The 243,793-nt window shown below is 41.1% G+C and overlaps 4 protein-coding genes across 8 annotated transcripts; 1 reads left to right on the top strand and 3 right to left on the bottom strand.

Annotated features, from left to right (window-relative positions):
* Positions 1 to 461: 461 nt before the first annotated feature.
* KIAA1328 (KIAA1328 ortholog) lies at positions 462 to 174,693 on the bottom strand. 2 transcript variants are annotated; one of them, XM_048290621.1, is made up of 11 exons: positions 174,593 to 174,693; positions 170,086 to 170,121; positions 168,268 to 168,407; positions 164,408 to 164,502; positions 155,995 to 156,110; positions 105,923 to 106,050; positions 57,837 to 58,522; positions 54,962 to 55,057; positions 36,918 to 37,102; positions 30,198 to 30,306; positions 462 to 3,744 (listed from the first exon to the last, which is right to left on the bottom strand). In XM_048290621.1, the coding sequence occupies exons 1-11, from the start codon at positions 174,642 to 174,644 to the stop codon at positions 3,528 to 3,530; spliced, it is 1,860 nt and encodes a 619-aa protein (XP_048146578.1). In that variant the 5' UTR covers positions 174,645 to 174,693; the 3' UTR covers positions 462 to 3,527. The 2 variants fall into 2 exon arrangements, with proteins under 2 accessions (XP_048146578.1, XP_048146579.1); XM_048290622.1 differs by having other exon boundaries at positions 170,016 to 170,121; positions 174,593 to 174,655.
* Positions 174,694 to 174,829: 136 nt separating this feature from the next.
* On the top strand, positions 174,830 to 204,430 carry TPGS2 (tubulin polyglutamylase complex subunit 2). Of its 3 annotated transcripts, XM_048290627.1 has the most exons (8): positions 174,830 to 174,984; positions 179,486 to 179,569; positions 186,426 to 186,502; positions 187,566 to 187,653; positions 189,028 to 189,159; positions 191,288 to 191,401; positions 193,046 to 193,206; positions 194,801 to 197,734. In XM_048290627.1, exons 1-8 carry the CDS (start codon positions 174,912 to 174,914, stop codon positions 195,026 to 195,028), a joined length of 957 nt encoding a protein of 318 aa, XP_048146584.1. In that variant the 5' UTR covers positions 174,830 to 174,911; the 3' UTR covers positions 195,029 to 197,734. The 3 variants fall into 3 exon arrangements, with proteins under 3 accessions (XP_048146584.1, XP_048146583.1, XP_048146582.1); XM_048290626.1 differs by lacking the exons at positions 186,426 to 186,502; positions 194,801 to 197,734 and adding an exon at positions 202,226 to 204,430 and having other exon boundaries at positions 174,831 to 174,984; positions 179,486 to 179,565; XM_048290625.1 differs by lacking the exon at positions 186,426 to 186,502 and having other exon boundaries at positions 174,832 to 174,984; positions 179,486 to 179,565.
* LOC125319445 (aquaporin-7-like) lies at positions 197,736 to 211,216 on the bottom strand. Of its 2 annotated transcripts, none has more exons than XM_048290623.1 (7): positions 210,888 to 211,216; positions 207,055 to 207,180; positions 203,382 to 203,508; positions 201,386 to 201,523; positions 200,519 to 200,637; positions 198,922 to 199,139; positions 197,736 to 198,119 (listed from the first exon to the last, which is right to left on the bottom strand). In XM_048290623.1, exons 1-7 carry the CDS (start codon positions 211,071 to 211,073, stop codon positions 197,960 to 197,962), a joined length of 1,074 nt encoding a protein of 357 aa, XP_048146580.1. In that variant the 5' UTR covers positions 211,074 to 211,216; the 3' UTR covers positions 197,736 to 197,959. The 2 variants fall into 2 exon arrangements, with proteins under 2 accessions (XP_048146580.1, XP_048146581.1); XM_048290624.1 differs by having other exon boundaries at positions 203,457 to 203,508.
* Positions 211,217 to 234,606: 23,390 nt separating this feature from the next.
* Positions 234,607 to 240,072, bottom strand: LOC125320482 (phospholipase A2 inhibitor NAI-like). The gene is made up of 5 exons (XM_048292857.1): positions 239,941 to 240,072; positions 238,762 to 238,878; positions 237,151 to 237,300; positions 236,868 to 237,008; positions 234,607 to 234,989 (listed from the first exon to the last, which is right to left on the bottom strand). The coding sequence occupies exons 1-5, from the start codon at positions 239,987 to 239,989 to the stop codon at positions 234,763 to 234,765; spliced, it is 684 nt and encodes a 227-aa protein (XP_048148814.1). The 5' UTR covers positions 239,990 to 240,072; the 3' UTR covers positions 234,607 to 234,762.
* Positions 240,073 to 243,793: the final 3,721 nt, after the last annotated feature.

Genomic DNA, 243,793 nt, shown 5'->3' with positions numbered 1-243,793 from the left:
CACACAATTCTCCTTTGCCAGCTTACTATAGTTTAACTCATCCCTGCCCTCTGGCTCACTCCCACTTCATCTCGACCTTTGGTGATCCTTTGGTACAGTTCTCTGCCTTGCATCTTTGTCCTTTCTTGCCTTCATCTCCATCCTTTCTTCCTTACACTTTAATTCACTTTTTTGTCCCAAAGCATGGTGCTGGCTCTCCAATTCTCTTCTCCTTTGTATTTTGAGACCTCTCCCCTACCTCATGCTCCAAAGGAGGCCTTGCTCCTTCTCACAGCAAGACCCATGTCCTGGAGAGGAAGAGAAGGCTTAAGACAAGTTTGTCATGTATCTTAGCAAACTGGAGACTCACAACATATATGATGTGATGATGTGGGAAGTGGAACACATTGTCAATGGCAGTATTGACATCTGAGCTGGACAAAAATCAGAAGATAAGCCAAATAAAAGTCTGGAAGAATAAATTAAATCCCCAGATAATTTATTAGTTTAAGAACTCACACATATAAATACGTGCTCAAGATGGGATTCAACAGCAAGACTGGAGAGGCTAAAAATGAAAAGGGTGTGATTATTACAGGTCTGTGATGTGCAAGGTGCACAAAAGCAGAAACTACAAAAACAGGCAGCAAGTGTGTGTGCACAAACCACGTGGGAAGGACACAAACTGAAGGCGTGGGTAGAAGGCTCAGCAGCAGTCATGTTACTACACAAAGCCTCATGTAAAACACAGTCTGATGTGTAGCTGAAGGATATTCACTGGGAATATTCCCTCTGGACAAACCGTCCAAGGCTGGACCAACTCCCCAGCAGCAGCTCCCAATATAGAAGCTCAAACTTAAAAGGACACTGTCACATCATTGCTTTTGCTAGTTTAAGTTTTGCATTTCCTCTACTGTTTTAGCAGATGGAAAACAATTCCCCTCCCAGTACCAACTACTGATTTTGTCCTTTCCTATTTGACAATCATTGATTTTTTTTCTAAGGCTATAAATGTTTTAATAACTTCAACTTTGTAGTGCCTCATGGCAAAATATCTTTGCTTGCACTGACTGCTAAACACTATTCCTAATGTACTGCTGATAACTAGAGCAAGAGCCAGCATTATAAAAAATGATTTTTCACAGGGTCTACGGAATTAATAGCTTTTGTTTCTTTTGTCCACATCTCATAGAGAATTAAAGCATACAGCTCTTCACCCATCAGGCGTTTCAATCATCTTTACGCTAGAAAACTTTGCTTCACAAAGGTGTGTCCCCCATGTAGGTCAGACTGACGGACAGCACCTTGAGCATAGAGCCCACAACCCTGACAATGTCCTTTTAAAAAGAGCTACAACCAAAACATACAATTCAAGCCAAAAGTCACCTTCAGAATTAGAATTTTTTATGGACTAAGTGATCATAAGGAATCCGAAAGCAGTTAAATATTGGCACCCACAAAGGAATCAAAGAACAAAATGCTCCCACGGAGTGTTCTCAACTGGGTACACAAAGGCACCTTTCAAGAAACATACATGTATTTTTTGCTGTTTTGAAAGGTCAGCATTTATTAGAAAAGGCAATTTAAGTTTCAGTCAAACTGGAAAAGAGACGAGAAGCAATTGGACTGATATCAGAGAACTATTTCTCTATAAATGCCAACACTTAAAACACCAACAAAGCTAAAAAAAAAAAAGCCATAAAACAACCCGAAACCCTACGATCTATGTGACAGTTATCCCCAAGTTTCCTGCTGGTCTTTGTACATTTTTCTCTTCTTTCTCCTCCTTTTTCCTGCCCTCTTTAAGCAGCAGACTACTCAGCCAACAGAATGAGAAAACTTATGTCCCCACCTGCTCTGCTTGGGCCAGGGTACTGAATTCATCTTTGGGGCTCTTAGCAGAAACCTGGGCCTTCACAGGCTCAGGGAGTAGAACAAGAGGGACATTGAACAGCAGATGGACATATTCCAAAAAACTGTAACACTTCACTAAAAGCAGGACAAGACCATGCAAAGACTTTCCACAGTAGTAACTTTCTGGTCCAGCAATGCTGCTTCCCTCCTTTAAACTCCTCCAAGCAGCTTTTAAAAATCACCTGGGATGCACAGAAAGGATATCACCTAATTTGTGATTAAGACTGGGCCTGAATGAAGCAGCCCAGAGTAACCTGAGGTTCTTCTTCCCCTTCACTCTCCTTTTGTTTCACTGACAGAGGAGCACGGTGCTGCCAGGGGCTGTGGTGCTCTCATCTGAGATCCACCTCGCAGAGCATCACACACTGCACAGGAGCAGTGCAGGGAGGCAGGCAGCAGCCATACCCCAAGCATTGGTACAGTAACTCAACCCAGCTATTAAGATAAGCATGGTTGCCTAAAGAGACTGTCTGAAAAGCAGTACTGGCCCATGAAGTGGTGTTTGGGAGCAAATGGCCTAGAACTTGCCCATACTGGATCAATTCTACCTTTCCCTCGCTGCAATTTTACTGTGCAAAATGAGTATTTTAGTCTCATATTTCTAGGAACACATGCCGGTGGCTACTGTTACAATAAAATATGAACACTGCATTGTGCAGAAAATGACCATTAATCCTGTAATGTGCAGTCATTTTTACCAATTCGGTACATTTCTTTAAATAACCAAGTACATGCAGTAGAGGGAAATGCATTTAAATAAACTGAAATAGATACAACATGAATAATTAAAGCTGGCAGGAACGTGTGCATTGCGAGCTGCTAGTGGAAATAATTACTGATTTGTCTTATTTACAATGGAACCTGGATGCAGGATCAAAATAGTGCAAGTTAGTGAATATGTCTTAAGACTGCTCTTATACTAGCACTAGTGTGTATTTCATCTTGAAAAGTACATCAAATAGGTTTTGGATCTCTACAATGTCTGACTCTGTTCTATTTCAGGGCTACGTTACCCAGCACATAAACTCTGTCAAAGAGCACTGATTTAAAGAGGAATATAATTCAAACCTGTGCCTAGTACATCAACCTGCAACATCAACTATTAACACTATCAGACACTGTAGAGTTGAGTTTACGATATATCCCCTAAAAACTCAGCGTGTTAAATATCAGAATGTTGAAGGAAAAAGTAGATCATAAAATCAGTGAAAAAGTACTAAAGTGCTTGTACCTTTATAATATGCCAGGTTTTAAACAGACTTGTTTAATTAGAAAATAATCTACTTTGAACCTGCTGGTTCTTGAATGTTAGGCAGTTCTTGCAAACTGCTTTAGAGCCAAAAAAATCGATAATGAAATATACTTCCGATATAAGGCTGGCAAAACTGTGACTTCAATCTATTAGAAAATGTTGTAGATTAAAAAAAATGCTATTTTAAATTGATTACTTGGCACATGAAAGGTTTAGGGAAAAAAGTTAACAATTCCTGATTGGCCTACCCCAACAATATACTTGCATCATGATAACTAAATCCAAAATGAAACTGGATGCTAATTAGCTGTGTTTTAGAAGAGGGAAAACAAGCAGTGATCACTCAAAGAATTTAAGAGTAGCTGTAGACCAAGGAGTTGTGTCAAATGAAGAAGATCTCCTTGAGGAGCCGGCTCTCTTCCAGCTCATCTGCTCTGCTCCTGGGGCTGCAGGGGGTCTGGCACCAAGATGACGACAGCCTGTGGCTCGCACAGCAGGGCGTGTGCGCGTTGTTCCTGTCAAAAGGTTCTCGGCAGAGGTGTCCCGGGGCTGATATTGGGTTCATAGCTTCCACCAGGTCAAGGAGAGAGGCTTCGTACCTACAGAAACACAGTGAGAAAACGCAGCTCCATTAAGATCACAGCACCATGAAGGAATTGAATCCAGTTTTCCTGCCTCCATAAACCAGACTAGACCTAGATTTGTCTGACAGGGGCCACCGGCACAGAACGAATTTTGCTGTATGGACTCCACAACTGCTGTATGTCAGTAATGACAACACAGAGGTACTGAAAAAGAGGCAAGCAAAGCATGGGTGCTCAGGCTATTTTAGGCTGTTTCATCAGCTTTTCCATTTCAGGTGTGTAATGTCTTAGGTGCACTCTGGAGACTGAACACAGACCTCAAAGAGATGACAGTAAAATGCACCAAACAGGTACAAGGCAGACCCACGCTAGCAATGGTAAAGTGACTTATGCTGCACGTTTGGTTTTTTTTGAATAGACCTCTACACTTGATTTAGTTTCTTGGGGATTTGAAAACAGCAGGAGACTTTATTATTATTGCCACAAACTACATGTGCTTCCTGTAAATCTCCGTGTACTATATGGAGTCTGTCTGGTGGAAGCACTGAAGGAATAGAATCTAAGCAAGGTAATACAAAATCAACACTTGAGGCACCAAGAGAAAAGGTAAAGGTGCTAAGCATCATTCAGACTGTCCTTTAAGTGCAAGTGCAGATGTGGGGGAAGGTTGCAAGCCAATATTATCTGGTAATGTGCACTGAATAATGGCAGGTACTTCAGACAGGGACTCTCTATTAATATTCACAGGAGACAAGACCTGATCTAAATACCAGCACAGGATTGATCAGTACAATATATTTCCTCCTGTCCAATTTTAAATGTCTTAAACAATACCATTTCCACTGCTTCCCCACGGAGACTGTTCTCCAGTGATCTCTCCGTGATATATGTAAGAGATATTGCTCCAGAGTTTTACCCAAAAGTCCCCTTTGTTCCATGCTGTTGTTAGCACCAACCTACCTGATGTTCCCAATCCTGAAGTAATTCACACATTCCAAGATTTTCATGCACAAAACATTATTCACTTTATTCACCCAAATGAAACTATCAGCACAGGTGATTGGATCCATAGGGTACCTCTCTTGTAAGCAAAAAGAGCTCATCCATAGCATGAGGAAACATCTCAAGCTGTTCTCTGCTTTGAGAAAAGCCTCTGATTCTTCTTTCATGACTGTAGGAACCTAGAAAGACTAAGCAACTAAGACAGCTGGGGGAGGTTTCTCAACTCAGATGGGATGAAAAATTCTTAAGAATAAATGTCTACAACAGTTTATGGATGTGAGAGATTAGTAGTGGCCAATTTACGCCTAAAGGCAGACCCCCACCTGTGCTGTCCAACAGCCTTGTGCAGCAGCAGCAGGTAAAAGGTTTTCCTTCTGTGAACTAGCCATACCATAGAAAACACCCTTCTTTATCTCCACAAGTAAGTGCTACGTCCCATCCGTCACCAGAACATTGTCACAGAATCATTTAGACTGGAAAAGACCTCCAAGGCCATCAAGTCCAACCTTTGACTGGTCATTGCCCTGCCAACCAGACCAGAGCACCGAGTGCCACATTCAGTCATTTCTTGGAAACCACCAGGGATGGTGACTCCACCACCTTCGTGGGAAGCCCATTCCAGTGCTTGACATGACAAGTTACTTTGTCCATGACAAAGTAACTCATTGTTGTGTCTGAGACACAGAACTACTCCCTCAGCTCAAAGGAGTTAGCAGTGGTACTGATGGGTTAATATTGATGGTAATGGTGACTACTGAAGTTATGCTATAAAAACTTTTATTTCCTTCAATCTTTATTGTTTCTTCCAATCTGATGGTCAGCACTGTTTCTAATACAGTCTGACTTGACCTTATTGCCTCATAGGGCTCTCTCCTCTGTTTGACTACAGACTTTTATTTTCCTACAAATGTGCTAGCTTGAATCTCACTCACAATCAGAAAGCCAATTTGCAAATTTCTTTTCCACATTTTAAGCTTGTCTACATGTCTTTCTATTATCTGTCTAAGTAGCAAAAAATGAGTGACTCAAAATGAAAAAATACAACTTTTGGTTCAATTGGATCTTGTTCGTGGCTAACCTTAAGCAAATGTAATGTCTTTCAGTTACCCCAACCAAAAAGTTCAGAAGGACATGGAGTTTTGCGTAGCCAAACCAGATCATTTTAGAGAAATATGTTGTTTGTACTAGCATTCAGAAAGTACCCTTTAAAAACTGAAACTCCTTAAAAATATCTAAAGATAACATAAAATGGAATAAGCTGCACTGATAGCAAGAACTAGCACACAGATACATGAGACTTTTCACATGGAGAAAGTTTAGGATTAGACTCTATACAGATACACACATATGGTTTGAACCCCAAAGAAACCCAGTTAACATATACACTGCTTTCATTAGCCACACCTAAAACTTCTTTTTAGATTAATCTAGTCTAGCATACAAATGCTTATCTCCTCTGACGGTAGTGCTATCATAAAATTTCAATTTCTCCAGCAGCCATATTCAATCACAGATTAAGCAGGGGAAACCAAACCAGCCACTGCATTTACAGCAGATGTGCAGGCCCTAGATTTAAGCAGTACCTTCGAGTTCATTTCTTCTGCAAGTTTATCTAAGTTTTACAGCATTTCTGCTATCGGGAAGGCTAAATGATTTGGCAGATTACAAGCACAGCAAATAGCAAAGATTATGTAAAAGACCAGGTGTTGTAAATCAGTCTATTTGACACCACAGTCATATATGCAATAAAGTGAATGAACTCTGCTAACAGAGCGCTATCTGATAAAGAGAATGCTCCTTGCAGGTATTTAGTGTTTAATCCCAGGATAATGGTTTGCCCTGGTTTGTCTAAGTAACATCAGACAGCATCTGGCTGGAGGCAACAGAGTAGACCTAGAATGGTTTGAAACTTGCAAAGAATTTTCTTACCATTTATTTGTATCATAATATTTAAAGAGACACAGTCAGAATGGTCAAATCCTGAAATGCAACTTTCTCTAAAACCAGGGTATGTATCCTTCACATGACTTGAATAACAACATAAGTAAAAACAGGCTTCATTATTATTATTACTGATATAACACTTAATAGCTTCAGTGAAGTCAAAGCTACAGGACCAGCCACCCAAGAGTCAGAACATTTCAAACAGGAAAACTGATTTGGCAAACTTGGCTTGTGATAGTGAATGATTTTTACAAGCAAACTAATGGCCAAGGGTCCCCTTGTACTGTTCCTGCTTACCAACCAGAAAAAAATCCCAAACATTCTGCAGAAGTTTGCTTACACACATTTTCTTGGATAGGTTTTGCCCTCCAAACAGAAGGAAGATGGCATGGGCAACTGTCCCTTTAAGTATGGTGATAATTCAGGCTGTCCTCACTTTTTTGGTACATTTGCCAGTGTGCTGGATGGTCAATGAGCAAGGGGAGAGTAACCCAGGTTCTTGTTAATGCATTCCTTGGAGTGGATTAGAATGAAATGGGTTAAAATATACTCACGCTCAGTGAGAATTCCCAGGTACCTCCCCTGAGTGGGGGGGAGCTTTCATTCCTCTGGTGCAAGGCCCCAGAAATTAGTCTGGGGACACTTTGGGGGTTGATAGTTTATGATCCCTTCTCAGCCGCCTCTCAGTCGAGCTGATAATGCCCCATCTTATCTTCCCTTGGGGGAAGGGAGCAGTTTAACAACTGAGGGAGTTATATAAGGAAGAGCAATTAGCATAGTAAGAAGCACCATCTTGCCTTGCAGGAGCCAGGCTGTGATAGTTCACCTCGTCTGTCTCATGCAGACTAGCATATACACACCCAAAAACTCACCTCCTCCCTCGAGGGATGCAAACCTGGCCTCCTAAGAGCACCCTGGCACCTCCACAAACAGGCAAATGTTTTGAATCATTAATCATTAATAGTCCAGTCTCTCACAGCATCTTGGCAACAAACTGGAAAATAATCTCTTTTTTTGACACTTCCCCCATGTATACTTTTTCATCTAACTTCAATGAGCTTGAAAGTCTGCATGTTTCATCATGGGAGAAGAAAATCTGTAAGGTCTACAAGTTTGGATTAGAAGTCTAACTATTTAGACAGATAAAGTTTGTGAAAGTAATCTTATAAAGTCTCCAAAAAATTCATCAGGAGAGGCAACACTAAGAATTAGTGTACAAAGCAGAAGGAAGGCAGGGCCGTGGGCAAGAGGATAGAGATGAGAGCAGGGAGACCAGGCCAAGGTAAGCTTTGAAACTCTTCTTTCAATGAAGAAGTTTCACTTTTGCTTTTATTGTAGAATATAAAACTCCAAATACAGCTCAAGAGAGCAGCACAGAAATGCCCAATCTGAGAGGTTGGTGCCACTGGGATCAAGCTGGTACAGCCGGGTCAGAGAAGAACTGGTCAGGCATTGCACAGTGCTGTGACAGCATTCCCTTCACATCCTCTGTACTACTAAAACAGGCTGCTAGAAATTTGTCTTCTCAGCCACTAAAAAGCCCCTTTGGAAATTGTATTAGAAACTCTCAGCATTGGCTCTTAATTAAAGAAGTATGTAGTAGAGTTTATAAACTCTTAATGTAAAAAGAGTTTTGTAGTCTATCACTAAGATAACAGGAAGCATCATAAACCATTATGATTCAAAACAGATCATTAAGCATTCACATTTTAAAAACAAAAACAAAAATATACACAAGATGGCACAGACCCAAGTCCCTCTTTCCACAGTGTTTCTTTTTCACTGCTCATGCAGCAAGAATACAGCTCTCTGAACATCTACAGGTGCATCTTACTTTGTCCCATGTTTCCAAACTGAAAGGGAAGGAAGGCTTTCACTTTTTTTTGATGAACATACAAATATGGCTGATGCTCTGGGAACCATAAGACCGCTTATGCCCAGAATGGTTAGTGAGAAATGACCTGAAACCACTTGGTATTCCTTCTGATAAAACCTACAGGGCAATGAGAGCTCAGACAGCCCCACAATGTACAGTACCAAAAAAATGGTCAGATTATGCAAGAGTGATGCACAGAACTCATAACTGTGCAGGATATTAGAAAGAACAGTGCTCTTGAAGGTAACCACAAAGCTTACTTGCCTCAATTGGCTGAACAGTGATGTTTATTTATTTAGACATTTGGGATATGCCAATGGATTTTTAATGTTGGTCTATTTCCCACTGCTGGTAAAATATATTTCTTACACGCTGTCCAATTTTTAAATTACACTATTGTATTTTCATATCATGCAATCCCATTTAGCTAATAATATCATTTGTTCCTTCCTGAAAAAAAACAGCACAACTTCAACAAGTTTGATATTTGGAGGAGTGGGAATCTCCTTATGAGGCAAAACAACTAAACTTATTAGAGTCATAAATACTCTGGCAGTAAAAGATGTATGTATTTCTTTAAACAAGCATTGTCGGATATTATTTGATCACTATATTTAGAAACATCTTTTCATTTACACGCACTGAAAATTTATTCTTCAACCATAAACATGTATAAAACACATGGAATGTCTCTTTGCAAGGTGATGGCATTTCAACAAAGCATACTGGCAATACAGTTTTGTAGCTGTATGGGCTTACTTTATTTAACTGTATATACCAGAGGAAATAAAAAGATTTATTTTTATACTACTGCTTGTATTTTCAACATAAAGTTCAAAGTGATTTACTAATGTTACATGAATTGCCTTTGAATTACGGTACAGTATTGTGCCCAAGTACAAAGCCTAACACTATTTTGTATTCATAAAACACCACCTGCCCCTGAGCACTTTACAAATGCTAAATACAACTAAAAACACATTCAAGGGGTAGGGAACAGACCCATTTTACAGAAAATTAAACAGTTTATTGTTATGATAGAGCAAATATCAAATCGCTGTTTGACTGGAACAAACAGGGCAAATAAAAGCAGAGAAAAAACAGATGCACATAAGAAGTGGCCTGGGCAGTCAAAGTACCTGAAATCTAAAGACACCATACTAGTGATACATCCTGGGGTTATCTGGAAGAAACAGCTAATCACCCACACCCAAGCTAACCCAAGCTCTATTGGTGAACGGAAGAACTCAACCCAAATTAAAGGATCCTAAATACTTTCTACCATCTTTATTCTGGCATACAAAATTAGAGCATAATGTAATTTTGATAAGAGATTATCTCCATAGCTTGTCCTTTCAACATCCATGTATCAACCCACTGTCCATAAATTTGCCTAATTGTTTTTTCAACCTGCAGCTTCCACAATGTCCTGTGACAGCAAGCTCAGGAAGTTCACTGCTATTGACAGACATACTTTTGTTTTCTGTTTTAACATCTTGCTAGTGTTGCCAAATGTTTTTTTTTAAGGATTGACTCCAGTAAGTCTCTTTCACGTGGTGGAATCCGGTAAAAAACAGTTGCACATTCAACTTATCCACCACCTTCACAGTTTTGCACCCCTGATCATTTTCTCAGCCTTTTCCTATCCGAAGTCACAGCTTCTTGGTCTCTCCTTAAATGGCAACTACTTTATCTTGCTGATCAAATGAATTGTTTTGTGTACCATTCATAGCATCCACTACACCCTTCTTGAGAGGCAAAGACCAACTGGAATTAAAACATGGGTGCAACAAGACCTATATATCCACAAGCTGTTGACAAATTTCGGAAAGCTTTGAACTCCACAAACCCTCACCACCTGCTCTGAGTTCAGTATCATGTAGGCATGGTGTTGATGACTCTTCCTCAGATAAATTACAGTTTCACTCGCTCAGTTTTGATGCCTTTTTGAAGTTGTTTGCTACTGACATATCACTGGACTACCTGAAAGAATTAGTATCACACACAAATTTATTAGGTCACCCAGGAGATTTTGCTGTTCACTTCTCATTCCAGGTCACTGATGAAGAACCAGCCCAGTGGATTTCTGGGGGATCACTCTGCTAACTCTAAAAAATGAACATTAAGTCACTTTGCTTGCTATCATTTAACCACCAGTAAATCCCTAGAAGGAACTGTCCTCCAATCCTACAGAAACTTGATTTCTTTAACAACTTTTTGTGTGGAACCTTGGCAAAAGCCTTTTGAAAATCCATAGGCCTGAGCTGATACCTCAGATTCTTTCTTCCCCACTCCCTGCTCTGTGAGAATAATCCAAGTTTTAACCAGCAGGATAATTGGCCCAGGAAACCTGAGATGAATATGTCAATGAACATTAGAGGCTGGTTGGGTAGGAAATGAAAGCTGAGAAAGAGAAGCTGACTTTGCAGTCATTCAACCCCCCCGCCCCCCCCCCCCCCCCCCCCTCAAAGGCCACACATCAAGATAAGGGGGCTTAAGGGAGCTTCTCTTAAGGTGAACCACACCTTCAGTGACCAAAACACACCCTGGGGGAATATTCCCACTTACTGAATGTCAAGACACCAAAACAGAAGAAAAACCAACACAGTGAAGGGCAATCCATGAGGCTGAAACACCAAGAGAAGGAAAAAGATTAAATTGAGAATGAGAGAAAGGGACTGTGACAGCCTGAGATTCCCATTTTACTTTCAAGCAGGCTGGAACTCAGAGCAGATACTTCACTGTGGGATACAGGAGGAGGCAAATTTAACAGGGCTATATATGTATTAAACCAACTCCAGGTGGAGACATGCTCTTCACCTGCAACAGGTCTGTATGTTCCAAAAGCATTTCAGAGTTTCTGAATTCTTAGAGAAAAAGATCAGACTGCAGAATGTTTCAAAGCAATTAAAAAAAGATCTGACCCTTTTATTTAAAATATATCACACAATGTAAAACAGAATATATTTATACAGTGTCCTCAGCAAGAGCCTCCTGGAGTGCTGTAAAACCCACACCCACGTAATAGAGAGCTTACACTATCAGAGACTTTTAGAGAGCTCTCCGAGGCAGTATTCAGAGAATCATAACCTAGAGAAGGAAAAGACTTATTAGATCATCCAGCCCTCTCCCTGCTGACAGAACTGCTCCCTACAGTGTGCTTCCTCACATTTGTTGCTAACAATCAGCCTCTCGCTACTCTCCATGGGAAGCCATTCCACAGCCAAATATATCTCATGCTATCATTACCATTATTACTTATTTATGGGCCACGGTATAACCTAAAGGGCCTTGATCAGGATCAGGGGGACCAACTCTAGTACCACTTGTAAGAGCACTCCTCTCTCCAAAAGAGCACACAGTCAAAAGAGGTAAGTCAAAGCCCAGTGGGAAACATATAACATACCATTAAGGAGAACAGAATAGCATGGGAAGTGCCACTAATGTTCCATGAATTTTTGCTTCAGAGTTTGGTAGGAGGGAAAGGTATGTGTCACGCATAAGAACATGCTTCTGACAGTCACCTAGAGATAAACAAAGAGGATTTTCTTCCTCCAAACTTCACCCTACTAGTTGTGGCTACAGATCTGGCATGTTACTGAGAAATTTGTCTTCTTTTTTTGGTGCAAATACACTTTAAGTATTTAAACAATGTTACACTTTTCTGTTCTGCTTTTTCTGTTCTGCTCCAGTCTCAGTCAACATTTATCTGAGCCACACGTATTTTAATCTTCTCTCATAAATCAATACCTCCAGCACTGCAACAGATTTTGCCACTCTCCTTCCATCTTTGACAATTTTTTTCCAGTAAGCAATTACCCAGAAATAAGCACCATATCCTCTGGAGGGGCTACACAGAAGCAGAAAGGAGATCAACTCCCTCCAGCACTCATGCAATGCTTGTCTGTGCACAGTCAGCCTTTCTGCTGCTGGTTCCTTTCTCCACAGATCCTCCTTTACCTGTAGGTCTTGCAGAGCAGTGAATTCAATGCCTCATTTTCTGGGGTTACTAACAATTACCACCAAACCTTGTGGAAAGCAGCATCAGAGATTACAGCCATTGCATAGGAGAATTTGGAGGGAAGCAGAGGAACTGAGTATCACACCTTTGCTAACTGAAATGTGCTGTGCTTGGCAGCGTTTTGGGATGAGCCTCCCTCCCCAGCATGGTTAACAGTAGTAAAGAGCTAAAGAGGACTTGGACTTGAAAGAGGCTGAGGACTCTGGTTTGTCCCAGGCCTTTTGCCTACCAAGCAGTGCCAGTGCTCTAAAGGACACCAGATCCAGCAACAGCATCTCAAAAAACTTGTGCCCAAAGGCAGGGCTGATAAAGAGATTTTTTCCCCCCCCCAGTTTTCACCCTGGCTTCACCTGTGATGGCATCCAAGCAGCTGTCATTACTGAAACAGGAGTTACTGCTGCTCTCATTCCTCCTTGGTACACAAGCAGGACATTTTCACTTACCTGCTCATCAGAGACCAACACCTGCTTTCCTCACCCTTCCACCCACACTCCCATCTCAATGCTCCCAATCTTCAGTTATCCTACCTCTTTGCTCCTGGTAACTCAGCCTTTGTTATTTCCCCACTGGACTCAGACCCTGCTGCCGTGTTACCAACACGTCAAATACAATTGAAAGTGCTGCTTCATTGTTTTTGTCTCTGTGTGTTTTTCATAGCTAAGTAATAACTAACTGAAGACCAAGAATAAGAAATACCACAGATCATTTCCTTTAAGGTATGGCTGCAGGCTGCAGCTGAATTGGCATAACTGAGGTTGTAATAATTCTGGAAGGGGGAGGGTGAACAATGACATGAATGCTGGGAAGTAAAGAAACCTTTTAAATCAGATCTGCCAGTGATAGAAGAATAATTTAGAATGAAGTTTTTGTACAAAAGAGAGAAATTACAGAACCAGGGAACTACCACAGAGTTTAACAACCACCTTCTGCAATCACTCTGTTTGTATTGTCCTTCTCTCCCCTCCCACACACCCGTTTCTGTGTCATCAAGTCTGAAAGCTCTTCAGATCAGAAAATGAACCTTGGTGTATGTACAGCACCTGGGGCCCTGATTCTGCTGTGATATTACATAATAACTTTGCACTTCAGAGCACGCTTAGCTTTTATTCCCTTTAAGCACTCTGTCATCACAGCATATCTTCAGCAAGATCTTCACCCTTTATTGTTCTAGGCCAATACTAAGCTGTCATCATCTTTTCTGCCATACTTCATCCCGCTACATCTCCTGCCTTAACAGCCTTTCTTTTCAATTTTTTACTCTTACAAGTTTGTCCCCAAGCATCCTTCCCCTCAAAGCAAACTCTAATTCAACGAATCATTTTCAAAATTGTGCCTTTTCTTTTATAATGTACTAAAGTCTCTGACAAAGGTCTGCATATGTAAGTCACGGTAAAATCTTGCACCTCCTCTCTGCCAGTCTCAGTGTTTCTCATTAAGTTTTGATTTCTTTTCCCTTTTTCATTGCTTCTTCCTAGCATGCTTTAAGCAAAGCTGGGACTACCTCTCCCTAGAACTTTTGTGGGTATTAAATAACTATGGAACAATTTTAAGGGGCATGGCTTAGGGGAAAAAGAACCCCACCACATACAGCTTGCAAAGTCTATCACCATTTACATGGATTAGCAACCTGTCTTTTTCGCAAGCTCAGTCCAAATTCCCAGCCTGCCAGGTAATAAATCAACTTTTTGCTTCAGTTGTACAGTCATTGGGAGATGCGCATAGTTTTAGGTCAAGCATTTATAACCATTTTATGATTCCAAAGTTTCTTACCTTGTCATTTAGTTACTGAACTGTGAGCTTTCATTGACTTTCTAACCATTGTGGCAAGAACTGCAAGTAGCTGTGCAAGATTTAAAACCTCACTGAGCAGAGGAGCAAAATCAGACTGCAGTAATTTTAAGTATATATTGGGGTGGAATCGTGACCCTATGGAAGCCAATGGAAGTTCTGCCACCATTTCACTGGGGTTAGCTTTCTTCCCTGCCATTTCTTGTGCTGGGGTGAATAAGTATTGCAAGCTCTCTATTTTACAACCTGGAAATAAGATGGCTCAGAATGCTTGGAAATAGTTTATTTTACCATTCTATTTTGTTTGGATTTTTTTTTCTCCCTATCCTGGTAAAATATTTTACATACAGTCAATTGCTGTACCTAAACAGCAATTCTTCTTGTGGTTCTGCATGATCCTTCCTCTCCTGCTTGTCAGCTTAATTTCTTCTGCTGTGGCATGGAGTGTGTAATAGCAAATCTAGCACTCAAATTCTTCTGTTTCTTAATTATCTCTGCCCTGTCAGCTATATCAGTGAAAACAAGCTGGCATTAGACAATTCAGATACAAGTAAACATCAAGTTGTGATAATACAGAGTCCTGCATTACTGTCATTATGGAAAAAGCTGTTTCAAGGAGGCTTAAAAAATTAAATAAGCCCAGCACTTCTAAATGGCCAAAAACCTAAGGATATCTAAATTATTCTTCAATATCTTAATCATCCTGGAGAATCATGATCTTATATAATGGTCATTTTAAATGAAAGGTTCGCTGCTCTGCACAGTTACCACTTCCTTTCTAATTGTGAATTAAAGTATAATTTAGGGTGGCTGTATGCCAACTGGACTAGAAAAATTTAGACAGTAACTGTGGTTGAAAGGGGGGGGAAGCAGTTCGATTTCTTTAAGTAATAGACAATCACTCACCAAGTTGTACTTTAAAACAAAACACTAGAGCTTTAACTTGACAAACTGACTTGAATTAAACCACAGAAAAAAGTGCTTGCACTGTAAATCTTACAGGGCAAAAGTGATGGTAGGTTATCATTCTGTTTATTAGCATGCACTTTGGAGAGTTCAGGGCAACTATGGATACGCATTCATTCCATTTTATGCCGCACATTACTGACAACACATTCCTCATAAATAATTCATAAATGCATTGTCTGAAATTTCAGATTCCAAAACTACAACACCGTTTTCAACTTTATCATTTCTTGGTGTTCAAAACAGAAAGAGACAATTGGATGGATGGGCTTCACAAACCTGATAAGAACTCATCAGTCAGAATTACACTCCAGAGGTAAATGCAAACATCTCCCAGCCTCTGATCCCTGGAAGCAAGGCTGTGATGGTAGACCCTGTCCTTGAGTTAGCAGTCCCTTGGTAGGGAAGAGGGAGAAAAAGGGAAAGGGCAGAAGTAACCACATGGTGAGGTGTGGTAGAGAGCTAGTAAGTTGAAATTGGGTAGAAATCCAGAGGAATTTAAATTTAAGGTATATTAATAGTCAAAATATAAAGACTGAATATGGCTTGTCTTGCAAAAAGCCCATTTTTCAGACCAGACTGCGCTACAAACTTGAGTCCTGCTTGCTGTTCTCAGCTGTTAATTGGTATTGCTTTGTTTATGACATAGTAACTGGCATCATCTTATGCTAGCATGGGAGAGGTGAATAGGTTCTTGCAGTTCATTTGAAGTCTTATTCTGGCAGGGAGCAGAGTGACCACAACACACACAGAAGAAACTGAAGTATGCTTCATAGGCTAGAGTGCTTATATACCTGTGATCTTGCTGACATTATATATGTAGCTTATACTCAGTTGCTTTTTTATCTTCATACCATGCTCAGAAGCCTGACATCAGATATCAACTGCTTTTCAGCTAGATTTGCATTCATTTGCTCTGTTCTGCTCACCTCCCAGTGACAGGCGCACACAATTTTGGGTATCTTATCTAGAGAAACCTTTGGGGCCCAGCTCCTAACAGAACAACAGCCCATGATCTCCCTATGCATCAGCTCTTTGTATGAACTCATTCCCTCCAATTTGCCTAGGAACAAACACTGCAACTGAGCTCAAATACTTGGCATCCCAATGCACTGACTGCTTGGGTGCAGACCATATGTGAAAAAACAACGCTCTCATAAAAATTGTATTCCAGTACCCAACTGCTGTAAAACTTCCCACTCGGTGCTCCAGTGTGGAAAGACCGGACTATCTGTCACTCTGTTCATTTCCAGGTGTGCTGAACTCTCTGGGGTAATATTTAAATCAGCTGAGATTTCATACATCAAAGATGAGGATACATAATTCAAGAGGAGCCACTGAGATAAAACAGTAGCTGTAAAAAATACGGCGTGTTGGTGGTGCCTGGTTTAGCATGTCAAAGAGGGGGCACTGCTGGCAAGGAGCCCGCATGCCGCCGGCACCGGAGCAGGTCATGTGGCAGAGCAGGCACAGCCACTGTAAGCTTCACAGGAACACAGCCACCGAGCAGGTCTGACACTGTGCAAGTACCGGGTTGTAAGGCACCCTACAGGAAAAAACAGCTGTGAGGCACAGAGCACAAGGCACTTAGGCCTAGTGTCCCTTGGCTATAGTCATCACAAGCTAACAACCTCTTTCAAAAACTTTACACAGGTGGTAGGTGTCCCACCGAGATAAATTACCTACTTTCAGCTGCTGAACAGATGGGCAGGGAAGTGAAATTTTACTTTGCTCATTCCCAGCAGTAACTAGCAAAGATGATCTCGGCTGCTGCAGGATTACTTTTCGATAACCACACACCTGTGAACAGTCCATGATTCCATTAGAAACTACATAAGGTCATTAATACACTACAAAATAAGGCAGGGCACTTAACAACTCAAGAAACTGATGCTAAGTCTCTCATTCCCATACTCTTCAGAATATACTCTAGGCTGAGAGAAGCCAGAAAGTGTACAGAGAGGGACCTCAACAGGCAGGAGAAGTGGGTTCACAAGCATCTCACAACATGCAACAGCAGGAAATGCCTGGTCCTGTAGTTGGGGAGGAATAACTCCAGGCACTCGCACATGTCAGGTTTGACGGGCTGGAAGGCAGCTTTGCAGAGAGAGACCAGGATACTTGCTGTCCTGGTACACAAAATCCCTGAACAGAAGCCAGCAAAGGCCAGAACTGCTGGAAGGTTGAGGGAGTTGACCCTCCTTCTCAACTCAGCACTGGTGGGACACAGCTGGACTGCTGTATCCTGTACCTGTATAAGAGACATGGACCCAATGAAGATGATTAAGGCTTTGATGTATCTGACACAAAAGTAAAATGTGAGAAAGCTGGGACTGTTCAACCTGGAGCAAATGCAGCTCAAAGGTGATCTCACCAATGGGTATAAATACTTGATATTGGGAGGAAAGAAGATGGAGCCAGGCTCTTCTCTGGAGTGACCAGTGAAAGGACAAGAGGTAACGGGCACAAATTGAAATACAAGAAATTCCATTCAAATGGAAGTAAAAAGGTTTTCTTGCTATGTAGGTGGTTGAACATTGGCACAGACTGCCCAGAGAGGTTGTTCATCAACACAGACCAAAAGGGCAAAGACTGACTACCAAGGGCTGGACACTGACCTACCCCCCATGCAGTGCAGGCATGATACAGACAGGGAAGCTTAAAACACCAATGCCTGCAAACCAGGAATCTCCAGAAACCAATCCAAACATTAACCAAGGAGTTCTGCCCAGAAAAGTTTGCAACTCATGTAAACCAGGGTTATGGGAAACCTGAAGATATATTTAAACAAGGGTTTTCCCTCCCTTTCCCACATGCTCCACCAAATCACTTGCAACTATTCACATGGAAGTTGATCATAGAGTAGCCCAAACGCCATACCCATTTTTTTCTTTTTTAATAAGATGGTAATAGGCACACTGTAAAAAACTTAACAAAAAATAGTTTGCGTATCTGCCCTTTAAGCTTGCAAATATTTTCCTGGCAGAAGTCCTGAGCTAACTTTACAGCAAGATCTCTCAAAGGAAACAGAACTTTAAAAAAAAAAAAAACCAAACTCAAAAAAATACACTACATACACTACAAAATGAATGTGACCCAGGGACTTACCCTTCTATGCAACAACACGATCAGAGTGCACAGAGACAGTGAAGTCCGCAGGGCGTGAAATTAAAATTTTCACACAGATACAATGAAGTAATGATACAATGTTACAACCTTGGCACAAAAATCTTCTGGTTTGAGTAAAGTCAATGTCATGTGATGTTACGGTTTGTGCACTGGTAGAAAGGGTCTGCTGCTAAAAAGTTCATAACAAAACAGAAGAAGCAAAAGCAAGAAAATTGTACAGCTAATTACAATAGACCTGTACATTCTAGTGATCCAGACATCCCTTAAGGTGCTCATCACAGTCGAATCTGGCTGTCAGTGCAGGCTGAGTTAAGAAAACACACTTTTCTTTCATGTCTAGAAATCTAGATGCTGAGAGGCCATTAGGAGATAAGAAAAAGACTGGCAAGGAAGGGGGAGGGAGAGAACAACTCTCTTATGAGGTCAGTTTGTTGCCTACAAACGAGGTAGATATACAGGTTCAAAATTCCAAGCATATGGATAAGAACAGGGACGCACAGAGCAATTAACAGAGTCAAGCAGAAGCTGGGATGAGCAGCAGCTGGAGCACTGTTAAAGTCCTTCTAGGAATTGCTTCACCTGTTACAGTAAAAAGAAAAGGCAGTGCTGGAAGAACACTGGCTCCTCAGCAAGGACAAGGTCATCAGAACAAGAAAGCAGCTTGAAAAATTCTGGGCAGAGCCAGGCACAGGGGCACAGACACTTTAGAAGACTGTTCCACATCAGACACCTGCAAAGCAAGCAACCTTCGTACTGCGGATCCAGCAACACAGTCCCACAGGAAATCACCAGAAAATCTGCAGGAAGCAGGAAACATTTTATTTCTAAGAGTATAGAAAAGTCTCTCACAAATCATAAAGTTGCTTGTACATTAGGATGTTTCACAGAGACCCAACAGACTGACAGACATGCATGTATTCTATAAAATATATTTACAGGTCTGAACTATGGTGGGGGAAGAATCGGAATTCAGTAATCCTGCTCATCTCAAACCACTATTTTGTGATCACAAACACAGAAGTTAACACATGTAAGAACTATTGGCAATGAATTTCCAGTAACCCTTCTGGAAATGTAACAGAGAAAGTGAGTCTAACAGTGCAAAGGTCATTCCTTACAAGACATGTTTCTCATCTTACTGATCCAAGACGGTACACACAGAGAAACATACAGCCAAATGTGACTTAATAAAAACTTCAAGTCTTCAGCTTATTAATTTTTTTAAAATTTTTCTCATTTCATTCCAGTGATTTCATTAGGTTAGACTTCTTCATCTTTATTATAAAATAATCAGAACTGAAATGTTTCAATAAACCCAATTTCTGTTTTAAGTAGTAAAAGATGATTCAACGCAGATGAAGCAAAAACGAAAGTTAAAAGTACAATGGCATTAGAGGCTTTGGGAATATACTTTAAAAGCTGTTAAATACATAAATTATATATTAGTAATCCAAAATGTCTTTGATTGGTTTTTGCAGAAAAAAAAAGAACTGTATCAACAATTTTTTTCTTTAGAATAATAGAATAGTTTGGGTCAGAAGGGACTTTTAAGGGTCATCTAGTCTAATCCCCTGTAATAAGCAGGGACATCTTAAACTAGGTAATTTTCACTATGTTCTCCACCTGTATGGAACAAAACAAAATATTTCAAAACTTACAGGTGGGAAGAAACAAACATGAAAAACAACACATAAATCACCACCATTAAAAGAGAGACAGCTAACTTAGTACAGGGTAGAAACAAACACAGATTATTTTCAGTAAAAGGTTTAGTTCTCCATCATATTTCCAAATGATTTCCCTCCCAACACACACAGACTAAAAGAAATTTTTTTTTTTTTTTTTCCCCTCAGAGGGAAAGTACCATCCCAAAACAAATAAAAATTAACGTACATGGCCCCAAACTACTGGGGAGATAGAAACATGTTGCATTGAGAAATTTAAATGTTAAATATAATCAGGATCTACAATTAAATAAATGGTGAAAAAAACCACCAAGATACTGTTTTCCTAAACGATTATCTAAACGTTGAAGAGATAGCTTCAGTGCTCTAGTCACAGCCCATCACAAAGCCAAACTTAACAATGATCAGTAGCACATGGTTTTGAAAAGGAAATGTGGCCTAGGAAGAAAAAAGTCACACCTGCAGTAAAAACTGGTGCACTCAGCTTGAACAAAGATCTGTAACCAGAGACTACAACATCACCTTTGTTTCCTTCAACTCTGTACCTGAAAGCTAAAGGCATCATCTTACATGATTCAGGGTTCCCCAAAGTTAAGCTTACAAAATAAAAACATATTCAGTTCAGCAGTTCCAAGTTCAATATTCTTTACACTGAAACATCACCATTACTTGCCCTGAACAAATGTGGATGATACCTTGGCACTTTCATTACCCTATCCAGGAAAAATCAGGGCCCAAACCTTCTGTTATTATGTCCTATTGAACTCATGACAGATATGCAACATTGTATGATTGAGACATAAGCCCATGGGTTTTTCCCAATCAGAAACATCTTCACAAGGATGATAAGAGACAATATTTATTTGAAAACAGACAGCTATTTAAAAATCATTATTATAATCCATATATTAAGGATGACTTTAAGAAGCTGTATAAATTAGAGAAAATGACAATAACAATTTTGAAATACGTGGAGTTAAGAAACACAATAATGATAAAAGGTTAGGACATGAGCTCACTGCTGGTATCTGTCTTTATTTACATCCTCTGAATGTGCCATCTCACAACTCCGCCTGATGCCCGCCAGTTTTTCCAGTAGACAAGACAATAAAGAATTGTTCTCTACTCATTTTCTGCAGGTCTTTTGATTTTATTAAATTCTAACAGTATCCTAAACTTAGCCACCTCTTTTCCAAGCTGAAGAGTCCTAGTTGTGCTGTTCATTCCATAAAAGCTGTCACACATCTGGGAGCCATCCATTGCACTGCCCAGATGTGTCAACCAATACACAGTAACCATTACTGAGCAAAAATTTGCTAGAGCAGTCTTTCACTTCAGAAGTGGAAACAATATAAAAATGAGAAAGCTTGTTAAAAATAATAGTCATACTAGGGCTCCAAAAATGGAGATTCAACCTATGGAGAAAGACTTCAGATGGATGAAAAGGAACCTTACCAGTTTAAGTGAAACCTGTCATCTAGTAAGGTCTAAATAAAGAAAATAGAACAAACAAATTGCTAGTTAAAGGAAAGAAAAAAAATACCACAAACCCACAAAACCAAACCCCACAAAGAATTCCAGCCAAAGACTAAAGGTTATTCTGCTGAAAGCATCAGGTCCAATAACAAATCCTGGTTTTAAGTATATAAAATATACAAAGTTTAAGTTAAAGCTAGGAGGAAATGAAGTTACAAAGGAACAGGATGATAAAGCCACAGCAGAAAAGCTCAATGAGATGAACATACAGTCACCATGTGGGAACTTACGAAGTTTCTGAAGCTACAGAAGACACGGTGAAAGACCTGTTTGAAGCTGAAATGTCCTGCAAATAAATTACAGAACAAATCTGCATGAATTAACAATAATGAATTGCTGGGATCAGCTGGTACTCACACAGACTTCTGAAGGAGCTCAGGTATGAAACAGCTGAACTATTAACTCTAGCATGTAACTAAGTGCCTAAAACTGCTTCAGTTCTGGGTAAATGCAGGTTTGTTTGGGTTTTTTTAAGTGATCTGGAAAGATGCAGAAATCTACAAATAAAGAGGTCTAATGTTTCAAACAACCAGATTGATAGAAATTATAATAAAGAATCAATAAACTTGACATATTGGCAGAGACTTAATATAAAGTCCTCATTCACTGGGGACCTCTACAAGATTCGTAAGATTATTATGCCTCTAATAAAAGGAAAATACAGTTTATATAGTCTATCTGGAGTTCCAAAAGCCCTCCAGCAAATCTATTACCAAAGACTTAAATGCTGACATAAACTAAGAGAAAAATCCATTAATGGGTAGATACTGGTTAAAACTCAGGAAAATAAGAGAAAACATTAAAACTGGCCTGTTATAAAGTGGCCAGAGAGGTCACCAGTGGAGCCTCACAGAAATTTGTTAGAGCCTGAACTCTTTAATGCATTCACAAGTTGACTAGAGAAAGGACAAAAAAGGAAGAGACTTTTGCCGATGATACCATGCTATTCATGGTCGCTCAAAGAAAAACTGTATGTCTTTATTGGGGCAGAAAACTAGAATATCACAAAGGCTTAAAAAAGTACATTAAAAACTGGAAATGGGGCAACTCAGACACTATAAAGCACTGGTTACCGTCCTTAAGTGACAGAGAGGCAGGAACTTATTTTTGAAGCAGGCAACTCATCAGCTGGAAATAACTGATGAAGTAACTGAGAAGACAGAGCTGTGTCTGCCTGCTGAGACCCTCCCCTGGTGCATGGCACTTCTGACTGGTAGGGATGGGACAGGACTGGTGCAAGGCCCTGCTCAGACCTAAAATCACTGCAGTACCACAGTCACCGGTGTTCAAGTCACAGGGCGTCACCAGGTCACAACCATTCAAAACAGGACTCTGCAAAGAAGCCAAACTTCCACCACCACAGTTTTTATTGAACATGTTACCACATCACAAGCTCATGTGCTGCTGAAACAGATGCTGCATGTTCACAAGCAGGCATACAGACTCCCTCTCCCAGAGTGGAGGGCTGTATATCTTTGATGCCTAAGCCCTTTGATTTATACTGCACGCATTAAAAGTATATGAATAATCAGGGCAGTGACCATGCAGCACACACGTTAACCCTGCATTTGCCTCCAATCCATAATGAAAATATGAATGACAAACAACTTATTTTTAGTTCAACATATCCAGCTACAAGAGGAGTAAGGTGTCAGTGCACGTTACTCCAGGCTTATTTTGCAGCTCACGGGATAACAGGTATCACCAAAAGGATATTTAGCTGGTTCTAAAATAAATCATAAAAGGAACTGAGGGTAACTACCTCAGTTGTCTCAAGATAAGCAAGACAAATTCCACCCTAACTACACCATCATCACAGTTAAACACCATTATTGCATGGATCAACCAAGCACTGAGACATGCTGTGGCAAGATCTTGCCCTAAGGAGTTGACAGCCTGAAAGGCCCAGGAAAGTGAAGGAGAGAAGAAAAAGGGAATTTACTAACACATATTGGTGGAAGGACGGCAGAGACATCTTTTGGGATATAGGCTTCTTAAAGTAAGATGCAATTATCCTGCATATATTATTCATCAATTCCTCCCATCTCAAAAATAAAACAAACCTCAAAAAAAACAAGAGGAAATGCCTCTGAAAGAGGAGAAATTACTACAGTACTAAGAACTGAACAGTTGCTTAGAGAACCATGAAGACAGGAATCAAGACTGATCTTACCTTGCCAAGCTCTGTAGAAATTGCCATCACAGTAATTCTAAAAAAGCTTTTAAAAGTACAAGGCAGAACACTTCAAGCTATCAGTACAGGAAAAAGAGACAGTAAAATAATTTTTTTTGACAAAGGAGTAGAGGAAATACAGAGGAACCTGAAAATATTTTGAGGCTGTTTTCATTGCTGTGATTACAAATGCAAACAAGAATCACATCCAATGAACTAACATTCTCTTAAGATTTAACGTGGTATTTGAGAAACTGCAAATGCACATGGGGAAAAATTGTAAAAAATAGCAATTAAAATAACAAAGAAAATGATGCAAAGAGTTAAGTCAGTTTCATAACATGATTTGTACTCTATTTTCCATTGCTTATTATTACTTTCAAACTACAATCAAGTTATTGCCATACCACTGAATGATGGAAACCTTGCCAACTACTTCAAAACTGACACGTTTTCTGTTGCACTGAGCATTCCCAGAAGACATTTCCCCTCATTTTAATACAAAATCCTGTCAGATCCATGGAGCTGAAAAAAAAAAAAGTGTAAAGGATATGTAGCTGTAATAGACCTCCCCCAACTAGAGTCAAGTTTGGAATAAAAGACGATCAAAAAAGACTCAAAGATCCAGTGCTAGATTAATGCAAATATCTGCTTGTCTGCAAGTGTACTTTTTGATTAAACTGGCATACATCAAGTACAATTAGAAGGGTTATTTATAACTAAGAAATACATAATTCTGCATTTTAATGAGGGTGACAATTACAGCCAACAGTTGGTAATTAACATTAATCCTTTTGCACTGTGAATCAGAATTTCTCAATATGATTTTCATTGTCAGCAATGGACACACAGAAACTGTTATTGCAAAGTAGCTATTAGGTAGGCTGCTTTGACACAAATAGGTGTTCCTGTTACACACAGTAAAGAAAGAAGCCAATGACGGGTTAAATTTGATAACCTCAGATGTAAGTACAGAATGTCACTTCAAAATTTACTTGATGTCTACAACACAAAATATAATCAAGGCTTATCATTTTCATGGCCGAACCCAATTCCAAGTTTCCCAAGAGCCAGGCTTCAGAGGTGAAATCTGATTTCAACACAAGCTTGAAATCTCCCGTTGTTAAATTTGGTTTAGATCCCAGCCCTGGGTTCACATCTGCATTTTCCCCCCGAGACTTCAAATCTTTCAGTGGCTGTAACCAAGCAGAGCAGATAAGGAGGAGCATTTGCCCAGGCTGTATCAGTTTCCAAAGCAAAGCTCTCAAGAAACTACTAAAGACAAGAAGAATCACCACTGAAGGATTTGCAACTGTGGCAAAACCTTATTGCAAATTCTTTCCCTAAGCAGGTTATCAATAAAATTTTGGTTCTCAAACCCACTGAATTTTAAATCCCAATCTTCCCAAATTGCTCTAACTTATTGCTATTCACTAAGTAAAAATTTCTCTGTACATAAGTTCCATGTCTATAACAAATGTTGAACTTACTAAACACTTCTGTTTCTGATATCTGTAATCCTCAAAGAGATGATTTAGATTTGCTGTGTGGGTCCTTCCAAAAGAGAAAGTATTTCTGTTTTAGCCTCTCAGCTGTTGCCTTTGCAGCCAGAAGCAATAGAAAACTCTTTTCATACTGGTCTTTAATAGGAAAAGAGACCTGGTCCAAATCCTATCTGAGGCACAAGATCACAATGCAGCCAGTAAATTAAGCCTCTAGAAGAGTGCTGAGGTGTTCACCACCTGGGTCAGGCAACTGGAGGGGGATCAGTGTCAGATATGAGTAAATGAGAAGGCAGAAAAGGAGAACTCTGAGCCATAAGCCAAGAAACCTACAATGCACTTCTTACAAAGAGCTCTAAAATTCACATTTATTTTTTAAGTATGAGATAGATGGGTTATTTCTACATACAGAGGTGCCCAACTAAAATCAAGATAAGTGATATTAATGTCCTATGGTCAGTATTATTGAACCTCGAAAGCAATAAAGTATGAGTCGATAAATATTACATTTGCAACATAGTTAACATTCTTCTACTGTCTCTGGCACTTATTACACATTGTAACCGCAAGTCTACAATACATTATTCATATTTGGGGTGTCACTGAGTGATGGATTGCTGTAAGAGAGGCTGTCCTTTAAATAAATCAACAAATAAAAATGCAAATGTTAACATTTTCAGCCACAACTTTTTCCATCTTGAATGGGGAATGAAAATTTCACATTATATCGACAGCCAGCAGAGAGAACAATTAACAACCTACACTCTGAATAAGAGAGATTAATTTGCCAACGTCTGGTTTTGTCACTTGCATATGGAATTACATTGGACTTTTTGCACTGCTGGCTTTCTCGGGGAGCAGGCAAAACTAGCGTCTCCTACAACATTCAGAAATTAACTCACCACCCCACTCCAACCACACTTTTAATCTCTTTAAATGTTCCATAGTTAAATCTAGAATGAAAGTTTTCTGCTCCTTCTGAAACCTGAGTGGTGTCTGATTCTAAGTGCAAAAAAGCAGTTCTATTTCTTTGGCAGTGCTTGCTTAGACTCTGAAGTATAAGGAACTTCAGAGACCATCTTAAGTTGATATCCATATTTAAGCATCCCAAATGCAAAGATGTGAAAATCAACCACCACATAAGTAAGACAAAAGCTTGAATCTCATCACTGTCCTATTTCCTAACAATCAGCACAACAGATTTATGCTAGACTATTCCAGTGTGCATTATTAAGTATATAGTTCTGCACATTATATTTTACATCAGATATTAATTTGCTTAAAAGTCCCTGAATACACATTCACCTGAGATATGCTGGGCAACCGGGTAAATAGTTTTGTTTTTAAAATGTCCCTAAACACAAATTTACACAATACAATCTGTTTATAAGAACTCCAACAGGCCACTGTAGTCTAACAGATAATAATACAGCTCAAATACAGCATTCATATTGCAAGAACTTCTAAATCACTTCTTTTAATGCCTACAAGAAACTTCGCTCCAAGACAATGCATTCAGCAAGTATGAAAGCTTTGATTTGAAACTGCAACCAAAAAACCACAGACTAAAAGCTGAAATCCCAGACTATCACACAGTCCCTTAATTCACCTAACTGTTCTTAAATTCACTTTGTCCAAAGTGAAAAATGCTACAGGAGAGATATCTGTTTCCATGGTGAGCAGAACAAACTTTACCTGTGCCTTTTTAAATGCTCAATTTCTGCAGTGTTATAGGACTTACTGTGCCAAACTCAACACTACGTGGGGAGAGCCTAACAATTGCAACAGGGCTGTAATCAAATTAAATGGTATTTCAGAATGTACAATTTATAGATTCCTTTTTTCCCCCAAAAATAGCTGAATACTTTAATTTAGAGCAGTTTCACTTCTGTATGCAACACAACATTTGTTTTGCTGAAATCAGTACCTGATTGTAGTTAAGATGTAGTTTATGTAAAAACTTCTTCACTACTAAATGAAAGCATAAATATGCCACTACTTCCCCTGTCCAGCTCCCCTTCAGTTCACCAGAAACACAGACTCTCTCTTCTAGGCAAACACCAGTTATGAAAAAATGTACCTGATCACTAAAAAGGTAACATTTAACACAATCAGAGTAACCATCCTTCAGGAACAAACCTACTCTTCCAAATTTGCCCGGCCCCAATCATGCCTGTGATATTTTTTCCCAAATATAGTGGCTTTGGTTTAGATAAATAAGTACATGGAGTAGAAAAGTTTTCCAGACCTGCTGTGAACGTAATTTCAAGGGCCTCATGCAGGTGTAGACACTTGGCTTAAGAACACTGGATAACCAAACTTGCAGTGTTTGGCTGTGTTATGGAAGGCAGCGACAGGCATGCACAGAAGCCTGACAGGCAAACAAATTCACACTATTAGCCCATCTCCAGAGGCCAGACAAGGAAATGCTGGGGTTTTCTTTTTCTTTCAGAGATATAACTGAAATCACCTTGTGCACACTAGTTTTGCAAGTCTGGTCCTTTTACAGCTCTAGCACTAAGGCTCTCAAGGTTTACATCTACTTTCGAGGGACACTTATTTCTTGTTCATGACATGATTCATTCCAAGACAGAGAAGAAAGTAGGACTGCAGCAATTCTTTCTCAAGCAGGAGGTATCTGTAACACACTGAAGCCTCCAGTTGAGCCCTGCCAAGGCAGGCTATCACGCCAACACATCTTCTACCTGCCATGCCTGCTTACCCAGCCAGCCCTTCCCAGAAGCTGTGCTAGCACCCTGATGCCTCTCGCTGCCAGGGAGCTTCTGTCGCTTTCCAACACCTTCTCTCTGGCAGGCTTTCCACTGCTGCTGCTGCCGGGTGCCAGGGTTTGTGCTAGTTAAAGCTGGCACAAACACGAGTTGAATCTAGTCCTATAAATTTAAATAGTCAAAAGTAATTAGGTTTACACGTACTGCTGAATAAATAAATTTGCTCTTAGGCTAGGGCTTTGTGTTGCAAGTTTCAGATCCGTGCCAACTGTTATGGTTAAGCTGTTAACCCCCCCAAATCACAGATCATAATGAACATGCTGACAAACCCTTACTTTAGTGGCACAAAAGCAGCAATAATTCTCAATATTGATTAATTTAGTTAGTTAAACCTGCAGTCTAAGCTTATAACCATTCAGTGATAAATTGAGACTGACCTGCTGCCCAAGCAGGTTTTTTGATGAAGGATAGAATCAGCTTTAGGTCTCCCCAGAAATACTTGTCCATTTACCATTTTCAATTACAGAAGGCCAGGAGTAAGGGAAAGCACAACATGGCTGTTTAACCTAGTGAATTATACCTACAGCACCAATGGTGAGAAAGAAAGGGAAGAAGCATGGGAGAAAGTGCCTAGAAATACAGGATTTTTCATCAACTGGTAAAATAATACTTTAAGGATGACAGCTAATCAGACTCTTTTTACTGATTGCTTTACCTGATATGATTTCTAACAGCATATTTCAACAAATATTTTACTCCCCTCTGTGGAAAAGAATAGACCATCAATCCTCTTGAATAAAATTTCTTTTTCTGAGCAGTCATCATATGATGTGCATAATTATATCTACTCCTCAGTGTTTGAATGGAATCTCAACTTAGCACTATTAGACACTACCAGGCAGTATCTCTACACACACTTTATCTGCTATGACTGCCTTGCAAAGGTAACCATTGCTTCTAAGAGAAATGCTTAGGCAATCTTGTGGTTTCTGTTAGTTTAAACATACAGCTACTTGTGGGAAACAGCCCAATCTAAGTCAGTTCTTAAATCCTCCAAGAATTATCATCCTTTCCATCAGAAGAGAAAAAAAAAGTGTTTCCATAGCAAGTAAGTACAAATTTGTCAATATTGATAGCAGTTTCTCACCTATTATATATCGCAAGTTCTCGCAGAAGATAGAAATAAACTGCCAGCTGCTGCCAAGAATACAGGGATGATATCAAGCATACATTTTCCAAGTCCACTGGGCCAAGAGAAGATTAAATCTGACTCTAGCCCTCTCATCCTCCAAGAAACATTTAACTCTTCTCATGAACGACTGCACATTCCTGTTATGCCACTGCACTGTTATCTAACTAGCGGTATAAAACACTCCAAGTTCATATTTCAATCTGCTTGTATTTTGTTGCTTAACTAAAGATTTTATTATGAGAAAATGTGGGATATGATAAAGAAAAGCATGGATTGTACACTGTACTTCTAGGCATTTACCACTAGAAATGTAATCCTGCCTAAAGAAGGCAAGTTGTTTTCAGACTCGTAAGTATAACAACAATGCTGCTTTCAGTTTTTTCATTGGAACAGAAGTGATAATGCTGCTTTTCCAGTGCATTTAGTGCAGATATATAGTATAATCAGGAATTGCTGACTTAATGTGATTTTGTTGCTTGTCATTAAACATAAAATAACTCTCACAACAAAACATTCTAAAAGAAATGCCATTTGATAAAAATGGGGGGGGGGGGGGGAGGAGGCAGGCAAATGCAGAGGGATTAAAATCTTCAAGTGGATGTAAAACCTAATGGGGTTAACACTGTCAATTCAAATTATGTACAAAGGTGTAAATAATGTGTCAGGACTTGCAACATAAAATACTTTCTGCTCAAAATCTAAGTAAAATTAATATGTTAGAACTTGGCATATTCTTGCTTTTCTTATTCTAACATGCAACTTAAGGCTTACTATAAATGTCAAAAGGATATGGTAGGTTTTAGTTTATATTATTCGGCTTGTGCTAATATGAAACATCACAGAAATTCAGTCACTTCTCTGCATCTAGGAGAATTTGATGGTTGTGTTTGCAGAATCTTAAACCAGAGATTACCCAGCAGCTTACCGTGAAGGGTCATGCTGAATCAGTGATATGGCTGTGGTTGCAAGCGCTTTGCTGCTGCCCATCAACCCAGGAGATATGGCTGCATCTTTCCTAGGTCCTGAAGTTGTCCCTGTGGAATGAAGTGAAGACAAGCCAGGCATCAGGAGCTAGCGATTTTGGAATAGATGTTTCTCAGTTCTGCATTATTATAGAACATTGGGATGAAAAACTGAAACAGTTTTTGAGTGACAAATATACACAGAGAAAGTACAAAGAGCTCATCAGTCAACAGTACTATGGACAACATCCATTTCAGGACCATGCAGAATCAAATCTGTAGAATAAGACACACTCTACAGCCTCCATCTTACTGCCCAGAGTTTGACAGAGTTGCACTGTTATAATTTCTTAAGTGGCCCACAGGATTCAGCTTGTTTCACAGATGCAGTTCTCATGACGTGCTATAAGACGTTCGTTCTCCAAGTGTAAATATCACTATAACAGTATTTTCGTTTAAATAAAATAGAACTAAGAGTCCATTCCTTCTTCCCACCTCCAAATAGCTCTTGAATTACAAAATAATCTAGGTTTACAGGTGAAGTTTGGAGGCCATGTAGTTCAATCCTCCATTCAAACGGCATCAACGGCTTTCAGGCTACTTGTCACATTAGGTGCTGAATGTCTCCACTGATAAAACCTCTCTGGGCAACTCCTCTGGTCCCACTGTTTGACCACCCTCATAGTGAAAAATGTTTTCTGTATAGCTAATCAGAATTTTCTGAGTTGTGTCTTTTCCCTGTTGTCTCTTGAGCAGCTGATGATGACTTCCAAGAAGCCTCATTCCCTCTTCCCTACACCCTCTTCTAAGGCAGCTGAAGCAAGAAGGAAGATCCACGATGAATCATCTCTTCTTACGGCTGAATGAACTCAGCTTTCTTAGCCTCTCCCAGTTCCTATGCTTCAGCCCCATGGTTGTCCTGGCTGCCTCTGCCAGAGTTCCTACAGTTTGTACTGTTGTCCATGCACTTTGGAGTCCCAGACTAGACACACTGCTTATGGACACAGTCTCACAGAGCTGACTGGGGGGGGAAGTGTCATTTCAGCACTCTGATGACCACAATTGTGCGATTATGGCCCAGGAAGAGGCTCTGGTACTCCATCACAAAGGCACATCACTGACTCATTGCTGTTCAGCAGGACATCCCGTTCTTTTCTGGCAAAACTGCTTTCAGGATTGTCCTGCTACAGGAGATCAGTTCAACCCAGTTGAAGGATCTGGCATTTCCCTTTGCTGAACCTAAACAGGGTTCTGTCAAACCATTTTCCCAACCTGTTAAGGTCCCTTGAATACTGTGCCCTGTTCTCCAGCACACTGACTACTTCCCCAAGCCTGCAAACTTGCTGAAGGTGCCCAGGCTGTTGATGTTAAGCAGCTAACCACTATGAACTGGCTGCCAGCTGGACTGAAGACAACCCTTGAAGGCTGCTGGTCCAGCCAATTTTTCACTTGCTCACCTGAGAACTGAGTTTCATTGATCAGATTTAGTAAGACAAATAGCATACAGGTAAACGAGAGGTAAAGGGCAATAGGAAAATTTGGAGCTACCTGATCTACCAACAACAGCCTGTGGATTGGGGCTTTTTTAAGCTACCCTAATTAGTTGTGTGCAACCAACATCACTTAACTAAAGAGTTATTATAGGGAAAACTAAATATCAGCAAAAATTGAAGTCAAACCAGTGTTTATCTCTTTATGTAACCCTATGATGACCAAATATTTCTCGGCTCTGTGAACACCAGCATTATCTCTCAGCCATGCTGAAACATGAAGCAACACAAAGCTGTAATTCCAGCTTCAGTGCAAAATTTACAGATGTCCAAGGAATTATTTAAAACACTGCATTGATCTAAGAGTTATGCAAATATATACAATTTAGTAAACTCACACATTTTAAGATGCATTTTAGGGAGGCTAACAAAAAATGGGCTATCACTCTTTTAGAATGAACTGTGCTTCAGTACCATGCAGTGAAAAAATCTTGCCTAAGAAAGAGTTAATTATCAGTGAGGGAAGTCTTGGAACTATCATGGGGATATATGCTGATTGTGTGTCCCTGGTAACTTGATAGTGTGCCAATCCATGATGAGAAGAGTGGGTATGCATATAAAGACTGGAAGCCTCTTGCTTAGAGTTCTGACTTCATGAACGAATAGGAGATATTTAGAAATCACTTCATGTGACAGTGGAATGAGGCAGCTGGATTTTAAGAAACTAATACCAAAGTAATAAAAACCTTGTTAAGATGGGAGAAAATATTCAATTGCTAATTCAAGAAAGGACTGGCACACCGTCAACATACTACATCCGCAGAAAACGAGACGTATTTCTGTGAAGAAAGACAATATATGGACTCAGAAGTGGCCAACCCAGCCTCAAAGACCCAAGTTTGAAAGTATTACCAGAGCTTGAAACAGAAAACAAGAAAAGGAACTCAGCAGGAATTTACTGAGGCTGTTAGGCTGCACAGACATAAAGCAGGAGCATCAAGAAACCCCAAATAAATGTATATCTAAAAAAAAAAAAAAAAAAAGTTTAAAAACACATCTTGGAAAAAGCATGCAAGTCTTTTGAGGGAAAAGAAACACTCAGGAACAAGCAAATATATAAAGATGATTAAATCAATAATATTTCCCAAAATGTCCAAGCTACTACTAATTTTAAAATATATTATGAGAAAAAAATCAAGGAAGGGAAAATTGGCAAGTAGAGGATAATGAAGACCTTGTTGATGTATAATACCTGCCTACATAAAGCTGATGAAAAGAAACTACCAGGGGAAAAAAAAAGATACAAAGTCTTTAGTCTGAAGGATATATATTTCAGGGCTAAGGGGAATTAGTTAATGAATTTATGAAGTGACTGGTAATTATTTATGAAAAGTCATAGAGAACTGGGGTGATACAAATGACAGCAAATTAATTAGATTGCAGGTGTTAGAAGACAGTATGAGACTGGAGACATTGCAGATGATCTAGAGAAGCAAGAAACGTGGAAAAAGAATAGACACATTTACCCCTGGAAAAGACAAAAAGCTCTTGCATAGTGTGGTAATTTAAATCCTGACACCAATGGAAAGAACCTGGAGCAGCAAAGAATCGCAAAAAAAAAACCTAGACATGAGCTTGCAAGGCAAGCTACCCCTAAAGCAATTATAAATGCCTCCAAAATGGTAATGTGAAGAATACTATTTTCAATTTGGCTAACTTGGTACAAGAATGATTTAAAATAGATAAAGATTCATTTGAGAAAACTCAAACAGCCATATATTTCTGCTTGAAAAACAGACAACTAAAACACTCTGAAATGGGGAAATACAGCAGTCTCTATTTTAAAAGTGTAAACACTAAGAATGAAGAAATATGGTTGAGGCTGGTTCAAGCAGCAATGGAATGAAAGTAAGCAATGGGAAATCTAGGTTGATAATCATAAAAGAAATCTTTATGACTTGAATAAAAGTAATATTCATAAGACTTAGCATTTATATAGTACTTCACATCTTCAAAGCACTTCACTAATATTAACTAATTGCTCTATTCAATTGTAGGGAAGAGTCTTCCCTCAAGGGAAGAAGTTCAAGATCCTGAATCCCTAAGAAGCTACATTAGAAAAACTACTGAAAAACAAACACTATCTAGAGAAATCAGCCCCTGGAAAAGTACAGGGCTAAAATGAGCTAAAATCATTTGCCTTCTCTGGCATTTTCTTTCACACATGGAAAGGAAACTATGAATGCTATACAACATCATGGAGATATTATGTCCAACAAGAAGAAATAAAGGGAAAAATAGTTCTTTCATTTCAATGCAGAGATGTTTCAGAAAGGGTTCATAAAGAAGAATACTTTAAACAGAAATGGAAAGAATTGTCCAGTACTGCACAGTGCAATGGATGTACGTTTCCCAGCCCCACAGCAAAATTTTCCAGAGGAGAAAGGAAGAGAAACACACACTTCTGTATTCCAGTGCTTTTTAACTAGACAAGTTGTTAGATTTTAGTACACATTGACATAGCTGGTGGTGCCACCAATAAAAACAATTTACTGCTGAAAGGATCTAAGACTTCAGGATTGCTTCAACTGCTTAAAGTTTTGCTGGTAAAACTAGAAAAGTCTGACTACCAAGACACAAACACCTGCTAAAGCACAGGAATAAAAACTAAGGAGCAAGCAGAAACAGAAGACAAAAAAGCAACAGTGAGGGAATAAAAACTGATTGCCTAAGTTGATCCAGTGAGTTTCTACCCTGAAAAGAGAGCAGAAGTGACCCTTTCCACTCCAGGAGGTGAAGGGACCACATTATCAATGCTCTTCTCCCCATTACTCACCATCATCAGGGAGAAAGAAGAAGTGGATTTCTTAGGAAATCACCCTTTCCAAACCCACTGTTGTCACAGCAAGTGAGCAGTCTTGTAGGCAGGAAAGCCTTCCACCAGTCCAGGATGGGGACAGCTTCCTGATTAATAATTTTAAACTTGATAAAAGTGCCTATGTTGCTCTGGAGGGACATTACTACTGATACAGCCACCATTCCCAGTGGAACAGCAAGATAACAGAGTGCCCAAAGGCCCACATCAGCACTGGCACTACACTAAGGTGTGCTTGGATAGAGTCACCATCCTGGAGAACATATAATTTAAATAGACCAGACTGATACAGGCATGAAAAAAAATAAACCTCTGTAGCAATAGGTCAGCATCTGATGGTCGAGAAGTTTTCAGCTGAACATTTTTCTGTACACAGCACTGCTGTGTTCCAACCAAAAGGCCACCTTCAGGTATGTGTCTAAATGACATCGAGTTTCATGCCTCAAGATATCATCTTGTGGGCTTCATTCCCCTTTCCCATATTGCATTGAACCAGAAATCCCAGGTCAGCAGCAGATGGGAATACCCAGCAAAATCAAGGACAGAGCCAGCTAAGTCCAGGCTATCCGGAATTAAAAACCTTGACATAGTGTCCTGGTGATCCCCTAAGATGGAAAAAACACTTTACATGTATGTGTGTGTGCTTGCTAAAGGAGTCCAAATATATAACAGAAGGAAGCCAATTTAAAAGGTACTAAATACAGAAGACTTCAACTTCAGTGATTAGTGCTAGGTAATTTGCCTTGTGATAAACAACTATTCAAATCAGTAATAGACCTGAGGTTGTTCCACAGCTTGAAAGCATTCCTCTGAACTTTATCTGCTATCACAGCAAGTGCCAATGTTTATAAGTCAAATTTTGCCATGCAGCTCTACACCATAAAAGCCAGCAATCCCAGTAACTGCTTGCAAAAGATGCCCACCATCTTCAGAGATCATGCTTGTTACAGTGGGGATGAGCCCCAACACATGCTGACCACTACAATCACTAAACCAGCATAGGTGCAGCTCAGTTGCTATGTGCAATAGCCAGATGCAACTTGTAACTTCTCATCAGTTCTACAAAATGAAACTAATGAATGAATGAATGAAGAAGAGACCAGCTTGGATATTTTCCCCTGAATCTATAGAAAATAAATTACTTTTTGGGGACTATCCCCATCCAAGGAACAAAACCCATCATCCAGTTGTGAAAAATCCTAGTTTTATCACTACAGAATAGAGAAGGAGGGGGGCAGAAGGAAGAGGAAAAGAGAAGAAAAAAAATGATAGCTGAAAAAAACCATAAAAGAAAACCATCAGTGAAAATTGCCCCTGAAACTTTGCAGAATTGTAACGGCTTTCTCTTGCTTAAATTGATTGGTGTAGCAATGTTATAAAATGTCTATTAGGATTCATTGTGCACAACAGAAAGTGTGAAATGTCAGCAGACTATACAGCAAAAGTAATGGGTCCTGAACCCCTGTTAGTCAAAAATGATTTTGTTTCAAATTAGAAATTGATTTTTTTGGACACAAGCCCTTTACAGGCTTCCAACTTTTGTAGCTGTGCCTTGGAAGAGATTAACCTCAGCCACTGTTTGGATCCAGGCTGATGATACCCTTTTGAAAGTTTCTTCACAGGGACTGCTTTTTAATGTTGGTATGGTCTTAACCAATAACACAAGTTATTTGTTCCTTTGAGAACTGCACCACATTTCTTCTCATTTTGCCGTTTTCTTTATTTTTATGCTGACATATACGGCAAACTGGCTGACAAGTTAAAATAAAAAAATAAAAAAAAAAGCTAGTTCATAATTGAACCAAGGATTATGTTCAACACTAAGCAGTGAAACATCCAAGCTGCTTTTGTTCCCAACCTTTTCTCTTCCTAAGAGAGAAAAGATTGCTTCTCTGCTCCTTAAGTGGAGGCACTAAGCTAAGGGCAGGATAGGTTCTAGCAGTACAGACATCCCTGTGTGGCAAAATAGCAGGTTGTGATGGTGAAGTCATCACTCAAGGAGGAAAAGAATGCAAAGATTACACTTAAAGAGCAAACCCCACTGCACTTATTCTCATTGCCTTTTGGGAAAGTTAAAAAATAAATCATCGAAGGAGCTTTCTTAGATTAAGGGCTATTTTTTTCTTTCATCAGGAACAGCAGACAAGATCACCATTTGTTATTTAAAATATTTTTTATTGTTTTAAATGGAGCTACCACCTTCTCTTATGTTGTTTTAAACACCTGCAAAGCTCTTCCTTTAATTGTGCATTTTACTGATATCCTTTTGAACATGCCAGCACACTCACAGCCCTGCAATACAGTATGCTTCCCCTTACCTTTCCTGGAGTTGGTGCCTTCCCTCTTGGTCTGCATTAGAGGGGTTTGCCCATCATCCACGTTTGCACCAAAGCCAACCATTTTCTTCCCTGAACTGCTCCCACGACTGCTCCCTGGTTTTCTGGAGTTTTTGCTCACTGGAGGTGTCCTCAGTAAATAATCTTCATGTTTCAACACCGGGACACTGGGAGGAAAGAAAGATCGTGCTGTTACATGATGCGCTCAGCCCATTAACACTGCACCCAGCTCTCTACCCTACTTCTACTCTCCAGAAGCACAAACATCATGCTGCTGGTTGAGCTCTTGTTGAATCCATTTATAATTTCTGAAAGCAGGACACCTAAGGCTTGAAGAGTTACCAACCCACTTTATCAGGAGTCTTTGATTATCAGCAGCAAGCAGCACTCTGACAACTGTATTTGGACTTTTGTGGCATTGGGCACATTCCTTAAAAGCATTAGGTCCTGGATTTCTTGAGTGGTTAGGACAGGACCAGTGGGATGAAGACATGCAAAGTACTTTGTCCAGCACAATGGGCAAAAACTGGAAAAAAGAGAAGTTTAAAAAATGCTCACTTCGCTAGAATGCGGAAACAGAGAAGATTATCTGAAGATCACGTGAAGAGAAATCCGAAATTTTAGTTTGCAAAAGGGAAGCAGATTATAGAATCACAGAATTATTTTTATTGGAAAGGACCTTTTAAATCATCTGAGTACAACTGCCAAGACCACCACAAAAACACATCCCCAAGTGCCACATCTATATGTTTTTTAAAAGCCTCCAGGGATGGTGAGAAGCTGACTCAAGAAGAAAATGGATGAGAAGAGAGGAGACAAAGTGAGATGAATGAACAGAGGTACTTTTAAAGAGGATAGAGAATGCATGAGCAAACTGGTGGGAGAGCATCTGATGCAGAAGTGCAGCACCCCAAGTAAAGTAAGAAAAGAGAAAGTTAACCAGAATCATTATGATTCAAGATGAACTTCACGCAAGATCATAATCACTGCATGGATAGAGGCAGGAGGCAAATCTGGTGATGGGGAGCAATCATGACCTCAACTGTGCAGACACAGGCATCTCAAAATGTTCTGGGTGGACAAGGGGCTATGAAGACCCACATTTCTCTCAGTAAAGACTTTTGAAAGAATTTGAAAGCAGTAAACCTACTGCTTTCAAATTCTGCTCTCTGGGAAGTAACTACTGCTTTAAATGACAATTCTCAACATACGTAAGTTGTTAGTCCTTGTCAAAAAAAGCCCCTTTATAAAAGAAATTAAAAATATTTAAAAGTATCTTTGTATTATCCACATGAAATAATACAATTTATCCCAAGATTATATTCATCTACTTGCAGTCATGGAAGTGACAAACAGCTTTCCTAAGTTATCAGAAGATTAAACAAATCTTAACAGCTGGACTCTATGATCCTAGAGTTCTTTTCCAACCGAAACCATTCTATACTTCTGTGATAAATCTTTTTACTGTTTAAGCACCAATTTTACATTGGCAACCCAAAGAGTGTGACTGAGATTGTATTAGTTAGGATACAGCTTCATGGAGGCTGAATCACAGGAATCTTTTACCTAAAAGCTTGTACCACTGAAGTTGCTGTAGATCTGAGGGAAAAATAGGAAATGATAGCTAAATTAAAAGTTTCACATCAATGTGCTGTATAAGACATTGTTTAATAGGGCCCACTGAGCCTGTTGGACAATTAGTATTACTCCTGTATTATTAATGCAGAACAGTATATAATGGCTTATGACCTATAATAACTGACTGAAGTGTTGGATATAACTTCTCCAAATAACCTCCGTTTAGGGCTTCTAACTGTGTGACCACTAATAATACTGCAAAGTGTTTTTTAAATTTATGGTGGACTAAATTATTATCTCATTTGAATTATATGAAATTATTAACCTACTAATTCCTGCAACCCCAAGAGCAAAAAGAGGCTGTTTTGGATACAAGCAACTGCTTAAAGAGTCTTAAAGGTGTAATACTTGACCACATTTCTCTGACAAAACAGGACCTCATATTCCATTTGCCTGTACTTGGATGATTAACAGCATTTAAAAAAACAGTGAGGTTGTCATTATTTGGATGGTTTTTTGAGTTGTTTAAAGCACTTTTGATTACAGCCTACAGGCCTCAGGTGAAGACAGTGACCTTTGGCTTGCAGATACAGAGGTGATTACTCAACTGGTTCTTCTTCTGAATGCAGTATCTTCTACATGGTGCAGTTGCCTCTAGAATACTGAGTTCTGTTTTAAATAATGCAGTGGCAGAGGCAGACACCAAGAAGAAGCTACATAAGCTAAGGTATAATGAATAACAAAAGTAAGTGTATTTGCATTTATAATTGCAATAAACAATTAGAGCATTATTGTTTAGTATTTAATAGAAGACAGCTCATGCTAAAGTTTTGCTCAAGTAAGGATAGAGTCTCAAATCTTAAAACGGCACTTAATCTGAAAGGTGTGCAGACCAAGGAGGGAAAGGGATAATGCAGATAAAAAAAAAATCAGTAATTAACTATCTACCACAATTAAACAAAGAAGACATAAGGAAAATCTGTTTCTGAACATAATTACTCATTCACCTCTGGAATAATTAGTAAAACGAATGATGTGACTGATCCAACCTGGAAATTTAAACTCAACATATGGTCCAAAGGAATCAGCTATTTATATCTGGAGAGATTTAGCAGCAAAAGAGGTTCCTCTGTATTTTCATATCCAACTACCTATTGTGTCACTCAAAGGCACCATGGTTAGTAGGACTTCCTGCAGGGCACCACAATATCCAATGAATTTTCATGGCACTCCTTGAAAGTACACAACAGAGAAGACTTTCTAAATAAAGACCTTATTAACCTAGCTACCCTACACCAAGGCAGGAGATGTAGTGTCACCAGAAAAGAAGCGAGTCTCAACACTGCTGCCTCATTATGAATATCCAAGTACACCATCACCAAAGGAAAACACACCTTGAACATTCCTTCCATCCTGTCTGAGCCTCGTATCGCGATACCCCTGCTGAGCATGAATGGCAAATTTTAAATGTCATTCAGGACCCATTGAATGCTGCTAGTATTTGCATTCCTTAAAAAGTAGAAAAACATTAACCTTTTGTTTTATTGAATTAAAATGCCATGGAAATGCTGATGTAGTCTTCAGAGACTGAAATACTTTTACAAAGAAGAATAGCTGTCATTTATTAGACACAAAGAACAATTACTTGATAGGATGCTTTCTGACAAAAAGCAGATTGGTATTCTCATCATAGAAAAGGCATTGTAAAAAAACCCGGCACAGACCTCTGAGACTTGAATAATTTAAAGCTGCATTTGGTGCAATTTGAATTTTTCTTTAGGGAGGCAAAGTTAAATACCTTTAATTTGTTCTAATTATTTCAAATTTGCAAGTTAATTATGGCTGATCATTAAATAACAAAAAGGACTATCGTCTCCATAGAGTTTTACCTCCTACCCTCTGCATTACTTAAGCTAGATTTTAGTATGCATGAATTAACTTTCTAAATAATCACACGGTTTGACTAAATGGCTCAGTAAAATGAGCTCTGATCCTCAGAATAAGCATTAATGGACATTAGAAAGGCTATTGGGACCCATGTTACTTACATTATAAGTATTTTTAATGGGGTCTTATTTACTAATCTTTATGTACTGTTCAAGTTAGGGCACCATATAGATACATTATTCTACTTTAATAGAGGAAAGTCAGTTCTTCAAGATACTAAAATAAATGACCACTTAGAGCCAAGTAAATTCATTTGTAAACTAATGCAGAAAAACTCCGATAGAATATAACTTGTTTTAGCTGCTGATCCTGATGAATCAATCCAACGTAATGGCAGCCTTGGTCTGCAAATGGAGTTTTGCAGATCTGTTGAAGCGCTAAGCAGCCCAAGCAGCTCTTGCCAGAGCTGTGCTTACAATCAGCATGTGATCTACCTCGCTCACGAGGTATCCTCTCTTCCCGGCTCCACATCCACAGCTCGGCTGACTGGGTTCCCAGTCTTTGATCCCAGATTTGGATGCTCACCTTTCACTGAACTCTGATCTTTCCATGCATTTTTCAGTGCAGATCAGTGGCATTCAGAGAATAAGACTATGGTGTAACTACTCAGAAACCCAAAACGTGAGGCAATTCATGTCTCCAGTATGTATGTTCAACAGATGGCTGCCTTAATGGTACCCTACTGCACTCTGCTGAGGCAAGGGCTTGCGAGTTTAACCATTATCAAACTAACAGATTGCTGTGGTAGGTTAGCTCCAAAAGCAAACATGCTGGAATGTTATTTTCCTGTTCCGTAATTTCTGTTTTAAAAATAAAATAATTAACAGTTCATGTGTGCAATCTGCTGCAATTATATCAGGCCAAGAATGCATAACACTTAATGATGCAAAACTGGTGATAAGTAGACAACCCAAGCAATACGTTTCTGTAGCTGGAACCCAAATTGCCATTTCAGATACAGTTTGACAAACAGGCTGAAAATTGCTTCCTCCCCTGCCACTTTGGCTGGGAGCATTTTCCAGCCAGATCAGCTTCCAGAGTCAGCTCAGTATAAAGCAGCAGCACTACAAGCACTGGGACAAAGGATAAGGTGTCAGGATCTTCTTTCCAGCAGGGGTCCAAATTTATATTAGTTCACATCAAGCTTGTTATCAAACAGCACTTTTGAAAACCACCCGTTCCAAAGCAGGGCTGCTTGGGAGGCTGTTTGTCTGCATAGAAAAGAAAAAAAATATTTGGAGGGAGAAAAGAAGCACTGCAGGCTTTGGATGCATGGATCTGAAAACAAATGGCAGTGGTCTACTGAACAACCACAACTTTTCCAGTCCCCTCAAGTGGAGCTGAGGAGAAACACATCAGAATGTATGAGCCAGCAGAGCAGCACATGGGAAAGAGAAGGGAGATTGGTCTACTTGTTACTTCTTTGTGCAGGATGTATAAATCCACAGGGCAGCTAAGCAGAGCTGGAAGGGAGGTAAGAGAGTTGCAGGTGAGGAGGAGAAGCACAGTGTGAACTTCAGGGCAACCTCTCATCCCTGGATGCCGTCACCCTTCCTTTCCTCCCCACAAAACCAATCTGTTCACGCCAGCTGATCAACAACCTTAAAACCACACTCTTAAAAAATCTAAAGCCTATCAAACTGAAACTAGAACACTAGAGAAAAAGAAAAAAGCTTAGCATTTTTTCCTCCCTTTAAGAAGCAGGAAAAGTCCTATTCTAATACAGACATTGCAGACCATATTCAAGCCCAGAGTGAGATTTCATGGGCCAATTACAAAACCTGGCATTTTGAGGCTTATGTTAGATGCATCAGCATATGTTAATGGCACTGCTAGTATCCAGTGAATGTCAATACGAAACAGCTGCTTTCCTTTCTAGAAAGCATGTGCATTTGAGACCACAGAATCGGAGAATAGTTTTGGTTAGAAGGGACCTTTTAAAGGTCACCTGCTCCAATCCCCTTGCAATGAGCAGGGACATCTTCAACTAGAACAGATTGTTCAGAGCCTATCCAAAGTGACCTTGAATGTTTCCAGAGATGGGGCATCCATGACCATTCTGGGCAACCAGTACCAGTGTTTCACCGCTCTCATAGTGAAACATTTCTTCATCATATCTAACTTGAATCTGTCCATTAAGTTGAAAAGCATGACCACTTGTTCTATCGCTTCAGACCTTGTTCTAAAGTCTGTCCCCATCTTTCTGAAAAGACCACTTTAACCACTGAAAAGGTGCAGTCAAGGTTTCTCAGCACCTCCTCTCCTCCAGCTGTCTTCAGGACCATGTCCATCTCCCTTCTCACACATTTTTTAGGCAAAAGGCAAGAAGGCAGGGACAGGTAGGGAAACACTTCAACAGTCAGTGAGAGTTCTGGAACTGAAATACAAATATTATCAAATCTGCTTGTAATAAAAGGATTTTTCATCACAGAAAATAGACAGTGATTGCCTACAATCTACATGTTATTATGCAGACAACATATTGCTGAGCTGTCATGCAGAGATTTCATCTCTTACAGCACTCTTCAGGCTCAATGCCCTTGAATCCAGTAATGCCCATAGCTGTGTCAGGTTTCTCTGTTGTTTTTCGGGTTTTTCCCACCCCTGTTGAGCTCTGTCTCTTGAACCTACTGCATTTGGTCTACTTTTCTGTCATCTTGGAGGAGCTATACCGGTACCTACGCTAAAAATTTTTCTGTATCTGAAGCTGTACCAGGGTACAGCAATCCATAGCACAGCTTCCCCACACCACTCTTTCAGAGACCAGTTCCTTCCCCATTCCCTCAGTGGCTAGTGCCCAGATATTTAATTCCACCAGCAGGAATTGAGGCCACATATACTCTTAATTAGTGATGACCTATTAGATCATACCAGTCATAGGTGAAACCCTAGCCCCACTGAATCAGTCAGAACACTGTCTTTATCTTCAGTGAAGTCAGGACTTCACTTAATATGCATGGTTAGAGGTCCATTTGTAACAAGTATTAAGCTAAATTTAACCTAGAATTATATGCATGCCTTCCCTTTGAAGCCCTCTCCTTCCTCTGGTTTAAGTTCACTACATTTCAACTCCCTACCAGCACCTTTCAAACATATCTGAGTTTTCCTAAAAAACAGCAAAATTATAGCTGTGATTACTTTTCTATCTCTTTTCTGAATTCAAAGAAAATTATACCATAAAGGTTTTCAGACAGTCACAGAGAAATGGCCACAGGAAACAGACTGGGCAAGCTTTAGCAGGGCAAAATGCTCTGACTGTGTGTTTGGCCTTTCTTATAGAGCAAAGCAGAGCAGCTGTCGTTCCAGCAAACTCTGCTGTCAGCCTTCACAAAAGAAGTCATGTAAATGTCAAGTCACAGGTACAAAAACAATCCTTCCAAACAGTGTCTGTATACCTGAAAAGCCTGCCTGGCTGTCACCAGTCAAAGCACCACGAGGAATGATGCAAAACCCTGTTTAGGACAAACTTTTTGAACTAAATCTAAACTTCTTCAGTACATCAGGCAGCATCACTCTCTCCTTCAGAAGGAGAATCACATGCTCTTCAGCAAAGTGAATGCCAGTCTTAGTGCCTTATCCAGCATCACTAGCATTTGGCTGAGAGCCAGCCCCAATCACAAGATACCCATCGAAATGCCATATGCAAGCTATCTCCTGAACAAACATGCCCCAAATTGGATTGCAATTTGGTTGTGATAAAGGCATAGAAGAACAACACATCATCTCTTCTCAACTTGGCTTGCTCAGAACAAAAGGCTTCACAGCAGATGGGCTGCATTTCAAAACAGGCTGTGGCAGAGGTGGGTCTGGGTGTGCAGGTAACCACCTCATGTTTTCCTTTGCTGAGACTACCAGTACACAAGCACTCTCTCCTCTATAGAAGTTTCCAGACAGGCTGATAGGTGTTGATAAGAGCAGCTTCCAGTAAATGAGCAGCAACTGCAAAAGCCCTTTTTCTGATCATGGATCACATCATGGAGCAATCAATTGCTAAGGGTAAGTGACTATACAGCAGAGGTGGGACACAATGAGAGCTGAATAGTAGATACTCACAGGGTTTTCATTTCTGAAGAAATTCCTAATTAGAGCAACAGCTATTTAAGATTGCACTTTTTTGTGCGGGGATTAAGTTATACATGCACAGAAAATCTGCAGTTTTGGAGGATCAGAACAGTTAAAAAAGATGTAACAACTACTGTTGCTTCTGTTCCTTGAAAAAGTTACACTTGATTGATGCTAAGTTTCAAAACTCAAGATACCAGTAAGATAAATTTTCATTCCTGGTTTCTAAATGAGGAAATGAAGGAACAAAGTTTCTTCTCACACCAACAGCAATGAAAATTGATAACCACTAAACTGAGCAAATACACACACCCCTAAGGATCCTGAGGTGACTTTCTGGGTCACTGACAGCTCCCCTGATATCAGGGAACATGTCGCAGGGAAAGACTTTCATGAATGAATCAAATTCCGTAACAAACACAATCAGAATTTTTATACTGTCTATTCTTCTGAGGCTGCAGAATCTCATTTCTCTAACCAGGAACTATTACCACTGAAAACAACACAGCAGCACCCTTGCAAGACCCATCTCTTTCCATTAAATTTCTGTCCTCTTATTCTAATCACCTTTATCTGTATCACAGGATGATCAAATTACGCATGTTAAGCCAGGTTACTATAGGTTTTTAGGGTTATAGATCTGTTAGTGTCAAAGTCTTACAAATCTTGGGACTAGTGAATCTGGAAGCTGCAGTGCTTTTCTTATTCCAAAAAGCCATTTGGCTCCTCTGCCAAAAACAAACCTGACATAGGTTTTGATTTTTGCTTTATAATGATAAAACCAATCATGTTAGAATTTTGCCAGGTCTTTAACTACAAATGTACATGGCATCCCAAATACTCTCATACTACAGCATCTTTTAAAATGGTGTCATACACTATCCCAGATCAGTTAGAAACACCCTTCATGACGCATCTTCACACTTCATTGGCCATTTCTCCATGATTAAATCACATCTGTGGGACATGGTCACTCTATGATTAAAGAGTATATTAATGATTTACCACTACACTAGTACTCATCCGTATTATATTGCTTAGTAAAATGAAAACACTGAGATTGTTTATTGATCTGCTTTAAAAAAAATCCTTTAGCCTGAAATGAAGTAAATAGAGAAGTTGAGACTTTGGACTTTACTTTGATTAGTAGATTACCATGCCCAACAGATGCAGATTTGACAAGATAGCTGTTGGTAAAGATTTAAAATAACAATTTTAGCCACTTCAGTTGCCTTAAATTCACTGAAGTTACGTATTTCACAGACCATGCTTGATGGCTAGTGACTGAAAAATCAAGTATTTATTGCAAGAGCAATACAGACTTAGATGCCTAAATAATGGCATACAACTATAAAACCCATGGCCTGGGCCCCACAGGAAAACCAACACACTAAAGATTTCCTTTCAGTGCATATATTTTATGTGAATTTGACAGCACCACCAAATATTGACTCAACCAGGATGTTTACGGAACAGATTTAAGATGTTTTTGCACTCATATTTAGAAAATATTCAGATAGAATAGAATTGAAACCAGACAGAAACCACTGCCTCACTAAAAGGCACATACCACTGAGATATGTATTGGCATTGCTCTAATGTCCAGCGTCAAGAGAAAGAACAAAGGGAAGAGATCCTGGCACAAGGCTGTTTGCTGTGAAGCTTTGGGCTCTGGTCTGCCAGTTCCCAGCCTCTGGAAACCCTTTTAGTCCAGATATAAGTGATTTTTGCCATCTTAGAGCTACCACTATTGATTTCTGGGCATGAAAGTCTACCTTTGCATAAGTTTGTTACAACCTGGTGTAAACATCTGTCCAGAGCAGATGCCATGAGTGCCATTCTGACACCATGATGTGGATTCAGAGGTTTGCATTATTTGTGCTGCCAAACCACCTCAGCCCTACTGAGTCCACAGCTGGTATATAAACTTAAACTATCTCTCAGAGACATTGTTTGCTCAAAAAGGATGCAAAGATGTAAATGGAGATTAAGGGAACACAGAATTTAAAAGAAAAGAAGGATTAACTATGCTTTGATCAAACAGAAGGGCATGTAGTTATACAAAGAGGTGAAGCCTGGCACTATTGACAGAAGACTGAAGACACTGCAAATTGTTTTGTTTCAAACTCTTGTGCATGCTAGGAGCCCCATGAAAATGTTTCTACAAAGAAGAGTTGATGACTTGTCACTGTGGTTGGGTTCTAATGCTTTTCTCCCCAGGTCACCAATGAAATCTTTTGAGCACAGTGTAGATTTTAGGTGTATTTACCAGGCAGAGACCATCTTTGTGATTAGCACAAAGAAAGACATTAGTTTGAAACTCACCAAATTAGCATTGAGGGTAGGGAGAGGAAAAAAACACTCCAAAAAAGCTTAGGACAAAAAAAAAAGAAAAAAATAAAAAAAAAAAAAGCTCAAACTGGTATATGTAAAACAAGAAAGACATTGTCAGAACAGACAGATGGAGGCAGAAATCACCATGACATGACCCAGTGGTTCCAAAAGACAGAAAGAATTAGGAAATGCAGTAGGAGCACATGGCTGAAAGTTAATCCCACACAACAAAACTCTGAGTGCCACATAACAGAAGGAGTAAAGAAGAGATGGTGGCAGAGAAAATAAAATAAGAAACAGCTTTTCACAGACAACGGGAACCTGAAGGTGAGTCTAAGAGAAGCAAAGGAGACAAGATCTGAATAAGCAGCCAAGATACCAATTTGGAAAATTTATTTTGAAGTAGGTGAATGAATACTGAGCAGTGAAAGAAGACTTCAGAGTAGTCAAGGTGCAAGAAGAAGGACTAGAGCAAGGGGTGTTGTTTTAACTGTTGACACACCAAAAGGATATTTTGGCTGTGAGGGAGAAGGAAGCTGCAATAGCTGTCAGCAGCCCAGATGAGTGCAGAGAAGAGTGACCCCAAGGTTATGAGTCTGAGTGGCAGGGAGGATGTGGCATTATCAAAATCAGAAGTGAAGAGAGATTCAGTATAAAAAAGTAAGGAGTTCTGTTTCAGCCAGATTAGGAATGATCTGAAGGCAAAACAACTGGGATTATATGTCAGGGAGGCAGTCAGATATGCAAGATTAGACAGAACAGAGCAGAGGGTTTAAGAGTTATTGGCAGAGAGATGACAGCCAAATCCGTGTAACAGGATGTTGTCATCCAGTGGGTACAGAAATCTCCAGTCAAATCAAGGAGTGACTAAATCCCTTCCCTGCCACCTCACAGAGGTTCCTACCTAGTTTCAAATGAAATTATCTAAAATAGTGCTGCAAAAACATGCATAAAAAAACCCTGACTTTCCATAAAATCTAAAGATCATACCGTTTCTAAAACTAGGGCAACCACTAAATGAAAGTTAACCCGAACAATAACTTTAGCTAAACTTCAGGTCACATGCATTTAATATAATGAGATGAGGAATATGAAAAGGCCATTCATAATGGAATTCATTGAGTTAGGAATGCCATGCTTAGCTGCCTTATAACATATAATTAATGATCCTATAAAAATCCAGCAGTACGAACTCTCCTGGCTGCCCGCAGAACTGTTCTTTATGCTGGGTAGGGCAAGCAAGCATCTGCTTCCACAAATACTGCCCTTTGAGAAGCTCAAAAGCTTTTTTTCCCCTGTTCCATCAGGGACCACAGTGCCATTTCCATGACACGCTGAGCTTTGAACCGTTACCCAAATCAGACTATAACATTTGGCAACCCAGTACACATCTGTCATGATAGACTGGTTATTGGTCAAATGTTAAAGAAAAAGTCATTAACTCTCTTCCACTGCTTCTAATACCCCACCTTCCTCCAGATTATTTATAATCCCCACTAAACCCACCCTCTGTTTATAGTCTTCTAACACAACAGTGAAATATATACTGTCTGGAGATCTGTCTTGCCTTATACTACTCCCAACCATTTGGTACAACAAAAGACGTCCTCTCTCCATCAAAAGGCCTGATCCCTCCTGAAGCATTGATGCTCGCATTCAAGGTTAAAGGATTAAGGCCTGAAGCACTGAGTACCAGAGGAAATGAAGCCAAATATCAAAAGAAACACAAAAATCAATCCTCTTCACCGCAGGAGCAGTGTGAAGAACAAATCAGCTGGGCTGAATCTAAAATTTTCTCTGTGTGGCTCTCAAAAATTAGCACTTTTAAAAATATAATGGGTAGTTTTGCAAAGCCTCAGCACCCGTGCAAAGCCACAGAGTTCAACTCTATACAACAGTACGGTCTGGGAAGTTTTATGTCAGAATAATTCAGTGGCAAATATACAAAGTCCACTTCAGAGAGAGCAAGAGCTGGGAAGTGAGTGAGAGCATGTGTGCTGTTATCTTTATATATAGTCTGCAAATCTCCAAGTGGGAGAACCCAATATTTACTAAAGTTTGCCTTTTGCTTCAATTCTCTGTGTGCTGAAGTGCAGCCAAGGTCACAGGAGGGGTGGTGGAGTGGGTTTTAGCTTAATGCAGTTGTGATCATGGGCAAAACAGCAGGGTACAGAGGATTTCTTGCATAACTTTGTAATACCTATAGCTTTTGTTCTTAGTCCTGCCCCATCAGTTCTGATATAAGCTTTTAAATGGCATGAAAGTTGTGCGGGTGGGTTTAAAATTTCCTGATTTAAAACTCCTTCCAGAACATTTTGTTTTATAAGGTTTTTGTTAACTTTTCCAACTGATAAGTTTCTGGGACATATGAATGTCTAGGTTAAACATAATATTCTCTTCATCCAAGATTACACATAAAAATAAAGAGTAACAAAATGGTATGTCTGAAAAAGTAATCCACTCCAATTTATAAAAATAGAATTCAGGTTTTCAAAATTCAATTCAAGCAGTAAACTAACAGTGTCTACATTCTCCCATAAAGGAGGCATCTGCAAATGACTAGCAAAAATGTCTCTCACTGTCTGCAAGTGTTGGCAAGGAACAAACTCCTTCAGGAGATGCATGCATTTCAATATTTCAACCCAAAGAAAAAATTCTCCAAGCATTTTTAGTTTTGGTGTGGGATACTACTGAACCAAACCCATGCAGAACACTGGCAGGAAATGCAAGTTTTGTGAAAATACCAAAGCACTTGTGTTTTGACAAGCCTGTTTTCACCAACTGCCCTTCTAAGCTTAGCAGTGTTTCTAATACCTGAGTGTCCGTGCTTTTTGAAGACCTCACCTACAGGGTGAGGGTATCTGCCTACAGAAACTACTTATGGCATTTCCTGCTTACATCTTATACCTCCAGCCTCTCAGTAGGCTTCCTGCTCAAGGTTACTTTGGACTGCAATGGGAATGATGTAATACTGCTGTGTGCAGCAGACTTGATCATGAGAACAGAATCAGCATAATTCAGGTAAATGTTAGATAGGCAGCTTGAAATCACTGTTGCAGTCGAAAGTAAACCTGAAAATTAGATTAGTAAAGGAACCAGGTCAGCAGAAATGAACTCCTCTCTCTCCAGTCCGATAAGGATCACTGCCTACCCTAACAAAAAAACCCCAACATTAAATGCATGCATAGGTATATGTAAAAAATTGCCACACACTCCCCTTTATGCTTTTAGTAACCACAGCAGAACAAAAACCTTCACCCTGTGCAAAAAAACCTACTACCTTCAGAGTCTGCACGTGGTACTAATGAAGCAAAAATGTGTGTCTGACTGTACTCTCCCATACGTCACAGCAGACTCCAGCAGCCATCTGTTGGAAGGATGCTGTGCCTATATATAGCCAGACACCACCACAAGAGAAAGAAAAACTCCTATCCGCACCTAATTCAGCATGTGCACTATTGGCAGATCTGCGAGTACTTTTTTTTTTACCAGCCAAACAAGCATTCGCTCCACAAATATCCTATCTAAAAATGATACAAACTTCCATGTAAAATTATCTGGAACAAGAAAGTAACTTGGTTGTTAAAAGAGGCACTAACAGGTGGGTAAGCAGCTTCCAGATACACAGATTTTATGGGCCATTTGCAACCACAGTTGATTTCATCCCAATTTAATGTGCCAGTCTGCCAAAACAGCAAATAGAAAAAAAATTAAAAATGACAACAAACTATTCCGTACGTTCCTAAAAGTTGGTCAAGTCCTTTATAGACACACCTAGAGAGACCAAGGACAACTCAGAGATGACTCGAAGCCTGGGAGTCTTGGACAATGAGCCAGTTGCAGCTCTGGTGACAGCTTCTCTTTCAGAGGCTCAGGTCCTGGACACACCTCAGGACCTGGGAGGTGACACGCTGGAATGAAGAACTGAGAAGAAAACTCCTCATAGGAAACAAAACGGGTGCTACCACTGTTTTGCAATTCTCTTCTCCTCAAAGACAGGAGTAATGGGGCCAGCTAAAGTCAGGTCAGCAGTGCCAGAGCCATGCGATTGCATCTGATTTTTATTTTATATTTAAATTATTTGGAGGGAGGAATTGTGTGAACAAACCTGGATATGCCTGGGACAGCAGGGGGAGCTGCGAGTCTGCGTTCCTCTGCAGGTCTGTTTAATTGCATTGAATATTTGGACAAAAGCACATAAGTGTGCTTGCACATCACCACAGAAAGATGCCTGCATGTCTAACAAGCCTCAGAAAAGAGTTCATAACAAAGCATTAAACAAGGAGCAACAGATAATTGTCACCTCCTCTCACTAGATAATAAAAATAGTTACACCATAAACATAAAAATCTTTTAAAAGACCCCTGACAGCACTCCCTCCTGGAACTATCACCATAGCAATAAGCATCCAAGTACAGGGGAAGCACTGCTGAATCCTGTGTTTGATATTTTCAAGTAACTAAAAATACAAACTGGCAAAAATACACACGGGTGATGTAGAATGAGGCACACAAACATAAAGAGCCTTCAACGAAATTAAAGGTGGCAAATTCCACCTGCAAATCTTTAATACACCAGGAAAGAATCCTTTCACCAGGTAGCACACATTGAAAGAGTGCCTGCAGATAACTGTAAACACAACTGATAGCTGCTGTATCCAACAATTCCTCTTTAGAACGCTTTGCATGGGTTTGTGTAGAGGCTCAGTGGCAGAATCGTGTGAAATCTGAGGGAAAGATGCCCGTTAGAGAGAAGGCAGTAAAAAGCCACACTGGCAGAGCCTTATAGGAAGCCTAAGACTCAGAAAAACAGGGAACCTCAAATGTTAAGATTTAGGCACGCAGCAGCACTCTGGAGAGGGGTGCTTGCAAAGTAGAAAACTGTGTCTCCTCTGGCTGATGCCACTAAATACAGCTTATTTCCATGCCATTCAGATCCAAAGTTAAGATTAAATGAAGGAGGAAAGAGTTTTAAAATTCCTTTCCCAGATGCAGATGTCAGGAGCACACACAAAAGCAGGTGCTGGGTGTATTGATCCTACTGAATACGCATGGAGTGGGTACTTGAGCATGTATCAAGCATCTGCGTCTGGGAGATGGAAAGCACTTTGTAAAAGGCTGTTTTATGCTAAACAAATGCATCAGGTTATGTTTTTATTTTGAATATTTTAAAGCATCTTGCACACTGGGGCAGACTTGAAAAGAAATTATACAGACAACTTGCCATTAATTGCACAAGCTACCATCTCCATAGCTGCAAATTGGCTGTGGGCTCACTGAGGAGCACTCCAAGCTACTGAAAACCGTCCTCAATAAAACCTGCTCTGACTGCTGCACCTTAGAGAAATGGAGATCCTGCATCTGAAGGTGGTTCAGGTCCCACATGCTGGCCCAGCTGCAAGTAGGTAGAGGGACAGGCACATTTCTTCTCAACGTGAGGGAAAGGACAAATCCAACACTGCAAATTCATACCAAATAGGCTGAAACGGACAATGCTTGCTGACAATGACAACAAAAAGACCTTAATATCCCATGTAGAAGAGAAAACGAAACAAGCAGCCCTTTGAAAATCTGGCTATAATTTGTAGTAGCCCCTGAGATCGAAGTTTTCATTTTCACTAACAGACTCTGAGGAAAATCTGTATCAGAAATCAAACTCTGTACTGTATTTGCTTGTGGAATCTTTTTTGCTTTCTTCAATGAGGGAAAAAAATAATCCCTACAGGAGATGACAAGATGCCTTTTAAACTACATACCTCATTTCTAACTACAATTACCTTTCAATAGTCTGGCACAGGTGCATGCTCCTATTTGCTTTTTTTTCATTAAGGGTTCCTCTATTATTTGTACCCATCCTATAGCATTTATGCCTGGCAGTGATGCACATTCCCTTGTCTACAATTCTTCCCACAGATAGTAGAGGATAAATTGCAATTAGATTTTTGTAATTGTAGATAATTAACTCAAAATGAGCTGTTAATTATATAAAAAACAATGTTTTTCAGTTCTTGATTATATTATTTATTTTACTTCTCACTACAGCAAATTTTGTATTTTAAAGGTATTTCACCAATTCCTTTAAAATACCAGGATATTTTTAAGCTAAGTTTTGCTTATTTGAAGACTGAAATCAAGTTCTATGCTGTAAGATTTGCTAGAAGAGCTCTCATGTATGAACTGGAAGTCCGAGGCCTGATTTTCCGTTAGCGTTCTGTGGGCATTTGCCGTAACAAGAACTGCTTGATAGGTCAATTAAAAAGCAAACACCACCATCACAAAAAAAAAAAAAAGAAGAAGAAGAAGAAAAAAGAAAAGAAGCCCCACACCATGGGAAAAAAAAAACCAAACAAAAAAACAACAAACCAAAAAATAAAATAAAACAAACCAAAAAATAAAAAGGCAAGGAAAAAAAAACACCAAAAGAGACAGTTAAAAAAAGGATGTATGTCTACCAGCTCTTTCTCTTTTCTAAGACCCAGCCACATACTTACACTCTCCCTCTCTGTACTGAAGAAAACATCACTTACATATTCAAATGCATAAAAGAGACAAATGGACTTGTCTTCCACAGCCTCTTTAAGCCCTACATTAGAGTAAATTATTTAGGGACCATTCATCTGGTAACCTTTGCGAAACTGAAGATGGCATATAGGAAGAAAAACTTCCAAGTGTTTTGCTGCCAAACTTTGTAACCAGCTGGCATGGCACCTTGAGACTGCTCAAACACAAAATAACTTTGAAAAATTACAGTAAATTAAACCAGGGGAATGAAGAGAGGGTGGGGAACCTTTTGAAGTCTGGGACTCTCATTTTGTTAACAGCACAGGTTTTCCTCATTTTCCCTGTTAGGATATGTAGATATTTGCACGTTTTTGGTAAACTGTTGCCAAGAAGCCCTACAGATGTTCTAGGTTACATTTTTCCTCCAAGGGGCTTAATGCTACTCCATCTTAAACATGTCATGACTCTCCATCTTTTTTGTTACAGTGATAATACTTCGATCACTTCAGTTTGTATGAAAATGAAAGAAAAAAGCATCAGAATACAATAAAGATATGCCAGTAACTCACAGCAGCCAAGCACCTGGTTAGCAGTGAAGTATTCCAAGGAAACTAACAACTCCTGTTATTCTGGAGAAAAAAAGGCTTATCCTCTTTTAGTGAAAAAGGATCTCAAAAAGAAAAATAAAATTAGTATAACAAAGTTAAAAAGTAAGAAAAAAGAAAGTATTGGAACTTTGGTTTATAAAAGAATTATCAGTTCTTCCAGTATTCTCAGAACAGAAAAGTTTATTATTTTGAGGTATTGTCCTGTCGCTAAAGAAGGAGTCATTGAAAGCACAGCAGCTCATCTTGCCCACCATTCTTTGGTCAAAAGAACACCTATAGTTACAGCACAGAACAAGAAGCTGTTACTTTCTGAGAAAAGGAGAAAACTCTGCCAAATCCACAGTTTTTATTTGTTGCTTTTCTAATAAGCCTGAATCTCCTTCCAGTGTTAACTTGAATGCGACAGGGTAGGACAGAAGGAAAGTACAATAGTGTACTGATTGAAGTTTTAAATAGCAAGCAGGATGGAGATAAAGAGCTAAATATTGGCTTGACTCTGCTTCCAGTTATTTCAGTGGCGGTTTGCTCTGATCACACTGAAGCAGAGGTGCAATGCAGAGGTATTTAAAAAACAAGTAACTGTCACCAACCATGGAAGATCTATCTGAGACTTAAAGGATAATGTATTATTTACATCAAGTCCAAATAAAGACTAAAGAGACATCCTGATTTTAATTTAAAAGTAACAAGCAGCACCTAGAACAAAGAACTAAAACTAACATTTTGTGAAAACTCCATTTTGCACTGGGCTAAGAGGTGGCACACAAAACCTGAAGCCTCTTCAGGAAGTCAGCCGCTAAACTTTGAGTAATAACAGGTCAGCATAACTATTGAGTTGACTCATAAAACACAGCAGTCAATGAATTTTACCCTTCCTGCAGAAAAAAGCTCTTAATCTGAAACAAACACATGAACAAATACACTTGGCAGGCAACAGCACACTGTCAAGAAGATATACAGACCCTGTGAAGCACTTAGAAGTGAAAAGAGAAATTACCTTAACCCCATGCTGCTGCCGTTCATCATCAGAGCAAGTTCTCCTGGTGCTTCAGCAATGGGCACATCTTCTGAGCCAGGTACATGGCCTCTAATCCTGGAAAAGATGAGTTAATTGGTTCTGCAGCTGGTCAAATCATCACACCAGGAACTTACCACTCAAAGGTGATCTAAGTGTCTACAAATGGGGCACCTACACACGTTAAACGCAGAAGCTTTCACAATTGTCTTCACACTTCCAAATACACTTTTGTATTGGAAGGCTGGTTTAGGCCCAATGTCTTTGCTTCTAAGGGTTATCACTGGGAAACAGAAAAGTTTCATTCACAGATTACAGCACCGGAGCTCAAAGGCACCACGTGTAAGATACATAGAAGAGAATTTGTTTAAGAAGGTTGTGTGTCCTCAAACTATGGGCCCACAAATGATGCTCCATTTTCAACAGGTCACTCCACCTTCTCCCTTCTCTCCAACAAAGACAGAAAAGTCTAGACAGAGGTATTTTGTTTTCATTTGACTAAAACTCCTGTTTCCAAGCTTTGCTGTTACTGGCCTGCTCCAGTGAGGCTTGAACCAGGAGGAGCCACTGAACTACCCCTTGGCCTGCACATACACACACAATTTTTGATAGCTGAGCAACTATTTCACATGGAGAGAAACCGCAAACTGTAAGTACTATGGTCACATAAGGCTAAATAGGGAAATGTGGAAAATTAAAAGCAGTTATGATGCAGCGTGGCAAAAAATAAAAAGGGATCAATTCACACTTTAGCTAAAAGATTAGAAAAGTTAATAGCCAGTAATTGCAAATGGTCAAACCTCTTATTTGTCATTCAATGACAATGGACCTTAGCAGCACTCCACCCAGGCAGAAGGACAGACAAAAATAAACACTAGCTGGAAAAGGATTTTTTTTGTATTGTTTTTTATACTGTCATGATGTTCTAACTATGTTAGAATCTCCTGACAATGAAGCAAAGGGTATTTGAGCTTAGCTAAACAAATTTTTATTGTTAGCAGTATATAAAATTACCCTGTTACCAAGTGCAAAAGTGAATTATATATCTGGAACTGAAACAGAACTGTGATGCCTAAGAGATTTACCTCTAGATATCAAACATTTAATTCTAAAGATACCAAAATATTTTTAAGAGAAAGCACATTATATTCTAGTTGTTTTCTTAGAGAGAATATGGCAAATCTGACTTCACATGCACGTCTGAAAAGAGATCACAAAAAGTCCTGAGATTGATCATACATGATTTTTCATAGAATTCTTTTTAGGTAACTAAAGCTCTGTAAATCATATTTTTTTTTTTTTCAGAAATAAAAATAGCTAAAATAGATACAATGATAGTAACAACCACATCGTTACAGGTATTTGAGGTGCATTTTTTTCTGTTATGCCTTCAAACCTGAAAAATTTCCATTAAAAAAAAAAATCTGCCAAAAAGCTTAGTTTGTGTGTCCTTCATATCTACTTGCTTTTCATTAGAGGGATGCATGCATAGAATTAAGGTATTTGATGATTAAGATCCATCTGTTCCTACTCAATTCTCACCTGAAGTCATAATCCTTTGTTAGAGACCTCAGTCATTTTCAACACACAGAGTTGTGATTCCTTCTTAAGACAGGCACTTTTAAAGCCATATAAACACATTCTCTTCAATGTAAACAACAATCCAAGAAGACAAATAAAATACCACCTAGATTACAGTACTCTCTTTTACAGTTTGAAAAGTAACTGAGGGGCTGAAATCAAGAAGGGAAAGTGATGTATTCCTCCATCGCAGTTATAGTACACGATGTAGGAAGTGGGTCATCTAAGGCACACCCTCATGGGATGCTGTCAGCAGCTGCCATATTAAAACAGTATAGAAATATCCATCCCTGTGAAACTCTCCTACCACCTCTTCTAAAAGACTGCAGATTTTTCCCTATTGTTTTATCTTTCTAATGCTGAAATGCTAGTACTCAACTGAGTTACAATGGCTAATTTAACCTGCTCCCATTCACTGCTTCTCTCACTTTAGTAACATCATACCAACAAAACAGTTGTTCCCTCTTTCTCAAAGACTCCATTTACATTGTCAGAAAAGTGTTACCTTCTGCAATAAACTCACAGGCCTCTCAAGCCACATTTCACATTTCTATGGCTGCTCCATTTCCCTTCAAGTTGTAAGCACATATTGTGCCTCAGTCTTAGCATTCTCCCTTTTCACTAACATCCCTGGAAAGCAAATGTCCTTGCTACACAGTGCTCCCTTCCTCTTCCCTAAATGTTTGGGGGAAAAACACACATTCCATATGTAAAAAAATATATATACACACATACATATGTGTGCGTGGGGGTGTGCGTGTGTGTGTGTATACATATGTAATGATCTCCATCTTTTCTGTAAAACACACTCCTCCCAGTCCCAACCTAGGAGGTGCAACACTTCAAAACCGACCTTTCCAAGGAAAGAAGGGAGAATGCCACATCTATGTCATCCACACTCACGCTGGCCTCTTGACAAATGTCTGTATTCCTTTCAAGTGCCTGCACTAAGATCAACCTCTCATTTTCTTCTACTGCTTCTCTTTTCCTACCTAGTCTTTTAGCAGTGCTTTTCTTCTGCCTTTCTTTCTACCACATACTGTTTTCCTCTGCTGCTTTCCACAGCTGTCATGCTGCTTCCCAACAGTATACACTAACATACTAAAAAGTCTCCTCTCCTCTGAATCACTGTTAGAAATTGTGCCACAAGCCTCGCCGGTCTTGTTTTACTCTATCTATTGTTGCCTTGGTTCTATTCCACCATTTAAATCAATTATTGCCCATGTGCTCATTAGAAATTTTTAGATTTTTTTTTAATTGTAAGTCTCAAAATCACCTGTTATAATCCATACGGGACTGGTGTAGTTGCTGTTGTTTTAGGAGCAGTTTTGCTTCTTGCTTAGTTAGTAAATGTTGGAGTCGTTCCTTTTCGATTTCCAGCTCCATTTTTTGCAGAAGCAGCTTCTGCCGTCTTTCTTCATACAACCTTTTAGCCAGCTCTGTTTCCTTAGGCCCTGAGTCCGTGCTGTGATTCAGCCCAGAACCTCGACAGTGCCTGGAATGATCACAGGTTTTGTGAACTGTCCCAGAGTGTTTTCTAAGCACCTGGCTGACACAGCAGCTCTCTTCCATGCTTCCTGAGCTCCCCACATGCCTCCAGGCACAGCCATGTCTCACTTGCTGAGGGCATGTGTTCTGAAATTCACTTGCTCTCTGGTCCATCTCCTGAGCTTGCTTTACGTGGTGAGGGCTCCTCTGCTTGGCTGGGGAAATAACGTTGTTGCACTTTCTGTGCAAATCATTTTCCATTGGATACTCCTTCAGACGCTCCTGATGGTTGTAATGCATTTCAGTCCTGTAATCATGGTTATTCCTGCAAGGCTGAGACAACACGACACGGGCTGGGCTTCCAGCCTTCGGTGCTCCACTGTTCTTATGAAGAGTCCAAGGTCCCCCAACACCCAAGAAGGAGCTGTCCAGCCCCAAAGAAGGCTGTTGGCACAAGCTCTTCTTACTCGATACCTGCAATAGGAGAAACAATTTCCTGTAAATCACTAAAATTCATCTTTGTTCACCGATTTCCCTTGGTAAACGTGCTCTCTTTGAAACAGAGCTGCTGGTCCATGTTGATGGACATACAGCCAAAGCCAACAAAATGTTTACCAGAACACAGACACAAATCTGCTATCAAATTTATGTTTCATTCCATTTACACAAGTGTAATAAATGTAAAACTACTGTCTGCAGGATCCTCAGCATAAAATGAGTCACTTCAGAGTATCAAGTAGTTGTGAGCATCTAGGGTTACATAAAATCAACTTGAAGAGTGGCAAAAAACATTAAATGTTAAGGTTTGAAAATGTTTAATTTTGAATACCAAGCCAAAAAATCCATTCAGCCACTATAAATACTCTTTGATTGGCTATTACACAGCAGGAGATTTGATGTAAAACATTTCACCTTGCACTGAATGGGATATTACTTACCGCTGGAAATTTGATGAGAGTTTTTGAAATATCTTTACAGAAACACAGATAAAAACCCGACTACTTTCTGTAAAAAATGGTTGTACATCAAAAGCTGTCATTTAAATACAAAACATGTTTAAATACAGCTATAAACGTAACTGATTTTTCAATTAAGCTGGGCAAGTGATTATAGTCTGATAAAACTCTGAAGAAAGCAAGCAACTGTAATTCACATTTGTCAACCCAGTACAAGCAAATTCTAGTGGTTTTGTTACAGTCATGGATATTATGTAACAGACATCACAATCGTAGTTACATCCTGGAGTATCTTTGCACTAAGGTTCATCTAGGCAGCTAAGCATTTGAGCTTTTATGCACATCACAACAGCAGTGTATCGGGCACATGCATTCCTTTTGCTAGAACCGTGCATTAATTTCAATAACAAACTGAATTTAAGCTCCTCCAGCCTTTGGGACCTTCCACAAAGATATGGAGCTTTTTAATTACAGAAGCCAGATTTGTTAAAGATAGCAAAACCACTGCAGTCTAAGTGGTTTAGCAGGGAAATCTGGAATCCACTGAAGAAAAAAAAATGTATTATTTGCCCTCTGGCAATGCTTACAATAGATAGGTATTGTGCACATAGACTGCCAGCCAGCCAGCCAGACCCAAAATACTCGAATTTAGGGATGCAAGCAAGCGTCCAGCAATGATTAGAAGAGAGATAAAATACAAATCTATGCAGCATTTACATGTATAATTTAGATTCTTTTTTTTAATAAATAAAATACCAAATATACTCAGCTGCCCTTCAAGACAACCAATTACAAGTTTCTTATAGACTTCACAGAATGTAAATTAATGTGGATTAGCACCTGAATACTGATATTTTATTATTTCCAGTTTCGTGCATACAAAAAAATCTCTGCCATGTGATTGAAAGTCAAGGATGTCATGTTTTGCCCCAAAGGGCCCAGTGAGTTGGAGGCATTTGCATTAATGTCAGTGCTAAATGTCTGAGGAAAGTCTGGTGCTTGAACTGGGTGAAAAGTGCAGGACACTAAATATTTTAAAGTCATAGGGGCTGGCAGGGCAACTGAGCAGAAATGCAACATGCTGCCAAAAAGACGGAGTTTTGTTATTTATTATTTGTAGCATGCCATCCTTGTTAGCAATATTTTCTAGAGAAATAAAGGCTACAGAGCCCTTTTAATCTAAATTAGACAATACAGAAAAGGATGATGCAGTCTCTCATTTCCCACATCACCTGCTTCTGGTTATAGAGCATTTAGGGCACCTACAGGAAGAGGCTTTCAAGGTGGAAGGTTTCCCAGTCCCCAGGGACAGCAGAAGGTCTCAGACCTAAAGGCATTCTTAGAGCATCCTATCTGGGCTGGCAGTGTAGGGTGGTCGGCAAAAAGCAAACACCTGTCCTTCTGCAACCCATAAACAGTAGTCAAAAAGAACACACCAGAAAAAAAGGAAACTCAAAAGATGAAATGTATGAAAATACCTTTATTTTAATAGTTTACCGACTGAAGAGACAAGAGAATGTTAAGAAATCTAAGCACATGAATGAAGATGTTACAAAATAATCATCAGGTTTAAGAATAAAGGTCCACATTGCAAATTAACTTCATGGCTGAGACTCTATTAAGAGTCCCTGAAGGCCCTAAAAGAGAGGTACCAGTTAGCATTTGTTGACCTTGGCCACCATTAAGTCTGCCCTGATGGTCTCAGAAATGGCATTGACATTTAAAGACTTCATAACAAGGCAGAGAAACTTTAATGTTATTTCACAGTTACAATATGTTTGCAGGGGGGAAAGTTCTCATTAATGTCATTGAATATGAGTGGGATTTTTTTATTCCTTTAGAAGGAGGGAGGTCATGTTAGGCAGAAGACTGAGTTCCAACATGCCTTTGCTGGCTACTCAGCACTTTGCAGGGTCTAACCCCAAAGAAAAATTAACTATTGGGAGTCAGAAACTAGTCAACAAATTTTTTAGTAATTTGTGGGGTTTCTGCTAAAGCCTTAATTGAAAATACAGCTGTATGGTAGATGTACAGGGAAAATGGACTGGCATTTACACGTATGAGGGCTCAGAAGAGACTGGTACATGACAGGACAGATCTGTAAGATGCAGGCTAGGTGAAGTAGAAAAGTAGAGAAAAGAAATATTCCAAAGACCCACCTACTACTGTGAGTCTAAAGACACACAAGCATAAAGAATCAGATAGTTTTACAAGATGAGTTTAAGAAAGATATTGCCTATGGGACACATGGAAACCATGACGGACCACGATGGAACAGCTGTGCTTTCTCCTCCGTGGAGCTCTTCCAGGCTTGCTGTGCCGTATTTAAAGATACAAGTTCCTTTAACTGAGGCTTAAACAAACTCAGACTGCTCCTTGCAATGTAAGCAGTTAATAAGACTTGATCTGATGTGAAACTCTTGTGAAAAAAGGAGATACTAAAAATGGTTTTAATAATCTTTAGAAGGATTTAAAGAGGGAGACACGTGTGGAGGTCTACAAAGTCTTTATTGCAACCCCAGTAATTTTTGCTCAGGGATTCAGCGCAGAGCTTAAACAAACATCCAGTCCTTAAAACTTCCTACGAACAGACAAACAGTGCACCAGTTTTATGCAGGCAGCATTATGATCTCTGCAAATTGTTCTTAAATGCAACTTGTGTGCTTTGCAGTTCTAACTCACAGTGCTGGCAGAGGAAGCACAGTTACAGACTGACTCCAGCACAAAGGGCTTTGTACTGCAAGGGATGAACTAGTAACTGGGCAGATCTTTACAATCGCAGCACAGGAAGGTCTTTTTTTACTGCATGTACGAACAGATTTTACTGCACGTACAAACATGTTTAAGAAACAGCCCAAAATCATTTCCTTGAGATGTCCTGCATTCTGAGGGGCAAAAACTGGGGTCCCAGCAAAATACATTGCAGAGCAAAATTGCTAGAGATGTTAACAGCATTAGGAGTTCAGTTCATAGCACCTGGGTTTGTAGCTTTTAGCTGAAATATGTTTGAATACAGAAAAAGACAATTAAGTAAAATCATTCTCAGTTGTATCTTGAGGACATTTCTCTAATCTGGATTTTCAGCTCAGGGGTTTCTTTTGGTGGGGTAGAAACAGTGGAAGGAACACACTGATTCAGAACTAGTCCATTGTGCTGACCTAAGGGGGGACTCTGAAGGAAACCAAGGAGAATGAACGAAAGTAGCAACCAGAGGAGAAATACAGAGATTAAAATATTTGTAAAGATTTTTAGAGATGAAGCAGAGGCTACCATACACAGAAACACCTTAAAGAGCACCAAGGGCACATACTCTTCACCAGTGTAGTTGTTCTTTGGGCATGGTCAGCAAAATTTATTAGGAAAAATTTGTTCACTGAAAGCGTTGCCAAGCTCTGGCAGAGGCAGTGGCAGAGTCACCAGCCCTGGAGGTATTTAAGAGACATGCAGATGTGGTTGTTTAGCGACAAGCTTTAGTGGTGGGCTTGGCAGTGCTGGGTTAATGGTTGGACTCAGAGGTGGTTTCCAACCTAAACAATTCTGTGATTCCATCAGTGACCCAGCTGACACCCTCACTAGGGTATATAACCTAAACCTGGAACTCAGTCACCACTCTGCATTGTTGATATATATGGGTCTCATCTGAACAAAGCCTGGCTTTGGGTTTCAGGTCTATCGATGGTATAAGCACTTGCTTTTGTCAGCAAAATGAGGAGGGTGTATATTCTAAATAAGCTCAGATAGGATATTGGGGCAACAGAAATGTTGTTTTTAAGAACAATTACATCGAATTATAGGACTATGTGAAGTACATTACTAGTGATTAAGGAGCTGTTCTTTCCAAGATTCTGTAAGAATTTATCAGGGAGAATGAAAATGGGTAAAGATTATAAAATATATTAGTAGGATCTACTGGAGTGTATAAATCTTATTATTTAAATCACATAATCTTTTGTTAAAATCTGTACCACAAATAACCCAATATAAGTTATTACAAAGTGCCATGCAACAGTACAACAACTGTCTCTGTCACTACCGAAGATAAATACAGTAGATAACTCCTAAGGTAAGCCAACCATTTTTCAAGCAAGAAACAAAGCACTACTTTCTGTAGAAATTATGTATAGCTATGATTGCCACATTCCACTGAATAAAACAAGTGGTCTCAAGTGAAAGATAATGTGAATGACAGTCACCAACCTGTATTTTTCCTGTAAAAATCTACTGAACTCAACATACTGAACAGGCACAGCTAAAAAAAAGTAATATCACATCACAAAAAAGTGAATCTATAGTTGCTAGATGATAGCAGAGGAACACCTCCTATGTTTGTGCTGCCTTCAGTATTTTTTCTCCTCTTTGCTAAGAGGGTTTGCACTTGGCAGGCCAGGTGCACAAAAAACCTGCATTCAAAGTAGCATGTGAGCATTTGCTGGCACTCAGCTTTAAGTGTATATTTTGCATTCATAAACATGCCACCCTTCTTCTCCAGCTACCCAAACACTTTAGATAATCTCTAACAAAGACTCCCATTTCAGATCAGCAGACTGGTTTTACACTGCCTGATAAGGCAGTTAATAGTACAGTGCTCCAAGAAAACTAAAGCGAGGTGCCCGTGTGTTGAGTCTTGGAAGTCACTGTGAGCAAAGTGTCCATTAAGCCCACACAGCACCCACACACAGCAGTGCAATACCTAGCCACTAAATTTAAGCAAACATATTTGCTTTTTGAAACAAAACTGTATCATTCCTGTTTGCACTATAGAAAAATGCCACTACACTAATCTTGACAGCACCAGGTCCAACTATTAAGACTCAATGTGCTGCCAACATTATAAAAATAATAAAAAAAAAAAAATCCCAATCTTCTGACTTCAATTTTTTACTTCTGCCCTTTATTTTACCGAAGAATCAGTAGTTCAAGACCTAGATAAATATTTCAAAAACTATACTATTTGTGAGCAGAGCAGGTCACTACCATTTCCCAGTGCATTTGGAGTTCATGTGAAATAAGGGCAGAAGAGTGATGAGCTGCATTTTTAACATGGGCATATACAGAATAGTTGTCTAGCTGATAGAGAATGTGTAATGCAACATCTGCACCGTACGCTTGCCAAAGCCCATCCCAAATAAATGTAGTGCATTCTCCCTAGTGCAATTAACTCTTGTACTCTGGCAGGTTGTGCTAGAAGATCATCAAGGTAGATTACCTTCCAGCGTATGAACTAAATACTTACAGGTGTTATATCATCAGTTATTACTTACAAACTTCTGCATTTAACAAGACATCCAGGCAAATGAATGATCTAATTTATGAATTATTTATAAGAATTTCACAGCATGCTCCTGGCGTCATCCATGGCCTTTTCCAGGTCATATGACACCAATTAGAGCTGAATTTTAAATTATTCAATAACCTGAACTCTCTTGTCATTTAACATATAGATATCAATGCAGTAAACAAGTTATGTCTAATGGGCCCTGGAGGTTTGCATTCCTCCACCCATCAGCAGCAGAGGCTGTATGCTACCACTGGAATAGAAAATAATAGAATGCAGCAGTCAAAAACATTTGCAAGGTTTTAATAAGTTATTTTGCCTCCCTTAGGGATTTTAGTATAACTTACAAGCCTTGAATCTAAAACATATTAAAGTCCTTAGCTATGTGCTTTTAAAACAAAATTAGGACATAGCAAAAGAGCAAGTCTGACACTAACCCTAATTTAGGCCCTTAATTTGAAATGTAGTGGAAATTATGGAGTAAGCAAGATTTACTATGCACAACTCATTACCTTCAGGCTCTCCTACAGCAGAGCCAAAAATAGCCCCTCTCCCAACACAGATACACCTGCCTATAAAGATAAGGCTACACAGAGGGAAATGGAAATGTTAATTTAACAGCTATCAGTTGACAGGTATATCTCATATTCCTCACCATTTGGGTGGCAAAAAAGACTTCCACCATTCTTCTGTCCCAAAAGCACTGGAGACACCAGTGATCTGGAAACCCATCAGGATTTGGTTACTGGCTTCAAGACATAACACTTCAGAGAGGTTTAAGTTGGCACCACATCATAAAAAAAAAAAAAAAAAAGGTGAACGTAACAGCCTCCAAAGCACAGACATAATAAGAGACATTTAAAACCATGGTTTTCCATGATGACTACAAGAAAAACAAGAAGATATCACAACAAAGATGATGAAATGAACAGCACCATTAGATATTTGATTCTGCCTCAGTGTGAAGTCTGCAGGAAATCTATGGCAAGCATGCCACATCCTGGCTCCAAATTTCATGAGCCTGTGAACATGACCCCCTATCTACTGCTGATCCACCCTGAGAAGTCCAAGTCATATGGCAGAAAACTTCTGAGACTGGGCGTGCTCAGTACAAGCCTAAACTCTGCCTAGCACCAACAGACTTATTTTTATAGTACCTGTGCCTCAGCTTTCTGAAGGCTACTAAACTAAACCCCAGACCCACTCCTCCAGATGGTCACTTGCAGAACCCTGTCTTGGAGGACCCAGCAACCCCATTCATCTGCACACGCATTTCCTTTGCTCACTGCTTTGCAAGGATTAAAAAGTTTCCTGAGATCTATCCAACAGCAAGAGGAAAAGATAGAAAGGAGATGCTCAGCTTATCCATTTAAACACTAGCAAGAAGTTCTCTAGCTACTGCTGTCAAGATAAATGCCAAAAAAATGATGTTGAAAAAACATCATGCCAAATAAGTAAAAACACACCTATCCAAAATGTCTAACCAGATTAGCAAGAATAAGGATTTAGATAAAGAACACAACATTGGATTTTCTGCTCCATGACCTTATCATAGGAGGGTGCTGCAACAGAGTTCTCTGGGGTTTTTTAAACTTCTTAAACTTTTTAAGAAAAATAGCAGAGAAGAGGAAAAAAGACAACTGCCTAATCTCTCAGCACACATTTTAAGAACATACAAAAATAGCTATAAGGGATTTTATTTTGGTTGGCAGCCAGATTTAGCTTCATTCCAACACTGGGCAGCATTTGATTATTTCACATTAAGGGTAGTAACATGTTGAACGATAAGAGGGAAGTTCATATTGGTTTTCATTAAACAGTAATATCCACCATGTATTTGGTTCTTCAAGGTAACTTCTTCGAAGTTATTTTAAAAAGCAAACAGTTTTCCACTTGGAATCGCAAGTTTAGCGTATTACAGGCTACACATGTTCCCAGCTACTGCCAGTCTCTTTAGAATTCAATGAACATTTGCTCCAAAGTCATGCTTTCATAGCTCCAGACACAAGACAAAAGGGCAAATATACTGTGACCCTTCTAAATAGCCCTGATTACTGTGATCAAACAGAAGCCAGATACTTATGTGGATAAGAAGGTGCAGAGTTTGATGTGTGAAGATTACTGCAGAAGTAGACATTGAATCAGCATTTGCCAACATGCACCTCACCATGACAGCCAATATCACCTTTCCCCTGTATTTCCAGTAGGGATAATTCTGGAACCCACTGGCCAGGGATGAATTGTAAGCAACAGCCACTGTTCACTCAGGACAACTACAGAAAGTTTTACTTCCTTCAGGTGTCTCCTGCAGCATCCCTGGGGTATGGATGAAAGTTTTGAAATACTTTCACTGCACAAAGAAAGGAATAGATGACATCTAGGAATTAAAAGCATGTTCAGAAGTAGGGACAGTGCTTTGAGGAAAAGAAGAAAAAAAAAAAAACAAACACAAAACAACCAGAAAGTTATTTAAATAATAAAGAAATTCCACACAAGCAAAAGCAGAAAATCTTTTGATTTTAACAGTGGAAAGGTGTGCCCAAGCGAGTGCATTCTGTCAGGAGTGTCCTTGCACTAAGAGCTAGGCAGCATTTAGATTCTGCTAATGATCCCAACTCTGGGAAATAATTCATAAAAAGTAAACAGTAATTTTCATATGCCTGCCCTTTTGATCTTACATTTGTAGGGAGTATCCTGAGGCTAGCTGTGGGCACCCTCGTGGCTCTGGCTGATTGACCTCTAATCTGCCCCTCAAGTAACGATCATGCCAAGGAATGACAACAAGAGTTGCAGACATTTCAGTGCAATCCCATTAAAGACAGGCTGACTCACTTCATCTTGTCAAAGAGGAAGTTTCACACAAGAAATAAAAGCTTTTTAGAAAGACTCTTTTATTTTGTAATGACGCTGTTCTTCAGAACAAAGACTGGAACAAGACTAATGCACCAGGTCCTGACTGGTACAGAGCTTTACATTAACTGGCCAAATGCTGGTGTGCAAGACAAAGCTACGTGGTAAATAGTCTTGGTAGCAGAAAATTAAGAGCATCTTCCAAAAGAATCAAGTCAGAACCCTGGTACTTGACCTCTCCACATTTCAAAAAAGTTCCTATACCATTTAGAAAACAGCAAGTTGTATAACTGACTGCTCACAGACTCATTAGCCACAGAGGCTGCGAGCTTTGAGATCCCAGCCTGTGTGGTTTTACCCCATGCTAACTCCTAGTCAACACAAGAGGGGTCCTCACGTCTCTCTCACTGGGTATGAAGCTAAGAGAGGAAGCAGCCAGTCTGAAGCAGCTGACATCCAGAAACTTGCTGTCATGTGGAAACTTGCTATCACGCCAAGGTGATTAAATTACCAAGAACAACATACTAAAATAAGGGAGTGAAGAAACTACAAAGTAACCTGCTGGAATCCAAAGAAATGGGAGCACAGACTATTTCCTGTATTAGAGTAATACTGAAAAACCATGCATGCTCCCAACACACTGAAGGGTACAATGCAACAGAGAGATAAATGAACCAATAGAAAGGAAGCGTGAGTTGCCACCAAAGCGCTTAGAACACTAAGCCATCTCTGAATGGTGGCACAACCCTGTCATGGGCAGATATTACATACATATCATGATTCCATTTCCTGCTTCAGTTTTTCCGTAATTCATATCCCTGCTCTTGTCAGATTCTCCTCCCTTAGCAAGAAGTCAACATCTTAGATTACAGTTATGTAAGAAGAGCACTCTGCATATTGAAAGAACGTGAACTTTTTTGACTAACAACATATGCAGCTGGAAGTTTTGTGCAAAATATAACCACCCCTGTAGAAGTTCCACCCAAGCATGATATCTCATAATCTGTTACCTAATCTGACAGTCTCTGCATTGGACACGTGTCCCTGAGACCTCTGAGCAACACAGGCAAATGATCTCACAGGAGTCTGGAAGGCTCAGCTTGCTGAACATAAAAATTCAAAGTTCTCTTGGCATACTGGCTGTGATTTCAGTGAGAGATTAAATGTCTTCTCTTTGGCATGCTTGCAGTATCTCAAACAGGTATATAAATTAACTAATGAAAGACTGCATGCAAAGTTGAATCAAGGAATAGGAACAGGCATGGAGCAAATAGCAATCTCTCATTCCCGGGGTAAGCGAGCTGTTGCCTTTTGAAGCTCTCCATGAAGATGCTGACTCCACAACATTCCCACCACACTTGAAACACTGCACTGGATGTCCCATCAGATATTCCATGTATGGCTGAGGCTCCTTAAGAGCTGAGGGCATTCTGCAGTGGGTTTAGTATTGTTGGAAGTAGCAACCACTGACAGAGGGAAACAACCTCTGATATATCAAGCTACAAAGATCAACTTCCTCTTGACCTATGGAAATGGATCTTTTACAGTCCTGTGTAACACCATAAAGTATAGCAACATTGTCACAGCTATTATTTGCATAAAGTGCTAGATGTGTTGTACAGCAGTTTGACAGTCCAGCCTGATGGGTCTCAGCTGCAGAATATTGATATAAAGGCTCTTCTATAGTAACCATAGGCCATTAGGTTGTCTGAATGGACATCCATCACTACCAGCTTGTGTGAAGAAGAACATTAAGTTAAAAAGGCATGAACAGGAATAAATTGAAAGGCCCTTCACTACTCCAGGGCAGCAGTGACTTTGTGAGGCAATTGCCTTCATTCTGGGGCACTGCAGTCTGGACAGACAGACCAAGTAAACCCACACACAGGTTTATTAAAGTGAGCTCAGCTTCGTAAAGCTCTCAAAGTCTCAGCAATTGCATGAGCCAGAGGAAAGGACATCCTTGGACAAAGCAGGGCCTTGGTCATAAGCACACAAAAATATGCGAAAGAATTAAATATGTGATCATAGTCTCACATTAATAGTTAGCAAAACATTGTGCCCTGCTTACAAGCTGTCGGACAGCGACGCAGAAGCACAGTTTGCCGCTGTGAACCCCTAAACTACAGTCTTTTCAAGCTGCAGAGGTGGACCTTCCTTTCAACAGAGAACCATTATTTTGTCGTGTTGTGCCAATTTAAGAGCTCTATTGTGATAAGCAGGCGCTCATACCTCTTTTGTGCCATTTCCAACATGTTTATATGCATGTTTAACAGACTTGCATACAAAAAAAGAAAAATATCTTCCCCACATGATAGCAATTAATGTAGCAGATACATAAGACAAATGAAATTTGACCTTAGTTATTCTCAAGTAGGGAACCAATTTGTGATGGGAATTTTTTTTCCCAGGGTAAAGCACAGAAGTTTGTGGTTTTATATTTTACCTTTGCTCTGGTTTCTCTTTCCCCACTTTGTGAACTCAATCTGTACAGTAAGTCTGCACAAATGCTGAAAGCAGAAACAGCCCATGATGCAGAAAGCAGAGACAGGCCACGATGCCAAAAGGTATAAATTTTTGAAGTTCTGATAAAATTCTAATGCAAAGTTGAACTCTCTATCTGGGTTCCCAGGCCTCTTCTTTGGATAGAGTTAGTTAATAAATGTATTCTGATTACCAGGCTTAAGCCTTTCTTATTCCATCTGAAAGAGCTGCACTTCAGCTCTCCTCCTTAAACTCTGGATTCAACAAAGAATAGTAACACTTTGAGGCTGAATATCTCTAAAACCACTCAGTGCCAACTTTAACGGGAGCAGAATTAGGTCAACAGTAAAATTCACTCCCTCCAGGAACAGAGCTTGAACCATCCAGTTGAGCAGAGAAGAAATTCTCACCACATGTTTCCATATCTGTAAAGTTCCTTGGGATTTGTAAATAGTAAAAAAAATATAAATAAATAAACAAATTCAAATATTGTCATAGAGCAGAAAGCTCTAGCCTACTGGAGAAGTAAAAAAAGAGATTGAGCCTCCCTCATAGTTACATATTTAATAAGTACATCTTTTGAAGTGTCATAAACTTGATGGGGGAGAAGACAAAGTCACAAGTATTCAGAAGAACTGAGTTGGAGGGGAAAAAGAAAGGAAGAAGGGAAAAGAGTAAAGAAGAAACCCAAATCACATTGGTTCAGTCAGGTATTTAAAATGAGTTTTCTTTAATTAGCTGAACTGTAATGCAAATTAAAACTGTATTTCTTGTTCATAGTATATTCATTGGAGGGGAGGGGATGCAGCTGGCTATTTCCAGAGCAGTTCAAGCTAAAACAGACTCAGTTCTGCAGGACTGAACAGGAGCCAGTTTCCGTCCTTCTCAAAAAGACCAAAAAGCAACTTGGCAGCAGAGACTCTTGACTGCAAGCTCCATCTCAGAAATACTTATGAAGCACGACAAACCTGTGGAAATTGTGACTGAACTCATTAAAATCACTACAGATTATTTAAAGTCTTCATGCCTGACATTCAAGTCCTTTACTATGCTTTAAATGTCCAGGAAAAGAAGCTGTAGACACAGGGCAGAAATGAGGGCTTTAATACCACAGAGGATCGCTAAGTGATGAGTAAAAGGAGTTTGGTTCCACACTGTATTTTTGTCATGAAATGTTAAACTGGATTGATTATAGAATTTCCTCTTGTTTTTGAAATCTTTTGCTTTCTGATGGCAGAACTGTTGATGATACAAATGCCCAAGCCCAGTTTCAGTCTGGATAATGACCAGAAGCAAAGTAATCAGATCTCTTGGATCAGTGTCTGTCTCATGATACGAGATAAGATTAATAGTTTCATGCTGATTTGCCATTTCCTAGAGTAGTGTTAAATTACAAATTTACAGGGGGGTAGGAGGGAATGTGTACCATATGAAACTCTCAGAAAAGGGCAAAACCAAAGAACAGTTATCATAAGATAAAACCATAAAACAATCACAGCCCTTGGGGGACCAGAAGCTCTGTGCAGCCTCTCATGTGTCAGATCATCACAGGGTGCCTGGTTATTTCATGATAAGATTATCTAATGTTAATCTCACCACTAGAATTGCCTTCAATAAAAATGTTACCAACTTTCTAATTTTAATTACTGGGTTCCTGAAGATAACTACTTCAATTCTGTTCGGAAAAAAAACCCAACAAAAACACTCCCCATGCTTTCTTTGAAGCTGGGGTACTTCAAATACCAAAATTGTGGATTTGATGATTTTCCATGTCTTTATTTCTGTGATTATTAACTCCTCTCTTCCCTTCTATTTTCATCCAGTCATCCTGACACAGGACATTAAGTGCTTATAGGATAACACCATTTCTTCCATTTTGTTTCATTTCACAAACTACATCCAAAAAAGCGACATATACCTCAAAAGAAGAACAGGATGCACCTATACATAGGCATTCTTGAAATAATGCAGAAGGGGAAATTTTTCCTAACCAAAAATTGCAAATGTGATGACCTTAGAATTAGCTAGCAGAAGTGGCAACCCTGACTGTAACAACTCCAACAGCAGAAGCACATGAGCTAATTCCCTGGAGAGGATTTCTGTGGAGCAATGTCTTCAGAATCCACCACTAACTTACTGAAGAGACAATCTCAGGGGTGTTACATCAACTGGTATTACAATACACACACACACACCCTCTCCCTGCATTGTAATTCTTATATCTGTAAAGCTTTTATAGGAAATATCCCCTCCCACTACCCTGATGCACAGTGGCAAATGATTGCAGAGCCATGCAAGCCATTTGCTGTCATAGGACTTCAAACTGCAGACAAGAACTTACAAAAGGAGATAGGGTGCAAAAACCCTCTAGGAAATTAGGTTTTGGGGACAGTGGGGTGCCTCAGGAACACATAGGAAGTGCAATATTAAATAGGAGGGAACAAAAAACAAGTGTAAGGACTCAGACAAATCCAAGAACCTCCCACTGTATCAACTCGATCTGGTCCAAAACCACATTGTCACCAGGGACCCTGGTTAACTCATTCGTAGTCCACAGTTTGGGTCTGATTCTACATTTTTCATCAAACCTTATTATTACCAAATTAAGGTCTTCATGCTATAACAAAATAAGTTTCTCACAAGAGCTGCAGTTATTTGGTAAAACCAAGTAACTATGTCCTAACCACACTGCCTTTGGATACTATTCTACTATTGTAATTTTCTGTAGATGAAACTAGATAAGAACAGATGAAGCAATTTAAAGAATAGATTTGTCATTTTACCCACTAGTATGATACAATTTGCTAATATATCAGTTATTTTATATATGCATACATAATCTACTGTCTGCATTTTCCTTGTGCTTTTAGCATAAAAATGGTTAGAGAAAAATCTAGATGTGTATTTCTCCTGAGTTCACCAGTTCCTGCTGTTTGTTTCTCACCTGAAGTCATAAGCCTGTCTTTGACATCATAATCATTTTCACCACCACCAATTGAGATGTCACAAACAGAAGATTATGGCCAGGTGGGGAATAAGCAGCAGGAGCAGTTGAACTCTTAAGAAACAAAAATCTTGTTTTCATGCAAATGTCCTTCATAATAGAGAACAAAAGAACAAAGGGAGAAAACTACAATGGAGAGAAACATACTAGAAGCCAGATTGTTTCTAAATACATGAGCTCCCTCAAGTTCCCTCTGAGGAGTCAGCTGCCGATTAACAACCACACAGATCATTACAAAAATAAAACAAAACTTGACATCTGATAATTGCACTCCCCCCACTGCCCCTACTACACATATACACAGTTTTCTGCTTAACGTGAAATCAGCAGAAATACAAGGCGCTTTGAGAGAACTTGTAACCTTTAGAGGTATTTATATATTCCTGGCAGTAACAAACACTCTTCTCCTTGTTCTGTAGATGACGACACTGAGGTCAAAGAATACACAGGACCTCTCTGAATCTCAGTCACAAATAGATTGCTGAAGACATTAGGTATTAGAAAATTCAGAGCTGAAGTGGCACAAATTCTGGAGGAACAAAAAACCCATAGCTCCAGTTGCAGTCCAACAGGAGGCTGATGCAGAAGGGCTACTCTGGTTTACCAGTTCCAAAGAGTAAAAATAATTACGAACAATTTTTATATTTAAAAAAAAAATCATTCATAAATTAATCTGTCTGATATTGATAGCTAGAATCAATCTGAATGTCAATATAAAGTCACTGGGAAAAAAAATTAAATCAAAACTGCAACCCAGATCCAAAACAATAGTAACTTTATATGTAAAGAGAAATCCAATCAGCTACACCAATACTCACTTTTTAAGGTTGCTGCAAAACATCTACCAGGAACCTGCTTTCATTTCTAGTTTCTTCTTTTATTCAGGTTTAGTTAAGCAGTGCTAAACTGGAAAATGCTTAAATTGCCATGTTCTTGGCACTGCTGCTATACCCTTATCAAGAAAATCAGTGTTTCTCCACCAGTCTAATTAAAAAATACAAGAAATTAATTTCTGAAAAGGGGGGGGAAAAAGCACTGCTTCACATACTTGTGTTCTGCCTCACTATTGCTTGTGATGATTCTGAATGGATGCCATTAAATGTGACAGCATAGATAGCCTACAGCTCAAACAATTCCATCATCTGCCTGTATTCTATTCCCACACAGTCTTCTGGACATATCCTGTCCAGATCTTGTCACAGCACAGCAGATGTGGCAGGTCATTTCCTCAGCAGTAGAGCAGGGTAGGAATCTCAGCATGAAAACTGTGCCTTCTCTCCTCTTACTTTCCGATCTCCAATTTGTGGTGCTGAAGTATCAGGACTGTTTCAAGTTCATTTGAGTTGTCCAAATAGCCTGCCTGTAAATAAAAGTGCCATGGCCTGCCTCTAAATAAAAGTGCCATTTGACAAAGGAGTTAATTCAGTAGAAAAAACTTTTTGACTTTGCCACTAATCACTTTGTATTTTAGCACTAATGCCGTCTTTCCTCCAAATCTGAGCAGAGTACAAGCAGTACTGTGAACAGCATTGCAGCTTTTAGGCACTATCAAGCATGAGAGCAGACTGCTAAAAACACAGAATAGTCTGTGTATCTGTACAAGACAACTGCACTTGAAAAAAATTTAAGTAGTATATAAGAAATCTATCCATGACTTCTAGTAAAGGAGTTGCTGAGTAACTCTAAGATCACCTAGGATTTTACACTTGATGAACAAAACTCTAACTATCCTAACTAGATTTTAAACAAACTGTTAATTGCTCTCAAGTTGTATTAAACTTTGAAATCTGCTGGGTTTTTTTCAGATCTCAAAAGAAGTTTAGCTGTCCAGAACCTTATTAATTTTCCCAGGCTTATCCATCTAGTTTAACAAAAAATAGTAAACCTACCTAGAAATGTTATCCCACATTTGCTTTTACACCTATACTGTATTTTTTTAAATGGAAGCTATATTCATCCACAGTATTTCTGATCATCTTTAAACCTGTCACTTTAAGAGTCCAGATGGTAAAAGAATCTTTTGCTACTGAACAAATTTATGTATTATGTGTTAACAAGGCTCAAATTCTATATTCAGAAAGCAGATATGGATATTTATGAATAACTCAAAGAAAATTGCTTTACTGAAAATACATTTAAATTCCTCCCTTCATTTTTCATAAAGGATGACGGGTAGTTTGTTACACTAATAATCACTTGGAACATGCAAAGGGATGTTTAACTGTGTTCCTGTATCTTACTGGTGGCAGTAACCAAGCTGACAGAACTTTTTCTATTCATAACAAAAAGACACATACAAGAACATGGTGAAGTTAAGAGCAGGTGTTTTTACCTTACCTGTACTGAAGCTTCTGACCTAATGGGAAAATGGATACTTTTAACTTGCCCTTTTCTAAAAATTCACAAACCTGTACTGAAAGCAAAAGTTCAATCATCTTGGAAAGAGTAATACTGTGTTCAAATTGAATCTTTACTTCTTGGTGGAGAGAACCAAGCGTGGAATAAATTCTACACTAAATATACATCCAAACCCTGTATTACCATAACACCTTTGTAAGGTGAGCAGCACCCGTGCTGAGAACTGCCTAATGAGAATTCCAAGACTCAGCCTTTAGATAACATATGGCAGCAATGGATAATGGACACTCTAGGAAGTGGGGGATAGAAAAACGCCAGTTAAAATATTTTAACACTAAGAAGGCAACAAGCCTTCCAGAATGAAAAAAATCTCCTCTTGGAAACAAATCAAACAACTACGGTGTACTTTGTTCACGGCAAAAAGAACAGAGGATGCAAAACCATGCATTTGAAACCAAGGACTGAAGGCCAGTCCAGCCACACCGCTGCATAGTCTGTAAGTAGCAGCATTTCATTCCGAGAGGCCATTGGTGTCTGCCGTTAAAGTGAAAAAGTCAGGTAGGTAACAGTATAACTGATGTGCCTCCCAGCCAAAAATCCTTACTGTCATAAAACTGAGTGCTAAGCAGAGCTTTAAATAAAGTTTGGAAGGGAAATGTTCTCAAACGTTAGCCTGTGATTTCTGAAATTAGAGGTCAACTCTATTACCCCTTGATGCTTGACTTCTGAAATTCCTTAAAATATGGCACTTGCTTCCCATTTTCAGGAACGCACCTCATGCAGTCAAGCATATGGAGTCAATAAAGGTGTCTCTTCATCTGCCATCTGAAGCTTTATTTTTCTCACTTATAAATTGCAACTGGTTTTAGTAATAGCAACCCCTGCACATATTTGAAATGCACTTCCATTTTCCACATTGCAGAGCTATATGGCTTAGTAAATACATGCAATTTAGGTTCAAAACCATAGCTCCAGGCACTACATATTGAGAATTTTGTATTACTGAAAATTAATGCCTTTTTTGCATATGCTTGAGCAATAAATTAAAAAGCTATGTCTTATATGTATCAATTGGGATTTTCTTAGCCTTCATTTTTAAAAAGAATCATGCATACAGAGTTGCATTTCAGTTTCTTCTCTGGGCTTTTAATAAGAGAATATGAATTTATTTCAATTCATCAAAAGCAACTAACTAGAACTCTAGGAGTCTCATATTTTGTACTGAAATTTGTAGGTGTTCAACTGCATCAGTATCAACCTCTGAATTCAATTCTCTAACTGAAAAAAAAATGGCATCTGTGTGTACAGCACTCATGGCAGTACCCAAGTAGAATAATCGAAGTAATAGTCATAATTTCTTTCAGTACAGAAAACTGCAGTAGCCATATCAGAGTTGAGAAGAAAATAAATGAGATTATGATAATTGCTGGAAGGGGGGCACCAGGACTAAATAATCCTTTGCTGCTGTTCTCTACTGGAGAGCCCCATTTCCTCCTGAAATCTCCATTTTCCCATGTACATGGAGCAGAGACAGAGCCATGGGTATTACTGAATGTGTATCGAAGGTGCATGAGAAGTAGGGCAAAGAGTCTTGCTCTCTGCTTGCTAACACAACCTCACTTCTTACATGGCTTTCTCTGTCTTACCCCAGGCTGACCAGTGACCAAGGTGTAAATGCTGGAGTTAAGCCATAGCTTAGGGACTCTTCAAATTAAGGCTACAGTAGAAGTGGCCGAAGAGATGGCCAAGGAAGGGCCAACAACTCTTGGTCCTTACTCTTCCTCCCCTCAATATAGAAGGGAGAGCCTGGAGCCAATTTAACCTAGATGGCTGGAATGCCAGGCCACAGACTTGTGGGACAGAAAGCTTAATCATGAAATCAGCAAGCTATGTCAAAAAACACTTGAAACAAACATCTCACACAGAGCTCATTTGGGAAAAGCCTTTCATTTTTGCTATACATAAACCATAAAGAAGACAGAATTGGAAATAAACCTTTTCTTCCTCTGTGTCTTACTTGCTTTACTCAGAATATGCCTCTGCTCTAAATTCAGATTTAAACTTGGGGACGTCATGCTTCAGAAAGTAAAACTAATGTGGAAAAGATGAAAAAGAACTTTCAATATGCAATCTAATACACATTTTACCTCCCAAGTATAGATGGAAGAATCAATTCAATAAAACAATGGTAAGAGAAATCTGTTAGCTTATTTCCCTGTGAATCTTAAGAGTTCACATGGATTATTAGGAATTATACCATCTGATTTCACGAATTCCACTAATTTTAAAATGTATTATTTCATAAAACTTACAAAAATAATTACATAAATTAGAAGAATTTGAAAAGAAGTATCACCTTCCACTTCACAAGAGCAATGAGCTAGGCTGCTTGCTTATAAAAGAGAGATCTAAAAAATTATAAACATTTTCATTACCACAACTTTAACTCACCAATATTTGAAAGGAGCATATACAACTTCTACACAAGTCAAGTTCAAACTAAAGTTCGGATTTGCTTGTCAGGGTTTTTTAAACCTTCATTCTACAAAAGCCATAGCAATGTATTTTGCTTGTATTTTTCCAGCAGTGGGATCTCCCTGGAACTGGAGCGATGCCAAACCCCTCCATTACCACAAGGCTTGATATCAGCAATGGAGGCCTTTCTAGAATCACTTTTTGAAGGTAACTTTCAAAGTCTTTCCTACATTACAAATATACTAAATGCACCAAAACATAATTTTCTCTAAACAAAATGGTATTCATCAAATCTTCAACCTATTATCCCACATTCTCTTTTGGAGCAGACATGTTGATAGAACAGCATCGTCAATCAATCCAATAGATTTTGAGTGTATCCGCAATGAATCTACTCTGCAATAAATTGGCTTTACTCATTTAAAAACTCCTGTCTTAATGTTAGGAGAAGAAAAATTACTATTTTGATCTACTCCTCCTCCCCTTAAAGCACCTTGGGCAAGGGCTAAGCATTAAAAAGAAAAATAACCAACAGCTGTATTACAGCAATAAAGCCTAAATAAAAATGACTGATCAATCCAGAGAAGAAAATATAAAAGACATCATTCTATATAAAATACACACAAAGCTTTTGACTCAAAAGTTTTCAACTGTGTCAAATGTGTTATAGTAATTAAACAAGCAGACAGGGTGCCAAAGCTGTAGGTAGTTAGAACACCCACGTTTTCCCCCTTTTAAGTCTTTCTGTAGTTTACTAAAGCATTTAAACTTGTATCCTTTCCCAAACACTGTTCTATTAAGATACTTAGCAAGAGTACCACAGGCAATGACGACCTATAAACCTGTATGTGGATTTCTCTGCTAGTATCTACAGCACCACAAGAAGAGAGCCAGGATTCTCTCCTCTCTCCTTGCATTAGGCAGGAATTTGCAATTCCTTTTCCAAAATGATTCCCATTGCACTTCCTCTTCAATGCGTGTTGCACTTACTTCTCTCGGATGAATCCCAGCTACGTTGTACTGCATCTCAGACTCCTACCAGCTCACCTTAAAAGATTGTTTTCCTTCATGAAATAGTAGGGCCTGAAAATACATAATTCACTACAATTTCATCAAATGGCACTGAGCAACTGCTTAGCTCAAATTATAAAGAAAGAAGAAGGTTCACCAGAAGGCAGCTTCTGCCGCCCATATAAAATACATTTCTGACATTTGAGCAATGCAGTGGTTTGGAAAGGTGCTAAGGAGCTGAGTGCTCCCACCTTTCAACAATTTCAAAGAGTCAAGAACACTCAGAATCAGCAGTATTAGTTCAAGCCCATGTCAAATCACTTTATCTGAACATACATTTAAATATGTAAAGTAAGCTACAGATATAAATGAAAACTGCACAGAACAGAATTAAGAGGGCCAGTTTCCCATGGCAGAGGATCACCTGCAAGGGAGTAGCAAATCACCCTTCCAAGAGTTAACAAAGAAGTCCTTCCAAAGAATCCCAAGGCAGTATTCCTTTATAACTGAAGGCACACAAATCTATTTCAAAATTTCTGATACTGTAGGATCACCCTAAAAAGTTTCCCCAAAGTAACTTTTAGACTGTATCTATCATTCTGCTCAAATCAATTCTCTTCAATGCATTGCACTAAGGAAGACTGGCTGAGATACAGCTGGCATCAATGACAGCACCATGAAAACTGAAAAATTACCTCTAAAAGGGTTTCAGAAGAAAATGCTCAACACTGTATTTCATATCACAGAGCCTGGAACAGAGCATGTTGTTTATAACGCTTTCTCAAAGTACCACCATTAAAAAAAATTGTTGTATTAAGATACAGACAACAATTTAAAACACCAGTGATCCAGTTAAAAGACAAACACTTAAAAAGAAAAACATAATGCACTAATAGGTTAATACCAAATAATAGGCAACAGTTATACAGGTTACTAAAAGGGATGTGAAGTGATGAAATGGAAAATAATGGCTATGAAAATGCCTTGTGATAGCAAACCACAAAAGAAGCCTCCCATGGGAAGCAATGGAAACCAACTTTCAAGCTATTTAGGCTGGACAAAAATGTTTAAAAGAAGATCTGGAAGGACAAAAATCCTACAGTGGGAGTAGGGAGTTGAAGATGAAAATTTTGGTTACACACATAGATGGAGAATGCAAGGATAAGGTGAATTACCAAAAGTGAAACTGGAAATTTGAGAGAAGCCCATATCACTCTAGGTGGGAAGGGGACAGAGAAGGAAAGGCTAGAGAAGTTCTTCGTCCCTAATGTTTCTGATATTTACATCATTTTTCCAATTCAATGAAAGCAAGCAACAATCTCCAAGTAGAATTAACAAGCACACAGAAAGGCAATAAATATGGATTTAAAGTGGAACATCTAATAAGAAAAGAAAGTCTTTCTCTTTTCTGCAAATGGAGGATAATGACAATTTAAATAAAAAAACCCATAGCAAACCATATTCATAATATACGGTTTCTGCAGGCTACAAAAATCATTGCGAGGTGCTGTATACTGCAGAGTTTTATGACATTTTTTGGCTGAGTTGATGATTAGGAGATTACATAAGCTGTTTATTACTTGCTGCAGCCTATGGAGCGCAAAAAAATGAACTGGTCATTTAATTTACACTAAATTTGTCCCAGATAGCAGGAAAAAAGCAAAGCAACTCACTGAAGACAGAGCAAGCATTAAAATGCCGCAACTGAGAAAACAGCACAATTTTCCAATATCACATTGTACAGAGAAGAGAAGTAGTTTGGTAAAAGACAATTAGTATAAAAAAGCTCTTGAACTCTGGACCCATGGATTAATGCCTAGCAACAGAGATGTGTGCATGTGCATTCACTTGCACACGTGCATGAGCATAATGGTTGTGGATGGACCAGGGAAGAGCTCAAGAATGACATGGGGCAAGGGATAAAAAGAACAGCAATTCAGTCTTCATGTTTCCCCAAAGTCTCAACTAGAACTAATCAAAATGAATTCATCTGAATGTCTGTGATGGCCAAGAATTTAGTCACACACAGTCTGGCTGTCCAAATGAATGGTGAGGAAAGGGCTCACATCAATCAGCTTCATCTGAGAAGACTGGCACAACTTCAATAGGGATTGACAGAGTTCGGTGTCTGCCAGACTGATGAGCCAAGCACCAAGCTGAAAACGTTCTGACTATTCATAATGACATTGCAGTCTAGGGCCTTTGATTAATTAATTCAGGAACTAAAGCGTTCAGTTACTGTAAGAATATTTGAGGTAGCTGTTTCTCCCCCTTTACTGTATATGAAATCCCACTGCTCTGCACTTGGGCCTGCACTGGTGCCATTACTGGAATGCCTTTGACTGCTGCTATGCTGGGTCTAATGTACACTCCAGTTCCTCCCCTCCCTCAAACAATTTACTTTCCTGCAAAATAAATAAAGCCTTGCAAATGCTCAGTGCCTTGCCTTTGAGAGATTTTGCTAAATGAGCCTTCTTCGAGCCACAAAAGAAACATTTGTCTTAATTGTTACTAATAATGTTATCTTTCAGCCCTCTCTGAAAATCTCTGACCAACAGCAGGGCCCTCGCCAGGCACTGCTAAAAATGTCGCTAGGTAGCATTACACATGCAGGCAATTAACAGCTTAAAAAAAGAAGGTTGATCATTTTATTGCATTATTGTTCAGACAGAAGAAAATTCATTTTCATTAAGATAAGACCTTTCTACTCATTCTCAGCCCTAAATCCGGTTAGACGAAGGCAAGGTGTCTGCTATATTAATGTATTCCAGTTAAACACAATTGGGTAACGCAAATAGGAAACTTGAACAAGTTGTCCTGAAGTTAGAGGGTGCTGCTACACTTTCTCGGGCATGCAGTCAGTCACACCAACTGTGTTTAATGGAAACATGGAAGGATGAAAGACATTATACTGAAGTCAGATTGAAAAAAATTCCCGTACTCATCTCTCCCCAACCTAAATAATCTCACCAATATTGCCCATGTATCTGAACAGAGTAACCTATACAGACTCAGTTTATAGTTGCCCTTTCTTTCTTTCCAGTGTGTATCACTTTTCTGCTTAGCAATGGTGCTCTCTTTAGCATGATATTTCCCTAAAGCATCCATCTGCACTGAAAAATATTTTAAAGGGAAGCAACAAGCTTGACATAAAGAGTAGGAGTGAGATCCCAGAAAAACAACAACAAGGGAAAAAAACAAGGATTAAAGTTGGGAAAGGTTATTAATTGACCTTATTTCTCTAGTATTCACTTTGCATCCAGTGTGCATTTATTTTTTGAAAATCCATTTGTTCAAAAATAATACTTGCATGCCTTTTGCTGGAACAAAGTCAATCATCAGTAAGACTGTGGCCCATGTAAATGATGAAATTAGCTACAGTATTATATGTGGTGTTTTAATAAGAAAGTGAAGAGGCATTTCCGTAGTTTTCATGCCCATTTAAGCAATCTTCTTGTTCTAGAGTAAGTCTCACCTGGCAGAAGACCATTAAGCTACAAAGCACAGAGGATTCACAAGGCAGTAGCATGAAGGGCCCTTACAGGCCACGTACAACAAACCCCTAATGGAAATACACCTGGTAACAGCGGATGCAGTAAAGTCACCAGATTCACAAACTACACCCTTCTCCAAATTACAAACCATCTGTAAGGGACACACAAAGACTAATCCAAAAGCTGTATTTATAGGCTTGTCGCTGTTCATAGCTTTCAGTTTAGATTCAGCTTTCAATTTAGATTCAAAACTCCAGTTTGGCTCCTGTAGAGAATAAAATATTCCATATAAAGACTATTTTCTCCTTCTTAGCACTGGGAAATATGACCTTTAGGACATTTTGGCTTAGTTCAAGTCATTTGGCTGCATTTCTCTCTTCCCTTGTTCCGTTTCAATAGAAGATTATATAATTCAACTTCATCTGTAAAGCCCAGGGTAGCCTATAGGTAGAGAACAAGGTACTGATCTGTTATAAAGCAGCAGCTGATAAACAACTTTTTACTTCCTCTTAACTTTTAAACAATTCCTTTGCAGTAGTTTCTTGTATGAAATAAGAAGATTTGTCATGCCAGGACCTATTTCTGAAAATCAACTGAAAAAATCAACTACAAGGAGAGCAATAGTTACTTTAAAGCTGAAGGACACATACAAGACACTCAGGGAAACAGAAAGTCTGCTAATTTGAACTGAATTACTGAGATCCAGAGTCTCAGTGAAATGAGACTATCAGTGACTAAAGCAAAGCCATCCCACCAAAAATGTCTATACACAAACCTGTACTCATTTTGTTTCAGGCATATACAAGGTGACATCTTCCATTTCACTGCTAACAGCTAACACGGAGAAGGGACTTTTAAAATCTTTCCTCCCTCCTTCCATCCTGTTGTCACTGCCGTGCATTTCGGCCTCCCTGGCCCTGGTCACAGTCACCTCTATGAAAGCCACAGAAGTATTGCAAATTGACTAACAAGATTAGCAAATCCACGCTTGACTTGTTCAATAAGGTGTTGATGCATGCAGATATATTTGGTGAAATTACTTCATCCAGGAGCCATCAAATCTCGCTGGAGCCCCTTCTATTTTCGGTCCCTAATCCCTAAACCTTTTTAACCTGTATATAAGACAAAAAAAAAGGGGAGCTGAAAAGGAAGGCGAGGAGATAATGATGCCCTCCGCGAAGGCAGCCGATCAGGAGTGCCTCCCCCAGCCCCTGCACATACAGTCAGTGCCAGCTGTAGGCCAATTAAACCCAGCCGCTCGCAGGTGTTCACAGAAATGACTAACACAAAAGAAATTCGCACTTCAGAACTGCAATATTTAAAAGCTTTGAGGTGGAACCAAGAAAGATAAAAGCCCAAATTAAGTTTATTGCCACCTTGTGCTTCACTCTAATGCAGGTTTTGAACAGGGCCTCCCATTGGTATTAAAACTTGGATGAACATCTGCATTTAAAATACAGGAAACTGAGCACGTGAAGTGCTTTTAAAACGCCAGTTGCCATAGTAGATGGGGGCTTTTGTATATGTTCATTTATTATTATAGTTGTACAGCAATATGGTAAAATATATTTGCCAAGTGGGCAATACAAGCTCGACTCTAAGTCAACATAATATGCTAGATTGCTTAGATTTTCATAAATATTTTTGGTGCTTATTTTCCCTAAACATAACTCTCATTTCCCAAAATAACAATTTCTTTAATTTTTAATGAGAACAAAACCATGGCAAGATCTTATCATGCTCTCTTATGTTCAGATTAAAAGCCACAAGAGGGGAGAAAAAGGAAAAGAGAGGCAGCCCCCTGACAACTCTCCATGTTCTCTTAAGTGGTCAAGTGACAGGAACTATCCGATAAGTGAATTCTTTTCCTCTCTCTACAGAGCAGCAGGCAAAGTATCTGTAAAATGAATTTCTCTTTGTGGTCCTATACCAAAAATAAGTATACAAATTAACATCCAAATGTCTTTAATTCCCATGATATGTCTATTAAACAGCACTTCTCCATAAGGCTGTTTAGCTATCCAAACAGCAGCCTAAAATTATTATCTCTATAAGCTTTCCATAACTTATCACTCAGCTCCTATGAAAAGCCATTAATTTTGGCCTCTCTCTATCTTGGTCTCGCAGGAAATATTCTGCAAAGGGATGTAATAAAAATGTGATTTCTGCCATCATTTCATTAAAATTCCCTGTTAAATTTCTATCTGAACAGTGTACATAATATAAAAAAACTCAAGGCTCTTATTAATGGTGCTGTTCCTTATGATATGGACTTTAAAAAATAATGAAGACCATTTCTTACTTGCAAGAATATTGTTCATTTTTCATTCCTATTAAAATTTAATCTGGAAGTTGTTTAAAAATGTTTAAGTTTCATTACATTTCAACATCTTAAGAAGGGGAAAGAGCAAGCAAGTTCATGAGCAGGAATGCTGTCACTCATCTGCCTCTTCCACTGATATCTCAACAGTAAATCACTCAACCCATCCATGACTCAAGATATCCATCTGTAACACTTTACTACTTACCCATCTCACAAAAGCACTGTGAGGTGACGTTTGCTAAAGACCTTCAGCTCCATGGGTGGAGTATGATAGAGAAGAGGAGCAAACTGCTTCCTCCACAGTATCGCTGAAGTTTTGGGAGAGGATTTTTGCAGGTCTTTGTTGGGGTTTTTGGTGTGGGTTATTTTGTTTTGGTTTGATTTTTGGTGGGTACTGGATATTTCTGGAGGATTTAAGCAATCTGAAATCAATGCAAAAAATTGTAGGCAATACACAATGAAAAACACATTAAAAGTCAGCAAGTGTTCAATATGGGAGCATTCTTAGCAAACACACTGCTGAGATGCAACCCCAAACTGCCTTTCAGAAATTGGAGAATCAATTTGGGTAGAATGTTAGTCTGGTTCTCAAAAGTGGAAACCAGGCAGCTTTTCCCCACAGCAATACTGGAGTTACTTCACATTTTTAAGAGTTTCCTAGAAGGAACGAGAGGTCTGACTTTCAATAGTCTTCTCTCTGCTTCCTTACTTGTAAATACTGAGTGGTGTAAGACACAGTTACACCCACCTGAGTCGCTGTGCTGCAAGGGCACATCCCTGCACTCCCTGAGGTTCAACTCAACCAGTTTAAGTCAAGAGAACAAGACATTGTTCTGCGGCAAAACTGAGTTAAATGAAGTGACAGTAACCCACCAAGAAAACTAAAATTAAACTATCAGAACTAGGGCATGCATCTCTTTACAAACACTGTGCTTAAGCACTTTCTACAATCAGGTCTTTTATTCAGGGGTTTAATTTTAGACATCTAAGTATAAAAATTCTGGCCCATACACTTAATGGAAGCGTGCGATTGCCAAGCTGAGAATGTTAAATCTAATTTTAGTTTTTCTTTGCGCACTTGTTTTTTCACACAATTTCTGCAACTGAATAGGAAAATATCTGTGATATTTTCTGGACTGTATTCACAATACTCAATTTAGGCATTGCATGTGGTGTAGTTATAAAGCCTACTCCAGTGAGTTGGAGCTTTTCATTATTGACAGTGAAACCAAAATTTAATTCTAAGCAATCAAAGTATTTTCTCAGGAATTTTTTTTGTTCTAAAAAGATTCCTATTAAAATTAATGTTAATACATTGTGATCTGCACACACTCTAAATTAGAAACTAAAAGTTCACTGAAACTCTTCCTTTTCGATCTCTTTGTGCAACTATCACCTAGTTATTGTGCTACAGGCAAATTTTTGAATTTTCTTCTTCTTACACAGATAGGCTCATAACAGGGATATATTGATTTAAGCTAGTTTCATCACTACTAATGCTCTGCTAAATTTTAAAGACAATGCAATATTGAACAGAATAATGTGTTCTATTAATAAGCATGCTATTGAAATACTGAGCAGATTTATTGCATTTGGATGTTCAAATAAACATTAAGATCATTTTATGTATGTCATCTCTTGCCTAAAAAGATGACTGAAATGGGATTTGATTTAAAAAACAATGATAAAAGCAACAAAAAGCTGTTTGAATAATTAACCAATGGATTTTAATCAAAAAGAATATTCTCTATCAGACACGTGTGGGCCTTGTTTAAAGCAGTACTTATTCCTTATCCACACAGATAAAAAGGACCTCTAAATGCACTGGCTGTAGCTGAAGTTTGAGGAAAGAAGTTTAAAAGGAGATTTAAGGTCTGTTTTGTAAATGAAATAAAGCAAAGATGGCAAAACTTTAAGTTCACACTGCACAGCGCTTGGCTCTTGCACACATACTTAAGCTGGCTCGGGAACCAGAAGTTAAGTATCCATGTCAGTGCAGTATCTGCTTGAGCCTGCTAATTAAGCTTGCTGAGAAGAACTAATTACTGATGCAGCTCTACTGCTTCTGGGAGCTGAGCTAATACCACTATGTGGTACAACATATCAGCCTGTTCAGGGGGCACCTGACCAAAGCAGGGCACAACCATGCCCTCAAGTAATTCATTTCTGATAACAAACAACAAATAAAGATCCTGTTTCTTCACCGTTGACCCAGCATGTGATCTCCCACAGGCCCTCTCCTCCGTGCCTCATCTGCCACATACGGAAAATGCTCCTGCAAGACTGCCTGATCAGGGAAAGACTTACTGAAAGACAGGAAAATAAGCACCTTCTGAGCACTAGCGTAACTGCAGCCAAGGGTTTGCACACACTGGAATCTTCTTCATTAACTCTGCTACAAAGCATCCTCATTTCCTGCATTCTTGATTGCCACAAATATTGTACTAAGTGCTCAGGTTAAAAGAGAATGCTTTAAGCCATTTTCCAGCACAAATTTGAACTGCCATAAAACATTCGCTTCCTATCTTGCTCTAACAGTTCTCCATAAGAATATTGCTAAAACTACATGGGAATCCAAGCTGAGGGGGAAAAAAGCAAGACGGTAATCAGAATAGCAAGCCCCGCTAGGGCTAACAACTGCTGGTTACTACTGCTAGAAGATAACAGTAAGGCAGGCACAGAGCACCACTGTGCTCCCAGCAAGCATAGGGCAATATGGTCTGCGGACATCCTCGTCTCTCCATCTCTGCTACCACCACCATATATTTTTCTTTCATTTCTCTGCTGCTTGCACCCCAAACCATAAACTGGACAGGACAGGAACTCTGTCTTATTTACATGTGCAGCACCTGCCTAAATGACTCCAAGACTGATGATTGTGGCCCCTCCATTTTCCAGCACCTCTGCAGTGACACAAATAAAGCAGATAATCTGAATTTTGTTTCTAGTTTATTACAGCAGTTCACAAAACCTGACAGCTCCCTTGGCTGTCAGTACGTATTTCCAGGCTAAGGACCCTGTTGCCCAGAACGCCACCAGACTGCCCAGTAAAGAGGCCATACACAGGTATGAGCATCAAGCTGTGCTCCTGCAAAATTGCAGCATGGGCCAGAAATCTGTATCTTCCTTTAATATTTATGCTATCCCTAATAGAATGGAGCTTGATCTTCGAAACACTAACACAATACAAACAACCACACTAATTTTTTACAACCCGCCATTTCTGCTTGCACACGCTGCATGGCCTACAAAAGGTTATGCATATAAAATTGTTAGGTTACAGTTATTATCTTGTTAGAAAGAACATTTTAAGAGCATTTGAGGAATGAAAGGACTTTTTTTTTATTAATATTTCAGTAAAACTACAAGTGTGCAGTACTTGCTTCTGATGTATGAAAAACTAATTTCAATTCAGTAATGCAGCATAACTGCAACACCAAATCCCAACATGCCTCCAAAACCTTAAAGATGTAAAACTGGGCCACACTCAGACCTTAACCCAATCTTCACTAGTTCAGCAGAGATCTTCCACTGCCTAAGCAAGCTCTCTAACCACAGCTATGTACAAACTTCTGCCTGTCAGATATTAAATCTTTTTAATCCCAATACTGATTAAGTGTATTTTAAAATGTTCCCAACAATTATTGTCATTACAGAGGACCTCTCATTAACCTGTGCTGCATACTTTCTACTGCTCCTCCAATCATTTTATTCCCTACCCACATTGTCTCTACAGCTTACTACAAATGTATAAAAGCCTTTTTTTAATTAAATGATCTCATCTTTGATGGGCAGCTGAACTTGGCAAACTGAAGACACCTGCTGTGTCGCAAATGCACATACTTACCCTTACTTATAGAATAAGTGACAGAATTTTTTCCAAGTTTGAGAGAAATATCAAGTCTGGATATCCACAAAGCCCTCTTACCAACACTACATGCACTTACAGATATTCTTCACAATGCCTATGTTAGAAGATTACCCTCTCAAGAAACAATAACCTGGATGTATTCTTCTTCTGGAAATATCTACTGAAATAGCATTATCATAGTTCACAAGTATCAACAGAGCATGGCTACATCACCTCCCTGTTCTTCCACTTGAACACATCTCCCTGTTCCTACCCTTTGTCTTTTTCTCATTCTGGTCTTATATTCCCATTTTACCCATTCACTGTTAATCTCCAGACAATAACTTCTGTAACAAACAAGTTACAATGCGTGCTTTAGGTAAACATTACGTGAATGTCAGAAGTCTTCTGATTATCTTCAATCATTCTTAATCTATACTGGCTTACCAAGTAAAGTATTTGTGGACTACTATGAGCCCTCTTCTCAATTATGTCCTAAAACAAGCTTTAAAAACTAAGTTCATAAAAGAAATGAGGATTAAGCACCTGAGGTCTCACTAACATACAGTCTTCAGCTAGTCATTCAAGATCCTTCCATGCATTCTTCTTCAAAGGGTACACCCCTTTCAGCTGACATGCTTCAAGATTACTTCCCCTGCCCCTAACCTTTTTAAATAACTGACTGGAACAATGATGAAATGAACCTTACCAAGTGCTCACTGGTCATTAGCTCACTATCTAGTCAGCACCTGTACCTGGTGCTAACCCTTTGATTTCCATTAACAGGCACAGCTCAGGCACAATACTGCACCCTCAGTTTAATTAGATGTGAAAACCCATGCATCACCTGGTGTTCTGACCAATGTGTCACCTTATTTCTGACCAAAATGAGACACAGTGCTCAAAAGCAGCAACCTGAGGAGTCTAATAAACCCTGCTGGCATTTAAATGGTTTGCCATTTTGCATGAACACTTCTTACAGCTATTTTATATCTCAAAACCAGAAAAGGGATTACAGACTTGATTCACCATTCTTGCCTCAGCCCAACTGTTCTTATTTCAATAGAGGACTTTGGTGCAAAGGGAGTAATGCCATTATGAATCTTGACGGTGCTTTGTTCTTGTGGTTTTCAAGCACAGAACTTGAAAAGCTTTACAACTGCTGGTGGGAAGCACTGTTGACCTCACTGTACAAACAGTGAGCTTAGGCACAGAAAGCTGAAGTAACTACCCAAAGGTCACAGAGTGAATCAGTAGCAGATGCAGGACAAGGACCCACTTACATTCACTCCCAAATTCCACCCCCCCCTTACTGCAATGAAGCTGTAAGTGTAAATCAATAACTGAGGTCACCAAAAACTTTCTGCATGCAGACTGCAGTGAAGTCACCCTCAGAGAAAGCAATGACAAAAGGGAAGGTGTTTAATGAATTTTTCAATGGTCCTTACATAAGGATACAACAATTCAGGAGGAGGTGAGAAGATGCTCACTCAGGAAGCCGTGTAACAAGGCTGCAGTGACAAATCATTACTCCCAAAACACTGCAAAAGGAAATGTAATGCTGCCGTCTTCCAAATGCTGGGTTATAAAACCTTCCACACACACAATATTTAAAACCGTGAATTACACCTGAGAATGTATCCAAACATCTAACAGTATCAAGTCATGCTAATGGTTATCTGTTTATAGGTCAGAAGGGCAGTAAATTATTGCAAGGAAAGTAGTAAAGCCACATTGTATCCAGTTGTGCTGTTTAACAGGTGATAGTGGAAAGTAGGTGATGCATGGAAACTTCAAGTTTTTATAGCTGCTGCCTCAATCTATATTCACTTATATAAAGATGTCACATTTTTAAACATTTAAAAGTCAAATTGTCTGGAGAATAGATTCCTATAAAATTTATTTTCAGAAATTGATATTTAGCCTACTGCTATAAGAGTTGATTGCTCTTATGTATAAGCTTTATTCAAGTTTCTACAGGTTCGAAAATACAAAGACTGACATTTCAGATCCCATACTCAAGTGTGTCATTAACCAGAAACTGAAATGGGAACATTTCCACTTTCTCAGAAATACTCAGTTTGTTAGGGTGATAACTGCATTAACTGTTTTTGAGTTTTTGTGAAGCTACTAAATACGACTCTATTTCAACACAGACAGGAAGGGGGAGTCACAATGGCAAAAGAAAAATCCTGAATTGGTTCCTTACCCAGCACAATATGCACTGAGAATTAAATAGTTTCAAAGCTCTGCCAAAATAGATATTTGTAAGTGGCTAATGGCAGAAATGTTTTATTCTGTTTATGTCAAAGACACGTTTGTCAGGCACTGGACAGCCAGACAAATCAGGGTCTAATTAGTTCAGTCAATTCCCTCAGTTTTATCCTTTCAGTCTACACTGAGTTATTAAAGCATCAGAAATAAAATGCTACTGAGACAGCAGTAAGGGAAATAAGATGTCAGAACTCTATTAACAATGGCATTTTCAGGAAGCAATGTAAATAGAAAATCAAATTTATGCAAGAAATATATATCAGTAAGTAATACTTAATTTAATCATGCTGCATTTATCTTCAAAGCAGCTTTCATATCCAACTGATTTTAAAAAAATGCTTCAACACATCAACATTGTGACTTCTTTGGAACAGTGACCATCATTCAGATTCAAATTCAGATGCATACCTAATACAAGAGGATATTGGTCCCCAATCCAAATAGTACAGTTATACAAATAACAGTATGTGAGTAATAATTTATTCCACCCTCGACATTTAGCCAGCTCAGAAAGAACGTGTGACAGTTAAGCAGTTGCAAGATAAAAAGAACCGGAAAATGCCACATTCAACTGAAATGACAGGAAATATTTAGGTAGACAGAATGTAATAAATTTGGCAGACTTATGGGAGTTTAATTGCCCCTTTGTGAAAAGAGATAAATACATGTAAAAACTGTAACTGTGAGGACCAGTTTCTGGGAGGAACAGCTTTCTGTTAGAGGTGTCTAAATCTTCATTACTTCAATACGACCATCAGAGAAAGGAAATTTTCCAAATCCACAGTGGTGATGGTTGTGCTGACAGCATCACCTCCCAGGTCTGTGCCTGGCTCTGTGCAGGCACCAAGGGAACAGTGGCCTCCTGTTCCCAGAGGGCTGTCACATGTACCCACAACTTACTGGCCTTGCACCAGTTCACACCTGCTAGCACACACAGTGAGATGTTCCCTACTTCAAACAGCATCTGCCATCCAAATAACTGAGCCTTATGTGCTCACAGATGCCCCCAGGATAAACTTTTTTTCTGCCCCCTACCACGGTGAAATAGTGCATCTTACTGTGATGGATGGCAACTTCCACTTTAGCTCTTACTCAGGTCAACCTGTCTATCAAACCATGATATGTAAAGATTCTTCACTAACACAAAGAGAAAAGAAAATTGGTGATCACACCCAAAGTAAGAAGAGGTTTCTCCTACGCTTTTGATAATTTAAAAAATGACCAGCCCTCCACTTTACAGTGTTTCTGACATTTCAAAGTGTTTTCACAATATCCTTAAACTTTTTATTTAGTGTTTATTTTAACAGAACCACTAATCTCTTAATTCAATCTTTTAACTTGCTTCTATTAGGTTAAAAGTGAGTAATGAAGATCCCTAACTTTGCCAGGTCTGTTTGGCAGCCTTCTATCTGGAATTTGTTCCCATACAGAAGTGCAGACGTATGGACCCAACAGGTTGAAGACAAATTAAAAGGAATACTTAAAATACTTATTAATTTTAAGAGAAGGGATTAGTTCAACATGTAAAGAGCCTTAATAATATTTCTGAAAATCAAGCCAGACCAGAAAAAAAAAATGGTTCTTACTACTCAGGGTTGTCCACTTTATGTGCAGTGTTCGTTATCTTAGTGATTATGCCATCTAAACATTCATGAAAAAGTAAACAGAATATCCTGATATTTAATAAAAAATAATAAGGACTTCAGAAAGAAGATGCCCAGATTCATCTAAACTGAATCACCTGCTGGATTTGAGTAACTTTCTGCAGGTGTTCCACACTTTCACTCTTGCCATGTACACAGGGACCCAAGAGTGACTGACATTGCTGTTACTCATCATTACAAAGAAGGAATCAGGGAGCAACTTTCCAATACGTACATGTCCACCAAGTTACACAGCTTGACTGACAAAGCACTGAAAGGGAAAAGCTGCAAGTTTTCAAATACTTTTTATAAAGCAAATCTGTAGTCCTCCAAATTTATTTCTTTTTAAAAAGCACACTATTACAACCACAGTGTTTTCAGTAAACTGTTATAGTATAATTAATCCTTAAATAAACTGATAATAAAAATGCATAGGGGTCCGTCTACCTAATAAAGGACTCCAGTGTTTTCTTCTTGTATTTTACTCACAGAAGCACATACTCTCCCATTTCAGATGATGTGATTCTTTTTACCTCTGATGAATAAACACGTCCATGAAATGGATCATACCATATGCATCTGCCTTATATCATACAGCATTGGAGGGAGGAGTTTTCCCCATGTTGAGTACTTGCTAACTGAGCTCTCCTTACATTATCTTACAACTAGACCTACAATTCAACTTTGCATTTACACAGCATTTTAAATTCACTGAGCTTACATTCTCTAACAAACACTGGGCACCATCTCCTATTTAAAGAGCCACAAACTAATCCAGAAAGCAATTAAATAACTTGATGGCAATACAGCAACAGAACAGAATTAGATCCCAATTCATCTGCTTGCCAGCCCTCACCTACCTGGTAGACCACAGTAGCAGTCCCAGCTGCACACTTGCATGCAGAATTCTCATAGTCAGCACAAGTAATGAAAAATATTAATCAAAACTTCTCATGTCCCATTAATGATATTCCCATGGAAAAAAAATGAAAAACAATGGCCTAAATATTTAAAGACCTTTTTAAATGTGTTTCTGAGCTCTCATTTCTGCAAGTAAAAAGGACTACCTCCAGACCTATTCCTGGCTCTGATTTTACCTGAACCTTTGGAATCTATAGTAAGGGCATAAGATAATGTTTCAAAAGGCTGACATCAGCTGATTAACCAGAATGTCCAAGTTATAAATAAGTAAATTAATTAATCTGGGACTTATTTCTGTGTTAAGATTTAGAAAAAGTAGAAAATACTGTAGTCACACAACCAGAGAGGGTATTATATTCAAAGCTTGCTACATGCGTATCAGTTCAAGTGGGAATGCTGAACTTGTGCTGATGTTTCAGCCATAAGTTTGTGTCTTCAATGGGTGCTAAATATGGGTTTGCTAAAAACAAGGTTACTTACAAGTCAGTGTATTCATTCACGTGATGTTTGCACATGCACCCACATACACAGAACAGGAGGCTTTTTCACTGGCGGTGCTGGTCAGAAGCAAGTCCTTCCCACATGTCTGCTGATACAAGAACACCACTGTGCATCCCAGGTCCTCTATCCCTCCCAACCTCAAGATCTCCAGGGACCCCAAGAAGTGTGCTCACACCTAATGCAAAAGTTACAGCTAAAAATAACTATTCTGTCTCCTTCAACCCCATGCCTAAACGTACACACTCATTAAAAGGGACACTCTCAAATACACCAAAACCACAAATGACAAGGAGTCCCAGAGTGCCTAGCTGAACAAGTTCTGAAGGATAAGTATTCAAAAAGAAGCCACATTAACTGTGGAATGCTGCGCTTTATATGAGCGGCATATGGATCTCAGGAAAAAAATGGTCTCCACAGCTGTCACTTAACATCCAAAAGAGTGACTTCAGTTGCTCACAGGCAACTACCTTTGCAGTCTTGTGCTCTCACTTAATGAGACAAACTCTCCGTTAAAATTTTCAGTCTCATTCTCTGTTGCCATGAACTTAAATGGTTCCTGACTAAAATGATGTTCTCAATATGACTGTGAATAAAAGCTTTTCTGCTGAGGTTTAAAAGTGAAAGCCTGCAAGAGTAGGTCCTTGACCTAGTCACAGAAGGGACCAAGGTTCTCAGAAGCAAACAACCCTTTAGGTTGGAAAAGACACCTAAGATCATGAAGTCCAACCATTAATCCAGCACTGTCATGCTCACCACTAAACCACGTCCCCAGCTGCCACATCTACACATCTTCTATATGTTTGCAGGATACAGAAGTGACTCCACCACTTCCCTGGGCAGGCTGTTCTAATGATTGACCCCTCTTTCGGCGAAGAAATTTTTTCTCATATCCAACTTAAATCTGTCCTGGCACAACCTGAGGTCATTTCCTCTTGTCCAGTCCCTTGTTATTTGGGAGAAGAGACTGACCCACACCTAGCTACACCCTCCTTTCAGGTCATTGCAGCACGTGAGAAGGTCCCCCAAGTCTTCTTTTCTCCAGTCTGAATACCGCCAGCTCCCTCAGCTGCTCCTCACAGGACTTGTGCTCCAGACCCTTCCCTTCTCTGGACATGCTCCAGCACCTCTGTGTCCTTCTTGCTGTGAGGAAACAAAACTGAACCCAAGATCTGACGTGTGGCCTCACCAGTGCCCCCAGCACAGGGGGATGGGCACTGCCCTGGTCCTGCTGGCCACACTACTGCTGACACAAGCCCGGTGCCATTGGCCTTCTTGCCCAACTGGCCACACTCCAGCTCATGTTCAGCCAAGGAAAACCAGCACCTCCAGGTCCTTTCCCACTCAGCAGCTTTCCAGCCATTCTATCCCAGCCTGGAGCTGCAGGAGGTTGTTGTGACCCAAAGGCCGGTACTTGGCCTTGTTGAACCTCACACACTTGGCCCTGGCCCACGGATCCAGCCTGTCCTGATCCCTCTGCAGAGCCTTCCTGCCCTCCAGCCACCCAACCTGGTGTTCTTCTCAAACTGACTGAGGGAGCTCTCGATTCCCTCATTCAGATCATCGATAAAGATAAAAAACAGGGCTAGTCCTGGTACTGAGCCCTGGGGAACACCACTAGTGACCAGCCCCAGCTGGATGTAATTCCATTCACCAACACTCTTTGGGCTAGGCTATCCAGCTATTTTTTTTTCCCTAGTCGCCAGTGCACTCATCCAAGCTATGAACAGCCAGTTTCTCCAGGAGAATGTTGCAGAAGACAGAGTCAAAACCTTTACTAAATTCCAGGTAGACACCATCTCCAGCCTAATCCACCAAGCAGGTCTTCTTTGTGAAAATTCCTTGTTGGGGTTCCTCCCCCCTGCCATGGGGTCCTGGGAGAGGGGGCCCTGGGCTAGGGGCATGGCCTAGGCACAGGGTCTCCCTGATCCCTGGTCACATGTACCCTAATCCTGTTCCCCATTGGTTATTTTGTGTTCCCCTGCCCGGGGAGGACCCTGGTTGTCCGGTGATTCCAGAGTCTTTTCGGCAGTCCCCCGGCCATGTGGCTGGAAAATAAAGATCTCTGAAACTTCTATCAAGAATCACTCCCTATTTCTTTCCATGGGTTCTTGCTGCCTATGGATGTTGCAGGAGACCCCACTGCAACAATTCCTCTGAAGTTTTAGAGCAGAGACATTCATCAGATGCATCGTACAACTAAGGTACTGATGGTCATGACTCAGCTCCAGAGAGTAAGAGGAGTTTTTGAAATTACACACCAGAAAACAGAAGACATCCTAAAGGATTTTTTTGGTCTGCTCCAGTCAATAGAATTGCTACCATTTATGGAGAACAGATGGGGAAAGATTTAACATGGAATTAAATGCATCTATTAAAGATTAATGAGAAATTACTTTATTTCAAGGCAGAGACCAATTTCAAGGTAATCCAGACTTCCAAGAGAGGTCAGAGGACATCATTTGCTTTCCTGCACTCTAAATCTTAGTAAGTAACTCAGTCAGCCTGAGAGCCCATGCAGATGTGTGGGTAGCTTTGAATACTTCGGTTTCAGATCGACCATTTTCTTGCATAGACAGGAGAAACTCATGTACCCCTTTTTCTGTTGACAGTACTATGAAACATCTTTGGCACATGATGGCTCTGAATGTCTACATGATCTGTTTCTACCCACATTCCAAAATCTGAAATTATACAAGCACAGTTTCAAAATGAAGAGCAATGTGTCTTACTATAAGTCAAAGAGAGAGACATGGCAGACATTTTCTGGCACTTGCCATAAATAGACGGCAACCAAAAATTGTTATGCAATGATATTTAATGCATTCACTGGATCAGAGACAGGTAAACATGCTGCTGTTAACCAAAAATCACATGCAATATGTATGCAGACTTGCAGTAAATGCTGTGGATGCATGGCCTGTGCTGATGCCACCTCACCAGTTACATTCTGCTTATATAAGGAGATGAGTCCAACTGTCTCAAGAACTTAAGAAATTTGTCCTATGGTGGGTAAGATCCCAGAAGGAGACTCCTTACAAACTTCAAATGGCAAACTGCGCATCAGAAAAACTTTAAGTTTGAACTTTTTGCAGCTCAAAATGAAAGACTCAAGCTAAATCTTAGGGTATTCAGAACTAACTCGAAGAGATATTTCTGCAGGCAATCATCCTGGTACAGACAGATAACGAATTCCCACCTTCTTAGCTGAAAGAAAATTACACCCTCGGCTCTCATGAAAAATCTTTCTGCCATACAAAGACCAACCTTTAGTGCCCTGAACTGATAATCACCTGGCTTTCATTAAATAAAGACACTTCTAATTAAACACCCTGATCAACACACAAAAATGTGTGCTTTGCAGGCAAGAGATGGCAAGCAATTTATCTTTCAATATAGTAATCGCTTATATCACGCTATCTGTAATCTACAGTGATGAATAAAGGTATTTAGATTATGAAATCCTAGATGAACTACAGACTATATTCATTTCAACAGCAAGAAATGACAACTCTAACTGTCTGCATTTTCAGAAATAGGATTCCAACTGTTGGACTGGCGCAGAAGCATTTTCACTTTTTACCAAAATATGTTCTCATGGAATCATCTCCCTCTTGAAGGGCAGGTGACAAGAGAATATACAACAGTCACTGAAAAATTCAAGTTGGATGGGTACTGTGGTAGTTATCTGGTCTACACCTCACCAAAACAAGGCAAGCTTCAAAGTATATTAGGTTCCTGGTTCAATTGGACTTTGAAAGCTACCAGGAACAACTTTCCTGAAGTTCAGGAAGGTAATGTTAATGACAATATGAAAGACATGCCATACTTGGAGGAATCAGACACGTCTAGGAACTGGGAACTGGTGAATTGAGGATGTAAGTATACGAGAAACTGATTTTCAAAAGTCTCAAGTTTTGAAAAAGGCTAAATACTGCTGAATCAAAGGGCACGTGCATAGGTCAAATGGACTATACAACAGTAGTGCCAGCGTATCGCTAGGCAGCTACACTCCTAATGACTGCCAGGTAAACAGCAACTCCACAAAGTGATGGATAGAACAGAAGTTTCCTTCCTCACGGCCTGTAGCATAATACAAAATCTTTGACAGCAAGTGCATTCATATGCAGCCTTGAATCCACTGAAGAAAGCCTTACTCCCACTTCAAAGTGAGAGGATGCTGGTGAGTATGGCCACAATGCATTCTCCCAAGAGCCACTACAAGTTAGACTGGAGAAATTGCAAGATCAGATCTAAGAGTTTGCAAAGTGCTTCTCAAGGACAGGAGGTTCTGCTGCAAATTTAAATGCTCGTATAAATCCAGAGGTGATGTTTCACAAGTATAACAGTATCATCAGAAGCCTACAAAGCCAAGAGGATGTTTTGATCTTGGAGAATGGAAAGAAAGGCACTGTCTTCTTTCCAGATTTATCCCCCAACAGAAAAATATACACCAGACACGACAGCTCACCCAAGGAAAGATTTCCACAGGAGGGACAGTTTTTAAAGCTAAATGGATAAAACTGAGAGAGGCATATTCAAAGAAAACAAAAGGAAAATCAAAATATCTTAAGGAGACTAGAGACAAGACTGATTAAAGACTGTAGAACAAAGAGATGGTGAACTGGCACCAATCTCAGTTAAGCAGTGAACTGAGTGAGTTGAGAGTGAAGTGCTTATCACTAGGAATACAGTGTCATCCACATCAAGAAAATAGACAGGGTGAGCCAAACAGTTCTACTCTGGCACACATTCCAGGGGATTGAGTGTGGGTGGAATTCTGTTGTGAATGCTAGCAACACACAGGTATTGCAATACTGATATTTCCTTTTTGCTTAAATATTTATATCCATCTGCATTCCTGTTCAGTGTTAACATTTGTTAGAAAAGACAGGTAAATGAACTATGACCTAGTATCTTAGAGGTAAAAGGGAAAAAAACATTATTTTTCTTCATGTTATTATAGGGTAGTCTATTCCAGACCACCCTACGTTTGAAATATCACTGCTAATCACTTTGAACACCCATGAAAAAGCACCCGAAATCTGACATTCTCAGTAAAAAACCAGAAAGAATGAGGATAAAAACATTATCTCATTTTTACAGATAAGAGAGGCACAGAGAGAGATCAGAGGATTTGCAGAAAGTAACACAGGTAATGCAAGGCTATTCCTGACAGTTACTCATGCTAAAACTGTCTCTGTTGGCCTTGCAAAATTATTCCAATACCCTTGAGTCCCGACTCAAATTAGTTCTTTATTTATTATCCCAGTTTTCAAGTATCTTTCAGATGGGCTCATCCATTGTTCCCATACAGCTGGGTAAACAGACAAAGTCAATTCTATCATGCAGGTTTACCTTATAGCATTCAAAACCCTTTGCATGTGTGGGATTTTTTTTTTTTTTTTCTTTAAGCAAGCTAAGAATGTGTTTAAAGGTGACCTGTGCTGGAAAAAAAAATCGAACTGGGGAAGTTTAGGGACAGAAAGGCTTCTGAAGATTGGTGTGTTTCGATATCTTTGTCAAAGAAAAAAAATTAATAAATCAAGTAAGTAACGTTTGAAGTTTTAATATGTAATCATCCTTATTATGGCAAAAAAAAAAAAAAAAAAAGGACACGAATCTTATTTTCCAATATGAAAAAAAAGCAAGGCTTATGGCTTTTTTCAGATTTTACTGTGAAGTGATACAATTGCATTCAACAATTTTTAAGAAGTGATAAAAGAGAAATAGCAACATTAAAAAAAAAAAAGTTAAAAAAAAAAAGCCTTCCCAAAAGTCAATTTTGTTAGGATTTTACAATACATCCAAAGCAGACCATGTTTTTCAGGACGCTTGCATGGTGCTTAGCATTGAACAGTACCTTCCTCCTGATGAAGGCCACTGGCAGACCCCCCAAAAGAGGAGGCAGACATCAGAACACAGAAGGAGAGGGGAAATGATACACCATTGCAAATAAATTCTTGATATTCCCTTCCATTTATAATCCCACTCCATATCCATGCTTTTTATACACAAGGAAGAACTGAAGCCTCACACACACACACACAAGAATCTTCATGAATCGAGGGAATTGGCAGATGTGTTGGTAATCTTCCACAAATAAGAAACAAACTCTGCCAGCTGTACTTGTAAATTCAAAGATTAACATAAATAAGCAGTGCCGAGACCACAGGTACTGTGGTCTTCCTTAAGGTGATAGAGCTCAAGAACCCCAGTTCTGCAGAAACTTATCTGCGTGTCCAACTTCAGAGCCTCAAGTCCTAGCCTACACTGCAAAACATCTACAGATTCATCAGCCAGAACTTGCCAAAGCAAACTGGATTCTTGCCACTGTTTGAGATGGCAGTGAAGTAGCAAGTATATAAACTAGGTCAGACATGATTACCTAGAACAAGGGCAATTTTCTTTACATGTCTGTGTAAAGCTTCTGAAAATGACAAAGACTGAACATTTGGGCGCTGCAGAGAGTATATCCAAAAATCATTATTGATAGAAAAGTTTAACTGCATTTTAATATGAATTATATTTTCTATTAACAGCAAGGCAGAAGCCTATTTTGCAGTAAAGCTCTTCCTTTACCAAAGTGCTATCTCTCTGAATCTGAGTCAACTTTAGTGACCACTTTAATATTCACTTTACAATTAATGCTTCTTTTTATGGGTTGGTAGAAGGTAAACCAATTTCAGTTCGGCTTCTAGGTATTGAATTTATTATAAAAAGTTATGTACTTAAAACTCCTATAATGAAACCAGAGGCATCATGAGATATTAACCTAGAGTTAATGCTGAGAAGGCCAGTTTGAATAATTCAATTCATGTCACCTTAAGTATCTTTTCAAATGGAATTAACTTTATCTCACAAAAAAACGGAAGTTCCATGTTCCAGTTACTGATTATTGACTCCATGAGAGTTCTGACTTAAATCATCTTACTACCATCTTCCCAGCAATTTTATTTCACTACTACCAGGATGCTTCTTCACATTTTGAGGGCTGACTTTCATTATAATGAAGCAATATTAGCTAAGAGAAAAACATGGTTTCAGAGTTACTGCTATCGTTAGGTGATACTAAAACAGACAAAAATAAAAGTCCACACCAAAGCATCAGCATTAGTTCAGTACAGCTACAAACCAGGGCTGCATTTCAGCCACATGCACACAGCTACTGCAGTCGTTTACATCCTATAGAACTCCACCTCTTTTTACAACGATGCCATCGATGTTTCGTAATGCTGCAGTTCTCTTTACTTGTTAATTATCTTATCCTGACAGAAAACCCGGCACTTAAACACTGAAAGGAGATGTTTTCAAATACCTATCTAAGCCCAGGGGAAAGTGGTAGCTCATGATCAGCATTATGGTAGGGTAAGAATGAGGGAGACAGGCACGTGAAAGCAGAAGCAGGAGGTGTTAAGATATAGGTGTAGCTCTAGAAATTACTCCAAACAAGTAAGGAAAACGAACAGAAACAAGAAAGAACAGCTCAAAATAGGCAGAACAAAGAAGTGCTTCATTACAGATTACAACTGTGCTGTCCAAGGTTTCTGCAAGTCATGGGAAAATCGGAACAACATCGCACATGGAAATACAGACACCCCAGTAAGATCAGCAGTGTCCTAAAACAGGAAGCATTGATTATGTCTCCTAGGCAGTTCTCTGAGGACAAAACTATGTAGCAAACTAGTTGTCTTTCTTTAAACACAGACAAATCCAGGATTTCTTCAACTCAGACAAAAACGAGCAAGGAAAATATTTCAAATGCATCTGGATTCAAACAAAACTCAGGAAGACTTTCATTAGCCTAATATTTCAGTAAGGTGGCTATTGTAAAAGTCCACCTTAAAACAGAAAAAGCTTCAGCGGGGCAATAAGAACTGGCATGGGCAGCAGTCGGAACAGCAGGAAAGTGTTCTGGGTCTGTCCTCTTCCAATTCTTTCCTCTCAAAAATCCCTCCCTGTTGTGTTTCCCCTGGGACAGACCCCATCCAGGCAGACAGAACAATGCCGGCCTGAACTACTGTGTTAAGACAACACTGAAATAGAACAAAAGAGACCCATCAGGACAGTGAGAGCTCATAGTTCAGTGTTGGGGTCCCTCCCCTGCCATGGAGCCCTGGGAGAGGGGCCCTGAGGGCACAGACACGGGGCTTCCCTGTCCCTGCTCAGCCTCGTTCCCATTGGTTGGTTTGTGTTCCCTGCGCGGGCAGAAGGACCCTTGGTCCCGTGACTGGGACAGTTCCTCAGCAGAGCTCCGGCCATGCGGCTGGAGAAATAAACATCTCTGAAACAGCTATCAAGAATCTGTCTGTCCGTATATATTTCCTTTCCACGGGACTCCTGGTTTGATATATGCGTGTTGCAGGATCCCCACTGCAACAAATGGTGGAGATTTGTGAGCAGAACGATCCCCGATCCCTAAGCGACTGATTTGTGTGAGTAAACCCTGGAAACTTTGGATTCCTCTTCTTGGTTTTGCTTTGCTATTCCATATCTAAACTATGGAGGAACCGTGGGAATCTTGGCTCTCAGAGCCGCATATGGACATTTATCTTAAACTTAAAATGATTCTTGAACAACGATTTGTAAATTTTAGCTTGATTCAAGCTCAAAAAGAACTGAAACACTTCCTGGCATGGTTGTTTAAGAACTTTTTCTATGTTTCTTGGAATTTAATTCTTACCAAGGGCTTTTGGAAAACCGTTTGGACACAGTTAATACTAGAGTCAAAATATATGCCGATGGAAGAATATTTTCGTGAATATTATTTAGTTACCGAGACTGTTGAGCAATGTCAGCTGTGTCCTGGCGAAGGGAAGCGTGGCGCAGGGACCGTGCGGCCCAGGCCACGTGCACCGAGCGCTCTGAGAGCAGCAGCGAGGCAGTTCCCGCGCGCGGGCGGAGCCACGCGAGCCGCAGTGTCGGTGGCGGAGCGAGGCGCGGTGGGAGCGGCGGGACCCGGCGGGACCCGCACGGCCGCGTGCAGCGCGTGGTGGAGCGAGCCCCGTGAACGCCCGGCCGAGAGGGGCGGCGCGCGGGCGGCGGCTGGCAGTGATGGCGGTGGAACGGAGCCGCGCCCAGCCGAGACGCGCGCTGGAGCAGGGCACGGGGGGGTCATCGCTCGGGGGCCCGGCCGAGACGTGGGTGCAGCGCCCGGCAGCGGCAGCGAAGCTGTGACCAGAGGAGGCGACGCACGGAGAACTGAGCGGCGTGGCCCGGCCCGGCCCGCGCAGCCCCGAACGCGACCCTGGGAAGAGCGCCCAGGCACCAGCAGCCCCGACAATTCCAACACGGGAGCGACCGAAGGAGAGAGCAAAGACGCAGCGAGACAGAAAACAGCAGCCACTCGGAAAAAGGAAAAGATCATAGCAACTAAGACCTTAGGGATAGTAAAATGGTATAATGTTAAGCAAAATTATGGTTTTATAACAAGGTGTGACAACCAGCAAGACATATTCGTGCATAGAACTGCTATTAAAAAGAATAACCCTGAAAAATGCATCCCAAGCTTGGGAGATGGAGAGGTGGTGGAATTTAATATTGTACTAGGGAGAAAAGGGTTACAAGCATCGCAGGTCACTGGGCCTGATGGTGTTCCTGTAAAAGGCAGTATATATGCAAAAAATCGTAGTCATGTTAGACAGTATCTCCATTGTAAGCCCCCCCTACAGTTTCCCTTTCCTAATCCCACCTTTCCCTTTTACCCTATGTCCTATTACCCCCAGTGTACTCCCAATCCGTTTTTTCATCCATGGTTTCCCTCACAAAACCATGCTTTTGCCAATTGTTTCCCCAAAAATCCCTTTCCAATGCCGAGTGGGGGATGAAAAGGGGGAGGGAAGAAGTTAAACCCTCTCCTGCCTCAGTTTCCCCACAAAGCATGCTCAGAGAATTCTGTCTCCCTTCTGTCAGCCCTAAGATGTTCCACAGAATCTGATTGGACATTTAAAGGCTCAGGAGGGTGGCTTGTTTTGTTTTGAAACTGTTCTTGTTATGTTTATCCAGTTGTTTTCATTCTCCTTTTATTAAAATAAAACGGGTGAGGTGTTGGGGTCCCTCCCCTGCCATGGAGCCCTGGGAGAGGGGCCCTGAGGGCACAGACACGGGGTTTCCTGCCCCTGCTCAGCCTCGTTCCCATTGGTTGGTTTGTGTTTCCTGCGCGGGCAGAAGGACCCTTGGTCCCGTGACTGGGACAGTTCCTCAGCAGAGCTCCGGCCATGCGGCTGGAGAAATAAACATCTCTGAAACAGCTATCAAGAATCTGTCTGTCCGTATATATTTCCTTTCCACGGGACTCCTGGTTTGATATATGCGTGTTGCAGGATCCCCACTGCAACAGTTCAGGTATTAAAAGATGTGTGAAAATAACAGGTAAGTCCATCAAGAAGCAGCCCAGTGACCTTTCTTGGGTTTCGAAAGCTATCCCATGAAGGAGTGAGTGAGGAAAAGAACGGACAGAGTGGTGCAGTCTTGCTCACCTCTCCACAGTTTCTGAGCTGTGAGGAGAAACAGCACAAAGTGCTTGTTTGGGTGAAAAATGGTAACCATTTATAGAGCCAAATGAAAAGAACAAGAAAATTAAAGAGGAAGGCTAGAAACATCAGAAACATTTTGCATGCTACAAGAAAAACCAGTTGAAGCATGTTTTGACAGGTTTTAATCTATACCTACAAAGCTTTGCACGCAACAAGAGGACCAGGGTAATTTCAGACTTGATAGGCTGGAGCTGTAGAGTATGTAACCATAAATGAAATTTCAAGGCAAACCTCGATATAATATCTGAATTTGCATTTGTGGACAAAAGTACCTGTAAGTATAGAGAAAAGAAATAACGGAATCAAAGATGAGCTTGATAAAACTTCACACATGAAACCAGAAAACAACTTTAAAGAATTCTCTTTGTATATACTGATAGAGTGATTAGGAAGACAGAAGAACAAGAGGAGATGAACGTGGATTGTTGAACCGATTTGACAGTCAAGGGGCTAAAGGTTTCCTATTATCTGCTTCCGTGCTTTTGTTCTGTAGATGTGATGACACCGGATCCCTCAATACAAAGGTCTAACCTAGTATAGGATAAATGTATTTGAAGCTGAAAGACTAGAGATTAAACACTCAGGCCAAAACCAGAAGGAAGGATTGGCATCACCCAAAACACAGCTGCCACAGTGCTGCTGGACTACATGGACTCCTCTGGACAATTTTCCATGGAGATCCCCAGCAAGCTGCATACCGTACAAGCAACAACACAGACATCACCCATTCTGGGAGAAGGATATTCTTGTTTTGGACTCAATGCCATCACAAAAATGGATGGCAGATATAAACACAAAAGAATGGAAATGAAATGTTTACAAAAGATTAAAAGCCTGACAACCAGCTCAATGTCTAACAATGTTGGACAAAAAAAAAAAAAAAAGCTAAGAAAACCCTAAAAAAACCACATCATCAGGACAAAAAAACCCCACTCCTGATGACAATGAAGTCAGAGTATTACTACGTGCTTCCTGAAGAGAATCAAAAGACTCTTTCCTGTCTCCTGAGAAGCAGGATCTGCTGTATAATTCTCACAGCAGGGAACCACTGAGACGCCAGAATCAGGCCTCCTTTTGGATACTCTGTGCTGATGACTTTACTTCTAGCCCTGTTATAAATAAGCCTTTTAGACTGTTCCAGCAGAAGAGAGGATCAAGGGCATAACCTCTACAAAAAGGCATGGTCTTAATGTAAGATGGATTCTGGAGATCTGCAGATGGAAGCTGCTACCAGCGAACAGCAAGCAAGAACATGGGGTAGAGCACTTGCATAGGCAGTCTTCTCTTCCAGGGTATGATCTGCCATCAGCAGGGATGCAAACCGAGCACCTACCTACCAGAAAAAAATCTCAAGCAACCATGTTCTCGAGGTTTTGGGCACCTACATCAGAGAAACAGTTTACCACTTAATTTAACACGTATCCCCTAGCCAACGTTTTCTGGTTTTAACTGCATATGGAACTATAGGTCTTCTATAAATAGCTCAAATGAGATGAGCTGCTTTACAGACTTGAGAAAGCTTTTATTGACCAAATACATCATCTGTAATGCCCTTTTCAGTCATCAAAAGCCACAATGTGAAAGGCTGTATCTTCAGTGACTGCGATTATTTTCCTGTTTAAATAACAGAACAGAAAACAGAAGAGCATCTTAACTTTTTCCTTGGCAAAGGTGTGGGTTCCCATGATTCTTACTCCATTACAACATGGTCAATTAACTTCACCTATATTATTGACCCAAAAGTTGTGGGGGTTTTTTTGTTTGTTTTCCTGCAATCCGTGTATTAAGGGAAGGACTCACAGGAAACCAATCACAAAATAGGATTCAATACTTTATGATGCAAGATAATACACTTACAGCAACAAAAAGATGTTTTGACTAAGTCATTTAAAGAAAAAAAGGAGATGGCAAAAGAGAGCTTACCTTCTGCTCCTTTTCCTTGGCAGCACTGAGTTCAGAAAGGGAGTGTGATAGCTTTTCTTGCTGCTCAGCCAGGTACTTCTGATAGAGGCTCAAAAGTTCTTGGCATTCTCTATACTGCTGCTGCAGAGGTGAGACATCAGAAGTTAAGGGAAAAACACTCTTTAGCAAACAGTTATAGCCAAATATATACCAACTTACTCTGTGTAAATCTGATTTAGATCCATAACAGTTCAATTTAAAAACAGATACCGTGTGTTTGAGTAGCGCCTAATGATGATAAATCTGCTTAGAGATGAATGTTCAAGTACAACCTTCTTTCTACTCAGAGTGGAAAAAGAAGAATTGCACCAAATTCTTTTATCATCGGAAAAGGGACAGCAGCAGGAGGCAGGTGATGACATTGTTTCAGCTGGAACAACTACAAGCCTCTGATTCGTATTCAGCAAAGCCAGCCATTACAAGTGTTTATTTATAAATAAATAAATAGCCAGCCAAGTAAGTAAATAGTCCATTTTTAAGCACAGACATCGATTCACAAGCCCACATACCCAAATCTAATCTCTTTGCTTGAGCACCAGTGGCTCAAAACCCCACAGTCACAGATACAGTGCTACAGGCCTTTTACAGACCAGCAATAATTTTTGGACAGTAATCTGGAGAAGCAGCAACTTTGGTGTTTGCAAGGATATTAGCAACAGTGTCCTGCCTTGCTTGCAGCATTGAAATTCCAACAGGAGATAAATCTGCTCTTCACCTGTCATTGTGTAATTCCCTCCCTTGCTCATGTAGCATGGTAAACCATTTATGCTCCCTCTCTCCCCCCTCACTTTTAATTATGCATGCAGATGGGATAAGGGCTCGCTGTCCAAAGAGATTACTCTGAATAAATACTTTAATAACAAGTCACTGCAATTAAGGTAGGGAACAAAAACTTCTTCAATCTATAAAACGGTGTTGAGTTACAGATTTCCTTAACATTTTTATGATCTAATCATTGCTTCTGGGCAAATTCATGTTGCAATCACTTTTGCCAATCATGGCTGCATAAATAACTCACTGCTTTGTTATTCCCTGTTATGACCCTAAGGGGTTTTTTTTTGGTTCAGTTTTGTTGCCTTTCCTTCCCTCCCCCCCTCACCCCCCTTTATTCTTTTTCCAGGACGGGTGGCCTTGCCAGGGCTTCATTTTTGTTGTTGTTTGGTTGGTTTTCTTTCCTTTAAATAAAAGGCTACAGAGAGAATAAGCAAAACATTTTAGGAAGGAATGGAAGGTTAATAAACCCCAATGTTGAAATCAATCAGGAGAGCTCTCATAACACCTTTGCTAAGCACCTGGAAATATGGGAGGGTACAAACAGTGGTCTTAACAAGCTAATTGCATTCCAGAGCCAGCCTGCCTGAAGCCAGAGCTGTTTTACATTTCAGTTCATTTCATCAGAGAGCACCAAAAGGCTGAAGTGATTTGTGGTGGTCTCAGGAGTCTCCGCCAGCTATGATGTATATAAAAGGAATTTTTTATTCCAGTTGTAACCATAGGCAGTAATGTTTATAGTAGGTGAACATATTAGCCTGGACGCAGGGCATGAATTTTACTTTAGCAAAAGCCAGTTCATTTATACAGCCTAAGAGTTAAATGTCGGTATTTGAAGACAAATTATAGGGAAATTCATTTAAACCCATGTTATGTGGCAGAATATAAAAACGGACAGTCCTATCTATCTTTATCAATTTTTTACAGCCCTCTTAATTCACTTTGCTTCCAGCAACCCCTTCCCCACAAAACAGATTTTGCCCTCTCCTCCCTCCAGCTAGCACACTGCTGGCACCAGGAATGAGTACCCTGAACAGCCTTGGGGCACACAAGTGATGGCCAGGCAGCCACCCTCACTCTTGCCACAGTGTTAGTATCAGTCCTACTGGAAAGCCAGGCAAGACTGCCCCTCACTCCCAAGCACCATTAAAAAGATGCCCCATTTGTGCTTCACAGACTGCAGAGCCGTCACTGTACACACGATGTGCATGTGACTGCCGTCACTGTACACCTTCTGCATGTGACTGCCAAATTCATTTAAAACACGACAAGCAAAATTAACATCAGCAAAGTATGCAAGCAAATCCTGATTGTCCAAGGGCCAGTTATGCAGTCATGAGTGGGAAGGGCAATAACTCACAAGCTTGAATGGCAGATGCCCCTGAAATTCTTGTGAGATTTGGTCAGCCACAGTAAAACTTGGTGCATTAGAAGATTAAAACCTTGTTCATTCACACAATCACTCTACATTAAGTAAAGTATTGTTACAGCCACCACAGTCTAAGAGTTTAAAGCCCTGCTTTGCTTACTAAGTAAACATGAAGCTTTGAATATGAAAAAAGAATTCATTTGTTTAAGACATATGCAGAATAGCTGAAAGTATGGCAATTCTCAAAAATGTGCTGGTACATTTACTGCAGAATGTGTTCTTTAGGGAAAAAAAAAAAAGAAAGCCTTAATATTAGACCTTACTACCTCATTCTATTGAATTTTTTGCTAAAAGCAGCAAGATGATCTCTTTTTTTCTCCTACAAATTAGGCGGGCAATACACAACACTGCCACAAAAACATTTTAAGTCATTCAGATATAACAAGGTCATGCATCTACTAAGGCAATATAGTCTTTGGACAAATATATACATTATGATAAATATGTTCATAATCTGCTTTAAAAAAAATGTTGTAAGTTTGAAAAAACAGTATATATAGTCCTATAAATTTGCATTCCAAAAAAAGTAATACACCTAAATGCATACATTAGGTAATTCTTCATGTGTTCAGGAGCACAAATATTGGATTTGCGAGATGCTAGTTACCTGGGAGAAGTGGTACTTGGCATTTCACTGAACAGTAGTTTTATGTCCAGGAAATATGCATCTGAATGCATTAGAGTAATACTTTTTATGCAGTTTATTAGTAAAGTATTAAGGTTGTATGTGGAGGGGGGGAACAAAAAAAAAAATCAAAATTAGAAATGCAAAGGTTAGGATTTCAACAGCCACATTTACTTGCCATACTGCAAGTACTACATATTTTATAGAATAAATTAGTTAATTTTTTCACTGAACGTAAATCAAAGAACTAAGAGCTCATTTGTGGCTCTTAAGAGATAATAACCTCAGTGGAGATGGTTGGCTTTGAGAAGAGGGGCTGCCAGCACACAGTTGTGACACGCTTACAGAAGCCAGGGATGGATATCCAGGGAGCCAGGCAAAGAGCTTTTCCTTCGGGGTGAAGCTTCACAAGAAGGTACAACCAACTTCATGTTCAACTGCTTCCAAAGATACTCTCCCACTCACTCCTTCCACCCACACCAGCTCTGCAGCCACCCCAGACCCCTCACTATGGGCCTGAGCAAACTGACCCAGCAAGGGAAAGGGATGGCCAGGCACAAGATCCAGCATGAGGCAAGCAGAGGGAGTGGGAGCTGGGAGCAGAGGACACCTCTTCCAGCAAGAGGCACCAGTCTGGGAGTATTTATCCATCTTGCAAAGTCTCAACCCTACCCTTCCTTCAGTTCCATTCTTAATCCTCAGGCTTTAAGGCTCCATGGCTACATCAAGTACTCACAGCTTACTCCTTGCTGAAATACTGCCAGCCTCCCACAGGCTGAGGTAGAACAAACAGCTGCAGTTCCTGCTTCCCCAGAAACTGGGAGGGAAAGGGCCTGTCTCTAGCACACCCACTGACCTCCTGCACTGTTCCCACTCCACTGTTTCCACTCCCACTTTGAATATAAGTGAATATACAATTAAAATCTGAAATGTTTTAGTGTAGAGCATCCAGCATCTACCTAAGAAGCTCTTGAATTCTACACATCAGCGTCCACATCCTTCTGCAAGCAACATTCATGCTACAGCAATTCAAACAACTGCTGGTCTCTTCAGGTCCAGGTTTCCAAATGAAGCCAACACCAGGCTACTCCATGAGGACTATTTACCAAAATTCTGCTTTTCTTGTATCACTTTCTGTAAGAGGGAAAAAGACAACCGGGCCCGAAGACAGAGAATCTTCTCCTTAGAAAGACTTATTTGGGGGCCTTTATCATTTAAGAAGAAATGTTTAGTTTTATCTCACTTTATTTAAAAAATATATAAATTTAAAGCAGCTTCTGATCACAGCAAACTGAGGCTGGAAAAAACTTTTCTAGAAGCTACTAGCAAGGGAAGAGAACACAGCTAACGAGATTCTTTGCAATCAATCTAGTAACAAAGGCCCTTCTGTATTTTCAGAGTGTTTGTGAGAACTCACCACCTAGTGACACTTTCCTCACTGGTTTGCCAAGAGCATTTTCGGGTCAGGCAGTAGCTCTATTGTTCCCTTTTTACACATGGGAAAACTGTGTCACAGGGAGTCTTTGGGCATGTCTGAGCACACAGGTGCAGCCCAGCAGCCCCACACTCCAGAAGCCAGCTCCAGGACACAGGTCTTGCAGCTGCAGGGTAAGTTAGCACAGTTTAGGCACAGCACTAACAGATTAGATTCATCTTGCACCTGATTAGCTCAGAGTTTGCCTGCATTCACCCATGCATAAAAGCCCTAAAAGACCTCCCAAGCATCAAACAAGATGCCCAGTGATGACTCATTCCTGTAGTCCCTGACTGTAGCTTCAGCTTGGACTCTCCTTTCACTCAGGGCTACATTCTCTGATCCACGGCCAGAAGAGAACACAGGAGATGAATCTCATCTTCAGCCACAAGATGCTGCAGTCCCATCAGTCCCCATATCCAATGGAAGATTCTCTAGAGACTCAGAGCTATTACAGAGATATGCAAAGATGAATAAAGCAATCAAAGGAAAGAAAAAGTCAAACGCACACAAATTGGATCGGAATTTAAATCAGACAGCATTAACGTGAACTTTGTGGTAGAGATACAAGAAACTTTCAGTGATGTGATGAAGAAAGTTTTTTGGGATCTGCAACCATGACCCAGTAGCCACAAAACACTGGTCTTTTTAAATTTCTGCTTAAGGACATGCATCTAGAAACCTGACTAGTTATCATCATGTTGGCAGTTTCAGCAAAGACTTAACTCTCTTCACTGCCTCAGGTAGTCCCTTGAAGACAAATGCTGTGATAAAAACTAGACAAGGAAGGAGATGCTGAGGAAATGTCACTGACAGTGGGTTGATGAAGCTACACTGAGCACTGAGATGTTTTTGGTCTCCCAAGAAAAATCTACTCAGATAAATTGCAGGCAGAACTGAGCTTGTCTGCATGCTCTCCAAGCAGGTGCGTGTGCCAGACCCATTCAAGGAGCCATGCACAGTCCCAGCAGCACAGCATCAAGCACCACGTGCCTGCTTTAACTTACCTTGCTTCGATGTTTTTGTGGGGTTTGTTTGGGGTTTAGAGTCTTTTTGGCAGCAACAGCAACACTACACCACTTCCAGAATGCAGCTGGCCTGTGCTTGGCACTTGAAGAATGTCACAGCAAGCTCACAGCTGTTTAACAGACACACCACTGCATCCATAACTTTGGCACCATGTACTACAACATTTCACTGTACAGTTACTCAGTAGTCCAAAAACTACTTTAAAGAATGCTGCAAGAGTAAGAAAGCATTTCATCAAACTCAGGCAAAGGCCAAGACCCATGTAGCTGGGTCCCCAAACTATGCTATCCCTGTAGCTACAACTAAGGATCAAGCTACATCTAAACATTCATAGTACAAGGGAACCTAATTATAGTCTGCAGAGCCCCAAACACCCACAACAAATTCCACTACAAGTGTGCTCAGCTTGAAGGGACCCACATTTTTTTTTCATGCATCACCCAAGCATGTATTTTTCACAGTATTTTGACACATGAAGCAATGGGGTTCATTTTCTGCCTTAATATTTTGCATATCAATAGGAGAGAGATACTGTGCCTTTTGGGAAAGAAGCAATATGTATGTCATTCTGATTTCCACCTGCAGGCTTTTTTCTTCCTAACCAAAGAAAGGATTAAAATAATGCAGCTTCAACTACTTACATATGAAAAGTCATATGAATAAAAATAAACTGCTGGTATTAATGAATTAACATGTAAAAGGAACACTTTAAAATATAAACTAAGATATTCTAAGCTCTTTCCTTTGGCATTTAACAATTACATACTTCATTGGAAGCTGACCCACATTTAATTTTAAACTACTGCTTGTGTTTAATACATACAGTCCTGTGCTTTGACAATCTCATCTCAGAAGAGCAACAGGACTACATTTTGGAAATCAGACTATCAAGGCACGGATCAAAGTCAACCCTAACATGTTTCTTCTGCCTTTAAAATTAAGAGAAATAAAATGAGTGGTTTGACTCTATGTGAATCATTGTTCTGAGAAAGGGTAGAGACTAGTAACTTCTATGAAAGTTTATTATCTAAACTCTGAAGTTGCTGCAAAGACTGAAGGTAATAAAATGTTTTATGAACAACTTCACTCATTCTTATATAACTGAGTTTATGTGGACTCCCTGGCACAGTGATGCTAAGAACCTGTAGGGAACTTTCTGCACATCCACTTTTCGATGTATTAAAGAAATCATCTGGTGAGAGTCTGAACCTTATGAGCCTTCAATTCAAAACACAATCTCCTTCTGATCCAAATGCCTTAGGAAGCACAATTCTGAAAACACTATAAAGAAGCAAGTCACATACAATAAGATTGGAGTGATCTCCAATCTGAAGCCCAGCAGTTACATTTTAATTTACACTTGAATATTTTAATGTTGTTATCCAGTCAGTAAATTAACTCAAGATGCAAGAATAAAAAGGGAAGATGCATAGGGGAAAGGTCAGAAGGTCCACAAAAGTTAAGAACTTCACTCCTGTTTGAAGCATCAGCATTATGTTGTTGAATGCCACAGCTCTCATATAAAGGAATTGCTTAATACATTCCCATTCTGTTTGAAGGGAAATTAAATTTACATTCTTTGGGAATATGGTATTGTAATTAGTTCATGACTTGATTACACTTTGAAGTGAGCTGAGACTGCATATGGTGCATACAAATTAGTTAAGTTATGGTTACCTACCTACAGAAAAGCTACTGAGTTAAGAAAGTTAGGGACAAAGCCAGGGCGGTCCTTTGGAGCTTTCACAAAGCACACGTAAAACTTCAAATTCAAATCTAGTCTCTGGACTCACAGATGTCAGGTGTGAACAGAAATAAAAAACACAGTGTCCTAAACAGCTGAAGAGTTGTTTTCAAAAAATAATCTTTCCATTTCCACCTACAGCACCTGTAAAGCCACTGTTAAAACTGATCCTGAAGAAAAGCAATAAAGAAAAAACTTCCTACCCTGGTTAAATTCACCAGTATGATTTATCCAAGTACTTGTAATTTTGTAATTTCTTTTATAGACAGCCTAAGTTTTATATCATCTACCAAGATGCTCTGCTCCACACAGATGATGAAATTCCCAAGTTCGCTTTAACGCTCTGGAAAATATTGAGATGCACAATACAAATATAGTGCATCTAAAATTGGCCAAAGAAAAAGATAGCCCGTATGATTTGATGAGAGCAAGGAAAGCATTTAAACCTAAAACTAATTCCCAATATAGCAGATGAACTCAGAGAAGTCTCTAGCATACTTTCAAAATGCAAAAGCAGTTTAGGGTAGGGGATTTGATCCTACGTATTGAAAATCCTTTCCACAGGATATGCTAATCAAACTGGACAGCTTATCTGCCATGTTCTCTGGTTCAAAGGTGGGTAAGGACAAAAATATCACAAGCCATCGTATGCCAGCAGATGTGCCTGGATCGATAAATGCAAATACCATCTCAGAGCTCACATTTTCTATTCCAAGTGGAAAGCACATCTCCAGCCTTACCTTCATTACTACAAACAAAAGAATACTTACCAGCAAAGAAAAAAAAATAGAACAAAGATTTATTTTACAGCCTGGCTCTGCTAACAACTTTCTTTTACTGAAAAGGAAGGAAGAACATGACATACAGAAGACAAATTATGCCACTACATATACAGGGAAAACCATGCATTTTAATAATAATGAACATAAGGGATCTGATGAGAGATAAGCTAAGAACCTGAATACACAAAATACAGACCGCACAGATCATCATAACAAGATACAGGTCCTGGCATGGGCCATGAAAATTTTTACTTTTAGCTGAAGAACTGCTATGGCAGGAGATTTTTCTCACTGGCAAGAAGGAATTTGTCAGAACATACTTGCTCCTTTCAGGGGAGCTCTGCCAATGACTATAGTGACTTTCAGAATTTAAAGACTTCCTTTGGCATTTGCTTAAACGGCACAGCTACCCAGACTCTTCCACTGGAAACTGCGAAGGAACTTGTTACTTATGTATTTGTCTACCCACCAGTAAATGTACCATGCATTTTTTATGGAAGAAAGGAGCCTGGAGATTCAGACATACACAATTTCTGTGCGAAACAGTCCCAGCACCTGAGAACAACTCCACACATTTCATCATGTACGAGAGAAAATAATCACAACCTGCGCTATGTGAGAACACGAAGCCAAAAGGAGGCATTGTACCTATCACCATCCCACACAAAACCGGCGCTATTTTTCCTTCTACATATTTAGAGCGCAAAATTAAACAAATAAAAGGAACATTGCATAATTTAGCTTTCATTTTCTATCAAATTGCTCATAATTGTAACCATAAAATGATAATACTGTGCCATATGTGCATCTGCAGAGCCGGCAGCGGCACTGACCGGTCCCGGCCGCGCCAAACGTGGGGCTGTGCCGCCACCGTGTGCCCGCCCCGGGTATTGCCGCTCCCGGCGGCACGCCCGGGCAAACGCTCGGGTTCACTTTCTTACAGAAAAGAGATCGAACGCATCGCTTTGAAACGTGAAAATCCACCGTGCAATCCTCCTGCCACTGTTCTTCCTCAAAAAACACTCTCCCCCATCCGCAGAGGCAGTCGCGGCTTTACGTGACATACCCGTCACTGGGAACACTTGCTGATTTAGTTGCAGGCCTTTGTGAGAATTAAAAAAATCTTTCACAGTAGCCACCCTCACTGTTTACACAAAGCCATTTGTCATCTCAGTACTACTAGATATTAAAACAGACATGTTCCTTACTCTAATTTGACAATGGGGCTCCTGGCAGAAGCCTGAGGAGAGATAAGGTGGGAATTGAGGTATCTGAGAAAGGATGCTCCAGCCTCTTTATGTTTAGACACAGTAAGAGGAGTTATTTAACAGGATAAATGTGAGCTCAGAATCAGATGCAAGGAGGAAAGGGGATGAAGAGGCAAAAGAGAAATGGAATGTAAAAGCTGAACTTACTGAGAGCAGAGCTACACCACCTCCATCTCAATTAAAGAACATGCATATTAAATCAAAAAGATGTCTGCTTTGCAGGGAATGAGAATGTAAGATCACAAAAACATCAACTCGTTTTATAACTAAGCTAATCAGGTTTGGTCTTGGTTACTATCAGAATGGGGATCACCTGAGAATACACAGCAGTGTCTGTCTTGTTGCTTCCTTGCAGGAAACAATCATCACTCTTAATTTTATATATTTGATGTCTCTCACAGAACCTTTGCCTTACCCTCAAACACGAATAATGCTGATGGAGAAAAGCAGTCTCTCCTTCAGCCCAGCTCCCACCACCTTCAGAACGACAAAATCCTTGTCTGGGTCCTTACTGGAAAGGAAACCTGGCTGCTAGGGGAAGTTTTTGTTTGCTGCTTCCTAACATAGTTGCCTCTCTGTATCTTCCACAGTGGGCATCAGGTTTGGGTATTTAAACTTTCTTATTTCCTTCTTTTAAACTAGAACATAATCAGACAGCAGCATGCAGACTTTAATCTGACTATTGGCAAATGGTGCAAGAGACAAGATGAAAATCTGTAAATGCTGCTGGACGAAAATAGAAAAAAATAAATACCAGTGAGCCAAGAAACCTTGCCCTTCTTATGGAACTGTCTTCAGTGCTATAGCTATAACAGCACCAAATGTAAAAATCATTGATCATTGTAGATAAATTTTTTTTCCTTTAAAACTATTGCTATTTTGACAGTCTTTCTAACCCTGTTGGAACACAATCTGTTTGCACGACGCAGATGAGAGAAACACAGTACTCCTTTTCCTAAGACACAGCTGAGGTCAAAACAGACTCCATACCAGCACACTAGTATTAAGGGAGGTGTCCACAAGCCCAAAAAAGGGAAAATATTCCATGATGGAGTGCTGGAAAGATCTTTTCCACCACGTGCTGTACACATTTCTGATAAGTACTTCAAAATGACAAAGGCCTCAGAAAGTTGGTCCTTTCTTGTGAAATCTGGCCTTAAACATGCCAAACTCAGAAGCACTGGTTTCACTGAACTGAGGCCAGTGAAGGAAAGATTTAATAACAGCCTCATTGTAAGGTTCATTGTTGCAGGACTATTTAATATACAAGATTAACACATCTTATCTCCCACTTTCACTCAAACCTATTATACCCCTCATTAATACATGCACATTTCTACATCATTTACAGCACTCAGGTCTCAAACAGTATTGCCTGAAACTGGGTGTGTTCTGTGGCTCTTCCTGGTGATAGGCTCAAAACCAAGCCTCACAACTCAAAATTAGAGACATGGGTAGGTAAACAGGGCTGTCTAAAACTGGGAGAAATTTAAAATAAAAATCATTTGTTTTGCCAACACTCTGGATTTCATTTCTTTATTTCAGTTCCCTCACACCCAGACCGTTCACATAAAACAGGAAACTCCTGCCTTCCCAATCTGATGAATAATGGTATTCTTTCCTCCTGACAGTTTGAGTTTACCTATGTAGAAATAGGTAGTGACCCATAGCTTGTCAGATTAAGAGGCATTTAAAAAGTCTTCAGATCTGGATGATCAGAGAAGAAGAGTAAGGTAAGAACAGTACAACACTTCCCCAGATTACATTCCTTTGTGTCCACAGATGCACGAGGGCAGACCAGAACAATGTACCTTAAAATTATATGAAGGGGAGGAAAAGATATCCACCTTTATGTTCTCAGTACACCAAAGAGGGTTGGCCCCTATTCTTGCACAAACTGTTATGAGCTTGCAAGCATATCAGGACAGAGAAAATGCACTTGCCCAGCAACCGAGCAGATTCAGGTGTTTACAAGCCCTAGCTCCCCTAAGCTGTGGAACTGTTCTTCACACAAGGCTGCAAATGTTTATAGGGACTCACCTAAACAAGTCCCCAAAAACAACACCACCACCATCCACTGTTATCAAACACAGAGAAACATTCTGACTGCAGTTATCAATTACAGGTTTCCAGACATTGTGAGACATTGGGGAGCAGGTATTAGTGTTTGCTTATCCTGACCTTACACTTTGCCACATGCTTGTGGCCACTGACCGTATTTTAACACTGGACTTTAACACAATACAGATGTTTTATGTTCTCATCATACTACAGTTAATAAGTTAAACATATTAAAACATTTCAAGAACACTGAAGATACCTCTTCTGCAACCATCTGAGGAGAATTGCTACCCCTTGTACATTGTTAGAAAGCATGTTTACAAAATTCCCTTTCCCTCACACTTTCTGGAGCTACCCTATGATAACAAAAAAGTTTTCAAATCAAGTGGTTAACACTTATTGAAGAGAAAGAAAATTAATGACCTGGAATGATTCTCCTGGGAAGTACTGATAGCAAAGACTTAACTTCCATGGGCCAAATGTACAGCTCCTGGGATTTTTTCTACTGTTCTTGGAGATAAAGATGTTTACTCTGGCTGGGTTGTTATGTATCAGAAAATGCATCTTGCTGGGACAGGCCAGGGTGACACTGAACCATTCACACTGAACTTCAGGCTTTTAGGAATTGTACATGCTTTCAGGTAAAAAGAGTCATGAGGTTTTGGAAATTGCTACCTCCTGCAAGAAAAAACACTCATCCCTAAATCCTCACATTTAATATCACTAAAAATTAGCTGACATCCTGAAGGTTTTCTTGGCCTCTTACAAGGAGCATACCAAGGTATCCAGCTGATGTGTATGAACCAAGGAAGTCTAAGGGATTGTTGGGGAAGAGAGAAAACATCTCCATAGCTATGACTTTTTTTCCCTCACACTATAGTTCTTCATTCGTCTTAGAGAAATACTGCTATGTGTTAGCCTTGAGGGTATCAGTGCTGGAGGGCTGTTACTCCTGAAGACAGGAACTCCTGAATCTAAACTCAAAAGTGTTCATCAGAAGAAAAAATAGCTGAAAAGAGTTTGCATAAAGACAGTTACTGGCAGCAAGAAAATGATACTTTCAGATATCCTCCTTTCACAGGATTAGTATTTGAGTAAGCAAATAGTTCTTTGGCAAATTCTTTACTTATTGTAATGCAGTCAGAATCACAGTGAGATGACTCCATGCATACAGCCACTGCTGATAACGCAGGGATCACCACGGATGCTTAGAAGAGCTTAGTCAACTCAGGAATGGAACAGGCCTTCTTGTAAAATACATTCCCGTGGTTATAATAAATTTCTGAGCCATCAAACCAAGTATAATAAAAAGTTTTATAAAACAGGGGCCTAGAAAAATCAGAGAAATTAGGGGTATCTTCCAGACCAACAGGTGATCAAGGTAACCTGCACACCAACTTATATGGGAATGCCTATTTCCTGCCAACAAGCAGGAAAGGATAATTAGTGTATGTGAATACCTTGCAAGGGCACAAAAGCACTGAACATTTAATCAGATTTTCTCACTGATAAATACCATGGAGACTGTGGAGGACTAATAGCCCCCAAAGAATTCACTTCTTTAGTGCAGGATTAATTTAGAAGCCAAAACTGCAGCAGAACTGCTAGGTACCTCTCCTTAATTTCAACAGATCAAGGAAACATCCATACCTTTTCCATCTCAAATGGAAACTTACTCCTCCTCCTAACAGCCAGAAACCTTCACTATTGCAGTATCTCACCAGCTCACAGGTATCAACAGACTTATTGTCATCATCCCTGTATGTTCACTCTGCAGGGAAAGTCACATCTGGTATGGGGGAAGCCGAGCTACAGACAAGGTATGTGATTTACAGGACTACACAGAAGTAAGAGAACTCACATGTATCAGACCCAAGAGAGCTTCCACAAGAGCCTGCAGTACCATTCTGTCAGCACCATTCTCTGAACTGTTGCACTCCATGCTGCTGACGTGGCTTTCTGGGCAGCCTCCCCAACAGTCCAATCCCTAGCTAAACCAGGAAAAAGGCATGTGTACTTTCCTCTTTTTTCAAGTTTTCCTGAGTAAGACATTTCATCTAGTCTTGCCTTCCCCTCCCAAGGATTAACATGAGAAAGAACTGAAGCAAAATAGGGACAAAAATTAAAGCAGTAACTGTACCATATCACATCTGCCTCTGAAGCGAGAACGTCTTCAGATCTGACACGTTGCTCTGCTACTAGCAGGTGAGACGTCACTCCATGACAAGTATTAGAAATAAAGGAGCTTAATGCAACTTCTAGTGTTTTATGTGATTTCTCTCTATCATGCAACAGGAGACGACAAGTAGTTCTAACAAAACATGGGGAGATTATTCTCCTCTGAGCTGCAAAGCTTTAAAATTAGCACTTTGTGTATGCTTGTTCTTTTAATGTCTGCATTTATTAAGGAGCAAAACAACCATGCATCTGAAATGCCAGAGAAATATGGATCCATAAATAATGCCACATTCCTATTCACACCTAATCTAAATATTTATGTAGTAATTTACCAGCAAAAGATGCAAACTATTCTTTAAATGCTACATTGTATTAAAGGTTAACCACATGACATGTTTTACTATAAGGCTTTGAATTATGTTTAACACAAATTTTTATTTTCAGTGAAAGTTCTGCTGTTGAAATGGATGGACAGGGACAAGTAGTTTTAGTCACCTCTCGGAGATGAATGCTGAAGTTCGGACTCCTTCAGTATTTTTTCAGTCTACATAGCCATAGGCCATGCAACTCAGCAGCATACTGATTGGGAGATGAAGAGCCACCTTCTTCACAACTTGAAGAGCTAGAAATAGCTCTATTAGTGGGACTAGATGCTTACAGCAGGCCTGTTGATGCAGAGTTTCATTGAGATACGCAGCCTCTACAGGGGGAATCAGTGCCAAATCAAGAGGGCTGTGCACACACCCCCCAAGGGAAATGTTAAATGGAATAGCAGAACTGCCCCCAGTACAAGCACGTGCCCTCAGATTTCATAGCTGCTAGATGAAGTCTCACCTCAACAGTGAGTTCTCTGCCCAGTACCTTACACAGGAATTCATGATCCACTCCTCACTCAGTCCTACAAAACCCAGCTTCTTTCACTTCATGTCCTGCTACAGTCATCATCACATATTTATGGCCATAACTGTTCCTTTTGGTTCCTCCTTCAGCTCTCACCTTCATGCCTTCTGTTCCTAAAACCTTTCATATTAGAGATAGTTTCCAACTTACCTTCTATTTTCTCTCTTACGCAAGGCTTTCTTTAGAAATATTACTTTGCTGACTTCACTTCCAATTCTCTTGATCTCTACGTGATCTTCCACACAGAACACTTTCTTCATGTCATCACTTTCCTCAGATGCAAGACCTTTGAAGCTCACTACAGACTCAGCCATGCAGGAACTGATACAAAGATTTTCCTGTGTTTTCCTTTTTCACGAACAGAGTCCCTTCCATTTACACTACACTGAGAGATCCACTCCTGTGTAACTTTTTGAGCCTATAATGTGCCAGTTTCCAAGGCTGTAAAATAGAGGGGTAAAAAACCCCCCACACTTAAACTTAAGTAGTGTTCTAGGAGCTAAGTATCTTCCAGCTTGTAGTATAAGAAGAAAATGAACACTACTGCCAATATGCCACTTCCTAGACTGAAATTCTTGTGAGAAGAGAAATTCCCCAGCTCTAAGCACGAGGTATTCACAAATAAACATTACAACCCATTTTAAATGTCTGACTTCTTCACATTTCCTTTGTGACTGTTAAAGCAGATACCTCTAACTCAGCAGCAGGAAAGGCTCACTTTTTCCAGATAGAGCTAATCAGGCAGAACAACATGAGATCTAGTAATGTTCCCTGCTGCAGCAAGAGATGAAGTGCAGACTTATTGACAGAATCTGCATTTTTGGTCTCATTTGTTCTGCCTGAATAAGCTTACCAATCTGAGGCAACATTTTCAGGCACTGCACTGGCATTTTGAACACCAGTGGTCTCTGGGACTATCCTCTTTCTGCACCTCACCGTATTTAGATCAAAGAAACCTTGGCAAGAAAAACAGAGGAAGTCAGAAACATAAATGTTCATTCTTAAGTTGCAGTAAAATCTTTCATTTCAATGATATACAGAAGTACTTGGAATGTATTATAGCTGATAAATGCAGAAATGAGGTATAGAATACTACTGAAAATAGACCTTATTTGTATGCACGCCATACAAATATGTTAAAATACGTAGTTAAATATGCTGTTGGAGTTAAGTAGCTTTCATAGAAGAGAATCATTGCAATTATCAGTGGTAATAGCAAATCCTCTCTGATACAGATGTTTACTTCCTGTTCCAAGAACTAGGGCAGGAAACAGCCACGTTAAAAATATTTGTCTAGCACCAGCCATAGTGTTCCTATTTGTTACAGCTAAGTGTACAACCCGTAACAAAAACAGATAGTTTTTTCTTCCTCCCCCTCCAGCATAACTTAATATATTTAAAACCTTTAGTCAACAACCAAATGCCTGCTACCATATTTTGGTACAAGCTGTCTCTAACTACAGTCCTATCTCTTCAGTTAACAACTGGAACACAGAATTAGTCATCTCTAGGAAACAGATAGCATTAGCTTTTCATCACAAAAAGCTCAATTAAAGCCCATTTGAGAGAAGCTGAGCCACTTCTTTACTGCATTTTTTCCTTTCCCTGCCTCTTGATAGCTAGGCTGAACCTAAATATCGTCAACTGCTGTGAAGGCTAATACGCAAAGCCTAAGTATAGACCTGACTATGGCAAGTGCATCTCTCAGTTCTGATGCACAGGGGGAAAAAAAAGAAGTCATCCACATACAGGCACAGTTTCTCCCCAATGCCCACATGTTTACTCCTTGCCAATTTCTTTTGTAAAATGGTAGAGGTGTAACTGTCTATTCAATTTTTTAAATTTCACTGTGTGTCTTCTGTTTCTAAGAACACGGCAAATACTGTCTCTACACTATATCTCTAGTACTTAGAATGCAAAACACTTTATGACACTTCTAGCTCTGGGAGAAAAGAAAATGAAGCATGAAATAAGAAATATACTAGCAGAACAATATTCATTGACACTGGTAAATCTGTATACTGCTGCATTGGAAAAGTATTAGTATTTGGGGTCTTAGGCTTTTTTTTTTTAGTATGTTTGCCCAGCTTGTCTGATGTCAATGGTATGTCGGTCCTTGCAGCTTTTCCATGTAACATGCAAGTGAGATGCCAAATTCATCAAATTATGTTCAAATGCAACAGATTTATATATTCTCATTTAAATGGCAAATATTTTTTAAGCTCAACTATGTAATTATCCTCACAGTTCTTCATAAATCCCCCCCCACCCCAAAAAAACATGATCATATTTGTTGAAGAGTCTGAGGCCAAACACAGAACTAGAAATCTTTTCTCTCCTAGCTAGAGTCTAGAACTAGTAATAATATTATCTTTCCTAGCAAGGGTCAAGACAACAGATTTACAAACAACAAAGCCATGAACATGGAACAAAACACATAAAAAAATATCTTGACTGACCAAAAACTGATTTTGGTTGAAAAAAGTTTTTATAAATTATTCTTTGTTTCTTGTAGCTTGTACTGAAATTGAACAAAAATGGCACAAAAAAGAAAAAGAAAAATCACATTCTTCAAGTCCATTATGTACCAGCAATATTCTATTTAATGTGCACTAATTTGGTCAGCGTCGCGCTGATATTGGATAATGTGTCCTTACACTGTTTTTAATATCCAAAACCTAAAATTCCTGCAGAAATATACAAAGGCAGGGACAGAACTCTAAAACTGGTCACATTTAACAAGTAAGAGTCAGGCAACCAATAATTGGAAGAAAATGCTTTGCAAAACCAGAATAAATGCTCTTCAGAGAAGACTTCTGAACCTCAGTCCCAAAAGAGGAGTGATGAAAACACAGCATATCCTGGTCTGGTGTTCAGCAGAAAAGGTATGGGAGCCTCCACACTACCACACCAAAGAAGGTGTACAGAGACTGGCACTTCTGCAGCAGGTATCCAAAGCAGAAGCAGATTTATGTATGTCAGAATAATCAATAATAAAATGGATCCTATATGAGCCACCTAGTGCCTCACGCCAGAAAGTCAAATAGTCTGAAAACCACAACTAGCCTTTCTTTGGGAAAGTAACTGGTACAACCCCCTTCAGATGCCACTTGCACTGCTGCCACCTTCCTCACAGCTCAGGGAATATATCCCACTTATTCTACTTTTAATGGAAAAACCTTCCATATACTGTAGAAAGGTACAAGATAGATCAGCACTTCTTTGGGTGAACTAGTTAGAAATTTGGCTGAAGTCATTATAGCTAACTGACAAAGGCTTAAATCTTTTACTACTGATTTGCTTGAATTATACATCAGACTCACACTAATGTAATAAGCAACTTGGAATATGCAGCCCTGATTTACCAGGGATTCTCTCATGAGGAATTATTTAAAGTAAAGAAGGTACAAACTAAGTGACAAAAAAGCAAAGATAAATGTTACAGCACTCGTTACCACCAGGCCCAGTGCAATACTGACTGTGTCAAAGCTACAGCATTGCATATTTACAATGTGAACATGTAACAAACATGTAAAAATTACTTCATGTATCTCCTCTTTTTTATTTTCTTCCAATGTCTTGAGGAAGGACCATTCCCACCTGCAGTTTCACCTCTCTTCAAATCTACCTGGACTCTTTTTGAGGGGAGAAGTTGGTATTTCATGGTTTCTAAACCATTCTCAAAGCCTACCACTTTGTTCTCAACGTATTTTCAAAGAACAAAAGGAACTACCCCAACTACCTCATACATACAAAAAACCCACCCATAATTATAACTGTACAACACGGAACACCAAAATAATTTTCTCATATTTTGCAATCAATTTAGTTATAGACCACCACAAACAGATGATAGCTTTTTTATTCTGCTTCCTCAAGGCAGGAGGGATGCAAAACTGCCAGGGAAGGCAGCAAAAACAAAAGATGACTTTCAACATCCAGAGTAAAACATGCAATGTAGCTAATGCTTTTTTATTTTCATCCCAAAAAACTGAGGGGGTCTTAGTTACAAGAGACAGGACTGGGGAAAAAAAAAAAAAAGGTGCTTAATGCATTCTTTGCATTAAGGATAATATAAATTTGGTACAAGTGTCTTGTATTTCCTGCTACATAAATGAAGTCATTGACTAAGCACCCTAAAATAATCTCATACCACAAACACCACACACCACTCATCACAGCTGAGATGCTGACATATGCTGCGGGGCTGGTACTGCTGCACTGAACTTAGGCACACAATCCACCTCTTTTCTAATTTAACTAGAATCTATTCTAGTCTGTAGAAGAACTACAATCTTAACTGCAGAATATGTATATTTTTCCCTTGATTGCGTCTACTTGTTCTTTCAAGGGCATTCCCATTAGGAACAAACACTTCTCCATCCTCTCTCCCCCTTAAAGCAGAGTGAAAATAATCCTATCAAGGGAAACTTATTACTGTTTCCAAATTGCGCCTGGCTCTCAGCAGGCACACTCTCCAGGCAACAGTTTTGCTGCTACATTATAACTATTTTTTTTTTTTTTCCAGATGACATTTTGTACTGTAAGTAGGTAGAGGAAGGACAGATATATGTGGTTTGGGATAAGAAAGAACCTTCTTGAGCCAAGCAAAAAAGCAGTGTCTCCCCTCATTCTGCACCCTCCTGCAAAGAAATTTTGTTCTTGCTCCTCTGAACAATTTCTTAGCACGTTGCACCATGGCCAAAACCAGACCCTTTCACAAATTAACACTGCAAGAGACGGATGAAACCTGCAGTTTGTTCAAATTTGGAGCTCCTGGCTGCAGAGGATAATGAAGAAATAAAAGGAAAGAGGGGAAGAAGGAGAACAAAAGAAAGCCCGAAGCCATCATTTGAGTCCCGGTACCTGGACACGGCACTCGCTGTCCAACGCTGCCACCTGGTGGCCACTCGAAGCGGCGAAACAGCTCCAGCTCCGCAAAACGCGGCTCAGGAGCGTCACCCACACTGTCCCCTTCCACAGCCACCAGCTCCTGGACCATCATTCTGGAAACAGAAAATTCCCTCTCCGGTTCCTGTTCTTTCTGTGTTTATGGCTTTCTGCAGTCCTTCCAAACAGAGTCACCAGAACACTTTAAATAAACTGCTCCCGCTAAGGAAAAAAAAAAACAAACCCCAACCTCAAACCAAGACATATTCAACAGAATTAAATGTAGTGCACTTCATTTTTAGTGAGTAGATAAAGAGCAATTTTAAAATTAATTCCAGCTAAATCCACTAAAGGCTGCTTCAAGATCAATTAACAAAAAAGCCTCCAAGTCACAGGCATTCTTCCAGACAAAGGGAAACTTACCTAAATACATACCAAGGAACTTACGGGTAATTTCTAGCTTTTTAAACAGAACACAGACAAACACACAAGTCTTACTGACGGAGCCACATGAAATTTAGCAGGATGAGACACCTATCTGAATCAAGAGAAAAAGCTTCATATCTAACCAGTTCTTCTGAGTAAAATAATCGAGGGAAATAGGTACTTCTTTGGGAACAGGACAAAAGAGAACACAAGAATTGTAGAGTAACAACACAGAGCCATGCACGTCAGAACACCACTTCACAACCAGACTGAAGAGAGGTCAGGAGCTAGATTCCAGCCTTTAATCTGCAAATGTAAGAACAGCAACTCTCAACCTACCTAAAGGAGAGGTGATACACTGCCATTCTCTCTCCCAGTAACCCACCCCTACAGCCCAGCTCCTCCTTGGGAGACTCTCAGCTTAAGAGCATGTACAGCTGAGAGATACTATTTAGCCACATCACGCTCACTTAGACATTACACTGTTCTGCATTTCACAGCCTCTCAAAGGCATTTGACCAGCCACATCAATGTCCTTTCCCACCACATGCCCTTATGCTCCTAATCTGAATAATGTACTCGCTCCTCACCACACCTCCCCATGCACCAGGGAGGATCCCCCACCCCACACAAGGCATTTCTAAACAGCTGGACCATTCCTCTTGATTCCAGAACCCAGGCATGCAACCCTCCCAGATCCACAGCACCCATACCCTTTCCTGCTCATGGAAATGAGAAACAGAAGCCTACAAAACCCACAGCAGGTTAATATTTTAGGAAGATGTACTACAGGCTTGATATGAAACAAGGGCTTTGTTAGAAGGCAGCAAACAGCATCCGAGGGCACTCTCCAGACGATGCATAGCTCCAACTTCCCACTTTTGGCACAACACCTTTTCAAATACAACACAGTTATATGGTAGTTGCTTTAAAATCCTTTTGGCCAACTGGGAGTACCACTTTAGAACAGAAGTCTGAAGAAGTAGTAAGAACTACGCCATAGCTGATGTATCAAATTTAAAAAAATACTGATGCAGTCAGCTCTATAAGCACAAAGATTGTCAGGAATGACAAAGCTTTGAAGCCACAAAATCCTCTTCGAAGCTTGGCTCCAAGCAACTAACACTTCTTCAGTTTCAACTATTCTAGATTACAATTTTAAGCGAAAGGGCCTGGCAAGCCTGAAGCACTTGGAATAAAATAAATAAATAAATAAATAAATAAACTAACTAAAAATTGAGACCCTGTGATTTAGCACCAGTGACAAAAATTAAAAGTAAGATGACTTACGTCAGGCTTATTTCTTTAACTGTATGAGGAAAGACTTTGCAAAGCACATGCAGATTTTTCTAAATAATCTAAATACTGCCACTACAACTGGCCATACTGGTGAAACTCAGGCCTTTCTAATTCTGATTTCTTTTCCTTCTGACTAGCAAGTATCATTAAGCTGATTTTGACATTTCTTCTTGTAATTCTCCAACAACAGATTGACCTTGGTCACTGAAAGTCTTCCTTTGGTTAAGTAAAACAGAACACTTTTTCCTCATGAACTTGCTGCATCCTTAAATACAGCACACAGTCCCTGCATCCTCATTCTGGTGCCTCTTTGTTTCCAAAAATGTCACAAGTCAGGAGGACAATCAAAATCAAATCACTTTTCCCTCAGCAGGTCTCCGTAACACATTCAGCTTGCTGTGTTTTCTGTTGTTTTAAATCTGTAATGTCCTCTTCAATTTGTAAATTTTTAATTGGAACCACAAGACATGCAATTGTTCTCCCATTTCTGTAACTCTTGGGAACCTCATACCACTGTCATCTTGTTATTGAGCATTTTACTCCATAGGCTCTGCCAGTTTGATTGCAACTGTTTTCACCACCTTTTTTTGTCACTATTCACATTTCTACCTTCCTATGCACATTTTTACTAGAAAGTAAGACTCAGGTAAACTTTCATCACTGTCCACTGCCCGTATCACTCCAGCTAAGTATCTACTGCCTTAGAAATTTGGATGCAGAACAGAAAGATTGCACCTGCTCCAAATAATTCACACTTGAACATAATCTTCGCAGAAAAACTTTGCACCTTATTTCTTTCCTCATCATGATCATAAAACAACTGCTGGAGTTTGTATTTTCTCTGAATGAGATTCCCCAAACGTATCCTGAATTCAGTCAGCTATAGGAATTCATTATTTTAGTTCGATCTAATGCTCAATCTTGGTTGTGTCTGTGTCTCAGCTGTCCTTTCTTGGCCTCTCCATCTCTCCCTGTCACTTCAGTGCTTTACTTCTCTACCTTGCTACCACAATGTTTTCGGCCTTTATTCCCAATTGTTCTCCGGACTTCAAAGAGGACCTGTATCTGCTTTCAAAGATGCTCTGCATAGGCATTAATATCAGCTTGCCCTCCTCATTAATGTTTACCCTACAATCTCATCTATTAAGTTTCCATTTTTAATTATCTTGATTTGAAAGGTATTTGGATGGGAAATATCCTAGTAAAAACACCTTAAACACAAGTGCCTAACACAAAAGCAAAAATACAGCTCCAAGCAAGTCACATCTGAAACAGACAAACTGAGGCTGCGAAAGTAAAACACCAGCACTTCGAGATAAGTTTTGGGTGAAACAAGGCACTAGACCAGAGATCGCCAGTGTGCCATGTTCAGCACGGCTCACACGGCTGCAATAAGCAGCAAGCAGTGCTCCAGCAGAATATTCCAATCGGCTTTCAAAATAAATCTCAAGTAGGGGGTGTAATAATCAAGTTGGTAAACTCAATTTGAACATGAAACGTATTGATTTCTTCTGTGGCTAATCACCATCATGATTCTAAATTATAAAGATCAGAAATTCTCTTCTCCCTGAATGCATACAGTAAATTGCAAACCAACAACAGCCCACAGAGCTGTAATTGCTATCCTGACAGGATAAAAACGCCTACTCATCCTATTGTTTTTGTGAGTCCATCTCCTCTCTACCCTTTTTTCCTCTGCCTTTTATTTTATCTATTTTTTCACCACAAATGTGAACTTCGGGGATATAAAAACAAAGAGCTTTTTCCAGATGTTTCCACAGAGCACAGTACTTTGTTCGATGCCCCACAAATCTGCCCTTTCCTGCAGTAACACACTGCACGTTCCTAGCTCAGTCACAGACTCACAGAATGGTTTGGGTTAGAAGGGGACTCCAAGGTCGAGAAGCAGGCATGGACTGTAGGGGGATGTGGAGACCACCAAATACCCTGAAGCCTCCAGCCCATTTCTGGAAAGGTCTGGGAGAGCGGACTGTGCACAGTAACTGAATTACATAGAAAGAGAGAAATTTACCTCCAGTGCACAGAAACTCATCCATAAAAAGGTACCCCCACAAAGCCCAGGTGTGTGTGCACCCCAGGACCCTGCACTCCCCATCAGCTGCATCAGCAATGGAGCCAGGATTGGTGATCTCTCTCTCTCTCTCTCTTTTTCTTCCTTTCTTTCTCCCCCTCTTTAAATCGTATCTCTCCCCCTCTCTCTTCCCTTTCACTTCACCCCCTTATCCTAAACCCACTGCCATGAGCTTATAGGAGGCGAAGGACTAACATACCAACTTCCATGCCAAGTGTGTAATTTTTAATATAACTTTGTGATTGTCTGCAGACCCTCTGACTTCTGTTGTTCCTTTCAATCATGAGCATCTACAAATCTTGGGTGCTCCCTTCCCCTTAAGGGTGGGATATCTCTCGTAATGTGATATGAAAGGAAATTCAAACTCAGACTTGCAATATCTACCATAAACATCATTAACCACTTTGGGGTATTTTGTCACATTTCTGTCCAAAGATTTCGCTTTCAGTATGTTCAATAACCCTGAAGGTCTTAGAATTTGAGAGCCTGAAATGTTTAACACTTTTGACACCAGTAATACATACCTACTATGCAACTTGAATTATTTTCCACAACTGTATTACTCTGTGTTTTTGCTGAATTTAATACTACCACATTATTATCTACTTCTACTCCCTTGGTTCCCAAAAGAGGAAATCTGTTTCATAAGGGTAATGCCTCATGGAGTTAATGTTTGTATTATCTGATGTAGAAAAACATGGATAATCTTAACTGTGTCTGACTAGACACCCATGAAAAAAAGCCTTACACATCTTTGTTGGGATTACTGTAATACAAAGCTGAACCCTGTTTGAAGACAATATCTCTGAGTAAAGTACAGAATGGTCCCAACCTCAGGGTGGGATGAACAGCAGAGTCTTCTTTTTTGATTTCTACAAGATATCATTACCCAAAGCAGTAATGTTGAAGCTGTTCATTCTGAAAAGAATCTGCCACCTTCAGAGATCAGAACACACAATATGGGCAATTAAGCTTTAACTGAAATTTGGCTCAAAGTAAGCATGGATGCAAATTAATGTATGGCAGTCTGGAGCTTACTTGAAGGTCCTGAACTATGACCTTCATCTTTAATAATTAGACAAAGCATCATAAAGATCACTCTCTGGTAAAGAACTGTCTTGAAAATTACAGGACAAACAAGTTTCAAATATCATATCATCACTTATTTTCTTAAAAATCATCTGCAAAGAGAAGGCAATGACGGAAGGTATGGAATGTCTTTTTGAAGAGGGGTAAGATACTAGTTGGTGTTTACTCTCAACATTTACCACAAGAGAGCTTACATCACCCTGTATTAACCTCAAAACTAATATGTAAGCATAACTGACTACTTTAAACAAAACCAAATGCAGCTCATTTGAACAGAACATCCTGCCTCTAGCATACAACACAGCATTCTCGTGCAATCAGAGTCGATTATAACTTTGGCAAAAGAACTGTGCTTTTAACCAGGGCAACAGAAGCATTTTTCCCCCCAGGTAATCCCTCTCCACTGGTGCTTTACCAATTCTGTAAGACTAGCCTACACAGAAAGGCTGAAGGCACAGTAGCTGTCCACTCTCCTGCACCTCTCACTGCTCGGAGAGCAATCTTTCATCCTCATCCTTTCCACTCTTTGCATATTCAGCCACATATTCCCTTCCAAAACAAGACTGGTTGTAACTTTAGCAACTTCGAAGTCTTAAGTAAGAAGATACAGTGTAGGCATTAAAAACCAGAGGGTTGCTGCTACTTGAAAGGAGTCTGTTGGATGCCATTGTCCCCTGCATTTGCACAGATGAGCTGCTAATGAGAGAATTCAGGCACCTTTTCATTTGAACTCTTAAAATGTCCTCAAAAAGCTCCAATTCTGAGCCAGAAATTTCATCCTCATGGGCTTAAGCAAAAACAAAGAAGAATTCATTTGCATTCTCTACACAAACGATTTTTAGCCAGCAGAAGGCCTTTCCCTGACATCAAGGAAAGAGGACTATTGCTCAGATCACTCTTTATCCACAGCTGTCTGCCTGCTCATGTGAGGGCCACACCAACTTAATAATTCTAAAGTGTTGATATTGTAAAGATATCCTGCTGACAATTTGTGTTCAGTTTTAAAAGAGAATTCACATTTCCCATACCTTTCACTGTTTACATACCCCAAAACCACTACATCTCTCCATCTGCCAAACTGGGCCTTCTGCATTTTAGAAGTGCTCCATTAGAGCCCTAAAATTTAGATCTTCTGTTAGGCCTGGATCTCGCCAGGCTGCATGTCTGTCTGCCCAGTGGTAGTTCCCCTCAGAGGTAAGTAAGAAAAAGTGCCCTAGCATCATGCACTTAATCAATTCTCCCACTACATAATTCCAGCTCAAACAGAAATCTGTGCACATCCCACCAACCATGCAGGCTGGGTCACAAACCTCACCAAGTCTCAAGCAAGTCTTTTCTTTCCCTCCCTGAATAGGAGGGAAGGGAGCAATGTTTTCTAATCATTGCAAAGATATAAAAATTGTACATACAAAGAAAAATTACAAAAGCATACTCCAAATATTTTGAAGATGTGTATATTGTTCCAAAAAAGTCTTTGGACATGGTCTGTATGCAGCTTCCTCACACAGACTGCCACCAACTAACAAAAAAACCCTCTTAACAGAGAGAACAAAAATGTCATGAATAAAACAAAAAGAAAGGTTGCTCTTGGACACTCTGCAGTAACTTAATTTAAGGAAAGTTATCAAAGATCTCTAGACAGAAACCAGAAAAGACATCAGTCAGGTTCCTCTGTGCTTTAAAATTACTCTGCCTGGAAAAGGAAAGTTTCAACATACAAGTATTAAGATATTTTCTCTGATGTAAATCCCTCCACCTACTCAAGGACCGTGTTGCCAAAGGTGACAGATACCATATTGCACTTACTGTATTGCCACTAGACAATAAATTAAGTTTGCAATATAAAGTTGTTCAAGAACAAGATAAAATATCAGCAGCCACACATCCAAACAGATACTTAACATGGAAATGGCAAAAGCCACTGCTTCAATTTACACCACTTGATTTTGTAGAAACCCTAAAGCTGTCTAAGGAATTAATGTCCGTGTGCAGACAAATGGAAAATGCCTAAATGTTCCAGGAGGAGATTAAGGCTGAGTCTGAAATGAAAATAAAGGAAGACAAAAGCAGAAGTAACTTGAAAGAACCATTGTCAGATAGGTTCTTGCAAGTAGCAAAATGATACAGTTTGACATAAGCAGGTTTAATACCACATCTTTAGGAAAGGGACTTCAAAAACAATATGGGATGGGAAATTTGAAGTTCCCTTTCTTTGTGAGCAAAAGGGTATTTTTACACAGTACTGCAGGCTGTCCTAATTGGCAAAGGAACTCATCTTCACATGTTTTTGAATGAAGTCCTAGTCCTTCTGCCTTCAGTAAATGCAAAAGTTTTCTCATGGAGTTTTACTGTGAAAGCTCGGAAATATTAAGACCAAAAAAAAAAAAAAAAAAACTGAAAACACAAGTGACAGAATAAAGACATCTGAATTTGAAACACAGTTCTACTACAACCTTCCTTTAATATGTTGAACGAATTCTCAAATTTCTACTTCATTTTCTTCATTTTTATGAAGATGAGATGGCAGCAATACATTTTAACTCACAGAATGAGGACAGAATTATGAGCATTTGCAAACCACTCTGATCTCCCTGAACAAAAGGACCTAGATTAGCACAACACATTATATCAGTCCTTAGAACAAGCTGATTTTAAGTGAGCACCAGCATTATGTAAATTAGTTACAAGAAAGAAATTAGAAGAAGATTCAAATACAGTCAAAAGGTTTGAGTAAATATAAAGTTTAATACAGATACATACCCATTGGCTCCGTATACACATTTTCTGTTTGCACACACAAAACAGAAGTTACTGTATTTCCTAATTATATTGCAAAAGAAGATGACCATTCCATGAAGTTCCAACTACATTATTTCAATTCAGTAACCCTGTATGTTCTCATAAAGCCTGAAATATTTATAGAGACACATGTACAGATCACTTTTCTAATTTTATAAATAGTGAAAGAAAAAAAAGCCATGATGCATACAAATCCAAGTTTCATGCTATTCTTAGACTTGACTGAAAAGTACAAAAACCACCTGAAATTTCCCATGTCCTCTACAACACTATCCCTCTTCCTCGAAAACTTAAGCGTAATTTTGCAATTAATAAGACACACCATAGTTTCCCAGTTCATGAGAGTTCTACACAATGTAATTACAAGCTGAACAGTTCTTAGAATTGCCAAAGTTTCTTTACTCTCAGGGTAGATTGCATAGCGCTATGCCCAGAAAGTAAAGTATTCCTCAGGTTGTTTTTATGGTTTGTCCTCTGAAAAAGGAAGAAGTTCCATGGGAAAGAATATAAAATGCTAGGTACAGCTTAATATCCATAATTTCATGTTTATGCATGCTTATCTAGATCACTAAAATAAAGTGATAGCAAAAAATAAATCAATTTGACCTGCATAACCAGGGCATAGCTGAGAAAAGGTCTATTTTCAGGATGGTCCCATGGAAATTATTAAAACTACTTCCAGAAATTAAAGATGTGTGAAGGTGCCTTTCTAGGATGACAAGCCTAGAATTATTGCCTAGACAAGCAATAATGACAAGCCTAGAATTATAGTTTTAGAACAGAAATTCTTCTATATTCTCGAGCATTTCTGTGAGATACACTGAAGTGGTCTCTTTCAAGACACTGAATACCTTCTCTGTGTCTCCTATGACAACATTGTAAAGGTTGTCAACTTCACTAAAATATATCAAAACCTAAGGCAAAATAAATGCAAACATTTTAATCCACCATTAAGGTTCACAAGAAGAAAGTAACAAGCAGCAAGGCATGTAAAAATTCAGAGTTCAGTCATACCACACATTCTGTATGACAACACAATTCACTACAACCAGTAAAATAAAACCATGTGTAACTGAAAAAGGAAACACATCAAAAATCTTCAATGAACTTATTAACATTACATATGCAAAAAGCTCACTAAAAGCTGCTGTAAAATTCTTAGACTGGATTCATTAACAACCCCCCCAAACTTGGGGTATTTTGGTTCCTGTTAGTGCATGTTAAGGTGAACAAGCAACAACTCGTGCTCCTTCTCACATCTCTCATTAACTGTAATTAACATATCCATACTTCACGTATCCTGTCCCAAACTGTCATATGTTCTCCTAAAGGGAATTTCAACTCCTAGGGCCTCTAATAGAAGTCATGGCAACCTGGGAAACATTAACCATAATTTTTCTCCTGTCCTTTTTTCCTTTATGTTCAGGAGACTGGCTGGCTCCTTAAATTAGGAACTTGACTTAAACAAGGAGATGCATGCAATGAAGCAGCATAAATAGAGGCCATCTCCATTTCTGTGCATGTGCCATAGCCATAACTGAATGCAGCACTCTTCCAGAGGGCACAGAAATCTTTTGAACGCCACCAAAAACCATGCAAGTCAAACTTTTGCACTGTTTAACAGGAACATCCGCAAATATGCTTCAGATTGGCACTTAAAGGAAACCTAAAATGCTTAACTTGAAATATGGCTCTTCTTTTTCCCCAACTGAAAACTCAAGCAATGTGTGTCTGTCCTCATACATTCACTCCCACTTACTGATCTCTACAGTCTCTTCCCTTCCCACCACAAAACCCAAAGTTCCATTTGCAATCCACAGGCATTCAAGACCAGGAATTCATGAAGCTGACTACCAGAGAAAGCGGGCCTTTAAAGGAAGATAAAGCTACATTTGGCTTAACAGCTCCTCAGCCCATGACTGTTGGTTTCACCTTCCCATCATGAATTGCTAATACAATGCAAATAAAAATATACACACCACTGCAACCCGACAATATTTGGTTCACACATGCACATAACTAAACAGAAACAAGTTACTAGAACATGAACTTCTGTCACAAGATTGTCTTCTAAAATAATATCATCAGTCTCCACCGTTTAATATGGTAGTCCTGTAATACAACTTGAAACAGATCCTTACACATCTATTAACAAGGGAATAGAAGTCTCTTCTATGCCTATAATGTTTATTATAGGATCTCAGTTCTGGTCAAACAAAACCTTTAGACTGAATTTTTTGCCTAATCAGGAAAAGACAAACCTATTTTGCTTATGAAGGACAGATCTGGCATTTGAATGCACTTCTGTAATACAAGCATGGAAGCTAGAGAAATATAAAATAGTATGAGAATTGCATTACATTCACATAAAAGGTATTTTAATAATTCAAGGTTTATTTGGAGGTTTGTTTGCAACTGTAGGAAAGGTCAGACCTTATATGAATAAGGTATTAAGGTTTGCACATAAAGTCTAAGGTAAGGATAAGTAAAAAGGCTTGTTTACCATGCAGTTGCTCAGTGCTGTAGAGAGCTAACATTTTTAAAACCAACGCAGTGATAACAGCATGGATTACTGAAAAGATTCTGCATAGAGATCAGCACACATGCATCAAGAGTTCAACTGAAAATCACAAAATTCGTTAACACACAGATTGTGAGAAGGAAGTTTATTGTTTGAAGAGCTGTGTGGCTTTGAATTACACTTAACTTTCTTATTTTAAATTTCTCATTGCTCTTCCTTGCACTTCTTGGACTTAACACTTTACAAGACGGACTTCCATGCTTTTGCACTAAACACTTCTCACACTGTTTAGAGGCAGTCAGATACAACAAATTGTAAAGTTTGGACGTGGCCTGTGCTGTTCAGAAAATAAGTCATTACACCAACAAGCATCTACTCTGGACATCCGTAACTGGATGCAGAGACAGATATATCCAAGAGGATGCAGAAATGCATATATCCTGCTGCTCTGGCACTGCTAGCTGAGTATTTGGACACATACCTGTGCATATTCAAATACGCACATGTTTTCATGTTGAATAAGCTCAAACCAACTCTTACCAAAACACTCCCTCAAAGAAGACAGTGGGACACCAAAAATACTCAGAGTCTAGCAGGAGCAGAAACAAGGATATCACTTACTAGTAGCCAACAGGAAACAAAAATATTCCACAGTTGCAGAAAACACAAAAAGCATGTTTCAGGAAAAGCAAACGTCAGGCTCATACAGAAATGCTTCCACATCACCTACCCTACCTTGGAAGAAAAGCAAACACAGAAATTTGTAAGCTCGACAAATACTTATTTCTGTTCTTCTAACCCAAGATCCACTGATCAAACTCACAGAAGCCTTAATAGCATAAAAGTAATTTAATTTCATTCAGTCCTTTTTGCCTCTTGATCTAAAAACAGAAACAACCGCTTCTCCTGCAAACCCCTGCACCCTCTCCATATCATCCCCTCAAGTGTCTCCTGGTAGGAATGACAGCACAGTAAGCTAGCAGAAGGGACCACAGCACAGACTGCATCAGGCACGTCAGCTGCAGGTAGGGACACCTTGACCATCTGCAGCATCTCTACCCCTATTTCACATGTGAGGTAGGAGCAGAGGAGCCCCACACTGGCTCAGCCAACGGCCAGGCTGCAGAACAGGTGCCTTCAGAACAGAGTCACAACAACACAGTGCAAATGCAGCACAGGGCAGGCATCATCTGTGCAAGCTGAACATCCATCAGGAAGGATTTAACCAGTCTGCACCTACTTTAGTAAGAAGCTTCAATTATTTTATCCTATGGCTTCCTTTACTTACTTGCACTTTCACATCATCATGATTTTGTTCTGCAGTTTAAACATGATTCATACCCTCAATTTAACTTTGATTCATAGTTTCTAATAACATCAGTCCATTGTCCAAACACTGCAAGGGGATATTAAACAAGCCTAGATGGTCTGGGGAATTTGCCCACCAACATTAAACACAAAATAATTGGTTTCCATAATATTGTTTTAGATAACAGTTTCAGATAAACAAAGTGTAACTGCAATGTGCTTGCTCTAAACCAAGAAAATAAAGAATAAACTCAACAACTGTTGCACAATATTGCAAAACCTTGTATTATTAAAACGCATACATAGCTTATTCCAAAGAATTGGTACCCAATTTCAAATTATGTAAGAGCAGAAAAACAATCACAAATAAAAATTTTGAGTTTTAAGAGTGGGTACTGCCCACAGCTCAATGTGAAGCTCTATTGTCTTAGTCCAGACTCTATCACCTTGCTTACTAGCTGCAAAATGTCACCTTCAGGAGTTTAGGTTAAATTGTCGGTGTTTTGGAAATGTATCTGGTAATAACACACACACGCGCGCGCACACACACACACACACACATCGATATATATTAAAAAATAAAATTAAACTATGCCTAATAGGTACCTAAGTTGCTTTTGAACCCTTATTAATGATACACTTTTCTGTAGAGCAGAGAACACCCTAAAAATGAAGTGTTGAGCAGACGGCTTTTTTTAAAGTGTGATTTAAATATGTGGCACATGCATGACATGTGCCTTTCCTTGATTTTCCAGACGCTAATTGTTAAATAAGACTTCTGAAGTACACATAAATGCATGGAATTCAATAATCAGTCAAGTATTTAGACACAAAAGAGAAGTCAGCAGAATTTTATGGATAGACAAAAATTAACTTACCAAAACTAGAGTACATTCTGTGCTAAAAACATAGTCAGCACTACAAAAAATAAGTTAGAATAATACAACTGCTCGTGCACATGCACTGAGACACAAAGGAAATTGTTTCCATTTCACACATAAAAGTATAAATATCCTTTAGAATTGTACCATTTCCCTTATAAAATCTAAGTATTAATGGGCAAATTTTTTTATGAGAACTGTTTTTTCCCATTTAATAGGAGATCTACCTCTGCCCCATCAGCCTGATACTTCCTTTTTATTGTCTGTATGGAATATTCAGCTGCCTTTCATCCACCTCTCTATCTTGTGTTCGCCAGTCCTTTTTCTTTGCCAGTGCTCCTTATTCCAAGCACTCTCCCCAGCACAGTGTCATCAATATTTTTTGAATATACATTCCTGCACACACTGATTCCAAATACAGCAAGCATACATACTCCATACTTGCATATATATCATTAGGAGACTTCTAGGACCTTATCCTGTCAAACCATATTAAAGTGACATTTTTAAGGCTGACATTCCATTTTCTCTAAGCTTGTTTTGAGCAGACATTTAGCAGAAACCTCCCCCCATTCAGAATTTTAATCAAGAGAGAAAATTAAGAAAAAGTTAAGTCTGCTATCTAGGAAAAAGATCTATTACGTCTTGTCTGGGCTAGAGAAATGTATTCTTCTAAGAATCAATTTAGTCTTTGCAATGCACTTGTAAAATGTCACACGTTCACACACAGAAAGCATTGCAGATTCTGTTAAAACTAGTTTCATTAACTCTAAATGCTATTTCAGTCGGGCTGAATTAATGGAAGCTAAGTTAAAGGTTCACTGGCATTGTAGTTAATGCTGATCAAAGAGCCTACCCATCACTTTCCCCACAATATACTCAAGGCCCTTTGAAATCTGCCCAACTTCACCATCTCTGAGACCCCTGCCACAAATCTGTGGGATGGGTACCCAAACCGCAGTGCATTTCACAAAGCACAACTGAGGACAGAGGAAACATGTGACAGCTTGAAAAGCTTATCAGCAGTGGACACTGCAGAGCTTAATTTGCTGAGTGAGAAACAATTCAAATTTCTAGACAAAGGCTTACAGCTATGGTAAAGCCTCCAAATCAGAATGAAAATCTAAACTTAAATTCAGGCTATCTGTACAAAGAACTAGGAGCCAGAGAGAAAGACAGATAGTGATCCATCCTCTGCTGGAAAAGAAAAGGATGCCTAAAGATCTCTTTCCCTTTTTTTTTTTCTAATATATGCTCTTAACATAACACTAACCCTTCGTCAAAATCACTTTTCAAACAGAAGAAGAAAAGCAACACGCTGAATTTTAAGAAAATACTCTCCTTTTTCATAGAAGACAGTATTTTCATTTTGCATCAGGTGTTTGCTTTCTTGTAGAAGTTTTCTTTTATCACAAATTGTCATGTTTTTCTCATTATTAAAAAAAAAAAACCCAAAATGATTTTTTTTCAGCAGTAGCTGAAAGTCTGATAGGATGACTGATTCAGTATTGATACACTATGCACGCTGCAATGACAGACTGACATAGTTTCAAAAAACAAATAAATCACTTCCATTATGTCAGAGCACAATCATCAGAACAGCAGGATCACAACATGAGTCTCTCACTATGTCATGAAAGAATATAAAATCAAAACATGGCATCTTTGAATTTGTTTGAAATACATTTTAGTGAAACAAAATTGCACTTCAAAGTATTAACAATGCCTGCAAAATAGAAATTTAAAATGTTGATCAGCTCTAAATGAAAAAAAAAATGTTGCCTGTCTTTAATTTTCAATGCCTGTTTAAGAACAACTACTATATAAGCCAAAAGGCTGATGGAAGAGATTTCTATTCCTAATCTAAGAAATAACTGAAAAAGAAAGAATAAAATATATAACATACTAGAAGTTGTTTTCTTTTCTACACAAGATCCATCATAATAAAATGTTAGGATCAATTAACAATAGTTTCCTAGCACTGCACCAAGCCTGTCTAACCACTATAAATTCTGTTGTAATTTTTGCATATAACAGTTTATTCACCAAACCATTGTCTGTTCAAGGCTATAAAAACTGTGGGAGACTCCTTTTGTAAATGAATCTTAATCAAAATTTGTTTTGAGCATTGTTGTATTTTCTAAGACTCCTAATGCATCCTTTTCACAGAGCAGGGCATATAGCATTCAACATTCTGCAGGATAAACTACAGCAAAATTGACATTGTGGCAATAAAGGCTGCATCTCTATTAAAACTTACAGAACAAGGAGCCAACTGAGTTTTAAGTAAGACAAAGCACCACATAGCTGTACTAGGAGTCTCACGTCTGTCAGCGAGTCTGTTCCCAGCTGACCAGGGTTCCGACAGATGATTTGGTATGCAAGTTCATTACTGAATCTGTCCCTACTCTGTACCTTTCATACTGGAGCTCTGTCAGGCCAGTGAAAACAACCTGACAAACATCCTGCAGTGCGACACCATCCCTCTATGTAATGTGCGTTCAGTGCAGCTTAACACACAAAAATGTTACAGTGAGTTATTCTCCTTTTATCAGACACTTATCTTGGCACTAGGCTTAATACTACATTTGATTCTCAAATTGGCTTTGTAAACACGAAACTGTTATGTCCACAGTCCACAACAAAAAAAGTGTTTTGATGATTGTTCTGATATAAAAGTTTACAAGCATTGAAGAACTACTGTCCACTACCCAGATGACTTTCGAAGACTCACTCTGCTTGACATGAAATTGAGATCAAAGAACCCTAATTCCAAAGATAAACAACAAACTTTTAACAAATTCAGGGGAAATGCATCTAATACAATAAACTAGTACTTACTAACTCAGTTTCTCCATTCTTTGTAAATTCATTACTACATAACTGACAAAAAAATGGGAGATGAGCAGAAAAATGAAGAAATACTGCATGCATTCACATAGATTTATAGCTGAGTCTCCTCAGGAGAGAACAATTCCATGTGCTTCACTCACAATTTGTGTTGTGACTGACTACTGCACTCCTTTCTGGGACATGCCCACAGTACAGACACATGAGGCACTCTCTGCACACATCAGTGGCAGGCCCACCCAAAGCACTGGATCACAGATGCCACTGGGATCAAGGTGGGCGAGGCAAATGCTGCCACGGGTGAGAGGCAGGATTTAGCAAACTGGCCTCCAGCACATCTCTCCAAGGAGTTCACCACCGCTTAGACTGCATGGACAGCACATGGGTCATCACTTATCTTTATTGCTTAGGAAGGATATCAGAAAGTCCCAGAGATAATATATCCACAAGCATGATGTTGTCAGAATGCCTGGAGTAGAAACTCAAGATATCATCCCTAGTTCTCTTTGTGTGATGTAACAGCATTATTAATTGCAGTCCACAACGGACAGAAATGCTTGTCCTCCATGCAGCTGCCCAAAGAAACTCTACAAAGCCTTGTGCTTCACACCATTATGTGCCTCCCCTTGAAACTTCCTGCCCCCTCCTACATCCATACTTCTCCTGACTAAAAACGATCTTCAGTGACAAGCAGACATGAAAAAATAATGTTAAATTCCAAAATATACAAAATATGACACAAAGTAACACAAACTGAATCAACCTACAGCCAATACACAACACAACTCTTTCAAAATAAACAGCATTAGAAAATAGATCCACATTAAGGAACACACTTCTAAGACAGTTAGACTAATTATCTTCTAGGAAAATTTGGAGAATATACCATACTATTTTCCTGAGCAGAAAGTCTCTTTCCTAGGCAATGAAGTTTCACATCATCTAGCAAGGAGATCCAAAGAGTGAAAAAGAGTTTATGTATAATCTCATATACTTTTCATGAGCCTTATAAACTTCTGGCAGATTTAGTAATCTTCCATAAGTCTCCAGATTTCACAAGTCCTACTAAAATAAAATTCTTGACATTGAAAGAAAAAGGAAGTAGAAGAACATCTTAAGCAATGCTGTATTGACAGAGGGGAGAGCTAGGGGAAAGAACCAAGTCTTTATTACAGCTCACAAACACATTTTGGGTTGCTCTTGAGGCCAAAAAGATGTAAAAGAGACAAAATACCACTGATTCAGCACAACCACAGTAATTGCATGTCAAAACTATGAACTGCAGTGCAAAGCTCCTGCAATTCAAGTTACCCACACTTTACCTAATTTCAAGGACCAGCAGAAAGTTATCCATTCAGTAAGATATTAATTGCAGAGCTTTCCTTTCATATGTTTTGTATGAAATATGAGATAAGAATCTATTTTACTGCCTACAAAGAGCAACATACATGGCAATGGCAAAAAGCTGCTTATCATCCAAAAGAGGGACAGATCAAGACAAAGATGGAGCCCAAATAAACACCCAAGGACAGCACTTAGCAACTCTGAATTAATAATCAGTTGTCCTGTAATTTCTTTCAGAATTATTTCAGCCATGTTTATTTCCTCACACACAGAGAAAACTCACACCATGAAAGGCAAGTAAAATATAAATCTGTTGCAGATGAAAATCCCAAACCTCTGATTATTTTATTATTGGTATTTAAAAGGTAAAAATCATAATGCTGGGAAGTAAATCCTGACTTTACTGTGGACAGCACCATTTACAGTTCTGAGACACCACTAGCTACACAGTTAATGTAAATCCAGCTACATGATGCCTTTTCTCTGAAAATTTAAATCATTCACAACAGCCCAATGGCCTTGAGCAACAAGCAAAAGAATACCCACAGTTATGTCCCTGACTGATGATAAAGCAAGACTGAACAGGATTCTTAACGAGAAGAACAAAAAGACACCTTTGCCATGGGGGAAGTCAAGAGGCCTGCTTAAAGTCACACTGTAATTTGTCTGCTCAGTCATCTCAGTCACTTTAGAGGACCAACCTTTAATCATAACATACTTGTGCATTTAAGTTTGACCTTTGGGGACTTTCTGTAAAACCAACCAGAAGTTTTTCTATGTAGCTTTGCAAAGATGAACTTCATCAAGACAACTTCTATATGCAAGAAAAAGTAAACAAATCCCAATTAATCCACATTGCTGTTCTGACTTTGCCAAGCTTTCTGACCTTTCAGTCACACAATCCCTCTCAGCCTTGTTCCATTTGACTCAGATTTCCAGCCCGTTCTAATCCACAAGCCAAGACTTCCTATCATTCATACAACAAGTGAAACTTCTCTCACTTTGTCCTCTTTTCCCCTTGAGAGAGAGAATGCCTATTGCTCTAATCACTTCTACATAAACGTGAAATAGAGGAAGATCTATTTAAGCTAAACACTGGCACAAGAACAAGCATGTTTAAGCTAGCTGTGACTGTGTCTAGCCTGGAAATTAAGAGGTGTCAAAAAAAACCCATCAGAAGCTCTTCTAAAACACTGATCCTTAAAACATGGCACAGAGGAGAGAACTAACAAATGAACCAAGGCAGATATTTACAGCCTTAGGAACAGAAATATGTTAAGAGGATTGTTTGAAAGGGCCAGAAGGTTCCTGATACTCATCTGTTCCCCACAGATGAGCCAGGAGAATTTCTGATGCATTCACTGTCTGGTCAGAACAATGCAATTATACTGGATGGACTAGTCTATATATATATACTATATATACTATAAATGGACTGTCCTGTGGTTGTTTCCAGAAAGACAAGCATAATATACTAACATGAACCTTTCCAACATAAGAGAAATTTAATATAAACAGTTCATTAAAATCAACTGGGATTCACAAGTTGTGTGTGCATCAGAGCAGATGTACCCAGGAAATACCAGATGGCTTTCTGAGGAAACCACAAGCATTTCTGGGCTACCAAATCTAGCCCCACACTACCAGAGACAATACCAGGCAATCCTCTCCATAATCAAATTTGGTCATGAAGGTAAGTTCATTTTACTGGCTCCCATAACTTCTCTCTGCAGATAATTAGAAACATATTTCTCATTTTTAACTTCCCTCTTTTCATAGGAAAAATTTATGCAATAGATTTATTAGCAGGTTAAAGCAAAGAGCAATGGCAAGTTAAATATGGTTATCTGCACTGAAACAGAGCAATAAGGCCTCACCAGATTTGTCCAGTTACCTGAAGTGACAGCTGGACATTAAAAGCTGTGCTCACTTGAGTCTTATTCTGCACCATTAAGAGATGATGAGTAACATCTTTAAAATCATCTAAGGATCTTTCATCAATGTGTCCAGCAATATTTATAGAAACCAAAAACTTCTCCCTGAAGATAATGAAATATGAAGAAATCCACTCTGGAAAAGTTCATGTATTATAAAGGCTGTTAAATGCTTTGCTTGCATTTTTATATGATTACTAAAATTCTACTCTCTGAAGAAACTACTTGAAAGCAACACACTTACTTCAGTATTCTGTTCTCTGGTTGTAAACAAAATTAGACCTGCCACTCTTTGTGACTATAATACATTTTCTCTACCACTTCTTTTATTTTTGCATTTTGAAATAAGCCATCCTCCTCTTGGTTCTTCCTACACAATTTCAAAGTGTCACAGCTTAATGTGAACGAACATGCCGAGAACAACCTCTACAAGATTACTAAATGCCCAAATTGCACTCTAAAAATTCAGTTACAGGACTTCAGAAGACAGCAAGGGGCCACTTTATGGTAAAATTCCAAGTTGAGTTTACAGAACTACTTGGGCGGGAAAAAAGCATCATTTTTACTAACAAGGACTTAAAATATGCAGAAGTCAAATGACAAACCTTGACATTGGCATTTTCACATTTCCAAACAGTAACACCAAGTAATTCAGATGGCAAACGTGCAGCTTCATGTATCAAAACATGTGCCAATCCATGAGAAATGAAATTGCACAGCAGTAAGAAAAAGCCTGGCTGACTGCAAACTGCTGAAACATTGCTAAATCAATCATATTTGAACCTTCCTGGAGGTAGATGAATCCAGAAGCCAAGAAGAGTCTTGGCCTGGCTACTAAATTTAAGCATAATCATGACTTGGTGGCTTAAAATCACAGATTAGGATGCCATTACAGCAGCATGCCAACTACTCCCTCACTGCACCTGCCCTGGCACCTGGGCAAGACCCAGACACTGTAAACAATGCCACACTTTGGTCTCCTGGTTCACTCAGCCAGGGCGTTTTGAGAAAGTTTTGATAGCCACAATTGTTTTATTCGATTTTATTCTCACTACTTGGAATATACATCCTTCAGCTGACTCATTTTTTAAATCACTTCAGTACTTAAACTGTCACACTTGATGCATAATCTGACACCACAGAGTCATAGTTTGAATATTTCAGTTCTATTACTTTTAATTCTGTACCAGTTAATCATATTTTATTTAAAGGTAAAATGTTAATCTTCTGATGTTAAAAATCATCATACGTTACCTTTTTATGGCCGCATATTAAAATAAGGATATTTGCCAATTACCTAGAGTCTTCTTTTCAGGATTTAAATGAGACATTGACAAGAGGTCAGCTCAGACTCTCTGCAGCACAACAGTCTGCTCTGAATGCCAGAGGTGCTCTCTTTAAATTTCCCAATACTTCACAGCTGAAATTAGCACAGCTCACCAGTTTGCTACTCTACATTGGTGCATCTGTATTTTATTCCTGAATAAAAGGTGTACCAAAAAGCACCTGGCTCCAAATTGTTCGCTACAAAATGGTTGAGTGTCCTATTGCAAGCTCAAAACTCTGATAGGAACCCTTCAAAAATCCTATGGTTCTTTCTGAGACAATATCATCAAAATTTTTATTGTTGTTTTAATATTGCTACTTCTCATGACTAAAAACACATCTCTACACATACCACCAGAATGAGGTCTTAGACTGCAAGCATTTCCCAGCAGGGGATTTTGTCTCCATACTTGTCTGCAAAGCAACTAGCAAATTGTTAATCATCTATAATTAAAGACACCACAAGCCCAGAACCCATCAGAGTACATCTCCAGTTTGCTCACAAAGCCCTTTATGTATAAAATACACCTTTTCATTTCACTCCATGTACCTTTTTCTACTTGGGTGCCTCCTTCCAACCTCTTCTAAGACATGACCAAGAAAGGTATTCTTTAATGTGTATTTTTATGTATAAAACAATGAAAATGGCAAACCTGTGTAATATACTTCTCTCAGTCTTTTCCTTGACCTTAAAATTCTTGGTTTTATTTAAAATTTTCAGAGTGTGTCCATGAAATGCCGTAACTGAGCAACATGCATACATTTAACCTTCATGTCACACAAAGGCCAGCAAGAAGTACTACAAACTTTTAAATAGGTGAGTAGGAGAGAAAACAGCAGAATTGCCCGACGCCACATCTGGTAAATCAGGGAAAAGCAGAGAACTGGGCTGGAGAGCCACTGGATTTCCAGGCTCATTCACATGGATCATGTCTGGCTCATAAGCAACACATTCTGTATCTCAGTAGTTACTTTTTCCTGTGACCTCAACTGCATACTGCAGGTTGCACTCACCTGCTCTACCTTTAGCACTCTACTTGCAATGGTAAGGAAGTCATCCTGAGATAAAGTTCATACAGAACCAGATGCAACATATTTATTTCATTTTCAAATGGAAGAAAAGCAGGGTGGTTTTGGTGGTGATGCTGATTATACTTATTTTTATTCCATCATATCCACATTCAAACCTACAATTACTGGCAATGTTGCTCAGGGTTTTGATGCTCTGCTTTCAGTGCTGATTTCAGTACAAGTATCAAAGTTCTTATGTATTTTTTTTAAGAAGTCAGCACTGTTCATACAACAACTACCATCCATACTTAGCTAGCAAGAGCTCATATACCTCTGCCTGTCTGCAAAATGAAAAAAATATTTTAAGAGTAAAACCAAAAACCTGACAATGTACAACTCAAAATGCACTTCTGCTGACAGAGTCTAGCAGGTGAAACTGCTCCCTCCCTAAACCTTTACAGTGATGCTCTGCTGCCAGGAAATCCATGCACCACTGTCTGACCAGGCAGCTTGCTCTGTGAGGCTCCATGCCTTACACAGGTGGCAAGCTCAAGGCTACAATTTTTATTTTAACATAATTGCCCTGAATTTTAGAAGACTCTTCCTCCTTCAGGCAGAGGACAGTCTTCCACCATTCACAATGAAGGTATCTGTTACTACAACATTCGGAAGTGACTAACGGGGGTGAAAGCCAAGTTTCGTTTCTTACAGATTCTTTAGAATGAAACAAACTATATCTAAAAAGTGCAGATATGCTTTTTTATTTCTTTTTCAGTTCAGGGGAGGGGGGAGGGAAAAGCACCACTGATTTGTATATTAAAGTGCAAGCATCTGTCCTACTGATGACATTCTAGGGAAGCACATTAGCATAAAATTTAACGATGTCAAATAAGTGGATGTGAAATAGAGACTGCGTAAAGACACTATTTCCAAGCCTGACAGAAACATCACTGTTTAGAAATGCAAATGATACCATTATGTTCAATAATTATATGAAAATATGAACAGTTCAGCATGTTTTCCAGCCCTGATGGCGGTTAATGGGATGTACGCTTATGTAAATAACTACTATTAAAGCTAATGCTGAAAAAAACTAATAAATTCATACTAAAGCAACTGATTTAGTACGCTTTTAAACCCCAGCAGTGCTCACTTATTAGAAAGGAGTGCATTCTTATGTTTAGAACTCATTACTGTTACAAGTCACTGCAACTCCATCAATTACCATGCATTAATGAAAATGGGACACATACAAAAAAAAATTATTGCCTCTCAGCAGTTTTCTTTAAAGACAAAATATAGGGGTATTACCATCACTGGGCCTTGAGGGGAACTTATCAGCAACATAATCCTTATTACTACAACTGTACTCCCTGTGCTATAAACCCTGGGGTATTTTTTGTCCCAAGAAGGGGATGACATTTTATGCAAATCTCTTGCCATAAGTGCAATGAAAGTGACCATACTGCCATCAGTAAAAGCTTACCATTTCCACAGTTAAAAATGCATTTAAATAAACACATACATACTAGGACCTGAACTGAAAACTGTGAATGTGAAATGAAAAATTACAACTCCTGAAACTAGACTAAAGAAGGTGTAATGCCAACAGAAGTAAGGATAAAAGGTATACGTAAAAGCCTTCAATGAAATTCTTGTATCCGGATAAATTCCACCCAGTTTTACACTTACGCTTTCAATAACCTCCTAGAGAGCCATGGAATTAAGACTTTAAGGATGCTATTCATTCCTCTTTCGATGTTCTCTCCAATTCCTCAGCGTTACTCCAAATTCTCAGCCCTGGTTAAACATCACAACTGATAGGGGAAACAAAACCCAGAGTGCTGTTATAGTAATGAATTCCTAAAGAAATTAAAAGCTGAGATTTACTGAGTGTCTATAACTCTACAACTAACCCACTTTCATTTTCTTAGTCTATGGAAATGAGATATTAGTGTAACATCCACTAGATCCTAAGAAGTTTAGCAAGGCTAAAAATGCATTTATATTAGTTTGCATTGACTGGCAGTTTAAAATTAAGGATGGATTTGAGCAACCTTACAAGAGACTACGGACAAAGAACTGATGCCAAACAGAAAAGATTCATGTAAGACAGTTACCTGTCCAGTCTCAACTACTGTAAAACAAGATGGCACCTTGCTATGGGGAGACAGACTTGTAATTCTCGACTACAAAAGCACTGTCACTAAGGACCATGAAATCCCACATCAGCAGAGAGGGGTTAAGGAACAGATGCAGTTTTCATCATGGTTGAAGAGAGACAAAGTTCTTACAGGCCAATGTCCACTGTAAAAGCCAATGTTAAATTAATGTTATGCTTAAGTGCAACGCACTTCAGTGCAATGCACAGCACAAGGCAAAAATAAAGCCTATCCCAGCCTGAAAAATTTCCAATCTAAAAGCAGGCAGCAAAACAAGGCTTTCAGAGGGCCAGCAGCTCACAGAATACAACAGCAAACACATGATGACAGTCACTGTGACAAGTGTTTGATGGGAGAGAGATGGAATAAAAAAAACCCACAAAACTATCTGATTGCTTTCACTAAATCTCTGTTGAAAGAGAGGTATGAAGTGTTTTGCTATCTAGACCATTAAAACTATTTCATGAGTGAAGGCCACTCTAAAAACAGTAAGACAAATTTGCTACTGATTAATAATAAAGCCATTCATTTTATTCTTCAAATCTAAAGTAATTACAAGCCAGAGCATGGCAAATGGATTTAGAAGAAGCCATTACGTCAGAAGAATCCTTTAAAGAAGAACAGTAATTTAAAAGACTGAACTGAATAATGAACTCTCCTGAACAACAATTATTATGAGATTGATTTATTGAAAGTGTATTTAATTATGCAAGAAATGTTTAAACTTTCCAAAATAGTGCAGAAAGACAGAGAAACCAATAGCAGAGTCAGCCCTACGTCCTCATTATAGTTGAGAAGCTGAAGCAGATGGAGAATTCATTTAGTTTAGAAGGATAAAGTACATCAATTTCTCTGAATCCACATTTCTAGTCAATTTGTTACAGTACCAGCTTCAACAATTAATGATCTCATTTTCCCATTTGTGCCTCCTTTTAAAAGATCTCAGTCTTTGTTTTCAAATGAGCCAAATATCATAAAGAAAAAATTTAACTCCAACATCACTTTGAAAGCTCACATGTCTAAAGCCAAATGTTTCAGCAATAACTACAGAACCACGGGTAAAATTCAGCCAGGTAAGTAGCCTGGTCAGTACAAGTATCTGGAAAAAGCAGGAAGATCTGTCTTTCACCTGAGACACTTAAACTGACCAGCCTGACTCCTACAGAGAATTTTTTTTACTTGAACTGCTTCACTTCTTTTTTCTTAAAATACCTGATACTGATATATGAGATTGCCATGGCTGAACATGCATTTCCAATGACAGGTGTCTCCTGTTCAGTTTAGACATATCCAGTTCTGACATGCCCACCACACAGTTAATACAGATAATACCATAAATCTGTGCTTCAGATACTCAGAGCTAGGAGACACACTGTCTGGGAACCATATAGCTACCCATGGCTATCAACAATCTGGCAGAGCAGAACTCCAGATCTTACTGAGTTTCAAAATCATCAAGTCTCTAGTCACATAGAGATCCTCACAGTGTAAAAACGTTATGAAACATGGGAGATGAGAGAAGGCTACTGGCCCTCAACACTCACCTCAGGGAAATTCCAGAATTCTATACAAGAGCTGTTGGGTGGGAACATCTCTTCAGTCAGACACATACAGAACACCATTCCACCCTTGGTATAAAACACAGAGCAAATCTGCATCTCCCATTCCACAGCTGTATTTCCATGCCGACACTACAATCTCATGGACAATCCTGCATCACTGAACGCAGAGTTTGAGGGCAAAAAGCCTGTCCAGCTCATATTCTACAGAGGCAGTTGTTGACTGCTTAGACGCTGCCTGCTGATTCTGGGTATTTTCATAACATGGGCAGTGTGGTTAGATTGGGCTCTAAGGAACTAACTGGGATTAAGCACAGAAAGCTTCAAATGGATCTCCAACCATTGATCCATTTGAACACTCAACATTACAGTATGTTTCACCTTGCTTTAGTTTAAAAGTTCATGAAAAATTTAAAATATCTTATTTACCCAATAGTCCTTGACTGATTCTTCTACATTTAAGTTTGTAAATACATACATTATTTAACCAATACTGCAGTTACAGAATAGCATATAAATATTCAGGGACTTTTAATAAGTGCAGCTTTTTTTCCATAGACCACAATGGTTGCTTAGAAACATTTACTAGTAGGATACCTGAAATAACAGTAAGAGAAACACCTTCAAAGAGTGAAGTAGTTGGATAAAATGGAAGAAAGGAGCAAAATACTAATTTTTCATTCTCCTCACACACCTTCAAACAAATTATGATGCACAAGAAGATATATAGTATGCATTCACATATGAAAAATAGAAAGGGAAAAACCATAAAATGATAAGCTGAGGGAGCCAAGTTAAGAAATAAAAGAAAAATAATGACGGTCATTTCAGACCCTCAGTTCATAACTTGTCAGAAACTATACCATCAGGAACAGACTTAGCCAAAGTTAATCTCCAAAATTGTTACTGAGTTTTAAATAAATAGCCTGACTTTCAAAAGCACAAGCTTCCTGCAAATGGCAAATTTGCCTCTATACAGAAATTTTCTTCTTGGTTTTTTTTGGGGGGTTTTTTTGGGGGGTTTTTTTGTTTTGGTTTGTTTTGGTTTTTTTTTTGGAAGGGAGTGGCAGGGGGCACATCAAGGCAAGGACCCATTTTCATATATAGATGGCTTAACTCCAGTGTTAATGTCCACACCCCACCTCCCCCTGACACTGTGCTGTCATTTTGAGTGCAGACTGTCCCCTTGCCAACAGCAGCATCTGGGAGGCACACACACACGAATCTGCCACGCAGGACACTGGGATCACACATGCAACAAAACACGTGGCCACAGCCTTTCTGTGCAAGACCACCTTTGTTCCCTCACCTGTGACGACAACTTGGTGAGTCCAATTAAAAAAGGAAAGGAAGCAGAATAGCCGATATTTTCAGAAGATCAAATTTAACATCATAGGGAAAATAAGGCAGCAAGTAAATTCTTTACTCTGATACCTCCTTTTCTACCATTTTGTTCTTTTCATTAAGCAAGTCAGTAACTCTTTTTCTTCTGAAAAATACTACTAATTTTACATTAACACAGTAAGATAGGAAAAGGAGAAAATATGTAAGTGGCCCTAATTTATGTATGCAAGACTAATGTAATGAACAGTACTATGGCAAAACTAAAAGCATTTTATTAAAGTCTCTAGATAATGCTTATAAAGCTCATTATTCTTCCAGCAAATTACTATTCTATGTCTCACTAACGCTATAAGCAAATGAACTGTTTTAGTTAAACTAATATTCATGTTAACTGCATGCAAAACCAACTAATTAAGTAGTTCTATAATATTAAGGACATATGTAAACAGAGTCTGTGATCAATTTTAAGACTAACCAAGTAAATCATACAGGATTTGTAGTGTGAATTTGGCTGGGTCTTCAGCAAGCCGGTCTACTGGAAGGTGTCCCTGTCCAGGGGTTGGACCTGGATGATATTTCAGGGTCAAACTATTTTGTAAGTCTATGTTCAGTCAGAAAATAATTCCAACAAAAAGCTTAAGCAATCCAGCTTAAGTTTATATCCTAAATATAAATTAAAACAGCAATTTAGTACAACTGATTAGTTTAAATCTACAAAAAGAAAAAAAAATTCGTAATAAATAGCCTCTCTTCTTCCCTTTATTTGCTTATTCTTTGACTACATAATAATAATTCAAGCAGAGCTTAGAATTCAATAACCGATTTTTAAATTCTTTTAAAAGAAGTTTCCGCTTCACCTATTAATAAATCTTCACAGAAATGTTAAGGCTGCTTTTTCATCTTCATTTATGCAGCACCATCAAATTTACATGAAAAAAAATCCCTAATGGTGATAACAAGAAAAGCTAAAGACCACAACATAATTTCTTTGAGCTATGAAATATCAGTAGCATTTGTTTCTTAATAATCCCATCACAACTTTTTTCCTAAGACACATATCTTGACAGTATTGGGGCATCTTACAAAGGATATTTTCCTGATTGTTAAATTAAATTATATTTGGGACCTAAATTAATAACAGATGCCTGAAAATATGTCAAGGAAAAAAAAAGTCACAAGGTTTTCTATTGGCAGCTCCTAGCTAAAGTGGAAAAAGAAGCAGCACAAGTAGTCTAAGTGCATAACATGGCACACACTGCTCATCCCTTACTGTAAAAATGCAAATGAAATAACACAAATAAGAACAAGGAAGTTGCGAGTCACACACTCCAAAGCCAATGCCAGAATTTAGACTGCCACTAGAAGCAGTTTAGTCACCATACAGCAGCAAACAGAACACAAAGAGTGGATGCTGTAGAAGACATCAAAGGAGGTTACACATGGCAATTCTTCTCACATGAGGTTATTCCCAAATTCTGTTACAAAAGTTCTGAGAGCGCTCAAATACCCTGAACAGACACATCCCTGCCTGCATCAGCTGTCTTAAAATTGTCTAACTGATCCTATGTCACCTGCCACCATCCTGGCTTTTACTAACCCTCACTGCTTATCCCAAACATTTCTGATACCATCAGTCACAGGCTTTTGTTGCTTTCACATCAATCATGTCCAGCCCAACCTCCTTTTCCAAATCCTTCCTTCCAGATAGGTTCTAGATCTCACTTTTCCAATACACACTCCATTTACATTTTTCCCTTTATTTTTTACATAAACTTCACTTTCAGAAAGTGATTTTTTTTCCCCACACTTTCTCATCCTCATAGTTGTAAGATGCTTTCACTGTGGAGGGCATCAAAAGAGTGGGAGCAGCTGTTACTGAATTATCCAGTTCAGCCCAATTGGGCAAATTTCAGTAAAAACAGCAAGAGATGTCATCCCAGCATGCATACCTTAACACCACATCTCCTAAGAACAGCAGCAGTTCTTAGGAGATCTTTCCAGTTTATTATAAGCAAAAGAGTTTATTATAAGCAAAACAAAGTTTTGATCCTCTCTTGGTTTTGGAACACTTTGTCTGAAACACTTTGGATGAAGTTTCTTTTGAAGTTAAGTCTGAAGTGTAAATGTCATGAGACCAAGCCAAGCCAAAATATCTACTTTTGACCAAATTATAAGATGATAGGCTTAAATACCGCTTTAGGAAGAAGGTGTAGACCAGCTAACTACTTGAATCCCTAATTTTCCTTAATTCTGTTAGACTAATTATTTGGCAACCCTGACAATAGGCTGGACTATTTATGGTTGACAGCATGCTCATCACTGTTGTTCTCCATTAACAGCACACCCCAGTACCAAGTACTCAATTTTCAAAGTTTCAACTGCTAAGGAAGGATAGAATTGACTTCTAAATCTGCATGAAATTTTATATTATAAATATAGTTTTTATATATATTTATTTGTATTTTTATTATATCTTATAATTATTATTTATATATAATATATATTATACATATATTATTTATATTTTATATATATTTTACTTATATATATAATACCCAGACAGCACTGAGAAGTTCAAAAGCAAATGTGAGCTTGGGCTGCAGACAGAAACTGGTTTTTAAATACTGCTAAGTTACTCAAAGTTTTGTAGTGAGATCATTGCATACCACACATTTCTCTACCCCCAAAGCTTCTGTCATAATTCACCAGCAACGAATTTGAATAGAGGGGGTCCTCACAGCTTCTCAGGGGAAAAAAAAGCAACCACAACAAAATAAGGATGGATTTTCCTCAAAGTTGGGATTTCAAGCACCAAACAATACTTCTCCTCCAAGAGTCTCAAGGAAAAAAAAACAAAACAACAAAATACATGTTGCTGAAAAAAACCCAACACAATCCCCATGCTAACTGAACTAAACCCTTACCAATTTGAAATTGCACTTTGCTGGACAGCTGCAGTTGTATCAGAAGCACCAATTTATTACTGCAGTTTTAAATACTGCAGTAAAGAAAGTAATCTTTTAGAGAACAAATTAGCTATGCAGAGGGAAAAACAAAAGTAAAATTGATTTTAACAGACTTGAAGATTTTTTCTTATGGTACTATATCCCTGATATCTTATTTGCAAGTGGACACTACAGTCCAGAAGAACTTAAAGAATTTCAAGTTGCTGTATTACTTGAAACAGCCATAATCTGTATTCAGCATCAGCAAGTAATTTCTACTATTCCTTGTCTCTGCAACAAGCTTTAAAAAATTAAGTGATCAGAATTACACTGAAGATCTTGAATCATTCATGTATGATAGGCAAGTATTGCAGTAGTTAAAATTACATTGTTTTAAATTATAACCTTGTTTTATATATCTAGGTTTTACAGAGTTTTATGAAGTGTAAAATTGCATGCATTAACCTTCTGCCATGTCTACCAGACTTCTGGAAAAGTATTCATGCTTGTGCAATCTATTTCTGGTAAAGAAAAAAATAAAGGGAAAGAACTCCAAACAATAAAACAAGCACGCATGTCTACTTTCCAGTAGCCAAATAAACTTTGTATGAATTAGTGAAAGCTTTGTGTGGATAAATTACAAAAAAATTGGGAACATGCATCCCACCCACATTCATGAGTTCACTGAATACACAAGCTCTAATACACAACAAAATACTGGCTCCAGTGAAATCAATGTCAAAGAGCTGTTGTCACACCTAATGGCTCTTGAAATACCTCAGATCTAATATTTTCCAGTAACTGTTCATGGCCAGCTAAATTTGTTGATAAATATATTATTTAGTACAAAGAGACAAAATTCTTCCTAAAAAATTAAGTCCCAGTGGGCTACCAGGGATGTTCTAGGTCATCAGGGGCAACGCCCTGCTGAGAGAGACCACACATCACTGAATGCCTTTCCTAAGCCAAGCAAGTTCCATCACAAGGAAAGCACTGTTTTTGTTAAGCCTCTCAGTGCTAAACTGTGAAATAGGATTGCCTGAATTTTCAAGAACCCTCCTCTAAATTCATGTTTAAGTTTCTGAATTATCAACACTGGTCCAGAGCTTGAACAGCCTCTTTCTGTCACTAACTTCATTTTTAACTTGAACATGGGATGGCTCAGGACTGAAAATAGTACTGCGTACTGGGCTCCATCGTGCTTTTTAAAACAGCATTACTACCCTCCCTATTGGAAATGCAGCTCCCAATGAATCACACACTATTTGCTTTTGCTGCAGTTGTAGCCCTGTGTCTTCCCTATCCCACTGTAGCCAACCCTTAGCCCTCTGAGAAATTTAACAACAAAGCACCAATATCAGAGACTTGGAAGAGAAATGAATAAGAGGATTTTGTAAAGCTGTGTCACACAACAGAAAGAAAAACTGCAATTCCTGCAATAGTGACCTCGCATGTGATATTCCAGGATTGGGACTACGGATATGCAGCTTAAAGAAATGCAAGTCACAGTCTGCAAGAAAAGAGAAACTGCTAACTGTTTCTACAAACAAACAAACCAACCCTACACCAAACAAAAAGTCTAAGCTCGCTAAACCTCCTAGTACATATATTTAGTTCATATGCATTTAGTGTAGATTCTCTTTCTCTGGACATGGAGAGAAATGGAATATCATGCAAGTCTTAGACCTAAATTACGGCCACCTAACAGAATTAATTAAAAAGAAATAAAAATCTATAATCATATTTTAATGTGTAAATTCCTTATTGTCATTTCTAGTTGACAAATATCTATTTCATAGCAAAACAACATCACAGGAACAGCTGGATGGCAGTTTTAAGCTCAAATGAACCAGTGTCACATGCTGACAAGTCATCTTTCTGATTGCTTTTGAATGGCAGCACATGCAGATTTATTCTATGCCATATAGAATTATAGAACAATTATTTCACTTTTTATTTCAGTGAGCCATTGCACATATTTTTGAAGGATATCTTCCCTTTCCTTGATGATAAGTTCATTCTGCTCCTCTAGCTGTCTGATCTTCTTCTCAAACGACTCCTGTTCAGCTTTCAGCCGTTCTTCTGTCACTTCCTTTTCTTCACTTACCCTGAAAAGAATTTGAGAAAAATAAAATATTTGCCCATAACCACAGTGCCTGACTTCCAACTCCTCCGCCACTTTGCAGGTAAATGGATAACATCCCTTCCACCCTTAAGCAGGTTAGTTCCTCATGATGTTTATTCTAATATATTACACAGGAAGATGCGCAGACTTTATGCAATACATCTCTTTTTTTTCCAAAAACACTGGTCTCAGTAGAGCACAGGCACATTAATGGGCAGCATGGAAGAACAAAGTAAGGACCTGAACCCCACAATCGGGTTTTTCCAGTCCGATTCCCTCCAGCCATAATGAAAATTCACTGGGATACTTACAAACTTACAACATGAAGACAGAAAACTCACATGGGAGAGCTTAGCTGACATGACAGGAAGAAAATCTGGAAAACTTTTCTGTTTCTTAATCTATGAACTAATCCTTTCACCATTACTGGTCAAATACAAGTCCAGGAAAGAATCATTTTTCTTATTAGCTTTCTCCAAACAAAACAGTTTGTCCTTTTCTGAGGATTTTCAAATATAAAGCTGCAGGAGTAAATTTTCCTTTCTGTCTGGGGCATGGCACCCTGTATCTTGCTGCTCAGTGTAAATAATCGGATCAAGATTAAAAGATGACAATGTGAGAAAGGCTTACAATGATCATTTATTCTGCACCTTAAGAGCAGGCTGTAAAAACAATTATTCTGGTATCACGTAGGCAAGAAGATCATTATGCACAGATGATCCTGTAACTATGCTAGAAAACGTGGCATGGAAATCATGGTTCTATAAAAGCTCCACAAAAATATTAAGTAATGAGCTTAGACTAATAAATATTATTGCTCTGCACTTAGGCGATTTCTGCTGCTGAAGGCTCTTAAAGTTCAGTCTTTAATGATGATGAAACAGTTGCCACAACACAGGTGACAGGAGACCAAAGCAATACAACTTTTCGAAAACTCCAATTTTAACTTCCTTTAAGTGGAACAATCTTACAGGAAGAGGAAAGAGGAGGGAAAGAAGAAATATATATATATATATAAATATAAATATATATATATATATATATATATAAAAAAGTATTAGACTAAGCCTTCCACTCGTCCCATCAGACTCATATTCTCAACAGAATGTTTCATTCAAGGACTGAGCCATACATTTGATACCATGGTTTCCCTTAAGAGGGCACAGATTTGTTTTGATCTTCCAGTGGAAAAGTCATAAGTACCACAACTGGGTCACTCCCCTAGGATGAACTACAGACAAGCAGTATTCCCCAACTCCAAGATCAACCCACAGCCCTTCCCATATCTGCTCAAGCAGACTGCATGAAGTTGGAAAGAAAAATACTGAAACTCACACTTTTTCTCTACAAACCTAGAGGGAGACAAACAACAAATACCATATAATCAAATTCTTTAAATTAGGCCAGTTTGAAAGCTTGGATCAAACTATTAATCATAAAGTTTCTAAAATACAGGGAAAAAAAGATGCAGGTTTAGTGTAAAAGCATTCTAATAGTCAAATGTGCAGGGTCTCACTTACAACCTTGGGCCTGGCCTGGGAAAGTGTGATGAGTTCAACCTGTTCCTAGGCCCCTTCCCCTCCATTCACAGACTGTCAAAAAGGTTGTGCACGCAGCATTAAAGAAACGTGGTAAAGAGAACCACTTGTATCAACTCTGGACCCACAACAACACCTCTGTGTTCCTTAGCTAAGCAGGCAACAAACTTTTGCGGAATATCCATTACACATCCTTGCAGTAACAGCCACAGTACATTTGCCACAGGCTGCAGACCGAGGCTTTCATATCTTACCATGGCCCATTTGTTTCCTCCGAGTCCAGTGCAACCACCTAAATGACTACAGCATGTATGACCTTCCTTCACATAATCAGTGAAGGATGCAAAAACAAAAAGAGTCAATTTGAAAACCACAGTGAAGACTGCAATGACCATACGGATCAAAGACAGTAAGGGAACAAGAGCAGGGCAGGGAACCAGAAAGGAAAGAGAGAACAAGTACCATCTCCAAGATGCTATGGAAGGAAGGAACCTTACTTAGCAACTTGAAGGAGTGATGCTGCATGAGAAAAAGGTTTGGGGTAACAAACACTGGGCTATGCTGGCACCCAGTAGCACTAAAGTTGAACAACAGTATAAGAAAAAAAGAGTATGAAAGAACAGAGCACTAGAGAAATCAGACTAAACCTAGCAGGCTTTACTCATCTCTAGATTCTGTGATTTGTTGCTTGTATCAGTGTGCATCACATTCACGTGCTGTGCTTGTATTTAACACAGATCACAGCAAGTTGTCACACTCCCAGACACATGAATATATTGTGCCACATATCTTATGCAGTAAATGACTGAGAACAGTAAGTGATCTTAGAAGAAATGTGGCAGTATGTGTTTATGTATCACAAAGCAGGAGACAGCCCATAAAGGGCAGGAGAAATACAAAAGATGGTTACTCACAGGAGGTGGCAAAAGGAAGTTAGAGAAAAGGAATACAAGAATGTCATCAGATTATGCTGGATTTATGTCACTTCCTATAAATAGCTCAGTGAGAGGTTTTTTATATACTTACTTCTTTGCCTTCTGGCAGTAAAGAACATATGATTTTTAGCAGAACTATGGAGGGCTTCACTGATGCTGCACAAAAACATTACAAGGCTCATATAATGCTCCTCAAAAGTATTTTCACCCTCTGTTCACCCACTTGGGTCAGAAAAGAGCAGTGAAAGAATGAAGGCACAACTACAAAGGGCACAACAGCTCCACTGAGCAACATGCTGGTGTCCAGCTCCACTGTTCTTGCTTCCAGGATCAAACAGAGGACTGACAGCTGAGAGCAAAGACAATGAATCAGTGGAACTGTTCCTTCCATTTAGTGTCTGCAACATTTTCTTGCATGCAATTCACATTCACCTACCTTGTGCCACAGGACATGCACCATCTTTGTTCAAGATTTGTTTTAAATCCAACAATTCAAAGCCTATATAATTCTAGATGCATTTAAATAAATATTTTATTTTACAGCCGCCTCTTTCGGAAAATAAAAACTCATCATGCAAATATATTGACAAAAAGCCCTCCTAGGACATCTGCCTTAGGGTTAAAATTAATTCCTATTTCACCAGTTCCAATTATTATTGTATGGTCCCAAGTCCACTGCTGATACTAGTATTTCTGCCTGATCTAAAGAAGGAATTGATAAAGGAGTTTGCTGATGACACTGACTCATTCCACTGAGTAAGCAGGACTCATGCTCTCCAGGTGGAATTTTTGAAGCACTGCACAAGTCAACAGCACTTCAACTTTTATTTGTTTAATGAAAAACTGACATGTACAAAAAGAGCGATGATAATACTCAGATCAGCACTACACTAGGGACAGAACTCAGCCCTTTCTGACTGAAAGCAAAGTTGAGAAAGCAAATTAAAGACAATGTCTTCTATTTTTTAAAATCTTAAAAAATGAGCTTTTACCAAGAGAAATCTGAAATGCATTAAGGATATTGCGGCTCAGCTAGTTAAGACAGAAGACAAACTAAACTAGAGATACAGACACTGAAAACTTCACTGACCAGTCCTACACTCCTTGGGAACATTAATCTTTTCATAAATGCCAATCTGGTATTAATCTGCCAACTGGCCAGCAAAGATGAGAATAGTTTGGTGACCATTCCTGAAAACTACAAGTTTTCAATTCCAAGCAAAGAATGGCATCTGGAACATGCCCAGCCCGGGGGGGGGGGGGAAGTAAATCAAGCAAGGGCCAAGATAAGACCATCATGCAAAGCCCAGAACACACAGATGTCATGGAACGAAACCAGGTATTCCAAATGAAGAAGCACTCCAAAGAGACAGAAACAGAATTTTTGTCCAAGGATCAGCATTCAAAAATTTGATAAATTTTACTCAAGTATCATGTGTCATTTGTACACATTAGAAAAAAATAACAAAAAAAAGCTATGGGCCCCAAACCTAATTGAAATTGCTACACAATGGATAAATTTTATGATATGCAACCAGAAAAATACAAAACTACATTTCACAGCATGAATTTATAGTTACAAATGACTTTTTAAGCACAGAAGGTAAGTGTGATTGGTGATACAATAATCCTGGGCATGCTTTACCTATCAACACAAAGTAATTTCCAGACAAGCTTAGGGATATCTCATTTGCAGTCTCACTGCCTGACCAATTAAGAAAACTGCAGCACAAAATCGCTTCTAAAGTAACACACAAAAAAAGAGAAAAGATTTTGATGTTAAAGCCAGATAACAATTTGGTTAAATATGAAGTATCTTCAGGAGAGAAGGCAACCCAAGAGGCCAAACACACAAGATTTGTAATACAAACCACAGGCAAGTTTTCCTTCAAAGATCTTAAGAACTGTAAGAAAAAACAGATATACAGATACACACTATAATAGCTTTGCTGAAACTTCTGCAATGGTTTCCAGTTCTGTAACCAAATTAACATTCTGTTTTGATGCCCATTTTTGCAGTTTGTTAGAAAACTTCAGTTTTAGTTTATCAATTTCAACTTCATATCAAAGACAGTAGAAAAGACTAGTATCCCAAACTGCTAGCACCCTACAAAGAGTTTAGGAATCCAAGGAGGGAAGCATTTTGTCAAAAAGGGATAAAGGGCTGTCTGAAGGCTGTTCTAGTAGCTGTCAGCTACTAGAGTCAAGTCATTCTGGGCATGCCTGTGATCTTGACCAGAAAAACACTAATATAATAGCAAAAACCATCTTGTCTCTCATTTGGAAAGGGAAATCACTCCCTCCCATGGGCACATAAGGGCATTATGATACCTTTCTACCTAAATTGCTTTTGAAGATTTGTTTGCAAAGACAACAGGAAGCCAGCTTTCTCCATGTTTATCTTATTTGAAGAAAGAAAGAATGCAAAATAGATACCAATTTTCGCCACTAAAAACAAAAATTAAACTGTCATGAACCATTCTACATCACTTAGTCAATGCCTCTGCTCACTCAAAAGGCAAATTTCATATGTGAGCTGTACAGGCATCTGTGATCAGGGGAGAAGTATTTATGATGTACGTTCCATACTGGGAACCCCGAAGTCACAGAACTATGGCTATGTATCAGTTAGGAATGAAGTGAATGCTTGCAAGCACACATTCACTCTCTCTGCTAAGGAGTTATGATCCTCTCCATTCAGTCAAACACTAAGACAGAGAGAGCTCTCAAAATCTGCGTATCACTTGAAGTATTTCACTCTAGAAAACTTCATAATCATTCTAAGTGTGGTGTCTAGCAAGTCCTTAATGTTCAACAGTCAACTGGCTACGTCCCAGCGGACCCTGCACTGCTCCTTCTCAGAAGAGGCTAATATGTCCTGACATTGGCAGCGACTACGAGCACAAGAACCTTTCTGTGTCTTCACCGTGTCACTGCTCATTTCATTACATAAGCTGATGACTGCTTCAGGAGCAGCCTGCAGGAATAAAAGCTCAGAGAAAGTCTTCTTTGCCTCTTTTGAAAGGACTTTGCTCATAGGGAGAGATAAAATTTGCTCTAACTGTGCCACCTTCACCACCAAGCCAGGAGGACCTTACTGAAAACATGAAGGTGCCACGCTGGTTGTCTTTGAAAATAATGACTGATCACACTCAAGAATCCCCCATTTACTCACAAAGCACTTTGGTATTCATGGGCATGACTCATTCTTCTCAGAAATTCCTCTACAAAAGCAATTTAAAAAGACTCTGCTGACACAAATTAAAAAGCTCAAATTTGCAACATTCGAGTGTTTTAAACTTTGGCTCCAGTCTCCCATTCTCATTTCACCTTAAAAGGATACATTCAAAGAAAGGCAAGATAATGGTTAGATTTACAGGTGGCAGCACAGATCAAAAACTACGATTATTTAGCCTAGAAAGAAAGATTAGAAAGGATACGGCTGAGTCCTTTCTTTTGACCCCATCTCAAAATCCAGTTCCATAAAATTCTGAACAGCTAAGGTGATGTCAGCCACTGGAATCCCCAGCAGCAGATCTTTACAGCCCAGAAACTATTTTTTTTTTCAGAGAAAATGATATTAATGTAGCCAGCATCAGAATTTACTCGTACCAAGAGAAAGTCTGACACTTCAGCAAATTAACAAATGCACTGGCACACACATCCTCAATGTTCAAAAGTGCAGTGGGAATGAGAGTTGGAAGAAGAGAAGTAAAAAATAGGAAGAGGAAGAAAAGTACAAGAGAGCTCACTCCTTCAGCAGTCACAGAAGTAGGGGAAAGACCACTACTTTGAACTGCTCAAGCAAGACCTGGCTAAAATTCAAGCCCCAGGAGTCAATCATATTTTGCAACAGCTTTCCACACAAACAGAATTTTACCACTTTACAAGAGCCTTCACACAACTACTTACTGATCAATCTATTTCTTTTCACCATCCTGCAACAAATGTGCACAAATTAGCCTCAACTACCATCCATAAATTGTAGCAAAATAAGGAACAGTGAGGTATAGCCCAAGTGAAACCTTTATTATTCCAAGTATTTACTGCAGGACAGTGTTTCTGTAGAACTTTCAGCATTCTGCTGTTCCTTTTTCTTCTCCAAAGTAGCAAAGAATGTTCTACTGCTTGTAAAAACTCTCTATCATTGCACAACTAAGAATGAAAATTATGGAGAGTTTTAAAAAAGTGACGAGGTGAGCGGAATTAAAGTTCAACTTCCCTATTACTCTGCAAAGGACTTTTAATTACATCCAATAAAAATATGATTAGGTTTAAAAATAAAAGAGAACTAAGTATAAAATAATAGTGTTCCACTAATTTTACTTTTCAAAATTAATGTTGCTGCACCTTCTATTTTTCTTCAAAGAAATGTCAGGCAGAAATATCAAACTGTCCTCAGGGAAAAATCACAGCATCTGAGATTTAAGAAGAATCCCATGCTTGAATGAATTAGTGTACTGCTATTCACTAGGGAGCAGTGTATTATGAGGAACAATGTAATAAAAGGCTTTTTTTAATATTAGAATATACCTCTATATATCAACAGTGGCAACAGTGTCCGAATAGCTCCAACATCTGACAATTTGTAACCAGGCTTCCCACCAATCTACTTTCTATGACAGTCTTAACTATACATTTTCTAACACAAGGCATGATAAAATAGAGTTGCAAGCATGAAGAACTTCAGAAATTACTAAAATACTGTATGGCAAGAAATCCTATATTAGTACAAATTATTAGCAGGTAAAATGGTTCACTGGATAAGGATAATCAGAGAGAAAATATTCCTTGCTGCACCAGAGAGTTATTGCATGACCTTGAGCAAGTAAGTTAATTTCTCTAATTTTCCAAATTTTCCTATATAAAATGAAAAAGGACAGTAATGCTTGCCAGTTATTGCACAGACATAAGGGATCTATGTCAGAAATCATTTCCTTATTACCAGAGAACCTACATTTTGTTCTAGAAAAATTTTTCCTTTAAAAAGTCTAAGTATGTACACTAACTTTTAGCCCAAAGGACCTGGGATCATCTCACAAGACCTTTCCCGCTGATGTGGCAAACCCTGCCAAAGGCCCATGTGCTCCTCCTCATTTTTACAGCCACTCTGTAAGAAACAGATTTCCAGAGATTCTGAGGTGTTAGAGACAGAGTAGGACAAAAATCTCCTCACTCTAATTCAACCTCTTTTTCATATCCTTTACCTTTGAGAATGTAACTAGCACTGGAATGAAACTTAGAAAATGATGTGCCAAAGCTGAGAAACTTGCACTATTTCTGCCTCTCCTTTCAAGGAATGGGTAGAACCTGGAGAAATTAAGGGTAGCAAGAAGAAGTTTGGCTAGATAAGTAAAAATTACACAGGCAAATCATTATCAACATGTTTCAGCCACAAGATCAGCAATGCACCTTTAATGTGGCCTTCCATATAAAAGCTTACCCCTGACAAATAACAAGCACTACAAAGTTTCATAGCAACAAAGTCTGTCATTTCCAAAAGCAGAATGTGTTTATTTATAGCACTTGATACACACAACAAACATAATCCTAGCCCTATCATTAGGTTATTACAGATGAATTACTGCTAGTCACAAAACTTTGGCCTTTGTCTTAAATATATATTCAGGGGCGAGGAAGCAAGGAAAAACCAACCAGGCTGCTTCATAGAAAAATTTTTCTTCCAGAAAGAAAAATTGCCTTGTGCAAATATTCAGGTTTTTAATGCAGTTCTACATTGCTTGATGTTAATTAGAGAAATGACTCTCTTTAAACTTAATGCATTTTCAGGTGATGCTTTTTCTTACCTGGCAAGTTCTTTAATTAAGTTTGCAATGCGTCTCTTGTCCTCAGGACACAAATCCTTTAAAGAAGCACTCTTCATTCCTCCTTCATTAGTGCCCTGAAAATTTAAAGTTACACTTTAGAAAGTACTGTTTAAAAGAAAACAAATATTTCATAAGCTATTAAAAACATTTCAAGACCTAATAATTAGAAGCTGAAAGTAGATCAATTCCAACTAGAAATAAAATTCATATTTTTTTAAAACATAAGTACATTTCAGTGAAACAAATTACCAAATTGTGAAGAATTATTTTAAGAGATTTGTAATTCAAATGCAAGCTGCTGGCTTCAATACTAGGACATGCTGGGTAAAGTTTTAAGACATGCACCACTCCTTGATTCATACTAGATAAAGAGAAGTAGGTTCTCATGACTTGGAAATCTAGTGCAGCAATATCCAAATCCAACTCTGAACTTTATCATATTAGGATCATAACGCAGGGAGTAAAAAAAAACCAGAACATGCTGCCTTAGCATTTATGGCCAAAGCATACAAAACAGCAAATATTGTTAGTAGACAGTACATCCCTTATTTAATTTTTCTAATACACAGAAAAGCACACACACCTTCACACGTGGCTACTGTTTGGTTTTAAGGCTTATTTGCCACTTTCGTAAATAATACTCGTCAAAAGAGAGCTGTAGCAGGCCTGAGCACTTCAGATCTTCCACGCATTCCCTGGAATGCACACAGAGAACCGCTGCACTTGCCACCTGTGCCCACCAGAGGACACTCTACTGCCCGGCATTCCATACTTCGGCTGCTTCCAAGCAGGAAGCGGTTCTAAACCGGTTTTATTCACCAAAGTTCCTGCGATCGGGTGTTCAGTTCTTTTGTGCTAGTGGTAACCACGAAATACGAACCCCAAGATAAAAGCACCAGTAAGAGCCATGATGTTCTGTCCAGGATTTTGGCAAGTTTCAGTATTTCCACTCAATCTGAAAGAGTTTCAGTTTATACTTTTACCAACCTCCCCAAGTGCATGCAGTGCTTAACATCAGATAAAAGAACGCCACCAAATGCCCTGCAGTTTGGCCAAGTCAACACAGTAGTGCACAAAAGAATATAAAGCCAACACTGGGCTTCTCTCCTCTCATTATCAGTAACAGCAGCTGATCTACACACACCAGAGAGGAAGTGACCCCTCTCCTTCTTAGCTAATTGCTTCTTAAACAGTGTCTTAAAAACAATTAAAGAAAAATGTCCACTACTAAAAGAAGTGATGTTTTCATGCAGAGTCATCTTATACTCGCCTGACCCTTCAGTACGCTCTTAACTTCAGTGTATTTTTCTCAGGGGTGAAGGGAAAGGAATTTCACAAGGCAAATTTCAGTACTTTTCAAGGGGCATTTGATTTCACAGTTTCCTTCCCAAACATATGCCACTTACAAATGAAGAGAGAGTGTCTAACTTGACTGAATTCAACTAAACGTATGGTTGAAGGAATTTCATTTCCCATGATAAAAATGTGACTTTTTTTTTTTAGCAGACAGATGATGGAACTTCTTTAAGAAAAATGGAAAGTTACAGTTCTCGAAAAAGAGAATGAAGCTGGATCACATTAGTGAAGGAGACTGCAACAGAAGGTGTCTAAACCTACTACCCAAAACGAGGTGCATACTGTCAGACAAACCTCTGTGGGATGAAGAAGAATATCAGTTTTTTCTATCACCCATAGCTATGCATAGATGGTACACAAGAAATTCTCAGAGGCAGACTTGTACCATAACACACATCAAAATGAAGCTGTTGAATAACGCACAGCAACAGCTCAACCATCAAAAGAAGAGGACAAAGGAGGTAGAGGCCAAGACTCTTTTGTCTCCTTTTCCCAGATTTCTGTCCTTTCTACACAGTTCAGGATAGAACACAGTTTTGGAACTCAGTATTAAGAAGATACTCTCCACATCTTGGAAGGTGACAATCTGCTTGACAAAATCATACAGAATCACAGAAAGGACCATAGCAGCTCACCTACTCCAGCCTAGAGCATTTTACTCAGAATTAGTCCAGGCCAGGCTGGATGAGACTGTGCACAGCCTGCACTACTGGAAGGTGTCCCAGCCCATGGCAGGAGTGTTGGACTGGATGATCTTCAGGGTCCCATCCAACTCAAACTATTCTGATTGTACGCCAAAGCAAAGCCATCAGCTCTCCCTATACATGCACACAACACTTTGCAGAAAGTAAGTTGTGTTGTTGATGAAAATTCCATGCAAAAGAAGTTCTTCTTCAATAATAAGTAAAAACATTTGTTCTGTTTGTTTCAAGTAATTCAAAGCTTATCTTCAGAGTACAAAGCTCCCAGGAGGACTTAGCAAGGTAAGCAAAAAAACAGAAGGTTTAAAAAGACAAAACCAAAACATAGCTTTGAACGCATTTTGCTGTCAATAATATAAAAGCACGAGTCACCAATTAAGATTTCACATATTGGGCATTATATTTTAAAAAAAAGTACACCAAAACCCATTTATACAATGGCTTTCACAAAAAAGGAGTAAAAACTCTCCAGACAACAAGTAATGCAATCAATGCACCATTCAACAAAACAGATTTTAATGTGACATATGAAGGCATCTGTGAGGCAGCAGGCTTGTAGATACTTATGAAGAGATGCTTCTACATAAAGACTCTGCATAATGGGGGCTATTTGTGGAATTTATCTGCATGCCACTTAACAGCATCATTTGCAAAGCAGAGGTACATACCAGCCTCTAAAAGCAAGTACTGATAAACAGAGAAAGGGAAATTGTACAAGTCCAGGAAAAGCACTAAAAATTAATACTAGTTTAATAACTAGTCATGTGTCACGCTGAAGGATTTGAAGGACAATGACACGGTCAAAGCAGTAAGAACTGAGTAACCTGCCTTCACATCAGAGTTTTGAATGTACATGTGAGGCACACAGCACTTACTCAGCACACAGAAGGCACAGAAGGACATCTTACCTCAGATGAAGAACAAGATTTAACTGCATGACAATAAAACAGCAATGCAGAAGCAGTCAAAGGCTTTAGATCCTGCCTGCAAGTGGGAGGATGCCAAACCCTAGTGATTTACAGCTGGCCCAAGATGACTGCTAGGTAAGAGACTTAACAGTACTCAAATGACTTACACAGTCATTGCACTACACAAACCATGTTAGAAAAACGGCATGTCTCAACAGATTTCTGAACATCACAGCATCTATCACAACACAGAATAACCTTCCAAAGGAATCCCCGCTGCTTTGAAATTTCTAATGCAAGAAACTGTAGGAAAAACATCACCTAGTGTCACAGGAGGAGAACACACAATTCAAAGCAGCTGACATCAACTGACAAAGCTACTTCTATTACTAAAATGCATTTTGAACTCTTACTATCAAAAACAAAATGTGCTTTTACCCTTGTAACATGAGCAGGCTCAGCAAAAAGGTCTCTAAAATGAGTTTTCACTCGTGTTTTTTCTAAATGAGATGACTAGAGCACTGAAAATGAATAAACTGAACCTAACTTCTTGCATGTTTAGCTAGTAAAATTAGACACTACCCAGGGCTACATGCACTGTCTCTGTACAAATACACACCACATGGAAATATAAATAATCTGTTTTACATAGCCCCACTTACACACCACTTACATAAATTAGCACATTCAGCCTTTGTTCTCTTTAGGTGATAATTTCTGCTAGAAAGTCACCATGTAGAGCAGGCAAAAAGTGTAAGAGACTGTAAAAATAACAGTACTCTAAAACTGTTTAGAAGTTATCAATCTAAGAATTTTCAGCCATTTTTCCTACTATGGGCACTCTTAAGAGTAAGAAAAATTTGTCTTTACTGACCTGCTGCCCTGTCAGACCTCCTGTACCTCTATCAGGATCCATGGAAACAGAAGTAACAGCTACAGGCACCTTCAGTTCAGTTTGACCTGTTTGATATTTTGGCAAACACCTTGTTCTTAAATTTCCTTTTGTAGACACTCCTGTAAATGAAAGACAAGCAGAACATGCAGATCATAAAGTGACAAGGGGCCCTACTCTGCCTTGTATAACCAGACTTCCACAAAGAAATCCTTGCCGCAGCAGCTCTTTTTTTTTGAAAAGAATAAGCACCTCATGAATATGTCTGCAGTTCCCCCCATCCTCTCACTCCATACAAAATTTCATTAAGAGGAATACATCAGCAGAAAAAGAGGTGCTTGGCACTGAAGCACACCCAGCCACAATGAACATTTCGTAAATTCTGAAATGCACATTATGTCTTCAGACTGAGGTTCAATGAAAAAAAACCTGTGTTTGATTAAGATGCAAAAGCATAAAATTGAGCTTCTGCTTTGATACCCAAATACAGTAAGGAACCAACCAGCAGTAAAGCTGTTAAAAGTACCACTCATATAATAAAATACCACTTTTTCTGTTACACAGCCAACCTACTGATGCTCAGGCTGTTTGTTCCTTTCAGGACCAGGCATATGAGTAAGGCAACACTGCAGTGCACACTCCACAGATCATTTGTCAAACACTTCCTGCCATAATTAGAATTAGATCACCACTACAAACGGTAAGAACATGAAAGCACTGAAAATCCTGATGCTGCAATTACAAAGTACCAACACTGACACTAACATTAAAATCTCCCAGGCCAGATTAAAGCCCATAGCTTCTTGGTACTGCCTCAAGGGTTGAATTTTCTCTGTTCAGAAGTGCAAAAAGTTTTGAACAAAAAATATTAACTTCATACTAGCAGACAGATTACATTTATTTGGGTAATGAATTTCAGAAGTGTACCAGCAATTCAAGCAAAAGAACTAAATTATAAGCTGTATCATCTCCATGCTCATACACAAGGGAAAACAATGTTCCTGAAATCCTCTTCCACAGAAGGGGAAGACAACTTCCCAGAGTGAATCGATTTCCATCATTTAGGATCAATGCTTTCTTTCCAGGGAACAGAGAAAAACAATCCGACATCTCCTGGCTTAAAAATCTCTGCATGTGTTTTGTAGTTCAACAGAGATGTCTGGCCAGTACTTTCAAAGGGTATCCACGCTACCTCAAACCCAGAGAGTACAATTCCTCAAAACTTAGAACTACTGAATGACACACAACTTCAGTCTAGAGTTAACCATCCCCAGATATGTTTTCAGGACCTGGTGTCACTTGAAGAGCTGCATTTGAAAACAATTAAGAGAATTCTGAAGGGGAACTAAGAAGTCTCATCTTTTCCCCAGCAATATACACAAGCATGCACTCAGTAAATCAAGGTCAAAAGAACTAATAAAAAAAAAATTGCTTTATCTGTACACAATGAATCTTTATTTCAATTGATACCTTCAAAATTTACAAGAGACCTGAACACCTCTAATGCTTCAACATTCCTTGGAGACCACATTAAAAATTCAGCTTGCCTTATAAGTTGGATAAAGTCATGCTGTACCTGCAACAGAAACAACTCCCCTGGAACTATTCATCTTATACAGTATGCTTATCTAAGCAGCAGAACATAAATCCTCTGCTATAATCATATATGTCCCATTACAACTTATGATGACTCTCTACCTTACACACACTTACATACACAAACCACATACCTGAAAAGACATTGCAAATTTTATCATCCACAGGAAGAAACCTTTTTTTATGTCTATTAGAAGGTCATACCTGAAACAGATACCAGTGGATCTTCTTCATCAGAAGCTGCATGTGGCTTTGTCAAAGGAAATAAAAAGAGAGGAAGCTTGGCTCTTTGAACTGTAAAAAGAAGTATTTAGTCTCTTAATTTTACACAGCTGTTGATAAGAAAACAAACTGTCAACACTTTGGGAGCAAGAAAACGAAGGAAAACTTGGTTAGAAAAAAAACCATCACCACAGCGATTGGTAAAACAAAAGGCCTTACTCCTTCTTCACTGTGCATTAACCTTCAGCCTGTAAAGATTATCTTAGAGGTCACCTTTGCAGCAGATCCCAGGGACCAGCCCCAGTTACAAGAGCAATTACAAGAGCAATTAAGGTAATGAACTAATAATATTTATTTAAATTTAAACAGTTTATCAGTATATAGGGAACATCTTGATCTGTAGGGCAGGCAAATTCTGAAACAGTGTTTATTGATATTGCAATGAGATACATTTTGGGTGCTACATTCTAAGAAACATAAACGCAGATAAATGCAAAAGATTTCAAAGGAAGTTGGTTATTCCCATCTGATCATCACATGATGAGTAATACATAAAAGCCTGAGGACTGATTTTCTTTAAGAAGTTTCAAGAACTTTCAAATATCCCAGAGGTTTAACTATTAAATTACTTGATCGCAGAAAACACTTACAAATCAGAAGCAACAGGGCACCATATTATCTTGTGCTATGTTAGCAGTAACTGAACTTGAATCCCTGCCTCTTAGAAGCCACTAAAAATACGACTCAGTATAATTCAGGGAAGGGTGTAAACCATATTGTCTTCCTTAAAGAAGCAGTTTCATTTACCTGAACGTAAAGATTTATTCCCACATAAATAACTAACATACTTCTTGTGCCTCAACCCCAGCCAGCAACTCAGTACCACACAGCCACTCCCTGTCCAACTCCCTGCCCCCAGAGAGAAACAGTAAACCTCCTGGGTAGAGATAAGAAAAGTTTAACAACTGAAACAAAATAACCTAAAGGGAAGAGGGAGAGAGGATTAAAACCCAAAAGAAACAGGTGACGCACAGTACAGCTGCTCATTGACCAATGCCCAGCCCTTCCCCCAGCAGGAACTGGGAGCTCCCAGCCAACACTCCCCAGTTGACTGGACATGATGTTCTGTTACGGAATCTCCTTTTGGCCAGTTTGGGTCAGCTCTCCTGGACATGATCCCTCCCAGCTTCTTTTGTATCTGTTAGCTGGCAGAGCATGGGTCACCCAAGTCCATGTTTTTGGGTAAGCACTGCTGAGCAATATCCAAAACATCAGTGTGTTATCAGCATTATCCTCATGCTAAATACAAAACACAGCATACCAAGTACAAGGAAGAAAATTAACTCTATTCCAGCTGAAACCAGGGCAATACTAAAGTGGAAAACAAAATCACAGGGCACAAAATTCTCCTCCACTATTTTTTGTTTATACCCCTTTACTTTCCTCAACCTTCTATGGTTGGCCAATTAATTCAATTATCTAATTTCTGTACTGTTAACAGATAAATGCATTTAAGGTTTTGCATCTGCATTCATACAATAAAGTAAAATTGTGAAAATATTTCAATAACCCTATACAAACTCTTGCCTTAACTACAATTCGATTCTGATAACATCATCTCAAAAATTTAATTTAGTAAACTACCACACAGTGGAGAAAATTGGGAAAACTCTAGGAGCTTCCTCCTGTGGACACCAACTTCAGTCAACATCCACAGTCCATCACACAACTGGTACTTGTCACACTGGAAGGGCTTGATCACAGGCTCACTTAAGATCTTGTCAATGCACTTTATCACTTGTAAACAATTATCACTCACCAGCCTCACAGCAGTTTAAAAACACACTCAGTGAGTACTGCTGTCAAAGCCAGCTCTCTCTACAAACACTGAGAGCATTTCTGTTCTCACTTGTGAGCTGCAGACTGCAATCTCCAGCTGCCAAAACACACTGTGGGGGCATAGCACGAACCAGGCAAGGAAGCTGAACAAACTCTATGAGGAAGGCACTGTGCGTACTCTCTTTTCAAAAGCACCAAGGTGGATCAAAAGTCCGAGTCTGGATCACAGCCCAGCTGTGTCAGCACAACCACAACAGCAAACTGCAGGGTACTGAGAAGTGTATGTTCAGCTCACACTGCTTCAGGAAACAACAAACTTCAGCACAGGCAGTTCCTACTAACTGACATATGGTTAATCTGCATGTCAACACATGGCTATGGGAAATAAAAAGATTTGCCTAAACAACATTCTGCTTTTAGGGTGTGCCTCTGGTATTGCCAGCTGTTGTGGATAGATACCTAGTAGCAGGATGCAAAGATTAGTCAAGGCTGTTGCTGTTACTCCCCCCAGCTACCACGACCACTCTCGTGGTGAAGCTTTGCAGCCCAGTGTATTAGAATACCTCAAAGTTAGAGCAGGTTACATCAATCAGCTGGCCTGAAAATCACAGTGACTCAGAGGCTGATTCATAAGCAGGTCCAATGTCCTTGCCTCAGAGTAACAGACTGGGGACAGCACCAGCATCAACCTTTTAACATTAGTCTACTGCCACATGCCTCTTGACTGCCAGTAAGGCAAGCGTAGTGTTATAAACCTTGTACCACCACAGCTAAAGTGCAGTGCAACAGCAGAGAGAGGCATTGGAGAAACTCAACACCTGGGTAGAGCTCACCTACACAACCTGCCTTGCTGAGCTGAGTCTATTCAACAATTATGGAGAAAACTTCAGTTTTCCAAACCTTTTATACCAATCTGCCAAATTCCCCACCCACTCCTCTTTTTCTGAAAGCATATATTACCATTATTTTTAAATTGTTCCATGTGCTTTTCTAAGAATTTAAACTTTTCCAAGGTCAGAGGCAACACTGCCTATTCACCAAAACATGTGGAATAGAAATGGTCGTCAGGAAGAACTTCATTCCTTGGAATATCATGATACATGAGGCTACTGCTGGGCTCAAGAAACCATACTTAAGTCATGAGAAACAACCTGTTACCCAGTAGTTAACTGATAAAAATAGTTAACTGTCAATATAAATGCATCAACGCTTCCACAACTGAGAAGAGTAGTGACAACAAATCTGATATGTGGCCACGCACCTTCATCCCATTCACAGCACGGAAAAAGTTGTAGACCATCTTTTTTACTTTACACAGATGGGAAATCATAATGATGTGCTCCTTAAACAGGCCATGGGATGGTTGGCCCATTTCACTTGCACATTGTCCCAGTGGGTGTGCAGTCAAATATAAATAAAAGAGCACATACACATACTCTTCTTTCCAATCACTTCCAGGTGATACTGAAATCCCACTCTCAGTCTGACTAACAGCAACACCTCAAACCCCTCAACTGGAGCTAAACTGTCAGCTCCTGTATTTCCACCAGGCCAGACTGTCAGTTCTACCCTGATGACTTCAAGTCACCAAGCCTCCAACTCAGCCACACAAGCCCAAACACCAACACCAGGTCTTGAGCCACACAAACTCATTTCTCTCTAACCAGGTTTGTACAGGCTGAGCTCCCTGCCACAGCCAGCACCCACTCCATCTACGTGTCCAGCCCCAGGTAGTCTCCCACAGTGGGAGCCTGCAGGTCCTCTGCAGATGAAGCCACCCCAGCCTCACCCTCATCCCTCAAAGACAGAGCCCTGCAAGTTCCACACTGGCTCACCCAAAATGTTGTGCTTGTAGTCAAGCTTACGTGCCAGTCACAAAAGACACATCTCTTCCCTGCTCAGCCTCTAGCCTCATTTTCAGAGAATCACAGAATCAATGAGGTTGGAAAAGACCTCTGAGATGATCGAGTCCAACCTATGACTGAACACCACCGTGCCAAACACTGAATGCCAGGTCCAGTCTTTCCCTGAACACCGCCAGGGACAGTGACTCCATCACCACTCCGGGCAGTCCTTTCCAAATCCCAGTCACACTTTGTGTGAAGAAATTCCTCCTAATGTCCAATCTGAACTTCTCCTGGAGAAGCTTAAAACTGCGTCCTCTTATCCTGTCACTCGGGAGAAGAGCCCAATCCCCACCCGGCTACAACCAACCTCCTGTCAGGTAGTTGTACAGTGCGATAGGGTCACCCCTGAGCCTCTTTTTCTCCAGGCTGTACAACCTCATTCTCTCTACTGATTCCCTTACAAGTTCCCGTAAGCTGAATGCAGTTTCCCCATTTTCTATATATTTACTTGCCCCGGGATTTCAGAGCTGTCTCACAGTGAAGAGGACTTACCACCCTCCCTTGTCTCCCAGGTCACTTTTGCTTTGAAACCCCTCGTACCCCCTACACACAGGCACATATCCAATTCCTCTCCCCAGGCCAAGTCCCCCCACACTCGCCAGCGGAGCCCCCACATAGCCCTGTGCCACCCGACCCACAGCCCCGCATCGACTCCACGCCAAACCTCCCGACAGGCCGCCCCGCACATCCCTGGCGGCCCTTCCCGCCGCTGTCCCCTCACACCGAGTCCCAGGCAAGGATACAGCCCCGGCCCCAGTGAACACCTCCATCGGCACCGGCGGCCGCCGCCGCCATCTTGAAACAGCCGCCACTCCCTGCATACCCCAGCCGCCCCCCGGGCGCTCACCGCCCATTGGCTGCCTGCGCCGGAGGCACACGGAGGGGTGCGAGGCATGCCGGGAATCGTGGTCCTCTAAAAGCCAGCCGCCGCCATAGTCTGACCGGGGCGCCGCCCGGAAGAACTACTACTCCCACCGCACCCCGCGGCTACGGGGCAGCAGTAAGGACAGAAAAGCGTTGTTCTCTGCCGGGCTGGGCAAAGGCAGGAGGGTCCCGCGGAGGATGGAGGACAGACCCCCCACCGGCATCAAGCCCTACCTGGACAAGCTCACCCTGGGTGTCACAAGGATATTGGGTGAGTGGCGTTGAGCTATAGCCCCACGGGGCCGGGGGCAGGCCGGGGGCGGGGGGAGCTACCCGGTTGTCACGGCCCCTCCTGTGAATGGCGTTGCTGAGCAGTCTCCACACACTCAGACACATCCTTGTTTCTGGAAGCAACGGCAGGAATCCCGAATCTCTCGACTTGAGAGTTTCATAAGTATCATAGGAGGAGAAGGTGGTGTTTTATGCAAAATTATGGAATCATTTAGTGTTACAAGGTGGGAAGAGACCGCAAAGATCATCCACTCCCAACCCTGCTGCCATGGGCAGGGACACCTCCCACTAGACCAGATTGCTCAAGGCCTTATCCAACCTGGCCTTGAACATTACCGGGGAGGGACATCCCCAACTTCTGTGGGCAAACCTGCCGGTGTCTCACCACCTTCAAAGTAAAGATTTTTTTTCTAATACCCAACCCAAATTTCCCCTTTTTCAATTTGTGCCCATTACTCCTTGTCCTGTCACTACAGTTCCTAATGAAGAGTTCCTCTCTGGCTTCCCTGCAGGCCTCCTTCAGATACTGGAAGGTTTCTATGAGGTCTCCATACAATCTTCATGTGCAATTTGTGCATAAATCTGATCTTTTGTGGTAGTGTGGGGTCAGCAGGGAGTGTGGCCCATGAAGGGGAGTTCAGCACGGTGCAGTGTTCTGGTAGGAGGCCAATTTGTGAATCTCCTTGGGATCAGATCCTCATAAATAGGTTCCCTGCAGCTAATTCCCACACTGTGAGACTTGTTCCACAAAATGCCCCGCTTGCCATTTCCAGGTTTTGCTCAGATCTTGAGCCTTCTTGCATCCCCTCAGCTCCTTTTGAAGTTCAGCAGGACTGCAAGGCATCCAAAGGAAGGATTCTCAGACAAAACTTTATTTGTATCAGTGGAATCACAAGGATTTGTGCAAGTATTTGCATGTGCAAAGGATTTCAGCACTAGACCTTTCATACCTCAGCAGCACAGAGCACAGGACTACCCTATTTGTAAGGCTGGAAAACCGTACATCTCTCCTAAACCATGTGTACAACAAGGTTACAAATTGCTGTCCTGGAATTTCTTGCTGGGAATTTTAGAGCCAAAGTGAGCTCTGTAATTACCGCACCCTGATGCTTTATTGCAGGACAGTGAGGTTCACCTGGTAACCTCAGTGTATCTATAGTTGCACGTGGGTTTGGATAGCTGCTCAGACAGATGAGATTAAAAGATCAGGGCTAAATTCTTTCTCTGGGCTTCAGTGAGGACAGGATTTCACCCTCAATCTTTGATCAGTGTTGTCATACTGACTTATTTGACTTCTTGAGGAGGGGTGGGTGGATTTTTTTTTTCTGTTTGTTTGTTTTGTTAGTTGTAAGGTCAGGATAACATTATCACTCTATGAGTGAAACCGATGATGATCATCATGGCAAAAGCTTCTTTGAAGTAGCTCTTTTTAAAAAATGACTAGCTCTGCCCACATTTTCACCATCCTCAGGTGTGTGAGATCTGTGAGATGTGAACTGTGTCCAAATGTAGTGTTGCCATGTAAACTGTTTTGGATAGACATGGCAATGCAAGTATGGCTCTGAAAGTCCTGTAACATCCCGACCAGATGGAAGGTGTTTCCTGGTTTGTGTTTTCTTGTTTTTCTCTCTGTGTCTCTGATAACTTGTATTGTGCAATACAGCAAAGTCCATCACAGTGATGTTTTACTCCACTTCTTTTCTCTCTCTCTCTCTCTCTCTCTCTCTCTCTCCACACCTTCAGGGAATTTGGCACATTTTTTCCAGTGAAGTAGTCCAAGGCATTTCAACTGTGCCACCAAATTAATTAGAATTGCTTAGCTAATTGGGAAACATTACCAGTCTGTTCAGTGCTTGTTTGTTTCAAATAACAACGGGTATCTCATTCAGAACAATGCTTAGCTCAGTAGTTAGTAGTACTAGAAACTATCTTACTTTAAATCTTTTAGAAAGTCTTATGAAGTCACTTGGCATTTTCTACCTACCATAAAGTAAAATCAGACATTGTTTTGTTGGTTTGGGTTTTTTTTTTTTTAACTTTAGTCTCTGTGGAAGTCCCTCCAAGGAGGGATATTTCTTACAAGCAATGTGGAGGCTATAACTTGAGGGGGAAAAGGGAGAGATCTTTCCTATTGCCAATATGATTCATTTTGCTGAAGTTCTGTGAGTAATAGAAAATTCCAGAAAGATTTATTATTCATAACTAAGTCAGAATGGAAGGTGTTAGCTCTTCTGGACTGCCCAGGGCAGAACTATACTTAACTGTTAGCACTCTCTATTAGATAAGAACGTAACTATTCAGACATTTGAAAAATATGCTGAGAGTTTAGCCAACTTATAGGCAGTGTTAGCAGTACTGTAAAGACTGAAAATCCTGTGGTTTCCTGCTTCAGCCTTGTGTCCCACCATTACATCGACTCTTTCTGATTAATACTGCAAAGTGGTTTTGGAAGCTTCCAGATAAAATGTCCTGAAAATAGGGCAGAGTTTACTATGATCTTGATTCAGAGTAATTAATGAGGTGGAGTCACCTGAAGTAGTTAAGCTTTATCATATATCTAGGTGCCACCAGAGTGGCTTCATTTCTTCCATCTGGATGAAAAAGCAACTCATGGCAAAGTTAACCCTAAATGTTCAGTGGAGCTCCCATCCATACCCATGCACACCTGTTAAACATGGTCTTCAGTTTACCCACAGGATATTTTTAATATAACATTCGGGCTTTTAAGGTGGAATTTCTCGTTCTTTTGATCTTGGATTTGGTTCAGACCTCTTTAGAAGTTGCATTTCTCTCATTCCTAGACATCTTCTTTGACTGCTATGATAGTTAATCTTCTGTCATCCCAGCCCAGCTGTTGTGCATGATGAATTAAACATTCCTGATGTTTTCTTTGATCACAGAAATAACAATTACTCTGTTATTATAATCTCCTCAACTTGTCATAAGGTTTGCACAGCTTAGATGGAAAAGAACAGTTAGGTTATTGATTCCACTCTCTTGTTCAGACAGCTTGTATGTGAGCAAGAGACAGATCACCCTGCCTTGTACCCACCTACCAGAAGTGAAATTTGGTGAAACATCAGAGTCTTCTGTATGTTGGGGGTCCCCCTTGGCCAGACAAATTTACCTATGTGACCAACTATGGGGTTTTTTTTTAATGTCTTTGACTTGGAGTTTGTTTTTCTGATGCCATGTTTTATCTTTTCAATTATCTGACCAATGTACCAATCAATATTTCCAACTGAAGTGGAGTTTAGGCTTCCTGAACTGAGTGCCACTCTTCCACCAACAGAACAGACAAGGACAATGCTACTGATAGAATTAAAAGCCTGGCATTGAAGATAAAAAACAAACCAAAGCTTTCTAGTGCCTGCTTTTCCTGTCTGGTGCACTGTGTATGTTTTACCAGAAAGCAATTATAATGTGTGTGACTGCTTTAGGGGCCAATACTTTCACAGCAGAGCCAGTCTTGAAAGCCCTGCATAGTTATCAGTTCTATTCCATGGCCCTGTCTGCTGGGCTTGCAGTTCCCACAACAAGTTAGTAGTCCTTCTGGACTTGATCCAAAGAGAATTATCTCTGTGGGAATTATTTCAGTTGGCTGTGGATGAATAAAAACATTATAAAATAGTAAGTATAAGGGAGTCTGTTTTACCATCACACACCTGAAAGCACCATGTGGATTAGTATCTCACATTTATATAGCATTCTTTCCCATAAAATATTCAGATGATTTTTATGGATTATAAGCTCAGTGCTCGTAACAAATATTCATATGTCCAGCTGGGGTTTCAGCTGGGGTTCCAGAGAGCTAATGTTTGGTCCTGCAGGTCCCTTTGGCAGGATCAGGTTCTGTCTGTCCAAACTCACTAAATCCAGAGCTGAAGTGTGCCTGTCCTTGTGGAATAAGGTTGCTAGCAGTTCACAGCAGCGCTGCACTACATCTTGTCCCAAGCTGAGGATATCCCACCCAACAGAAACCACAGGGCATGCTTATAAAGAAAGATTCATCCCCCTCTAAGAGTTTACCTCAGAACCCATCACAGATTTTTTTTTTTTTTCATGAAACCTCTGCAAAAGATCAGACCTTGAAGACAAATTGCCTGTGTTTATACCATAGAATCATAGAATAGTTTGAGTTGGAAAGGACCTTAAAGATCATGTAGTTCTAACCCCTCCCACTCTGGGGGGGAATGCCACCCACTAAATCACTGTATGTGTAGATACATCATGGTATGTGCATATGTATGTATAAAAAAATTCAAAGGATAAGATTTTGTGCAACACTAGACATCCTCATGCCAAGACATGCTGAGTAGAGTTACAGACAAAAGAAAGTGACTGCTCAGTCACCAGCACAATGCTTCCAGTCATTAATGCCTTTTCCCTGGCTGTCACTCAGATTAATTTGCAAAATTGTCTGTCTCACAGTGTTGGCGTCACCCGTGCCAGCTGCAAACATGTTCCTCTTTTCCTTTCAGAGACTTCTCCAGGAGTTGCTGAAGTGACGTTCATGGAAAAAGAGCCAGCTGAACGCCACACAATCGTTTCTTGGGAGCAAGTGAGTATTTTCCTGATAAAACTGCAATGAGGTCAGTCTGAATGTTCAGCAGCCCATGGAGAATGTCAAATGCAATGGCAACCTTGTGTTTGTTTATGATACAGCTTGTTACCAAGTTTGATGTACAGTGCAGCCTAAACAGTGGTGTTGGTGGTGGTGTTGGTTTTTTCTTTATCAGGTATCACTCTGTTAGGCCATCAGGTGCACCTGATCTGTTAGAGAAACATCATGAGTGTGGGTACATTGAGGATGACAGCTCTAAAAAGAAACCACATAACTGTAGTAGGCAGCTACAGTGGTGACTCAGTGGGGAGCAAACATTTTTCTGACTCACGTCTGAAAACATTTTCCAGCTCCCTTTCAAACAAAATGAAGCAGTGCTTTATTATCCATGGCCATTAAAGGTAAAGGTGTCAAGGTGGCAAGTAACACTGACCTACCCAGTTTGTTCCAGTTATCTGTTTCTCTTTTTAGTCTCAGCCATTTGCTTCAATTTCTCATATCCCTTTCTTTCACCTCCTCTTTGGCTACCCAGCCTAATCTTTTGGCCAGGGCATGTCCTGTTGCCTCTAGAAGACTATGAAGGACACACGCTCCCTTCACTCTGCATTATCTGACCTTAATGCATCAGTCTGTGTGATCAGAGGGCTCCTGAAAACTGTCGTGTGACTCTTGTGGGCAGAGGTGGCATTTTCACTCCCTTTTTGGAATATACGTATCTTCTTCGTTAATCCCATGGCCATGGTGGAATAAGTGTTTGGTAGGTGTCACTTGTGTAGAAATGGGACAGTAGAAGCTCTCTGGCCTTTGGAAAGGGACATGGCAAGAGGATGGAGTTGAGTGAATCATCCTCCCTCTGCTCCAGTCCTAGCTATGGCCTAAAGCAAATGCTCCCAGCAACTGCTCTTGCTACCACTGCATAAAATAGCTTCCCGTTTGACACCTTGCCATTTACTGTTTTTCCTAAACAGTGAGGAAAAGTTTTGCACTAGTTCCTATGATGCCCTATTCCAATTAGTGACATTTATCAAGAATTTATCTGTCCACATTGGAACGTATGTGATGTAAACGTGTGTGTTACTTACTGAAACTTGTCCAGTAGCCAGCAGTTGTGGTCAGGGAGAAATGTCTTGTTTTTCAGGTTTGTGTAAACTGATTCCTGGTTTCCTGTAGCTGTTGTTCAGGTGTTGGGTTAACTGGACTGGAAAGTTTGAGGCACCATGACTGTGAGCCAGCTCAGGTCTGGGAACAGAGTGGTATTTGCTCATTCTTCTGTTGAATAGAGAGGACTGCTTTTCCTGGACACAGTGCTCATTCCTCTCATTTTCAGTGCTGCTTCTCCTCTAAACTAAAATGGGTTTATTTCAAAACTGAGCTATTGTAAAGCCAAACAAATGCTATAGCCAAAGCACTTCACTCAAGAGAAGCCAAAACAAAATTTCAGTTCCCACTCCCCCCCTGCCCAGCAATGGACTAAGTCAATTGTGGAAGTAAATGTGGAAAATTAGAGCTCCAGTTAAGCTGGACTTCTAATAGTCAAGGACTTCGCTGTCTATTTCTTTGGTTTTGGTTCCAGTTGCATTGACAAATTAAAGCTCCCTTCTCAAGTTGAAAGGTAACTGATATTTTTCTTTTTTTTTTGTCCCATGAGCTCTGGGGATGAAGTCTAAGTCTAACCCAATCTTCACAATTGCAGGAGAAAATGTCCTGCCATGATGATTAAGTGCAACTCAACAATTCACGAAGCCTTCTAGGATGAACTTGTACCTCATTTTTCCTCAAACTTACCTTTCTTGAATTTGAATACAGTGTTTGTTTTTATCGGGCTTTAGGCCACTAGGTGGCAATACTTACACGCATAATCATTTCTCCATAGTTGGGATTTTTAATAAGACTTTGTCGGAGTATGTATTTTTAACTTCCCTCTACATTCTTGGTTATGGAAGTATTTGAGGACTTCTTCTGTAATGTAGGAAAAACTGGTGAAACTGTTCACAAAAATTACATTATTCTTCCCCCAACAACTTCTATCTGTATTGAGACTCACCAAATAAAAGCTTTATTCTTTAGATTATTTTTTAATGGAATCAATTTTACCAGTGCTATTTCAGTTTTGCAAGGGAAAGGGTTCTTTACTGAGAAAAAAATCCAGGTGTTCAGAAGCTCTTAAAAGAAAATCAACCTTTTTAAAATTATAAATTATTAATTAACATACTTTATTCATGCTGGCAATACACTATTTTTGTTTTCATCCGCCATGTTTTCTAAATTGTGCTGTGCCATGTTTGTGCTACTACGTACCTGGATACTATGGTGTTTTAAAATCTTACCTTTAAATCTTAAAAATTTAAAAAATCTTTAAAATCTTAAGCTTGTTTAATGTCCCTTGGATGCCACGAAGCTTTGCAGGGGAAACTGAGCTTTGTGACAGGAGTTAGTGCAGTAAGACAGTAGGAGAGCAGAAGAGATTTTTCCCAAGGCAGAAAGAGCTGTTAAGTGTAACACTTCAGGAAATCAAGCTTGAAATCACTCATGAAGAATTTATTGGAAATCAGCACACTCACAAAAATATTTCAGATATATGATTGCCAAGTGTATTTACATGGGTAAAGCATCACTTCCCTAAAAATTGTAAGCAGTTCAGTATATTTTAATAAAACCAGATAGTCTTTCAATGTTTCCTCATATATAAACCTACTCAGATGTTACCTCTTCCCCAAGAAAGAGAGACAAGCAATAGAAGAGGGAGTAGAGACAGAGTTACCTGGTCACCAGAAAACCAGTGCTAATAACTGTGTATCATCCTATGAACCCTTTCCCACTCCTAAAATGAGGCTGGCAATGGCCCTACTCCCCCCCCCACATGCAGTTTTTAGAAATAGGTGTTACACTAAAATACTGGTAGGAGGCACTCTGGTGCAGTGCCTGAATCACATTTTCTGTTTTGCCTCAACCAGAACAAAAATTAGTCACTCACATTATTGCTTTGGTTTTCGAAAAATAGAAAATTGCATTTTGTTAGAGGGACACAGAGGTACCTGAGACTGTTTTCTCTTGTCCTTCTTACTTGTTACTTGGGAGAAAAGCCTGACCCACACGTGTCTTTTCAGGTATTTTCAGTACCTTTCTGGTGGTAGAGAGTGAGAAGGTCTCCCTGAACCTCCTTTTCTCCAGTCTGAATACCGCCAGCTCCCTCAGCTGCTCCTCACAGGACTTGTGCTCCAGACCCTACCCTTCTCTGGACATGCTCCAGCACCTCTGTGTCCTTCTTGCTGTGAGGAAACAAAACTGAACCCAAGATCTGACGTGTGGCCTCACCAGTGCCCCCAGCACAGGGGGATGGGCACTGCCCTGGTCCTGCTGGCCACACTACTGCTGACACAAGCCCGGTGCCATTGGCCTTCTTGCCCAACTGGCCACACTCCAGCTCATGTTCAGCCACGGAAAACCAGCACCTCCAGGTCCTTTCCCACTCAGCAGCTTTCCAGCCATTCTATCCCAGCCTGGAGCTGCAGGAGGTTGTTGTGACCCAAAGGCCGGTACTTGGCCTTGTTGAACCTCACACACTTGGCCCTGGCCCACGGATCCAGCCTGTCCTGATCCCTCTGCAGAGCCTTCCTGCCCTCCAGCCACCCAACCTGGTGTTCTTCTCAAACTGACTGAGGGAACTCTCGATTCCCTCATTCAGATCATTGATAAAAGTAACAGGGGTGGCCCTAGTACAGAGAGCCCTGGGGAACACCACTAGTGACTGGCCCCGGCTGGATGTAATTCCATCCACCAGCACTCTTTGGGCAGGGATATCAGTTTCAGCAAGCAGTGCACCCATCTAAGCCATGAACAGCCAATTTCTCCAGGAAAATGTTGTGGGAAGTGGTGTCAAAGGCTTTACTGACGTCTGGGCAGACAGCCCCAGCCTTTCCCTCATCCACTAGGAGAGTCACCTTGTTATAGAAGGAGATTGGGTCATGTAGTTATGCCTTTAACAAACCCATAATGTCTGGGCCTGATCACCTGGATCTCCTGTACGTGCCATGTGATGGCATTCAAGAAGATCTCCATGAGCTTCCCCAGCACTGAGGTGAGGCTGATAGGCCTGTAGTTTCCTGGTTCCTCATTCAAACCCTTCTTACACACTCCTGAGCTGCTCCCTCTCTACTGTGTACTGTTTGTGGCACACATCTGGAATGTCATCCTCCTTGCTTCTAGCGCATCTCTTTTTGACTCCAAGTATGCATGCAGGGTGCTCATCTTCAGCAGGCCTTCTTGGCATCCTTCTTGTCCTCCCTTAGCATTAGCCAAGCTTGCCATCCCTGATCCCCATGAGCACAGGATCTACCCACCTTGAGCTTGCCTTGTGGCTCTGACTGTGGGAGTGATGGGGAAGTGGATCCAGCAGGGCCAGCGCATGAGGAAAGCTGTGTTCTTCAAGCTGCATAATGGGGAACAGGCTGGAGGACTTTTGGGAAGTATACAGTGTTCCTTACACAGTGTTCCCCCTCTTGTTAGGCTTTATAATATATTGAAAACTGTCTGCACAACAGTATTCTCAAGAGAACTTTTAAATCCTATTCTCTGCAGCAGGGGGGATCAAATCTACTCCAGCCCCAGAAGATCAAGGTGATCTCTTGGGAGTCCTGTGGATCAGATTTATTAAAGGTGCAAAAAGAACATCTCAGTATCTTACATAAATTAACATTAGCATTCACTGGCAGCTAAGGCAAACCAGCCATGAAACTGCAGGACATTACGGAGAGAGAAAGCTGGCTCCTGATGTGTGATACTTGGAAGCCCTGAGAATGCCTTCCTTCTCTCCCAGAAGTCGGATAAAACTCATTCATTTTTTTAGAGAAGTCTCTCTAGAGCTGTATGTTTTGATTGCTTTCTGTTTCTTTAGTATATTTCTTGAGAGGCATTGTTTCAACAGTGCTTCAAGTGAATTGCCATATGTCAGGGGTTTTAGCTTTGGATCCAGTTCTAATCAGGTTCTGGCAGCAAAACTAGCCTGGTTTTAATATTTTTTCTCTGTACTCAATAGACTGCTTTCTTGGGAGACTATTTGGAGATATTACAGAGACCAAGCAAAAGGAATAGACCTCATGCACCATATTGGGCACTTGGGATATTTTGTTTTATGAGCTGATGAGTGTAACCAGATGACTGGAATGAAAACAGCTGCTTGCCAGGTCTGTGGTTAAGCCAGTTCTGTCATGTTATTTAGGAATAGTGTATTTTATGGGGCTGGAGATCACAACCCTGAGAACTGCCAGTTGAGCAAGAGGAATACATAGTTTGATAAGCCTTTTTTAATACATAGTGGCTTGTTTCTCTGACTGCTGTTAGAAGATTACTGTTCTGATGTCATATGGTCATGTGACTAACCACAATATGACGGATCAGTCAGTCAGATGAGAGAGATGGGTGTTAATGAAGCTTTCTATTTACAGGCATTTTCCTATAGACCCCAGACCTACTCTGATACTGAATTTTCTACCCATATATTTTGCACCATAGTTTGGAAACTCATACAGAGGGACATGGTTAAGAGAATTCTGAAAAAAATTGGGAGAGTAGCCATCTGCAGAAACATTCACATGTTGATGTTTTTCAAAAGGAAGATTCAGAGCAGAAAACCTGTTCAGATGTGATTTTTCCCTTGTCTTAGTCAGCTATATTTGCTAAATTGGTCTGTGCCTGAGTTGTAGGAGTATTTATCTGGATATTCCAGTGGAAGTTTTAAAATCTTAGATTTTGTCATTCTAGTGGATCTGGTTCTCCTGCTTGGAGAAGAACACCCACCAAAGCCAGGAGATCCACTCACATACATGTTTCTACTGCTGCAATACATTAGTTAAAATTGGGGGATTTGAAATTTATTGAAAGTATTATGTAAACGTTTTGTACTCTTCTGAGGCTTTGTAGAAGGTCTGTCATACTTTTCTTTCTTCATAGTTTTAGCCATAGTCACTGTGCTTACAGCTACAGCTTGAAACTGGAAGTGATGAAAGCACAGCATGAAATTATAAATGCTTAGGACTGAGGAGAACCCACAGAAGAAGGTGTGTTTGTTAAAGGCATTTGAAGAACTTCAGATATGTCTGTGTGGTTTAGTAATCACCTTAAACTTACCACCAGGTCCTCAGCCGCGAGCAGGATCTTGTTGAAGGACAGTAAATTCTTCTCAAAGCAGTGTCTATAGTTCCAGGTTATCTGCTTTAAGACCTGTGAACCCTGAAGATTTTCCCTGCCTGGGTTAGGAAAGCTCTGTGCTGGTGACCAGGCTGCTCGATGAGGCAAGTAAAGTGACCTGCCCTATTGCAAGCTGCAAAGCCATTAGTGTCTGGGACTCGTTAGTAGCAGTCAGTCAACAATAATGGGTGGGCTCAAAAAGTAAGTTAACAAGCACAAGGTTGTGGGCAGGTTAGGGGTCCTACATAGTGTGTATACCCCAGCTGAGGGGACAGAGACTGCAACAACCCAAAGAAAGTGGCTGTGAATAAGGCTTTAACAGGCAGAAAGGCTGCTCTGGTCCTAGGGGAGGGAGGGCATGTGGACGGGATGAGACCAGCACTTTCCCTTGCTCAGCCAGCAGCTGATGACTATAGGCCAGCATTGCAGCTAGATGCACAGCTGGCAGGTTGCTCCTGCTGGATAGATACACTGAGGCAACATTAGGAAAGATAATTGAGTATATGCAAGTTGAAGATGTCGGGGAGAATCAGATAAGCTTCTCTTCAGATGTTAAAAAAATGTCCCAAGTGAAGCAGAAGATACTTGAACTGCATGTGCATCTTCCTTTTCCTTAGCTAGTGGTTACTAGAATATTCTGGCTTTATTAAATGAAACTTTTCCACAAGGAGAGTGGTGCAGCCCTCGGATAAGTCAACATGCACAGATTGTGGAACCTTCATCCTCAGACCCTCTCCTGAGTTTTGAGGTCTGATTTTTTTGGAGGCTTGAGTGTGACTATTTTAAATTTGAATTCACTGGAGTCAATTTGGTTTTTTCTCTAAAACAGTTACAAACAGACCAACGGGTAACTCCTTTAGTCATGCTTGTTGCTTGGCTTATTAAAACTCGCAGGCTTCCATCCTGTTTAATTGTGTGTACTTGACACTTCAGCAAGAACACAGGGTCATTGGTTTACAGCCAGTCCTGTTCCCAGCAGCAGGGTCTACAAATGCCTATAGCTCTTTGGGCTTCATTTTGTTCTGAGGAATAAGCCTTTATCCTTCCTTCCTTGTATTTGCTGCTTAGCTGAAGAGTAAGTTAAGAAAGACTCCTTCCACAACCAAGACAGGTATAGGAGAAGTGTTCTGGTTCTGAGAAACTTGAGCTCACTGGGATTGCTTCTTTCACTGCTGGCTCAGAAGGAAGCAGGCTTAGGAGCCCCAGCCATGCACTGAAGTTTGGAGGGATGAAGCCAGATCAGCAGGTTTGTGAGTCTGGCTTTGCATATGTTTGCACACATACTTTTTGTTAAGTGGCACGTCAAATCTGTTTGAGTATGTGCAGCTTTTGAGTCCATGCTTCTTTCACCTACTTGGAACTGAAATCCCTCAGAAGAAGAGAGTCATTGTGCTAATATTGTACATGCTTTAGTGGAACAGGTAAGTTTAGTCTGATTCCACTTAAAGCAAAACCCTACTACTCTTGTATATATGAAAAAGCTGATTGCTCTGATTTATGTGAGCTTGGAGTGGCTGCTAATCTCAGAAGTAATACAGTGTCTCAGCAGGGGAACAATTCTGTAATAATTTTGTGATGACTAACTGCTCACTGTGAAATTTTCCCAAGCTACCTTTGTTAAGACTAATAGAGTCCCAAGAAATATGCAGCTCTCTCTCAAGGCTTTAGACTGAGATATTTGAGCCGATTTGAGTTACCTTGGAGTTAAGAAAAAAACTTGGTGGCATTTTTTTCTGTACCAATTTTCAGTTGTTCTGAGGGTTTGAGGCATGTTTTGCATTTTCCCGTAACACTTTGGTTGTGATTTGCAGAAAAACTCCTGTGTATTACCAGAGGATTTAAAGAACTTCTATCTGATGACTGATGGCTTCCAGATGACCTGGAGTGTGAAGACCGATGGTGGGTCCCCGTGTTCCTCTCCACTGACAACACCAATTCATTGCAGCCGGTCCATCCTTTGCAGAACCTCTTTAGTTTCAAACTTATTTTCTGCACAATTGATACACATCTCTCAGGGCAAAATCTATTGCATGTGTGTTCTGGGCTCCCACAGAAGAGGTGCATACACTGAACACTGGCAAGAAACTAATTATTCATGACATAAATACTGTTCTGTAATACACTGACCATCTGTTGACACTCAGATTTAGGTGTGTCATTTAAACCTCATACCTTAACTCCCTCTGTAGTTCACGTAGAGAGAAACAGCTGTAGCTCATTATCCCATGATAAATTGGTAGGAAGAGTCACCCTCTGATAATGCTTCTTTCTCATTAAAATGTGTAGGTACATGTTGGAGCCTGATTCTGCTTTCCACCAGTTAAAGTCCAAGCTTCGTTTTCCATCCTTGTTTGGCAAAAATCAGGTAGCTTGTTCACTCTGCTGCTGTTATCCTGGCTGTCACTGCCTTCAGGCAGGGTTCTCAAGTAGGGCTGTGGACACTGCTCACTTCTGGAGATGGGTGTCAAATACAGGGTCTTCCTCAGGAGGGGAAATGACATTTCAGAGACAGTTGACATCAGTGCTGTAGCACCTGCAGTGACTCCTGTCATGTTTCAAGCAGGATTTGTTGTGTTGTGAGCTCTAAAGAGTCTTGTTTTCAGGGCTCACAAGTGCGCAGAGACCAAGGCTGCTGGTACAACTGTCTTATTTGAGCAAACATCCAGCAGTGCCTTCTGAGTCCCATCACACTGGGACATGGCTGAACAGGGTGCTTGCTGCCTTGATGTCTGGTAACAGTCTGAGTCCTCAGAAACAGGGACAAGTGACAAGTCCTCAAGTGTTCTTTCAGGAACACCCACATGTTGATGCACTGATAAAATCCTCTGTGAAACTGGCAACCAAGAGGATGTACCCTAAGCAGGTACATGGAGTAGAAGAGGACAAGCTTCCCAGTAAGCTGTGCATGTGTGGGGTGGTTTCTGATAGGAAGGGCAGCAGCAGGGAAAAGAGCTTTGAGGAAGAGGCTGTAGCTGAAATCCTGTAGCCAGGATTTTTAATTTTTCACAGGACTGAGCTAACAGCTGCAGCACAGTCTTGGCCAGCAGTGTAATTCTCATACCTTTACATCTCTGAGATGGTGTTGTATCACATCTAAGTGCAAGTCTGTGTTTGAAAAAGCCTCATTTTTGCTCCTGTAGTGTCTTACTTAAGTGTCCAGGTCTGCTGGGTATAACCATCTCTTCACGCCATAGAGGTTGATGTCTGGAGGAAAAGAAATACCTCCCATGCTTTCCTGACACTGGATGTGATTAATGATCAGCCTTGTTGCAGATACCCCAATGCCCCTGGGCTCCATGGTGATTAACAGTGTCTCGAAGCTGTGCCGGCTTGGGGGTTCCTCTATGTACACTCTGCCTAATGCTCCAACTCTCGCTGACCTTGAAGATGACACAGATGATGAAGGTAAGGCACTGTTAACAGGCTAGAAAAGCTGCTCTGCCTCGTCCCTTTTGTTCTTTTAATGTTAGGATATAGCACAAGATACGTGGGCCAAAACACCTTCCACCAGACCACGTTGCTCAGATCTCCATCCAACATTCAAGTGTTCATAACCTTGAACACTTCCAGGGTTGGGACATCCACAACTTTTCTGGGCAGTCTGTGCCAGTGCCTCATGACCCTCACAGTAAAGAATTATTTCCTAATATCTGATGTAAATCTACCCTCTTTCAGTGTGAAGCCATTGCCCCTTGTCCTGTCACTATGTGTCTTTTTAAAAAGTCCCTCTCCTTCTTTCTTATAGGCTCTCTTCCACATACTGGAAGGCCACAGTTAAGTCACCCTGAAGCCTTCTCTTTTCCAGGCTGAACAAACCCAATTCTCTCAGCACCTCAGCTATCCCCCATGGCAGGGGAATTAGAACAAGATGATCTGTAATGTCCCTTCCATTCTACAATACAGCAACAGAAAAGGTCATTCCAGGTGGATGGGAATTACTTGGTCTAGCAGCCTGGTCTAGAGAAGGGTGTCCCTGTCCGTGTTAGGGCAGTTGGAACAAGATGATCTTCAAAGTCCATTTCCAGCCCAAACCATTCTGTGACTACCTGTCTCCTGGGCTAGATCTTTTATGTAGTCCCCTACAGCCTTGGCAGGTAGATCTGTATGCTGTGAATGTCATGGGGATTAGTGTTATTTGCATCCTCTTCTAACAGCCTGTCAGCCTTCCTGTTCTGCCTCTTCCCTATTTAAACTTTCACCTGAGCCTTGGTCCAGTGATTCAGCTTCCAAAGTCTTTGTGTGCTTATGGTGTTACATGAACAAAAGATAACGGGTTTTGTTTTGGTAGTGAAAAGACAGCTGGAATCGGAAAAGTAACTGGTACGTGCATATAACTATGAGGTAATGTGTGTTCCAGGCTGCCTAAAAATGCTGGGAATGCTGCTATTTGGAGAAGATAAAAAAGAAAAAAAAAAGCTCACTCATTTTGTCAGAGCTCTTACAGTCCAGCTGGAAAAATCAAGAGAATAATAACACAGCCAGGTGTCACACCAATTTCTTAAAAGAATGCAATTTGATTTCAGTCTTGTCTCTGCATCTCTATAAGCTCTTCTAGCTTCTAAATGTGGCTGAAAGTATTTTTGCACATTCCAGTTTGGCTGCTCCTGATCTTCTAGCCATTGTAATGAAATGCACCAAATTCTGCTTCTATTTAGTGGCTTAAACCTTCATTGATGCATTTATAAGGTACACTGAAAAAATTACCTCATAGAAGTTCTCATCCTGACTTTCATGGAAAATTCTTCTGAAGAGTACAGCTTTTATGTCCACTTCTTCCCCATCAGCTTTAGGTTTCAAAATTGCATTCTGCAAGAACTTGCAACTACACAGTCCCAAAATTATTTTGTAGAAATGCTCATTGGTGGTTGAGGGTCACAGGTTGAATAAGAGTCAGACATGGTTGTTGAGAAGGATGCTGATGTCACGCTGGAATGTATGGAGAAAAACATATGACTGCAATTTCATTAATGTCTTGGCCCAAGAGAAAAAGAATAATTTTTTTCTCCCTGTCCTCCTTAGAAAAAAATAAATTAGGACAAAAAAACATATGGTATGTACAACAGAAGTAATGGGCTTCAGTTGTAGCAGGGAAGATTCTGGATCCATGAGGAAAACTTCTAAGTGATAAGTGATGGATTTGGATTGTTTGCCTACAGACTGTGCCTTCTCTAACAGTAGAGAACTTTAAGAAAAGATTAGACAAACCTCAGGAGTGACATCTGTAAACCTTGTCTTGCTTAATGCCAGGGAGGAACTAGAAGCTTAATGCCAGGGAGGAACTATTTTCAGCCATCTGATTTTGACTCTGTGGTTTGTTTTCCTAACAGAAATGAATATTTTTCTCACTTTTTTTTTTCCTTGGTTTTATTTTAAACATAGGGAATTTAATTATTTCCAAGAAGTATAAATGTAATGGTTTGATTCAGTTCTTCATCAGCTGATTTATTAATAAGTATAAAACAGATTGACTCTTTGCAACTGAGTCACAGTCAGTTTCCAGACATGTTTCATGATTTTTTTCCCTTGGTTTCAGGTAATGGAGACAAACCAGAGAAGCCGCACTTTGATTCTCGTAGTCTTATCTTTGAATTAGACCCATGCAATGGGAATGGGAAAGTCTGTCTTGTTTATAAGCATGCTGAACCAGGTAAGACTGAAGAAAGTAAAGTTAGCTATCTCTTGTTGTGGGTTGTATCTGGAGGCCACACGTGGAGAGTTACCCTGTATGTCTATCTTCTTTGCAATTTGTAGGTGAAACTTTTACTGGGATGTCCTGTATCCACTGAAGTCAGGAGTCAAACCTTAGCTAGATCTAACATTTTCACTCCTTTTAATGTTGGAGTCTGAGTTATAACTTATGATTTCTGCATGCATAGAAACAGGGGAGTATTCACATGTGACCTACAGACAATTGTGTTGAAATTAATACAGACTTCCACTAATCTGTCTCTGGTTGCTTGCATGTCTCGGAACAAAGCCATTACATTTTGATGAGAAAGGGTGTAACTCTGCTTAGAAACAAAGTGTAGATGGTAAAAAAAGCTGAGACAGAATTAGACTGGTTATTCCACCTTGTGCATGGATGCACAGCCTCCAGGCACTAACTAGGTCAAAATGTGGCAGGAAGGGTTAATGGGAGGGTGAGAAATGGGAGCTGAGCTGTTTCTTCTGACAGATACAGAGATAACTGTTATCAGTTGAGTGACTAGTGAAACACCCAAGGCACTCATAAAATAGTTGTCATCTGACACAGTGCACAGGTCACTAGATGTATGTGTGTTTACTGTGCAGGCTTTGCACTTGCAATATACAGGTTCTTAAGAAAAATCTTGGGTTGTTATCTTGTGTCTTTCATTGGGTGTGACTGCAAATGCCATGGCAGGAAGTTCTTGTCCTCTTGCCTTCCAGTGTTAGTGATTTCAGCGCATGGATAACCTGGGCAAGGAAAGGGAGCATTGGTTACAGGTGTCAATGTCAACACAGGGGCAGTCTGTTTAAAGGACAGTGTTCAGCATCTCACTCTCCCAAGAAAATAACTTCTTTTTATGCTACAAAGGATGTCACCACCAGAGAAGTATTTGATCACTGTAGAAAGATTTTGCAAAATGTGTTTTTGTTGGCAGCACACACTCCCATGACTTCCAGACTCTGGACTCTATTCAGTAATCCAGATGACTGACAATAGAGTTAGTTGCTTTTTACTTTGTGGGGCAGATAAATGTTTGCCATAATTGTACTTTGAACATATACTCCAAAGTTGCTGATGTCCAAGAATGTTCCATGTAGCGTGTCACTCCCAGGTTGTGAAGGAACAGCATTGTATTCATTGTCCAGCACACAGCTAGACAAATACCTCATGCCGTGGGTGAACATTGGCTGATGGGTAAGGCACAAAGGGTTATAGTAAATGGGGTCACATCAGGCTGACAGCTGGTCACTGGTGGGGTTCTGCAGGACTCCATCTTGGGCCCAGTGCTCTGCAGTGTCTTTATAAACAACTTGGACACAGGACTGTAATGGATATTAAATTTGTCCATTATTCTAAATTGGGAGGAGCTGATATCTCTCTCAAAGGCCCTGCAAAGAGACCTCAACAAATTAGAGAGCTGTGCAACCACCAACCATATGAAGTTTGACAAAGACAAGTGCTGGATTCTGTACCTGGGCTGGGGCAACCCTGGATGTACGTAAAACAGCCATTCTGATATGTTGTGTCTCCCACCTGACAGTGGCCAGGGGTTAATCTTATCACTGCAAAGCAACAGTGTAATTTGTGCTTGTTTTATTCTAGTGGTCTCCCCAGACACAGAGATCTGGTTCCTGGACAGGGCTCTGTATTGGCATTTCCTCACCAAAACCTTCACAGCTTACTACCGCCTGCTCATCACCCACCTGGGTCTCCCACAGTGGCAGTACGCCTTCACCAGCTATGGAGTCAGCCCCCAGGCCAAGGTAGGACAGCAGCGTCCAGCTTGTCAATATTTTGCATAAGTATAGGCTGGAAAAACATCTTCCCACCTTTTGGCAAGCAGTGTCTAGGTTCAAGGGGACCTTCCTGGTGACCTATGGAAGGGATCACAAGTTTTTTCCCTGTGACTTGTTAACAGTCATTTGCTTCACAGTAATTTGAATTCACTAATACTGTGTTAATCCTGCTTTTCTCAAGGCAGTTGGGCCTTGATAAAAATTATGCCCAGAAAAGGTCAATTTAAAGTCCTAAAGGTAGTTACAGAAGACGTCTACATAAAGCCTTATGACCATTCCAGTCACTTATTACTAAAAATACTATTCTGCCATGCCAAAATCCTGCTATTAGAGGCTTCTGCTCTTTTTCTGTTTGACTGGGCCTTCAGCCTTATCCCTGCCTCCAGGCTGTGAGAGGTCAGGCAATGGAGCTGATGATCCTACTGAACACAGCACAGTGTCAGTGCACCTCGGCAAGGCCTGTTGGGAATCAGTGAGTGTCCTGCACTTCACCCAGACATGACAGCTCTCTTACCAGCATGGCATTCCCTGGTCCTGTGTGCACATCAGAATTACTAAAATCACTCCTGACTTCCCATCAAATAGTGGCTCTAGAATTTGGTTCTTTTCATTCCTGATGCCTTCCCTGTTACACTGCACTGTACTGTATCAGTCAAGGCTGTGTACGTGCACTGTGCTCTGCTTTTCTGCAACTTACCTGCTATAAGTATTTTATTAGGTTCAGTATATTTGCAAACCTTAAGAGGAATCATTTGTCTATTCCCTAAACATGTGCAGCCCCTGTTGGTTAAAATCCTCCTACTTCGTTAGCCATTATCATTTTTAAAGGTTTTCAAGGGGGTATATTAAAGCTGTTTTCCACTAAGCCGTATGTTAGTAGATTGCTATCTACATTTCAGTATTGATGTTCTGTTCATCTTGTTCAACATTTTGCTGATGGTTTCACTTTGATTTGGAATACCATAACTCCTACTCCATTATTTCCTGACTTTGTCAATGGAGAAATGATACAAAAAAAACCCAAGTCATTGTAATTACTTCTAGATAGAAGCAGAAAGAGTAAGACAAACAAACACAAAATTTTTTCTGTAAAGAGTTAAAAATATTCGTTATTTTATGTGTGAAGAGAGGGAGGAAGGTTACATTTTGAGAAATTCAACTAGTTGGTTTTCAGTTTATAAGTACATTTAAATTCCAAGGGTTTTTAATCTTTTATGCTTATCTGAATCTAAATAAATGTGGTTTAGTTTCATCCCATCCTTTTGCTTTTTCTCCTGTGGTTTAAATCAGGAATCGCTCCTGATAGGAGTTACACTGCAGGAAAGGTGGTGTTAGGGTTGTGTCTGGTTCTCCTCTTCCCTGTCTGGAATGCAGTTCCAGGACTGGGGCTGTAGCCATGCCTTGTGTATCCTTATCACAAGCACTCTTCCAAGTCCTGTAAACTGCAAACTCATAAGTGGCATAGGATTAAAATCATGTCTTGGGGAAGATGGGGAGCAAGGTGGAATTGTCTAACTGCAGTTTGAATTTAACTTGTGTTCCCCACCATCCTGCCTTTCAGCAATGGTTTAACATGTATAAACCCATAACCATCAACACAGCACTCCTGACTGAAGAAGCTGATTCTTTTGTGAACAAGCTGGACCCCAATAAAGTGTTTAAAAGCAAGAACAAAACTCCAGTGCTCAAGAAGAAACCACCTTCACAGCCACCAGGCTCCCAAAAGAGTCACACGAGCATGACCTCTGCCAAGACATCCTCACTAGCTGGGAATTCTTCAAGGAAGTGAGCCCGCCAGATCTGACCCTGGACAACATTTGCAATAAGCTTTGATGTTTTCTGCTGCAGAGTCTCAGTGGTTCAGACCAAGTTCCTTGTGCATGAATAGATGTGCCCATGGAAAACACATTGCAGCACTTGCATGAAATATAGCAGCCATGTGGATGTAGTTCCTGGAGACTCTTAAAAAAAAACCCGAGACATCGATTTTATTCCCTTCTGCTACTTGCAGCACATACTTTTCCGAGGACATGAAGAAACCTTTGATGTCACTGCTCCATAAGGAAGCTTCTGTTCCTGTACAACTGCAGCAGTGAAATGAAAGCAAATGTAATTCACAGTAACTTTAACAGACCCATGCTGAAGTAGAGGGTGTGAAGATATTTCTGCCATGTCCTTTGAAAGAAAACTGTCCTGATCTTGCATGCTGTGGGAGCAGGCTGGAACCCACTGGACAGAGAAGTAGCTTTCACTCCAGATAGAATCAAACTGTGCACTTCCCTGTGCTCCTTCCAGCTTCTGCTCTGAGATTCATAGTAAAATGGGACTTGGGACTTCTATGTCTCTGCATTTGCCTAGCCACTTGCTCTGCAGCCTAGACCACTTTTTGGCCTTTGTGCTGTATCTTTTCATATGGTGACATGATTTGCAATAATCGTGAAGCCAGAAGCTGCAAGATCCCTTGTTGCCTCCCTTTTGTGGGAACTGCTGAGCAGAGGGTCAGTAGTGTTGGGTCCCATCAGCCAGGAGGACCCCTTGGTTTGTCACACATTCATTGCAAAGCTGGCCATTGAAACAGCCTTTGACACTCTTCAGTTAGGCAGGATCTCACCAGGGGCCACTGAGATCCTACAGTCTTAGAAGCCCCTGATGCTGTTTTCTATACTGTACGTTTTCAGGTTAGAACTGCACTATATCCCGTTCACTGCTGGTTTTCAGTTACAGCTGATTATTTCCATTACTTTTCTATGCTATTCTGTCTTCCAAATATGCTGGAATCATGGTAGCACCAACATACTTTGTGCCTAAATACAGAAATCAAAATCACTGTTTTCAAATAAGCATTGACTATTTAAACAGCATCATCTTTAATTTTTGAAATGACCACATAATTACACAAGACAAGCCTACCTCACAGAGATGTTGTGAGGCTTTCATGAGTATTTGTATGGCCTTCAGAAAGATGAAGCTATGCTGTAAATGCTTAATAGTATTTTAATAAATATTTGAATATTTTCCTTCAGAGTGATTGGGTATTTGAAGATGCTTTGGGAACTCGTGGGATGCAAAGGATGTGTGGCAAGAGCAGTGTGCCGGACAGATTGTTCGGGGTGTTTCTTTAATGCAGTGGAGAATCTTTCACTGAGAAGGGATGGGTTACAGTGCTTTTAGCTAATCCCTCTTGAGCTACTCAGAAATTCCCAGTTTATTTCACACAGGCCAAAAGACTGACCTGTGTGACAGCTGTTCCACTTCTGTCCTGCAGTCACTGTACAAAATCTCTGCAGCCAGCAGCCCCTGCTCAGGCGTATTTTGCTGGCTTCCAGCACTGCCCAGGGCCTACATTCAAATGCAGTTGCTGCACTGCCTGGCAGCCACTCTCTGCCACCCTCAGATGACAAGAAATGCTCTAATGCAGCCTCTCAAGCCCATGTGCATCTTGAGACAGGTGAAGGTCTGTTGTAGCTGCTCCACTGATATAGTCAGCTCTAATGAGAAAGCACACATGTCAGTACCTCCCACCCAACCCCACCCCATACCATAGCAACCCATCAGTTACCCTTTTAATATTGGGATGGGAATGATCATTAAAGCCAGTAAATGCCCTGGAATTCTGTGCAGTAGAGATGTTCTGTCACTTCCTGCTCTTGGAGATCTCTGTGTTTATTCATGGCACCCAGCCCTGGAACTGCAGTTATGTGCTTGACATACATACCATACTTGCTTAAGCACTTTCTAGAAAAGTTGACTCTTGTCACCCTCCTGGGAACAGGCAGCTTCTGATACTGTTCTGCTTTGAATCCAGTGACACCTCAAACCTGTAAGGCTGTTGCAGGCCCACTTCCTCGTTCAGATGGAGGTAGCAGAATTCCTGCAGCAGCAGGGCAATCTCTTACATTTCTCATGCATTCAGAGTAGAAAAAAAAGTTTTTAAAAAGTGTGTTGGGGGGGTGGGAGTATTCAGGTTTTTGGAGACGCTGTCACAGAAGTTGTCCGAATTCTTTCCTGTGGTGGTAGTTGGTGTAGCTCAAGTCAAGAGTGTCAGTAACACACATGGTTCTTTGATGCCAGCATGTTCCAGCAGAACTGTGGCAGGATTCAGGAGACCCTGTAGTTTAGTTTACTAATTTTTCAAATGCTTCCTGAATGTTCAGATCAAAAAAAACAAAAGTATGAGGAAAACCCAAACAACCCAACAGGTTCATGTTTCTATTTTAGACTGTCCTTGTTCTTCTCTCTTCTGTGCTCTGCCAAACTAGGTGTTTGTTAGGGTGACAGATACACAAATGAAAGCCTAGGCCCCTGGTCCATCACTGTAGTATCTACCTCTTACCAAAGTATATTTCAGATGAAAATTTCTGTGTTAATTAAATTAATCATGTTGGTCCTGCCACTGTTGATGCATGTATTTTGATTTATATGAATATATATGTATCTGGAGATTTGTAGCTCTGCTTTGCTTTTCTTCAGAATACAATGATTGTTTGTGGATTGAGTTTTGGTTTATCTTATTTTTATTTTTTTTTTTCATACAGAGAGATTGAATAATTTCTTCAGGTCACAGTCTGGTCTAGCCCTGTGCAGGTCTGCCCAATATCTCAGATACCAAGTTTGTCCATTTAAGCAGAGTAGGTTTACTGAAATCTAGTCCCTCGTCTGTCCACCTTCATGGTGGATAAACAGATGTGCCCTTCACATGTGTCATCAAAGCACGTGGCCGTCACAGTTTGGAAGTCTCTGTGCCTGCCTCTTCTTTCTTATTTTCAGTTTCATGGTCAGGTTCGTTGTGAAAACCAATGCAGGCTTTGTAGATGAAAACACCAGCAAGACATCCCAGAATTGGAGCTGCAACTGGGACCCACCACCAGGAATGGTCAGCCCTGAAATGAAACACAGAGGAGGCAGCTGGTGAGCCAGACTGGAACCACTGCACTGCCACCACATTGTGCTGGGGCAGGAGTGAGCTGTGTGAGCAGAGGAGTCTGTCCCACTCCAGGCACTAAGCCTACAATTGGCTTACACAAATTCACTGTCCTCTCACATGATTGCTGGAGGGAAGGTCATTTTCCCCATCAGTGTGGAAAGGTGGCTCCACACTGCAGGTTTCTTTTGTCCAAAAGAAATGGGCTGTGTGGTCTTGATGAGTGGACTCTCAGACAGACATAGGCATTTTGCCTCCCTGTTTCCAATCACATCTGCAACTCTTCTACGGAGTTCTCAAATACATTTTCTGGAAATTTAAGGAAAATGGGTGTCCAGGACAGGAGACTGTGGTAATGATCTCACTATAAGAAAAGCCCGACACCATCTTACTAGATAGAGGAAGGCAGGGTTTCATCTCCAAATTCAGACTCTAAATTTAGGAGACCTGTTGAGCAATGCACCTGCATTCAGTGAGCTGCATTCTGGCTCTCTGGTCACTGCAAAAACCAGCTGGATCTCCAGTGAACAGGCAGACAATTTGGTGCCCAAACAGGTATCTGAGTGCCAAGCCGCGGAATCCCGTGCAGGAGAATTAGGGTACTCTAAATTTTGTGTACCTAATGCACAGGGCGCCTCTAGGCACACTTTGCAGTGGTATCATCACTTGGTCCAAAGAAAAAGGCTGCATGACACATTTAATCTTGTGCTTATCTCCCCCCTGGCAAGCTGAGCAGTGTAAGAGCAGAACAGGTCACTCACGTAAAGACGTCCATTCCCCAGCCAGCCATTGCCGTGAAGATCCTGGGGGGCAAGTCCCTGGAGGGGTTTATGGCATAGCCTGTGTTCAGCCCCATTCCCAGACCAATGCCCAGGACCAGCATACCCGAGAGCATGGGCTGAGCGCCTTTCAAGGCTGCGTTGTTTTTCTCATCCTGGATGACTAGAACGCCCAGGATCAGCATAACTGTTGCTGTAAACTGCAGGAACAGACAAGGGAGAAGAACCGGTCAGGAGAGAGAATGGGGAAGGCTGAAAGATCCTGCTCAGCAAAGAGGGAGAGACTTCCCAGAATGAAAGAGGAGATGAGATTCATGGTCTGGTCAAGGCAGGAAAGACCCAACTCTTATTCCTTCCTCACAGGTGGACTGAAGAAAATTCTCTCAGCAAAAACCTCATCACCTTTGCTGAGGTTTTCTCAGCAAAAAGCTTCATCGCCAAGACTGATACAAACTTCTCAGCAATGTCCTCTCTCTCCATCTTTCAAGTCAGGGAAATGGGTTATTTTAAGTACATTCTGTCGAATAGAAGCAGAGCCATAACAAACTGCTCACGAGACAAACCTGATCCTCCCTAGAGGAAGTGATGTTTTATACAGCCTGTATGCAGATACCAGATGCTCACCTGGGAAACTGAATTTCCCATCAGTGACTACATAGCTGGTATTTGTAGATTTGCAGTGCTTGGGACATCAAGAAGCATAGTTTTGATAGAGGTGATGACACCTGTATCTTCCTGCTTCAGAAAATGCAGCTGGAGAGACATGGACTGCTTGCACAGACACCAGCAAAACCAGAAACTGCAGCTTTTGTCAAGGCATTGTCACTCTTATTTGCTTTCTTGGGCATCAAGGACACTTCCTGGTCCACAGGAGGCTGAGGGGATCCACTCCCCACTTCTAGGGTTTTCCACTCCCACCATCCTTTTCATCATGCCCAGGCAGGAGTTTTGTCAGCTCAGAGTCAAAATCATAGACTTCCAGATTTGCATTGGAAGTGAATCTTCCTTCCCTGGTGTCTCAGTGCCCCACATCCCCTGAAGCATCCCTTTCCTATTTCTGGGCATCTGGACACTGTGCTGTAAGCTGGGAATCCACTGCACAGTCTCAGTGGGTCTGTTCAAACATAGAGGTTCAATCCAGGCTGTGCTCATGTGGGGACAGTCCCAGGCTCTCCATGCTGGGGAGAGACACCCAGCACAGCTGCCAAGGAGCATGGATTGGGTGTGGAATCCAAATAGGGATTCAGCCCAGAACCCAGAGGAGATGGCTGGTGATACAGCTCAGCTTCTCACTTCCCACTGCTTGTGCTGCATGCAGGGAAGGTGTCTGGAGAGGCCCTGGACCAAGCTATGGAGCAGCCTTCAGGTATTACCCTTTAGGCCCAGCCCTTTAGGCTTGCCCCGCCACCAAGATGCCTCGGATCTTACCTTTCAGGCACCTGCCTGGATGCTGGGCTCCTTGGGGAAGAGGTTGTGGTTGTGTCTGTGTATGTAGGGCTGTGGGGACCCTGTAGCAGCCTTGCAGCAGCACCTTGTACTACCCACCTTCTCCTAGCACACCACAGCCATTCCCACTGACCTCTGTGAAGAAGGCTCCCTGCAAGGATACACTGGGAGCAGGGTAAGTGGAAAAGATCATCGCTGTGGCAGTTGGTCCTGACACTGTAAGGTTTCCTTGGGTGTAGTCGTAAATAGCATCTAGGAGAAGTGGGAATTACGGAAGTTAGCACAGTGTTGATCCCACAGGACACACACACACAAGTCCACCTGTTGCAGCCAGCACAGACATCAGGTAGAAGGGAGGCAATGGAAGACGTGATGGAGGTGATACACTCCTCGCAGGGCATGAACTCACCAATACCTGTTACCCACACACTTTGATCTGCAGTCGCTTCCTTACACCTACCAGCTCCCTATCCCTGCTCCAGGAGCCTGGGGTAGCCTGGATGGTCTGCAGGCAGTGGAGGCCTCCAACCCTCTGCCCCTCAGAGACTGAGACATGCTAGAGACAGTGGGTGGTGGGTCCTCTGCTCACAGCTCAAAACCCCTGATGGCTGCAAACCTGCATTCCACAGACCAGCAGAGTCCCCCCAGAGCTCCAGCAGCACCTAATACATGGTAGTTCATGTAAATAAAGCTCTTGCAGACCTGGAAACAAAATGCTGACAAAATGCAGCTACTGCCCTTCTGCTGAAGACAGGTTTTGGAAAGTGGGAATGCCCTGAGTAAAAGGAGCTGTGTTCTCCAGGAATTGTGTATCCTTCCCAGAGGTATATCTGGGACCTGCTCTGAACTGGAGCTGTGAAGTCTGTCCCACAAGCCAGGAGCTTGCCCTCCTCACCCAGAAATCATGCTAGGTACTGTAAAAGGACATATTTTTGACAAGAGTGTGAGCTGAATGAAATTATACCTACAGCAACCTCTGTGATAAAAGACACGACCCTACCATAGTAGAGGGCAAAGACGGTGGCTGCTGCCATAAAGGAGCCCAGGAACTGGCCGGTTATATAAGCTGCAAGCTTTGTCCAGGAGAGGTTTCCTAAAACCCATTGTGTAATGGTGATGGCAGCATTCAGATGAGCTCCTGCAAAATCACAGAAAAAGAGAGGCCTCAACACTGGTGCAGCTGTTTTGGAACATGTGACGTGGTGGATGCCCCATCCCTGGAAACAGTCAAGGCCAGGTTGGACAGGGCTCTGAGCAACCTGCTGCAGTTGAAGATGTCCCTGCTCATTGCAGGGCAGTTGGACTGGATGAACTTGAAAGGTCTCTTCCAACCCAAAATATTCTGTGGTTCTATGCCCCATGCCCCACAGTAATCACCCAGACACTGACCCAGAACAGCAAGACTCTCTCAGGTCAGGGTCTTAATCCAGCACAGACACAAAATGAGCCTTTCTCTCTCAACAGCTGAATCATGCAGGTCAAAGAGCTCCTAGCTAGTCTTCTAAAAATTCTGTAGACCACAGGCTGCCCCCAGAGAGTGGGTCATCTCACCTGTCAGACATACCTCTCTTGGGATGGCATGAGTTTCCCTATAAGTTTCTCAAGGGGCTTCTCCCTACTGAGCTTAAAAAGAGCCCATACCTCAGCACTTTTTATGTGGCTACTGGTAGATGAGGACCTGTGTTTTGATGGAACACTTTCTGTCAAGGAGGTTGGCATCACAATAGTGCTTTTGAAAACTAAATGGTTCCAGGTCTGGTGCCCTCAGTGCAAACCGCATGTGTTCTTCAGGCCTCCTATCCCCAGGAGTCTAAATGAAATATTTTTTTTTCCTGCCTAGGTATAAACTTGGGGGCCAGTAAATGTTCCAGCCTTCATGACCATCTTCTACTCCAAAAGGGGTAAGATGCAGACACCCATCATTTCATCAAAGTGCAGGACAGAGTGAAGTGCATGTACCACCTGCTGCAGTCCAACAACCATAACTGGAATGGGGGTAGATCCCTTCTTTGATCCTCTGCTCTTATGTGAGTATGGCCAGCCATTTCAGAGATCACAAAAAGCATCTTGTGACACAGATGAAGCCAAATGACTATGTCAGGAAGGTCTGAAGTTTGCTTTGTAACCATACTATTGCCGACTGAACTGAGATCCCTTCTGCACTGCCCTCTCTCCTCAACAGATCAGCTCATTCTCAAAAGTCACTTGGGACTGCAGGTCCTGCTTTCCTCAGTCTGCTTTCCCCAGGATGCTTCCACTAGCTCCAAAAAGGACAAGAAAATCAAGAGCTGACTGCTCCTAACTGCTCACATGGAAAAATTTTCCTTTCCAAGCCAGCCCCAAATTTGGACCTCTGTCTGCTCCAACAGTTCAAGAGCAAGGAGTTGCTTTAATTTTCTGCCTATTAGAGCCCTTAATGTCTTCTCCTGGTGGAAACGAATGCAGAAATTGCAGAAGGCAAAGGTAATGCTCCTGTCATGTGGGGGATGCCACTCCATGGCCCCAAAACACCACTTCCCACGTTCATGTGGGGCATCTGTGCATGGGTGTGTGTGATAAGGAGAAAATTTGCATACCATTCCTTTTGCAACATCAGCAGTAAGCTCTCCTTTGCAATAAATTATTTACTTCTCCATGGGTCATATCAGCAGCACGTTTTGGGAGCTCCCTGTCTGCTTGGGCCATGCTGGCATGGGCCAAATGGGGGAGCTGCTGAAACCTGGCTCTCCTGGCCACAACAGAAGGGGGTGGCCAAACCTCCTCAACTCTCCCTATCCCACTTGCCCTGTCACAGCTCAGAACACAAGTTTGGGGTCAGTATTCTGAAGGTATATTGGGCGTGCCTGGCTTCTCCTGCTTTTCTTGCCTGGGTGCTCTAGGACTGCTTTTTTTTTTTGTGAAGGCACTGCCCCCCTCCACACCCCATTCCTCCTGTCCCCAACGCACGTGGCCTTTATGGGACATGGATATGTCCCATGCCTGAGTGTGCTGCTCACCAGATACTCCTCTAGCCGCATAGATGCCCATGGTAACACCAATGCCAAATGCCATATTGATGCTCAGATACTGACCAGTGTTTCCTTTTCCCAATACCACTTGTGCCACAGAGGACAAGCCAAAAACCTGTGTAAAAAGAAAGAGAGAAAAGAGTGTTAAAAGTGTTCTTGTTGCTGTGGTAGACTGAGCTTCTTTGCTATTTTTTCTGCAAAAATAATGAGCTCCAAAACACAGGAAGTCTCTAAGGTGACCACGGTCTGAAGACAAAGAACAACCTCGCCCTGCAAAAATTGAAGTGATGTCTGAGACTGGTGCCCATCAAACCAAACTAGGCACTCTCATTATGGTTGGGTATGGGGATACAAACCCCAAACACTCACACCAAGAGCTGGGGCTCCATGGGGGTCATTCACACAGCCACACTGCAGATGCCTCAGCCTGAAACCAGGGACATGAACCGGAGGAGCATCACTGTGGACCACCAGGAGACAACATCCAAGACAGATGGAAGGAGGGAGTGCAAATTCTTACTGTCCTTCTTTTCCTGGTGTGCAATTTATTGACTAAAAATGTAGTTTAGGCAGCGTACAGCTGTTTGCAAAACTCTGCACTAATTTTGGTAACATTTCAGCGAAAGAAAGGAAATTCTGGTTTAACTTTTCCATTAAACACATATATTTTCAGTTTGGAAACAGCCAAAGTTTCAATGTTTTTTTAGTGACTAAAGGAGAATCAGAGAAAAAAACTAAAAGTAAACACTCTCCAGCAGGAAAACATATATTCAAGGCATTGCTCTGTCCTGAAAGAGGGAATTCTATTTCATGCTTTTGATGTGGTAAGAGTGGAAAAATCAGTTCTTTGCGTGCTCTTACACCAAAGTCTGGAGAAGGACAAGGCATCTCTTCAGGTTTCTGCCTAAAAAACCACTGAGGATTTGGAAAGTTTATCCTGTTACTTGGACTGCACTGATGTTTATCCAAGGTGACATGTCTTTCAAGACAAGAAAGTCAGTATGTTCTCCAGCATATAAACTTCTGCTTTGGCTTGTCCTGTTTAACTGTGATCTTTTCTGGCTACTCTGCCTGCATCCAAATTTTATCTCATGTGTCTGCTTCCCCTCATTGCTTATAGACATCACCCAAATCCCCTGTTCTCCAGAGATGCTGCTCTTCTTATCTCTCTTGTAGACACAGACCACACTCTGTGCTCTGCGCAAAGCTACAGCCCCTACAGTGTGAGCCCTTCTCAGTCTGCCTCAGCAAAAGCCCCCAGAAACAGTTTGTGATGTCCCCCTAACATCTGCAAATTACACAAATTCTGTATATGCATCTCTGATTTTTCCAAAGCCAGACCCAAGAGACAACAAATGTGTAAGGCGCAGGTATTGCAGGAGAGCACACATGTGCAGAGAGAGCAGTGCAGGGCAGGAGACATGACTGAGCATAAACAGCATTATCCTGAAAAAAAACACATGATAGGCCACAGAATCTGTTTTTCAGCACAGATCCAAACCTCTGGTCTTTTCTTGCATCCTCACAGTCCCAAAACATCGTTTATTTTAATTCCTTCTTCCCTAGTCCTTGTGCTGCTTAGTCCTGCTGCCGGGTTCCTCTTACCAACGCTGCCTGTCCATTAAACTGAGAGGCCCTGGGGTGAGTGTTGTGGTCCAAATAACAGCCATTCAGGCATCCTGGAGATGCATCCAGCACATTGCCTGTTGCACTGAGGGCCAAGGCACTGCTGAAGAGTTGGGTGCTGTATGCTTTGTTCTGATGCTGGATGCTTCCTGTCTTCAGCCCATGTGCAGTGCCCTCCTTTTCTCTCTTCCCTCTCATGGATCAGTGATGGAAGAGCCAATGTGAGCTGCAGGCTGCAAAATCTGCCTTGAACTGTCAGAGTGCAGAGTAAAGTCTCCACCTCATACTGCGTCCCTGGCAGGACAACCCTGAAGTTGTCCTTCGTCACCTAGGAACTTCTACCACCAAATAACAGAGAATGAAAAAAGCAAAATGGTTTGCTAAGCTGCTGCAGACGAGTCACAGATGTCTGTACTCTGACTTACTATGGGTGCAAAACTACCTGGGAGTGTAATTCGAAGAGCTAAATGTGCAAAATGATGAGATAAAAAGCAACCGTGCTCTGCATAGGCAGTTGTTGCCCTTGGAAATGAGCACCTTTCTTGGTACAGAAAGCTGTGTCAGAAGGTCCCTATGCTAACACAAGTCTTAACTTCCTCCTCTGTTAATCTCCAAGTACAAGTTATTTGGGTTATGCCCAGCCTTTACATGCCAGCCTCTGTCCAGTCTCAGCAGAGGCTAAGTCCAGCTGTAGCAAGTTGGCACAGACAGATAGTGGGCCTTCTCAGAGGGAGGATCTCATTCTGCCATGTTGATCCAACAATCAAAGTCTCTGGTCTCAGTGGGTACTTCACCCCCACCAGGGATCAATCTTGACTGCAAAACCTTCCTAGTCCTCTACCCAAACACTTCTGAAGCAGCCCAGGAGCTCCAACCCACTTAATTATTTCTTTGTGAAACAGATCCCTCAGGCAAGGGGGCCATTTATGTATGATTTACATAAGCACAGGGGCAGTTTATGTATGATTTACATAAGCACTATTCAACTGGCAGCAAGAAATTCAAAAGTGAAATCCTGGCATGCTTCACACCCTGTAATTATATTTCCTAATGCTGGGTTGTGGTTTGGAGAATTTCTCTGGAAAGTTCATTACCCTGGCAACCCCGAGAGGAAGATGGATGAATGCTGTTTTCATTTCACAGTTGACAGTGATAGAAGAGTCAGGGTCTGCTTTCCAGGGTCTGCTCCCCAGCTACACCACACCTCTGGCACAGCAGGAAGAAAAGCCTCAATTCACTCTCTGGGATCTTTCAAGGGGTGTGGCACAATCATTTTAGACACTGATCTTTGACTTCATTCCCAAACGCTTCCTCAATTTTCTCCTAGAAGAAAACTGAAAGAGCAACATGTCCAGAGAAGGGCAGTGGAGCTGGGGAAGGGTCAGGAGTACAAGTTTGATAAGGAGCAGCTGCAGGAGCTGGGGATGTTCAGCCTGGAGAAAAGGAGGCTTAGGGAGGTCCTGATCACTCTCTCCAGCTCCCTGACAGGAGGGTGTAGCGAGGGGAGGGGTGGCCTCTTCTCCCAAGTAACAAGTGACAGGACAGAAGGAAATGGCCTCAAATTGTGCCAGGGGAGGATTAGATTTGAGGAAAAATCTGTTCACCAACAGGGTTGTCAAGCATTGGAACAGGCTGCCCAGGGAAGTGGTGGCTTTTACAGATAATACATATATATAACACCTTGGAGGTGTCTAAAAGACATGTAGATGTGGCACTTAGGGAAATGCTTTAGTCGGTGGCCTTGACAGTGCTGAGTTAATTGTTGAAATCTTAAAGGTCTTTCCCAACTGAAATGATTCACCTATTTCACTCTCTCCCAGCGCTCACCTCCCTTTCCCTGCATTACTTTTGTGCTCCAGAAGGTTTTTGGCACATGGTCTGCCTGCCAGGAAACTGCCATCCCACCAAAGCAGAGGGGTGAGCAGTAGCAACCAACCACTGAGCAATCCCGAGGATGTGGTAGGAAACCACTGACCTTACAAATTGCTGCCTTAATTGGTTGCACACACACACACACGCACAGACTCCTCCTTACCATGAGGATGAATGTTCCTAGTGCTTCTGCCAGCAGCTCCCTCATGGTACAGTTACGAATCTTGATCGCCTTCTTAGTCTTCTCCAACATTGTCCTCCCCACCTCCATAAAGCTGACTCGCTGCTCCTGTTGTGACGGCACACTTCATTGCGCTGAGCCAAGTTACCCTTTGAAACTTGGCACCCTCTCTTCACCCCCAGACACCTTCTCTCCTTTGGTTAACCATGAACAAGCCAATAAAGCAGCAGCTAGCTTCAAAGTCTTTCCCCGCTTCCCTCCCCCCCCATATGTCATCCTATAAAAGCTGTATGGTGGGAGTGCAATATTTCTGTCATGAGGGCATTGGTGATACTGTCCCTCTGCTCAGGAGCAGCCTAACCCCAGAACAGTGGAGCTGTCAGTAGCCTTGATATGCTCCTAAAACCTGTTTTTCTCCTTAACCTTTTCTGTAGGAACTGAACAGGAATTTGTGTTCTGCATTGTAACCCATTGACTGGTGGTTTGATGCCAGATTTTTTAAACAGGTGGGATTGGGACTGTTTGCCTGTGCAGGACTATTTGGATGCCTCTTCTGCAGTGAGGATGCTCTGCCTGGAGCTGGTGTGCTCTGCTGTCTGCAGCTGGGAGGAGCACAATGCATTGTTTCAGGTCAAATATTTGCTCTTGTTGAATGCACCTGTGTCTGCAGATGCCGTCACACTCGCAAAGAGCCTTTCTACCAGCCACCCCATCTGTCCTCTCATGTAGGGCAAGGAGAAGCCAACCTCAGCAATGGTCTCAAGAGACCTTCCCTCTCACCTGGCTGCCAGAGCAGAACCATTGCTGCCCTGATTCCTCCTCCATCTCTGGATTCCCTCTGTCTATCTCCCTGCTCACCAGGTGCTCTTATCTCTCCACAATGAAAAGGTTTTAGCACCTTTGATTAATCATGGAAAAACTTATATCTACTGAACACTCAAGACCTTTTCCCTTGAGCATTTTCTGGTTCTTTGCTGGTTTTCTTCACCTTCCTCTCAACTTGCTGCAGCTTCTCTGTGGCCCTGGAGGGGACAGCTCTGCAGAAGCATCAGCAGCTGCCCCAATGGGGACATGGTGCTCTGCTCATGCTGCCCCTAGCCTTGCCTTCCTCTTCTCTACTGCGTGGCAAAAGTTCATGAGCTTTTCTTTCACCCACAGGGCACTCAGTAGCTGTATGGAAGAACCTGGGAAGCTGATTCTCCTCTCTTCTCCACAGATGATTGTATGTCTTGTGGCAGGGAGAGTTTTATGGACTGGGGTAATCCCTCCTCCAGTGACAGATTAGCTACTGACCTCAGTGAACGCCTGGCTAAATATGCAGTAAATTACTGCCCTGTCTCTGATACTAAGGATCATTTAATTATGATGGATGATAATCATGTTGCTCGCAGGGTGTTTCTACAGCATATTTCCAGGTGGGAAGGTTTTTGTCCTGTGGGTCTGCAACCTATGCTGTGGCACAGAATAAACCTTTCTAGGTCACTTTGTTCTCTGCCATGCAAATGTTTATTGGTGGAGCACAAACATGGGTCCTGGAGCACCAGGTTGGGGTGGTGACAAGACCCTCAAGTTTCTTCTGCACATGGTGATTTCCAGTTGACTTTACATGTCACCTGAGATCCTTGCATCGCCACATACAGGAGATCGCACAGCCTTTCTCAGATGGGCAAGGTATCAGTGGGTCGGTAACACCCACAACTGGACCTACAACTTTGTTTTTCACTCCTAGATCTCAGGGAGCCTTCCAAGTGGATTCCTTCCCTGTGGGCAAACAGTGAAGCTGCTGTGTATCTGATGGGCTTTGTCTCCTGCATTCAGGCATTAATTCTAGGCATCTCAATATTCTGATTCGGGCTGAAAAATGGATAGGTACTTTCTGGGAACACCGGATTCCCATAGACTTGCAGTCTTCTCAGGGAAAAATGCAATCCCAGTTTGCAATAGAAATCTTTGGTTTGGTGATAGTATTTGTGGCATAATTTCCAATATTACCACCAAATTCTGTAAAACTCCAGCATGCTTCTAGGAGCTTGTCCTCTCATACAGGTCATTCCACAAGATGGCACTGAGACATTAATTTCTCCCTTTAAGGTGTTCAGAAGGACTCCTCTGCTGGCTGCTGAAAACGTGAGAATCCTTTAATTCTGGGGTTCTGCTGGCCATTTTTAGACTTGCTGGTGTTCAAGGAGTGTAACAATAACAAAACCATCACCTTTCCGTGGGTCATGTGCACCAGAGCACCTCTGCTCTGCGAGTACACAAACCCAAAGTGTGTGAGACTGTGCCTGAGTTTATAATCAGCAGAGAAAAACAGGCAGCTCCAAAGGGAAATTCTTCCCCACCTAAAATAAGCATCCGAGGCCTGACCTATGAGTCATGCTAGATACTGGCACTTTCCCTCTGGTGTTTGCACAGGGACATGGAGTGAAGGGCTCCACCATGCACCCCCATGACCGCCAGGTGGGCTGGACTGCCCCTTCTCCCTGCATCCAGAGGTGGTGATCTTGAGCAAGTGAGAGCCATGTGAGTCAGCTAAGGGCTGGATTGTGAATATCTGCTGGTTTCCCAACAGCAACCTGCTCGTACTTGCTCGGTTTCACTTACCCGAAGGGCTGACAAGGATCTCCGGGGTCACTAAATACAGTCCCCTACTGACACAGGCAGCCACACCACATCTGCCCTTTGGTGACCTGGCCACTCTCCATTGTAGTGGTAGACGATTGTTGCCCAACTCCTCCTGTTGGACCCTGTTACCAGAATTTGCTGCTCTGAAGATTAGACACTTTCCTCTAATTTTAGGCCAAATTCTCAAAGCCATTTGTCCATGTGCAGCATTAGCCTGTCACAGTCATGAGTTAACTTATTTCTTGCAGGTGCTATCACCTGAAGTGTTCCTATGAGGTTTGTTAGAAGAGTATTGGCTGCTCATGCTTAGCTCCACACCACCTCCCAATGTTTGCCTTGATTCCCTCACAGGTTGAGACTTCACTCAACATTGGCCCTATGATGATTTTGCCATATTTTCCACTGCACATTAAGCAGCCACCTGCTAAACAAAACCCACTTTCCCCCTCAAGACAGGTGTGCTTTCAGCACTAGTCACAAACGTCTCAGTTTGGAAAGGAAAGTTTTGGCACAGTCAAGGCCCACTAACAGTCCTGGTGTTGATAACCATGGTAATGAAGAACCAGGAGAACAATGCCCCTAGGTCCTGCCAGAGCAGCCCTGCGAAGAACAAGTACCCAGGCACCCCAGGGCATTCTGCAAGGAATAATTTCTCTGACTCTGTTTGACAGTGCACATGCTGCCTCTGCACCCAGGAGCCCATTTATCTATTTATTGGGCTAATCAGCAGGTGGAACATTGCCACTCCATTTGTTTCAGCCCTGCTGGTGGAGCGTTTTCTCCCCAGAGGCCAAGAGCACGAGCAGACAGCTGAGCAGAGGAGCTGCTCACCACAGGCGAGAACAGCTTGTTCCTCAATCAGACCAAATGAACACAGCACCAAAATATCTACAGTGCCCTTCAGGACACAAGACCTAGCCAGAGAGATCATAACAGCACTGGTATGACCTTCGCTGTCCAGGGCAGACCCTGTTTGACATACCCTGGAACACCCGCTCCCTGTAGTCTGACATTCCACATTCATGGTCTGCTCCTTCTCCTCTTTATGGATGGCAGGCACCAAGCAAGTCTCACCCACCCCACCTGTCTCTGACCAGATGTCTTTGCTCTCCATTCCCAGGATAACAGCCTCCACAGCCTTTCAGCTCACCCATTGTCCCTTGCCCTGAAGCCAGCCAAAGGTTCATCACCTGCACATGCTGCTCTTCCGTGTGATCAGGCTTGCTCCAGTCATACTGGCCAGAAGGATGATCAGGCTTGCTCCAGTCATACTGGCCAGAAGGATGACGTGAAGGGACGTAAGAGGGAGGTGGAGCGACATGCGGAGGGATGTGGCGGTTCATTGGTGGGGTCCTGCCTTGGGCATGGTGCTGCATTGCCCCAGGCTGCTACAGCTACCAGGCTGCTACAACTACAGGGATGCTCAGATGGAGGTAAACCATGAGGTGATGCTGCTGGCAGGAGCAGAATTACTTGACTTTGTTTGTCTTTAGGGGCAGAGCAGGACTCTGTGTGACAGGGTTGCCAGGGGTGGCCCTGGCCTCATTGTTGGGCAACAGAGTGGAACCCTCCTGGTCACCAGGAACCCATCCACCCCATGCTGGGCCACACTCCTCCTGCCCTTGTCTGACTTAATCAGACAGAATGAAGTCATTCTTATATGGAGAAAAGAGTAATGGTTTTTGAGGCACCCACCAGCTTTGACCTGTGAAAGGCCTTGGAGAGTCTCCCCCACCCACAAATATTTAACAGAGAGTGAAATGGAAGCACAGGAGTAGATCAGGTCACAGAACCACAGAATGTTAAGGATTTGCAGGGACCTTAAAGAACATCCAGTCACAATCCACCCTTGCCATGGGCAGGGACATCTCCCACTAGACCACATTGCTCAAGACCCCATCCAACCTGGCCTTGAACATTGACAGGGATGGGGCATCCACAGCTTCCCTGGGCAACCTCTTCCAGTATCTTACCACCTTCATAGTAAAGTATTTCTTCCTAATATCTAGCTTACATTTCCCCTCTTTCAATTTGTACCTATTATTCCTTGTCCTATCAGTACAGTTCCTGACAAAAGGTCCCTCTCTGGCTTGCCTATGGGCCCCTTTGGGTACTGGAAGGTTCCTATGAGGTCTCCACACAACCTTCTCTTCTCCAACCCTCTCAGCCTTTGTAGGGAAGGTGCTCCAGTCTTCTGATCAACTTTGTGGTCCCCTCTGGACTTTCTCTAGCAGTTCCATGTCCTTCTTATGTTTGGGGCACCAGAACTGTAAGCAGCAGAGGTCTCACAAGGCACCCATGAGATTTCCAACAAGGTCATGCTGGCTCCTCATCTGCCATCATCCTTCATTTCCATGAGCATCTTGTTCTCCTGACCTGCTCAGGGGCGTGCTCCCACCATACCCCTGTGTGAGAACATCTGCCTGCCTGTGCTGGGACCCTGCCATGGGTCTGCCCAGGCCCAGGCAGAGAGCAGCAGGCTCTGTGCGTTTAAGTGCTCTCACTGAGCCTTCAGCCGTGTGCTCAGGTCTGCTTTCAATCCACAGTAAAGTGAAAGCTGGGGAAACTACAGAGCTCACAGTACATCATCACCCTGGAGATAAGAGCAGCCAGGCTTTCTCCTAGGGGAGCACAAACACCCACATTCTGAAAGGAGAGATTAAGGGGGAAAGGCTGCAGGCTGGGGGAGGAGACACTGGGTCAGGGAAAAGAGGTTTTGAAATTGCAGAGCGTGGTGATGCCAGCACACTGCTCTGAACACTTCCCCACCTCTGACTGTACCCAGAGACAGCACAGCACGGCTGTGCCTCCCTGGCCAGTTTCCAGTAAGTCATCTCTTCCCTGGGCACTCCAGTCCAGGATGGTCTGAAAGACACATCCGCCCAACATCCACTTGAGCAGCATGAAAAAGCTTGTGTTGACATTCCCGAAGAGCCACACAGCCATGCCTGCTCCCCCTGCTGCTGAGCAAGCAGAGAAAGGCTGAGCCAGTAGTACTTCACCAGGTGCTTACGGGTGTACTGCATCCATACATTCCACTCATAAAAGTTACACCTGTAAACCTGTCAAGAGATGGTGCTAAACCCATAGGCAGACCATAGAGTCACAGAACCATGGAACCTTTTGGCTTGAAAGGGCGTTAAACACCACCTCATTCCAACCCCCTGCTGCAGGCAGGGACACCATCCACTATACCAGGTTGCTCAAATCCCCATCCAGCCTGGCCTTGAACAATTCCAGGGATGACACAGCCACAGCTTCTCTGGGCAGTTTGTGCCAGGGCCTTATGACCCTCACAGAATTTATTCTTAATATCTAATCTAAACCTGCCCTCCTTCAGTTTAAGGCCATTGCTTCTGTCCTATCACTTCAGGCCCTTGTAAAAAGTCCATCTTTGCTGCTGTCTGTTATCCACATGTTTTGTGGGATGAGGAACTGACTGGTGACACTAATCATTGTCTATATGTGTAATCATTGCCTATATGTGTAATCAGTGAATTACCCAGCTATCTCCTCGAGAACACGACTGTGCTCTCCCATATCACACCTGCTAGGGAGTGTCTGAAGACCATATAGCATCTGGCATGACTCACTCTGGTGCTGAGCAGTGCCTGCCCTGTGGGATTTGTCTCTGCACAGGGGAGGGAAATGCTGGGATGTAGATGGCTGGGTCGGCTTTCCCAGTGTCAGCCCACCCCAGCCCAGAGGGCTGCCGCAGGTGCGGACGTGAAGGCATCCAAAGGAAACCCCGATAAGCTCCCAGTATCTCAGCTGTGGGGAGATGCCACAGATTCCTTTCAGGCATGCACACAAATCCCCTCAGACACTGCCCAGCCTCTCCTCAAGCACCAAGGAGTCCCACAGGCATTTCAGTGGGAGTAGATGTTTCCTCCATCATCAGCTAGACTTCACCACCCTCATGATCCCCCAACCCCCTTTGCCTCTTGTGCTGTTTCAAGACAGAGAAAAGAGAGGCCAGGTGTGGATCTGGAGATGGCTCCCTGGTCATTCCCATTCTTTCAGTTCCTGCCTGTAAAGACATTGACCCAGAGGAACTCAGAGAAGCTGAAAATCCATCTGTTGATGGGCCCTGAAAATGAGGCAGTTTTCCCAGCTCATATAGTTTCCTGGCACAAGTCCTGGATGACACAAGTGGCAGCTTCATGAATTGTCCCATATTAAGCACAGCACTGACATGCAGTTTATTTCCCTAAGCACAGGACACTGCGTATCAGTCACCACTGACAGTGCAGATATCCCTAACCCATGGCAATTACTAAATTTTGTCACTGTCTTTATTGTCCCTATGTTTGTTTTTACACAGACACTCAAACGTACACATCCCTATCAGCCATTTCCTAGTGAGGAAGTAACTGTTACACACCACCTTCTGAATTTTGACTTCATAAGAACCTCATTATCCAATCAAATGAACAATGTATAATCTTATGAGAATGGCAGAGGATCTGTGCCTCACTCCCGACATGAACCACTTACAGCTGTCAGGAACCACCTCAGGGTGTATTTGCACAGGACCTGATGTGATGGGCCTCTGACCACAACACAGCCGTGAGATGCAAACCACAACAGATCTATGAAGCTATGAGTAGCAATTTGGCACCTCAAATGCTCATGCATTTCCAAACTGCAGCATTAGGCACAGCAAGTGCCTACAGGAGCAGCCAGTGAAGACTCTGCTGGGAAATATGTGACTGCTGCAATGACTTTGCTCAGAATAAGCTCACACTGCTGTTCATGCACTAGGCTATGTAATGAATGTCTAAAAGCCCTTGACACAGGATGCTGAAGGTGCTAAAAAGACATCTAAAGATAGTTAGACAAATTCATGAAGGTAAAAACCTACCCATGGCTATTAAACATGGACAGCCCTGTAACACAAGTGGTCCCTGACCCATGAATCACTGGAGATTGTGAAATAATTCTGGGGAAGTACATTGTCCAATTTTCCTGTTCACATACTCTTCTCACATCACACTCTCATGGATCTTCTTCATGTGTCCAACGCATCTCAGTGGCCACTAACTGACTGTGCTGTCCAGTGGAATGGGATGCTCACCACTTCAGTACTTAAGTCACACAACAGAAGACTAGCAGAGTTTACTAGCTGCTGTTCTTGAATTGCTCAGATCTGAGATGACATGAAAATGATAAAAATATATTCTCAGCTCTACTGTTCACCAGTGTGACACCTGAGCATCTACTCCTCCCTACCCATTTTCCTATCTCCAGGGAGTGGCCCAAAAACCTTGTTCAGAAGCAGCCTGTGGTGGGCAGAGGAGACATTTGCACCTGCACGCAGCATGTTATGTGATCCTTGCTAAAACACCTCTCCCAGCTGAGTGCCAGAAGTCCCATCAGCTGCTGGGTCAGTCACCCTTCTCACTACTCTTTTCTCCACTGTGCAGTGCAGATAGTGACCTCTTCCAGCCCCAAGACAGCCAAGGACATCCACTTCACCACTGGTGAGGTCAGTGGTCAGAAGGGCAAGTGGGAGTGTCTTTCAAATCCACAACAGGTCAAGCCAGCAGAGCAACTCCTCAGCTCACCAGAGCACTTACTATAATGCCTACAGCAATGCAGCAATTCAATGGTGTTTTAGATACAGTAAAAGCTTTAGATGAGGGATATCTATTGCACTGTGGTAGAGCTTTTTTTCTCTTTCCCTCCAGGAGCTGAGGAGGCCACATCACATGCGTCATTTAAAGCAGACATGAAGCCAAAGGCACTTGAAAACTCACCATGGGGAACAATGATGCTTAGGGCAGTAAATATCTGACTTTGTCTTGTTCATCTCATATTTTATGGCCTTTGCTGTTTGTACAGTGCTTCACGGGAGAAGGCGAGCTAGCAGAGCAGAGCACCTCCCTTGTGCAAGTACCATCTCCCCTCCTGCACTTTCTCTTCTGCTCAGTTCCATGGCATGGCAGCTTTGGATGCCACACCACCACACTGCAGTCACATAATGCTGTCATCAAGGGCCTGGGGGAGAAAAACACTGCCAGAGCCCTGGGAGCATTGCAGAACCCCTGGCCACACTCTCTCCTCTGTGCCTAGGGTGAGAACTTGCTCCCTCCTCCCTCCTGGTCAGTCCAGTCCCTGATCCATGTGGGAGCTGCAGCGTAGCAGGGAATAGGAGCATCATAGCAGGGTCTCACTCCCTTGCAAGTGCCATGGGGCTTGCCATGAGCCATCCTGGAAATTTAGGACATGAACAAGATCCTCTGGACTCACAGGACCTCTTTTAAAGCCCACATGGGCAATTCCCTTAGAAGCAGCAAAGGGGAAATTTTGCAACCAGCAATTGTGTGGGGCACAGCACTGGAGACACAGGGTGGTATGGGGGAACACAGATGTCTGGCTCCACCATGATCTCCTTGGGCTGCAGCTGGACTCTCAAAGCATGTGTTTGTTCAGGAGTTTTGGATAAGTTCTTGTTAGTAGTTATTTCTGTCATACAATTGCCCCATATTTTTTGGACTCTGACTTGTTTGGAAGCACTGCCAAAATAATCCATCACAATGCCTTGTACCCATAGGCAATAGTCTGATGGGAGACATCATGCCCTGATCAACATCTGCATAGAGCAAGATATGAACCACGAGTGACATAAACATGTTATGTTCTAGGTTGTCAGCACTGAGGGAAAAAACATGTTCATAATTTGCATTTGGTGATTCACACTTGCTAACAGGATAGGAAGACTGATCAACAGAGAAACTGAGATTAATGAATCATGATCATCTTTAAGTTCTCAACAGACTGACCCTAATCCATAACCCAGGGTCGAAATCTACATTATTCTGAGTTTTGTATCAGCTAACTCAACACCCATCTACTTATTAAAATGAAGGTAGGTCCTGAAAAAGCAGTCCTGATGCCTTAAATTTCTTCCTGCCATTGACAACCCAGAACTGGGAAGAAAACTGCAAATCCCACCAGTTTCAGCTGGTGGTTGATTTGGATGACCACAGGTATGTAAGGAAAATGGTGCTCCCACACCCAGTGCCCCACCCAACCTGTCTGAAAGGAGTTCATCCCTCACAGATGCTGTCACCAGTTGCTGCAGCACTCAGAGGTTTAATCAGAGGTTTCTCTTTCAAGCACTGACCCGTCCTGCCAGATCAGACCTGCTCAGCTTTCAGCACATGATAGGATCGTAAGCCAAGGCAAACGTAAGCAAAGGATAGAAACAGGGGATAGAGATCTCGAATATGCAATTACACACATAACGATGCTATGTTATGCACAAAGGTGCGTGAAATATGTTTAAGAGAAAAAAAATCTGCATAGATAGGAGAGTTGCTCATAGTCCAGGATATTATCAGATCTGGGAAAATGCCATGTGAATGAGTCACTGGAGCATCAGTCAATGGCTGCTTACAGAAAACGCCACAAAATTGTCTGTTGTAGTCCCTCTCCTGCACTCGTATTTCCTTTTCATGGTTTCTATAAATGATTGACTTAAACATGCTATGGGCCACTCTCTTGCATTATAGCTATCTGCCCCACTACCTTGCTCCAGTCCAATCCCTCCTCAGTTTCAGTAAAATGTATTTTAATGAAGTATCTTTTTCAGGCGATGATTGGAGAGCAAACAAAGGCCTTTTGGAAAAATGTTTTGCATATTCCTGCCGGAGCTGCTCTCCAACCAACCTGCCAGCATGGTTGTGTTGTAGCCTTATGCCAAGGAGGGACACCAAATGTGACTGATCCAGCAAGTTCATGTATGCCCCATTTCTTCAGGAGCTGCTGTTCACTACCTCAGTTCCTCAGCATTTAGCACCTGAAAAATTCAAAAGCTGGAAATCTGCAGATCAAAGCTCTGTCACAGAAGGCTTGTAAATCAGAAATGGTGCCTTCAGCCCCAGCCTGAAGCCAACAGCCAGACTTCAGAGATCCCACAGCTCTGGTGTCATCCTCCACACAGCAATCTTGGCTGGATTTCTTCTGCAGGATGGGTCCCTGCTCTGAGCCCTGCTCTGGGCTGGCCTCAGACAGGCAACGACCTTCACAGCTAAGCTTTTGGCTTAGCTCTCATTCCAACCACCCCAAATAGGCAGGGGTAAAAGCAGAGGAATCAGCGGGGGAAAGAAGTGGGGAAACAAGAGGGGCTGTCTGAGGAAAAACCGGGAAACAGGGGGCCCTGTGCCCAGAGTCACTGTGGTACTGTTTATGCAGAAGAACTAGGAGAGACAGAAGCCCAGGACCACATGTGGTGGCTCCCAGACCCTCTGCTCTTTGCTGGGAGCTGCAAGCCATGCCAGACTGTTTTTCCTTTGAGTCTTCCCTCAGCAGGAGGGGTGGGAAGGATCAACAGGGAAAGGTACTTCCACTTTGGGTGATAGAGGTCAGGTAATGTCTCTTTTGCTGTCCCTCAGGGCCCAAACTTGCTCTTTCCACCATTACAGCTTGTATTTGGGGCAGTCCAGGACAGAACCCACCCTTGCACAGGTGCTAGGCACAGATAGTCCTCCCCACACCTGAGCTCTGCCCTGGGAGAGGCAGGAAGGGCAGGTCTGTTCTCACACGCTTCACACAGCAACATCTCACCACACTGCAGGTACCCTCCTCCATCAGCACATAGGGCTTCTGCCTGGGGTAGCAGGGAGGAACAGCTCCTGGCCAAGCTCCTTGCTCCAGGATCTACTTCATGATTCCAGAGAGGAATGTTTGGCATCAGCATGCCTTCACATTCTGTTTATTTACCAGGAAGCTGCTTTGATGACTTTAAAGGACTGTGTGACAGCCGCTTTTCTACACAGATGTGGACATGGGGAATGTAAGTGCCAACCTGTCTGGCCTTAACCCTTGTGCCATGGGGACTTGACCGCTGTCTCAGTCATCCTGACCCTCCATGCCTTACTGTCAACCGGGCCACACCGCCTTAGCCTTGTGTCCTGTCATGTCTGGTCCCAGCCCAGGACCTGTTTCATGTACATCTGACACCAGCTGGGAAACCAGACTGTGTCCAGAGGCAGAAATGGGGTCAAGATTTCATGTTTACAAGATTTCATGGCTGCAAAGACCACCTCACTGTTTATGAGGCAGAAGCAGTCTGCTGGCAGTAGGAAATATGTTAACAAGTTTGTCTGAAAGTGCGTTGGTGTTATTTGCACAGATTTCCTGGATATTTTGCATTTGAGTCTGATCCATAGAAAGAAGCACACAAAATGTGCTTACACACCCAAAGGAGTGCAGTGAAGGAGCACTATGTCTATGGCTCAGGTACTTTTACCTGCCTGAATAATAAATACATCCTTCTCTCTACAGCTCTAGAATCATAGAAATATTTAGGTTGGAAAAGACCTCTAAGATCATCGTGTCCAACTGTTAACCCAGCATTGCCATGCTCAGCACTAAACCATGTCTGCAAGTGCCACATCTATATATTTTTTTGAACAGTTCCAGAGATGGTGATTTCACCCCTTCCCCTTGAAGTGCTGCTGCATGATTCCATGATTCCCACTAAGGGTGGTCTCCAGCATCCAGGTAAATGCCAGTTCAGCTTTCAATGAACCCTGCTCAGGTCAGTTTGGGGAATTTGTAAGTGCAAAAAGTACCATGTCTATCTCCAGCTGAAACACGGCTTTAGAAGAAACATAAAGATTATAGTTATAGGCTAGCTGTGTTGAGATTAGTGGGAATAGGAAAGAATTTGGGCCCAGTGAGAGTTAATTAAAATAGTTAGGAGAGCTGGACCTGAAATGGGTTTTAAGATGTTAGTAACTGCTTACCAAATAACTGATGATCTGTCATTTGCATGTTTGCTTAGCTGTGCTTAGAACAAGGAATAGAAACATTGATAAGTTGGTGTAGGGAACAAGGACAATTACCAATTTCCTCCCTTGGTGGGAACCCATCCAAAAGTCATGCAAGAAGAAACTTACAGGTCACTAAAGTAGTTAGGATTGTTAAAGCTCAGAAAAGCAAAAAGGTCAAAATGAGGAAGATGAGTTACTTCACCTTTTTTGGGACCACTGACCCAATTCAAGACCACCGACTCAATTCAGGACACACACTAGGCATGCTTAATGACATTTAAGCTCATTTCCATACGAAGCAAAGAATGGGAGGTGTTAAGGTTATGAATATGCATTTGTATTTTGGATATTCATAACTTTTGTAAATAAAAAGCTTTGTGTTTGCTTGTATCAGGGCCCTGTGTCTTAGGGAGCTATCCCAAGCAGTGCCTGGTGCCAAATAAAACATACACTTTCTAACTCTAAACCGTTAGAGAGTTTTTGTCCGTGTCAGTTGGATATCAATATTAGATCGATATTCATATTTTGATAAATCGCAGCCTCAAGCCTTGCACAGCTGATGAGCAGTGCCACTCACCTTGCTTTGAGTTTGCACTAGCTTCCGTCTATGATTAGGAAAGGAAAATCAACCCCACATGTCGTGTGGGATTGTCCAGGAAATTAATCCATGCTGGGGTCCCGCAGAACTCTCTCTTAGTCTTGCCACCAAGTCCCCATGCTTTAATCCTTGGAACACTTGGAGACTTGGATGTGCCAGGACCTTCTCTATCTGACCACCAGTTGAATGACGTATAGACAGTACTCACAAGCTGAGCAAACCCTGTGCTTTCCAACTTCAGTCCCGTTTTGTCACAGTGAAAGTCACATCCTCTACTTCCTATTCACCAGCAATTCACCAAAATAAGTATCACAGCTGTGCATATTTTCAGGCCACTTCTGAGTGTCATGAGATGTTCATGAAATTAATCTGGTTGGGATGAAATAGTTCATTGGAGGGTTGACCAGAAGACTCCCAGACAGGCCCATGACCTTCTCAGGTGGTGATGACCTGAACAGGAGAGGTCAGCACTTTCCCCTGGCTGGCCAAGGGAGAACCACAATACAGAGGGTACTGGAGAGAGATTTGGACACCTGCTCCTGAACCCAGTCTGTGTCTTTCAGACAAACCTCTTGATGACCAGGAGAGTAGAGCATTCTGGAGAGTTCCTCTTGCCTGTTGGGCATGCTCTTGTGCCTCCTCAAGCTGTCTTCAGGAGGTCTTCAGGGAGGTTTGCTGGTGTTGTCAACCCTGGTGTTGTCAATCCTGGTGTTGTCAAACTCTGTCATCAACCACTACTCATTGTAATGAACTCTCCCCTCCTGTTGCTGAGCAAACCACAGAGAGTCAAGGATTAGTTCAAATGAGGTCACCTACACTCCTCATAAAGTTTGAGCCCAGCACCTCCAAACCTGACTTGTTCTTCCCAAGTCAGAAAACACCACTACCATTCACTGCTGCTCCCACCTGGAGCGAGCAATGGGCAGCAAGGAAAGGAGTCTTCCTTTCCCCTCTCTGAGCCATCATTCTTAAAAAAAAAATCAGTTCTTGGATAAGCCTGGACTGTGGTAGGCTCCCTCTGAATCCTGAGCTGCTACAAGCTGCCACCACACTCCCAGAGAGCAGCAAATCACCTCCACTCCCGGTTTGCAAAGATTGTGGTAGCAGGAGACCAAACTGTCTAAAAGAGCCTGTGGCTTCAGGATCAAGGCTGCCCTTGGTGTTTCCTTCCTGAGCACTCATGAACTCTATCCTCCTCTGTAGGAGGAGGAGTCTGTGTGGGGACAGCCACACTCTGTGGAGCAAAATTTCCCCACAACTAAAAGCCATCAGAAGTCTCCCTGCCTCTTGATGGACCTCCACGAGCTTAAAAAAAGAGCTCTACGTGTGTGACTGCACGTGTGCCTCTGTGAAAAAGCAAGGGAGAGACTGACTTGCTGCAATGAGCATTTCAAACAAAACAATATAATTACACATACTTTTCTCCCATGAGCAGGATGGGAACTAAACATGTAACATCTGTTGCTTAATGCATTCCTAGATAGCACACAGATATTATGCTGATAAGCATCACTTAAGAACCAAGATAGCAAAGAACAGAAAGTAATGATTGTAGTTACATAAAGAACAGGTCAGATCTTAGTGCGACTTTAAAGCAACCTGGTTTCCACCCCTCCATTTATCATAATGAGAGTAATGCATATAGCAGTGAAGAATTTTAATAGCATTTGAGAGGCAATAACAGCTTCAGAAAGATTACTTTCATTACATGGCTGTACAGCTGTCCCTGCAGAGGGCCACATCACACACCATTTAAATCCTGAACTGAAAAAATATCCTTTGAAAATGAAATGCCTGTATGGATGATCTTGTGCTGTTTGAGGATCTAGACAAGATCAAAATTCACACCTGTTTCAGATCTCTGGCCTTCACCACAGCACAGCTTATACGTGAAAGGCATGACCAAAACTAAGAGGTACCCACCCCAGGCTTCCCACAGGTCGGCCTCTTCCAGTGCACCATGACAGTGCCTCCCATGCTGGGCTCGTCCCTTATTCCCAGCTCCAAGAGGTGGCAGCAGCAGCCCTGCCTTCGGGAAGCCACTCCCGTGAGGGGCTGACATCATCCCCCGCCCTTGGAATGGGAGAAGCACTGACACCCCGGGGAAAAGCAAGTGCTCACCCACCCACTCAGACAACCTCAGCATCTCTAAGCTGACCACCAGCTGCAGTAGGCCTAGCTCTGTAGACAACCATAACATGAGGCACAGGACAGTGTATCAAAAAAACAGAACAAAGTTTTTGCATCTCACAAATTTTTTCATGTTAAAGAAGAGGGGGAAAACTCCTTCTGGGATTGACAAGAGCCCTGAGTTTCTCCTCGTCATTCCCAAGGGAAGCTCGACTACATTGCCCGTTGCAAAAAACCTTTGCAGAAATATCAGCTGCATTGACTGTCTCCAGCCACCCCAGAGACTAAAGGTTGAAACCAAAGTCACAGATGTCAGTAAAAGAACAAAGAAAAGAGACACAAATATGGTCCTTCTCTCAGATATAGTACAACCTCAACAGAACTAACATACAATGGGGAAAAGAACGAAGAGAGCCAGGAGCAGACAAAAGCTCCTTGCATCCTGGGACAAAAAAAACATTGCACCAGTTCTCATCCCACTGCAGAGGTAAGACCTTCAACTGAGCGCATCAACAATGGTGTGTCACTAAGCAGGGTCCTGTCACCTCTGCACATGATGGCTTCTTGTGTTTGGGGGTCTCCTTCTGCACCCACAGGATGCAAAAATATCTGGAGTCTGTATCTATCAAAGCACTGATATAGCCCAGTAAATATAATTCTTGAAATTGTTGGTGAAAGACACAAGCTTTGGCATCTTAGGATGTCTCTAGGCTTATCTTGACCTGTGCTGGTGTTAGTTTACATTTACAATTGCCAGTGGTCAAATAACTTCAGTATAACCTGTTCTGGCTTTATCTCTGTATTACCATATAGGGTAAAATGGCAAGCATAGGTAGTCACTGCATAACAAGAAATAGCCCTTTATGTTAATTGAGGCTGGGCAAAGCTGCTGTGCAACTTTTAAACTTTACCTGGAAACTACTAAGAAGGAGAGAGACTGTAATGAGAAAAAAACTTTAAAATAGCCCCAAGCAGACTGCAGGACTGAGGAGGAAGAGACCACCACCACAAATTTTGTGCTTCTCCTGGTGACAACTCAGGACACTGATGACTCACAGAGACAAGCCACCACCTCTCTGCTTGAGGAGGCAAGGTTCAGGGACATCAGAAGGTGAGGACAGCACTGGAGAGGAGGATTAGATATTGCAATTTTTCTTTGTACAGTTCTAAGAGCATTATTACTAATAAGGATTTTTCTGTATTAATCTGGATTTTAAGTGTTAGTATCATTGCAACTGGACTATTAATAAACTTATTATGTCCTGATTAAGTTAAGATTTTAATAAAACTTTTGGCTCTGTATGAATATGATGTATTCATCTTGGGACATAACAATATTTTAAGCATAGCATGACAGAAGCAGTCAGAAACCCAAGACTCACTGCCAGGCACTAGCAGAGCAGAGCTGAGAAAGCCTCTCCAGACAGTGACTTCAAAGACATGAGTGAACCCTGCACAAACTTTTTCCCTCAAAACCTACCCTGCCTGGTTTAACTGTTTGAGGATGGCCAGGACAACTCTTGCTCTCACAACAAGAGTTGCAGCTATTTGAGATGCTTCTGCTGGGAATTTTCAAACAAATTCTTTAAACAAGTATCAAGTATCACCTACTCCCAGCTTGTGCCTACATGGTAGGCTACCCCCATCTCTTCTTCTTCTGAACTGTCAGTTCAGCCCTTCATTTATCCAAACTTATTTTTCCCACGAAGTTGCATCTCTCAAAGATCTGTGAGCTGAAATTACAAATGAGAGTGGGATCACTTACACCGAAGGCAGTTCAGAGGCTGACTGTCTTTGACCCACCTACAATTGGTTTGGGTTTAGAGTCCTCCTGTGAGAAAGTAATTCTGACCGAAGAACTCCATCTGAGGCTAGAAACACGTTTCCAACAAGAGCCACAGCTTGGAAATGAAGAGAGAAACATGCTTCTCACTGCCATCTTCATTATGTTATCCTCTAATGTTTTCTGACCAATCTCTTGCTCCAAGTTTGCAACCTCCCTGTCTGTGCAAGGGGCAGATTGAGAATCACTGAAAGCAGCTGAAAAGTCCCAAAACTGTTACAGAAATTCTCATCTCCCAAAACTCACTGCACCACACAGTCAGAGGCAGAGACCACAGTGACATAGCACCTATGCAAGAAGCCCAGCTAATAAGGAGTAATAGAGACAAGAGAAGCCTGAACTGATGCTTGTTAGAAGCTGCAGAGGCTTGAATGGATATGGATTTTATTGTCAAGCTGACCCAGCAAAGCTACTTAGTTTAAATTTTCCTATGCCAAATTTCAGCTGAAATAAATTTTTACCCAAGGAAAGTGCTCATTCTGAGAGCATTTCACTTAGAGATAGGAAAGTGTAGTGTGGGAATACAAAGCTTTTGAACTACTCAGGCTTTAAATAAAGAATAATGTCAGCCTTCTCCTCCACTTTTTGTGAGCTGGCTCCTCACTGTTTGGACAGTACAGTGTTCTTCACTGATATAAGCTCACAACAGCCAATCAAGTGTTTTCTCATAAGACATTATTCTAGAATGAAAAGTGTCACCTGTGATGGAGTTTATTATTTCAGATTTTGGGGGAGTTGCTTCTCATGACTTACAGTCACCTCTACCATACATAACACTCTCCAAAGTCTGTCCTGATTTCCCAAGGACAAAGACAAAACAATTCCAGCCTCTCTTTTCTAGAAGGGGCTGAGGGGAATGGGAATATGGGGAAGGAAAAGTTGGAGAGCTAGCTTTGTTAGAGGCTAGCCACAGTCAGACTGCAAGGAAATTGACTAATTTTCCATGTAGCAACCATATGCAAAGACTCACAGGTCTTTGCAAAGATGCAAAGACTCACAGGTCTCTACCTATTTTCACACATCAAATGTAAAACCTAAACTTTTAAAAAACAAAACTTGTAATAAAACTGAAACTTGGCCAAAAAATACTCTGCCCCCAACAGATGAATCAGGCTTTGACAGATTCCAAGGTCTTTCCCAGTCACAATAGTACATTGCAACATGAGAAAATCATTTGCAGGTTTTCTGGAAATATCTCCTCATCCTTACCACATATCCTAGCAAGAAGTCCCAGACGAAGAGACTCTTTCAGTCAGCAGCTGTGTCCAAACCTGTGTTATTTGATTAAGCTGAGGGCTGTGCAAAGCAGCCAGCAACACAAGACAACTCTTTGCAGGAAGAGATGACTCACATGCTTTACTGGCTACAACAGAGAGAACTGTATGTCCCCTTCCCACTGGATGTACTGTCCTCTCGCCTTTCCATCCTGCTCATGACTCCCACCAGTCTAATCCACAGAGACCAAGAGACCTGAGGATTTCAAGGAAGATTCACTTGTGCAGGGAATACAGCCACATGCCTTCTGCTGGCACACTGCACCTCAGAGGGAAGTAAGTGGAACCTCCCAAGGGTGTGCAGCAGCATCATCTGGGCAAACAGAAATGAAGCAAATAAAGGAAAATAATTTTGCTGCTGCCCAGTATCCAGAGCTGGAGCAGATTTCTCAAACACATCAATTGCCATTCAGGCACAAAAGAAGCAGACAGATATTCAAAGTAGCTCTGCATCCAATGCCAAGAAGGGTCACAAGGCTGGCCTTTCAAAAGGTGTCCACTGTCCTCTTTAATGCTCATCTCTCAGTTTGCAGCACATGTGGGTAAGCAGTGATTCCAATGGGAGTCAGAGACAACAACAAAAGGAAGTGGGGCATCACTATGGAGGGGACATTTACCGCCCTTCTGCGGAAGCCAGCTTCCTCCCCTGCCCCTACTCTTCTTGTAAATCCATTACAGGTCCTGCCAAGCAGCAGCTTCTCCTCTTTCATGTCTTTTCCCTCTGGCCTATAATGGCTCTTGGCATGGCACTGCCTGTGCCAAACGCAGTGTCCGAGAATCCAGTGTTGATGTAGCTGCTAAAGACATGAGAATTATGTTTGGAAATGATGAAGAAGAGAAAATTATTCCTGTGAGGAAAAGACACTGTTAAAAATAAGTTGTTCTGTGACCAATGGAGTTAATTAGGTGACCTTTCCTACAGTTGTCTTTCCAATCTCCTCCACCCTGATACTGCAGCTGCTTCCAGAATCTGCTACCAGTCTGGCTGGTGATTTGGGTCCTGTGCTATGGCTGGCTTGGAGCAGTATCTGAATTGCTTCATTACCCAGGACATAAGTGCTCCTTCGTCAGCAGCATGTATATTGTGCAGAACTCTGCCTCTGGCTCGTGTGGAACTAGCAGGGAGCAGCAGTAACACAGATCTTTCTGCTCTATCTAGTTGCCAGTTTTCACAAAACTGTAAGCAAATTAAAATCTTGGGCATCTCTTACTAGATGAAAAATATGGTAGAAATCATACTTTTGGGGACATAGTGGGAAAAAAGGAAACAAATAGAGTAAAAAAAAGTAAATGCAACACCTTGTTTCCCTAGGTAATTAGGTTTGAAAATACTGACAAATGACACTACTGTGAACTTTACACACCAATTTAGTACAGGATAACCTGCAGTATCAATTAGGGATACAGTGGAAGTGTGAGGTCATGCTTGCTGCAACCTGTAAAAGATCTTCTGATCTCGTTAAAGTCACTTTCAAGCTAATTTTGAGCAAGTGTAATTGTCAGAAAGGCCAGAGAGGGAAAGGGAAAAAGAAAAAAGAAATGCAGTAATAAAACCTAGGCTGAAAGACAACCTCTAACTGTTAAATTGTGCCTGCTCCTAAAAAGGAAAGGGACACTGCCAGGAGAAATTAAAGTCCCCTCACTCATGAGTGACTCAGTGGGCACTGGGCTGGGTAATTTATCTGCAGGAGGGACCAAGAGATTGCATCCCCACCAGAGGTGTTGTGTGACCCCATCAAAAGGCCACCCTGTTTCCTGGGAATTCTGCTATTCCTGGCCAACAATCTTCTGGAGAAGCTCCAGAGAAAAACAGTTGCAACTTGCAGCACTGCAAAAGAGTGCAATATCTGCCGATTTCTGAGGCTCCTCCATCTCTTTTTTTCTGGGATACTATGGTTTTTCCTGAAACTGTTGGACCTTTATCTTTGAAAAGCAACTCTGAATTGCTGGAAGAGGACATAGCCAAAATCATGTTAGAAAGCCCCACCCTCTGCATCTGCTGCAGTTACCAGTTTTTGCCATGTCTTTTGCTGTTCTGATCCATGGCACAATCAGGAAAAGCAGAATAAGAATAGGGAAGAAACCTTTAGCACTCTTAGCACGTAGCATCAAGACCTGCAGACTGCCAAGTCCACATCAGAAAATATTCTCCCTGACAGGCTGATTTTTTTGTTTCAGATTTTCAAATTTCAATTTTTTTTCAGATTTTATCATGTATTTGCACCTGCTAGTGAATTTTTTCCAGTTATTTCACTCATTTTCATTTCTGTCACTGTAGCCTGTCTACGTAACATCTAAGAAATGAATAGCCCAGTTTAAAGCATCAAAGTTCAGTTTATATTTTTGAATTTTCTCATGTTTTGATGAAGAAACTGAGCTGTTATTGAAACCCAAAAGCCAAAAATGCAGAGGAAAAAGGTGACTCTGGTGCCAGCTTCTGTCTTCCTAAAGAATCCTTCTTGAGAAAGGTGTACTCCTTGTTACAGGATGGGAAACTGAGACATTAACCTTTCCACGGAGTTGCCAACAATAACAAAAGAAAAGCATCTTTTCAGGAAGAAAAAGAAAATCTCTTTTTGTCTTTGTTGTCTCTCTCAGAGGTTTCCTGCCCGTTATTTCCCCATGATGAGCTGCCAGCCAGCTCTCATTTTAACCAGAAAACCTAAGCCAGCATAAACGCTTGGATTTAAAACCAGCCTTCCTTGATCTGACTCTTTTCTGTGGGTTGTGTTGAGGCATCAGAGAAAAGCTGAGCTGGTGTGGGTTTAGAGGTTTTGTGGCAGTGCAGCTCAGCCAGGGAGGGTTTGCTCCTGAGCTGGGACTTGGGCAGCAGAATTTCTAGATGCAGGGGAAGGAAGAGCCTGTGCCAGATGTAGCTGCAGGGCTCCAGTACGTTGCACAGACCACCAGGCAGACACTGTCTTCCTCTAAATATCCAAAAAGGGTGTGTGAGCAGTTCCTCATATGCTGCAGATGGGCTGCAGAGAGAGGAACTGCCACAACCAGCACAGATGGAGGCATGGGAGAGCGTGGATGTGTACAGGGAATGTGCGTCATAGAGTCTAGTAACTTCTGATCCCCCACCAGTCCTTCCCCTTCTCCTGCTCAGGACTGTCCTAAACAGCTTGAAAGTCTCCCTCTGCACAGTCTGAGGCACCACACTTGCTGCTTAACTAGTCATGAAACACCAAAATTTCTTCATGAAAAAAGATGGAGGAAGACATATGCCACATGCACAGTCTGGATTTGGTCCAGACTGTCTGGATTTTCTGCAGGGGCTGAATATCAGCCATGAAAATGCAAACAGGGAGTTTCCACATCTGCCTGTCACCGCTTACCCCTCCACCTTTCCCACCAGGCAAGGGGAACAGAGTCCACAGGCAGGAGTTTCTGCACAAAAGTGGAAGGAAGAGAAGCTGGAAATGGGGAATGATACTGGTTAATTACTTGATAACACTTGAATGGTGTTGGTCAGTGACCAGGTCTACTTGCCAGGTACAGTAGAAGTAGACACGGCACTCCATGACATGGTTTAGTGGGTGTGGTGGTGTTCAGTTCAAAGGTTGGACTTGATGGTCTTGAAGGGCTTTTCCAGCCTTAATGAATCTGTGATTTATAATTCTCTGGCTTTTATATTTCCCACAGGTCCTTAGTGTCCTAAGCACCATGTGCATTCAGTCTGGGGCCATTCTTGGCTCACGGTGCTTGTTAGCAGTTTTGGCAGCTTATAGCAACTCTAGCACATAAGTGGCATTATGATCATCACTTCCTGTAAGCTGAAGGATCTTGTAACACTATAATTAATTTCTTACAGTGCCCCTTTTGCAAACAATATGCATTTATGCAAAGAATAACAACTTCATCTCCCCTTTTGGGAAAAAAAGTTTCCCATGCTCATGTCTGCAAATTTCTTGAGTGAACCATAGAGGTCTGAGAGCACAAGACACAAGCTACAGTCTTAGACCAAGGAGACTGAATCACACATCTCAAAAATTTCCATCCAGCAAAACTGTGTGTCAGACCACTGTCACTGTATGCAAGTACTCAGTCATGGACTCTGCAACACAATAAAGAAAAAGAAGGAGGGAATTGAACTAATTAAAACATCTTATACCCATCCTTTTACAGACATATTGTGTGGGAACTTAATCACTTATGAAAAACCTGACTTCTTAAGCATACCTTGAGCCTCTCACTGATCCTGTAGCTCAGCATCCTGCAACACTACCTGCTACAACACCCATGTCTCCAGAGCTCCTGCACTGAATCCAACTTTCCCATCAGACTTTCTGCACAGGCTGTGACAAACTACTTCCCATATTGCACCACCCTCTTTGAATCCAACTATGAAATGGATCCTCCTCATCTGGGCACTACAAGAGGCTTTGTAGTTTCCTGGAGTTGTAACCTCAGAGCTCCCTTCAGCCTGCACAGAGCCCAATACCTGCAACCAGCTCCTCCTTTGGAAATCATCTGCCAATACTTTTCAGGTATTCTCTAGCAGGCCACACCATCCCAGGAGTTCTCCAGCAGAATCCTGTTTGGAAAGAGTGCTATGATCTGATATTCCCTACCAGATTCTTCTGAGGATAAAATCTGAATCCATCACTGCGCAACACAAGTTTCTGGGCAGGATGCTCAAGATTTTATTCCCTGGACATGAAACCTGACGTGAGGTGTGACCATGGGAGGCAGTGAACTGTGGAAAGAAACCTTTCCTTCCTTCTATCTGTGACATCTGAAAACCAAACAACTGTGCCTGCAGTGGCAGCATCCTAATATCAAGCCACCTGTACATCAGCTCTTGCCCTAGTAACTGGTCAGCCTTACAAGTACAGTTGCTTGGAGTGATTTATGAGGTGATTTCAAGTTAGGTTCAGGGGTAAGTTTTGGTTTCATTCCCTCATACACAAGAGGACTCAGTGTGTATCCTAGAGGTCTTTTCCAACCTAAACAATTCTCTGATCCTAAGACAGTCTGCCACAGTTCAGGTATGTATAGGAAGGGAGAGGTGCTTCTTCCATGTGTCAGCAATAGAGGTGGGTACTAAACGCTGTTCTTCACAATTGCAAACCAGAGAAGGGAAAATACTGTGAAAATTTGGGAACAGCACATTTTCATGCAGTAGAGGTGTCCAAGGAGTTAGGAAGTGAGACCATGAGGGCATTGACACAAGGTTATCCTATTCCTGACCTGGGGAGCATTTGCTCTCTGTGCTACACAACTTTGAGATAAAATACATTCTCCAGGGAAAATACATCACCCTCGGGCTGGGATCCTTCCCACCCAACACTTTGTGTCTGGGGGAGGAGATGCCTCTGCCAGTGGTGCATCTCACAGTGCAAATGGGAATGTGCAGTTTAATTAGAAGCTCATCTCCAAGAGCAGTACTGATGCAGCCATCCCAGCAATTCAATACATGTTCAGATGCAGACAATTACCCTTTGCAGAAGTCCAGATTTGGTCAGATGGCTCAAGACCCAACTATACTTTCCCAAAAGAGGTGGAAAAAATTATGTCTCTGGTATGCAGCAGGACACATGTTCCTGTCTGGAATAAAGCCTGCTTGTTCACTCCCCATTTGTCTTCACTCTGCCTTTGAAGAAGTGTGAGCCCCAAAATACCCACTGAACCTGCTAGCCCAGGGTACTGGAAAAACTTCCTTATGGGAAACATAGTCATTATATTTTTTAAAAAAACTAAAAAAAAAAAAAAAAGGAAAAAGTTTTGCAAGTTTTGCATTCCTCTGCAAATACAACCCCAGGCCAAGCTCTGGTCAGATAAACCGGGTCCTGGTGTCCTGAGCTCTGGGTGTGAAACTGCTGAGGACAGGAATACTTCCCAAAATGTGAGAAAAAAAGAGAAAAAACATTCCTAGCCAGGTATGCTGGGAAGAAGGAGCCAAGGGGTTTTAGTATCTGATAAGAACTGCCTTGCATGGTGCTTGGCTGCACAGAGATGCAGCCCCTTCTCCCTAACTTCTCCTGCTCTGCTCCTTTCCAGGCAACCCACAGAGCACAGGACTGTGTCCACCAAATGACAGCTCAAATCTCCACCTTCCCTCCACCCTACAAAATCACCAGCCTGTTGAGCAAAATTCCTGCATGTCCATCTCCCTGTTTCAGATCTCCTACAGGTTTTCTGTCTGCCACCAGGCTTTCTGGCTGGCTCAGCATTTTGGGAAAGAACCAAAACTTCAGAGGAGAGAGAGGGAATGGCAGGACATGGTCAATTTTCCACTGACTGGGAAACAAAGACAGTGGTCTGAGTCCTCTTGGCTATACAAAGGAGGAGATCAAGGCTGTTGTTGACATGGTGGGTATTGAGAGTGAGGAAGGCAGCTTTAACCATGCAGAGCCGTGAGTGTCTGTGTCTCTGGTGGCTAAAGTATCTGCAAGATCTAAGGGAGGCTCTGGTATTTACATGTCTGCATGTGCAATGTCTGTGTGGGAGTAGGGTTTGTATATATTATAAGGAGAAGCTGCAGATGGAAACAACCCAGTTTGGTGTCTAAGGCCTGTTTCAGAGCCCATTAAAATCAGCAGGAGTAATTCCTCACAGTGATGGGTTTACGTCTCTCCTTGCCCCTCCCCAACATGCCCATGACCTCAAGGGCTGCTGCTTGCTGCATAGCCTCAATTAAACCCTGTGAGCAGGGGGGCTTCCCGTGTTCCCCAGAGTGGCTGCTTCACAGGGGATCTCTGGACATGCCCCCAGCTCTGCTGTCACACCCTGCAGGTACTGAGAGGCAAGTGTTGATCATTCATCACTCCTTGCTCAAGATACCAAGATGCCATTGCTTGATTTGGTTTGGTAAATTGGCATCACCAGGGACATACTGAACACACTTCAGCATCATCTCCCTCCTCAGAAGTCAGATTTGAGATCAGGAAGGCTCACCATCTTATCACCTTCCTCCAGTCTATCACATTTCTCCCAGCTCTGCCTGAACTGTCTTTAACCTGTCTGCATCCATTTCTGAAAGGTATTCATTCTAAATTTCAGACATCAAAAGCTGATTAACCCTTTGGTCTAATGGCTGCATTCTGTGCACAGTGATTGTGTTGCTTTGTCTCCCTTGGTTTTGTCAGGTTATTGCTGAATCCCATGTATAGAAGAGCCCTTTAAGATCTTATCATTTCCACGTAAGTGTGGTAATAGCCTGTAAACAAGGAACATCTCTGCCTTTCTTTTTAGTGAAATCAGAGGTTTATGCTCCTGAAGACTTTCATTATAAGACATTTTATTTCATGTTTTCCATTTGTAACAGCATTTTAAAATGTGGATGCTGGAATAGGACCAAGCACAAGGGTAAAGTCATAAAGACGCAGGATTGTTTCCACTCGTCACTCCATCATTTATGCAGCCACAGATTGCAACAGCTTTGTTTGCCACAACACTGAGTTAGAGGTCCAAATTAAGCTGCTTCTCCTTTCTGCACCACAAACCCTTGTCAGAAATATTGCTGTCTGCTCTCCACCTTGTCCTCCCTGAAATACTTCCCCAGCACCATGGCTCTCTGGATGTGTATCACCCAAGTCTTGACCAGGCTGAACAGATCCATTCAGCTTTTCCATCCTGATAACATCACAGGTTGGAGTGGAATGAACAGAAAGAGAAAGGTTGAGCCATTGAAGTGGATCGAGATCTGCCATGGGGGTGCCATGGACAGTAATGTAATGTAATGTTCCGCATGAGCATGCAGGAGATGTGTTCAGGGATAATGTACTTACATAGATAAAATTTTTTTTTAATTCCAGGATGTTATCAGATCTGGAAAAATGCTGAAGGAGTGGGTCGCTGCAGTATCAGTGTATTGCTACACCACAAAGAGGGAGCTGTGTTCCTTCTCTAACGTCGGTGCTGTAATTGTACAGCCTCTGCAAATAATTAACTGAGTCTAACCAGACTCTTTCCCTGCATTAAATCTGTATTATCAGTTCACTCCCCACCCCAAAAAATTAATTTTCACTCTCAAACCCACACCCCTTTATTATAATAGATAACATGAAATTTTATCCCAAATAATTTGGAGGGAATACTAGGAAGAAAGGAGTTTCAGTCTGCTTGGGAAGAAGTGAAATTCTGGGGAGAAAAAAACTACAAGAACATTCAGTCCCCTTGCCGCAAGTTATAAGCTGATCAGATATACATTCATGCATGCACATGTAGGCATAGTCATCTCACTACTGCCACATCTTATGGTCTGGTTTCAGCAGCCAAGGCTTTCCTAGCATTGAATCAGGAGATGAAATTGCATTGCTTGATCCTGGGAACTCCATGCCCAAAACACTGCACTGTGAGCTGGGGCTATTAGGGGCAGACACAACCATGAACTTTGCTTAAAAGTCCTGTAGTCTGCTCCAGAAGTGGGCCATTCATCTGGGAACAGACACACAAGAAGATGCTGAAGTTTGCTAACACCCCTCCTTCACTGTATACCCCAGCATTTCCCAGAGCTCCCACCACTTCATCTTTAAGTCTACAGCAGGTACTACCTCCCAGGTATGGCAGTGCTGCCTGATGAGGTGTTTTTCTTCAGTGTTTTTTTTTGTGATACAAGCTCAAGGATACCCATGAGGCAAGGGGTAGCTGGGGCAGAACAGCCAGGGGGTGGCGAATGTAGAAGTGGGGAGGCTACACAAGGTGTGGGTGTAGTTCAGCCAACAGAAGAGAAAAAGGCATTGAGCTGAAGCTTCCCATTAGTTGGACTCCCAGCAGTCTGTCACCATGGAAAGCTATCTATTTTATGAAATTAAATGTTCCCAACATAAGCATTTATTCCAGATAATCATGAAACTTAAGACTAAATGGGAGAGTGTCTGGTAAGGCAAGAAGAACAACCATGAGGAGAAAATCTCCTGCCAGAAGCAGGTTGCTTATTGCAGTAACTTATCTCCGAAGCAAATACTATTTCATAGCTGCCTAGGGGCACAAGCAGCCCTCTGAGCTGAGGCACTCCTCCTACTTAGACAAATAAGATACAAGGGATGGAAAAAGGGGCAAGTGACCTTTCTACTCAGAGTGAACCTCCCAAGAACTCATTTCCAGTCCTTTTCAGAGCCTGGAAAAGTGGCTTTGTAAGTTGCCACTTATACTGAGATAGTGGATGTAGACTCTAGGGCTGTCTTGAGAGCTCCCACTTCCTGTGCAGGGTCTGAAGACCTCACACAGTCTCATGTGGTCCCAGTGTGGACATAGCAGTGAGAGAATGCAACACAAAACCAACCACAATTGAACTGATGAAGCTTTAAATGAGATTATATAAAGGAGGAAACAAAATAAGTGTAAGTGCTGTCTTTATTCTGTGAAAATATAAAAGAAGAGCTAATCAGAAAACAAAATCCCCATACAGAAGAAGCTACAGCGAACAGGACTAAGTTGCACACCACTGCTGGAGTTTGCTGAGGGTTTTGCTCAACCCAGCACTACTGAGAGTCAGAAAAGTACCTTCTCCAAGATGAATCCTGACAGGACAGGAAGGATGGTTGTGTGTGGAGAGGCAACCCCAGCAAACACCACACTGCGCAAAGCAGAAGCTGGTCTGCATTGGAACCGTTTCAACTTTATGTCCATCATCCCCAGGCTGTTTTTTCCATCTCCTACCATACTGCATTCAGAAATGGTGGTGCAGCCCTTCATGGCAGCTTTCAGAGACAGTCCACCTATGCAGGGGAAATACAAGAAATACATGCATCAGGGGATCCAATCACCAACATTTTTCCCACCCTGGCCTGTGCAGTCCCCATTTCCAATCCAAGAACTGCCCATTTGTTACATCCAGTTGGTTCCAAACCTGCCAGCCCTGTCTGTTCCCATCCCCTGAAAAAAGGTGAGGAAACAGCAAGGCCATCTTTGTTGACTTCAAATACAAACAGTTTAAGGTTTGTCTTCTTTCTTTCTGCTGAATAAAGATGACTTTCAAAACTTCTAAGTATTTCAATTTAAAAAGTGAAAATTTCTTAAGTAGTTATCTTTCTCATGTTAAAAGATTCTTCTGCCCAAACTTTGGCTTCCTAAAGAAACCAGGGCTGTGTAACAGTACTCCAGGTATTCATTGTCTCCTCCTCTCTCTGACCCTCTCATAACATTCGAACTGGATGACTTTCTCTCAGTCAGATTTGACATGGAGCTGAGAAGTCTCAAAGACAATACAGCCTGAGCCATCTATTAAGAGGAATTCATTCTCAAAGGCTTTATAGGATTTTAGCCAAACCAAGAGAGAAACCTACTGACAAGCCCACTGAAACCTGAACTTGTCCTTTGCCACCACTGGAGCATTTCCCAGAGGAGGAGACCTGAGCAGGTGCTGAGTGCCCTACTCCCCGTTCAGATATTCTTGCTCCTGTTGCTTGCTTTTGCTAATGCTGCTCATGTTTCTCTGCTGTGTAGGTTATGGAGGTCTGGAATACTTTGTCAGACAATTTTATCTCAAATACAAATAATGTGTAAAGGTACTTCATTAGCTCCTCACCTTCCTGTGCTGCCCTACACTGCTGCTTCCTCTGCACAGTTTATCACACTGCACAGGCCTTTTCCACTCACAGAGGCTGATCAATCAAGTCAAGACAAGTTAGGAGCATTTTTTATTTCAGTGGTACACTGAATTAATTTTGCCACTCTTTCCATTGCTGTGACTAAGAAAATTCCTGTTTTCCTTCATGTTGTCTCTGTGAAACATGATCTAATTTAGGGTTTGGACAGCACATTAATAAAGTCTGCAGCAAGGACCTTCAGGCATCACATCATCAGCTAGCAATGTTATCAACTCAAAGGAACTTCATCCATATAACCATATACAAGATAATTGTTTTTCAATCTGCTTCTACAGCTGGTGTTGCTGCCCTTTATTTCCATGGGTTTTTTCCTGCCTGGTGGAACACAGATGTGACTGTCATGAAAGGTGGAAGTCTTTTACCTGTAGCAGGGGCAGAAATGAGAGTGACCAGGAAAATTGCTGTCTACTTTCCTGTCTCTAATTACAGGATCTGAGGTGGGAAAAAGATTTCTGAAGGAGCTGTTCAAAGGCTGGACTTCATGGGGAAGGACTTGTCCCTGGCTTTCCTCATGCAGAAGCGCCGCTGCAACAGTGTCTTGTCCCCAGTGGCTGGTATTACCCCATGGGAAAGCCAGTGTTTCCACAAAGCTCCATCTGAACCTCCACTGAGCTGGCAACTGGCTTAGATCCAGATTCACCCTCATACATCCTAGCTAGGGCCAGCAGGTTCAGGGCCTTGGTCAGGTTTGTTACACACCCGTGTACCAGATTGCCCCAGGAAACCAGTTCCACTCTTGGTCTCAGTTATGCCATGCTATGAGGAATTCCAGCAATTATTCATGCATGATAGGGCAGAAGGAAGGAAAAACAAAGCCTGCCCTTTGATCATCTTGAAATTCTCAGTTTTCAACTTCAAGTTCCTTGTCTCTTCCTCTCTTTATTTCACATCTTTTGCCCATTTTTATGTCAACAGTGCTTTATCTTAGGCTAGTTTCACCCATTTTACCAAGCAGAAGAAAAACGGCCCCAAATAAAAGGCAGTTACCAGCATTCATTAACCCAGCAAGGTCAACACATTGGTCTTCAGATCCAGTGCAGTTTACGACTTCATTACCGCACTGAAAGGAGTCCACGCTGTAGCAGGCAGGACACTGGTATCCATTGGGCACATCATTATCTGGTGGCACTGGAATGAAAGACATGAGCTGTAGCTGGTTTCAATGAGGGAATGAGGGGAATAACCCAGGTGATGGCTTAGCCTGGAAGGCATAACCTTGGGGTGGATCAGACAGAGAGGGGATGGGCTATGAGGAAAAAAAAGAGCTTACATGACACAGAGGTGGTCCGACAGTCATCGCCCGTGCAGCAAACCAAGTGGCTCTTTGCTTTCACCTTCCCATAGTTCACGGTGACAGGGCCAAGGTGGCAGATGTGGGCTGGCAGGCAGGACTTGATGGATGAAGAGATGGCCATCCCCCCTGTCATGAAGTAGAAGGCAGTGCCAAGTTGTTCAACACAAAGTAACTCCCTTCCCCTCCTGCTAGTTCCTGTACCAACTTCTAGGCAGCTGTCCCGGGGCCTGAGAGGGACCCCTAAACCCCCTGAGAAGCATCACCAGTGAGCCAGGACACCCCATCTGCAGAGATTATGGTGTGACACATGCCTCTGACCCACAGCACAGGCTTGCTCAGCCTGTGTATGGTCTGCAGAGCGCATAGTCCATCACAGCCACAAGTATCTTGGCACAGGCAAGCCTGGTCTACCCCATCAGCCAAGACCAAGAGGTGTAAAGGGGAGCAGAAGAGCTAAATTGAGTCTGCTGAGGTGCTTGAAGGATGAAGGGAGGGTGCACTAGCAGAAGAAGACAGGCACTGGAGCTGCCAACAACAAGCTGGTAGGATATGAGCCAGCCTCCAGCCTAAAAGGCAACAAGCACATCACTAAGGTTGAGCAACCACCGAGGCCATGCCTCTAACACAACTGAGTGTCCTGCTGTGTCAGGACTCAGCACCAGCTTTGACTTATCAACCACGGGGACATGGTTACTGATTGACAACATCTCCTGTGAGGACAAGCTGAAAGAGTTGGGGTTGTTCAGCTTGGAGAAGAGCAGGCTCCAAGGTGACCTTATAGCAACTTCCAGTGCCTAAAGGGCTCCAAGAGAGCTGGAGAGGGGCTTTTGACAAGGACATGGACTAATAGGACTAGAGGGAATGGCTTCAGACTGAAAGAGGGTAGATTAAGATTACATTAAGAAGAAATTCTTGACAATGAGGGTGGTGAGAAACTGGAACAAGTTGCCAAGAGAAGCTGTGGATGTCTCCCATCTCTGGCAGTGTTCAAGGCCAGGCTGGATGGGGCTCTGAGCAACTTGTTCTAGTGGAACGTTCTCCCTGCCCAGGGCAGGGGGGTTGAAAATAGATGATCTTCAAGGTTTCTTCCAACCTAAACTGATTGATGATGATGATTACGATGATATAGTGATAGCTCAGCCCTGGTGGCATGGCATGGTTGCATGGTGTCCCCATCCCTGCTCGAGGATGGGCATACTTCTTTCTCCACAAATCATCAGTGCACCCCCAGTACTAGAGTCAGTAGTTTAGTGTAGGTCATGGTTCAGCCTCTCAGCCTCTTGACTCAACTATTCACCTTAGCCAGAATTAAAAGCCAGTGTCTCCTCCCACTATGAGGCTTTGGTCCCTCCCTCCACAACTAAGAATCAAACCCTCCCAGCAGGAAACTGCTTCTCAAAATAGAGGAATAAAGAGCTTTTCTTGTCCCAGACTATACTGATCTCTGAGACCTCTGTCAGTAAAAGGAAAATGAACAGATTATCCAAGGATGGATCATACTACCAGTGACAAAAGTGGGGAGAGAGAAAAGTGCCCCAGCCAGCCTCACTCTGAAAGCCACACTGGCACACATAGAGGATGTCTTACCTATTAGGACCTCATGCAGAATAATGCCACAGGTGTCTTCAGCACCAGTGCAGGTTTTCATGGGGCCAGAGCAGCTTTTTCCCATGCTGTGACAAATCTCACACTGGAGGCAGGTCCCTGGGGAGAAGAGGACACATTCCTGAGCAGCAGTCATAAGGGATCTCACTTCTCCTTTTGCTGATGTTTGATTTCAGCACTGATCAGCACTTTCCATATTTCTCTTCTCTTATTTTTCCTATTTCATTGTGCAATATGTGTTAGGGTTTTCCTGGACTTGCTGATGGCAGCAGCCCTACAAATCCCTTCATCCTGGCAGGCACTCAAGTGTCCCTGAATTCACAGACCCCAAATTCTCTCTTTGCAGTGAACAAGGGCACCCGAGTGCCTGGGGAATAAGAGCTGCCAGCAGGTACTGACTGTACTCTGTACAAACTGGAGACTCCCTTTGTAAGCATTATCTCTTCGTATATCTCTTTGTGGGCATTAGGGGAAACCACTTCACCAGATACCTGCTGGAATACTTTAAGCAGACCAGAATATCAGATGGTCAGCAGGAAACACTTAGAAAGGAATAGCATGTATTTCAACAGAAGACAAACAGTATCTGTTCCATGACACACACCCACAAGGGTCCAGCATGTAGATTAACAGGTCCAGGACATATGTCACTTTCCCTAAACCCAGGTGCCAAACAAGACACCTTGCAGTGGCTGTGGCATCTACTTGGAGTGGCCAGTGTGACCCAAGACCTCCAAGACAGCTGCGCTTTTCTGGAGCAGAGCTGAAGGACAGTTGAGTTGACATTATGTCTAAAATGTCACACAACCCTGGACATGAGTAAAATAAATGAGCCTGGAGATTGATTCAGCTGATCAAAAGTCTGGCTGCCTCAGAGTAACCTGAATCACTCTGATGACTGTCCTGGCTGCACCACCTGTGAGCACCACAGAAAATCAGACTGCAGGCTCACATTGTAAATGCCAACACCCTCATCAGCACATGGGCACGTTGGCCCACAAGACCAAAGACCCCCAAGACTGGTCACCCTCTCCCCTCTGCAGTACCAATCCGCCAAGATGGATTATGGCTCAGACAGCAGCGATAGCCTCACACACAAAGCATCCCGTTCCCAGCCTCTTCCATGTCTCATAACCCCGCAGGTCCCAGTGGAAAACTCACCTGGGTCCAGGAAAGCCAGGAGGAAGCTGAGTCCAAGGGATACTCTCATGCTGTGGGATGTAAGCACAGGGAGATGCCAAGTCTTGCCCAACACAGCACTGTGTGCCACGAGGGCTTTATAAACTGGAAGGAAAGGGGATGTTTTGGGGAAGTGGAGGTTGGGGAAGTTCTCTGAAGAATATATATACTGCTGAGCACTAACACCAGTGTTTGCTTTTTCTTTTAAAATGCAGGTTTTTCCTTTTTTCTTCACACCAGTGATGCTGTTTGTCTTTCCCCTGTTCAGAGTGAGCAGCCCATGGGGTAAGACTGGCTTTCCTGGTGGTATCAGGCATGTCTCTGGTGCAGACTTTGAGCATTGTTCAGCCTCTGCCATCCATATGAATGATGGAGAATAAACCATTTGAAAAGCCCTGTTGTGTTCTCACTGTTAGGCCCAAAGAAGCAAAGTATAGCAAAGACCAGCCGGGAAATTCCCTTGTGGCTGAGTTTTTCATGGCTGGTTTCCCATCTCATCATTCCCATCATAGCGTCAGGAGCTCTCATGCCCAGAGTACAGCAGGAAAGCAGACAGTGTCAGAGCAGTGAGCTTCCTCTCCAAGCCACAGTGCAGCTTCAGTTTGCAAAATGACTGCCAAGGCACAACTTGGAGCAGGCTCGGTCAAGGATTCTTGGGGTTGAATATGTCAGAGCAGCAATGCCAGTACTCCAGCACTTGGGATTTGATAATAAACACTTGGAAGTTGATAAGAAAGCATCCTATTGTCCTTCTGGGCTTTAAATTAAACCAAGTCAGCAAAGAGAAAGCGTTGATGTGGCTCTGAGACAACCTGGTCACAGATTAAGTAAGGTTATAGCAGGTTTTCCATGCCCTGGCATCTCATGATGGGCTAATGACAAGCAGCAGTGACCAATTTGCCATTGGCTCACAGGTTCCCAGTCTCATGTGCAGGTTTTATCAGGATGTGCTGCCTGATTGAAACCATACTCTACCCTGAAGATATCCTCTTGTCCTGCACCATACTGGACACAGACCTTCCAGGACTTTTTTTGCATTGACAGCCAGGAAGAACTGAAGTGCCCACAAGCCCCCTTCCCATTTGAGACTAACCTCTTCAAAGGACAGTGGTCTTTTGATATTTACCAGTATATTGAGTAGTCCAGTGGGACCACTTCTTAGCTAAGTGCTAAGAGAATGGGAATCACACTGGGTGAGGGCTTTAGTCCCCCATTGTCCATAAAGCTGATATCACAAGGAAACAAGGGAGAGTTATATCTTCACCCTGAAATTCTTTTTCAGGTTAGAAATAGTCTCATGCCACAGTAGATGTGTTAAAATGAAATCAAAGTCCTGACTGCAGCCTGTTCAGGATTAAAATTAATTTCTTATGGTCTTAAACCTCAGACAGAATAAAACCATGTCCCCAGGCAGTTTGGGGTACCTAGGTTGGGGTGATTCTGCCATTTGGCTACATATGGGACTGCAGATACAGATAGGGAGATGAGACAATGTGACTCTCTCTGGTGATTTTAATTTCATGCCCTTTCATTTAAGATGATTACTGAAGTGCCTGGGGGACTTTCCCTGAACAACATGACTACACTAGTCTCACTGAATTATATAGAACTCACCTGTTTCCCACCTCTCATGGAGGGAGGGTGTGAAGCTCCTTTCATGTGCTTTTTTAGAGGTGAAACCAAGCATAGCAAGGAGAAGGCACAATCTGCAGCAATAAGAGACCTGGAAAAGAAGATTTATTACAGAAGGTGAAAACAGTAAACGTGCTCAGGGGACACCCATCATATATGTCTACAGAAAAAAGGGCTGGATAGGAAAAACTGATATAGGAGGCTTAGATTAGGCATTGGGGGAATTTTCAAACAGTGACAACAGTGAAGCTGATTGCCTGGGAAGGTGTGGATCCTCCATCCTGGGTGGCTTGGGAAAACAAACTAGACCAGTACTTATTAGGGAATTATTTAACTTGATAGGATCGTGCTCCAGGGCTGAGAGATGGATTAGATGCTCTCTCTCAAGATTCTCTCTAAATTGATTCTTATATTTTAATTTCATGGTGTGCATGAAGTGCCTGTCTTCTGCAGCGTATTCACATTTCCAGAAGAAGAGAAGGATGATAATACAGCAGTCACACTCTTCAGGGAGGTGAGACAGAGGCTGGGGAGGTCAGAGAAATCTATGAGAGGAGAAAAGTTAAAAATCCAACCCTGAAAATAGTATTGGTAGGAAGGGGAGATGAAAAGGGGTAAGATCAAAAGGAAGATGATGCTATCATGCTATGTGGTGATCAGCAGAAGAAAGACACCCATCTAGGCTAGAACATCTATAAAAATATATGTGAATTTGTCCTGCAGAATTGTAGCAGAAAATTCCAGTGGGTTTCATAAAATCCAAGAATTGTTTAGGTTGGAAAAGATCTTTAAGATCATTGAGTCCAACCATCAACCCAATACTGCGAAGCCCACCAATAAACCATGTTCCTAAGTGAAATATTTACATATCTTTCAAATACCTCCAGGCATGGTGACACCAAAACTTCCCTGGGCAGCCTCTTCCAGTGCTTGCTGTGAAAAAATTTTCTTAATATCCAATATAAATCTCTCATGGCACAACCTGATTTCTCCCATTCCAAGAGCCCAAACATAAAGGTATGTCTTCAAAGCATGAAGATAATATATCCGATTTACATCACAGCTGAAGAACCCAGGTCAGAAAGCTCTGAAAAAGAAAGAAAAACGGCAAAAATGTGACAAAGAAAGTAAAGGTTAGAAAGGACTGAGGGGCACAGTTCTGCTAGGAGATACTGGAAGAAAGCCTTGTGCAGTCCTAACTGGCATTGAAACGGAGGATTCCTAACACAGAATCACAATGACAGCTTTAAAAAAGCAGAAGTGAGATCAGACCTAAGGATAAATCCTCTGGTGGTGAGATCAGCTGTGGCCAAGAGGAGCACCCTCTTTCTGTGATGAAACTCTTGAGGAAGAACCAGAAGGACAGGATGTGTCTGGGTGAGGGGCAAATCCAACAGATCCCTGGAACCAGGCAAGCGCACTGTCGCTGCCAGCCCTCGTCCCTCACAGTCACTGCAGCACTGTGACAAGGGCTCCCCTCCCAGCAGCCAGAAGCCAGCAAAGCAAAACTTTCTGCAATGGCAGACAAATTGGTGGTCAGGATGGAGCCCTGTACACAGGGTCATTGTAAGGCTTGGGTGCTCAGCTGCCGTCTAAAAGAGTTGCCCATCGTACTGGCAGCCACAGCAGGGCTGTCATCCCTTGCCCACATTATCAGGACACAGCTCTTGAAAAAGACTGGAGGGACCATTACATCCAAAATAGCCATTTTAACCACAATGTGTCTCTTTTTCTTCTTATCTTTAGAAGACAGTCCTAACTCGCCAGCCTCATGGGCTAACATTTGGGCTATGCTAAGATGGGGCTGTCTGTGGCTTCAGGACCTTGTAGCTCTAACACCTCCAGTAAAAGAACAGTGTCCCAAAAGCCTAACAGTGTCCCAAAAGCCCAGGCACAGCTTCTGTGTGAGCACTAGAGCAAAGATGTCTCCTTACCTCTCTTTAAGCATGATGCAAGAAGACAGAGCCACAACCTGTTGTGACATTTCAACGGTGAAGTCATCCACAGCCCATAAAAAAAGCTATAGAAGAAGAATCAAACCCACCCATTTTCTGAGCTGATTCCCTGTTCTCCACAGTAGAGACTGGCAAAACCTGCCAGTCTGGTTAACCAGGCAAGGAAACATAAGACAGCAATTCTAACCACTCCATGAAAGGATTAGTGTACCTGTCCCAAAGGGTGAGAGCAAGAAGAGTCTCACCAT

Source organism: Corvus hawaiiensis, chromosome Z, assembly GCF_020740725.1.
Source record: "Corvus hawaiiensis isolate bCorHaw1 chromosome Z, bCorHaw1.pri.cur, whole genome shotgun sequence".
In the NCBI taxonomy this organism is placed as follows: domain Eukaryota; kingdom Metazoa; phylum Chordata; class Aves; order Passeriformes; family Corvidae; genus Corvus; species Corvus hawaiiensis.
The sequence above is the reverse complement of the archived record's forward strand: the minus strand, read 5'-3'. Positions and strand labels throughout refer to the sequence as shown.

Excerpts from the sequence above, each read along its gene's own strand:
- KIAA1328 (XM_048290621.1), bottom strand. The coding sequence starts at position 174,644 with ATGGCGGCGGCGGCCGCCGGTGCCGATGGAGGTGTTCACTGGGGCCGG. Across the intron at positions 164,503-168,267 it reads GAGGTCTGACAGGGCAGCAG|GGCACTAATGAAGGAGGAAT; the intron begins GTCAGTAAAGAC and ends TTAAATTTTCAG. Across the intron at positions 156,111-164,407 it reads TTAATTAAAGAACTTGCCAG|GGTAAGTGAAGAAAAGGAAG; the intron begins GTAAGAAAAAGC and ends AATTCTTTTCAG.
- TPGS2 (XM_048290627.1), top strand. The coding sequence starts at position 174,912 with ATGGAGGACAGACCCCCCACCGGCATCAAGCCCTACCTGGACAAGCTC. Across the intron at positions 187,654-189,027 it reads CTGGAGTGTGAAGACCGATG|ATACCCCAATGCCCCTGGGC; the intron begins GTGGGTCCCCGT and ends GCCTTGTTGCAG. Across the intron at positions 189,160-191,287 it reads AGATGACACAGATGATGAAG|GTAATGGAGACAAACCAGAG; the intron begins GTAAGGCACTGT and ends CCTTGGTTTCAG.
- LOC125319445 (XM_048290623.1), bottom strand. The coding sequence starts at position 211,073 with ATGCAGCACCATGCCCAAGGCAGGACCCCACCAATGAACCGCCACATC. Across the intron at positions 207,181-210,887 it reads CGGAAGAGCAGCATGTGCAG|GAGCAGCGAGTCAGCTTTAT; the intron begins GTGATGAACCTT and ends CCGTCACAACAG. Across the intron at positions 198,120-198,921 it reads TGGGGAATGGACGTCTTTAC|GGCTGACCATTCCTGGTGGT; the intron begins GTGAGTGACCTG and ends GTTTCATTTCAG.
- LOC125320482 (XM_048292857.1), bottom strand. The coding sequence starts at position 239,989 with ATGAGAGTATCCCTTGGACTCAGCTTCCTCCTGGCTTTCCTGGACCCA. Across the intron at positions 238,879-239,940 it reads CCTGGCTTTCCTGGACCCAG|GGACCTGCCTCCAGTGTGAG; the intron begins GTGAGTTTTCCA and ends TCTTCTCCCCAG. Across the intron at positions 237,301-238,761 it reads TCTGCATGAGGTCCTAATAG|GGGGGATGGCCATCTCTTCA; the intron begins GTAAGACATCCT and ends ACTTCATGACAG.